This window comes from Ictalurus punctatus, chromosome 8, assembly GCF_001660625.3.
Source record: "Ictalurus punctatus breed USDA103 chromosome 8, Coco_2.0, whole genome shotgun sequence".
Lineage (NCBI taxonomy): Eukaryota > Metazoa > Chordata > Actinopteri > Siluriformes > Ictaluridae > Ictalurus > Ictalurus punctatus.
This window is the reverse complement of record NC_030423.2, coordinates 15,713,903-15,958,902: the sequence shown is the minus strand read 5'-3', so window position 1 is coordinate 15,958,902 and position 245,000 is coordinate 15,713,903. Positions and strand designations below refer to the sequence as shown.

The window sequence follows — 245,000 nt, the reverse complement described above, 5'->3', positions numbered from 1 at the left end:
TCAGTGGGAATTGTGAGCATTTTGTAACAGAGCTGAGATACGGGAAGAGAGAATCTCGTCAGGTATATGATCAACCTGTTAACATGAGTTTGAGGTCACATCCCTTTAGGAGAGTCTGACAAAACAAAGCGAGCTTTATATAAAAATATCAAACAAAGAAGCTTTTATGATTATTTGAACTTGATTATCTCTGTGGTATTTACAGGTGCGGAAAGCTGTGGAAGTAGGAGTAGCAGTTAGTGTTGGCACATTAATTGGTGTAGGAATTCTTGCTGCTGCATCAGCCTTTTTTGGCTCAAGCAACAAGGAGAAGAATAATAAACAGTGAAACTTGAGATGGGGAGCAGCTGTAAAGACAAACACCAGCAGGCCTTCGGGCTGGACCTAAATCTTCTTGCAGTAAACAGCCAACCACTAAAAGGATCTAAATCAGCAAACCAATTGGATTTTAACTAAGAACAAAAATATATATATATTTAGGACTTCTTAATGCATTGTACTGCCCCAACCCCCCAAAAGAGAAAAACATGAGTTGGTCTCACAAATTAGCTACAAGTGTTTAAGCAAAAACCAATTTAGTTTACTTTAGTTTCACTTAAAACAATTTGATTTTGATAAATAATGCTTTAAAACTATGGTTTAGGGTATATTATGGTATACAAAATGTTAAACTTTAATAATTTAGTTCAAGAATTTAAGGCGAGCTACAGGTCCAAGTAATTTCTAATAAATCCTACCATCATCAGACATCTAGAAGTCAGGTCTACAAGACGCTATTTCAAAAACCAAACTGACCCTTATTTCTGATGAGCTACTAATTTGTATCATGATCAAGTTTATATGTTGGTGCCAATTCACTATCGAATGTCCAACTGTGCTTTAACATGTCTGAATAAAGTTGGTTATGTTTCATTTATACCACTATTGAATTCTCGATTTTGAATGGCCACATGTTGATTAATTTTCTATAGCAGCAGTTCCGACAGTAGTGCTGGCTGTAATTCAAGTCACAGGTTTATATGAATGCGCTTTATATTAATTCATTTAAATGTTATTGTTTCTGTTCTAACAATTCATAGGGACTTGTATGGTGGACCACTGACAAATGACCGTCTTCCAAATAAAATGTGTTATTATTTAACAAATTCACTGTTTAATTGTTTATTTGGTGATGCTTTCTGTAAGATGTTTTCCACCCCAACATAGTTTTAACATTAAGAGGTGAAGTTGTTTACGTTTTTTGCCACAGATGGGTCCACAACATAAAATGTAAGTATATACAAATAAAACGTATGAGGTGTCATTTTATAATAAATAAAAATTGTAATCGCTGGCAAACTGATTATATATAAGAGGAATAAAACACTTCAGGACATGTCATTATAGGACAATAATCGACTTCAGGGTGGTAACAGCATCACCTCACATGATCATTGATTATTTTCCTATAACAGCATACCTGTATGTAAACAAATGTTCTCTTTAAGACTGCCATTGCTATCCTTAGCCTAGTGGTTCCATTCAAAGATTATATAACCGCTACTGTATTTAAGGTGTTTAAAATAAATCCTGTCATTCATGTCCAGCTCAGCTGACAGACGAGACATTTGTTGATGCTTAGTGAATGTCTGGCAGTAAAACACTCTGCATTGGAGCAAGAGTCAAAGTGGGAGAAATTCAAGCTCCCTTAGGATTTTATTAATATAATTTCTTAAGGTTGTAATGTGTGTATGTAATATAGGATTTGTCCTTCTGTGTGTGTGTGTTGCACCTGATCATAAAACTAACATTCAGACTGAAATCATTTCATAAAATAAAACACAAAAAAAAAAAACCCAAACAAAAAAAAACCTCAATTGTTCAATATCTTAACACATCCCAGCCCAGACAGAAAGGAAATGAAAAAGGCACAATAAAAACAGTGAATACAATCCTCCTCCTCACATGGTCCGAAGTCCCATCGCAGCAGCTGTCATAGGTATTTTGTTTTGTAACATATATTATTGTCCATACATGCACTGGAATTATGTAAGTCCACCGGGAAGTGTGACAGGATTGAGTGCTACACACACAGAAGCAGCCTTTCAGTCTTGGTCAAAGATCATTACTGTTCATTAAGGGGCATGAGAATACAGTATGAAGTGTATATTCAACATACACACATACTACATCATCTAAGCTGAAGAACATGTATTTATAAAAAAAAATAAATAAAAAAAAAAAGAAAAAAAAAAAGCGTATAACTCCCAGTGCCATTTACCAACAAAGGTGCCCATGCACAAGTGATGTACCTATACTGGAGAAAAGGACCATTCCTCTATTCTAATATCAGGAGATAACGTAAAAGTCATTAGTTTAGGGTGTATGGTCCATTACTCAGACATATTTAGGTTACTGGGTGAACAGTATGATGTCATTCTTTCACCCCACCCCATCCAACAGCCAATGAAGAGACAGCTCCGATAACTTTCATCCCACCAATTGGGAATTACGGAATGTTGCCTTAAGGACAAGCAGCAACCAAATTTCCCTCAGTCTCTGTTCGGCTGCTGGTCCACCATGATTCTCAGACCTGGCGAGTCTCTGTTCCTGGACATTTCTCTCTCAGTCCAGTTTGCGTGCACCCAGTTTAAGGGGACCTTTAGCTGCCTTTCTCTCTGCTCGTTTGGCCTCCAACTCTTTCCTTCTTTCCTCACGCTTCTTCTTGGCTAACTCCGCCTTACTGAGACCTAAAATAGAATAAAGACAACACTTATCTTCAAAAACTAATGACACAATAATACCATGAAGTATTACATCTTTACACTGCATTTTCATGTTCCTGTGATCTTCATGTGAAACAGGCTTTAATGTAAATATTGACAGTAACATTTCAGTAGGATTTAGGTTGTCCTGACCCTACATAAAGACAAGTAGGGGGTCAGAACAACAGGACAAAATACCTTCTCTTTCAGATCAGACATTATTCATATTATCAGATTATTATTTCTTATTTTGAGACCAACCTGCAGTAATGTATGTTTCTGTATGAACTTTGTCATAGAACAAATGATTTTCATTTCAACTGAATTAAAATTGAATCTCTAAAATAAGTATAAATGCATAAGACTAAAAAGAGAACTAAAATTACCCCCACCATTAAGTGACATTTGAATGTCAGACAGATTCTGGGTAGATTTGAGTCTAATAATATTTTATACTGATGTTCATGTACTGAGCAGAACTGTAAAAAAGGTAATATTAATAACATTTTGCTTTTTAAACCTTCCTTACACTTCAGGTTTTATTGCTTTTAGGGGAGGTCAAGCTCCATTTCATAGATGTAATATAGAAGTGCAGGCTTCCCTGCGACTTGAATATTGATACTTTAATATTGGTGTGGAAAGGGGAGATTCTTGAACAAAGCAACATGGAGCTAATTATGAAACAAACCCTGATCACCATCCAAGGACTCCCAGTTCTCTGTTCCCCACTCGCCTCCAGCATCTGCTCCCCAGCTATCATCAGTCTTCTAGAAAGAAACCACACAAGCACGCACACACACACACACACACACACACACACACACATACACACACATACACACACATACACACACATACACACACATACACACACACAACTTATCATTTCCCGTAAACGTATCTTGCTTTCATTTCTCCATACTTTCTTTCTGTCATAATCTCCTCACCATAGCAGTTGAGGTAGAACCGGCCCTCTGGGACATGCCAGAGAACAGGTCAGATGTGGTACCTTTTGCACCCGAACTGTCCCAGTTATATTCACTAGCCAGTCGTAAGCCTTCTTGTCCAGAGCTATTTTTAGGAAGAAAGGCTGAAGAACCAGATGAAGTGTTCCGTGGGGTTGGCGTAAAGCTCGCTGCTAGCTCTCCATCGTCTTCCCAGTCGTTGCCCCATCCCTCATCTGCCGGTGAACTCTGAACCTGACCGTCCGTATCCTTCTCGTTGGACCAGCTATCATCAGCATCCCAGCCAGAGCTGCTCCAATCAGAGCTCTGCTTTTTCATGGCAACAGAGGATGTCCGCCCCCCCTGAATAAAAAAATAATAATTAATTAATCCAAAACCAGTCATAATACAACACGACTCCAAATCACAACAAATCTAAATTTTTCATACATGATAGGATCTTAAAAGAAAGTAAATTAGAATTTGACATGAGATGTCCTCTGAGCCTCAGCCACACTTACTCAGCAACTGATGACATCATTCATCATTCAAAATGAATTAGTGAAAATAAATATGTAAGAAAATGAATATTAAAAGAATCAAAGCAATATGGGAAAATTGGCAGATTTCTTAATATTTTTCATTTTGGTTATATTTGTATTATCTTGTCATTTTGATTAGTACGTTTAGCACACACTGAATAACATACCACTAAACTCCAAAGTTTCTATGACTTCAAACATTACCCCATGGATAACTTTCTTAAATGTCTCCTATGATCATACAAAAATTCTGAATGTACGTACACTGCCCTTCTTCTGTGTTGAAGACATAGTGGACCAATCAGAGTTCCAGTCATCTGGATCTGTCTGTGCTTTCTCAGGGTCCTAACAGCACAGTGAAACAGTTCAAATACACTCACTATTATTACTACTACTACTACTACTACTACTACATTAGTAGGAAGATGTTTACACCTGCAATTTCAAACAATTAGTCAGTCAGCCAAATCATGTGGCAGCAATGCATGAAGTCATACAAATACAAGTCAAGTACTTCAGTTAGTGTTCACATCAAGCACCAGAATGACATGAAAAACATGATCTCAGTTTTTTGTGTGGCATGGTTGCTGGTGCCAGATGGACTGGTGGAATTCTGCAGGTAGAAACACCTTGTTGATGAGAGAGGACAGAAGAGATGACAGGAAATCTATGGTAACTCAAATAACCACTCTTTACAACCCTGGCAAACAGAAAGGCGTCTCAGCACACACTACACATCGAAGGCTGGAAAAATGTCACTGTGAACATCAATTGAGGCTCTTGACATGTATCTCCATAATTGTATGCATTGTGCTGCTGCTACATGATTGTTTGACGAGATAACTGCAGGAATGAGCAGATGTACAGATGTTTCTAATAACTCAAACACCTCCCAACTGTTAACCGTAACTAAAAACTATAATCCAAGTAATTTGTGTGAGAAAGGCCTCAAGTCACCTCAAGGCTTCCCCAATCCTCATCATCCCACCGATCTCCAACCGGCTCTTGTGTCTGTTCTGGAGGATGCGTGTCCTCTGTTAGATTAGTAACAGTGGTGGAGGATGAAACAGTGGCTTTTGTCTCCGAACCTGATAAAGCAGAACAAATAAGCAAAGGAAATGCAGAACCGAACTACAAAAATATTAACTAATTTAGGTCAGAGAGAAGAATCTTCAATTAATTAAATCTGAGAGCAGAGAGCGAAATAAAATATCTGAAATGAAATAACACAGTTCTGCTTAGTTTAAGTTTTCAGGCCCTACAGTGTGAGTATTTTACCTGCTGTATTTGTGGCACTGGTAGCAGCTGCAGGTTGAGCAGTTGGGGCATTTTCAGCCGTTGCCCCCTCTGTGCCTGCAGGAGCATTGCGGATGAGTTTGGACGTAAGAGAGGAGACTCCTGTTACCGCCCAGCCAGCCCACGTTGCTGCTGAACTACTTGCTTGTGCAGATGCGCTCACATCCTTCTCTGAGACGGGAAGAACAGAGACCAGCATGGTTACTGAAGAGATAAAGCTAAGTGATGGCTGTTACCTGCACATTTAAAAGTTGGAAAATAGGAGCTGATGGTTATATATGTCATACCTATTTCAGCTAGCTTAGATGGGTCTTCAGAAACAGTCTCCAGCTTATTTAGGAAACTCTTAATGGCTTTAAATGCCTACAGGATAATAATTCAAAAAAATGATATATATCAGAACCATTACACGATTGCAGTGTAAGAGAACATTGCAATAGGAGTGCTAGACTCCATGAGAGGTGGGGCACCTGGTCTCGGACGTTCTTGTCAGGGTCCACAGTGAGTGGGGAGAGGGTGGGTAGGACGCGCATGGCACACTCACTCACACTGTAATAGTGGTGTGTGGCAGCAAAGCCCAGTACTCCTGCCGCACGTGACGCAGGAAACGGGTCTTTAGTGGCACGGGAGAATGCCGAGGTTAACACCCGCTGACGCATCTGATTCAGATTGCAGTTAGAAAACACACCATCTGTAATATTTCTAATAGTGCTGGACGAACATTGTCACAACTCATGAACAAACTTGTGAATAACTACAAATTAGCTTACCTGGAAAGTTAATGTTAAAAACATCCTTTAAAAAAAAAAAAAAAGGCTCTAGGGCAAATATATTTTTGATTGTCCTGGACTCTATAATGAGCAACTGAAAATTGCAACACAGTAAGGCTGTATGTTACACATGCCCATAAAACGGTATGAAGAGGAAGGGAAAAATTATGTGATTGAGAAGGAGATAAGCCTACAGGAAGTAGTCTACAGCAGAGTTGCTGATAATGAGAATAAGAGCAGCATACATACACACACATCGATATAACCTAACTGTTCTGAAGATGAAAAAGACTTTCCAGGTCATGATCAAACCTGCACACAGTGCATGTGTTCAACGTTGGAAGGAGAGGCTTTTGGGTAAAGTCTTGAGGATGTGGATGAGTATAGCAAAAGTTAGAAAATAATTTACCCCAGCATTGAGATAGGGGGCAATCTTTCCCAGACAAACTGTGGTGTTGCAGCGGATGGGACCCTGATCATCTTTTGATTGCAGCCTTGCGAAGTGACGCAACAGCTCCTGGTTCAAGTTGGCCTCGCTCAGCTTGGGAGCCAACAGAAGCATAGACTACAGAGGGGAAAACAAACATGGCATTCACATCTGATCAAACACTTTATAAAGGTCCTGGAGCCTAAAAAAATGGAACATAATCTCTTCACAAGCAATAATTTCCCTGCAGTTGTTCCCTGATGTTACTTGACAATTAATTGAGAAGTTAAAGCACATGTTCTAGCAAGGAACATTAAACTGCACAATACTGAAGTTTTCTTGAAACTGAGTAACGCCCCCCAAAAAAACCCTTTCAAGTATAATTGGCTAAAAGTGGACAACCAAGTGAACCAATACCTTGACCGTCTGCTCTCTGATGGCTGGATTTGTGTCTGTGAATCCGTGAACTACGTGAGGAAAGATTTGGGAATTGACTGCTGCTTCATTTAAATACTGAATGAACTGCTCCATCTGTGTTAGAAAGAAAGAGACAAAATATTAACATTACCAAAAAATATTTAATGGGGTTGCTTACGTGCTTATGCATATATTGAGAGTGCAAATGTTTGCATGTGAAGCGCGACCTGCTGCAGAAGCCGTATCCTCATTGCACGATCAGTAGAGGAAAACATCTTCACAATGACAGGGATGATCTTCTGTTGGTATTCTTCTGCAGATAAATACTTACCCACCTGAGGCCAAACACATTACAGAGAACATTAACAATTGATCAAGATGAATTTTAAGGTCATGTTCTGCCTTCGGGTCATTCCATTGTACCATTCTTATAAACTACATGCCATATGACATATCCTTTATGGATAAGAATTTGTGGTAGACAGAAAAACTAATCAGGCTGACAGGAAAATGCAATAGAGAAACATAACACAGACAGTATTGTTTCATTTGTGACGAAGACATGCCACCTTGAAAGGTCAAACCTTCACTCTTACATCATATTATCTCTTCACTGATGAACAAAGGGATCGCTTTTTTAACTAATTAAACATTGACTATGCATCAGAGGCGAATGTAATATCCCACAGTATTGCAGTTCACTTTCGTCACACTGAAATGCAATGACTGCCCAATCACACCCCTAAGCTACACTTAGGTTGTAATCTGAGGAATACTTTCCTATGGGTTTACTAATTCCTGTTGTATCAAACCATGAATCATTCATCAAGCACTAATCAAACATCAAGCAAGCAATGATCAATCATGTTTTCATCCATCCAAAGTTATCCAGTCTCTCCAGAATTTCACAATTTTGTGATCGCAGAAATGAACGTAAAAGCAAACAAACTCCACTATATTTGGAGGAGCTTGCAATATTGCAAGATGTAATCACAACACGCATTCAACCTCTTCGACTCATGTATCAAACACGATTACAGCCAAAAGATCTCATTTAATAAACAAAACTCATTGTAAAAGACTGTGCAAAACAATTTTGCCAATTCAAGTAGTTTTCCAGCGTGCAAAAAAAAAAAAAAAAACCCAAAACAAAACAGAACAAAAACTCTTCAAATTTTGAAAAAAGCTGCTGCAATATCAAGCATTTTTGGCCACAAAAATCACAAATAACTGTCTGAGATTGCAGTATTGCAAAGGTCAATATCACAATACTGATTAATAAATGATATTTTGCAACTTTCCAACAAAATTTTGTCTGATTGAAAAAACAAAAGCAAAATGAGACCCGAATGAACAAAATTACCATAAACAATCAAACTACAACTACCTTAAAAAGTGGTGTTAAGACGACGGCACCAGCATTGCCAAACTCAAAAGCTGTGAGGAGCTGAGGCAGGACTTTATGCTTGCAGAAATCTTCAGGGAAAGAATCGAGATTGTCACTCAAGTCCTGGAAAAACTGTTGTTTCTCTGCTGGCTCCTTGATCTGAACACACAGACATATTCACACTTTAAATTAAAATAAGCACTTGAAAGGTAGCCCACAACAAAATTCACATTTTCAATGGTAATTCCCATCTTTAGTATGGTTAGTGAAAGAAACTAACTTAATAAATTCAATTCAATTCAAATTTTATTTGCATAGCGCTTTTTACAATAGACATTGTCTCAAAGCAGCTTTACAGAAATATCACCATGGTATACAGATATTAAAAGGTGCGAATTTATCCCAACTGAGCAAGCCACTGAGTGGCGACGGTGGCAAGGAAAAACTCCCTAAGATGTTTTAAGAGGAAGAAACCTTGAGAGGAACCCGACTCAGAAGGGAACCCATCCTCATCTGGGTAACAAGAGTTAGTGTGAAAAATTTCATTATGGATTTATATGAAGTCTGTATGGCCTTAGGAGCAGCCGTAGTCCCAGCAGTCTGGAATTAGAGAAGATTTGAGCTCCATCCAGAGGCAGAAAGGATCTGGATCTCTAGTATCTCCATAAATTCGTGTGGGGCTCGGCGAAAGGAGAGGGGGAGAAAAAAGATAATTATGACTGCAATAATTATGACTGCGAAGTAGAACAGAATCTAGTCAGGGTAGGCTTGAGTAAACAAATATGTTTTAAGCCTAGACTTAAACACTGAGACTGTGTCTGAGTCCCGAACACTAATAGGAAGACTGTTCCATAACTGTGGGGCTCTATAAGCGAAAGCTCTCCCCCCTGCTGTAGCCTTCACTATTCGAGGTACCGTCAGATAGCCTGCATCTTTTGATCTAAGTAGGCGTGGCGGATCATATAAAACCAAAAGGTCGCTTAGATATTGTGGCACGAGACCATTTAGTGCTTTATAGGTTAATAAAAGTATTTTATAGTTAATGCGAGATTTTACTGGGAGCCAATGCAGTATTGATAATATCGGTGTGATATGGTCGTATCTTCTGGTTCTAGTTAGGACTCTAGCAGCTGCATTCTGGACTAACTGGAGCTTATTTATATTCCTACTGGAAGATCCAGACAGTAAGGCATTACAGTAATCTAATCTAGAGGTGACAAATGCATGAACTAGTATTTCCGCATCATGTAGTGACGATATGTTTCTTATTTTAGAAATATTTCTGAGATGAAAGAAAGCTATCCTAGTAATATTATCTACATGAGCATCAAATGATAGGCTGGAGTCAATAATCACTCCAAGGTCTTTAACTGCTGTACATGATGAAACAGAAAGACCATCCAGAGTAACCATGTGATCAGAAAGATTACTTCTAGCTACACGTGACACGTAAATAAAAAACAAACATATGTAAGAAACAGCAGTATGTTAACATCAAAGATTAATGACTCAGCAAGAGTCATTAATCTTAAGTTAAGGCCAAAATCACCTTGGCTTTACCCTTAGTCAGCTCTCTAATGCTGTAAAGTAATTAGGAAGGATGCAACATGTACACAGTGGTATGGATTTACCTGGATCTGCTCCAGAAACAGGTTGCTCTCCACAAAACTGTTGCTCAGAAAGCCTCCAGGAGCACGACAGTTCTGCAGGAAACGAGCCGGGTTAGGACGAGCCTTCGGGTTTGCTCCTACCAGCTCACAATAATGTGGCACTAACTGCTTTGGGATCTATCAGACAGAAAATGTGCACATGTGAAAAAACAAAACAGGTATTCTTTTTTTGCATAAATTCTTCAAAATACACAATCGCAATGAAGGTAGAAAATTCGGTTTTTTTCTAATATCTTCAAAACATGTCATTGATAAATTTACTTTGGGTTTCTGCTAGATAAAATCTAGCACAGACAATGTCCCAGTCACTGTCTCAACACACATTATGGCACATCTTTACCACAGGAACTCAGAAATTCAGGTACATTTAAAAATATTTTTTGTTGACCAGGATCTCCCAGGTGGGGAAAATATCTCTGTGGGGACAATATGACTAAAGTATGTAAGGTGGTGTTCAGCATTAATGAAAAAGATCTCTCTCACTATCAGCATCAAATGAGGTTTAATTCATCACTAACTCATTTTAAATGATCTGTTTTGAATCAGGTTTGCTCTGGGGTCATTTGCAAGGTAAATTACCTTGCCAAGAGATCGCAGAGATGAGGCACGAGGAAGAGGTCCATTAAACACCTCCCAAATTAGACAACCCAGCCTCCACACATCTCCTGACCTGAGTAGAAAAAAAAAAACATATGTAAATATTTTTGAAAAATTATCTGTAATGTACTGTTTTCCTTTTCTTGTACTGTCCATAAAAGGCCTTCTTTTCTAGACATCTGTTTTCACGTTCATTCCCACTTCAGTTCATAAATAAACTAAAATCATGGACATGTGGTGTGAGAATGCTGCGAAAAAACGGTAGGCAAATATTGACACATGCGTAATTAAAGAGACATTAGCTTCATTAGACATTATTAAGAGCAGTTTACTGGAGACTCCATTTCCTGTGGCACAAGATGCAAAATGCATCTCTCATCAATCTGGACCAGTTCCATCCAGTTAAAGGACTGATGAGCAAAGCAGAACTGTAGCCTTGTTTGATGGACAGATAAGATCCGAATACTGTTCTGAAAGACTATGAAAACTCTGCTGGCTCAAAGAAGCAGGTCAGCTCATTTCTCCCGCTCCATATCCCACTCACCATTTCTCTCCTGTACTTTTGGGGCCTTCTGGTGGGTCATACTTCTCCAGGTCTGGGTTCAATACTTTGCCAGGGGGTAATGAGGAAGGTTCTCCTTGGTCTGAGATCACATGATCCAACCCTCCTAGCTTCCATTCGCCGGCTCGATCCACAAACACGGCCCAAATCCCAAGGTTATTGTGCAGGAGATGGCAGTCATTCACCAAAAAACTAAGTGCTTTCTGATTGGAGAAGAACGAGAAATCAGAGAAATAGGAAGCCCAAGTGGCTATCGGGAAATGTCAGACACGTTTGTTTCATTTACTCACCACAATCTGATGAAGACCCCAAGAAATCTCCAGCTCTCCTGACCCACCCTTCTCTGCCTGAGTTTTCAAATGTGCTGCAAGAGGAGTCACCGGCTCCGTGACCAAGTACAAACTTTTCTCCGTCTGCCATCAGACACAAGAGTCGAAGAACATCTTAAACATGAATATTTATTTTCACTGCCTATTTGTGTAATCTTATGCTTTAAGAGAGGATGAATTTACACTATAAACCACTGCGAGACATGCGGTTATTGGAAAATAATAAACAATGGAATGGTAACAGTAAAACTGTCTGCATCAGGCTGCATCACACCACCCATTCCTTCAAAAATATACATGGCAAAATTATTGACAAGGAATACACTTACATTAAACACAAACAATGCATCACGTTGTATTTTGAGGCTGGTAATCGTGCACACTTCAAAGTACCATGATATTTTATCTCAAAACCCTGGACAAGATTTAAAACTGCCAAAAGCATAGATCAAAGTACACACGGATAGGGACACAAGAACACATCTCAGCCTCGTGTTGTACGCTATACAAACAAGTATGAAATGGAGTACACAAAGGAGTGGTATGAGTGCATTGTTTGTCAGACATTACAGGTAGAAACTCATGGCTGTTCCTTTGTCCAACATTACAGGAAGTGTTTCAGAGCATTTATTCTCTTCAGGGGAAGGTTTCACTTAACACTCCTTGTCAGGCATCCAGTAATTTTGAAACTAGCACTTTTCAGACAAAAATTGCATTACTTTTATGTTTAAAAACAAAATGATATAACACCCGCATATTACAAGTTCATTTTTGCCAATAATTCTAGAGTTGACTACAAGCAACCAAATGCAAAAATGCTCCTCACTGCTTCTTCATACTTGTTACATCAAATACACAATTCAAACAGTAAGCATGATATTACAGGAAGAACAATGAACTGCACTGTCTGAGCTTTGCATTATGCTGGATGAGTCAGCACTGCTGTATGTACTCCCCGTCCACCTCCATGCGTCCTCACCTCCAGTCCATCTACATAAGCCAGGATGTTGGGATGCCGCAGTGTCTTCATGCGCTTGAACGCTGCTTTGGCCAGCTGTGTCTGCTCCTCTGTTCCCTGGGCCACTTCGTACAAAAACACAGACACTGGCTCCCCAGTCGTCTACAGAGGAAATGCAAAGAAAGTCAAAATTCAACTATATAGACAACTTCAGAGAGGACAGTATGACGGTCCTCTCTTCACATGCAATATATGCGTTTTGTCGGTCTACACGTCTTGGCAGAATAAAATACAGTGGACCAAATTGTGAAATACATTAAATCCAATCTGCTACCAATTCATTATTTTAGGTGCTCAGTATCGTATCAGATGGTGTATCCCTATCAGAGGACTGAATAACTAAGCAGTTACACAGATGATAAGCTTAATTAAAACATTTTTAATGGTGCAGCCACTGTGACCATGACCAAGACAAAGCAGCTACTGAAAATGAATGAATGAATGAGTAAAATGTAATGAATACAAACTACATCATGGTAATATGGCATAGTACTGATCAATCAATAACTGCAGAATTTCCTTTCCATAAACTCCCAAGGAAAACAGGCAAAAATAAACAGCTTACAGCTTATTTGATTTACTTTTACAGAGACATATAAATTAATTCAATTACGTATTCATTTAGCATTAAGGACAGCTAACGGTATGCATTTTTAAAGGCTAGCAAAGACTACCAGGATTCACAACTTCAGGCGTTAACAGTTTGTGATAGCGTAAAAAAGACAACAAGATCATATTTAAGATAAAGTCGGCTGCATATAAGCACTCCGATGCTTTCACTGCGGAGAAATAATATTATATTATACATACATACATACACATACACACACATATACATATATATATACATATATATATATATATATATATATATATATATATATATATATATATATATATATACATATATATATATATATACATATATATATATACATATATATACATATATATATATATATACATATATATATATATATATATATATACATATATATATATATACATATATATACACATATATATACACATATATATATATACATATATATATATATACATATATATATACATATATATACACATATATATATATATATATATATATATATATATATATATATATATATATATACACACACACACACACACACACACACACACATATATATACATATATACACACACACACAGCATCACTACTAATGCTAGCTAGCTAATCCAGCTAACAGCCAAGTTTGCTGCCTCAGTGGACCGACTGACGTGGCGAAGATGCTAGTTTATTAAGGGAGCTACGTGGCTGTTTACAAGATATTTTTTAAGACAGTTTCAAATCAAGTTTCGGTATCAAACGCTTTCATATAGGCAAAAAAATATATACATAAACGGCAAATATATACGCGATAAACAGACAAGAAGTATACGCTGTCAAGTCGTTCGACCCTTTGCTTTTGGCAATGTAGCGCGTGCTACTGTGAATGCTAACCGGTTAGCTCCATATCTCTAGCCCGAGGATGCAGATCGCGGCCTGTTATTATCAAAGGAAAAGTACAGCGGTTTTAATAATAGACTCTCAGTATATTACCTTGCGTTTCCCACGATGAAGAGTCCATATACCCGTTTTATCTTGACTGTCTGGTAAAATTTCATAGTTGAAGTCTTTAACTGGATCCCTCGCAAAGAAAGACCACATCCTTTAATCGTGTAACGTGCATTAAACACAGAGAAGAGCAGCGGTCTAAGACTGGGACGAGGAAATCATAATCACACCGCAAGAGGGAGCCACTCACCGCTAACACGGGGGAAATGTTGAAATAATACAAACAGGGAGAATTCAGGTTCTTGTTTAAAATTCATTTAGATTAAATTTTGTTTTTCAATTTCTACGGCGTCTAAGCTTTCTTGCCATAACAAACCAAAAATATCCGAACACATGTTACACTTCTGAAATCCTTAAACAGTCTATCTGCTTGTGAAGGAACATGTTTACAGTGGAGCTTGAAAGTTTGTGAACCCTTTAGAACTTTCTGTATATCTACATAATATGACCTAAAACATCATCATATTTTCATACAAGCCCTAAAAGGATCCGGAGTGAACCCACTTAAACAAAATACAGTAAAAATATTATACTCAGTCATTTACTTATTGAGGAAAATAACCCAATATTAAATATTGGTGAGTAGCTAAAGTATGTGAATCTATAGGATTGGCAGTTTAATTTGAAGATAAAATTAGAGTCAGGTGTTTTCAATCAGTGGGATGACAATTAGGTGTGAGTGAGCACCCTGTTTTATTTAAAGAACAGGGATTTATCAGAATCTGATCCATGTTTGTGGAAGTATATCATGGCATGAATAAAGGAGATTTCTGAGGACCTCAGAAAAAGAGTTGCTGATGCTTATAAGGCTCAAAAACGTTACAAAACCAGAGTTTGGAAAGAGTTTGGACTCCACCAATCTGCAGTCAGACAACCCTCCCCAGGTGTGGTTGAACAACAAAGGTCACTCAAAGAGCAAGACGTGTAATAGTCTGAGGTCACAAAGGAGCTGGGTAACTTCTGGGTAACTTCTAAGCAACTAAAGACCTCTCTCAGATTGGATTATGTTAATGTTCATGAGCCCACCATCAGATCACTGAACAAGAATGGTGTATGGCAGGGTTGCAAGGAGAAAGCCACTGCTCAGTCTGAAGTTTGCTAAAGATCATATGGACAAGCCAGAAGGCTAGTGGAAAATTGTTTTGTGGACGGATGAGGCCAAAATAGAATTTTTGGTTTAAACGAGGAAGGAAAACTGCATCCTATCTGTGAAACAGATGTGTAGTATCATGCTTTGTGCCTGTTTTGATGCGTCTGGGCCAAGACATCCATCCATCTTCTACTGCTTACTCCTTTTCAGGGTCATGGGGAACCTGGAGCCCATCCCAGGGAGCATCGGGCACCAGGCAGGGTACACCCTGAACAGGGTGCCAGTCCGTCACAGGGCACAATCACATACACTCTTGGGCCAAGACAACTTGCCATCATTGATGGAACAATGAATTCTGAATTATACTAGCAAATTCTAAAGGAAAATGTCAGGACGTCTGTCTGTTAACTGAATCTCAAAAGAAAGTGGGCCATGCAACAAGTCAATGACCTTAAACACACAAGTTGTTCTACCAAAGAATGGTTAAAGAAGAAGTTAACATTTGGAATGGCCAAATAAAAGTCTTGACCTTAATCCAATAGACATGTTGTGGAAGGTGAGGAAACGCGCCAACATCTGAGAGTTGAAGCTGTTCTGTACTGAGGAATGGGATGACTGATCCATTTCACTTCAGGGTTAGCAGTGGTTTTCACCTCACCCACTCTTCCATGAATGCCTTTTTTGCCTAGTGATCGTGGAGTCATGAAGCTTTATTGATGCAAGAGAGGCCTGTAGGTCCTTTGATGTTGTCCTTGGCTCTTTTTTTTTACTTGCTGGATGAGTAGTTGCTGTGCTCTTGGAGGAATTTTGGAAGGTCGGACATTTCTGGGAAGGTTCACTACTCTGCCAGATTTTTCCATTTGGGGATAATGGCGCTCACTGAGGTCCTTCGGAATCTCAGAGCTTTTTAAATAGCTTTGTAACCCTTCCCAGACTGATGCATTTCAATCACCTTCCTCATCATTTCTGGAATTTCTTTACATTTTTGCATAGTGTGTTACTGGGTAAGACCTTGATTTGATTGAACAGGGTGTGCAGTAATCATGCCTGGTTGCATCTAGTCAAGCTGAACCCTGTTATGAATGCAGTTTCAGAGATTTGGGGACTTAGTAACTACGGGGCAAATGCATCTTCACACAGGCCCAGTTGGTATTGGATAACTTTTTTTTTTTCTTCTTCTTTTTCTTCAACAAATGACATTTAAAAACTGTATTTTGTGTTTTCAGGTTGCCTTTGTTTTATCTTTGATTTTGTTTTCATTTCTGAAACAATTTTAGTATGAGATACACAAAAACAGAAGAAATCATAATTCATAACTCATGTTTTCTAAAACTTTATGAAAACATGTTCAATTCACAGTAAAAAACAATAACTAAAAGGTAATATAGACTTGAGATCTTTCAGTAGCTGCATCAAGATTTAAAAAATATGAAAACAGATTCATACAAATCTCTGTATAATATGTTTTACTTGTACTCTCTCTTCATCTCTGTCTCCTTGGTGCCATTCTACTTTGAAATAAATTAATCAAAGTTTTGTTGGGCTATAAGCATAGATAAATTTTTGTGTATTTAATTTCACTGGAAAGACCAATTAACCTGAACCATGCTGTAACCTGTTTGGTAATTTGAGACATCTTAATTTAGTTCATAAACATACGTATATGATTTAGATTATCACACATACTTTGTAACAATAGTACATCGTGTATACATTATATATGTAATATATTAGTCATGACAATTTTATAGCCTTATAAAAAACTAGCTAAGGATATCATTTTCCTTACTTAAAGCTTTTTAGGGTCATTTTCCTGTTTGACGCTGACTACACACTCCCTTAAATCATCTCACATTAAGTTATTTAGATCAAACAATTCCACTGGAAAGCATTATACAGTCATGTGAAAAAATAAGTCCACCCCCACGGAAATTATTAATTTTTTCTTTTACATATTTGGACAAGCAAACATTTGATCGTCTTTGAAACAGTGCCTATTAATAGTTTATATATCTGAACATAGCTTTTTCAATCATTTATCCAACAGAAATATCAATAGATGTGATGATCTTCTGTGGAAAAAGTAAATACACCCTTGGCCTCAGAAGCTAGTATTGCCCCTTTTAGCAGAAATAACTTGTAGCCATTTTACATAATTGTCATTGGTTTGCTGGAATTTTTGACAACGCCTCCATGCAATATTCCTTCAGCTGCAAGATATTTAAGGGTTTTCTTGCATGTACTGCCCATTTCAACCCCCCCCCCAAACATTTCAGTGTGATTCAAATCCAAGCTCCGACTAGGCCATTCCATAACCCTCCATTTCTTCTTTTTGAGCCATTCCTTGGTGGATTTGCTGGTGTGTTTAGGATCATTATCCTGTTGAAACGTCCATTTTCGGTTTAACTTATCAAATTATCTTCAAGTACTCTTTGAAATGATGCAGAATTCATAGTTGAATCAACGGCACGCCTCCCATGCAGGGCAAATTTGTGCAATCTCTTTGATTGTAGAAGCATGCACTTTGACAGCAGCAGACTTGCTAACAGATCCTGTGATGAAATTTTTGGGGTCTTGGAAGCTTCTTTTTGTATCAGACGGTCTGCTCTTGGGTTGAATTTGCAAGGACAGACAGTCCTGGACAAATTGGCAGTAATTTGAAATCTGCGCCACTTGTAAATTATTTTCCTTATATAGTGTAATGATGTATTTCAAATAATACATCTTCAAATAATTTGGAGATCTTTTATCATTCATTGCCAGACTTGTAAGAATTCACAACCTTTTTTCTGAAGGCCTTACTGAACTCTTTAGATCCTGGAATGACACCACACACCTCAATAACAAAGGGAACACCAGACACTAGATGTGAGGTTTAAATAACACCTGCACTCCCTAAGCAGGATCTAATCACTGTACACAATCTTGAACACCTGGTTCTAATTTTATGGATTTGAAGGTGTGATAATGTTGGGGTATACTTACTTTTTCCATGTGACTGATCTGTTTGTTTTTGTTAATTTAAAATTTGAAGCTGACTACAAAATAGGGATTCACAGATACCACTTTTTTCAGACCAAGTACTTACATTTGGGTACTTGTCGATACCAAGGACCAATATGAGTACTTTACAATTATACCAATACAGTTCTTACAATGTTTTTTTTTTTTCCATCAGGTGTTCTTCACTTTCTGACTAACAAATTAAGCATACAACAGTCTCAGTACCACCCAACATAATAGAATAACTGCAGTGATATGTCATAATATTGCTATCTGTGAGGACTAAGGCTTTTTTGGTAAAGTGAGAGGCAGGTTCTTTTTGATGAAAAGGAGCTTTTCTGCATTATCAGCTGTGAGCCTGTTTCTGTTTTCATCTACAATATGTGACACTGAGCTAAACAGCCTTCCACTTTCCACACTACTGCATGGTGCTGAGAGGTATCTGCGTGACATCTGGGCAAGAGTGGGAAACCGCACTTTGTTAACCCCCCAGTACTGCAGTGGTTTGTCTTCCTGAGAAGTTGTGGTGTCTCCAAGGTATGTCTCTAACTGAATGGTGCACTGCTCAGTGATGTTGATGCTTGCGCATCTGCCATCTCATGAAACACACTGTGTAGAGTGCTGCTGGCCTGGGCCTTGCATGGCTTTCTGGCAGGTGGTACCACCATATCCTCATGCTTGTTTGCCTCTCCTCCAGACATCTGCAGCTCCTGCATTACCACCTCTTTAGCTTCTGTAGCAGTGTTGATGTTTGAGAAAAAAAACGATCTTTATACCTAAATCAGAGAAAATTATATTTTAGCTGGTAACAGACAAACTTTGTCAGAATGAATGTCAGTATACTGCCTTTAAATCACTAAAGTAAATTGATTATGTAAAAGTTAAATAGTAAAAAGTTTTAGGTCAGTCATAATGGCAGTTTTGTTTTCATCATTCTCTTTCTCACATGCTCAGTAAACACGCACACTTTACCGCGGATCAAGTACAGTTGCAATGCAGTAGAGTGGGTTTTTTTCCATGTCAGTGAAGCGTCTCATGACGGCTGTAGCTAGGGTTCCCTTCATTGTTTTGATGCCATGGTCCTCGTCTGTTTCTTTGGTCAAAAGTCTCTGAAGCACGATCACAGCAGGAATCACATCTGATGCCAAAGCATCAGAGGAGCTCATTTTTTGGGTTAACTCCTCAAACGGAGCAAGAACAGTCTTTTCTAGAAGTGTCCTCTGGTGAGCTGTGAGATTGTTGGCAAGCTCATATTCGGACACAAATATTCCCAGAGCCCGCTTCTGCTCGATGAGCGAATGTACCATGTAGTATGTGCTATTCCAACGGGTCTGCATGTCATGCTGGAGTCTCCTTATAGGCATGTTGAGCTGCATCTGAATGTCTTCCAGCCGGGAGTAGGCCAAGGCGGAATGTTTAAAATAAACTATTTTACGTCCGACTGCCACCGCATCAGCAACACTTTTCTGAGCCAAAAGACCCTCGTTAACAGCCAGCTGGAGGGTGTGAATGGCACATGGAAAGCTAGGTAGCCCAGCATCACTCATAGCCTTGATCATGTTGTTGGCATTGTCCCACAACACAACATGAATATAACTTTTCGGAATGCCCCACCTCTGAAGCATGTCATCAAATGCACCTGCTATGGCTTGGCCAGTGTGCAAACCCCTAAACTGCATTGCTTGTAAAACGACTCTCTGGGGAGTAAAATCCTCATCAATCCACTGTGCTGTTAAACTTATGAGACATTGGGCTGACACCCCTAGTCCAAATACCAGTGGTGAAGCTGAAGGCTGAAATGTCCTGCAACAGGCTCCTGATGTGCTTTTTCACCAAGTCATCCAGCTTTGGTAATGCAGTATCTGTAATGTGGTGACCACTGGGAATCTCATACTTCTGCTCAAGTACACCAAGATGACGAAATCCCGTATTATCTACAACTGACAACAGTTGGTCATCAAGAGCAATGAACTGGGTAAGAGCTTCTGTTATTTTTACTGCCCGTGGGTTGTCTCTGGACCTTTTCTCTCGCTCTACAGCGTTTGCTGCAAAGTTGGTTGTTGCCGTTTCCCACTGCTAGCATTAGCATCTTTGTACTCGGCTTTATGTTTGTTCATTAGATGTTTAATCAAATTGCTTGTGTTAAATAAGCTATTTTTACCCCTCCTCTTCACAGTATAGCAGAGCATAGTTTGCAGTTTGCTCTACTTTTATCACTTATCTTAAAATATCTCCAAATTTCTGACATTGCTCTTCTGACTACCTGCTCAACTGACAAGAGGTTAGGCTATGTCACGTTGTCATAAAATGGTATCAGTGAGGTTGTATCAGGGTAGTTTTATGAGTAAAAGTACATGAGCACAGTATTGGGCCGACACCAATAACTGGTATCCCTACTACAAAATGTCAATGTGTCATTTGAGAGTGCATCACCTTTATGTTTCAAAGAGGATCAAATGTTTTCTTGCAAAAAAGAAAAAACCAACCATTTCCTTTGGTGTACTAATTGTTACACATGACTAACAATTTATAAGCTTAATTCTAGTTAACTTTCACTTATCAGGCCAGAAAATAAATTATAGCATGATAGTTATGTTCCAATTTTCTTCATGCCCAATAAACATGAATTCATCCTACTTTACACTGTTAGAAATGCAAAACTCTAGAAATACTAACATTTTCAAGATCAGATACAGAAGTGTGCATAACCTTCTGCAGGAAAACAGTTGATTTTATACCCAAAATCACACTGTCATTTCTAGAAAATAGATGATTTTTCCACTAGAAATTGACCTGATGTTTTCCATTATGTCCTTTACACCTCAACAGGATGTAATAAATTTAATAGTTTCATTCCTATGTGCATCATTAACTGAACAGTTGAGAGTGGAATATTTTCTAATTATCTAGATAGCCATATACAGTTAAGTGCAAAGGTTTGTTTCACAGATAATCTACAAAACATGTTACAACATGGCCCAAGTATGGTAATTTAGGTTAGCAGTTAACTTTGCTAATAAAGTCCCCATTTACAGACTGCGGATAATTTTATATGAATGTGCCTGTGGTTAATGACTATGTGCATAGTAGTATACATATGAAACTTGGGCAGGTAAGGAAAGAGTAAAGTGTAGTTGTGTAGCAGTCTATACACTACAATACAGTGTGGTTTTTCCAGGAGTCTTGTGGTCTAGTGGAAGAAACTGAATCTCTGGGACTGTTTGTACATGTCCCAATAATGCAGTACCATCTTTAAGGAGAGAATATCAAATTTTGATGAATAGAAATTTATCAACTATTTGGCACTGCCAGCTGTAAGATGGGACACTACTGTAGATCCACATGGTAGAATGGGACAAACCTGCATGCACAGGGAATTTGTCTCAGTACATCTTGCTTCAAGGATTGTCAAATCTTGTACTGGAACATCCCAAGTACAGTAACGCTTGGGTTGTACCAGTATGCAAAAATCTGAAAATATTTTATTCTGAAACAATTAGTCAAGGCACACCAATCTGAGGTGAATGTGGCTGCATTCTAGGACAATTAAAGTTTTCAAGAATGATATTTATTGGGTACACCTACATTTACTCTAGTCATTTTAAAGATCACCCAGTTTCCTTAATAATAGTTAGTCGGTCCAATTCTGATGTGAACAATGACCTGTATCTGCAGGATTTTATGCATTGCACTGTTGTCTGATTGGGCTACTGCATGAATTTTATAGGAGTGCCTGTACACCTGCTAAATGGCCAGATCCTTCCGATCCAACAGTTACCACAGACATCAGCACAAGACTACAGAACTAACATTTGTAAAAGCTCATCTTCAAAAGGCCATTACAAATGAGTCATGTTTTAAACCCAGCCCTATGAAACATTAAACACTTCTAAAAATCATGATTATGCCTTTATTGGTTGACTAGAATTGTAAAGCCAGATGACAGGACCACATCCTGATAAGCTTCTCCAAGTGGTAATGCTCAAGACAACACTTTCAATCCCAGGGTCAAGTTAAAAAAAAACAAACAAACAAACAAAAAAAAACCCCATTGTCATTTCAAAAGTTCACTTACCAGAATAAGACAATCTGATTAAAGAAGCATCAAAGGCTTAATTGGTGTGAATATTTACTGAAGACAACGTTGATTGAGATGCTTGTATTGAGAAGGACATTGATAGACAATGCTATACAGCCAAATAAAGTAACAGATTTTATAGAAGCATCATTAACTGGCCGTAACATTAAGCTCAAAGAAGCTACTTAAAATGCATGATGAAAGTCTAAGCTGTGATATTGACCTTCCCGACTTGTTTCTGCAAACTACAAGAGTGAGCTTAAGATCAGCAGTTTGAAAAGCAAAGACACCGCAGGGAATTGAACCCCGTCCCGGAAAAACCAGGAGTGCCACCACCGGAGTCTTTTGCTTTTTTTCCTTTTGAGGCTAAAAGCAAAACCTGAAGGAACAAGATAGTTCCTTCAGGAAAAGAAAAACCTCAACTGCTGTTCTATAACATTCAGGTCTTTCCTCACTGGCCTTTCTTTTTGCCTGAAACTACACAGAAGATGGAAGATTTCCCCCATAACCCCTTTACATTTACAGAAACGAAAAGCAAATAATTCACTTTAAAGAAAGCAAACTTGACTTCTGACCAACAAAGATTAATACAAGGCTGTTCATTTTGGGCAACCACCTTGTTCATTCCCATGTCAACATCTGAAATGACAAAAGAACACAGGTTTAAATGCACCCCCCCACACCCCAGCTAATACTATAATTGAATGGTGATTACCAAGATTCAATCCTCCCGGTCGATGTAGAGTTACACATGGCTGAGACAGTATGACGTGAAACTTGGTGCTTGATTGCTTTTCCTGTAACTAGACACAAGTTGCAGGTTGGCCCTTCCCAAACAATCCCCCAATGCCTTTTTAAGGAATCAATCTTTTAAAAGCTTAATCAAACTTATCAATTTCTCCAGTGGAGCCTTATCATGTTCCAGTCACCACAACACCGTGAGCTGCAATGAACAGAGGGGAAAAACAAAACAAAGAGGCAGAGATTATGCCCCCCCCCCAAAAAAACCCACCATGTAATTGTATGCACCCATTTAATAACCAATCCCAAATGTACAAGGCATTACAACTGCTGCAGACAGTTGGGAAAACTCCAGATTGTAGGGATGTTTCAATTCAAGACCACACTCATCCATCCACTCAACGTAACAGGACAGTTGTGAAATTAGTAGCGCCAAGATAGTGCATCTGCAAAAACAAGAGAAAAAGATAGTTGCCCCATCCCCCCCCCCACCCGCTACACTTTCAGATGATCCACCTTCAACATCAATTTAATTTTGAAGTTGTTTATGTAGTGCAAAGCTAGTGTGCATGCAATTACAATTTAAGGCTACACGTACCCGTTAAATGAGAACCATGTTTACTTAACTCCATTATCAGGTAGCAGCAGAGTGATGCTCAAATAGCAGCAAGACAAGCCTCAGGTTGATCAGAGAGTGACTGGATATCCCAGTGCTCCATCAAAGTTAGGGCTGTCCAAGGCGGCACACTCAAGACAAATTTTGCCCTCCCCCCATAGCAAAATTAACCTGAGAGAATGGAGGGGAAACAGAAGAGGAAGACGCGCACACACTAACACACAGCACGCAGAGAATGTTGATGGAGGCCTTCAGAGGTTTGGACTAAGCTCTCAAGCGGACAGGAGGTAGGATCGCCATTCAGTGAGGACACTCATTGACCACAGACAGCTCCCACAGACGGCTAGGCATTCAGATGCAGTTATGAATCAAGTCGACAGACGAGTGATCTGGAACAAAGAGGCTTCTACACATACACACATTTCCACCACACTGATTGCAATACAAAACCAAAAAAAAAAAAAAAAAAAAGTGCCAAGCATTTTAGGTCACCTTAAAGGCTTAAACAAAGAATATACTTAAGCATGTGAGTGTTATTCAAGTTAGCCATTTTAAGGAAGGTTTAAGTTAGCAGACACCTGGTTTCTACACGCTCCACATGACCCTGCATCTAGTTTGCGTTGGACAACTGGTAAGATTTCTGCAGAAGAAACAGAAGTAGAGAGCCCACTTCCCCAGCCCACACTTATAGATTCTCATACACTAGAGAAGTACATATGCTGATCAATTTAAACTGCACAGTTGCACAGCTCAACCCAGCCAGTGTAAATTTGGGAGTCTGCAGTGCAGTTGCACAACAGCTGAAAGTCATTTGCTCTACATTTGCAAAGCAATAAGTAGTAAATATAGATCAACACCAGCACAGTTGCACAGGTGTAATGGCTGAGTAACTTAATAAAATTTTGCCTCAGTAGTTATAGTCGTCCTGCCTGTTGGAAATCAAGGGAGCGGATGAATCCTGGACATGCTATTTCCTGGATAGATGGCATTCTTCAAGGGCTTTACGATTCTGAAAGACCAAAAGGCAAAAAAGACACCAAAGACCCCATGCCCATCCCTCAAAGCTTTCAAAATATTTTGAAATGATTGTAGAGCATAACCAGAATTGTGCCAGTTCCTTTGAAAGGAATCTAGGCCATATCCAACTAGCAATTCATGTAAGCATTGAGCAATTTTACATCAAGCAAAAATGCAGTAAACTGAATTTGGACATTTTTTGCCTTTTCACATGGGCTTCCCATAAAGCAGTAGGACTGGACATTTGCTATCTTCCTTTCCACCTTGAAAAGAGTTGCCATCAAGCCCTGGGATCATCCTGTGCTCTAAAGCGCCAAGCTCAACATTCACACCTGAAAAAGCACAAGAAATACCCAAGACAAGCCCCCCCCAAAAACACACCAAGAATAATACATACCAGTTTTTCCAATCACAACACTATGAATTTATTATCCAAGAAAGTGTAATTTACAGAATTCAAGCATTCACAAGAAACTGACAATTACCAAGTACAATGAATGTTAAGTGTATGAGCCACATTGAGACTTTGCAAGGGCAAAAGAGGCTGACGAATGCAAAAGCAAACCTTGATACACAATGTGTTAGAGTGTGATCTTCAGGAGATCTTGAGCATGAAAGCACTTGGACACGGCACACTAAAAAAAAAATAGGGGGAGAAGAGCCTACAACCAACCCCATCCATTTAAACAATCCAAACAATGACACTTAAGTCACTAATACAAGTGGAAAAAATTATTTTAATTTACAGAAATACCAATTACTTGCCGTCTGAACAGGTAAAAACCATGCGAAGCCTGTATTCAGCAGCTTTGCTCCTTACGAGGGGGGGATAGTTCACAGCTGAACCACTGGTTTTGAGGGGTTGGGTCACTAAATCTGCAAAAGTCACAATTAAGCAGTCCCCGGCCCCAGCACCCCACGACTCAATATCCATGAACGGAATGGGTACACATTCAACACAATCCTGATAACGTGCCACCTTACGATACAACTTGTATTTCTTTGACGCCTTTGGGTTCCTTCCTTCATCCCATGCCTTGCTTGGACTAGCTGCCTTGAAGGGTCACATCCAGACTGCAGGTTCCTTCCCATACAGTGTTATTCACAGTTCTCTAACTAAGCCACTCTGAAAAGCTGCAAAGGCTAGGAAGAGATTTCAGTTAACGACCCCCCCCCCCCCAATCAATCACATCCCAAATATGTAAATACAAGGAAATACATAATTGTCTTGTAGGATACAGAGTATAAAAACATACAAAAAGCCAATGTATGGTACCTTTCTAAATCCAACCAAAGTAGAGGATTCACTTGTCCTTACACCAGTACTTTCTTGCATACAAGCTTAGAACACTGGGTGCACTACAGCAAGGGAGGCCTTTGGTGCTATTGCTTTAAGAGATTGGGCCTGTGGAAGAAAAAACTGAAACGCAGTTGCCCCTCCCAATTTCCCTCAAAAGACCAAAGACGCAGTTCAAATGTTACAACTACAATAAATGCCTACAGACTGCATTTGCAAAGTCTATATCAGAGTTCTACAAGGGAATAGTTACTCCCTTTAAAATCAAACGCGCTCTCAAGGTTTTTTTTTTTTTTTAAAAAAAAAAACAAACACCATGCATAAACTTGGAGATCAAGTTTACCAGCAAACGATACACAATGGCATCAGCACCGAATAGACGAAGAACATGGGATGTGACTGGAGTAGCGGAAGGTAGTGTAGTAGATGGTGTAGTAGTGTAGCGACGTGGGGGAACGCCGAACAACCCTTCATGTAGCTTGGACCTTGGGTCAGACCTATTGGATTGCAAATAGGACAAAACAGACGCCTTTCTCCAGGAAGACTACATCGAAATGGACCACGGGTGCATCGTTGATTACAGGCACTCATCTCGGCAGAAACCAGACTCGAACAACAACAGGATGGCTCACACTGATGGTGAATTTCACACACTCAAACACCACGTCTGAAAAGAAAGAACAGAGCTTCGCGAGCAAGTGCATTCTACAAAAACCTAAAGGGAATATTTTTATTTTAATATTTGTACAGATACCTATACCCGTTATACAAACCAAACGCCCACTTCTAATAACATTAAAATGCAATGTAGATGGCCCATGCACATCCCTCTCCCTCCCTCTGCGCTGAATCTGCTGGCTTTGGCTTCGTCTGGTCTAGATCGGCTGTGCTCCCTCTTGCGGCCACCTGTGGCGCTGTCACTACTCTGTCTCCACCTCTTTTCCTCTCTGGACCACCGCCTTGCCCCTCTTGCCTCTTCTCCAACCTGGCCTGAGCTCTCCTGATCTTCACTTCTCCCTTTGAGCCAGAGATCTTCTTTCCGTGGTTACAGCTAATTGGCTAAGTCCTTAGCTTAAACTCAGTCCATTCTTCACACACACACAAAAAAAAAAAAAAAAAAAAAACTTGCAGCACCAATAGACAATTTGAGGGAAAAAAAACCCTCAGGATTTCAAACATAACTCGATTAGTGGTCGTTTTTTTTTTGGGACAAACTCAATAGAATGCCAGTTTAAAACTGTATGTAAAAATAAATAAAAAAAAATAAAAAAAAAATATATCTCAAGTTCACTTCAATTTGCAAGGCAAGTGTAATTAAACTCGCGTTAGCAAACTGCCTAAAATGCCCCTGGCTTTAACAAAGCTAATAACCATCATTAAGTAACGTCAACAGCCTATACGAATGGTTCGTAGAAAGAGTATAAAGAACATCGTTGTTAAGTTTCTCAACAAGCGAACAGCGTGTTAAAAATAGCTCGTCTGTAACGGCGGCCATTTTGTTGTTTAGCAGCGGCACCATTTTGTCTACGCCACAAACTCGCTGGCTGCGCAGTTTGGTCTCGTATTTTCTTTTCCCATCTAACCTTATGTTATCCCTACCATATCATAAAACTTTACATAAACAACGCTGTTTACTGACTTAATCTTCTTGCCCATGATTAAAAATACCGTTTTGTTTAAAAGTGTATAAAAAAAACCGGTTCAGTTGGTGTACTCACCAAATCAACAGTGAATATATATATAAAAAGCATAACATTGTAAAATAAAATGAAATAAACTACGTTTGAACCTCTTCAACTACTCGAGATTAACCAATAATTGTTAGAAAAACAATCGTTAACTTGGATATCGTTTCGCCGAAATAAAGCAACTTCATAAACTGTCCAACTACAAATGTGGAAAGTAAAAGGACAAAATCAAAACTATGACTGACGAACTCCACAAAACTACACAGTAAAATCTAACGCAAATACAAAGAAAAGTCAGACCAGCACCGTTCCGATCAGCATCAAAACCACAATCGCACCGTCCAAATGTGGCTCGAAACCTGGTTCGCCCTTGTTTATATACTATCGTTACTCGGTTTGCGACAAGGAAAACCCTTCCGCCCTATTGCAAAGAAATAGTTCCACTGCGACGCCCATTTGGTTATGTTGCTATATTGTCATGAAACTTAGAGTTTAAGTCTTTATAACAAGCATATGCAGTAGACAATCATAGTAACTGAAAACTGTGTCGTCTTTGTACGAAATTAAATAGCATATTTTTTTGAATGCTCGATATAAGCCAATTGAGCGTCTTGACACTGACGGCTTTGCATTCATGAGCACTAATAATCGAGAGGCTTAGAATGTTCAAATCTAAATGATCTAAGTTAGAGTTTGAGAAAGTGTTTTATAAGGAATCATTGGGGTTTTTTGCCGGAAAGTACATAAAAATCGATGACTAATATCACTGACTCGGTGACTTTCCAAACAACAATTACGTCACTTGCGCAGTGCGGATGAATATGTTCAGAGGTAAAGAGACCTCACTCAGTCCAGTTTAAACCAGTTTGTGTGACTGGGTCTACTTTGCATTTTTACCGCATTGCATCAGTGCGCCTGCGCAGGTCATTTAAACAATAACAAGACTTTTTTAATCTCTCGGAGTTCCAGACTGTTCTGCGAGAAATCTGCGTTGTTTAAGTAAAAGATTCCCCAATAACTCTCGTTACCTATATTGTTATTGGAACGTAAATCTTGAGTCATTGTATGAGTTAATCCTTAAACATTCAGGGTTACAGAACTAAAAATAAACACATGGTAATACACCAGTAGTAACGTGGACAAAATAATACATAATGCGTCATATATTCATTTTAGGTAATGGGTTACCGTAAATACACAACATATGCCTCATACCTGTATAAATACGTTTTGTCTTTTTTTGGTCACGTACGCCACGTATCCCCATTTCAGGGGAAATATTCACACAGTGGGTGTGGGTGTCACATGCGATTGATTCGATTCAGAGAATTTGGAATAGACTCCAATTTTCTTTCAAAGGGTTAAGAATCAATGGAGTCGATTCATAGAGTCAATTTCATGTAATAATATTTTCCAGATTCTGGGTACGACTGGGCATTTTTCACTATAATTAAGTTGTGCTCTTATATATTTAAACAACAATGCTTCATCTGTAGTTTCACTCGAAGAAACCAGTCGACACTGCATCGACCCCAGGGTAGAATCACAATTTTCAAAGCTTGAAATACAGAGAATCGACTCTTTTTAAGATAGACCCCAATCTTAAAGTTCGCAAGAGTACTGACTGTAATCAAGTCTTTCACATTTTACTACTCATAATAATGTTCCCACTGTGGCTCCGCAACAGTTTCTTCCCTGAGGCAGTCAGATTACTCAACACTCTACTGCCTCCCAGTGCTCGCCTGGGTTAGTCAAACACTTAACCCAGTATGACTCGGTACTACTGCACACCTCACTTTACAAAGCTGCATCAGTCACTTTTATATTATGAAACTCGTTTTTGCTGCTAATATTTTTGACTTGTGCTGCTACATTACACAATAGTTTACAGCCCATGTCCTGTGTATTTATTGTCCTGTTCTGTGTATTTAGTGTCTTGCACTCATCTCACTCTGTTGAGTATTGTTGTGTATTTGCACTTTATGTAGTCTTGTGTACTGTTCTGTTTTGCACCATGGTCCTGAAGAAACATTTGATTCCAATGTATACAAGCTATATAGATGAATAACAATAGAAACCTCTTGACTTGACTTGGTGACTTAGTGACGTTTGCCTCGCACCGCTGGGGTTCGGGTTCAAATCCTGCCTCTGCCCTGTGTGTGCAGAATCTGCATTTTCTTCCTGTGCTTCAGGGGTTTCCTTTGGGTAGTTCAGTTACTCCACCAGTCCAAAGTTGTAGGCTGTTTGGCATTTCCAAACTGTCCTGGGTGTGTGAGTGTGTGTGATTGTGCCCTGTGATAGGTTGGCACTCCATCCTGGGTGTCCCTGGTATAGGCTCAAGGCTGCACTACAACCCTGTATAGGAATGGTATTGTTATGTAAAAAGGATACATGGATAATGTGCCCATGTTGATAATTAATCATTATTAATAATTTATTAATCATTGTCTACTGTAGTTAACTACCAAGCTGTAGTAGTGGATTTGAGATTAGGTTTGATAGGTACAAATCATCAAAAAGTTTCAAAGCACATAACAGTGGAGTGTGCAGTTTGGGATGTGACCAACCTTTTGGTCGTGGTGGTCTAACTGAGGACATGAACAATTAAGTTACAGTTTAAATCTTTTTTTGCTCCCATGTACAGAAGAACAGGAGGCCATGGTAGTACTGTGTACCAGATATGTCCATGCACATTTAACATGACTTAGTTCCTTTACCCACAAGAGGGCACAAAAGCATTGTGTTGAATGAAAATGATCCTGGGAGATATTACTATGACAAGACTTTTCTTGCCACAGCACATTACCATATAATAGGGGGCACAGTATACTATCTATTTTATTATTAAGAGATCAGGTCTGACAGATGGGCACATGTTTTTTATAAACAGATCTAAATCCATACATCTTTATATTTTAATGTGTAATGGAGCAGATCAACAGAGGCCAAAAACTACAATATAGCATAGTTTGATCATCAACATTTGAATCACTGAGTGTGATAATCAATTCAGGAGGTTAATTACTGGCCATTTGCACCTTCTTTGCTAAGACATACAAAGGGACATGCCTAATGCCTTAATAGCACGCTCTAGTTTCAATATCTCTTCAATGGTCTTGTTTTTACATTTTAATTTAACTATGTAGAAAGCTATCTGTGGTTAAGGCATAACATTACACCAGGATCTCAGCAGTACCACCAAAGCATTTATTTTTTAAAGCTGGTGTGTCTCAAAGCAGTCATCAGAGCTTCAGATGGTCCACACTGGAATAGAGCAAAACTGTGAGCTGAATGGGGCCCAGATGACTGGTTAGAGAACCATTGATTTGAACAATGCACAATTGCTCATCTTCATAACAATGTATAATACTCTGCAAAAGTTTTAGGCACAGCAAAGAAATGCCGTAGAGCAAGGATGCCTTCAAAATAATGAAATAAAATGTTTCTACATAAAAAATACAGTAAAGAGCAGTAAACAGTAGTAAATTAAACAAAAGCAATATTTGGTGTGACAAAAACAAGCAAACAAAAAAAAACAATTTGTGCAGTTTTGTAAGGAAATTATCTGGTAAGTTTTATTGAGCATCTTGCAAAACCAGTCACAGTTTTGCTGGAGGCTTTGACTGTCACACTTGCTTTTTTTTTTCTCCAGCAAAACCCAGCAGCCTTCATTATGTTTTTAGTCTGAAAAGGGGTCTCTTACATAATATGCTGCTTTCTTTCTGACATCTTTCTATAACATTTAATTTTGTGCTAGAAAACTAATGTTTCGGAATCTAAAATGTTTTTTTGTACTGACTTTATAATGTAGAAGTCATAAAATAAAAAATCTCTAACAAAGTTTGTACAAAAAAAAATAGGGTGCCTAAAAATGCACAGCACTGAATATTGTTAGCACTACAGAAACAACTGTATCTTAATCAGAAAGAAGCCAATTCAGTCTACACAAAACATCTAGGGACAGAACATATCTACACAAACATTACACCGAATTTTCCCATTGTGCAGTAGGAAACTGCCTGAAGGTCCGAATCAGATAGAGCTGTATAAGTCATTTGGATTATTTTAAACCCCTGCTGAGAGACAGAGAGAGAGAGAGAGAGAGAGAGAGAGAGAGAGAGAGAGAGAGAGAGAGAGAGAGAGAGAAAGGGGGGGGGGTGTTTTGATCATCCAGTGTTTAACATATTTACACAAGCTTTAAATATCATACAGATATTTATTACACAGCACACAATATACAAATAAATCCTTCATTATTACACATGCTTATAAAACAGGTAATTCATTTGAGATTTAAAGTAAAAACTATCAAAGTTGCTCCAAAGCCTGATCAATTTTGTTCTCGTTGTTGCCTGTATACAGGGTCGATTGTGTAATGCATTATATAAGTCATTAAGTTCAGTGTAGCATAATGTCATCACAGTTTCATGGCAACTGGTTGGTAGATGGGTTATTTGACATATGAGATTCGACTTGGATAGGGACTGTTTAGGATGCATCAGAGGATACTAGTCTAAAACCATTTAGACTGTTATTATATTTATATTGGTGGCAACAGTGTAAAATATCACAGTGTCAAACTTACATTGTTTTATGATTGAATTGCTTTATGGTTGAATTAGCAGATCTTCTGCAATGAAGAGTCAAGTAAGAAAGTATTTCATACGTAAATCATCAAAAGATGAACGTAAAATCCAAAAACATCAACATCTTTTTCCTCATCAGGATGTACCACATCACCACCCCAACCAGCACAACTTCAGAAGATTATCTGGGTATGTACTTGATCTTTTCTTTTACTAAAACCAAACTCATGCGTGAAACCTGGAATGTTTAAATCTTATATATTTAATATAAATTGTTGCAGCCCCAAGTTCATTCTTCTTTGAAACGTAATTCCTGTCCCAATAATTTCCACAGGAACAGTAATGACTTCCATCAATATGATTCCCAAAATCACCCAGATCATCATCAAAACTTTGGAGGCACTGGACCCCACAAAGGACAACATAACACCCTTTCTATGGCCTTGACATCCAGCCTCTCCTTCTCTTCTTCCTCTTCTTCTGCATCATTGGTTTCGGAGTCCAGTTTAGACAGTGAGTGGCATTTCCTGCTAAACAAACCCCAGCATTCCGTGTCCTGTTCCAACCTTCCAGAAGCTAAGATTTTTCAAGACGAGGCATTGGGGAACATGGACTCAACATTTTCTGTCCACCATCAGCAACAGAAACAACATAACTTTGGTCATTCAGGACAGCAACAACAGGTCTCAGAGCTAGGACTGAGGAAATCACCACTATACAGATGCCAGAGCAAAAGTGTAGAGGGGCTTCTGCAGAGTGTAAGCCAAGAATGCAGACCTAGGGCACATGGTAAACTCCCCCCATTGGAGCTCAGTCAACTTTACAAGACCAACAGCCTGGGACAAAACCTTGCTGTCAAGAATAAGGCTACTGCAACAGTAAATATGGCAAGACCTAAGAGGGCTGTCTCATTTATTCAGCTGCCAAACAAGGGTATTTTGAAACATAAAGAGGAAGGGCAGAGGCATGGAAACTTCAGGAAAGCCAAGTCTATGGAAGCACTGTCCAATAAGAGACAAAGTACAGGTCCTCATAAGCAGAGTTCTGTGGGGGTGCTGAGGAATAACTTTGTAAAAGAAAAGCTTGAGTTTTCTGCCTTTCTGGATGAGATTACCAGGCAGGTTATCAGTCCTTCAAGACTCAGCTCTTACAGGAGTAATCTCAGCACTATACCAACATCTCACAAGTTGTCCCATGAAGACAGAAGACAGCATGCTAAAGCTTCCAACAAGGAAGCAGCACATGTCCAGAAATTATCCAAACAGCACAGTGTCCAGCCTGTTAAATCTGACAAAGAAAAAGAAAGGACAGATTCCAATAAACATAGTTATAAGTGTCAAACTGGGAGCTCTTCAGATGCGCCACACCAGTATCAGCACCAACGCAGTCATGAGAAGCAGCACTCCACTCCTGAAATGTATAGAGCCACACCACACAAACAGCACCATGGAAAATACAGCCAGCTCCTCAATGAAGGTACGACAACCAGTTCTGAGTCCATCCTGCAGGAGAAACACTATCAAGCTAAAGGCAAATTGGGTTATAATGGTGGTTATGGCATATGTAGAGAGCTTAATACTGAGCACAAAGTTGCATCTCTGCCTGCTGGACTGGGTATGGAATTCACAAAAAAATCTTCCACAGTGACTGGCTCTAACTTGGAGAATATCAACAAGCACAAATACATGGGTTACAGGAGACACTCCAAACAATCACAAAGGGTGAGTTTGAAAAAATGGTAGTATATATTATATTCTGCAGTATATTAATAAACATTACTTTGAATACTCTTTTTATGTAAGAAAGAGAAAATAAATAGTAGCATGTTAGCATCTTGAAGGGGTACTGTAGTCAAAAAAGTTTGAGAACCACTGATCTATTACATGTTTGTCTATCTCTAAGCCTTTTTGATGTGAGATATGTAAATACAGGTATATGTGTAGGTATTTGATTTTGTAATTGCACACATTCCTCTTATCGTCTAAAATAATCTTAACCCCTATTTCTAGTACCCTTCTATATCCCTGTTTCTCTGACGTTAACATTTATGGCAGCAGGGTGTATTTTTTAAAAGCTTGAGATATTTGAAGAACTTGTGAACACGGACCAATTAATTATTACCAAATTATATATAAAAAGAGGTTCCACAATCAAACTGTCCATATCTGTTCATTAGTCCGGATTTAGTGAGTCAGTATGAATCAATGAACTATCCAGAAGCACATGACTTTGAAAATCAATTTTCTGTTTTTTTTTTTTTTATCTTTCACCCCTCATGCTTCTGCCCTCCACGACCAGGATTCAGTGAGTGGCATTGACAGAGCCGAGTGAGTGCTTTTTTACCCCCATCTGCTTTAGTATTTTGCTCTATTGATTTTCCTTATTCCGATATGTGTTTTGCATAGCCTATTCTGTATTCTGCCTGACAGCTAGTTGCAAACTTAATTGATCTTCTTCTGCCATGCTTTCTGAGGCCAAAGTAGTTCGCTAGAAGTTTTGTAACACAGTCAAACATATGCAGGTTCACACAAATATGTTTACTGTTTTGTTATATCAAAGGTGCAAGGGTCCACTCACTGGTCACAGATTTGCAGTAACAAGGACTTAATGTAATCTACTAGAGACAATAATTTCAGAATAAGTCAGAATATAATCAAGTCTAATAATTTATTTAACCAGGTAGGGACACATCCAAATCCAACACTACTATTAATAATAAGAAGAAAGAATTACGTTCAGCATTACATTACCAATCAAATTCAAGACATAATAATACAACATAAGAAAGTAAAAACTTGTATACCTGGTAGAGAAAAACTACACACAGTAATCATGCAGGAGATCTGTCTACAGATTCCCCAAATCTTTGGTCAGCTCTCCATTAATAACCAGATGCTCTGTGGGTCCTCCAAATGGTGTTGTTTGTGATTATAATTTGATGTCTGTGGAAGGATGTACCTTATTTACATACAGGAGGTAATTTGAGTGAGGGACCCTAGGAGGGTATGCCTTTAACGGCATGCAATATTTTTATTCAAACTGCTGTTGAAGGAATGAGACTATATTTTCCAGACGCACCGAAACCTTTTGTATGATAGCAAACATGTATAGTCAACATCTTATTCACATTAAAACATGTTATGTAATGCATATAGACCTTGGGTGTGTTTAATGTGATCTTGACACAGAGAGAGAAGGTTGTGAGGAGAGAGGAGGAAGGAAGCAATATAGTGAGGATCTCCTAGTCTCCATTCAGCATGATGTGCTAATTCAGATGGAGATGCTAATTATGTGTGAGAGAGATCAAGTGTTCGTTTTCGTAGTAGTCCTTTGTCCTTAGAGAGTAGTTCTCTCTAGGTTCAGACATGTCGGTACCAGCCTTACAAAGGAAAGCAATTATCTCTAATAATAAATCCTTAGTAGCTTGGAATAAGAAAGAATCTGGTGTGTGGAATTTTGACCCTAACAAAACTCCCATGATGCCTTGCAGATTGCTGGAGCACTACAACAAGGACCTGCATGAGAATTTGTTGCAGATGGTGTCATGCATTGAAAGTATGGAGGCAGAGCTTCAGTGTACCAAGACAGAATTAAGCAGTGTTAGAGAGAAATGCAAAAGGTGAGTTTTGAGGGTCACAGGATTTCTATAAATTAACAACAGCTTGATTCTATGATGTGGATAACATTGCAATTTTCTATTTAATATTTAATATTTAATTTTAATTTATTTAATATTTAAAATTTTATATTTTCCACCAGTAATCCTAAAGATGATAACACTATTAAACATACACAGAGAAGAAATATTAAGGATGAAAAAAGTTTTCAAAACAGGTTTTCAAATAATAATAGCAACAATAACAACAACAATAATAATAATAATAATTATCATCATCATCATCATCATCATCATAATAGTATAATAATGCATATACATTTTTTTATAAAAATGAAAAATTTTAAATATAATTTGTTGAAATAGATTCATGCCATTACAGACAATTAACAAAATTAACTGCAAAAGTTTGCTTTCTTGATGATATCATGCTGTGAAAAAGTAACTATATTTCTATCTCTAATACATTATAGCTACAAAAAAAATAGAATTCCACAAAGTTAATATATTAAGTGAAAACCATACACCAAGACAGTAATCAAAAACATAAAGAAAAAACAACAACAAAAATAGTTTTGAATTACTAATTAGTAAAGAAGCAAGACAAAGTTTTGCTATGAACATCTCTGTCTCCACCCTGACATGACAATATCAGGGTTATAAGAAATAAATTAAGAAGAACACAGGCAAAGGAGGGGCTCAATATTATAAGATCATGTAAACCCTGTTCAGAGGATGTGAAAGAAGTTGGAAATACTTACTTTATAAACAATTATAACTACAAGGTGTGGAAATATAAACTGTTATTGAATATCTATATCACATTCAGGAAGGGACCCACAAACATTTACTCTGTTATTAACTTAAAATTTTTCATGATCAATCTCTTAATACACAATTTGCTCGTTTTTGTAAGTTTTATCATGAACATAATTTTACCATGTAATGTGGAAAATTGGATTAAATATCATTTGAACTTAAAAATAACATTGTATAATGCAGTATGCTACACTGAAAAAATTATATTGCAGCAAGTGAAAATATCTTGAATATGGGAAAATGCATCATATTTCTTCTTACTGTATTGTTATAAATCAAATATTATGTTTTATGCCTTCTTTTACATATTTCAAGCTGTTCTTATTCTCTTGGCAGATCATTTAGCTTCTTTGCTAAGATCATTTTTTCTATGTACAGTAAAGTACACACCTGGTTTAAAACTGATATAATTTGGTAAACTCTTGTTCCCTCATAGGCTTCAGGAGAGCTACACAAGCTGTCAGCAGGCAAACAGTGACCTGGAAGAAAAACTCCAGTCAATGGTGAGACACAAACACACAATTGTCTACAGAAAATAGAAACGTATTCTGTAATGTAGCCAGTGACACAATTATACTATTACTACTACTACAACTACTACTATTACTACTACTAATTATAACAATAACACAACTTTTAACATATATGCAACTATAAATGGATAACTCATCTAATTTGTTGGTTCTTTATAAATAAAAAATGTTTCGTGTTGGCAAATTGCTGTTGTATGTGAAGAACTTTGCCATGGGATGAAAATAATCAACCTCGAGTTGGTAACACTCCTTCGCTTTGTGTCGGGCCATGCATGCAAGGAATATTCATGGATGTAATGTATACTCATGTTTATTTGCAGACTGAATAACATTTCTTTTGTTGTTCTAGGAGGAAAGCATGAAGCAGAAGGATCACTTACACAGGATATCAGAGCTGACCAAACAACTGGATACAGCAAAAAGTACAATCATCTCATTGGAAAACATTAATGTGAGCACAAACATAGGACAAGAGAATGGATTTGTTTAGCTAGTGCATTGGTCACTATACAGATTATGATAAAACCCAAGTAATATCATTATTGTTCTTCATTATTGGTCACTGTTGATTTAAACATCTCATTCCTTCTCATTCACTTTCAGATTCCCTTCTTGATTAAAGAGCTTTTGGACAAGCATTTTGACTCTGAAGATGCTGTGAAGAACATCTTATTCTCCTCCTCATCACGTGGTCAATTGGACACAGACAAATCAGATAGAACCTTAGGACTCAGGGATAACCAATCATCTGTGAGGAAAAGGGAAGATGGGGTTTCTGATTGGTTATTCCCTGGGCAAGGAGATTCAGCTGACAGGCAGGAGCATATGGCAGCATTTTTGCCTTGGACAGAAAGTCAAGACCCCTGGGTTGGATTAGAGAAGACAGATGCAAGTGCCCTCCTGGAAATTCCAGGAGATTCCAACCTTCACTCTACTGCTATAGATATAAACTCTGCCATGTACAGGAAGATACCAGATTCAAAGGCCAAAGAGCATGTCCCCAGGGTCACAATGCATCATTTAGGTTTAGAGACAGAAATACACTCCATCAGCATGCTGGCCCGTAGGCCTGGTGAAGTTATATCTAATCAATACAGCCTAGAGGAGATAAAAGGATCAGGAGAACAGAGAAAAGAGGGGTGTGCAGGAATTGCACAGAAGGAGCCTTATGACATTACCTATCTTACAGCGCAGAAGATGCTGGATAATTTTATAAGCCAAATTCCTTCCCAATCAAAGGAGAGGCAGTCACAGAGAGATCGTGAGGACAGGGACTGGACCAGAGGGCCTAAAGAGGGGCTTTAGGCTGGTTTATATGATTGATTCATGTTGGGCAATTTATTGACACTGGTTTGGGTTAGGAATATAATTGGAGAAATGCAGACAGGGATTTTGTGTGCTTGTTTTTCCATCTCATTAAAGATAATGTTCTTCATCAGACAGGACCTTCAACTACTAATACATTAGTTATTTCTTCATAGTACAAATTTTACATCGGTTTTCTGGAAACTGAATTACTTTACAAATCAGGACTGAAAATGATTTTCAATTCAATTGAAGAAAACAAAAATTAAAATGTACTACTACTAGAGTTGATGGTAAACCCGATGGTGTCATGCTCTCCTTGTTCTGTGTTCTGTGAAAATATTTTATTTTTCTCCTTTCATTGTTTATTGCATGTCCAGTCACTTTCCCTCTTTTCAACTAAAAAGAGATATTGTATACTTACTTATTATTTATTTACTTACATGTGAAGCTGTGTAAAAGAAACTAAAAGAAAAGGATAATAGTATAATAGTATACATTTTATTATATTTATTATTATGTATATTTATGTTATATATTTATATTATTATAATTAGTATAATTATAATTAGTATTAAATAGTAAAACACTTTGCCAATACTTGTCAATACTATGGCAATACATTACTCTTAATTTTTTTCCCTGCTTTCCTTTTTAGGTATGGTTCCTAGCAGAAACTCTTTAGGAGGCTAATAATTCTTAATTATTGGAGGAATCCCTGGGGAGCACTTTTTATTTAAAGTTTAGGGTACTTTTGCCACTGACAGATATGTCATATTGGATCATTTTCCTCAATAAATAAATAACAAAACATAATGGTTTTGTGTCATTTGTTTAATTGGATTCTCTATATCTACATTTAGGACTTGTGTGAAAATCCGACGATGTTTTAGGTCATATTTATGCAGAAATATCAGTAATATAGAAAATTCTAAAGGGTTACAAACTTTCAAGCACCACTATACACACACACACACACACACACACACACACACACACACACATATATATATATATATATATATATATATATATATATATATATATATATATATATATATATATAATCTCACAAAAGTGAGTACACCCCTCAAATGTTTGTAAATATTTGATTATAACTTTTCATGTGACAACACTGAAGAAATGACACTTTGCTACAATGTAAAGTAGTGAGTGTACAGCTTGTGCAACAGTGTAAATTTGCTGTCCCCTCAAAATAACTCAACATACAGCCATTAATGTCTAAACCGCTGGCAACAAAAGTGAGTACACCCCTAAGTGAAAATGTCCAAATTGGGCCCAAAGTGTCAATATTTTGTGTGGCCACCATTATTTTCCACCACTGCCTTAACCCTCTTGGGCATGGAGTTCACCAGAGCTTCACAGGTTGCCACTGGAGTCCTCTTCCACTTCTCCATGACGACATCACGGAGCTGGTGGATGTTAGAGACCTTGTGCTCCTCCACCTTCCGTTTGAGGATGCCCCACAGATGCTCAATAGGGTTTAGGTCTGGAGACATGCTTGGCCTGTCCATCACCTTCACCCTCAGCTTCTTTAGCAAGGCAGTGGTCGTCTTGGAGGTGTGTTTGGGGTCGTTATCATGCTGGAATACATGCTGGGATCATGCTCTGCTTCAGTATGCCACAGTACATGTTGGCATTCATGGTTCCCTCAATGAACTGTAGCTCCCCAGTGCTGGCAGCACTCATACAGCCCCAGAGCATGACACTCCCACCACCATGCTTGACTGTAGGCAAGGCACACTTGTCTTTGTACTCCTCACCTGTTGCCGCCACACATGCTTGACACCATCTGAACCAAATGAGTTTATCTTGGTCTCATCAGAGCACAGGACATGGTTCCAGTAATCCATGTCCTTAGTCTGCTTGTCTTCAGCAAACTGTTTGAGGGCTTTCTTGTGCATCATCTTTAGAAGAGGCTTCCTTCTGGGACGACAGCCATGCAGACCAATTTGATGCAGTGTGCGGCGTATGGTCTGAGCACTGACAGGCTGACCCCCCACCCCTTCAACCTCTGCAGCAATGCTGGCAGCACTCATACGTCTATTTCCCAAAGACAACCTCTGGATATGACGCTGAGCATGAGCACTCAACTTCTTTGGTGGACCATGGCGAGGCCTGTTCTGAGTGGAACCTGTCCTGTTAAACCGCTGTATGGTCTTGGCCACCGTGCTGCAGCTCAGTGTCAGGGTCTTGGCAATCTTCTTATAGCCTAGGCCATCTTTATGTAGAGCAACAATTCTTTTTTTTCAGATCCTCAGAGAGTTCTTTGCCATGAGGTGTCATGTTGAACTTCCAGTGACCAGTATGAGGGAGTGTGAGAGCGATGACACCAAATTATCACACCTGCTCCCTATTCACAACTGAGACCTTGTAACACTAACAAGTCACATGACACCGGGGAGGGAAAATGGCTAATTGGGCCCAATTTGGACATTTTCACTTAGGGGTGTACTCACTTCTGTTGCCAGCGGTTTAGACATTAATGGCTGTGTGTTGAGTTATTTTGAGGAGACAGCAAATTTACACTGTTATACAAGCTGTACACTCACTACTTTACATTGTAGCAAAGTGTCATTTCTTCAGTGTTGTCACATGAAAAGTTATAATCAAATATTTACAAAAATTTGAGGGGTGTACTCACTTTTGTGAGATACTGTATATATATTGAAAGTCCTAAATGTAGATAATGAGAATCATATATATATATATATATATATATATATATATATATATATATATATATATATATATATATATATATAATTCTAAATTCTTATTGCATGGCTGAGACTTTAGTACGCATAGCTGTGGTTATTCATGTTATAGAATTCAGCTTCTCTTGTAATCTGCCTCTCTTATACACAGACAACTTTCTTCCTACTTTCTCCCTCATTGTTCCAATCTCTCCTTTCCTCTCCTTTCATCAATTCTACTTCTCTTCCTTTATTACCTCGCATAAGAATACCTCCTATCCAAAATGTACCTTGTTTATCTCTCCCTCCTTCTCTTTGTCTTTGCAGGTCAAGGGCAGGTTTGTTCAGAGGACAAGTGTCTGAATTGCTATTGGCTATTCTTATTGGTTAGTTTAATAGGATCAGCTCTGAACAGATGAGATTATGACACCCAAGGCATAATACTTTATATTATATTCCAGAGTCCTTGTCAAAATGGCTGCAGAACTATAGAAAGTGTGCTGTTTTCAGTCCCAAGTGAAGGACGCAAAACAATCTTTGAAGGTAATCATCAATCTTCTGCATCTTCTAAAAGAAATTAAATAGCTGAGTGAAGCTTCTGATTTTTTAATTTATTTATTTTTACAACGAAGCTTGGATTAATGGATTAATAAACGTTTACAAAAACAATTAGCAAAAAAAGGAATAATTGCTTTGAATTACCTATTAGATATAACTTTTTTTACTTACTTTAGATTTAAGGATTACCCTTGAATCAGCCACTGGGGCAGATATTTATTCTTCAAAGCCCTAAATTGTCTATCTTGGCTTCTCTCCCATCTTCCCTGGAGTAGCCTCGATATTTGTAATTTAATTACAATAAATTCAGAGGACAATTTTAACTAAGAGTTTGCATTTATTTGTCTCACTTCCTCCAACTCATCCCTATTTCCCTCCACTCCTTCTTCTTTCTAGAATGGCACTTCTCAAGATCAAGTTTCCCTTCCAGAAGAGGGTACGTTTGGCCCAGGGTGTGTGGCTACTGTCATGGGTCGCCATGGTCTCTGGAGCTACCACCTTTGCCTTGGGAGTCTTCCTCAAGACTGAGCTTTTCCGCAGGGCCGAGGTACTAAGCTTTTATTAAAATGTGCAGAATATTAATATGTCCATGTTAGCTGTGTTTTATTAATGTAGTTGAGATTTATTTCAAGATTTCTGTTATAGAATATTTTTTCTCACTGGTCAAATGCATCCTAGGGCAAGATATGTAAAATGACTTAATGTTTTAAAGGTTTATAATTTATTGTCTTCTGAAGGTGTACGTTTTACATTTTAAATGAGTCTTTCATGTTCTAGCAATATAAAAATTATTGACTTTTAGAAATAAAAAAGACCACATTTCCTGGAAATAGTGTTTAGATTCTCTAATGTAGCTTCGTAAGCTCTTTGCAGCAGTATAGGATAAAATTCTTGAGTCACAGGGCTCATAGCTAAGACTGTACAAGGATACATGGCAAGTTTATATCATCCACTTATTGCTTACTTATTGCAATTTTGACTTGTTGTGCATAAATTACTGAGGTTAAACAACAATCATCCCCATCTTTTTAGTCAGCGTTTTTATTAAACCAGAGGCAGGTTGTTCTTGTTTTTGTGTAGTACATTACAACAGGTTGGGCAATAAATTTCCAACCAAACTCAGTACAGCAATCAGTATGTCTAAACTTGAAGTGAGAATTGATAGAGATGTGGTGCCATTTCAGGCAATAGAGTAGTTCAATACAACCAATTATATTAAGGCTTAATTCAAATACTATTGTCTGATCTGATTGGTCAGAAGATGTACATTAATTTTATATAAAAGCAGCTCCTGCAGTAGTTCCAGCTTTAATTTAAAACAAAGTTTTGTATTAATGCACTCAATCTAATAGAGTACGACATGTATAGCGGATGCACCACATAATCTAAGCATAATAATAAACAGATTGTAAAAAATGTGTTATCGTTTAACAAAGAAAATGTATAGTCATGGATATGGTCAGGTTTTCTGTAGTGAAACAGATATTTGACAGTCATTTATGGAAGGACTTTCAGGTGTCTTTGTTTTGTAATGGTCAGTAAGTTTCCCCCATGGGAAAGTCTTCAGGACTTTCTATTTTCTTGGTAACATGACAAGTTTTATTTATTTTTTGTCTTATTAATGTTGAGAGAGAGAAAAAAGGCTGCCAAGAGAATAACAGGAACTAGCTTGTCTCACATGTTGTTGTGCAACATTAAGTGTAGCTATAAACTGTTAAAAAAATAATGATGAGTTGTCCAACACTGCCGGGGTTGGGGGTTCGAATTCCACCTCTGCCCTGTTTGCATGTTCTCCCTGTGCTTCGGGGGTTTCCTCTTGGTACTCTGGTTTCCTCCCCAGTCCAAAGACATGTGTTGGAGGCTAACTGGCATTTAAAAATTGTCTGTAGTGTATGAATGGGTGTGCATCCTGGGTGTCCCCCACCTTGTGCCCCATGTCTCCTGGGATAGGCTACAGGCTCCCCACAACCCTGTGTAGGATAAGCGGTATGGAAAATGGATGGTTGGGTGGATAAATTGTAATTGCTGGCAAATTACTGTGGGATGAGAGGAGTAAAATCATTGAAGAATAATGATTAAAGAATAATCAATTTCAGCATGGTAACAGTAACTCTGCTTTGAATCGTTGATTATTTTATAACAGCATGTCACCTCATGTTTGTTCCTTACATAGCATAGCAACCAGGTTTGTTGGGGAAGGGATTGATTATGTTGGCAGGATGAACTTGGGGATTGGACAAATTGCATACTCATAATTAATCATATTTATTATAAGGATCCCAAGCAGGATCTCGCTTATAATAGCATGGAACAAGAAATCAAAACCTCTGTCAACCTCACCAATGTAAAATACACCAATGCATTGGCGGCCATGATACTGACCTAGCCCTGTTCATTTTTCCTTGATTTTACCTTTCTTAGTAAAACCTAATATTACCAATATTTCTTGAATAGAATTAATGTATTCCAGAGTGTTCATAGTAGCGCTGTAAACTTTCTGTATAAAATTTTATCTTGTAGTCCAAAATTGTGATATCTTCTAATATTTAGCTTAAAAATGCATCTTGAGAGAGACAGTGATTAATGTCTGATTCATTAATTGTAATAATTTTATTTCACACCGTGCTTATGATTTTTAGGTGTCAAATCCACCATATTATTGGTAGGTTTAAAGATCTGCTAAATCTACATTATTTATTGCACCTTTTGTTCTCACCTAACATCCTAGGTGATGTATAACAGTGACATCCATATCGTGCCCAATCTGCTCATAGTGGTAGGGCTGACATCTGTGGGCATCAACATCTGCGCTGGTAAAGTGTGTCAGGACTCATTGGATGCTTCACGGTTTCCACGCTGGAAAAACATCCTCACTCCCTTCTTCAGCATCTCTCTCTTCTTTACATCTCTGTTGCTGGTTGGTATGATATTGAGCTACGCCCTGCAGCACAGCCTGGAGGAATCTCTCAAAGTGGGCTTGAAGAACGGCATTCGTTTCTATAAGGTGAAAGAATGCACTTGCACATGGATACAATGCACTTGCACTTTTTTTTTTTACTCATAGTGAGTACTTACGTACACCATCACTCTGTCATGGTATTGGTTAAATGGTAGTAATCATCATTGTATCATACTATGTTGACATAGGATAAGTCTTAAATGCTACTCCCCAGACTAATGCCAAGAATGTGTCCAGGTTATTGTCCAAGTGTGCATGTATTCTGACTAAAAACCATGTTATTCTGATTAAAAACCAAGTTTAAGGGGGTAATGGCCATTTCACTGTGGTGTGATGTAAGATGACAGCTAATAACGAGGATGCACTTGAACAGTAAGCCAAAGAGAGTAAGCTCAACCATTAAAAAAAATTACAAATAAACATCATAAAGGAACTTATATTAAGCACTCAATAGCAATCAAAGGATTTGATGATCTACATATTAGTTTCATGTACTGATTAAATTCTAGACGAACAATCTCCATTAACTGTATTTTTTTAGTTCAAAACTAGGCTATGTTTCATGTTCATTGTGCACAAGCTGTAAGTGTGCAGTTGTAATCCATCACACAGGACACAGACACACCAGGCCGGTGCTTCCAGAAGGAGACCATTGACCAACTGCAGATAGAGTTCCAGTGCTGTGGGAACACCAACTACAGGGACTGGTTTGAAGTGCAGTGGGTCAACAACCGCTACCTGGACTTCACCTCTAAGGAAGTGAAAGAGTGAGTAAAATGCAGAGAAAATACAGACTTCTTCATCCTTCCTCTTAGTACATTTTTAAGGAAGATGAGTTGAGGTGTGAAAATGAAATTAGCACCATGTGGTGTGAATTTGCTTTCTGTGTTTCTTACAAGTCCTACACTATTACTTTTAAATTAATGAATGGTTGGAAACTGCAGATCACATGTCTCAACATGGTTGATTTGCATTGATCATTACAAATCAATCACATGTGTATACAGAACCTTATGAGTGATCCAGGAAAATGACCTTGAACACCCAGTGACCCAAAAACAATCTGCTTTATTTTTGTAGTAATACAAATGAGTTGTTTTAAATTTCCACACTTTCAATTCAAATTAATCAACATATAGTAGAAAACTGAAAAAAAAAAGAAAAAAGATTATGCATATATGAGCAAACTCCTTATTTTGTTTCCTGTGGTGCTTTGTCCCTTGTCTAGCCGCGTAAAGAGTAATGTGGATGGCCGTTACCTGGTGGACGGAGTCCCTTTCAGCTGCTGTAACCCAGCTTCCCCCAGACCCTGCATCCAGTACCACATTTTAGACAACACAGCCCATCACAACTACGAGTACCAGAGTGAGGAGCTGAATCTGTATAACCGTGGCTGCCGTCAGGCTCTGGTTAACTACTACATGGGTCTTATGAACACGATTGGGCCTGGAGTACTTTCTGTATTTCTAGTTCAGGTACAGTGGATAAAGATTTTGTTTATAGGAATATACTATTATTTTTATAAACCTACTTACTATTCACCACAACTGTCGCATATATGTGTGTATCATGGATAAGAATTTCACCACTTCTCTGTAATGAGCCAAGTAAGGAAAATCTATTTATTTTAAACTTACTTATAATAGAGATCTAAGGGCAGTTGTCACCTCAAATACATGCATGGCATCCATACATAATCAGTTCACAGCTGAGGCACTTCTATGTCGATGTTCTGTTCTCGAGCTACAGTTAGAGTTATGTAACAAATAATTTTTTATATAAACCTGTGTTTTGTTTCCAGTTGTTTGATATTCATGATAGCAGAGTATTTTTTGTGAATATTTGTAACGAACATTCAAAAGGTTAAACAATAAAGACAATTTTTCACAGCTTTCTTTGCTCATATTTACCAAGGGTGCCAATATTAGGGGAGGGCACTGTATAAATTTATTTTTTTCATCTTGAAGTCAAGGGGATGCAAACTGTTGCATTGATTCTGTAATGATAGTTCTAGTAAAACAATGTAAATGTATCATTTAAAAAATCACATTACAACTCTTTTCAAAAAGTACATATACTCAGTGAGTTGCACTTTGTGCCTGTCCCCTCTAGATGACTGTGTTAATTGGCCTGCGCTACCTGCAGACCTCCATGGAAGCCGTAGAAGGCCAGGAGAATATGGAGATCGAGACGGAAGGTTACATCCTGGAGAAAGATGTAAAGGAGACAGCCAAAGAGCTGAAAAATAAGGTGATGAAGTTGTTTCAGCAGGCTCAGGTGGAGGCCGCTCCTCCAGCAGCCGATCTAGAGGCAGCAGCGTCAGCAGAGAAAGCAGACACGGCCTCTGACTAAATTAAATGACCTGTCGATTAATCAATGGAAAGAATTTATGACTTCTCTTTGATATTAATACATAATCCAGAGAAGGAGAAAAACCTAAACACAACCTTCTCCTACACTATATCTTTATCATCCATTTACCATTACAGTTTTGAAATTATATAATCAATTTAGACTATTAGCAACTTTAAACCCTGACAATATTCTTCTGATCTCCTTCTAATTTTACAATTACTGTAAAAATTCTTAAAGGAACTTAAAGGAAACTACATTGCATGCTGTTTGTAGACCATTGTTTCTGCTTTATGCATGGCTGTAAAGTTATCAGTATAGAGCAAATGCAAAGAATGCATGAGACAAATAAATATATGAGTTTGTATCTGCTTTGTGCTACTATTTGGTTGTTTTTTTCAGTATATGAAACAGAATGAAATTTGAATATGCTACTAGTTATAAATGCTCACAACAATGATTCCTCCTCAGAAGGTTTTGACATGGTTGACATTCTTCTGGTTCAGTGGTAGGTAGCAGTGGTAGCTCAGAGGTGGAGGCATTGGGTTACTGATCAAATGGCCATAAGTTAAAATCCCAGCCTCATCAAGCTGCCACTGCTGGCTTCTTCAGCAAGGACCCAACAGTAGCAAGTTGCTTTGGATATAAATGTTGGGCAAATGAGGTAAATGTTCAGTTTGTTTTGCACTAATTGACGCTGTCAATGTTACTTTATTATGTAATGGATTTTGAATCCTCTTAGTGATTGCCTCCTCTTTAGAGACCAAAAGAGAGAGAGGGAGGGAGAGGGAGAGAGAGAGGATTTTAGGCCATCCATCCATCCATCCACAGTACCCTCTGTACCGCTTATCCTACACAGGGTCACGGGGAGCCTGGAGCCTATCCCAGGGAACTCGTGGCACAAGGCAGGGGACACCCTGGATGGGGTGCCAACACATCGCAGGGCACAATCACACACACACACACACACACTCACACACCCATTCACATACTACAGATGATTTAGAAATGCCAAGCAGCCTACAACGCATGTCTTTGGACCGGAGGAAACCCCCGAAGCACGGGCAGAACATGGAAACCCTCCGCACACATTTATATATGCCAGTAGAATCTAATATAAAGGCTTGGCATGCCAGGCTGATATGTTGGCCTAGTCACATGTCCTGACTAATGAAAAAATATATTATGTATTTTATGATTACATTCTAAGTTGACGTTTTTGTTTTAAAGCACTAATGGGATTTAGTCATCTAAATATTATTGTAAATAACAACTGCACCATATAGCTACATTTCACTCTGAAACTCTGAGAGCAATATTTTGTGTCTCCACTACTTCTGTGTTGGCTTTAGTCTGTGCTTCATCTCTGCTTAAAGCAACTGATGCAGCAGCATTTTTGGTCCTTTAGTCTTCTTCAGCTCGCTCATCTCTTCATCTCTTCAGATCAGATCAAAGCTTCAACTTTCATATTAATGCCACCATCAATGTTATCATGCTATATCTCAGCTCAGTGTTGTATACATAGCTACTTTGCATTGTGGAACTTTGAGTCTCCACAGTGTACTTCTACAATGACTTTCTCATTAGTATGAACTCTACAGAACAGAAAAATGGTGATTGACAAAAGGAGCCTGTACTGTTAAGTTTTAAGGAGCCCCTAATCCTCCTAAACACCACTAATTTTACTCACAATGTCCCTGTGTGACGTCAGAGCAGCACACGCACAACTGCTAACTTCTCACAGGAATAACGAAAATCCAGCACCAACCAACTAGCACATGAGTGACAAAGCACACCACAAATATTTCAATATGAAAATCCATCCATCCATTTGCCGTGCCACTTATCCTACACAAGGTCACAAGAGAGCCTGGAACTTATCCCAGGGAACTCAGGGTACAAGGCAGGAGACACCCTAGATGGGGTTCCATCCCATTGCAGTGCACAATCGCACACACATTCCCACACTACGGACAATTTTGATATGCAAATCAGCCTACAACTCTTTGGACTGGGGGAGGAAACCAGGGTTCCCAGAGGAAGCCCCTGAGTCATGCTCTGTGCACACAGGATGGAGGTGAGGTTCGAACCACCAACCGAATCCCAAGGTGCGAGACAAGCGTGCTAACCACTAAGCCACCGTGCCCTTGCAATATGAACGCATTTTCCTTCACATTTTACAGAGCACTGTACCCTACTTTTCCACACGATGGCGCTGTCGAGTAAAGCTGGTCAACACTTCTCACTTTGAGAATACTACCTCCTGACTGTGCAGTGCCGAGGAGTGAAGTGTTAAGACATTCGCCGAATTTTCCACCTAGTGACATGAAAAGTACCTATGTGATTTTGAGGGTGTGCAACTTTCCTTTAAATGTTTGGCGTGGAACTTTCCTTTAAATGTTCACAATACATACATACACACACACACACACACACACACACACACACACACACACACACACACACACGGTGTTTTCTGTTGTTCTATAGAAACAGAGTGTTCAGGAGGGGAACCGCAGTGCTCGTGGTGTAATAGAGCACTTGCTGATTCCGGGGTGGTTACACAATGTGTCACTAACATGACAGAAAAGCAGAAGGGCAGTGGCAAGAGGGAAAAATGAACTAACGGTTTTACCACTAGGCAGAAAAGTATTCAGTATCATTTTGGTTAAAATCTTCGTGGATAGCCGTTTAAATTGAAATGATCTGTAAAGCACATGAAGGATTCTTGGAACAATCAGTCACCTGGTGAGATGAACAAGATGGACGTTAACTTCACGGAAACGTTAGAAGAGTTTATGGGAAGCGCACTTGTGACATGGGTAAGTTACGCTTTACTTTTTTTTTATATGCTTTTTTTTGTTTTAAAAATAAAAGTTTTAAAACTAATTTTAACGTATTTAAATGAAGCTTCCTTTAAATATATATATGTTTGTAACTAGATTTTATGTGCTCATGATTTGTTCCTCATGTTTTTGGGTGTTGTTGAGTCTTACCTTATTATCACTTACCTTTATATGCAAAGAACCTGCCCCCCCCCCCCCCCCCCTTTAGTTTATAAAGTAGTTATATTGTAGTATAATAGAAATCAGTTAAATAGGTGACTGTATGCCTTGATATGACTATATCTAAAGTAAACTAATCTAAAATCCATGAATATGCCTTAAAAATACATAAAAAGTTGGCTAATAATAAATGTGTTAAAAATTTATTTAATAAATTAAAATCAGTGGGGCCCCAGTGGAGAGAGCGGTCAGTTTCTGATACCGCAGGACCTGTCATGGTCCTGTCACATTAACACCCTGGTGTTAACCACCTTAGACACTTAAGGGTCTTTAAACTGCCCTTTAAGACGCTAATGAACTTTTACACCTGCATCATCGAGAGCATCATGACGGGAATCATCACAGCCGGGTTTGGAACAGCACCAAGAAGGATAGGTGGCTCGGGCTGGGTGGTGCGATCAGCTGAGCGTACCATCTGAACTGAGCCCCCTGACCTGCAGTCTATCTAAAGCAAGCGGTGCTGGACCAAGGCAAGGAAGATAGTGAAGGACCTCAGCCATCTGAACAACGGACTATTCTCTCTGTTGCGGTCAGGGAAGTACTTCCTCTCACTGAAAGCCAACACAGAGAGAATAACGAGGAGCTTCTTCCCAAAGGCCATTCGGGCCCTGAACCAGGACAACACATTGGACTAGAGCTTGGACTACCTCAACCTGATGTTGCACAGAGTATATTGCACAAACAACTGTATATAGCTGCACTTTATTCAAAATGTACTCATAGTGTTTCTGACATCAATCCCTATGTATCCATATTTGAAAATATTTTTTCATTCCTACCTGTATAGAAGTAAATTCTGGTTTTATGTAAATTCAATTTTTATGTCATGGACAGATGAAAAAATTTAACTGCATGTCATACTTTGTGTGGTTGTGTATGCGGCCATTAACATTTGAATTTGAGTTTAAATTTTAATTATAATCCTTTCCCTAAGGTGCATCTCTTTGGAGACATGGTTGGTGATGATGGCCAGGACTACATGGAAGTCAACTCCAACTCCCATAATGCACTAAGGGAGTACCTGCGCCTCACCAATGGAATCTACCTCAATGAAGTCATGAGAATCATGTAAGACCTACAGTCACACTAATGCTGATAAAAAGTAACACTGCATCAGTCATTAGCGCTAACCTGTATCAATTTGGATTTCCTAGTGATTCTAATCCAAAGGTAGAGCAAATCTATTACAACGTGGGCGATGACAAAATTCTCCGAGTTCAAAACTTCTCCATTCTCAACCGGCACCTCAGGTCTTACTATCAGGTACCTGATTTGATAAAGCTTTATCTGTGATAATGATTCACCTGCTTGTACAAAAGGACTTGAATTTGTAAACCTGGGATCATCATGACTGTGTTGAGTTATTTAGTATGAATACATGTTTGGTGTAATATATGTGAAAGTGATTTACCTCATGTTTTCATCAATGTATAACTTAACAATCTATATCCTCTACATGACTACAATTTCTGTGTAAACACACAGTTATCTCTCCCACTCACTCTATATCTCAATAACTTGTGTTAACACATACTGTGTTATGCATGTAATCACATGTCAATCGCAACCTTGTGACAACTTCCCGATCCAGCCATGAGAATGATTTCAATATGTTGTTCTTTTGTCAAAGGCATTCTTAAAAGCTATCTGAAAAAATATATAATATAAACGAATTATGAAAGATTTTGAGACATTTAGCTAAAAAGTGATTATTTTCCCTATGTATGGAGACTTTTGGGACACACTGTAGGCCAGAAATATGATTATAAAAGTCTCAGGAAGTCTCAGGAAGAATTTGTGGGTCCAGACCTACATTCCTCATGCTCATAGCTACATAGTTTTTCCTATTAGCTAGTTATGAATGAATAATTCATAGGATTTAATGGATAATATGATTTAAAAGGAATAATAAGGAGTTATAACAAAGTGCTCATTAAAAGTAAAACCAGAATATAATTATTTAAAGCAGTTTCAATAATTAAGTATTCCTGTTGTTACATGCGCATTTGTGTACACTAACGTGTTGAAGTAGATGAGAGGTCAGTTTTTTCTAAGATGCATTTACAGTGCTGTTTAACACGAAACAACTGTGATCATCTTGCTTTTTTTTTGCAAGTGGTTTCACTTCTTGTTTCAGGTTTCCTAACAGCAACAGCAACATATCTCACACTTATTTTGAAGGAAATAGTCATTTTTTCACTCATTCTTGCTCTCTTCTTTTTTGCTGCCTTCCCTTTCACTTTTACAAGATTGTTAAGCACATTTAATTTAAAGTCGGTTTGTTAATCCTGCAGAGGCAAAAGTTTTGAAACTGCATGGGAAGCAGAGGTTCCTTAAATGAAATGTTTAACCATGTGGCCGCATTAGTCATCAGTCACTGTGCAGTTTATCGTTATAACAAATGAAAAATGAGGAATATCTAAGGAGTATTTAAATGCATTGCGGCACTGTTCATTGACATTTGATGTGCTTTCAACAGCACTGTCTCCAACTTTTTTGTGAATGTTAGAAAGCCAGTTGATGCATGGCCCGGAAAGCACCACTGAAACCCAGCTTTGATAGAATTCTGTGATGTATTAAAGTGCACATTGTTTTTAATTGAGCAAAGATCAGACTCTACTGGACAGCATGATTTTAAACATTCTCAGTTTCGCCCATGCTGTTGCAGTTGTTATTTAAAAATAACATTAACACAGACGTTTTGTGATGATTAATTAGGAGCTAGCACACATTTTCTGAACGACAGGATTAGAAAATTAGTTCTATGAAAAGATAAATGCAACTATTTTTAAACTTGATTTTAGGGGTGGCCAGTCATTCTGCTTACTTAAAACAAGATACCTGATGTTAAAAAAAAGAATGTTTTAGGACAGGTTTGAGTAAAACATTGGGTGGACCAGGTGTAGTTGGGGGACGGTGGAGTTTCAGTTTTGGTGAGGCTGGGGTGAAATGGTTGTGGTGGGTGTGAAGGAGTGTTTCTGTCCTACTTAAATCTGTAGTTGGCACACCCGATTGTGTGGTGGAAAAAAAAAACGTTATTCAATATAATGTTTGGTTTCATCTTCATAAAAACAATATTAGGTATCTGCAGAAGAATACTTTTGCACAGATCAGGCTTGGCAGAACTGTCACCAAATTATCAAGATTCCCAAGCTTGGTGTATATACTTAGGCATTGTTATTCTCGATACGCACACCTAAATATGTATTTCTGACCAGAGGTAGTATTTTTTTTAAAATAAATTATTTGAAGGTATTAGCTAGCAAACAAAACTTTGAGTAATTAACATTAAAGAAAAAGTAGCAAAAGAGAAGCTTTACCATTCATTCATCTCCAGTAACCTGGTCAGGGTCATGGTGAAGCTACATGTTGTGCATAAGCAAAGTTGTCAGGATATTTCAGAAAACCTCTTTGAGTGCCATCACCAAAATGTATTTGGGTGGATGCTACCATACATGAGGGGCTTTCCAGAGTGTAAACTGTGGGTGGACCAAAGGCCAACACTAATTTAGTTCACAAACAGGGAGCTAAATTAGATTCTTTAATCTCTAAATCAAACACTTTGTTATAAATTCAGTGCTGTTCCAAGATGGTTATGCTAATGCTAATTTAGCTGGTCTCAGAGACGGGCAAAACATTGGTGACAAATCTGGTTTTACCAGATATTTTCTTTGTGCTGGTCTAAGCTGTTTTAATTTTAGACTTGATTACCGGAGCTGAAGTGCTTTTCTCATGCCACTGCTGATATGGCAGATTGTTTTCTATAAAACAGAATGAGGACAGAATTTACATTTAAGTAACTTGACAGAAATTACAGAATATATCTGGGTGCTAAATATATCTTTGCTATATCTGATAAGCATGCCTCCTCTGTCAGAAAGAAAGAGCCAGCACTGTAATATTATTATAGCATCTCAGCTATAGTGTGGCATTTTGACAAATTTGACAAATTTATACCCGTGTTTTATACCATGATTGATAAAAAAAGTGAAATAATGTGATGCACCAATTTTGCTTTCTCTCTGTGTCTTGTTCTTATCATTTCTTTAGGAAAATCTTCAGCAGTTGGTTTTGATGCCTCTTCCCAATGTAGCGGTTTTGGGCCGAGATCCTCTCACAGGTAAGCTAACACCTTTCAAGTATTGTAGTTATTGACCCTGGTTATTTATTTTTTTAGATTTCACTAAATGGTAGACACATGTCTGCTTTTTGATATTAAGTAAGTATAACAAATAATAGTATGGCATAGTAAGTAATAAGTAAGTAATTAGCAGCATAAGTATATATTTCAGTGAAAACACATTCATTAAATTAATTAATTAATTTATTTATTGTTTTAACTCATTCAAATTCTGTATATGGTCAACAGAGGGTGCTCTAGAGGAGCTAAGAAGGTTGTTGCTGCTGTTATTGGGATGTGCAGTTCAGGTAACATTCCTTTGTGCCTTAACATCCACATATACTGTATATAGATACTAAAAAGAGTTCACACTTAATTTGGTGTTTGTGTGTGTGTGTGTGTATCTTTGTTCTTATTGTGGTCAGTGTGAGACGAAGCAAACATTCATTCAGCAGATCCAGTCACTCAACATTGAGACACAGGCAGAACTCGCTCTCTGTATACAGGAGGTCAGTCTTCCATAACAACAGATTTTTATCTTACTAGAGCCCATATTTATTTTTGCAGGTTTGATAAACATATCATATGTCAGTGAAATGAGCAGTATTAACCTGTTTAAACCTGAATAATGTTCCAGTTATGGAAACGTATACAAACGTCACTAGGTGTGTGTGTAAGTGTAGGCCTCCACACATTTAAAGCTCATGTAAAATGTAAATCCTGGCCTGAGTGTTCACTGGAATTCATTTGAGGGTTTCATATTAAAAAACACCATAAAAACCTTTGTCCAGAGATTTAACATATTATAGAGATGGCAGTAGGAGCTATATTTGTTTCAAAACAGATAGCTTCAGCTAACATCTGCCAAAATCACCGACTTAACATACCTTACTGACTGTAGCTAGTGATGTTTTATATTAACTTTGATTTGCTGCAGGTGACTCAGGACCCGAGTGCAGTCCTGCCACTGCAGTATGGAGAGGTGTGTGCGCTGGACAGGCTAGAATTACAGACCCTGCTTGGTTCCCTGGCTCGGCAGATCCAGAGCCTCCTGGCTCAGAGAGACACACATCTAGAGGTGAGAGGAAAAAAAACACTACCTTTTTCCTAGACACAACTTAATCTTCAATGGGATGGACTGTCTGGCACAGACTAGACAAAAAGTGTACTGACTGACAATGTAATATAGGTTCTTGACACTGTCTAGGAAGTCACTCTTAAATAAGTCTAATAGTCTTTGCTTAGGCTGACATTAAAGCCTTCATACCTGTCAGAGACAGTAGAGATATGGTCATTTTTATGAAACTGTGATAAGTATTTACTAGGGATGGGATATTCCTCTAAATTTGTGTAATCTGTCACTGACACAATTTAATTATCCCACTCAGAGAGGATGGATTAGGAAGGCAATAGTCATAACCAATCAGCATTCAGAAGTTCACTAAAAAATGTCACTTTCATCTTTCTGCAGTGACTGTTTTTCGTTTTGGGTGAATTTTTAAAGATTGCTAATACAGTCTGATTAGTTTGTGCCTAAACTGGCATTTTTATGTTGTTTTAAAGAAATACAACTGTATTTCATGTGTGTGCAGCCAGCTGTCATATAACTTAGTGCCTGCTGACACTAAACACAACGCCACATGGTTTTGCAGAAAGGAGAAAGATATCTTTCCCATTATTAGAATAACAATAGGCATACTCAGTCTTGATTTCATTGACCATCATTGTCTCACTGTGTGATTTTCAGAGAATAGCAGAGCTGAGTGTGCAGTGTGAGCCAGTTACGTCCCCCACAGCGCCCCCTACGGGCCCTTGGCACAACGTTCCCGAGGGAATGTCCATCCAACTGGCAGATAGCAAAGCCAAGCTACGCAGAATTAAACAGGAACTGTGAGTGTATCACTGTGTATGGATGTGTGTAAATTTAGGTTATGGTCTTTGAGTGCAAGAAAATTAATTTTTTATGCTTAGTTAGTGTGTGAATGAGTTCAAGAGCTAATAAGAATGAGCTTAATGTACCAGGCAAAAAAAATCAATGTTGTGTAGTAACATCCTGGAATAATTCTCAGGGAGGATAAAGAAGATCAATTAATCGATTACAAGCGAGAAATACAAACTATGGAAGTGGAACTAAAGAAACTGCAGTGTGAGGTGAGCTTTCTGCAATAACAAAAACCTTATTTAAAAAAAAATTATGTACTGAGAGCTGTAAGTGATTATTTTCCTATTACAGCACATCCTGTTATTGTTTTTTAATTTGACTTATAGCACAGCAACTTCTCAAGGATTAAAATTTTTTATTCATTAAAATATGTAGAACTTCCATTCCATTTGTAGTTATGTTTAATGTTGTGGAACATCCACAAAACAAGTTCTTGTTAACACTTACTGTATAATAGCTACACCCAGTCATTAACTATCCATCCTGAAATTACAGCTTTACCACTGACCACTTAACCCATTGTAATGTTTTTCACTGTGTGTGGTGGCTCAGAACCGAGCACTGCAGGGAGAGGTTCGTGTTGGTCGGAATCTGCGAGATGAAGTGGATTGTCTGCGTGAGCGTGCAAGCAGAGCAGAGCAGCTACAGACGGAGCTGAAGACTTGCACACATCGTCTGCGCAGCATGGAGCTCTACCGCACTCAATTGAAGGTAAACACCCTGGCACCAACACGGTCGAACAGAGCTCATAAAGGTTGAGTATGCCCACTAGAAAAGGCAGGGCTTCAAAATAAACTTGATCTTGTCATCCAAGGGACTATTAACAAATTGGGTTTGATTGCATGTTTATAAAGAAATGTAATGAGCCACAATGACTTTTGGCACAGCTGTCCAACACAAAACTTGCTGTGCTTTTTATGAGTCATTTGGCCTGAGCCATCTGTGTCCCCTGTCCTATTTGCACCACACATGCCAAAAAATTTTCAGCACTTCCCAATCCGTACTGCTCAAGCATAAACACATTAACAGTGTGCTGAAGTCATTAATTTGGTTTCCTATTTTAATCTACATACTATGAAAAGTATTTATCAATTATATGTTTTCATTACCTTTATTTTTTTAAATTAGATTTCCTTCAAAAGCATAAATTAAAGCAAAAAAGTTATTTAGTTATTTCAGTTACTCAGTTTTTTCCTGAATTTACTGGTTTCAGCCATGAATTTCTGGTGTCTCATTAGTTTTAAGTAAGATTACCCACTTCATTTAATAGCTGTTTGATCATTCAGATTTTTTGCTGAGATTTATTACAGTCAGAATAGGAGAGACTTAAATAGATATCTGTAACCATCCATATCTGACAATACAAGTAACAGCACAGAGGTAAAAGTCTCAGTCTGTCAGTGGCTTTAGCTTAACATTATCTTGCTATTATGTTCATATTATCATCAGTTTACTAAGTAACCTATGTTATAAATTATGTTGGACCTTAGGATTTGGTGTGGCTTACAGTAGTCTTGTATCCATTTTAAATTTGTGAGGGTTAAGGTTGCTTTGGAACGGTTACAACTGCTCTCCAAGACTATTTCATTCCACCATGAAACATTAATTTCAAATTCTGATACCTTTCTCACTGACTGAAGTTATGGTGGTAGTTCAGGTGGATCTTTATCACATTCAATTTCTTATGGAGTAAATAGGCTCATGGATAATCAATGCTTAACCTAATTTTTTTTTTAGACCAAGAGAAAATATAGACCTATAGTCAAGTAGCTAGTGCGATTAAGTCTTTCCATTGTCCCCTACAGGAGCAGCAGCAGTACTGCGCTTCACTGCAGGAGAACAAGGCCCTGCTGGAGGAGCAACTGGATGACGCACGAGCCCGATGTTCTGTCCTACGGGAACTGGAAAAAGACAATCTTTTGCTCAGACAGAAACTCATGGACATGGAGGCGGTATGAGAGTGCTGCTGATTTCTTTAATCAGATGTTTATTGAATAGAATTGTTAAATATAGTAATGTATAAGTAGCACCCATAATGAATAGCTTCAGTAGGAAGAGGAAGCTGTGTGTGTGTGTGTTTGTATGGGTATGTGTATGTACACGTGTCTGTATGTGTGTATGTGTAGGAGAGGGATGTGGAGAGGCAGAGGGTCGACGAGCTGCTGGAGATGAATATGAGTCTGCAGATGGACAGGAAGCGCCCATCTCATTCTGATGATGTCACGCGGCGAGTGACTCATCCTCATGTACTCTACTCAGAGCTGGAATCTGATGAAGAGCTTGAGGATCCCAAAAGCCCTGAGGCTCATGGTGACTTTATAGCACAGGACACTCAACCACCCTGTCACTTTCTGATTTAGTGCAATGACTTCATGCCAAATATTATTTTTCATATTTATCAGATTTTTTTCATCTCTTTTTCTTCTTCCACAATTCTACTTAGAAGTGGACCTGAAGCCACTGAGTGTAGAGGTGAACGAGGCTTCGTCGCTAAGGCTTCTGGGGGCCGAGAATGAAAATGCAGAGCTGAGGAGACGATTGGAGCGCCTGCAAGCCGAGCAAGAGGTCAGGGGTCACATGACTGGCTTGGTCAAATGAATTGTCTGTAATGCAACAATAACATTTTATGATCTGCAAATCAATGTTTACATGAATATAATCTGAATTTGAGAAATTTGCAGTTTGCAAACTGAGAACTTATATACTGTGTTTATGTATCTCAGTTCTCAATTCTCATATATTATCTCAGATTTGTGTTCAAGTTCAAAGGCTCAATTTACGGATTTACAGTATTGACTATGGATTGATGATACATGAATGCAGTGCTGATTTGATTTTTTATGAATGATTCATTTTGACAAGAATTTAACTCCATAACAGCTTTTCTATTTAAAAGCCCAGCACCAGTTTGTCTATTTGACAGACATTTGAATTACAAATATTTAATTACAGTGCATGCTGTAATTGCAGGTTGTCAGGAATCTTTTGCCTCCAGATGACGATGTCACGATTAAACACTCCAGCCATGAATACCAAAGAACTCTTACATATAATTTGGAACATTTACAAAGTAACATTAAAAATATACATAATAGGATGCATGATCAGATTAAGCTTTAATTCAAGAACATCCTTTTTTTCAGGCAATGCACCAGTTATGATCTGTGATCAGTGTATCAAATACAAGATTCACACCCACTGACTGTGCTTAGAAAAGTCTGGCAGGGTTAATGCACACATGTGCAAGTCCTGTGTGATGGATAATGCACTAAGGCTCGTAAAAGATAATTGCCAATTTGTTCTGAGCTGGGAAATGCAATCATTTTTTCATGGAGAGTTATTAACAATAACTTTTTTTGTGTATATCAGATGAGTTTGCTGAACTACTAAAGGCAGTTGATGATCTTTTGATAGTTGATAGATAGCATCAGTAGCAAAATGCATAATTGGGTTTGATTCCAATCTGACCAGTAACCCTGGTTTCCTCACTTTGTTGGTGATAATGAGATACTGAACTTGTGTTGCTTAGGCTCTGCAGACAAACTCTCCTGAGTTGACAGAGGCTCTTCAGAGACAGACAGACAGACTCAAACAACTGGAAGAAGAGCACAAGAATACCCTCAGAGAGGTAAGACACTTCACATGCACACACTCAATAGAAACAATAAACAGACTGCCCACACTACAGAGTTTTCTGAGTCTGTTTGATCTGCTGCTTTTGGTCTTTGGGTCTCAGTTTTTTTTTTTTTTTAAATTTCCCCCAGTTTCAGAACCTGAAGAATGAAAATACCAGCCTAAAGAGAAGCCTTGAAGAGCTGGAGAAAACCAGATTCCAAGAAAAGCAGAAGGCGAGGTCAGCTGGAGAGGTGGAGGGAGAGATCCCAAGAGGGGAGTGTGAAGGAAAAGACATGGGAAAAGAGGAGGACGCAAACAAAAGGGAGAAGAGAAAGGAGGAGATGATGAGGGCACAGAGGGAGGATGGAGAAGGTGAGGAAGTCCTCCTCAAAGAGAGAAAAGAGGAGACTAAAAATGATACAGAGACAAAAGAAAGAGGAGAAGCAGAAGGAGAGAAATGGACAGGGACAGGTAAAACTGAAAGCATAACACCAAAGAAGGAAAACAAATCAGAGGATCAGATACCCATACAAAAAGGAAAACAACAAGAAGAAGTGAGAGAGATGGAAGTGGAGGTGGATAAGCTCCACAGGGAGAAACATGCTCTATCCACTCAGCTGCAGCAGGCAGTGGAGGAGGCAGATCAGCAGGCAAATCTGATCCAAGAGCTGCACTCCAAACTCGGAGAGCAGACTAAGAAGACCTGGGAGACAGAGCAGAAACTGGCTCTTTTGGAACTTGAGAGCCAGAGACTGAGGAAAGCAACAGAAAACCTCACAGAGGCCAGGAAGCAGATAGAGGTATTACAGAATTTACCATCGGTTATTGGACAAAACAATATGCGCACATCTAACTAAATGTGCAGGACAGGAAACCAATATCCAAAAAAGAAAAATAAGACTACACACTAATTCACACTTGAACACTGATACTGACATAGAGGCAACTTTTCAAACCAAGAATGGTAGGTCTAACACAATGGTGGTCACAGACCTAGTGAGTGATGTCATCCAGTGCAAGCAGATAGATCATCCTCGATACATCATCCTCGATAGGGGCATGTGATTAAAACCCAATCACAGAATTTCAATAAACATCTACATCAAATGAAATGCTTAATGAAAAAGCCCACCCTGAAACACATTAGCTGTTTATATTAAGGTATCTGTGGCGGACTCAAATATCCAGAATGCAGTGCAGCTATACAATACAGTTGCCCCTAGTTATGACAGAGACTCGGCTCGCCTAGTTAGAGATACATGATGATGAGCATAATGGTGTTTATGGCGGTATAAGGATGAAATTTGAATATTTGGAAGCTGATCGGTTTGTTTAGAGTGTAATATACAGATGAAAAGCTGAGAGCTGGATAGACTAAAGCAATAAAGCACTGTTCCTTTGCTCCATATATGTAGAGATGAAGCAAGGGCTGAATCCCACCAGCAAGTAGTTGAATGGCATTGTGGGTAATCTAGGAAACAGTCAAAATGAAAATAGACCAGCTTGTCGAACGACGTTTAAGCCAAAAGGTCAATTCCCATTCTTGGATGTCATTGAAGTTGACATATTAATCATGTTGATATTTTTCAGCAGTTACATACCTAGGTTTGTTTGCTAGATTTTGCAGTGTGAATCCATGCACCAGGAGGAGGAGCTGATGCGTCTACGCAGTCAGGCAGAGCTGCAGAAGATGGAAGCTGCAGTTATTCCTCAGCTAGAGGGAGAGAGAGCTGCACTGGAGAGGGAGAGAGAAACCCTCAAAGCTACCATAGATTCTCTTCGGGTTTCAGTGCGCAAGGTGAGGATGCACAACAATAAAACTTTAATGAGTGCCATTTAGAACTGTAAAAACCCATGCTTATTTTTTTTGTAGGTCAAAAAAAAAAAAATCAAAGGTAGATTAGCTATAATAATTAAAAGTTGCTTATGGAAGGCTAATTAAACATGCAGTGACAGTTTTCACACTGTGACAACGTTGCACTCTCAAAAGAATTTATACAGCAGGTTTTAATTATAATGTTTAGGGGGTCTTAAATTGTTATTATAATTTGAGTTTTGAGAATTTGAGTTCTTCACTTCTTCACATTTAAAGGGTGATCAGCTTGATTTGACCAATCAAACTCTGAAGGCGGAGCTTGAACGTTTAGGCCGGAGCTTGGACTCTGCCCGTCGACGAGAGGAGGAGCTAGAAGCTGAGCTTAGGGAGTCTGGCCTTGAGATCGAATCTCTGAGCAAGCGACGGGATGAGGCCATGCTGGAAGTCACACGATTGGAGCAGGATAAGGAGGTATGTCAGTCTGAGCTGGACAGTCAACGGCGTGAGCAGAGACAGAAGGAGCGTGAGATGGCCAGACTCCGGCAGCAGCTGGAGAGCACCGCCTCAGCCCTGGAACACGGCAACCAGAGGGCCTGCAGCCTGGAGATCCAGTACAGGTACAGACCCTGATTACTATAGCACTACTATTACTACTAACAATAATGATAACCTCTTTTATTTATAGAACTCCATTATTGAAATTCAGTAATGTTTCAGAACAGAGGTCCTCAAACACTAAGCAGGTCGAGACTCATTAACTGTCAAATAAATACAGTGAACTTCCACTTGAAATATGTATCGGCGCAGTGCTCTCACTTTCTGTCAGAGTAAATGAATATTTTCAGTTCATTATTATGAAATAAAATCTATCAATATATGTTTGACTTTACTAACATTAGACCAATATATAATTAATATAAGTTAACTATATTTATTAGGTCTGCCAATGAAAATTCACAGTGGCTTCCCTAAAAAATATACACCAATCAGCCATAACATTGAAACCACCTGCCTAATATTGTGTAGGGCCCCCTTGTGCCCCCAAAACAGCTCTGACCTGTCGAGACATGGACTCCACAAGACCTCTGAAGGTGTGCTGTGGTATCTGGCACCAATTAGCAGATTCTTTAAGTCCTGTCAGTTGCGAGGTGGAGCCTCCATGGATCCGACTTGTTTGTCCAGCACATCCCACAGATGCCTTGAACTCTTTGTCATGTTCCTCAAACCATTCCTGAGCATTTTTTGCAGTGTGGCAGGGCACATTATCCTGCTGAAAGAAGCCACTGCCATTATGGAATACTGTTGCCATGAAGGGGTGTATTTGGTCTGCAACCATGCTTAAGTAGTCGGTACATGTCAAAGTAACATCCAAATGAATCCCAGCACCCAAGGTTTCCCAGCAGAACATCGCCCAGAGCATCACACATCCTCTATCAGCTTGCCTTCTTCCCATAGTGCATCCTGGTGCAGTCTCTTCCCCAGGTAAGCAATGCACATGCGTTTAAGAAAAAATGTTTTATCAGACCAGGCCACCTTCTTCCATTGTTCCATGATCCAGTTATGATGCTCACATGCCCATTGTAGGCACTTTCAGCAGTGGACAGGTTCAAGCATGGGCATTCTGACTGATTTGTGGCTACGCAGCCCCATATGCCACAAGCTGTGATGCTCTGTGTGTTCTTTCTATCATAGCAAGCATTACGTTTTTCAGCAATTTGTTCTACAGAAGCTCTTCTGTGGGATCGGACCAGACGGGCTATTCTTTGCTTCCCATGTACATCAATGAGCTTTGGGTGCCCATGACCCTGTCACCAGTTCACTGTTTCACCTTTGAGAACTGACTGTTCAGTTGCTGCTTAATATATCCCACCCCTTGACATGTGCCATTGTAATGAGATAATTAATATTTTTCACTTCACCTCTCAGTGCTTTTAATGTTATGGTTGATTGGTATAGTTAACTGATATTAAATATGTACTTGCCTGTATAGAAGTACAGTGCCCTCCACTAATATTGGCACCCTTGGTAAATATGAGCAAAGAAGGCTGTGAAAAAATGTCTTTTTTGTTTAACCTTTTGTTTATTTTTATTTATTTTTTTTACAAAAATACTCTGTTTTCATGGATATCAAATAATTGCAAACACAACACAGGTTTATCAAAAAAACAATCTTTGTTAAATATAGGTGTTCAACAATTATTGACACCCTTTTAGTCAATACTTTGTGCTACTTCCCTTTGCCAAGATAACAACTCTGAGTCTTCTCCTATAATGCCTGATGAGGTTGGAGAATACATGGCAAGAGATCTGAGATCATTCCTCCATACAGAATCTCTCCAGATCATTCCAATTTCGAGGTCCACGCTGGTGGACTGTTCCCTTCAGTTCACCCCACAGGTTTTCTATGGGTTTTAAGTCAGGGGACTCGGATGGCCATGGCAGGACCTTGATTTTGTGGTCAGTAAACCATTTTTGTGTTGATTTTGATATATGATTTGGATAATTGTCCTGCTGAAGGATCCAACCACGGCCCATTTTAAGCTTTCTGGCAGAGGCAGTCGGGTTTTCATTTAATATCAGTTGATATTTGATAGAGTCCATGACGCCATGTATCCTAACAAAATATCCAGGTCCTCTGGCAGAAAAAACCCCCCCAAAACATTAAAAATCCACCACTATATTTAACTGTGGGCATGAGGTACCTTTTCATATTTCTACCTCTCTGTGTATCAAAACCACCTCTGGTGTTTATTACCAAAAAGCTCTATTTTGGTTTCATCTGACCATAGAACCTGATCTCTTTTGAAGTTCCAGTAGTGTCTGGCAAACTGAAGATGCTTGAGTATGTTGTTGGAAGAGAATAGAGGCTTTTTTCTTGAAACCCTTCCAAACAACTTGTGGTGATGTAGGTGACTTCGGATTGTAGTTCTGGAGATTTAATGATCCTAAGACGCAATTAACTTATGCAATTCTCCATCTGTGATCCTTGGAGATTTTCTGGCCACTCGAACCATCCTCTTCACAGTGCATTGAGACAATATGGACACACGTCCAATTCCAAGTTGCTTCATAACATTTCCAGTTGACTGGAACTTCTTAATTATTGCCCTGATACTGGAAATAGCCATTTTCAATGCTTGTGCTAGTTTCTTATAGCCACTTCCCATTTTGTGAAGCTTAACAACCTTTTGACACACAGCACATTGTTATGAAAAACTAAGGGACTTTGGCCTATGTGTTACCTCATATTTATACCCCTGTGAAACAGGAAGTCATGGAAGAACAATTTCCTGTTCCTAGTCACCCAGGTGTACATTTTTTTTTTGTAAATATCAATGGGAATATACTTAAAATATATATTTTCTCATATGAATTCATAGGGGTGCCAATAATTGTTGCACACCTAACAATTTTTTTTTGTTGTTGATAAGCCTGTATTGTGTTTGCAGTTGTCTGATGGGTGAAAGTAGAGTATGTTTGAAATTATGTTTGAGTTGTTTGAAAATTATTTTTGTGAATTTTTGTGAACAAGAGATCAAAAGGTTAAACAATAAAGACAATTTCATAGCTTTCTTTACTAATATTTACCAAGGGTGCCAATTTTAGTGGAGGGCACTGTATATAAAGAGAAAGAGAGAAAAAAATAAGTAAAGACCAAGACTAATAGGCATACAACAAAGTCTAAGACTTTACAAATAATTTTAATAATTGTAACGAGACATAACTAGATCAGCGCAGACAACTTCAAACAGCTTCAAAAAGCTGATTATCATCACTATTAATTAAGATGTAAACACTATAAATGTTTACATGCACACTTTCTTATGAATTGCCGTAGTCAATGTTGTTTAAGAAAGAAGAAAGTAACCTTTTCTACTGTAAAACCTTCTAGTGTCTATAGCTGTTTTCCTCAAGCAACTGATATTTGTGATTTGCAATACTGTATTACCATCAGCTAGATTCTTTATTTTAGGCTTATGTTTTTTTTGTGGCCCAAATGATCTCCATCCCTATAACAGAGTCTCTCAGCTTTGCCTCACAAGGCATAAGTTTAAGGCACAAGGGTTGAGCTGGTTACAGGGAATGGCTTGTTTTCAAGCAATTGCAGATTGCTTACAGCTACCAAAGGGCTCTAAAGCCATTGTTCCACTGCACAGTATGGCTTGACTCAGCTCGCTTTAATTTTCTGAGCTTGCTTTTTCACTGCAATTTAGTGCCAGCTCAACGTGGGTGCCATCTTCCACTCGCCTTCACGCAGGAATAATGTTAAATTATCGAAGCCCTGTACAAATACACCGTCAGACCATGTTCCAAATGCATTTCCTGTTCTCTGAACACGGACCCTATTAAGGATGTAAAATAACAGCGTTCTAGACCCTACAAAGTGCTGATATGACTAAAGTAGGTTCAGCCACAACAGGAGTGACTTCAATAAATGCCTGTTTGGAAATTGGTAACAAGCTAGATTTAAAAATCTAAGACAGAAACCTTTTTTGTAATTTTATCTGTAATGAGATAAATGATACATCATTTTCAATTAATAGAATATGACCATATGCGAAGTATGTATAAAATGACACATTTATTCAGGCACAATACAGAAACACTCGTTAAGGAGAAACCTTACTCCCACAGTGCATGGCTCACGTTGAGTATAGGCTCGGCTCGCTTGAAACCTTGACCGAGGTGGTACTAAAAAAATGACCAGGTACCAAGTACTATCCACAGTGGACAACCCCCCAAAAAGCGAGCAGAGTCGAGTCGTGTCAAGCCGTGCAGTGGAAAAGTGCCATAAAATTACACACTGCTGTAACAGCTCTGCTCATTATGTAGTTTTATACATAAGGCTTTAGGGCACCACTGTATTGCAATTAACACAGACTCCGTTTTGACTCACCCCATGTTTCTGTAGACGGGACCTTGCCCAGCTTAAAGAGACCTGCATCCAACTAGAGGAACTGCAGAAGGAGAACCAACAGCTGAGTGCACTAAATGCTGAGAACAGCACACAGATCACTTCTCTAACACAGGTCTGATCAATATATTTCTCATTTTCGCATACTTTGATCACTTTTGTGGTCAAGGTATGTGTTGCTATGGATTTCCAAATATAATAATTTATAAGATTTCTCTTATTTATTTCCCCTTTTAGGAGATAACTAGTGAGAGGGTACAGTCCCAGAAGCTGACCACTCAGATTGCAGAGTTAAACCAGTCAGTTGAAGAGTTGGAAGGCAAGCTTAAAATAGCCACCTCACAACTTGCGCAGCTGCAAGCTGAGCATGCCAGAGTATTGTCAGAAGTCACTGCCTCTCCCTGCAATTCAGGCACTGGGGTAACAGAAGATTCTAAATCAAACAGACAAAGTCCAGTGCAGAGAGGAAGTCCAGAGGAGGAACATGTCAGCTCTGAGGGTCAGATCACAGATAGCCAGATCTTAGAACATAATGCCACTATCTCTTGCTCTGAGGACACAAAAAGCCCTGAAGACAAAAAAACACAGAGTCTTAAAATCAACAGTGAGAGCCAACAGCCTGTCAGTGAAAAACTACTAAATTTGGAGAAGGAGGTTTGTATATGTTTGTGCCTATGATTGCTTTTACATGCATAGTAGTAATACACTCTTTGGTTATATAAACAGCAAAGTACAATATATTATTTCGTTAAAGACTTTTTCAGACATCATGTATTTTCGAAGAAATTGGATTACTAACTGACTCGTGTACATTTCCCATTATCAGATTACTGTCCCCATAAACCGGTTGTTTTTGGTTATCTCATTTTATATATATATATATATATATATATATATATATATATATATATATATATATATATATATATGAGAAGCCCACACTGAGTGCTGCAGTTTATTTAGCTAACTAATGATGTTTGTCATAACTGCTTATCTATAAAGTCCATCATAACAACATACTATCATATTGTGACTTCTCTGCTGATATGCCTTAATCCCTATTTCTGTTTTATATCCCAGAATGCAGTGTTGCAGAAGGAACGGGAGGTATTGCTGTCACAACTGGCACAGTCACAGGCAGCCTGCACTAAGCTGCGAGAACAGCTGGACGCGCTGCAACGTCACTCCATCAGCCTTCAGGAGAGCTGCTCTAAACTGCAGGACCTCAACACCAAACTACAGGTGCTTATATGTGTGTGTGTGTGTGATTTGCTAATTAACAAGACTCATTTGACACGTACAGATGCATTATGCTTGCAACACACATGTATTATTCATGTATACAGAAACATATTTCACACACAGCATAAAACTGATGTGTTTTGTTTTCCGCCCCATTTCCTGGTGCTTTAAAGATTTTTTTCAGGCGATGCCAAGCATACTCACTCTTGTCCCCATCACATCTCCATCATGTCCCTATCACCTGCCCAGTATGTTCTCATCAAATCCCCATCATGACGCCAACACGTCTCCAGCACATCCGCGTTAAGTTCCCATTATATCTCTATCATGTCCTCTTCACATCCCCATCACGTTCCCCATCACATCTTCTTAACATGAATCTAATAGGGATAGAAAAATTGGATGATAGGAAATGTCATCCCTTGCATCACACCTCACATTAAGCCCTGACTGGAAATTAGATTTAAAATCCCATCTATAAGAATGCTATTACTGTGCACTCTATAGTGACACCGCAAAGTATATATATGGTAATGCCACTCATTACACCAAAACAGGAAACCAGAATAAACCTGACAAATATGCTGTTTTCTTATACTGTTCCACCGTCCTCTGTTTTTTGTCACATTTTAAGTGAACTTTGTAGTATTTACATTACATCCACATCACATCCCTAATTAGCAGCCAATGGAATTTTTTTTGTAATATATAATACATTTACATTTATTCATTTAGCAGACGCTTTTATCCAAAGCAACTTACAAATGAGGAAATACAAGCAAAGTGATATATCAAGCGGAGAACAATACAAGTAGTGCTACCATACAAGATTTATAATTGAGTTCTAGAGGAGCAAAGTGTGCAGAGTAGAGGTGTAAGAGCCAGAGTAGGGTTTTTTAATTAATTAATCAATTTTTAAATAATGTGGGTTGGCATTTTAGGGGTTAGTTAACTGCTCACGGAAGAGATGGGTCTTTAGCTGTTTCTTGAAGATAATGACAGATTCTGTGGTTGAGGTTGGAAGTTCATTCTACTGAGGGACAGTTAGTGTGAAGGTTCTGGAAAGGGACCTTGAGCCACTCTGAATAGGCACTACTAAGCGTCAGTCATTAATCGATCACAGATCTTGTGAGGGAACGTAAACCTCAAGGAGAGTGTTAGGAGAGGTTGGGGGAGCTGATCTAGACAAGGTCTTGAACGTGAGCATCAAGGCCTTGAATTTGATATGGGCAGCTTCAGGAAGCCAGTGGAGGGAGATGAAGAAGGGTGTGACATGGGTTCTTTTGGGATAATAATTTCCTAAGAAAAGAAAAAAATCAGTACCACCAAATTTCCTGAGTGCTGCTGAGCTCTGGATAAGACTTGTGGAAGTGTGATAACATTTCTGTAATTCCAAAAATGTGATGAATGGATTATTATTATATGGAACAACTTTCCAATTTGTGATCCCATTCAAGATAACAATATTAGAAGTAATCTTCTTAGAAGGTTTTAGAATCAAGATCAAAATATTAGAAGGTAACAAATTTGGAACAAGGGTCACATTTTGGAAGATAACAATTTTGTTTCTGATATCACAGTTTTGGAAGATTACAAATATGGGATCAAGATCAAGTGAATTATTTACCAAAAACAGCACAACCCAAAGTGTTTTTCGTTCCTTTTATACCACAGCAATTTGCCAAAAACTAAAATTTTTCATTTATTAATGATTGTACTTTTTATCCAGTAGTTTCATTTAATTCAGAGGAACTGCAAGATAAGTTAGTGCCTTTATCACTTTATCACAGCTATAAACAGTTGTTCCTTCAACTGCCTCTTTTTTCTTCTCTCTCTCCTGAAGTTAAGACAGAAATTGTCCTAAGGATTCTTCTGTGATGGAAAACTGATCACACCTTGACTCCCATAAATGTTGCATAACAATCTCCTTAAGGAAACCTTCACCATATAAATAAAATGTTTTTTTTTCCATTCTGTTTTTTGTTTCTCCATTTTTAAAATACATTTATTATTAACTTACATTATGTGGAGCGTCTACCATGCAAATCTTGTTGAATAAGTTACAGCAGAAACGCTAAAGTATTAGAGCAGGCGCATAAATATAAACAGCCTGCACTACTGTCAGAGCTGCTGTTATAGCAGATTAATCAACAACCTTCTGATGAATCACATTTGAGAATTCAAAAGCATTGTGGGTATAAATTGTTTAAGTAATATTCTCTTTCTCTCTGTTCATCTTTCTCACTTAGGTGGAGCAGGCTTCTCTAAGCTCCCAGAATGCCTCGGTGTTGGCACGGTGCAGAGAGACCGAAGTGCGCTGCGCTACTCTAGAGGCTGAGTCTAAGATGTGGCTGAAGGAGAAAGAAGAGTCAGCAGTGCGTTGTGAATCGTTGCGACGGGACCATGAGAGGCTGACAGCTTTACAGCAGAGGCAGGAGGCAGAACTAGAAGAGCTTCTGGCCAAGCACAGTCAGCTAAAGAGCATCAGTCGAGGTGCAGAGGCTCAGTACAGAGATCTGGAGGCCAGGTAACGTTCATTACACTATGGGGAAATGCTCTGAGAACCTTACACAAACACCCCGTAAAAAGGTAAACTCAAGGTTGTAAAGGCATCTGATCAATGCTATGGATTTTAATCCTATTTTTGGAGAGCAGGTGGCTACTTCTGCCTTTTAAACAAACGTCAAATGTAATAATAATAATAATAAATCAAATGTTTCAAACACTATATGGCCAAATGTTTGTGGACACCTGGCCATCATACCCATATGTGCCTTTTGAACATCCCATTGCAGATTTTGCTGCAATAAAGAGCCTCCACTCTTCTGAGAAGGCTTTCCACTAGATTTTTGGAGCGTGGCTGTGGGGATTTGAGCTCATTCAGCCACAAGAGCATTAGTGAGGTCAGGCACTGATGTTGAGTGAGGAGGCCTGGTGCACAGTCAGAATACCAGTTCACCCCAAAGATGTTCAGTGGGGTTGAGGTCAGGGTTCTGTGCAGGCCAGTCGAGTTCTTCCACGCCAACCTTGGCAAACCATGTCTTCATGTCTTGAAATGAAAACCTGCACCCACAGGTCTAGACAGTTGTGTTCTTCCAAATTTGTGGCAACATTTTGGGGAAGCTCCAGATATGAGTGTGATGGTCAGGTGTCCACAAACTTTTGGCCATATAGTGTCTGTATAATAGTAATACATTAGGTGCGTTAAATAGAACTTGAAAATGTGTGCTTTAACATTGAAATGTGAGAGCATAACCAATAGTATAGTCAGAAATGTACATTTAGGTGTGCTTATGTAGATGCAAGGTATACTCCAACCAAAGGTATTTTTTTTCTTTTTCAAAACACCTTGAAATTGATGGTCTTTGCCCAGATATCACCTAGACTGTTCCATAAAATCTTTTTGTACTTTCTGATTGACAAAACACATTACACTTTGCATTGTTTTTATTTTCAAAATCTGTTTTTAATAAATGTAAAACCAGCAAGGTGCTACTGAACTGACAAATACAGCAAGCATTCTGACATTAATGTTATTGTGTGTGCTGTATCTGAGCTATATAACCTTGTTTGAATGTAGCACATTATGTGAATGTCATGTTCATTATACTGTATGTCTGTATTTGTTCAGAAACTGTCACACCAATTTGTGCAAAATGCATTTGCTTTTATAATGTAATATGCTTCTCAATTTTGTCTGCTTTCTTTGCACCATTTATCTCCAGACATAAAGAGCTGATGGAGAGCAAAGCTAAGCTGGAGGAGGCTGAGAAAGAGATACAAGCCGAGAGAGAGAGAATGGAGAGGGCCGCACAGGAGCAGGCCGACAGAGAGAAAGAGCTGGAAAGGCTCAAAATGGAGAACGAGAGGCAAGTGTGAAATTCTGTTGTTCTGTTGTCAGGAGGACATAAAGACAGGAAGTGATGCAGAAACCCACAGAGAAAATACCCTAAACCCATATGAGTAAGTCAGAGAGATGCACAGATCATTGAGTCATGTCCCAGTTTCTATATTTGTGGTTTGTTCTGCATAGCAACTTAAAACATTGATATGGCCTGTAGACAGCTGTGCAGGAGAAATATATTTCACACTGACTTATTTGAACTGCCATTTCCTGATTCACTGGCAATGCTTTGTTATAGTTCTAAACCATTATTTGACATTATCAATTCATTAATAAACCATAGGTAATGTTAAAAGCCGCTGGATATAAAGAATTTAGCCCTATCTGGTAGAAAAATGCCATTATGCACTGTGTTTAATAATCCCACTCCTTACTACTGCCAAATTAATTCTGACAAATTTCACATACAGCCACAGAAAATATGATGAATTCCTCCTGCTATGCTGGGGCCGTTGTCTGGGTGTTTTAATTTATACATTTGATGCAGTGAAATCTGATATTAGTGAGCTAATGGCTAACCCTACCTAGCTAGATAAAACACAAGGCCTTGCTGAAGGGGAAAGACTTCTCCTTGCTGTGAGCCATAACAGCACTACTCATACAGTCTTGTGGACTGAGTGTACAAGCTGTCCGCAGGGCTCCATGTGTCTTTGAGGCTGAAGCTTCTTTCTGTTAACTGTAACTCTGTGTTCAAATATTTTTATTTTCCACCCAAAGCAGCTCTAACTCAGCTTTACTTAAATGTATATTTTCCCCCCCATATGACTGAATTCTTTCAGTCCTGGATAACTCCAATGACATTCCTTTTACTGGCTCACTATTGCATCTCCTACATAAATTAGGGTGTGTTTAATGTAATGTATATGATGGTAAATTGGGGTAGCCGCATGCATATAACATTTACATAAGGGACTAGCTGTTTCATCATATGCGCTCAAATCGTTTTGATGCAGATGCAGATTCATTCCTATACCATTCCATGTGCTCAAAGTTTCACTCATTTCTACACAACGTTAATGAATAAATGAATAAGGACCATTATGTTTTACAGTATATTTTTCTCCCCAATTAAGGAATGTTTTTTCTTTTCATTGTTAACCAAAAAAATTTAAAAATCCTGCTCACTATAGCTTTTGCATAATAATTGACAACTGTATTAATAGATCTTTGAGTTTTGAGATTTTTAATGAATTGAGTTGAGATAAGCATATTATCAACATGGAAGTTGTAATTTAATTAATGCTAATTTTAAGTCCTATACAGAATAAACTTTGAATAATGGAGTTATTCATTATTAAGTGATATTTATACATTATTTAGTCAGGGGATAAGGATTTTGCCTGGTCAATATTTTTGTGATTTGAAATGACATTGTATGATTTGCCTAACTAAAAATACATCAAGACTGAGTGAAACCCTTTCAGATAGCAAGTGGACTGACAACTTGCCCTACTGCCTGACTGATTTTTAGCTGAATTACCTGCAGGTATGTGAACCAGCAGAAGGAGTGGGTCCAGGTGCAGTCGGAATTACTGGCTCAGATTTCAGTTCTGCGTAGTGAAATGAGCATGGCCCAGCTAGAGCGAACCAAACTGGAGGGAGAACTCAACATGCTCAAAGAACAGAACCAGCAACTGGACCTCAACAATGTCCGCCTCAACAGCCAGTATCAGGTCCAACAAAACAACACACATCAATGCTGCCAGATGATTACAAACAATGAGTGCTTAAAAAACCCCTGTATATTTAGCTGTTTTAACACCCTGGAGGAGTTCTTTTTAAAGTGTTAATGCTTTTTGTAATTAATAGCAGTGACAGTTGTGAAGAAGAGCAACATTAAGAATGCCACAATGTTGTGACACATGGATTATAGCACACATTATGTTAATAACACCAGAACAGTATGCACATTATGGTAATGATTATGTTTATGCTGGTTTTTGAAGGTGTGTTTGTGTGTATGTGTGTTTTGATTTTAGCTTCTTACTCAATTGAAAGGGAATATGGAGGAGGAGAACAGGCACCTGGTAGAGCAGAACCAGAGTCTAGCCAAAGAGAACCGGGCCCTTCTGGAGCGCAGCCTCGAGAGCCGAGACCAGCACCACAACCAGCAGAGAGAGTACCTGTGTGTATCATATAAACACACACTCACCCACTTCCTTCTGTATTACTGTCTTTAGGACTTGCCATTTTATTTTCAAATTATGCATTATAGTAGCTCATTTCTGCTGTACTTTGTTTGTTCTCTCATACAGATAGATATAGAAATGTAAGAAAACACAACATGCTCTCTCACCAAATCTCTTGCAAGCCTCTTGTAATTACTTCTCTAATGACTACATAACATCTCTCCCTCTTCCTCTCCCTTATCGTCTTACAGTGATAAACTGAATGAGCTACGCAGAGAGAAGCAGAAATTGGTGGAGAAGATAATGGATCAATATCGGGTTCTGGAGCCTGGAATGTCTGCACCCAAACAACCGAAGTCAGTCAGATTTGAAGGAAGATTTTCAGAAATTAAATGTTTACAATTTTCCTCCTGCCACAGATGCTGTCTATCAGCCAAGACATGTTTGATGTCTAAAACATGCTTAATTTTGCACTAGAGGTAGACAACACGTAATACAATCTATCTCAACCTAGTTTTTCCCCATAAACATCTCCCTTAGATTGCATGCAGTTATTCAATAACATTATGTAATTTTGTTGATGTGTTTTAGGACATGGTTTAACATTTAGATAGTTGTTTTTTAGTATATAATTCAAGCATGTATTTACAGAAAAGATTTTAAGGTCTTTGAAGTCTATTTCTTGCAAAACTATAGTAGAAAATTTCACCAAATTCAACTCAACTCAACTCAACTGCCTCTGCTCAGGGCATATATTGTAAACTTGTATTTCTCTCCAGCTTGTTTGTCACTTTGTTTCTTTGCTCTACATGCTGTCCACCTCATTACTGTTCTCCCTTAAGGCTACAAGTGTTTTTCATGCCCATACACCTATTTCTTGACACTACAGGAAGTCTAATTGGATTGCAGACCGTATGAAGAAGCTGATAAAGCCTAAAGGAGGCAGGGAAGGTCGAGCTCAGTTTATCACTGTAGGCAGCATGGACATCCAGCTTGAGCCAGGAGACTCTGCACTGCCCTCCTCCCTTACATCATCAGCTCTCAGTAAGATACAGAAGAGTTAATGCAGCTCAGACCTCACACAAAGCAGCAGCACACACACACAGCTATAGACTCTGTAAAACTCTGTCCTACAAAGCCCATTACAATACGAGGTCTGCACTCTAAAGTGGTCTTGCTATAATTCTTACTCTTGGATCTCTACCAGAGGCGTTCGCTTCAGCCCACCTTAGAGAGCAGTAACTCTTTATAGAGCTGTGGAAGTCTGTTCTGAAAGTCCTCGCAGGATAAGCAAATATCTCACAAGTGGCCACTAATAATTTATCAGCATGGCTGTTAGCAATATTTATAAACAGCGCTATAACAATATGATCTGTAATAAGTATGTCTGTACAGGTCAGGAGCGAGACCCCAGCAGTGCCCCGGCGTCTCCATCGACCCTGAGGAGAATTTCCTCTCAGGGAGACGCAGATGAGCCATCCAAAGTGGTCCTGAGGCCAGCACGCCGTAAACTGGGCTCCTCCAGACATGGCTGGAGTTTAGGCAGGGGTCGAGAAGGAGGCGTGTCCCAATCCTTCAGTCCGGGAGACCGTCGCTCACGACCTATTCAGCGCTTAAACACGCCATCCAGTGCCTTGTGGGAAAAAGAGCAGGACGGGAGTCCAACACCTAGTGAGGAGGGAAGAGGTGAGATGGAGAAAGGCTATTGTGGACAGAGAGAGAGGAGGAAGGAGCAAGGGGAAGGGAGGAGAGTTAGTTACCTTGGTAACGTAAAGTAAATTATTCAGTAAAAAAAAAAAACCTTAAAAAAGCTAATTCATTGATTTATTTTATAAATAAATATTTTATTATACAATAAACTAAAACAATACTATGGTTATACTCTGACAACACACCATAAAACTGATTATTAATAACTCTTTTTTTTTTTTTAAGTATAAATACTAGAAATGTTCCTGTATTGCGCTTTAAACAGTCTGTACATAATTTTGTGGAGTTTTTTTTTTGTGATTGATGCAACTTCAGTTTGTTTTTTTGATGCTTTTTTGCAGAAAACTACTTGAATTAGTGAAACTGCAATTGCACAAAATTGTTTTGTACGGTCTTTCACAATAATGGTTGTTGGTAAATGAGACGTTTTAGCTGTACTCACGTTCGACGCATGTGAATCAATGAGGGTTTTGACTGAAGGCATGTTGTGGTGATGTCACAAAGCTCCTCCGAATATGACTGTTTAATGGTTCAAATTCAAGTGGGTGATTTTCATCAAATTTTTCTCCCAATATAGTCATTAGCAGTCCCAACAATTGTGCAAACAGGCAGGAATCATCATTTGATTTATAAATCAATGAAAACAATAAATAAAAATAAATTAGTCAATTCCCCAAGTAAAAAGGAAAGGAACGAATGACAGGTGAAAACAAAATCATTCATATATAGAAGAGCAGAATATATTAAACTATATTACATTTGTTGAAGAACCTAGAAACCTCCTAAGTGATTATGAAATGTGTGTGTGTTTGTGTGTGTGTGTGTGTGTGTGTGTGTCTGTTTAAGGTGAGAGTGAAGAGAACATCACTCCTGAGCACTCGGATGTTAGTCGTGTCTCCTCCGGAGCTGAAGGTCAGTAGATTAGAATGAGCCGCACTTTGCTGGTCATTAATGATTTATCTCTCATGCCCAGCCTTCAGAAACTCAACCAAACAAGGAAAGTTCCAGTAAAGTAACCACTGCCCATTTCCCTCTATCTCTGTTTCAGATTTACATTCCAGTTTTGACAAAACCATGGACTAGGAACTGCAGCTAATTTCAAGCAACTACAGGACATATATGATAATTCTTTTTTAGTTTTTCAAATTTCAACATTCATATACTATTTTTTATGTATACTATTTTATAAGCTTGTAATAGACCAGGATGGATGTTTGTTGCTTTGCATCTGGATGGTTTTGCACTATTATTTAAGACAAATCTATTTTCAATACAGCTTGAATAAATTCATTTTTGTACATTACATTGAATTCACTGTTTTCTGACTCAGGTACTGAATCGTTTCAGAGCAGTAATAAAACATTATGACAGTTATATTCCCTTCCATCACCACTCGGTGGCAGCAATGATACTCTGGAGCTGCTGAACACGACGTCTCTGCCAGTAGAATAAATACGAGTGTGTCTCTCACACAAAGTGATGCTAACAAGATATTTATGAGGGCAGATTAATTCGGCCTGCATCACACCGCACCAGCTGACGCTGACAATTGGGAGGAGGAAAGGGTTGGTGGCGGGGGTGTTGGGTGTTGGTAAGGATCTTAAAACATTGTGGGTGCAAGCAAAGAGGTTTTTTGACAATCCCTTGGGTGAATCATAACTCAAAAACGACAAATGGAACGCTAATACAATTCATGAATTATGCAGTTGTCATGGCGACATTCATCAAAATGCATCAGTGCACCGAACATTTTGTTTATGAAATGATGATATACCATGTCTGACTCTTGACTGATAATCAGGCAGTGTCGTTTTGCTGGCCGCAGTTCCCACCGTGTCAGAAATATTCTGCTTAAAAGTTTTTACTGACTGATTTGTAGGTGTGTGTATAAATAAAATGTTAGGAAAGGGCACGGGACCTTATTGAAAAGAAAGTGCATTAGTGTTTCTGCTCCTTTGCCAGAAGCTAGAATAAAATATCAGCAAAGCAACACAAATCTTGCCAAATTTGGCCACACAATCAGCCAGACTGTCTGTATGGATTTGGCTTTTGCAGAAATGTGTATGTGTGTGTGTGTGTGTGTGAGAGAGAGAGAGAGAGAGAGAGAGACCGAGAGCGAGACTGGGAGTCTTTGGCTCTAGGGCTGAACCTGAGGGAACAGAGACATGGCCACTTACAGTGTGTGACAAGTCCTGACCTCTTGACCTCACACACATTCATTATGAATGTATGGTCTCTGGGGGCGTGCTCTTAAACATATTCTCCATGAATATCCATCTCAACCACTCTCATCTATTCTCCTTCTCTCCCTCAGGTTCACTCTCCCTCTCTTTCCTCCATCACCAGCTCTTGTCAGCCAGCCTCCCCTCCTCCTCCTCTCCCTCCTCCCCCTCCACCGTTTCGCCCCCTAGTGTATTAAAGGCTTTGACGCTCTCAGTAAAAAGCTGATTTATTTTGTGGATGTATCGATCGGTTGCTGCATTAAAGATTATAATTCATTACCACAGCCCTTTTAATACATTAAACGCTCAAAATAAAAATAAAATAAAACAAAATCGGGTTGGGTGAGGGGAGAGCACTCAAGTACTGTCTGCGCAAGAGCTCTCTCTCTCTCTCTCACTCTCTCTCTCTCTCTCTCTCACACACACACACACCTGTGCTTTTCAATTACTTTTTTTCACACGCACGCACACACTCACACACACACACACAAACAAACTTCAAGTGCATTAAGATACCAGCATAAACCCCCTGATATTTACATTCATGAGACAGAAATGTATTAGATTTGTACAAAAAAAAAAAAAAATGCTACAGCTCCCAGAAACACACACGTTTTCAAATTCAGGCATACATTAATGAGGATGGACACTTGTGATAAATGCACATGTCCTCAGGGCTCTTAGTAACTCAGGCACTTAAAGAAAAGCACAAGGAGACGGGGGCGGAAAACAAAACCCATCAGTTTTATGCTGTGTGTGAAATATGTTTCTGTATACATGAATAATACATGTGTGTTGCAAGCATAGTGCATCTGTACGTGTCAAATGAGTCTTGTTAATTAGCAAATCGCGCGCGCGCACGCGCACACACACACACACACACACACACGTCCGCAGCCTTCAGTCGCTCTCTGAAATATTCCATTTATTTTTGAACCCCACTATCACAGCTCTCAGCTCTTACACAGCGATAGCTCGTGTGGAAGTGGTTCAGATCTGCTTTGTGAAAATGTAAATGAGCTTCACCTCTCTTAATCCTACGTTTCAGCAGGAAAATTATTAATGGATTTATAATTACAGAGGAAAGTGAAACCCAAAGCAACACTATTCGTATGAAGACCATCTGTTGTGCTTGAGTGTGAACAGAGAGAAAAAAAGACTGCTGGCTGAATACAGCAAAAGCTATGTTTCTGTTCTGTATTCATACACTAACACAGCAGGACATGAACAAGAAAAGCAGGTAGAATAATGATGTACCAGTTGAACGTTATTATTTTTATTATTATTGTTATTGTTGGTATTATTATCCACTAAAAGCAGAAGATCATTCATTAGCTATATAAAATTCCCAAACCACCACCACATTCATTTCTTATCTTATGGAATTTTAGGTAATCGCAGAATGTTTTTCTTTTTCTATATTATGCAGTACTAAAGTGTTAAATTGAGTGGATGCCATTAGACATAAACAGAAAAAAGGAGAAATGCCCCTAAAAGTCCCTTTCCCTGGTAAGTTGGTGTTATATGAACCTCATTTGCATATTGTAACACGATTGGCTCTTATATTTTATGACACAATATTATTTGTCAGTCGTGCACTCAGTACTAAGGTTTCTTAAAAGAACTTCAGGCAAATAAAATGAAATGAACAATGATTGAAATCGAAAGCCCAGAAGGATTGAATAATAAAACATCATTTGCAAAGTTTTCTAGCATATCTCTTAATGTTGTTTTTTGTATTAAACATTTAATAATCGAAAACATTAAAAAAAAAAAAACAGGAAGTAGAGTGATTTTCACTAATTTATATACCGATATTTTATTATTATTATGATTATTATGATTATTATGATTATTATTATTATTATTATTATTATTATTATTATTATTATTATATATTTTTAAAAAACTTTCATGAAATTGAAAATAAGTTGAGTAATATCTGTTTGAAACGACTGTTGGCTGCCTTATTTCCCAACAGAAATCAAATGTCTATACAACATGTAAAATACAAAAGTTAAGAGGTACACACATCATACATGTTTTTTGCTCAAGGGGAAAAAGCTTTATATAGTAAGAAATTAATCATGCAATCATTTGCAAACACATTAATGCAATCAAATTGCATGAGTGTAATTTTCTAATCAGAATCAGCTTAAAGTTAATTCATTTGGATTTAGTTTCCGTTGAAACATATTTATTCATTAGGATGAAGTGTAAAGACATGTTGAAAGTGTTATTAGTGCTGTGAATGACATCATTCAGTATGCTTAGAAAATAGCAGTTGATTTGGATTGAGATGAACACGTGTTTGGGTGAAAGACAGAATAAGAAAATATTTTATACACAAGTCTACTCCTCCATGACACTGCACTACCATCAAGTAAATATGATTAATATTTTATTAGACGCAATTCAGTGTGAGAAACACAGCAGATAGGCAATGTGGTGCGCTGTTAGGAATACAATAGCACTTCACGAACACAAATGAATTCATCTCAAGCCTATCGGAGTGTACAGCTTAGACGTACAGTAGACATATATCCCATGCAATAAGAAGGTGCTAAAGGAAACGCAAGAAAAGCGAGCTCAGCTGTTAGGTGTAGCGTTCGTATTCGATTAAACTCAGCACTTGATTTCATGTGCTTGGAACTTTCACAATCTTGCATGAATTGAGTTGTGAAATTTTAAAATGAAAATGTTCATATCTTCATAACTGGCTATCTATGTTCTTACGTCAATCTTGCGCCCACCTTTTTGAACTCCTTGTCACCCTAAACTGACACACACACACACACACACACACACTTTTCTCTTGGTTTGACAGGCTTTCAGGTAGTAAATCAACACATTGATTGTGGGGGCAGCGGAGCGTCCTGGCTTCTGCTAAAGAGCCATTTTCATTTCACTAGCGTTTTACAACCCCCTCACACACAACCTTTCTGCCCTCTCCATCAGCATCTATAAACATCACCCCTCAACTTCACCTACAACACCAAGCACTGCTTGTCCACAAGTGCACACAGCTGCAATGAGCGTGACTCTCTCCAGCTAGCTCACAAGGTCCATTTTATTTTCCCACTTTTTTGATTGCATTGTAGGCCTCTGGTCAGTTTTATCTTGGAAAAAACCCCCACAACCTCTCACCCTGAAGGTGTCCAACACTGCAACGTTAAATGGCTTTCCTGCTCCACACACCTGATGTCAGCTAATTATCAAGGCTTTCTTCAATTGTGCAGTGTGGTGGCCCTCTAGCTAAACTGGTAGAGGATACAAGACACAAGCTATGTTCAAAATAGCATACTACTCATATTAAAGCACAAGTGAAAGAGCATGTAGTATGCAGTATGCAGGCAACATGAATATTTGCAGTGTGCTAAAGACACCTGCTTAATTTATTAATATGTAGCTAATAGCTCCCACTTTAGAGTTGTAACCACAAAAATATGTTGTATTTGCACCATAGTTTTTGTTCTGCAACATGTCTGAATAAAAATCTCAGATTCATGAATTTTAGCTTGTTTTCAATTCCACTTTTACATTGTTTGTATGAAAAACATAGTGGCTTTGTGCTAGGTAGCTAAATTCAAACCAATTTAATTCAGTTTTATTTGTCTAGTGCTTTTAACAATGGACATTGTCACAAAACAGCTTTACAGAAACATATAAATTCAGGATTTACATTTTAAATTTAGAAATTTATCCCCAAAGAGCTAACCAGAGGTGACAAGGAAAAACTCACTGAGATAAAAGACATAAGGAAGAAACTTTGAGAGGAACCAGAAGAGAACTCATCCTCATCTGGGCAACAAAGGATAGTGTGATTATAAATAATTCCCTTCTATAAATGTGTACTACATGTTCAAAAAGTGCAACTGTGTAAATAGGAAATACATTATAGTTTTAACATGAAGTCTATTTTGTTGAAGTGTTCCACTGTTCACTGATGGAGACTTGAGTGCAAAACTGTTTGTGGCAACCGTAATCCTAAATCATAGCATATAAACAACCTCTAGATGTGCAAAATACAAAGAGAAATAATGCTTAGTCCTGCCTAAGAAGGCAGGGTGGGAGAGGCGTAGTAAAAACACAGTAAGCAATACAAACCTTTACTGTACATTTGGCAAAGGGTTTGTCTAAAGTCCTTGGAAGAACCTGAGAAATACTTCCACACAGCCGCCATTTTCACTGTTGATCTGCTACTAAAACTGTTTGTGTGTCTGCATTTTTTAAATTAATGAATTAAAAATTTTGTTTATCTTTTTTTTTTAAATTATTATTATTTATTTATTTTTTTACCATTTTTGGCGGAACATTTTCTGTGGCGTACCTAGTAAATATTTATTTAACTGATAGCCACTTATATACTTGTCTAATGTTAGCGAAGTCAAACATACACTGATAGATTTTTATTTAATTGTAATGAACTCAAAACATTGTCCATTTATCTTGTGCAAACTTGAAAGAATTTGTGCATTGAAAGAATCAGTGCACCTTTCAATGGGAAATTTAAATCGAGACAGGAGCACTAGCACCAGATAATTATTAATGTGGGATGGGGGAAGAGGCTTCCATGGATTGCCAGTTAATACTGGAGAGTTCAAAATGTTCAATGTCGATTGCCTCATCTGCTCTTTTAATTGGGGGGGATAAAAGAAGACTTCTTTTGTATTGTCTTGTATTGTATTTTTAATTGACAACTTACAAAGTATAATGCCTAAGGGTTGGCAGGCCCGAGCCTCAGTCATTAGCTAGTGCTTATGAGGATTGTCCATCTTTTCCAGCTGCCTAGCAAGTGTTCTGAGTGTCATGTGTTCATGTTAGAAGCAGGAATTCACAAGTTACATTTGAACACTTCATATTACTACATTAGCTTTCAGGTCGTACCTAATCACTACTGATTTTCACCACTTTGGATTCAGGTTCACAGGTGGCGAGTTAATATTTATAGTTCTCAAAATAGCAAAACCCCCAAACATCCTGTTTAAAAATAATTACAGTTGCATGGAGTAAAATAGTCATTTACCAGCAACTCTGGTGGAAAATCTTGATATTTCTGGAAGTTTAGTCGTGGTTTTACAGCCTTTATGCCTTTACATTGTCCAAATAAAAGGCTACATGCTAGTTAAATCATTAGCTTTTATTATTAGCCAGGTTCCATGTTTGGTGTACATATTTCACAGTGTTCTTGTTACATACAGTATATGACTTGATTGTCCAATACATATTATACACATGGGGCAGCCATGGCTCAGGTGGTAGAGCGGGTTGTCCACTAATCGTAGGGTTGGATTCCCGGCCCACATGACTCCACGTGCCGAAGTGTCCTTGGGCAAGACCGGTGTCCGATGACAAGTTAGCATCTTGCATGGCAGCTCTGCTACCATTTGTGGGTGAGTGTGTGTGAATGAGTGAATGAGAACCAGTGTAAAGCGCTTTGTAGGACTGCTAAGGTTAAAATAGCCCTATATAAGTACAGACCATTTACCATTAACTTTATTGTGTATTTGGCACACATTCATTAGTTCTGTCTGAATGCACAATATCTGTGGTGTATTGCATCCCATGATGCAATGCTGCCACTTCACTGTCAAAATGATAGCTGGAAAATTGTGGTGAAAAATAAAAAAACAACAGGCCTGCAACAGTACAAGTAAAGTTTTTATTACATTCTAAATGTTCTAAATACAAGTAACTAAACATGCCTAATGTAGCTAACATACTGCCTCTCTGAATAACCTAATGCTAACTGACAACCGTTAGCAATGGCTAAAGAACTAAGTCTAAGAGATTTTCCTCGTTGTTGTTTTTATGTCAGTAACAACTTAATGCTTAATATTTGTCATCAAAAGTTCTTTAATTCTTATCTCTGGCTGATACAAATGTCAAACTAAAGTCTTTCTCCGCTTACTAATTGTGGGGCAAGTGCTTGCTCCGAATATTTTTGACAGGTCGTCACTTGTACAGTATAACAAATAATAATGCTCACATGCTGCATACTACAACATGGAATAACATGTACTATACAGTGTACAGTGCAATATGCAGGATGCAGTATACAAGTATACACTGGTGAGAGAGAAAAACACAGAGAGAGGACCAGAAAAAGACTCTGCATCATCCAATATATTATATTATGATATACTTTCATGGCCACACACAGTTGGAGGGGAAGCACAAACATGAAAGAAAAAGCAGAGGGAGAGAGAGAGTGAAAGAAAGAGAAACTAAAAAGAAGAAAGATGACATCATTGAGAAAGGAGAGCAGAAAAGTGGGTGGAGCCAAAGAGATTAGACAGAGAAGGTTGAAAAAAAAATATATATAAAAAAAGGGATGTCCTTTTATCTAGGCACCCTGTCCAGGGTGTACCCCGCCTTGTGCCCGATGCTTCCTGGGATAGGCTCCAGGTTCCCCGCGACCCTGTAGAAGGAGTAAGCAGTAGAAGATGGATGGATGGATGGATGGAAGTCCTGTTATCTATCTCCATGGTTGTGCTTTTGCCACGAACACTTTAGAGCATCTCAGCTCCAGTGAGGAGATACTCTGTCAGCAGCTCTCCATCCTGCATTTAGCACACTGGTAGTGCAAATTAAATAACACTTCAGTAAGCAGGACAGAAAGAGACTGAGCATGAGAGAGAAGAAGGAAAAAAAAAAGAGAGAGAAAGTGCTGATGGGACAGCAATGAAGTCTCGATTTAGGATAATTACTCTCTTGCGCTTTCTTTTTTCATTCCCTCCACTCTTTTCCCTCCTCAGTTCCATATTACACACGGCTCATCTGATGACAGTACCTGAGCTGCCCACTGCTTATTAAAAATGAGCACTGCTTCAGACGAGTTCATCAAACTCTCCTTTACACTATCTCTCTCTCTCAGGCGCTTATTCGCTGTCCTCCTCCTCAGGGGAAGAACAGAGTAGATATAGATGAAGAAGAATGTGACACTGCACGATCTCTGGGTGGAGAAAATGTTGTGGAAACAAAAAGCACTGCATTAAAAGAATGACTCTCTTGTGACTGCTAGTTTGGCTAATGTACACTTGATTTAAAATCAATATTTCAAAATGTTTGCTCTGTTTTGAAGCATTCTACTGCTCTATTGCCTCTCGCTACCACCGAGGCACAGGGTGTAATTAATGAAAGTTGCATTAAAAGGAGAATTGGCCATTCATTCAGTGGGAGGAATGGGTTTTAATGAGAATCCTTCATCATAGTGACCTACATAAACTACACAGCAAAGGAAGAAAGAGTGCATTTTCATTGTAGGTTAAGTGTTATGAGCACTGGCCCGCAAGAACGTCTGTGAATAGGTTGCAATATGCCTGATTTCTTTTATAAACTCATTTTCAGTGGAGTAACATACTTTTATATAAAATTCCATCATAGTAGCGTAAAATAGTGTGCGAATCATACCTTTTACCCAAACATTTTACTTTCTTTTGAACAGAGATAAGCAATCTCAGACTTATTACCTTTGCATGGAGAAAAAAATCTTGCAATTTTTTTTCAACTTCATTAAAAGTAAATCAGGAAATGTAATATACATTAGGAATGCCTAAATACAATTGATTTTAGAAGCTTAGTGGTTAGGATCTGATGCTGCATTCAAATATGGTTCAAGGCAATCCCATATAAATGGCCCACTCTTGCATTTACTGCTTCAGAAGTCAAAATTTCACACTGTGATGCAATGTTAAGGTTTCTCAATATGGTGGAAACCATGATAAATTATAAGTATAATTATAGTGTAATTTTAGATATATACAGGGTGTCCCAAAAGTTTCCATACATAGGGGACTGTGTATGCCAGCACCACGTTGGTTGTGCTTTCGTCAGTGGATGTTTTTAGATGGTCCGCAACACTTCCAGTTTTTAAAAAAAATTGTTAATAAGTTTGGTAGCAGTGTCATGTGTGATGTGTTTGCCATGTTTCCTGTTAAAGTCCATCGCAACCTTGCAACAGCTTCCCGATCCAGTCATGAGAATGATTTAATAAATAAATATACAAGTGAAAAATAAATAAATAAAAATGTGTGTGCGTATTATATATATATATATATATATATATATATATATATATATATATATATATATATATATACACACACACACACACACATATATATGTATATATGTGTGTGTGCGCACGTATCTATCTATCAATCTGTCTATATATATATATATATATATACACACACATACAAACATATATATGTGTGTGTGTGTGTGTGTGTATATATATATATAAAAAATATAATAATATAATAAACTAAATATGAAAGATTTTGGAAGACATTTTGCTAAAAAGTGTTAATTTCCCCTATGTATGGAGACTTTGGGACACACTGTAGTTTTTTCTTAGTAACTTACCAACATATCTGAGAGAAAATGTTGATATTCTTTTGTCTCATTTCTACCATCACTGTGCCTTTAAATTGTCCAAATAAAATACATCATGTTTATGCATTAACTAGTTAAACTGTGTCAATTTTTGGCTTCATATTTTCTAGTTGCTTAGTGACAAGTTCTCGCAACTGTAATTATTTGAACAGCAAACACAACTTCACAAGTTTCATTCAACATGCAGTTCCTCTTTATAGTATATCCATACTGTTTCTACAATATTTTATAAATGTGCATTCTTATCCATGTCTGAAAATGAGTGCCTTTAAATGATTACTTTTCCAGACCTGTGCAAGATTTGGAATCTTATCAGGACATGGCTGGCGTGACTGTAGGCTTATATTCCAAATAAGCAATAACATAAGTCATTCCAATTACACAATAATTTGGCATCTGGCTTCAAATAATTAGTCGGATCAGGTGCAACTCCTGCATGATTTCAACGAAAACCTGAAGGGATTGTGGATAAGACTGATTACCTCTGATCCACAACATTCTAGTAAAATCCTATTAATCAAAAATGAGATGTGTATCGACAGAAGCTTTTTGGATTCCTAACTGCAACAGTATTGACTTCAGAGAAATAATGAAACACTTGTTATTTTGTTTTCTTGATGTGTTGTGTGTATGTGTGTGTGTGTGTGTGTGTGTGAGATGGCAGTCCTCTTTAGTGCAACACCATAAAGCAGTCCTTTGATCAGCACAGCAGTTCTGTGAAAACTAGATTGAGTGATAAGAAATTATACGAGGCAAGCCATCAAAATAAAAATCACTAGATTCAAAAATAATCAGTAGGTGTTGCTGGCGGGGCAGACACTGAGGAAGCAGGAGCAGGCGATGAGTGCGGCATCCAACGCACTTACATCCACTCATAATTTACTTTTAGGAAAGGCATCTGTAAGTGAAGAGAAACGCACTTAGTTGAGACGCTTCACACAAGAAATCACAAAGATCATCACACACAGGTGTCACACTTACACTGACAGGTAGCAACACTAACACAGAACAGGGTCACACTCACACCAACTCTCAATGAAACCAAGTGACAGAATAGGTATAGGAAGAGATGGAGGTATCTTGTACATTTAATAAAGAAAGGAAGAAATGAAGAATGATATTGAAGTTAATAAAATATGCACTGCCACTGTCAGCTTCAAAAACTAGAAATTAGAACAGATTTAAAATCCAGACAAAACAGACAATAAAACCTGCCTCTTTTTAATTATCTTCTATTTGCAAGAATAAACATTATGAAAATGTTAATATATTCAGTGTTAGTTTGTTAGCACTGCAAACTATTAACATACGCTTATCTGTAAACATTACTAACTAAAGTACTGCCACTGATAAACTTCTATTTCAAACACTACATTTTTCCATTTTAATGTACCAGACAAACACTAAAACAAAGCACATGCACAGGTTAGTGCACACCATGCTGGTTACCTGTCCTCACACCGAGCTCTCTGATTGGTCAGCAGGCTGAAGGGGGTGGGGTCAGACATGAGCTTTCGGGCAGGAAAAAATAATGATTGACTAAAGTCTTTTCTCTCTTTAGGCTTGAACAATTTTGGCATGCTGGCTCTGAAGCACTGTTCTTTTCTACACCATGGACAGTGTGTTTGTTTAGAAAGGCAAAATAACATTACTGATGATTGAAAGTGACAGTCCAGTCCCATGGCGTGTACTATGCTTGATCAAACTAGATTAATGTTGACAACAATTGAAGAAAAAAAAAATGATGCTGAAAATAAAAAGCCAGGCCGCAGAATTTAATGCAATCTAATGGATGCAGGGCTCAGAGTGACTTTTGGCTGGTGTCATTGGAAAAAGCCCTTTAGCAGAGAGGGCAACTGGGACCACTGTATGTGTGTGTGTGTGTGTGTGTGTGTGTGTGTCCAAGAGAGAGAGGTAAATAGTCAGAATATGTGTGTGTATGTGTGCCAGAGTGAAAAGTATTTTTTTCTCCAAGATAGAGAGAGAGAAAATGCTTAAAAAGAGAAAAGAAAGATAGAAACAGACCTTTTGGAAAGTAGGCAGGAAGTCTGCCCTTGTACAGATCCTCATCAGACTTGAGGAAAACGCAGAAGATGACCCGGTCCATCTGATGAGACAGATAAACAAATCAGCACTCCAGTAAGGGTGAGAGCATGAGACGAGGAGAATGCTCAAGACATTTTTTGCAATAATAACACTCTTAGACTGCAGATGTCATCACCAGTATCAGCCAAATATTTACATCTCTAATGACCACCTAAATTTACTGCAGTAATAAAGTGTGTTCAAGCTTAGCTACAAGCTCCTCTACAAACTCATCTACAAACCCAGTCTACAAGCTCCTCTACAAACTTAGTCTACAAATTCAGTCTACAAGCTCATCTACAAACTCATCTCTAAGCTCATCTACAAATTCTTCTACAAGCTCATCTACAAACTCATCTATAAGCTCATCTACAAATTCTTCTACAAGCTCATCTACAAACTTAGTCTACAAGCTCAACTTCAAATTTGTCTTCAAGTTCAGCTACAAATTCTTCGACAAGTTTGCCTATAAGCTTATCTACAAGCTCAGGTACAAGTGTGTCTACAAAACTCATCTAGAAGCTCAAACTACAAACTCATCTACAAGCTCAGGTACCAACTCAACTACAAGCTCAACTACAAACTCATCTACAAGCTCAGGTACGAACTCAACTACAAGCTCAACTACAAACTCATCTACAAGCTCTTCTACAAACTCATTTACAGGTTCATCTACAAGCTCATCTACAAACTTGTCTACAAGCTCAACTTAAAACTCATCATCTTATCTACAAGCTCAACTACAAGTTTTTCTACAATCTTATCTACAATCTCAGTTACAAGTTTGTCTGCAAGCTCGTCTACAAGGTCATTTATAAGATCTACATGTTCATCTATTAGCTCATCTACATCTTCAAACTCAACTACAAGCTCGTCTACAAGATCAACTACAAAATTAACTACAAGCTTGCCTACAAGTTCATCTACAACCTCAACTACACACTCATCTACAAACTCATCATTTTATCTACAAGCTCAACTACAAGTTTTTCTACAATCTTATCTACAAGCTCATCTACAAGGTCATCTATAAGATCTTCTACATGTTGATCTGCTAGCTCATCTACATTTTCATCTACAAACTCATCTACAAGCTCAACTACAAACTCACCTAAATGTTCATCTACAAACTCAACTACAAGCTTGTCTATAAGTTCATTGACAAACTCATCTTCAAGCTCAACTACAGGCTCTTCTACAAACTCATCTACATACTCAACTACAAACTCATCATCTTATCTACAAGCTCAACTACAAGTTTTTCTACAATCTTATCTACAAGCTCAGTTACACGTTTGTCTATAAGCTCGTTTACAATGTCATCTATAAGATCTTCTACATGTTCAACTACAAACTCATCTACAAGCTCAACTACAAACTTGTCTACAAGCTCACCTACAAGCTCATCATCTTATCTACAAGCTCAGTTATATGTTTGTTCACAAGCTCGTCTACAAGGTCATCTATAAGATCTTCTAAATGTTGATCTACAAGCTCAACTACAAACTCTATAAACTTGTCTACAGGTTCAACTGGGTCTTATTTAATTCTGTCTCATCTCATGTGGTCAATGTGTTGTTTTATGTAGCACCATGGTCCTGGAGGAATGTTGTTGCATTTCACTGTTTATTGTACAAGTTGTATATGGTTGAAATGGCAATAAAAACACTTGACTTCACTTGAACTATAAACACCTCTATATGCTCATTTACCAGCTTAACTACAAATTTGCCTACAAACTCATCTACAAGCTCTTCTGATCCTGTGAGCCTCAAAACCACAGACAAACCTGCACACACATACATGCACACACACATACTCACAGACAAACACACACAGACACACACACACACCCCCCTGTCTATTAAACGTTATATAATCAGCATCTGGGTGTCATGTGAACTCTGTTCTCTCCAGCTACAGCACTCAAAGATGCAAAGCAGTGCTGCACAATTAAGCGTCATTTAATCATGATTATAATTTCTGCCTCTCATTTAATTACAGGGTGTATACAGATACTGTTAACTTTTATTTGAATGCACATTTCCCCCAAGATGTGTATGTCTCTTTGTAAGCAGCTATGACACTGTATTCTCTACTGAGTGTGTGACATGATGTCGAATGTAAAGAGATTAAATCACAACAAAAACAACAACAAAAACAACAGCAGCAGATTACAAATAGCCTAAAATCCTAAAATCTAAGACCATGCACTGAATTTAAAGCAATTTAATACTTAAGGGTTATAATCCACAAAGTGTGATACTAGTCAACTTAATTAAAGTGATCGGAAGGTTGGGGGTTCAAGCCCCAGCACTGCCAAGCTGCCACTGTTGGGCCCTTGAGCAAGGCCCTTAACCCTCTCTGCTCCAGGGGTGCTGTATCATGGCTGACCCAGCGCTCCTGACGTATAGTGTGCGAAGAAAATAATTTAGTGTAGAAAATAATATAGTTTTTACGTGATAATTAAAGACTCATTATTATACACTGTCGGCTTAAATCTGCACAGTAAATTGTGCATATGCACACTGTTAACAGACCTCAGACTTGCTCACTAGTGGGAGAGAGAGACAGTATTAAGACCCGTGCCACTGCCTGACAGTTTGTTGTCACCATAATACGTCATGTTGAAATTGCTGTTATTGTGCAATACTCTAAATTCATGTAAATGGCACTATTAAATATAGATAGAAAGGGACAACCCTTTAAAATCGACAAAATAAGCAAACCCCCCCCCCCCCCCCCCCCCCCCCCCCCCCCACATGCACACAAAGGACATCAGAGGAGACAGAATCTTGATCTAGAGGAGAAATCTTTTTATGTATAAAGTATAAATTCATTTCAATTCAATTATGAGCTGTAAGCTGTCATCTTATCCATTAAACCATAAGCACATTTTCGTTACAGGAGAGCACATTGAATTAACAAAAACCTTGGCATTACTAAATTAATTTAACAACTAGAAAATTGTGAATTAAAAGCTTGCTATAAACAGCTTACACACAGTTTACGATTCCATGACCTTGATCTAGTATCTCATGCCTTCATGAAGTCCAAACAACTTACTGTTGAAAAAAAATTTAAAATCCCAAAACAATAGCTGGATCAAGTGCTATTTTATAAGCTTTGCAATAATAAGGTCACCATTTTGTTAAATGAAACCAGATTTGCAGCAATATATTTTCAGTACAGACAATATAGACTCTATCAGATGTTTATTCAGTGCTTCCCATTTTGTAATTTAAATATCTTTGTAATAAATAATGTCTTGCCCTTAAGTTACATCACATTTGACAAAAATTCTGTCTTCAGTCCACGTTGTACATCACTGATTTTTTTTGGGGGGGGCTTAAAGGCAAGTGCTTGTGATTAAAGGCAGTGATCTAGATGCTACTGAAAAAAAACATCTTGGATGCTTCTACACAAGAAAAATCTTGGGTGGTGAACTAGATGCCGGTGATCTGGATAATCAGACTGAAGCACCCAGATAATCGCAGGTGCGAAACTCATCTCTAAATATGTCCAAATTTCTCCACGGAGAAAATTACTCATTTTGGACTTGAGTAATCTAATCTGAATACAGCCCATAGATACTAAGGAGTAGTCTGATTTATACACATTGACTTATAATGTACAGTGTAAGAAAAAAGCTTGCTTTGATCTGATGATTTAAAATGATAAAATGCAATAAGCCTTTTTTAGTTTTGGAAAAAAAAAAAAATTATGATCTGATTTGTCAGTTTGTGTGTGTAACCACTATTTCTCTGGTTCCTGTTTCTCTTCAGCATCTAACAGCCTTCTCCGCCTTTCTCTCCCCTGCCACCTCTTTTATCCTCTTTCCTTCACTTTTTCCTTTTCTTCAGCAAATATCTCTCTCCTCTGTCTCCCTCTCAGTTCCCTCCCTGCCCGTGCTCGCTAATTTGGTGTGTGTCGATGGTATAGTGTGGCTGGGGGGGAAGGGTTTGTTAATTAGGACTCTCTAATTAGCTCGTTTCTGTCACTGCACAGAACTGTGGAGGCAGAGGAACTGTCAGCGAGTCAGCACGCAGCTCGGGACCGGATGGACAGAATGACAGTGAGATAGAGAGTGAGAGAGAGAGAGAGCAGGGTAGAAAGGCACAGTTTACATGATGCTTCATTACGTGTTAAATCTACCCTGGGCTTTCTTTTTTCACCTACGCATACATGAATGACTCCTGTGTGTGTGTGTGTGTGTGTGTGTTTGTGTATGTGTGTTTGTGTGTGTGTGTGTGTGTGTGTGTGTGTGAGAGAGAGAGAGATAGATACAGTGCATAGTGCAGGTAGGAACCAAGAGAGTGAACTTGTCTGACTAGATTAGTGCAATGACGTATACTACATTTCTACTTATTTTTTTGTGTGAACCAAACAAATATTAAGCATACTTAAACATAGTATGCCCAGAATAGTACATAAGCATGTGATAAAGATGAGACAGAGCTTACGTCCCTCTGTGACCACCCTGACAACATGATGCACTATTCAGCATCACACAATAACAGCAACAGCTAAAAAAGAACACCAACAGGGAGTTTGTCCCACTCACACACACCTGCGCAGGGTTGTCCTCCAGGTATTCTCTTACTGTCTTCAGAGCCACGTCCACTGCCTGCTCAGGTGGGTATCCTTCATCACACACAAGACATGCAATGTATAAACGTTACTAGATACACACTGATGACATCACACATATATTCTGAATAAACTGAATGTCAGAGTGCTATTCCCCCTTTTCCACATACATGAGTTCACAATCTCCCAAACACTTTTCTGTTGACACGCTTATCTTTTGACAGATGAATAAAACATTCCTGTTTTTATTTGGTAATAATAAAAAAGTAAAGCATGTTGCAATATTCCCCAGTCTGTCCTCCTGTTCAAGATATTATGGCAACATCCACATTGATCTGGATAGGTCTGAAAACTGCCCTTTCTTTTTAAAATGATCTTCATCTACATCGGCATTTTCAAATGTTTTCAAAAAATTGCTCGTCCACGCAAAAACGCCGGAAAACCGCTTACTGCGCATGCGAAAAAACGTAAGAAGCTTTGGCCCGCATCATTTACGTTAGGTGTTTATTTAAAAATGCAATCTGAAGGTTGTACACAGTGACATTAATCTTTAACAAAGCAGGCACAACAAGTGCAGTACAACATCATCCACCGTACTGTTTGTTTTGAGTTGAATGGGTCACATGACTGTCACATGACAAAAAATACACTGTTTTTGAATATCTCCGTTTTCTCAGTCCACACTACAACATGAAAACGGTGTTTTCAAATTCAAGCAATTATGAGAGCGTTTTCGAAATGCTCAGTTTTCGCTGGACAAAAAAACGCCATCTCACTGTGGACACTGAGATGTGTGGACGCACTGAGATGTGTATTTTTCTCTACACAAAAACGTTCAAATTTATCCAGATTAATGTGCCTTTATTGAGCAGTAAAGTGAAACATTGAAACTGTTTTTACCCTAAACATTTATGTTTCTATAAACAGCATATCATGAAGTGTTCTAGCACAGCAATTTGCCAACAATTTGTTTTTGTTCATTAAAGAACATGACATACTTTTAATCTGTTAATGTCTACACTGTTAGAGAAAATTAATCAACACCTTCTGACCAGTCAGAATTCAACAGCGCTGCTGTGCAATGTTAATTATTATTAGCTACTTAACACCTAGAAGGCTAACTGTATACTCTATAATTCAAAAAGAAACGATCCTTTTCTACATAAGTAACAGAAAGCTATAATTAGCTAGCTCTCTAATCCAGTAATAAATATATTTCTATTGGTGTGATGATTTTTTTTGCAAAGGAGTGTGTTAAAATACTGACACTAGCTAATTTCTCTCATTCACTAGTAACCTAATATCCAACAGCTGAATTACTTGAATTACTGAATCTGTAAAAGTATATATTGAGCCTCATAACATGCTAGTGGATATCCTTCAGAGTACTCAGTGAGGTATCTGAGACTGGAACAAAAGTATCTTTTCATTTAGTATCATTTAGTATGATTTGTGTCAGCATCTGTCACAACACTAACTCCTACCTCCTGTTTTGATTGCAAACCAATTATGATAATTTAATATCTGAGAAAATTAAATAAACTCATATGTGCCAAATTTTTATTGCATCTTATTTATTTCATACACACACAAAAGGACGCAATTAAAATGCATGCTGATGTAGTAAATAAAAGGATATTGAAAAACAAAACAAACAAACAAACAAACAAACAAACAAAAAAACTAGAGTAAACGCTGGATCTTATTTTAATCAGGGCACACAGATTACAATCTCCCTGACATACTTGCCCACCCAATCTCTCTTAATCTCAACATCTAGGGCCCTTTGTTAATCTAAATAATCCCACATGGCGCTGCAACTGATATCCACTGAAAGCATTCCAGAAAGAAATGAGCTCTTGTCTTAAAAACAGCTGCAGATCTCTGATCATGATGAACAAATGCGGCCATCATTATAAGCACAGTTAATGAAAAACCACAGGCTTCACAGAATGTTATTATTAAAAAGGATTGCTTCACAAATGCATTACAGAAATCCTACCGGATACTATTCAAATGATTCGGAAATCCAAATAGAGCAAAGCTGCTAGTGGAAATTGATGAAATACTTTGTAAAATTAATATTGCATTAAAATATAAGCCTGAAACATTTTACAGTTTTACGAACTTGAGTCTCGTTGGAATTCTGCCACTCACCGTATACTCCAGTGGAGATGCAGGGAAAAGCCTAGAAAAGACACCAAATGGATGTGTGTGTGTGTGAGAGAGAGAGAGAGAGAGAGAGAGAGAGAGAGAGAGATAGAGAGAGAGAGAGAGAGAGAGAGAGAGAGAGAGAGAGAGAGAGAGACTTAAAACACATACACATCTAGAAACAACAACTAAATATGAGGTTTCACTGAGCTATCACTGCTGCTATTTGTACAGTTTTATGCACTTTATGATGAATGTATTCAGGCAACTAAGGATTAATCTGTGCAACATGTGCAGAAATGTGCAAACTTAATAAAACCAAAAATCATGTTATTAAAGAAGTAATGTTATTGTTAGAATTTAAATACGTATTTACTTCAGTGTGAAGACAGTCTCTAGAGAAACAATTTTACCGAACTGTTTGCTAAATCTTATGTTTATAGTTTAATAAAGAAGACACCAATTCAAATGTCACTAAATGTGTGTTATTTTGTAGTATATAATTTAACACAAATTGAGCAAATTATTAGCATACTGAATGAATGAATGTGCATACATAATGATTGCAAGTTCATCTTGTGTTTATACACTAATAATTATGGTTTATAACGTTTCTAAGAACATCTGTGTGTCATAATGACAAATAAATTGACATGTAACAAGAAACAAGCTTTTATGGGATATAAGACATGTGCCAAGTGGGCAGAGCTAAGACTTCTTCACAGTTGCTGACTTCCAGATAATGTGATTATGTGAGTAATGTGAGTGGAAAGAATGCTGAAATAAAGATATTCCTTCTGTGTTTGGTTTTTAAAATTTGTTAAAAATTTTTTTAAACCCGTTTAGGCTTAGATTACATGACGCATCCACCAAAAAAAAGTCATGAGAATGACCCTGTACTATAGATATATAATACTATATATAATACTGGTAATAACTATAGTGTATAAGAACAATAAATCCTTTATTTGAATAACAGCTGGAACTGCTATCAGAGCTTCTTTTATAGAAGATTAATCAATCCTGTGATATAAGGCAAAATATTATGTTGTACAGCAATGTATTTTTTAGCGATCATTTATTAACATCTGTAATCAAGTTATATACTTATATATCACATTTACAACTACAATTAAATAGTGGTACAATAGATGTAACCAATGGATATTAATGAATTAAGGCTTATTTATAGTGTCAATGTGAAATTTCATCCAATACCTCAGTACTGTTATAAATGGACAACCTTTAAGGTCCTCTACAAGTTAAACAGAGCAGCACCAGATCCGAGATGCATACTAACAATTATGTTGACGACGTATAATTCAAAGTGCCTAGCACCTGAGAGCTCAGTGTGATTTGTGACACGGCTGTCAGAGTTTTTTTTTAAAGCACATTCTGATAAAAGCAGCATTCAAAGATTGTTACAAACTACAGTCTATATTATTCTGCTAAAACTTTAAAGCCATAATGGTGAGGGGCATACTGAAGGCATGCACACGTTTATGTATGTTTGCTTGCAGATGTATGGCATGTTAATATGAATTTGTGTTAGTATGTATGTGTTAGTATATTGATGTGTGTCAATGTGGGCAGAGTTGTGTAATGAACAGCACTGGGAAAGAAATGAGAAAGTCCAGCCAATAAAATTTTGATCTAGCTGAATAAAGTCCATATAAAATCCATACTTCAGGCTGTCCTTGAGGACTTCTGCACCCAGAGGGAGTATCAGACCTTAAGCAAATGTCTTAGATGGTTTGTTATAGTCATGCATGTAATAATAAATGATGTGTGAAAGTATGTGAGTGTTTAAGGCAAAAAACATAAACGTGTGCACATTTTCCCCAATAAAGCAAAGTGTTTTTGCCCTTTCCACAATTTCAATTAATCTAATTATAATCTGTGATAGGCATACTACTCCAGCAGTTACAGAATTTCGCCCATTTACAGTCCCCTCCAAAAGTATTCGAACACCAAGGCCCGTTGTTTTGTTTTTGCTAAACACTGAAGACATTTGGGTTTAAGATCAAAAGATTAATATGAGACGATATGACGTCACTAACAACCTCAATCTATTGTTTGAAGAAGACTTTGAGAGCAAAAATATATATGCCATACCACAAGATGCAAACCACTTATTAGCAGTAAGAATCAGAAAGCCAGGTTGGAATTAGTAAAGAAATACAGAGATGAGCCACAAAACTAGCAAACCAAAGTGATGGAAAGTCAAAGTGTGGAGAAAGAAAGGATCTGCTCATAATCCAAAACATACATGCTCTACGGTCAAGCATGGTGGAGGTAGTGTCATGGCTTGGGTTTCAACGGCTGCTTCTGGAACAGGCTCATTAATCTTTATTACTGATTGAACTCATGATGGTAGCAGAATTCAGAAGTCTACAGAAACATTCTGTCTGCCAATTTACAGAGAAAAACAGCCAATCTAATAGGGAGGAACTTCAGCATGCAGCAAGACAATGAATCAAAACACACTGCCAACACAACAAAGGACTTCATCAGGGGGAAAAAAGTGGAAGGTTTTAGACTAGCCAAGTCAATCACCAGACCTTAACCCAAGTGAGCATGTATTTCACCTACTGAAAAGGAGACTGAAGAAAGAAACCCAATCCCCCAAAAACAACAACTGAAAGAAGCTGTGATAAAAGCCTGGAAAAGCAATACAAAAGGAGAATGCAACCATTTGGTGGGATCACTGGGTTTCATAGATTGATGCAGTTATTGCAAGTAAGCGATATGCAAGCAAATATTAAGGTATAATTTACTTTAAGACTATCTGTTCCAATACCAATTTTGCTCACCTAAAAACTGGGTGGTCTGCCACAAAAGGTGGCATGTTCTTAGTTGTTTGACACATTTAGATTTAAATCTAATGCAATTCTGATATGCTGGATCTTGTTTGTAGACATCCTGAATTTAATCAAAATCAGTTTTAGGCTAATGAGGTATATCTATATCTCTGGGTATATCTACGTTTTGCATATCTATGTGTTTTCTCTATGTAATCCCCTGATATGTTTGTCACTTTTAGGCTGTATGTATCTATAGCCAGTGGTAGAGCGAAATCAGCCCCAGCTTTTTTCTTCATACCATTCTGGGTATTTATTTCTCTTACGATCAGTGACAGTGCTGTTGTGTTTATTCAACAGCAAATAATCTGATATGAATACAAATAAAATAAACCATATATTGTTGTTTTTATTTTGGAAAGCCCTGCTATCGCATTCACAGCACGTTATCCAGTTTGCTTAAGTTTGATTTGCACACACTGCATTGCGCACACTGCATTGCGCACACATTGTAAATGCTGTGATGAGAAACTCCAGTTAAATACAGTCTAGATCTAACTATAAATGGCCATCTTCCTGAACATGAGCCATATTTGAGTGATCTTAGTCAGGCTGTCATAGCAGACATCCACACGTCTACATCTATATTGCAGACAGAATGTTGCGCATCTATAATCTAGAGTAATGTACTGCCCTGAAAGTGTTACATATGAGTGTTTTTCTCTCACCACTGTCCGCAGCTGGTTCTCAGTCGCAGTGCGCAGACAGTTATAATAACAGTCTCGGAGCGCTCGTCTCTCCGTCTCTCCCACAGAGCCGTGAGCTATTGGTCCCACGGTGTGAATAATGTCTGAGACAAAAAGAGAAGAACAGAAAGAGGGATATGAATTATTAAAACAAACCTTTATTTAACTACTCTCCCAAACTTCCATTTTTCATCCCGGCTCTAACCATAAACCGGCACTTCATCTGTAATTTCAAACACTAGCTCTCAACCCTTCATGTGACCCTTCACACAAGAGTCCCACTGTCCTTAAACACCCACTTCATTTCTCCTCTCTATCTATAACCACTCTACTGAAGTGGCAGGACTTCACAATAATCAGGTGTTACTCGTGTTTTTACAGCAACACTGAAACAAAGACACACAACATTCTGAAAAAGAAGAAATATAATGACCAAGACATCAAATTTTATTTCACACATCTGTCTACTGTCTGTCATCTTGCCACCCTCATGTGTTTGGTCTGTCTAGACTGTCCTCCCCTAAGCTTCTTATTTCATTGCTATTTTTGCTGCTTTTTCTGTTTTGCTTTTCTCATTCTGCCACGTTAGTGCTTTCTAAATCTTTCTTGTCTTGACATTGAATCACTGTGCCATCTTTCGCTCTTTAAACTAAATTACAAAAATTTCATATCAAAATAATTGAAGACATCTTCACGATATACTGTATACACTCACTTGCCACTTTAATAGAAACACCTGCTCATTCCTGCAATTATCCAATGAGCCAATGCATGCAGATACAGGTCAAGCGCTTCGGTTAATGTTCACATCACACATTGGAATGGGGAATCTCAGTGACATTGACCGTGGCGTGATTGGTGGTACCAGATGGGCAGATGTGAGTATTTCAGAAACTGTTGATCTCCTGGGATTTACATGCACAACAGTCTCTAGAGTTTTGTGGTGAGAAGAAAAGCATCTCAGAGTGCACCATCTGTCAAACCTTCAGGTAGATGCGTTAAATCACTAGAGGACCACATGAGGTTCCACTCCTGTCAGTCAGGAACAGGAATCTGAGGCTACAGTGGGTGCAGCTGAAGATCGAAAAGCATCATCTAGTCTTTTTCCAGTGAATTAAATTAAAGTATTTCACAAAGAAAATAAAGGAAGTTATACAAGGAGATATAAAAGCATTGACACCTTATAAGAGTGTGTCATAATGATATTGTATCATAATATCAATATCATATCATCACATTGTCTGGTCCTAGCCATCTCTCTCCATCTTCCCTGACACACAGGGACCACAGGGCCCTCTTCTCTCATCTCTCTCTCCTTGGACAGATGAACAAGGATATGTCCAGTGCAAAATGTATGGTCTTGTGCTGTGCTTACTTGTCTCCACTGGAATAGTGGAGACATAACATGTTTAAAGGGTCAGGGGCGGCTCAGTGGGGAAGGGAACCAAAAAGTACCGAGTCAAATCCCAGTCAAGCCACTGATTGTTGTTGACAAGGAGAACTGTGTTCCAATGTCCCTGGACCACTGACTGTTCCTGCTTTGGCCTTAAATAAAGCACTCAACCCCCCACTAGCCCAGTAGAGCTGTAACACGTGTATCTGCCTCACTTTCGCACCGTGCCTTCCTCTTCCTGTGTGGAAAGGAAAACATAATCCTAATGCACCTATAAAGGTGCTAAGGTGAAAAAATAGTAACATGAACTACAAAACAATAAAAGCAACAGTGAAAGATGGGAGGAAATTGTTTGTCAGGTGTGTGTGTGTGAGAGAGAGAGAGAGAGAGAGAGAGAGAAAGAGAGAGTGAGGGTGTGGAAACCCAGGTGCAGCTAAAGGTTAAAGCCTGCTAAAGGATCAAAGCCCAGGAGGTAAAGGTGCAGTTCTTTCACATGCTGCTTTGTTGTGCGTGTGTGCGCGCACACGTGTGTGTGTATGTCTGTCTGTCAAATACAGGAATAAAGACATTTCTTGAGTGGCAAGGCATTATGCCAAAGTTGTTAGAAAAACTATTGGAAAACCCACTATATTCATCACAGACATTACTTTACATTCATAACATCTTGCCATCCTTTGAATGAAATAAAAAGGAAAGACATCACATCATGGAAAAAACCCTGTCATCACGTTTACCTGAAAGAAATGTAAAGGGCTCTTCAGGGACATTCACTTGGAGATGTAGAAGATTCTTCAAAAGAGAATTTTTTCCACCTATTCATTTACGAATCATCATCACCATTATCAACACAACTCTATAATCACCATTAACATAATTTTCACTCCAACTTTAACCATAACCCTGCTCCTGAAGTCTCATCTACAGTCTACATTATTTTTGCCATGGTCTCTTAGATTTGTCCCGTTGCCTTAGAAACACACATATTAAAGTGCTAATTTCAAAATGCCCTTTTAAAAGTAGAAAACGTACTGGTAATTGGCAACATTAAGAAAACATGCAGATTGCTTGTTAATTGCCCATTTTGTCACTTCAAAATGAGACTATTTTTTCATGCTTTCTCAGTAATTAGTTGTACCCCCCCATGATTTTTAATGGCTCTAGACTAACATGCTCTGTGTGTGTGTGAATGTGTGTGTGAGAATGTGTGTGAGAGAGAAAATCAAACACCTGTGGTCGTTCCACATGCTGATTCTCTATTAGCATCTGTCTCTTTTCCTCATGCCTGAGGTGTGAGACATTAAGGTGGAAAAGGCAAAACATGAGCTTCATCACTGCTATTGTTCTGCTTCCATCCACTCTTCTCATGCTCCTCCTCAGCCCAGCTGCACCGTATTCTCTTAGACCTAAGAGTTTTTGAAAGCATACAAGTGCCTTCACTAGATTTCTAAAAGAAATCAATCAATCAATATCAAAGATGCAGCATTTATTGTGGTCTACAAGTTGATCACCAGGGTTATTTTAGTTAAAAAGTACAAAACTAAAAGTAAAAAAATAGTAATTATTCATTTAACTTCAGCAACTGCTTTATTTTGCTCAGTTCTTGTAGTGAATCCAGAGCACAGGGGCAATTTATAGTCACCAATTCATCTGTACTGCAAAAAAAGTCATCTTAGCAAGTGAAAATATCTTGAATATAGTCAAATTGATCTAGTATTTCTTATTATAAGATTACAATAAACCAAATCATTAAACATATTTTTAGACATTATTACTCATTTCAAGCTTGTAGTTTTCTTGTTCTATTGACAGATAGAACTATTTTGCTTCTTTTAAGAAATATATGCTTAAAATAAATAAATTATCATTATCTTGTTGCATAATCCAGTTGTGCTGGATTATGAGTTTCAATTTACAGACTGAGGACCGGACATTCTCCTTTAGGATTTTCTGGTAGAGAGCATAATTCATGTTTCCCTCAATTATTACAAGTTGTGCAATAATTGTCTTTTTCTGTGCCTTTCTGATAGTGGAGTCATGAACAGTGAACCTTTATTGATGCAAGAGAGGCCTGTAGGTCCTTTGATGTTGCCCTTGGCTCTTTTGTGACTTGCTGGATGAGTCGTTGCTGTGCTCTTGGAGGAATTGTGGAGGGTTGGCCACTTCTGAAAGGGTTCATCACTGTGCTGAATTTTTTCATTAGGAGACAATGGCTCTAACTGTGGTTCTTTGGAGTCCCAGAGCCTTGGAAATAGCTTCCCAGACTGATGTATTTCAATCACCTTCTTCCTCATCGTTTCTGGAATGTCTTTTGATTTTGGCATTGTGTGTTACTGGGTAAGACATTTTAACCAGCTTCATACTATTAAATAACTTCTATTTAAGTATAGATTTGATTGAACAGGATTTGCAGTAATCAGGCCTGGTTCTATCTAGTCCAGTTTTTTTGCTTCAATAATTAACATTATAATTTAAAGACTGTATTTTGTGTTTGCTCAGGTTGCCTTTGTTTTTATTTAGATTTAGTTTTAATTTCTGAAACAATTTAGTATGAAATATACACAAACACAGAAGACATCAGGATGGGGGCACATACTGTACTTGGTCACCAAGTAGAGGTTTAAAAAAAAAATAAAATTAAAAATAAAAAAATATATATAGTATGTTATAACAAATCGAACTGGACATTTAAAGGATGTAAAATGGAGGTCTTTATCAGCAATTCATAGGACTTCATCTAGATTTCATCCAGAAGTTTTGAAATATGTCTTTTGAGGGCAAAGGAAAGGTGAATTATGTGGTGATATAAAGCACGTTAAAATTGCACAATATTGTTAATGGTCAGTGTAAAGTCAGGCCAGGCTGGATTAGTAAAGTACATCCATTATTATTACTAATGTTGCTACTCAGTCAGTGCTCTCTGAGATATAATACATCTTCAAGCCCTGATGTGATCAATCACTGAGTTATGAGTGAAAAAAAAATGAGGTAGCATTGGCTAAACCCTACCACAAGCCTGTTAGCTGTCACCTGGATTGCTTTGTTATGCAAAGAAACTTCAGTTTATAACTTCTGTACACAAAAAAGTTCTAAGTTCAGGGGTCTTTAGCTCAGTCACGGTCTAATCTTAGCTAGCCTAACATACACACAAACACGTCCATGCGTGCACACACACACACGCGCACCTCTTTCCGCCCACTCTCTTAGCAAACCTTAGCCAGCCTTGGTTTTACAGTGCTCACTGAAGCACATCCATGAGCAGCTAAGCGCAGCCTCTGGCACAAAAGGAGGCCCACATCTGAAATACAAAGCCTCAGGAGAGAACAGGCAGAATGTGGGGCTTTACACCTCACCTCCCTCTATAGGCCACCCGTCCACCTGCCTCCACCCTTGCTCCGCCTCGCCCCCACCGTCGCTCCGCCTCGCCCCCACCGTACCGGACGAAGAGCAGGTGAATTGATTTCAAAAAAGGCAGTGGAGGAGAACAAGGGAGGGGAGAGAAGACAAGACAAGAGGCAGAGCTCTTTAACATCTGAAAGACTCAAAGGTGTTGACCTGAATGTTTTTTTTCTGTTCACTTTTGCTTTCTCTGCTTTTACATATTTTCTCTTTATCTTGCCAAGATGGGCTCAGATTGATGGCTTTAAAGCTATTTACTATGCACTGAAGCGTGGCAAAAAAGCACAACTATGTCACTTTTGGCTTCAACCTAAATAAAAAATATAGTATTTTTCAAGAAAAATCAGCATGTGACAGAGTATAGAATGTGTTTAAGGCATTCAGAAAGCTGAAGCCAGAGAGAATGAGATTAGGAAAAGGATTAGTATGAGTCCAAGAGAGGGAAGCAGTGTTCATCTGGCCTTTGAGGATTTTAATTACCGTTAATTGGCCACTGAGGGAAATGAGACCTAAGAGTGTGTGTTTTTGTGTGTATATATGGGAGTGTGTGTGTGTGTATTGTTGAAGCCACTCGGCCCTCCCATCTCTTCTCTGTAGTGATGGTTGCTGTTTGTACGCTGGTTAAATCCCTGGTCAGGTCCTGTATTGGTACACAGGTGGGCAGAGGGACCGAACACTTTCTGCCTCACATACACTGTTGACATCCTCTGGGTCAGTCACCCTACAGACCTCTCTCACACCTTTCCCTCTTTTCTCCCTCGTGGAGCTTAGACAGGTAGATAAACTCCCTCAAATGTACGTGTAACACGTTTCTGAAGTCTAAAAAGAACCATGTGATACATAACAAATCAGATCTGTTTTTGGGGAAAATGACGAGCAGACCCTATGCACTGTGGTTATGAGATTTTATAGACTAAAATAACATTAGTATCTGAAATATCTTTTTATCTATGTGAAGGAGCGACCGAGCAATAATGCGTTGCCAATCGTGTGGAAATTGAAGGGAAAGCTCACTAATGACATTGTGATGGTTTCTCATTTCCCTTTCTGATTTCGCAATAAGCAGTAATGTTCCTGTCTTAATGATTAGTCTTTTTGTTCCCACCTGTTCTGTCTCTACTATCGCCGTGTTCCTCACATTTTCTGCCATACTTTCAATCCCTTCCAGTGTTTTGCTCTTTGCCATTTTCCCCTGCAGCATTTATTCTGCCTCTATATCTCTCTCACACACACCTGGAATCACTGGATGCTACCTAATTGCATCTTTCTACCGCCCACCACTGAGCACTAAACACAAACAGATGCATACACTCACATACACTGGGGCATGTGCACACACACACACACCTCAAAAACACACACACACACACACACCTCAAACACACATCCTCAAACAAAAAAAAGCGGCAGACATATGGAGGGAGGTACACGCACACACAAACAAAACTACAAATAATGCGGTCAAAACAACAGCATAATGTACAGAGACACACAGCCCAACCTCACAATGAGAACAGAAAGAGAACAAACAACCAACACAGTACAGCACACAGTCCTGCACGCACGCACACACACACACACATACAGGTTTGAGCAACGCCTTAAAAACCCAGATAAGAAAAACTGCTATTTGCCAGCCAGATGCTGATCCCTGCTACTAAATCTTTTCCCTCATGCTTGAAGATTATGTAAACACATCCCACTGGCTAGACTACATGTGAATCATTGCGCAACTGACTGAAAAAAAAAAGATCGAAAATTCTAAAGATCGGTCAATTAATCAACCATAATATTATAAAAAAAATCTACCTGATTAGAACTGAGAGGGGGTGTCAAGATTTTACCACTATACCACAGCATTGTTGAATCTGACGTATCTGTGTATTCATTTTCTATAACAGCAGCTCTGACAGTTCCAGCTTAATCTAAAATTATTGGTACTTGTTCTAATGCATTATCTTTTCTATAGTTACGACTCATTCACAGCGACTTGTATTGTGGATAATCAAAAGAGTAATAATAAAGACTAATAATAAACACTTTAACCTGTATATTCATGCAATCAGCCAATTATGTGACAGCAGTGCAATGCAGAAAATCATGCTGATACAAGTCAAGAGCTTCGCTTGTTCAAAACAAACATCAGCATTGGAGAAAAATGTCATCTCAATGACCTCAACCATGGCATGTTGTTGGTGTCAAGTTAGTTTGAGTATTTAAGAAACTGCTGATCTCCTGGGATTATGACACACAGCAGTCTCTAGAGTTTACACAGGATGGTGCGAAAAAACAAAAAACACCCTGTGAGCTACAGTCCTATAATCAGAATGCCTTGTTGAGGAAAGAGGTCAGAGGAGATTGGACAGATTGATTGACAGAATGGATATGGCAGCTCAAATAACCACTTTCTACAACTGTGCTGAGCAAAAAAGCATCTCTGACAGTCTATACAGGATTTCATAGTTTTTTGTGCTTTTTGTGTTTTATGGAAAACTGCAAGCATAAGATTCTTCTTTTAAACTGCTACCAGTGAAGACACATATGTAATCATTCTATGATTAAAATGCAGGGCCGTCAGAGCAACAGGGGTGAGCTGCTGGCATTTGACCCAGCACTTTTCAAACTACTGGAGCGGTGACCCAGCACTTCAGGCAAAAACAGACAGGACTGACTCCGTTGAAAAACTGACCAAAACGTCCAGTTCAGCTGGGGGTGAGGCATTTCTCTTAAAGGGGATCTCCTTTGAGCAATAAAGTAATAAAATTAATTTAAAGAATATACATCAATATGCTTGATGTATGTTCTATTTGCAGTATTTGTTGCGGCACAAATAAATATCATTAATAGCTCAAATTTGATAAAATATCGTTAAAGGCATCAAATTTTGCCCCACTACTTTTGGAGTAGTGGTGCTGCCCCTGTTAAAAAGCACACCACAGACAACATTAAGTACACATTTTATTACTTTTCTAACCTTAAGAACCACTGGTCTCTCTAATATATAAAAAGAAATGACTGAAAATAACTGAAAAATAAAATTTAGCACCAAAAAAAATCAGTCATTTTCATTAACATAAAATGTAAAAACATAGTTTTAATTTTAAAATGCCAATTGTTTGTTTTATGTTAATAGGTATTCTTCTGAAGTTTCACAGAACACAAGTATTTATAAATTTTACAGCATAATAACAATGCATGCAGTTGCTTCAGTCAGGGTGATTTGCCTTCGCATTTGAGGCACAGCAACCATTTTTTCTACACTTTTGCGGAGGAATAGTGACTCACCAGACCTGATTTTCTTTTATGTTTTGTGAAAATGTTGCATGGTGTGCACAACAGTTTGCCTCCACTGTCATGTAAAACATCCGAATATTGTCTTTCACAGTGATGTTTGTTGGTAAATCCGACCTTTTAGCAGTACTCATGTTTGATGCACGTGAATCAAAGAGGGTGTTGGCTGAACGCATGTTGTGATGATGTCACACGACGCATCATGTCCCAAATCTGCAGAAAATCTATGGCAATTTTGAAAAATCGCAAGCTAGTCCGAATAGTGTGGAGTTTGCTTGATTTTGCGTTAACTTATGCGGTTGCAAAATCCTGAAGGGATTGCTCGGAAAACACAACCTGCTGTACCTTGAGGTGGATGCGCTACAACATCAGAAGAACGCATCAGGTTCCACTACTGTCAGCCAAGAACAGGAATCTGAGGATGCAGTGGGCACCGAGTTTTTTTTTTTTTTTTACTTACCTCACTTTTTGAAAGTTTAGTCTGTTAAAAATCTTATATAATATCTTCTGACAGAAACTGATATAAAAATATCACTTGCTTCACTTCACATCATTAGTTTATCATGATGTCGTCTATGTTTCACAACTCAGATAGTGATATGATCACATTATTGTAGCATTAATTCATATGTAGAAAACTACAAACATGAAATTGCGGCACATGAGAAAATAAAGTGAGGCTTTACACCACATGTAGCTGTCCTTATAATTTAATCAGCTTGCAGGATTGTGCTCTTTGGTTTACCTTTATTTATTTTTTAAAAATGGCCCCAAGCCTGACCACCGCACACATTCACGTCTAAGGGAAATTTTTTATCGTAGCCAGTTTACCTACTGGCATGTTTATGGGTGGTGAGAGGCAAGCAGAGAACCAGACCATAATCTGAGTTCAGGATCGAACCGGGGACAACATGTGGCAACATTGCAGAATCTTTTCAAAGAGTCCTGATCAATTCAAACTAGGCTGGAGAAAACAAACAGAAAATTTCTCAACCACAAAGACTGCAATTTTTATTTTATTTTTAGCAGAAGTTTTAGATTATAGTAATTTGACAGTAAGCTTAAAAAAAGTTGGAATTGTCTTTAATAGTGCTGTAACACTAATAGTATAATAACAGTGTTATAATACTAGTATTATTAGTAACTAGATAGGGAAAGTTTGTCATGACAAACTGTGATGTTGGCTTGACAAAGCCAGTCTGAATGTTTAAAACTGTTTCACAAGCTTGAAGATAGTTTGAAGTTGAAAGACAGATAAAGTGGCAGACAAACAGAAAGACAGACAGACAGACTGTTACTGATAGAAAGATAGATGACAAATAGAGTGATACAAGTACTGTAGAAAGTACTGTAAATGGAGTGAGAGGGAGACACAAATAGATAGATGGGGAGAGTGTTATTAGTAGAAAGAGAGAAGGAGAGACAATGATACAGATAGACTGATTTAAAGAAATATGCACAGATAGCAAGGGTGTGTGTGCTTCTGGTAGATTGATAGAGAGATAAATGGAGAGAGTGTGTGGCATTGATAAAGAGATAGATGAAGTGAGAGTATCTGTTACAGGTACACTGACAGAATGAGAGGGAGAGAAGAGGAGCTTTAGGACATGTACACACAGGTTTGTGAGAGTTTTGACAGTTGGAGTCTGAAATCTTGAAGAGTCAGGGCCAGTTTCTGAACATGCCGTCACTGTGAGTAAACAGGAGCTTTGGTGATTTTTCCGATCAATTAGAAAAACTACAGCTTGATTAGAATAGCATGAAGAGTTTGGTGAATGTAGCTTGAAAGGTTTAGGAATTATAATCATCCAAATTTTTCAATGGAAGTCGATGGGACTTTTGGCCAATTTGAAAACCAGAATTCTTATCAGTTAAAAAAGTCATTGTACATGAAGTCAGAACAGGCTGAAGGTCTGTGGCGAGTTTGGTGCATCTAGCTTGAAATCTCTAGGAGCAATAGCGTTTAGACCTTTTGGGTCTAAGAAGAACAATAATAAGCTTAAACAGCAGAATGTTTGTTTTGTCAAGCCAATACACTAATAGTGGCAGTGACGTTTTGAAGCCACAAATGTACCACATTTTGCAAACATCGATATAGCCGGACAGATGCCTCCCAACACCTGTTGTGTAAAGCCTGAATCATTGAGGTTAGTTACTGACCGAGCCTGACACTGTTTCTGTGCTTCACGTACAGGGTTTGAAAGGTTTCGGCCTGCTCCAGTCAAACAGCGTTACTCGATCCTGGCCTCCTCCGTCACTCATCTTCTGCTTTATGCAAGCAGTTCAAATAGTTATTACACGGGAAGAAAGTGTCTGACAAACTGCAGTACATAAAACACAAATCACACACTGAATAACATACTCCAACAATTACTGCTAAAATATTATTTACTATTCTACTCCCTGCGAGAAAGAGAGCGAGAGATCTACAGGCACACAAATTATATGAAAGTAATGAGTCTAACAAAACCCACACAAAGGACATTTTCGAGAGAGGGTGTGTATGTATTGATCTAGCTGTATGTATAGCAGAGTATGCACACTCTATCTCTCTCTCTACCAACATGCTGCTAGGTAAAGGAGGGATGGGGATAGGGTCATAAATTAGGCAGGGAAATTACTGCTAAGTGTGCGAATAAATTAAAGTGCACTTGCTTCTGTAAACACTGTCTGACTACATAATTACTGAACACACTGTAGGAGAAGGAGGGAGGAAGGGAATGGAGACATAGCAAGAGAGGGAGAGAGAGATCATGAAAGACCAGAAAGAGGAAAGAAAACTGCGCTTGGTTGGATAATGTGCATCTGATTTCCACAGGATGACTCACAAATTCACAGAGGCATTTACACCCATAAAACTCGTCTGCACTGGCATAAGGACATTTTCAATTAGACATGCAAGTACTTCTGTAAGTTGCTATGGGTAAAATTACCTGCCAAATGCTATAAATGTAAAACACGTAAATGTGGGATAAAATAAATGTGTACTGTTTTCACTTAATTCAAGCACAGCTTGAAGAAAGCTTCCCCTATGCAACCTTCCATTTATTTATTTCTTCATGATTTCCAGCAAATATTCTTTTACCAAACTGCAAAATTTGAGAACCAAACTCCTCACATTTTTGTAAATATTTGATTATATCTTTTCATGTGACAACACTGAAGAAATGACACTTTGGTGGACATTTTCACTTAGGGGTGTACTCACTTCTGTTGCCAGCGGTTTAGACATTAATGGCTGTGTGTTGAGTTATTTTGAGGGGACAGCAAATTTACACTGTTATTCAAGCTGTACACTCACTACTTTACACTGTAGCAAAGTGTCATTTCTTCAGTGTTGTCACATGAAAAGATATAATCAAATATTTACAAAAATGTGAGGGGTTTACTCACTTTTGTGAGATACTGTGTGTATATATATATATATATATATATATATATATATATATATATATATATATATATATTCATGATACATATATATCATACATAAATACATGATACATAAAAAAACCCCACATGCACATGGTATCCAGTGTCAACTAAACTTAGATAAACACCATCACATCTACAGTCGACTCCAGATTTGTTGGCACCCTTTAAAAAATGACATGATCAAAAATTTTCATACTACATACCTTTCCTCTAAAAAAAACAAAAAAAAACAAAAACCCAAACATGTTCATATGAGCTTCCTTTTTACACAACAGAATTATTCTCTCAAAAACATGCGTGCCAAAAATATCAGCACCTCAAAGACATTTTATCCTATATCCTGGCTGCCTCTGCCATAACGTTAATAACTGCTCGTAGGTGTATCACTGAGCAAGATGATGACAGCCAACTTATGCTGCCTTCCCGTGCTATCGGAATGATCGCAAATACGAGTTTATGATGTTGAACATGAATGACCCCTCAACTGGGACTCAGAGATCATTTTAATACCCAAGTTCCTGAGATGGGAGGAGTCCTAAACCTTTAGTATGGTGGAGAACAGTACAGTTTCTCTAGTGAAAGACAGGTTTTGTTCATTTTTCTAAAGCAACTAATTGTTAGCGCTTGCCGTTTTGGCCATATTAACTTATGTATATCAGCAACCACTCTATGAATGTTGTACATTTTCAAACCGTGAAAATAGCTTGTATTTGACCTAAATTCCATAATCAGCAGCAAGCTAGCTAACTGAGTAATATGTGTTATAGAAATATGTAGGAATGAACCTGGCGTGGTCCATGTTTCATGTTCTTTCTGCTAATGACACGATTTCCCATCGCGCTAGCGCTGGAGCATGTGGTGTGCTCTGAAACCCGAAGCGTGAGCTCAAAGCGTGAGCGCGTGCTTCCGGGTTTGTCAGTGACAGTGACTTTACTTATGACATGTGTGTTTTGTTGTGATTTCTGTCCTGTCTCTGTCCCTGTATCGTCATTGGTTGTTTCCCGTATGTGTCATTAGTCTCAGCTGTTTTGTGTTTCACCCCGATTATGTTTAGTATTTAAACCCCTCGTGCCTCTTTGTTCGTCGCAAAGTATTGCGTGAGTTTTACGTGTACCAAGCCTTTGTTCATAGTTTTGATCCTGTTCTCGTCCTCATTACTCGATTCCTGTTTAGCCTTGTTTATACCCGTTTGCCGATCGCCTGACCTATTGCCTGTTTTTGACCACACTATTGTCTCACGATTTGGATTTGTCTGCCTGTTTCTACTCTGATTAAGCTCTTATCTGCATTTACATCCGTCCTAACCCCCATTATGTGCTTAACGTAACAGACAGCAAAGCATGCGAACACGACATACTCGTAATTACCACTTCAGAAGTGGGAAGTAGGATAATTCCTATAGCAAATGAAGGCATAATTACATCCAAATCAAGACACAAATAGTTTTTGGAACAAATATTTGGCAATGATGACCTCTCTGGATTTGTACGCTGTTAAAACATTGTGGTCGGCGTTGAAGATTTACGTGCACAGACTGCCGAATACCGAAGGTGCTTGAAATATTCTTGAAGGAATGCACCAAGATCCATCTACAAGTGTCTCAATCAAATTTTTGACATTACTTAAAAAGGGTTAATACTGTTATTCTCTCTAATGTATGATATCAGTAATTATTAACTAGTAACACAGAAAAAAAATGACAGCTTCTAACACTAAAAAAAATTGCATGCGTTATTCATTTTTTGCTCATTTTCATAAAAGGTGCCAATAATTCTGGAGTTAACTGTACGTAAACAAAAGTGACTCACATCTGGCTGGCAGGCCATATGCTCCAGTTATCTTGGCCTCTCCAGTTTCACACCCTCCCAGAGTGGCACATTCCTTCCTAAGGAGAGGACCTGCCCCACGATGGATGGCTCCGTCCACTGCAGGGATGGGAAATATCAATGTTAATGAGAGTAAATGTCAAAATAACCACCATCAGAGAACCAGACAGAGGTTAATGCTAACGATACATGTGGCCTTGGATACAAACTCAATTCTGTGTGAGCTCAGACATCAAGAGCTACAGCACATCATGCTGCTGTTAATGTAAAGAATTTTACTTCCTGCGGCGTTCCAAGGAGCTGCTGTTCTCCGTCTGCGCATTTTGGGATGCTGTACAGAAACAGCTGCTTTCTCTCAGAATTGACAGCGGCATTTCATCTGAGCGCTCAAGGGCTTTTATCGCCCTGCTTAAAGAGCACTGCACTCCAAATCTATAAGAGTAACACTCTGATACAGAGAGAGAGATGAAGAGGGAAAATGTACAGGAATAGCAGAGAAGGCAAGAAATGGAGGTGAGGTGAGGCGTGGAGTGAGACGGAGAATCGCAACACGCAAACAGTTTTATCAGAAGTGAGCAAAACGAGAGCAAAGGAACAAAAGAGAAATAAAGATGATGCGAATGTGGTGATGAAAGATGGCCGAGGGGAATAGACTTCCTGTGTAACTGTAACACAAATATACACACATGATGATTAAATGCTGACTTCTTGTTAGCAGGTGTTAATTGGCTCTGTCTCTAGTCTACCAACTAGAGACCTGATAACATGTGGAAAAAATAAATCTTATGGCACATGCTCTTATGCCATGAATTTTCTTTCTCCCAAAGACAAAGCAGCATAAATGTGCATGCGCACACACACAACAATATATGCAGGTCTGTAAACACCAGTATCTCATTAACCGCTGCTCAATTTTATGCCTGATCTTGGATTGGTTTGGACTTACTGTAGAATCGCTGACTGGTGTCAGTGAATGAGTTCCTATCATTGGCTGATTAGCTGGTTACCATGGCAGCCATTAGCAGAAACGTTTGATTGGATCATGCACATCTGCCACAATTCCCTCGGAAACACACTTCCTCACCTTCTTTCTCGCTCTCAATATTCACCAAAATGGCACCAAGGTTTGCCACAAGGACTCCACTGCATGGAAAACATCAATAACTGCAAAAATGTTGGCCACCGATTTCTTTATTGATTAGTTATCTGGCTGCATGACTACAAATGTCACTCTCACTGAGACTGGGAACCATTTGAAAGATGGAGGAGGTGACACCTGTGGTTAGTCTTATAAAGCAGCGTGTAAAGTGGTTTACATTAAAATCCTCTAGGAAGTCAGTAAAACAGCTGAACTTGCATGGCAGTAGTGCAGGAGCACCTGAAGATGAAGCAGCTTAAAGAATGAATGGCAGTTATCTGTGCTGTACATTTGAGATAAGCTGCTTAAAACAGTGAGTGCCAATGCAGGAAATTCTGGCATCTCTTAATGTGTAATACTCAAACTAGTTGATTTGATGAGAAGCAGTGGGCATTGCAAATTTGAATTCTGATTTTCCAATGATAATCAAACAGCTATGCTTGAAAATACTTGTGGCGATAAGTAGAACAGAACATGCTCTATTGTTTGGTGATCTGGTCAGGATTTGGTTGAATAAGATATTTTTATATTCTTAAGATTCAAGGTAGAAAAACCCATGAACATCAAAGAATGTACAGGGTGTCCCAAAAGGATGTCTCCATATATAGTGGAAATTAATATATATATTTATATATATATATATATATATATATATATATATATATATATACACACACGCACATATGTGCGTGTATTTTTTTTTTAGATAGTCTTTAAAGCGTCATGAAACACTAAACTACACTTTCTGAAATTTTAACAGAGGTGTTCTTATCGCACATCATAAAAGACAATCTTAGCATTCGTTAATTTTAATTGTTAGGGAAAATTGGTTAATTTTGAGATTTTTTCCACTATTTTCGTCTTCCTGATTTAAAATCTCGTCATGTCACACGTCACAGGCAGTGACTTGGCAATGTACTATAGTACTTCGATGACGTGTCTGCGTCTCATAATTATTCATGAACCTGCGTGTTTTTATTGTATGACAAGATGCTGTCTCTTAATTATTCATGACAGCACGATGCTTTCCTACAGATGTACTAGATGAGAGAGGCGTTCAAATGGGTCGCAGGTGTTTATTTCAGTGGTGTAAGAGTTTTCTTGGGAGAGCTATGAGAATTGGAGAAAGGTGGACTTTTCCATCCCTTCAAATGAGGTATGTGTCTAATTTTTAACCTTAACAGTTTTACTTGCCTTTTGAGCAAATTAAACTGCTTAAAGCTCCGCGTGCAAAACTATGCAATGAAAGTCCACGTTGAAAGGAAGAGCCTTCCCTCTTTTATTCGTGAAATGCTCAAGCCTATTAACTAACTACCATTCTGATACTTCTCCTATCTGTGCTGCCTCCGGCTCGGGGAAAGCTATATAATAAAATATATTATAAAATTGTACATACAACATATATCATATATATAATAATAAAGCTCCTTGGGCCATCACATGCAAAACTATGCAACGAGAGTCCGTGTTGAAGGGAAGAGCCTTCACCTTTTTATTTGTGAAATGCTCGAGCCTATTAGCTAACTGCCATTCCAACACTTCTCCCATCCGCGCTGCTTCCGGATTTATTTTATGTTTTCCTCCATAGTCACGCCAGGGGCTAATTGTTCAAATAGATAGGGCAGAGGACCTGTACTTCTAGCTATTGTGTCTCCATTTAGCCCTGGGGATTCAGGAGGAGAGAAGTCCTCTACTTGCAAACTTTTTGTCACTATCCATCTTTATTGCGAGTGTTCAGAAGGCTCACCACCTCATCCTCCCCGTCTTTCCCTGCCATGCCCACTCCTCTTCCCTTCTTCCCACAGCCATCCACGCCCATTTAAGCTGCATTTTTCAAAAACATTGATAGGTAGACTTGAGCTGAAAGAGGGAGGGTTCATGACCCTTTAAGAATGCTTTTGACAAAGAACATACTGAAATCATTATTATGGCTGAATCAGGAAGCTGTTGCCAGTTTGCGATGGACTTTAACAGGAAACATGGCCAGCACATCACACACACACACAACACTGTCGCCAAACTTATTAACAAAGTAAAAAAAGACAAAGTGTTGTGGACCAACTGAGAAGTGGACGTCCACAAACATCCACTGACAAAGGCACAACTGACGTGGACTTGGAATACATAGTCCGCTATATAGAGGCTTTTGGAACACCTGAAGATTCTCAAAATTTTTGACTTGAAATTTTGATTTGATTTAGGCAAGATAATAAACTATTAAGTACTGAAGATATTTTTCTTCTCAAAAGGCAAAATGCTGATTAATCACTTAATTGAACAGTAATTGAAAAATACTTGCAAAAGGCCAAGGACATAATAATAAATTGATCCTCAAAGCAATTAAAGGAACAGATGGAGACAGACTCTGATGAGAACTTGAACTATTTCTGATATTCGAGAATCTTCGAGCATGGATAGTCAGTTACCTGCAAGGAAGAACAAAATGTCTGACTACATCATACATTTGATTTCCTTACTGCAGTTAATTATTAATGATGAATTTAATGTAGAAAAATAAATTCATGAATATATTGACTCTCCATAGAAAACTGTTATAAAACATCAAGAAAAAACTGCTACTGTGTACATTATACTCAAACATAGTACACTGGTGCATAACTTGTTTATTATTATTTAATAAATATTTCCTGTAGCCTAACATAAGGCCCTTAACATTTAACCCCTTAACAAAAACTGAGGGAGGGTATTGCTTTAAGCACATTTTCAAGCTGGGCCAGTGAACTGTTATCGACATTTGCTTCATCTGTGTTGTTCTGCTGATGGATCACACCATCGGGCAGGATCATTCAATCTTACGTGATTCATCACGGAGCTGGTTAAACTGCTGTCTGGTGCTGTGCAAATTGCACAACATGACTATCTCAGCACCAAAATATTGCTAGCTCTTTTTCAACAGTCTCTGTGAATGATGCAATGTTGCGAAAAGCATTTTATTATTTGAACATTTGCATCTCTGAGTAGATGCACTTAAAGACACACATAACAGTTTTCTTTCTCTTTTTTTGTCTATCCAAATAAATCAATAAACACAGAACAAGCACATTTCACAAACAGTGACATTTTACAGACTCCACAAGAACTTATTTACACAGTTAACACTGCACTGACTCCTAGACCTTAATCTCATAGCTTTATAATCATGTATAATCAAGAAGGTCAAAAGCATAGGGAGATCCTTTAATCCACACCCAAATGTGTACTACACCCGAGTGTCACTGTCCATTTCTCATCTTACCCTCCCTTTCTCTCTTTCTCTTCTTAATGCTGAGAGACTCTCCTGCTGCATAGTCAGTCCCTGGCTAATTATCACCCAGGTTCAGCAGGTCTTAACAAACCTCGCGAGTGGAGAACACAAAGAGATGGGGAGGGTGTGAGAGCACAAGAATAAGGAGAGGAGTCGCGTGAACTGGAGAGAGGAAAGTGTTGGGAAGAGAGTGCTGAAATGAAAGGAGAGGGGGAGAGAGGACAGGAGAGAAGAGGGTGCGTGTTTGGAAAGAGTGTTAAAGAAAATTGGAGAGAGAAGAGAATAGGAAAGTAGAGGGGAGGAAGATGTGTGTTTTGGAGAGAATGTGTGTGAAGAACACAAGGAAGGTGTACGCCGGCACGCAGGTGACAAAAAAGACGGAGTTAAAAATGAGAAAAGTGTTAAGAGCGCTGGCAAGAGAAGGAGCAGAAGGGCAGAGAGATGGAGGGGTAGTGGGGAAAGTGAAAGAGGGAGGAAGGAAGAATGAAAAAAGAGATGGGTGACATGGCAGGAAAGGACAGTGAGGTAATGGTCAGGACTAAATCAGGAGCTTTGTGTTTGCGAGACTGCATAAAACCCACATCAATACAACAAAGTGCAGCTCTGCATTTGTCTTTCAGTGTGTGTGTGTGTGTGTGTGGTAGTTCTGATGAGTAAAAATGTGAAGCTTAGATTTATCACTGGTATTGATTACCTCACAGCCAGGCACTTAACACCGGTACACAGACACAAGCACAAACATACACACACAAACACACACATTAAAGTCCTGAGTCAACACAGTAAGAAATTACTTTATTTGCACAGCACTCCACTTCCATCAGCTACAGAAGAAATCATCTTTCACACACACCACTCACAATGGTAAGTAACCTACAGTTCTGACCAACTACTAAAAAAAATAAAAAATAACCAGACTGTTTTCTCCTCCACAGGGACTCCAATCTGCTTCTGCTATTCTTATTATCAGTTTTCTCACTTCCATGTTTTCATCAATTTTCTTTTATTGAACATCAAACCCTGGAAAATTGCACATTTATAATTTGTAATTTATGTCTATATACTTTCTTATGTATGTTTTATAGTAGAGATGGTACTGATCCGATCCCCAGGATTGGTATCAGGCTGAGAGTGGAAAAAATAGTGGATCAGGATATCAGAGGGGGGGAAAAATAATGATTTTAAATCAAAAGAGACTGGAACTATATTTGTGAAATACATTTCTTTGAACAGTAAATGTTTACATAAAGAGACTTGATTGTGATTTTTTTTTTTTTTGTTGCTATAATTGATTATTATATTTATAATTTACTATATTTGCAAAGTAAGTGATTTTTGTGTGAAAGCTAAGAGCTTCCGTTAAAAAAAAAAAAAACATTTTGAAGCTTAGTAGTTTATAAAGAAAAAAAAACTAGAAAGGTATCAGCACCATAGTTTTAAGTATATTAAAGTCTTTTGTCATAAATTGGTTTGGAATATTCTACAATTAAGCATTTTGGGGTTTATTAAATAGAAACGTAAAAAAGTTAATACATTTAAGTAGGAAACATGTAAGTGAACCGAACATTTATGATGTAGTTTATTTGAAACCCCTCAAATCTAATTGGAAAAGGCCTAGATCGGAATCTTTCTAATTAGGCATTTGTAGCACATAACACACATTGTCTAATAATTAGTAGCATAGTCTGTGTCTTTTCTCTACAGGTTTAATGATTTATCCATCAAGTGCACTGGCCTTTAATAAAGCAATAAACCTTATTAGACTCCCATTAGGATTGGTTACCGGGTGCTTAAATACAAAGAGTTGGCTATTTGTAATATTTGGTTGATATAATATTTCCTTCTTTAATTAAGAGGAATGTGAGAAATGTGATGAATTTTGGAACTGTATTTGCTGTTAATGTCTTAGACTAGACAAAAAAAGTCTAGCACAAAAGAGCAGCACAGAGGAGGTAAAAGTACCAAAAAATCTTAAGTAATCTTAAGCATGACTACTCATCTAAACACCTGAATACTCCGGTAAAAGTACAGCTTCAGAATCTTCACTCACTTTAAAGTAGAATACTATAAACTCTTTTACTTAACTGACTTCACACAAGAAAAAAACCAAACAAACCTCAAATCGCACACTGATTTGAAACGCTAAATTAGTGCCCATTTCATGAAGGAACACTGGAAAACATTAACTAAGGCTAACTAACAACAGTTTTATTCCTAATCTCTCAAATGCCAGTTAGCATGATAACTCTTACAACACAACCTAGCTGATCCCTAATCACAAGCTGTAACAATATACAAAGTTTACATAGCAGCAGATAGATTAGAGTGATGGGTATGAGGTCTCATTCTCAAAAAAAAGCATTGATTTGTTAGGAATTTCGATCAACTCCTTGAAGTTGTCTGATGCTAAAAATTCACCTTCTGACTTTATAAATGTATGATTAAAGAGAAATGTAGTGTTGTAGGGTTTGAAAATGCATTGAGCAGAAGATTTTTCTCCTGAAATGCTAGTAAAAATCAAAAGTATTAAGTGAAATAAAAACTCAGTAAAGTACAGACACTTAAATCCTACTTAAATACAGTAACAAATTCTCCAAAAGGTCAACAAATATGCTATCATCATCAATTTTTGGATTTTTCTAACTCTTAATATTAATCTCAAATATTATAAGATGTTACAACAATGATGTAAAAATGAATGAAGTCATTTAGTTCTACTTCAGAAATGAACCGTAACGTCCAGTAGCAAGGCAATAACATAAAAAAAGAAAAAGTTGGATAAAGCGGTTAGTAATTCAGGCTCTGCTCAAGCTGTGCCATCTGATCCTATTGGGGTCTTTCTTGTAAAATAGGTGAATAGATTTTCACCTCTCTTATTATGATGCACCATCCACAAGCTGTTATGTTTTGTGCTTCCATGCATTGTCTTTTTAGCACTTGTGAGTCACATTTGTTTGTGTTATAAATTATATTTTAATGATGCTTAATAAATCCGAACCTTTCAGGGGAGATTTAACGTCCACCTTGAATCATAAATGGATCACTTGCATTTTTAAATTTCAATGGGGATTGTATGGACGCTTAAGGTAACAGCTGGGTGTTGAGAAGTGGATGGAGAGAATGCTTTTTGTTAGTGTTTGTGTGTGCATGTGTTTTATCTGTCCAGATGGTACGCATTGATTTTCTGATGCTGTGGGTGCAAGTCGGGTGAATTCTTACAGCCAGAAGCTGCCAGTACGAAAGTACAGGCGGCCATTAAAGGACCTGTTTAAATGCTGTTTAACACAATGTCCAGTACAGAACATATAAACACAGAAATAATATACAACAGTGGTTCTCTGGGACTTTTTAATTTAATTACACAGGTGGAAATCACAGGCCAGTGTTATCAATGTTATTATATTTATTGTTGAGTTTTGATAATTATTAGCCTATTTGACTGGACACACGAACTCAATGGATTTAATCTAAAGTTTACAAAAAAAAAAAGCCTTATAAATATGTGGATGGAATAAAATGCTCTATTTATACAATAAATAAACAATATACACGGTGTCCCAAAAGTCTCCATACATAGGGCAAATTAACACTTTTTAGCAAAATGTCTTCCAAAATTACTTACTTAGTTTATATTATGTGTACAGTGACCTCTAATAATATTGGCACCCTTGGTAAATATGAGCAAAGAAGACTGTGAAAAATTGTCTTTATTGTTTAACCTTTTGATATTTTGTAAAAAAAACAAACAAACAAACAAAAAAAACCCACAAAAATACTCTGCACTCATGGATATCAAACAATTGCAAACAAAACACAGGTTTATCCAAAAAAAAAATATGTGGTATGTTTTGGCAAATTCAGATGAGCCTTAATGTTCTTCTGAGTTAGCAGTGGTTTTCGCCTCGCCACTCCATGGATGCCTTTTTTTTTGCCTAGTGTATTTCTGATAGTGGAGTCATGAACAGTGACCTTTATTGATGCAAGTAGGTCCTTTGATGTTGTCCTTGGCTCTTTTGTGACTTCGTGGATTGCAGTAATCAGGCCTGGTTGCATCTAGTCCAGCTGAACTCCATTATGAATGCTGTTTCATAGATTTGGGGAACTACTGTGGCTAAAATACATTTTCACACAGGCCCTGTTGGTATTGTATACCTTTTTTGCTTCAATAAATAACATCATTTAAAAATTGTTTTTTGTGTTTATTTAGGTTGCCCTTGTTTTTATCTTAGATTTTGTTTTTATTTCTGAAACAATTTAGTATGAGACATACACAAAAACAGAAGACATCAGGATGGGGGCAAATACTTTTTCACAGCACTGTATGTAGACTTTTGGGACACCCTGTATTATTGTACACATTTAAATCATGTTCATAAAATAAATATTTACTGAGATAGCCCATGGAATTTATTTTACATTTCCAGGAGTCACTGAAACACAACAGCATATAAAAAAAAATACAACTTGACCGTAGATTAAAAAAAGACTGTATTTTACGGTGGGGAAAATAAGTATTGAATGCGTCAGCATTTTTTTCATTAAATATATTTTCAATGACGCTATTCACATGAATTTTTCACAAGACTTTGGTATTAACTCAAGAAATCCACAACTATAAAGTCCATAAATAAAGTTATGTGTAATAAAGTGAAGCCTTTTTTTGTAATGACAGCTTCAAGACGCTTCTTGTATGAAGAAATTAATCGGCTGCAGTATTCAGGTGTGAGTTTGGCCAATTCTTCTAAACATACTGTCTTTAAATCTCGTTCAATTGGATTCAAGTCAGGCGATTGACTGGGCCATTCTAACGCCTTGATTTTTTTTTCTCTGAAACCAATTGAGAGTTTCCTTAGCTGCATATTTTGGATAGTTGTCCTGCTGGAAAGTCCACCCACGTCTCATCTTCATCATCCTGGTGGATGGCAGCAGATTCTTCTAAAGAATCTCCCGGTAAAAGGCTCCATTCATCGTTCCTTCAATTATGTAAAGTCTGCCAGTACCATGCGATGAAAAACAGTCCCACACCATGATGCTTCCACCTCCACACTTCACTGTTAGTATAGTGTTTTTAGGATGATGTGCAGTGCCATTTCTTCTCCAAACATGGTGTGTAGTAGGACAGTCAAAAAGTAAAACTTTGCTCTCGTCTGACATAGACTTGTCCAAATGAGTTGTAGCAAACTTTAAACGAGCTTTGACGTGCCTTTTCTTTAGTAATGGAGTCTTGTGGGGTGAGCATGAGCAATGGAGTGCACTGCCTATTGTTTTCTCTGTGATGATGGCACCTGCTGCCTCCAAGTGTTTCTGGAGCTCTTTCTGAGTGGTCCTTGGCTCTTGAGCTACACTTCTGACCATTCTTCTGACTCCCTGGTCAGAAATCTTGCAAGAAGCTCCTGTGCGTGGCCGGTTGATGATGGAGTGATGTTGCATCCACTTGCGGATAATGGCCCCAATGGTGCTTACTGGAAGATTCAAGGGTTTTGAAATATGTCTGTATCCGATTCCATCAATATGTTTCGACAATAATAAGGATCTGAAGGTCTTGGGAGAGCTCTTTGCTTTTACCCATCATGAGATGTTTCTAGTGTGAAACCTTGGTAACGAGAAGAATTCTTTATATATTTCCGGATTTCTTGAGTTAATACTAATTTTAAAAAAGTCTTGTGAAAATTTCATGTGCATAGCCTCAGTGGACATTGGACATATTTACTGAAAAAAATGTTGACGCGTGCAATACTTATTTCCCCCACTGTATATGCATTCATACCCACTATGAGTATAATTAACTATAATACAAATAAAAAACCCAAAAGAGCATAATAAACTACATTTAAAAAACAATAAAATGCCCATATTTCCAATATATACCTAGTATTTTATATAAGTTTTCAGTACAGATAATTTGATGACACACAAACCTCTCATTGAATGACCAGATTTATAATTGGTGTAGTGTCTGAATAACAAAATATAAGATCGGTCAAAAGGTCTTGTTTGAAAGCTGTGGGCATGTTGTTTATATTGCAATTAATTTCTGCGAATAAATAGCACTGGTTTATAATAAATGTTTACTCTTAAACTGTGAAGCACTGAGTGGATTTACAATCCAGATTTTTTCCCCACCGTTAAGACATGAATCTCTGCATCAAGATGTAAAGGAAAGTCTCTATTTCAAATAATTCCTAAATTATTAAGCAGTATGTAAGACATGATTTTTCATGGCATGGGCATGGTCACAGACTGTTAAAGGCTAAGGTGAAAGTACCACACTGTGGTACACCATTGAAAAGAGCTATTTTTAGGAACATCACCACAACTTGAATTAGTCATCATTCTTTGCCTAAAGAGAGATGAGTCACAATTTTGAAATATCAATAATTTTCAAGCTGTCCATTTTAAAATCCTGTTTAGAAGGAAAAAAAAACACCCACGCATAAAATAAAATCAGTTACATGTGAGTTGAGACTGCTGCTACATTAAAGCCCAAAAACATGTCAGTGTGCAAGCTTCTACAAGCTTCCAGGCTTGGACAGTGAGTGCACTTCCTCCTGATAAATGGTTCTTTATTACCAGCCAGATATAATAAATGTCTTTGTCCACCTCCATTTCTGTAAACATGCTTTACTCTACTCTTTACAGCTCACCTGATCTTCAGCATATCATACTGAACATTTATACTGGAACAGGCAACGTGATGATTCTAAAACAACAAAATGTGCGTGTTCACAAGTGATTATCCTGTACCTCACATGGCTGTGGAGCTTCCACTGTTTCACATATGAATGCAAGGTATACATGAGGTTGTCTAATAACCAACATGAGGGTCATCAATACAGATGAAACACAAGCTAGACGCCAAATCCATTAAGCTTATATAGCCATAGTGAAATTGCTATTTTTGCCACGTCCACAATCTTGTAATGCTGTGGAATGAGTGACACTCAGCCTTGACCTCTTTACGTGCTGTAAAATGCCAGTCTTATGGTTGATGCGTGTAGCGGCCGTGAAAAAACGTTCTGAAATTCTGACCTTTTCATTTAGAGGAAATGCTGAAAACCTGTGCAGATTTTTCATGGTTTTAAAAATCTCAACCATGACCAGAAAGATGGCATTCTGACGTCTACCCTCAGATTTGGAAAAAAGAAAAGAAAAAATGCATTTAAATATTACAAACACTAAATTACAATGAATACTAATATTTCTAATATTAATTATGTATCTTTTGTAGCTTACAGTGGTGCTTGAAAGTAGAACTTTCTAGATATTTGCATAAATATGACAGAAAACATCAAGTCCTAAAAGATGATAAAGAGAACTGTTTTATTGGGGCTCTATCAAAGCCTGATCGTCACAACACATGTTTGTGGAAGTGTATCATGGCATGAACAAAGGAGATTTCTGAGGACCTCAGAAAAAGAGTTGTTGATGCTCGTCAAGCTGGAAAATGTTACAAAACCATCGCCAAAGAGTTTCGACTCCACCAATCCACAGTCAGACAGATTCTTTTGAAACTTTCAAGCACTACTGTATGCATCATTTACAGACTTTTCTCAGCCTTAATGACAGACATGATGTTTATGGCCATATACTAACTGTGCGTTTAAGTTCTGCTGGGAACTTTGTATTTACAGGTTGGGAAGTGTATGCATTTTTTTATGTTAATGTTATATTATTTATATTATTTGCAGGTTGGCTTAGCAACCATTTTCAATATAACATGATACATTTTAGGTTCATAGCACAGCCTATAGACTATGAAATATGTTTACTTATCTATCTAGCCAGCAATGATTTTATTATCTTGGTTAGTCAGCTTATCTGATTACAGGCTGCTGAATAAATCTCACTAAGCTGCAGGATAGGCTGCGCACACATGCCTTCATTACTGATGAGAGCGTAGACAAATTGAAAGGATATTTATGTTTTGGTAAGAGATGTCTTTACATATTATTAAAATAAAAGCTTGAATCTAGGCAATAAACAAAATAATTCATTTCAAAAATCAATTTTCTTGGAACCATGTGATTATATTTGAAACACACTTTTCTTTTAAATAAATGGAAATAAAATAATATACCAGAATTAAATGAAAAATAAGCTAACCAAATATATATATATATATATATATATATATATATATATATATATATATATATATATATATATATATATTGCTTTCAAAAACAGACAACATACAATTTGCAGACACGATTTCCGTCCTTTTTTTTTTTTTTTTTACTCTTTTTTTGTGTGTAAAATTTGCATGACATGACCTGGCTGCTGGCAGGAAGAGAGTAAACACAGCGTGGGCATATTTTAATTTTAACTGTCCTGTACAAAAACAGCATTTGTGTTTTCAGTGCCAAGGGAAAAACCAAGGGGAAAATAGATTTACTATTTTCAAAATGTTTAATAATTTAAATAATTAATGTGCAATTATACACTCACCGTCCACCTTAACAGGGATACCTGTACGCCTGCTTGTGCATTCAGTTATCCAATCATTGCAGCACAATGTATAAAACCATGCAGGTACACGTCAAGAGCTTCAGTTAATGTTCACATCAAACTTCAGAATGGGGAAAAAAATGTGATTTCAGTGATTTTAACCATGGCATGTATGTTGGTGCCAAATGGGCGGGTTTGATTATTTCAGAAACTGCTCATCTTCTGGGATTTTTACACACAACAGTCTCTAGAGTTTACACAGAATGGTGCGAAAAACAAAAACCACCGAGTGAGCAACAGTCATGCTATGTGTCAGATAGAATTTTTTCCCATTCTGATGTTTAATGTGAACATTAACCGAAGCTCTTGACCTGTGTCTCCATGATTTTATGCACTGTGCTGCTGCCATATGATTGGATGATTGGATAACTGCATGAATAAGCAGGTTTGCATATGTTTATAAAATACTAGTTGTTTTAAATAATTAAATATTTAAAAAATGTACAAATATAACACGCTAAAAATATTACAAACTAACAATAAACTATAACTAAAGCCCAAGTTTAAATGAAAAATGCAAAAATAACACTGATTCCCACATGGACACACACAGATAATTGCTGACTCATTCAATAGTGAAAAGGTGTACATATTTATAACCATTCTGGGTTTCCAACTTCGTCTTGAGTTGTGTTTATGAGAACGAGTGTTTGCGAGAGTGTGTAAGCAAATGCGCACGGTATATGCAACATGGAAACAGGTTGCATCATCGGTTGAAGAGATTTTGCTTTATCACATTCTGCCTCAAATCACTCTTTTGCTCCTCAAAAAGTGTGTATTCTTCCTATACAAATGTAACCCATTAGGAGCGGTGTCCTGGTGACCTGAAGGTGGCGCTACACAAACACACCTCTAAGAGAAGTGCAAAACCCCAGGCTCACAGCTAGCACACACACACACATTTCTGTTTCTCACTTACACTCCAGCTCTCATTCCTCTTTCTCACTTTTGTTTCCTCCTGCTGTTTCACCATCTTATCATAATTCACCCTCATCCTGATTTACCCAAACACTTTCTTTTCTTGTGTGTTTGAATATTTTCCCTTTCACTCATTCATCCTTTGAAAATAACAGGAAAAAAGAGACTCACCCCCTCCTCCACCCAGCAGGGTCTTGTTGGCTGAAATGACAAACAGAAAACAGAAGAGTGTTCAGGGAAGAACTTATCAGAATGACAAATACTGGGCTTTTGGGCCCAACGCCTGTAACCAATATGATTACTGTTCAGATTAAGGAGAGAAAAATGTATGAGACGTTCTAGCCCATAAGGATTAAGGTAAGGCTGGGCAAACTGACCTGAATGTTAAATAGTACATTCAGAATTCTGTGTCATCACTCTTTAGTTGGGTTGAAGTGCTTCAGCCTGTTGCTGAAATGCTCACGTTAGACTTGGCCTTTAAGACTGCACTAATTCCACAGCTATGCAAAGCAGCAGTATTAATTCAGTTTGTAAAACAGAGAAGATTGGCAGTCAAACTTGAATCCAGCCTAATCCATAAGGTTTGGGTTGGGCAATGTGGGTGAAAAATAATCTTTTATGTGTGCGACAAAACAAAGCACCTTGATAGAATAACTCACAGGTATAGGTTATTTACACATACTATAGAGTAAACAATACAGAATAATATTTGTTTAATCTGAGATTGGAAATCTTGCATAATGCTATACATTTGGAGTAAAAACAAATACACATTTTTTCCAACCTAATCTTTATCTACTATCTACACTATATGGCCAAAAATTTGTGGACACCTGACCATCACACCCATATGTGGTTCTTCGTCAAACTGTTGCCACAAAGGCTGAAGCACACAGTTGTATGGGATATCTTTGTATGCTGTATCATTACAATTTCTCTTCACTGGAACTAAGAGGCCCAAACCTGTTCCAGCATGACAATGCATCTGTGCACAAAGTGAGGCCCATGAGGACAGGGTTTGCCAAGATTGGACTGGAAGAACTCGAGTGTCCTGCACAGAGCCCTGACCTCAACCCCACTGAACATATTTTGGGATAAATTATAATGCTGACTGCATGAAAGATCTTTTCACCCATCAGAGGGTGACCCCACTAATGCTATTCTAGCTGAATGGGCACAAATCTCAACAGTCACGCTCCAAAATCTAGTGAAAATCCTTCCCAGAAGAGTGGAAGTTGTCACAACAGCAAACGGTAGAGAAAAACTATAACGGGATGTTCAACAAGCACATATGGGTGTGATTGGTCAGGTGTCCACATACTTTTGGAAATATAGTGTATATGTGCTTACCACAGACAAGAATTTTAACACATTTCCTTGTACAAAGGGGGAGAAATTTGGACATTTAGTATACTTTAATGTATACTCATACTGGCCAGTCCCATGTGCAAGGGATATTAAATGGTTGCCTTGCTTGTTTACATGCAGGCCATGAATATTTGAGGATCTATGAATATTTTGGGGCTCTTAAGCACATTCTCTTGTTGACTGATGTTAAATTAGCAATGTAGTGCTCATGTCCCTAAAATCTCATCATAATGTTTGGTGAAGCAGTGTTGGCATTTTCTGTGTAAATGTCACCATGGGTGTAGAAAAAGCTCAGACCAGGCTCATATTCCTCAGGGTGTACAGCTGGTAAAAGTAGAGCTTAGCAATATAGAGCAGCACCTACGGGCCAGGATACAGTACACTGCCTGGATTAAACTGCACTCTTTTGTATTTAGAATGGATGAACCGGGTCAATACAACACATACTAGCAAATCGAATACTGGATTTACTTTTATTCCTTTGGCAGCAAAGGCCTGAGGGTTTGTGGGTTAAGGACATTGTTCATGGGTTCAACAGTGACTATGGAAGTCGTGAGATTTTAATTAATACGCTTCTGGTTACTGAACTTGTACAACTAATAGACTGCATCCTCATGCACTGCCATATGTTGGCTGTATATAATTCTGCAAAGGCTTTCATTTTCATCTTATGAAAATAAATGAGGTTTGGATTGGATGCAGGATGCATGGTGGTGCAGTGAGTAATGTTGCTGCTTCACTGCTCCAGGGGCCCTAGCTTGATCCTAATCTCTACTCTATGTGTGGAGTTTCACATGTTCTCCTTGTGGGTTTCTTCCCACTACCCAAAAACATGCAACAGGTAAACTGGCTACGCTAAGTGTGAATGGTGCCTTTCATCAGACTGGCATCCCATCCTGGGTGTACTCTCACCTCACACCCAGTGTTCCCAGGACAGGCTCCAGATCAGGAGTGTCCAATCTTATCCGCAAAGGGCCGGTGTGGGTGCAGGTTTTCATTCCAATCAAGCAGGAGACACATCGGATTCCACCTGTTTAATCAGTTGAGCTTGGCTTTCAATAGACTCAGGTGTGGCTTCTGCTTGGTTGGAATGAAAACCTGCACCCGCACCGGCCCTTTTCGGATAAGATTCTCCACCCCTGCTCCAGATCCACCACATCACTGACCAGGATAAAGTGCTTACGAAAGATGAAGATGGATTGAATGTATGTTGCTAAACAAGATACAGGAAATCCTGAGAGCATTGGACACAAACTGAGAACATAAGTTGGATGGGGATGCCAGTCCATCACAGGGAAAATTTAGAATAGCCAATCTGCCTACCTGGATGTTTTTAGGAGATGGGATGAAACCAGAGAACCCTCAGGAAACCCATGTCAATATTATTTCAACTGACCAAGAATTCTTAGATACATCCCTGATTGCAGTAATCAGCTAATATAAAGTAGGTTCTCTCACTCATATAACAACAAATGACTAACAGTTATTTTGGGAGTCTTTGTGCAAAAACAATAAGCACCATTACATTCATTCATCTTGAGTTAATCACACCACCATCCACCATAATCATAATGCTCATTTTAGGGATAATTGTGGGGCCACTAGTTCACTTGAATCAGACATTATAAATGCTTGGTGGACAGCGAGAGTTCTTAACAGCGTACTCAGGATCATGCACTCTGGCTGAAGAACTGCACCTTAGCTCTAAACATAATATGGACAGCATGGTTTATACCAACATTAGGGGTTTCTTAATCAGAGCAAAGCGACAAAGACCATAATCAGGTTAAAATGACCAAAACAGGCTCTTGACCACTAGTGTAATATCAGTAAACAGGTATTACTAGACCCCTGCTGAGATTGATGGCGGTTTGTTTGTGAGGCACTGCCTGAAGCTAGAGGAGGGCTGTGTGCAAGTAATGTTTTATGACCAGACTGCACGGCTCCATCACAAATGAGCAATTTGATAGTTGATTAAATGTCTCTCATTTGAATTTCATTACATCCGTGCACACAGTGAATAAACCAAACAGTCAGCAATGCCTTTATACAGAGCGTTGTTAAACCCAGGCCATGTAAGTAAAATCAAAATGCTTTATATAGCATTGTACACCTGAATGAAGATACGGCTGCAAATAAACACAAACACAAAAAACGAGATAAACATCACCAAATTCAGAGACACTCAACAGACACACACACACACACACACACACACACACACAACACTGTGGATGGAGAGGTAACCATAGCAACTTCAAAGCCCAAAGGTTTTAAACTGAAACCTTATTTACTTATTTAATTACACATAAAGGGGAAATGGGAAGAAAGACAGAGAACCAGGGAAAAAAAGAGTGTTTAAAACAAGAAGGAATTAATAAAATATAGGAGAGAAGGAAGGAAGGAGGGAGAGAAAGAGAACAGAGACAGAGAGACATGAGAGAAAGAAGAAAAAAGAAAATCAGAGAGAGAAAGGATATAATTTGCCAGCGGTGGTGCCTCTCTGCACTGTCTGTCAAAAAAAAGACTACTAGTGAAAAGGGATCAGACATGCATGAGGAAGGACAGGCAGGAAAACAGTGAGGGAGAAGATGAGTGCAGGCGGTTAGTCCCTGATACCCCAGGGAGAGAGATTTGCCATCTGCCAGAACCCTGTATGTGCAGCTGTACCCAGGAGAAGGGTGGCAGAGCAACCATAGAGCTCTCGCTCTCTCATACATGCGTGCACACACACACACACACACAGCCCCATAGGATAAAACGACATGATCAGATTGAACACAAAGATGTGTTCAATACGCACAGGTTTTACTCACATCCATTACAAACCCCCTTAGACAGAGAGTACATTAACTTCAATACCAAGGTTAGCAGTGAAGAAAAGCCCCCAACGTGGACTCTTACTTCCCAGTGGAAAAAAAGATCAAATAAAGGCAAATAAAGTGTATAAAAATAAGACGGAGTGTATCTGGATTACAATTACAAAAACAAAGACAGGAGAGGGAACATAAAGTACAAACAGAGAGACAGACAGCAGGAAAAATAGATGAGAGAGACAGAGAACGAGAGAGAGAGAGAGAGACTGAGTGCACAGATAGGAAAGCAACGCAAAACATTTTAGAAACAGCAAAAGCACTCAGTATGGATGCTACATAATTTCAGGTGGAACACACAGGTTTGTCTTTCTGTCCTTATAAGGACCTGCCATTGAAATAACTACAGTATTAATGCAGCTAATCAATGCTATGCCACGCCTAAACCTAACCTTTTTGTAAAACAGTGATTCATATAGGGACATTTGGTCTCACACACACACACACACACACACACACGAACAGCTGATGGACAGCAAGCATGGTTTTAAAGAAGGGAGAAACGAAAAGAGCAAAAGGCAGGAAGCGCTCACATCAAAAGAGACTGAGTGACACAGGTAGAGAAGAGCAGAGTGAACGAGAACGCCAGCCACAAGAAGATGACATGATATAGCATGGTTTGAAGATGTGATGGAAAGAGAGCAGGAACAGAGAGAATGGAGAATGTGAGCGTGCCGTGGTGAAGGTGAGTTAGTGTGGAATGAGCTGCTGCTGTGACGGATCTTAAAGAGCATTCAGGGCTTTTATCAGAGAACACTGAGGTTTCAGTTTACTCAGGGCGCTGTGCTATAGGCCTTATATTGTACTATGGACAGTTAATTACATTACTTGCAGAATCCTAGAATGTGATTTTCAGGCTTTTGCAAAACGAATCAATTTACATCGACTCCACCCTGTATTCTGTACTTTTAAGTCAAAATTTCCCAAACTGCCATATTCACTTGCAAATGGAAGCTTTTATTTTAGCATTATTAATTTTTTGCTCATTTGAATCATTTGAACACACAGTCCTCTGTATACACAGTTAAGAAAACAGCTTGCTCATTTTTGAAGGATTTGATCGATTTTGCTTGTGTTTTTATATACGCAAACCTTTAGTTAATCAGGGATTAATAGTTGTGTACACACATAGAGTGCAGGCATGGCTTGAACAAAGATCTCCTGATCCCAAAATCCGAATCTAAGAACTAATATGAGCTGTATTTTCAGTTGCTTCTTCACTCATTTGGGAAATAACAACAACAAAGAAAATATTCAAAAAGACTGGGAATCCAAAAATGCAGATTGAGGATTTTTGGCTTATCATTACATAAGCATTTATGTTCTTGCCAAAACTTTTTCAGCCTTCTTTTCATCTACTGGGTCCACCTGAACATCAAAGAGCTTCTCCATGAGTTATTCTGGCTTTTTCCACCTAGTACTGTGTTCTACCTCAGTCTCTCATTGGCTCAAAATAATGCTTGTGGTGCACTGTTCTTGCTACTTCTTGTACCTGTGCACACACCATAAGAGTCATTGTGGTTTATGTAAAACACGCTGTAAAAAGAGTCAGAGCGGCTGTGCCTTCTCACACACTTGGTAAATCGTGTCTCTAAACTGCTCATGCTTAACGAGCAGATGTGACGAGCATGCTCAAAGAGTTACATTGATGTAATGGGCATGCTGTCTGGTTTGAAGGGGTTCTTGTAGATTCAAAACAATTGTTGTTGATAAGTCTTCACTCTAGGTTTACCCTCTCTACATCATCTTCCTCTCACATTTCTGCATCGAGCGTCCACATTGTTTTTTTCTGCAAAACATCTTTGCTCAATACTTTTTTCCTGTCATTCCACTTTATTACACATAACTTTATCTATGGACTTTAATGTTGTGAATTCTTTAAATTTGCGGATTTCTTGAGTTAATACTGATGTCTGGTGAAAATTTCATGAGAATAGCCTCATAGGAAATATATTTACTGAAACAAATGTTGACGCTTTCAATACTTATTTCCCCCACTGTATTAAACAAAATTATGTGTATATTAGTTTAAATCTTTTATATGCTAATGGAAAATTACTATACATTATTGTAAATTTTGGGTATGCATATGATAATGGAAATCACATCGATGTAAATATAAATCGTATGAATACACATGTATGTTTGTGTTAATGGAAACTGTGTATGTTAATGGAAATTGTGTATTTTACTGGAAATTGTGTGCATGTTAATAGAATTGCGTTTTTGTTAATGAAAATCATGTATGTTACCATTAATCATGTATACCAATTTAAGTTATTTTTATGGAAAAGCAAAAAATGGTAAGAATGCTGCAAATTACTAGGGGAGTGTGTGTGTGCATGGAGTGGAAGCGTGTGTGTTTCTAAAATAGCATTTCACAGGGGTGAGTGGGTGAAGCACAGTGAGCGAATGACATACAGTGTGCTAGGGGATAGTAACAGATGTCCTTAGTGTCTGACACTCCAGAACCCTGCCAACACTTTGGCTTACCCACACATACAGGCCTAATAGTCACTTCCTCCCACTTAGTATATATGCATTCACTAATACTTGACTCTCTTCTTGGATAGTCTCACACAGCTTAATCATTCATCTGAGCAATAGCAACATCTGGATTGGCTAAACCACGGGCCTGGCAGATGAAGGACCGGTCTAATATAAGATGGGCTACATTAAATAGATGCCCTACCGCAAACTTGTTTCCCCATATCCATTTTGCTTTTGATTATTGCTGAGGCAAATATATTGCTGATAGATAACTTGTGTCATATATCAAGGGTCAAATACAGTATCTGCTGTTACAGGCCAGGTGTGATTAGTTTGACACATGATTTGAGATACTACTGCATGCCATGCTAGGTGGAAACAACCAGAGCCCCTTACATGCATTTTAACATCTGTATTATATCCATAGTTTCTTTGTAGTTTCAAATATTACACGGACTGAATTCCTCCAAATACCAAACACATCCTCTGCCGAAGCTTTAAATCAACATGCACTACATTTAAATCAAGATGAGCTAGATATAACGGCAAGGGAGTAATAGACCTCTGAGGCGTATGAGTTGGTGGCAACTGTGGTGGCCAGTCTTATGCCTCCCTTAGCCTGCAAAAAAGGCCTGGCACCTTCTGAGGCACAGATCCATTGTCTGACTGTTTTTTTGTGCAAATTGCACCCACGTACACAGTGTCTGCTAACGAATGTATATTTTGAGTCAAAGGAGAAATATGCACGGGTTCAAAAAGGTATACAAACTCAAAGGTGGAGCATTCAATTAAGAAAGAGCAGAGAGGACAAGTGCCAAAGATCTAAAATCTATGCACAGTGAAAATGAGTGGTAAAGCTAAATGCAAACAGAATAAACATCCATGTTGTGGTTATATTATAGGCTGCTCTCTGAACTGCTTCTCCTTACAGTCCCAGAAAAAAAGGTACTAAACTGTACCATTCCTTGTTGCTGGAGTGATACAATCAACCACACCTTATACTGTTAGTATCTATCTTACCTAGAAAGGTGCATATAGGCTAGTGTACCTTTACAATTTTACACTAAAATATTATTATGCATGTAAAATCTTTTTTAGGTACAATATACTCATGTTTCCAGGTGAAAGACACACATTAAAAGTACTAAAGATAAGGGTATCTTTAGTATACCCTCACTGACAAGAAATAGTAGTTTAGTTTTTAGTTTTAGTTTAGTTAGTGTTTTCGAGAGTCTAGGCACTCAGTTTCAATGCATAGCCATTCTGTCATGTGGGCTGCATGGACACTCTTTCACGTGGAATGCATGAGAACTTTCAGGTAGAATGTGTAGATACACTTTCACATGGAGTGCGTGGACACTTTCAATTATAAAGCGTGGACACTTTCACTTGGAATGTGTGGATACACTTTCACATGGAGTGCATGGATACACTTTCACTTACAATGCAGGAACACTTTCTCTTGGAATGCATGGACATTTTCACTTGGAATGCATAGACACTTTGACTTGGAATGCATAGACACTTTGACTTGGAATGCATGAACACTCACTTGGAATGCATGGACACTTTCAATTTGAATGCATGTACACTTTCACTTGGAATGTGTGGACACTTTCACTTGGAATGCTTGGACACTCACGTGGAATGAGTGGACATTATTTCACTTGGAATGCATCTACACTATTTCACATGGAGCGCATGGACACCTTCACATGGAATGTGTGAAAATGGTGGCTGACACATGTTGCCTTTGTGTGCAGGATGAAGTGGCCCTGTCCTCTGCATATGGGTCAAGGAGATGACTACATTTACCGTGTCCCTGCAAAATAAACTAATAACAAACCCCAATTTATGTTATAAGGGTCTCCCTTGTGCAACATGACAACCGTAGACCACTGTTTAACTTCTTCCTATTCTTTATTTTAATAACAAATCATATCGCTAAGACGCTGTCTCTAATGTTACAAATGTATTTTTTTTCTATTGGCCCACAAAACGGTTCGAGTCCGTTGAGGGGCTAGAGGGGTGGAGCGCGCGCGCGCGCGCGGAGCCGAGCGCGCCGTTTGTGTGACAGAGAGAGCAGAGCGCGAGAGGCTGTGCGCGCAGCACTCACAACCGACCGGCGCGTGCCACAAGCGTTTTAACGGCTTTTAACGGAAAGCGAGGTCGTTATTCATTAACTCCTGAGAGAACGAAGCCACAAGGAGAGAAATGCGGATGACTGAGACACAGGTAGGTAGCGTTTAGAGGGTTTTTTTTTTTTTTGTCGTCTAACGTTACCAGTTTTAACCGGCTTGTTTTCTTACTCTCAGAAACGTCTGACGAGAGGAAGCGGGATCATTTTATTACACTGTAGACGACTAAACGGGTTTGACTTGAATGAAAAAACGTTTTTTTTTTTAAAAATTCAGGCAGTGAAAATAAGGTAGTCTGATAAAATGTAAATATCGGGTATTTAAGTGTATTAAATAGTCGAGGCTAAGTAACTTACTATTATTAACTTACTAAGAGCCAAACATTCTTCTCAGACATTTTAGAGGTAACTAAGTGGACGTGTTGCCCAAATAAAAGCGTTTCGTATACGAAACATGTCGAGTTGTTTTGGTGTGTTTTGGCGTGTTACGGCGTCGGAGTCTTCCCAACCTGTTACAGAGCTATACACGCTCTGTACTTTTTCTTGTCGCTGTGGTGGTGCCTTTACTGTGTAACTTATACCTCTGAAGGTGCATATGGTGTACTGTACCTCTAATCAGATATAAAAACGTACATTAGTGGTCAACAAGATGTGTCTTAAAAATGTAAAGGCATAAAGATATACACTAAAGGTACAATAGATGTACCCATTAATGGTACCACCCTAGTGACAAAGAAAAGTACGGTTTAGTACCTTTTATTTCTGAGAGTGCACAGTGTAGTAACAACACAAACACACCTTAGGGAGCGCCTTGGTTAATAGACACTATCAATAAATGATTATTAAAATTAAAACCCTAAAATGGACGCTATAATGTATATTTAATTCCGTAGTAATGTTTAGCGTAGTGTCCTTCAGCATCTGTAGTATAAAGGAGTCATGGGTTTTGTTCAAAGCTCAAGTATCTACAGGTACTTAAAAAAGGTCGTAAAAATGAAGCCTTTTCATTTATTGATCACCTTTACAGAGATAAATACAAGCATTTGAAGGATAGACAGTGCACCAAGAACCTTACAGAGGTGTTGGGGTGAAGATGATCTGCAGATGCACATACACTGTGTGAGAGCACGTACAGATGGAAATGATCACAATGAGTGGTAGCAGGTGATGACTGCAAATACGCGAGTGTGTGTGCATGCTTGCTTTGGTTAAAAGACATGTTCAGGAAATATCCTGACTGTCAAAATGTTTTAAATTCGTAATTCACTATAATAAGATGTCTAGTGTATATTTTCTGATTTATGGTTATTGTCCCTCTGCATCTCTTGTATAAAGGAGCATACCGCTACCTGAAGACTAAACGTGCTACTGTCCCCAGGTCATTTTCCTCCTTTTTAGCAGCTAATGATCACTTTTGCGGAGATAAATATGAACATTTGAGAGGCTGACAGTGCACTTGAAAACTTACAGAGGTCCACGTTGAGCCGAGGATGATTTACAGACACATCAGATCACATACAGATGGAAATGTTCCCAATGTGTGGTGGCAGGTGACGATTGCAAAAGTGCGAGTGTGTGTGTGCGTGCATGGTGATAACGCCGCTATCTTTCATCGCTTTCCATCGTCTCTCCTCTTTCTTCCTGCCCTGTTGGTGACAGCCAGAAAACAGTGGGGTTTTTGTAGACTCGCCAGCATGAGCTTCCAGCCATGCCAGCACAGTCGGAAGAGTGTGTAACACAGTCTACTCCGCATGAAACCACTCCGTATTGGACCACGGAGAAAAACATCACACACATACGATCACATGCACACGAGCCTTCACGGACATTCACACATGTTTCTGCACTTGAGTGTCAGCTTTATTTATGTGCGTGATCTCACTGTTGTAATAAAGTGCGACTTTTGAAATACTGATTTGTCAAAGTATCAGGAATCCTTTAAACTGCTATTGTACACTACTAAGCCTTTCTACTGTGCAAATGTGATTTCTCGATTACTTGAAGCCCAATTACAGCAAATCTGCTCAACTCTATTTAAGGCAATAGTTTGAGAGAGACAGAAACTGGAGGAAATCCATACCATGCCTTTTTCTTAACACAAACATACTATGAGGTACTTCCGTTGACGTGTATATATAAACATATCTAAATCATTTTATTCTAAACCTGACCTCAACACTAGCAGACCAACAAGAAATCTTTTGCTGCTTTTTGTTTTTTGAAAAGCAGCATTTTTTAAAGAAGCACTTGAGGACCAGCCACAAGATCCCATAATTTAAAATGTAAGCCCCTCCGCTCCATTCTGAAGTCTCTGTGCACACTCTATACACACCGAAATTGGAGTACAAAAGAGACCCACTGACATTGAATGGCCTCAGTCAAGGATTTTACAGTCTTGGCCTTCATAATCTGTTCTGCGGTCAGCAGCTGCAGCTGTGTTTAATTCACACGTCGATTCTGACTGAACCGATTCTGATGTGTGCGTCACGGGTCAGTCTGCGCTCAGCAGCATGATAAAAATACTGCAGCCACAATACTGTGCGGATTACAGTGGAAATCTCTCTCTCTCACACACACAGAGAAAGAGCTGGCTTGCCTTGAAGCTGACACTTAAACAAAAGCATTTAAGGCTTGCAAAAACACACAGCTGCAGCACAAATTAAATTGCCATTATGTAGTTGGACTTTAGAGATTTTATTGAGACTCTCTGATTACACAGTGGGTTAAAACTAGAGCACATCTAGAAATCTGGACCAAAGGAGAACCTGGTCAAAATATTAATGGTTTATAATGGTTTCAAACAATTAATTAGATACAGCACTGATCCGATGCTCAGGATCAGTATTGGGCCAATACCAGCAAAAAATGGCGGACGGGATATTAAAGGGGTAAAAAAGAATGAATTAGATCCAATCCTGTAACAAATACAGCCAGAAATACCAGATAATTGCTTGTAGCGCAACAAAATGAAGCAGGTTAAAGTAATTCAAGTGTTAACAGTATCCATGTGGCCTAACGTTAGCAACAAACAGTGAGATAGTCAGCAAAGCATATGTGTGGGAGTTGCTCTCATATCAGCGGTATGGAAATACTTCACACTAAATGACCCTTTTTTGTCCTGAAAAAGATTTGATATTTTAGAGCTGTAAATTTTTTTTGTTAGGATTGATTTTAGCATATCTATACTGTATAATATTTATTTATATTTGTGTGACGTTTATGAATAGAAATAGCTGCATTTTAGCGATCTATTTTTCCTGTATATTTTTAATTAAGTTGCTTCCCTTAAAATTTCATTTTAAATCTCTGTAGTTAAAAAAAAACAATAAACGGCTGAGTATCGATATCGGCTGATACTCAAGGTTTCAGTATCGGTATCGAACTAAAAAAAAGTGGTATCATCCCATCTCTAAAATGAACCTTTATCTCCTAATGAATACTGCAGGAAGAGTGTGTGGAAATGTGTTAAAACAGAGCGGTGTCTATTACAACTGTATAAGAGCGCACACACATCTTATACAGTTCCACGCACGCGTGTGCACACACACTCTCTCTCACACACACACACACACACACACACACACACACACACACAAAGACCTCTCTAGAGAAGACTCTACTCCAGCACAACAATGAGCAGTTCTGTCTCATCTTCTGCCAGGCCGAGGTTGTCATAGACACCATGAGATGTACATCAGCCTCGTTCATTAATCAACGTGGCCATTTTATTCATTGTCACAGAGTGATTTATTTCAGTCAAATCAAATGCTCTTCTGTCGTGCACAGATTTTGGACTGTGAATGCCATTTGTGGTGGACAGTGAACAGAAAGGCAGTGTTGTTCATGAGCACGGAGAGTACTAAAGAGCAGCCGTACGACACTGAACTGCAGCTCAAAGACTTTCCTGCATTATTGCTGTTATGGAATATCCCAGACCCTATCCTATGAACTGCTTCAATGTGTTTAAATGGCTGTGGAAAAGTGAAAGCTCAAAAAAATCCTTAAGACTTCAGCACATGCAAAAGTGGTTCCTGCATGCAAATCAGCTCCTGGTCAGGGCCTTGGACATTTGTTTTTTTCACACAAAGTAGTCTTATGGCGTGACTTTGTTTTGAAAGGGTGGACAAGTTTAACTTCAACAGTATTTAGTAAATCATGTTCAGGTTTTAAGAAATGTTCCTTCAAATATAAATACTGTAGAATTAAGAATTATGGATGGACATTTTATATTGTTACAAATAACAATATAACAAAAAAAAAAAAAAGATCTAGACCTGAAGAAACTCGTCTCTGAAACTCTAAAAGGAAAATTCCAACTAATTTAACTAGAGCCCAAATACAGGGCCTCAACTTTTTCATAGTTTTACTAAACTCAAACTCTAATATGTTGTTTGTTAATATTATAAAATATACAGTATATTATTTATACATCTTCAGTAAGCTCTTTATTCTGGTTAGGGTGCAGTGTATCTGGAGAGTATCCTGGTAACACCGAGTGCAAGGCGGGAGAATTCACTCTGGATGGGACAACAGAACATAAACATGTCCACATCTTCATGTGTGAGGCAAGTTTGAGACCAGTTAATGACCAGTCCCACTGCAGAAAAATATCTCCACTCGGACACAATTATCTGGTATAGCTATAAGTATTTCCAGATGTAGCTCTGTTTAGAAATCACTATTTTACTTGATGTACAGATGCAATATCAGCTGCTTGTGTGCCGACATTCTCTGTGGATCTACACCACATGCTTATTCAAAACAAATACCTACGTAATCGTACAATCGTAGAAGCACAAATTTAACGTGTCTTGTTAAATACTCGATTAAGTAAATGAACACTAGAGGAGTTCCGGTATCAAGATGCTTAAATAATACTCATAATCCCTAATAAGCAGTATTTTACATGAAAAACACAGCCAAGGATATGTCTGAGATAATAATATTGTTTGTATTAAGTAGGGATGTGTGATATATCATAAATGTCGCATCACGATAGCTGATGTTTTTTTAATACATGATTTGTATCGCGATGTTTCATTTTGCTGATGTTGAACACACAAATTTGCGATGTAAACAATGTGTAAAGTGCATGGTTTTTTACAAATTAAAATTAATAGTACTAAAATACGTTCAAAAAGAAACAAGAGCAAAAGTTTTAATAATATTCCAAGAAAAACAATTTATCTAGCACAATAGCAATATTATCACCCTTCTTTCACGTTGAGTATTGAGATTCACTGTATAATTAATTATTGACAGATGAATGTGTCTACCACTAATAAATATGTTAATAGTAGTTTTACAAAAGCCACGGTTAGGGTTTGTTAAGGCCTGTTAAACAAGCAGTGTAATATTTTGTGGTTTTTGGTTATCCGGAAGTTATGTAAGGAATAAAATGCAACAAGGCATACTGTTATAGGAAAATAATCAATGCTGGGTTGGTGTGATGCGGCCCGACACAAAGTGATATCAATTGTTTCTATTAGCAGGATGCCCCGTAGTGCTTTATTCCTTTTCTACCTCAACAATTTGGCAACAATTAAGATTTTGCATTTATTAATAAAAGACGTCATGTTTTTTAACCGTTGTATGGCAGATGCGCCACATAATCTAATAATAAATGGATTTTTTAAAAAAGTGTTTGTTATTGATAAGGTGAAGTTTTTTATTAGGACATGTCAGTGACTACATTTACATGGACAGCAGTAATCTAATTATTAACCTTACTCTAAGTAAGATAATAATGTGATTAAGGTGTTTACATGAGTTGCTTTTAGAATATTCCTTTCATGTACCCGTTTTACATGTTATAGAACATAATTAGATTAACGGCACACATCATTACCTCCAGAATTTCACGTATCAACATACAATTCGTATTTGCTATGGCACCGTGTACAGTTTTGGGCGTTTTTATTAAATTTTTTTACAAACGCTTTAAGTGCAGTTAATTATTTGTTATGCTGTACATCCAAATAGACGACTGCTTGAAGCCGTGGGCTGCGTCCCAAACCGCATATTTAACTACTATATAGTGGCCGAGATACATGTATTTTTCCCCACTACAGGCCTATAGCAAGTAAGTATGCGGTTTGGGACGCAGCCGTACTCTCTTGTTCGCGGTAAAATATTGAGCACTGCCGTGTGTGTACGTGTCCTGTCGCAAAATGCGGTGAAAACTCCCACACAACGTTAATAATGTGATTAAGATATTTACATGTCTGTAATACACGTCCATAATGCGACTAAAACAGGAGTACTCCACATGTCTTAATTCGATTAGTGCTTACTTCGAGTATGACCTTAATCAAATTAAGGTAATTAAAAATTGCTGTTTACATGGTAGCTTCTTAATCACAGTATTGTCTTAATCAGGTTAATAGTGGATTATTGTTGTCCATGTAAACGCACTGAATGTAACCTTTATGGAAGTTTCGGAGTCAGAACTTTGTAACAGTCACAGTGTTTTGGAAATTTCCCAGCACAGGAGAGTTTTAAGGACAGAGAAGTTTACGCTTTCTAGTTTCTCTGTAAAATGACGAACTGCATTTAAAAAGACAAAAACGTATTAACTTGAAGCGAGAATCCTGATGAGATGCTGAAGAGGGAAGAGCTGTTTATATGTGTTAACAGGAACGAACATGTCTTGCGGATCTTCCACAACATTAAATGCAGCTATAAACCATTAAAATGTCGGGCAGTGGTGGCTCAGTGGTTACAGGCGCTGGGTTACTGATCAGGAAGTCAGGAGTTTAAGCCCCAGTACTGCCAAGCTACCACTGTTGGGCTCTTGGGCAAGGCCCTTAACCCTCAACTGCTCAGCTGTATAAATTAGATATTTGTAAGTCACTCTGGATAAGGGTGCCTTTCAAATGCCATAAATGTAAATGTAAAAAGTGTGAGTTCATTATTACATTTTGTAAAATCGTAATCTTTGGCAAATTGCTGTGGTATAAGCGGAGTAACACTTCGAAGTGTCTTTACACAACTTTGTGTGAATCTCAGTATGTGCATACACGCTCGCACAAGAAATTTTTCATTTGTGCTCAGTGAACTCAAACTGATACTAACTGTAATGTAGGCTGGAACACACAAATTTACATGTACCATCTCTCTCTCTCTCACAGACCGCTTGGTGACTAGTAGTTTGGCTCTAATTAAGCTATAAAAAAGTGCAAAGGCCTCCCAGAGGAAGGCTAATCATGTTCAGCTTAGTAGAGGCTGTTTGTTGAACATGGGCAGTTCCACATGATGATCTTTAAGCAGGGCACATTTACCAACTGAATTTAGGCAACTATGTTCACTGACCTAAATGCAAAAGGCAGCTTTATATAAACAGAGACATGTTGTGCTGTGTGTAAAATGGTGATCTCTAACCTTCTCCTGGAGATCTAGCTTCCTGCAGAATTTAGCTCCAGCTCTAATCCAGCTGAGTTGATCCGGCTAATCCACTCGACTGATTATCTGGAGCTGGTGTGTTGGATTAGGGACTAAAGTGAATTCTGTAGAACGGTAGATAACCAAGAAGGGATTGATGATCATCACTGGTAAGTGATGACCTATAGGGTTTCTCATTGTAAATAAGGAACAGAAAAGAATTTCAACATCTTCGCTGTAGGGACACTGTAGGCATATCTCTCTACATTGCTTAGAGTCCATGTGTTGTGCTCGTGTGTTTATCTGAGCACTTGTGTCTGCCGTTCACGAGCACTGCTGCAAAGAGAAAAAAGGTGTGTGTGCTCGCTGTACTAAAAGACAGAGCGTGGAAAGCTGTGAAGAATCCAGTGCTTAAATTGCCTGTTTATTTCCAGACACTGCATCATTTACACAGCTACAGAGAGAGCAAGTGAAGCAGAGAAAGAAAAAGGGGGAAAGTGAGTCTGAGAGCTTGGAAGGGATGAAACGTAAAAACAAACAAAACAAGGTGGAGCTATTTCTCAGCAGAGAAATAGAGTTGATTAAAATGATTAGGATCCTTGGTTTTTTGATAACCTTGGGTTTTGCTAGCAATTGTCAGTGTTCAAGCATAACGCCAATCAAAAACATTTTGAAATGGCATGCAGAAGAGACAGTAAAAATAAAAGCAGGAGATGAGTTCAAACATAATCCACCTAAAGTGACATGAATGGAGAAAAGAGGAAGAGGGGTGAAAAGACTAGAATAGGGTTGACAGGATGTGATTCCTGTTTATAGCATTTGCCAGGTCATTAGAGAGCAGGAGAGAGCGAGTGAGAGACATGGAGAGAAAGAGAGCGAGAGAGGAAGTGAAAAGAGGAAAGAAGGGAAATTGCAGGAGAGGTAAAGCATAAATTATTTGAAAAAAAAAAAAACATTGCATCAAATTTAATAGGCTGCATTTATACAGTGCTGTGTAAGGTGCGCAAATCTCAGATGTGTGTGCGTGAAAGAGGCAGAGACTGACAGAAAAGGAAGAAAGACTGAACCGAAAGCGAGTGAGAGGAAAAGGGAGTGAGCGTTTGAGGAAAAGAGATTTTGAACTGGAGATAGTCTGACAGTGTGACAATTATTCTAGGCTGAGTGTAACTGTGAGGAGATTGGATTCAGAGCCATTTGAATTGCTATATACAAGGCATCTCTCTCTCTCTCTCTCTCTCTCTCTCTCTTTTTCACACACACACACACACACCTGTGTACAGATAGGACAAGTGCTTACTTCTTTTGATTTATGTCCAACAAAACTGCTCCTGCATTTTTAAACATAGATACCTGCCTACATTAATCATATTACAGTGTAAAAGAACAGACACACATTTTACATCAGAACTTATAACAGGCTGTCTAAATGAAATTATTAGACTATTAGTTATACCAGTCATCTTCAAGTAAAAAAAAAAGGTTGTATATTAAAACAGGAACATGATTTGTGGCTTTGATATTTCATAATTAGCAATCGATTGCTCTACTGTTGAGTCTAGCTAAAGTCTGTAAACAGCTGAAGTTATATTTTTATTGATTTGTGCATTCAGTTATGAAATCCCTGTTTGTGTGTGAACTACGTATTTGGTTGTATACTATATGGGGAATAATTATTTATATTTATTCATATTATATAAATTGTGTGTATATTTAGCATTTCAAAGGTCTGTTAATTAATGTAACAAATGAGGAGTACAATTTTCATTCAAGGCATTAATGAATACAGGCGTATAATGCAGAAAATGAAAGAAAAACCTGTTGGCTTAATAATAAAATGATAATCATGATTTTGTGATCAAGCTGAAATAGTAGTGATTATCTTTTTAGCAGCTCTATCATGTACATCGCTATATTTGAGCAGCACCTTATTTTTGTCCAAATGTTGTGAGGCAGTGCTCATATTTATCTACCGTTTCTATTACTAAAGCAGACCTCAGGGTTCAGCTGGAGGTGAAATAAAAATAATATGCACCAGATGAAGCATACAAGGTGTGTGTGTGTGTGTGTGTGTGTGTGTGTGTGTGTGTGTGTGTGTGTGTGTGTGTGTGTGCGCGTGCGTGCAGTTGTCTCTATATTTCACTAACACACACTTCATATAGTTCTCTCCTGGAATTCTGGAATATAAATTTGAAAGTAAAGTAAGTCTCCAGCAGGAATCTTTCTGACTGCAGGTACTACAGACAAATCTACTCCCAAAATGCCACACAGTGAAGTATGCATTAAACCTCCTAGCAGGATGTTTTTCAGAGCTAAATTACAACCAGTGAGAGCCCACACATAGAGATAAATACAACAGGTCTGTTATGAAAAGACTGGAGATCAAAATCAAGCACAGTATGAAAAAAGAACAGTCTGGTCCCACCTGCTTCAACAAATCAAACATAACTTTGTTTGAGTTTAGCCAAACTGCTAAAAGCAACACGAAAAATGTCAAGCCGGCAGCAACTAGAACAGGCAACAGAGAAATCAATCCTAAGAATCAACCTTGTTATGAAAGAGAATGTAAATGTCTTGTCCATCACGTTTAGAGCCAATAATGTGATCATCCTTAAAGGCACCGCAGGCTTCAGTTTTTGTTTCATTTCACATACTACTATATCAAGCAAGGCTCAAATTCAAGGGAGCCAATTTAATAAATAAATAAATAAAACAAGGAAGGAAAAAGAATCAGTGTGTGTAGTACTTGTGTGTATACAGGATGGTGGAGAGAGAGAGAGAGAGAGAGAGAGAGAGAGAGAGAGAATATTCAAAAGAGGAGTTTGAAGAAGACTACTGTTTAGAAAATGGCATGATGGAAAATCCCCTAAATATGGTATCTCTGCTCTCTCTATCCTGTTTACCCTTTACCCTCAACTCTCCTGTTCTCTCCTTCCCTGTCCTCCTCCACTGCCCTTCTCTCTCTCTCTCTCCCTCTCCCTGTCTGTGGTTGTTCATGCTAAAAAGGCTGCTGTGTGCGGCTCCGCGTTGAGAGGCTGGTCACATCCTTCTGTGTCTGTACATCTCCCACAGATTTTCCCTCCCATTGCCGAGTTATTCTTGATTACCTTTAGTTAATTATCATCAGATCATATACACACACACACACACACACACACACACACACACACAAATTACTATTCAGAGCCACAGGCAGTTTAAGATCTGTGCTGTCACCAGGCCGGAAGGGGGAAAAAAAAGCTTGGTTTCAAGACGCCTCTCATCAAGGTATTTTGTGAAGAATACCTGGCCAAACACTTTGGTGTAGTAATTACATTCTTTCGCCTTCTTCTGAATGGTACATAATTAGACCGAACCCTGAGGACAGGTTTGATATAGAAACTCCGAAGCCTCATTAGTTCATGGTTCTGATTTAGAGGATTTCATCAGGGTGTTTCAGATTTGAGAAATGTGACAGTGATATTAGTGGCAAAAAAAATATCTTAAACAGTCCAGAGGCCACCACGCTACCATCACTGTGTCCATCTCTGAAGCAGGACTGGGAGACAGATAGATGCGCCCACCCACACACACACAAAGTCTGGCCCACTACCCCCAATACATACGCACTATATCTACAGTACCAGAGCCTGAGGGATACACTGTAAATAATGTTGTGTTTTATTACTATTCTCATGTGCTACTAATCAGATATGAACACACACTACTCTGTCTGTTTACACTGTTCACATAGGTCTGTATGACAACACCATTTATCAAGTCCTGCCCTGAATTAATAATGAACTAGATCTACTGCAGAATAATTATTTAATGATGTACTTTAGTAATATTTTATGACAAAGCAGTGTGAGGGATCATTAAGATTTCATGTTCCTTCATGAACTTAAGACAAAGAGTGTGCAAGCGTGTGTGTGTGTGTATGTGGTGAATTCAAGCTCTGTGTTGGGATTACACCCTGCTTGGCCTAATGGTAATTTTTGCCTACAAATTTCATTGCAAAAGATTCATCAATCTTCCTTCTTCCCTTTCCTTCTCCATCTGGCGCTCCCTCACTTTCACTCTCTCACTCCCTCAGTCACTAAATGAGAAACTGAAAGGCAGAGATGGGGAGGGTTACGTGCACAGGTTGGTTAAATGGTTTCCACACACACACCTTTTCCATTTACAATTTTCTAGAGAATAGTTTTCACTACTGAGAGTGAACAAAGCTTTATTATATGGCCCTGTCCCAAATGGTGCTGTAAGCCCTGAGGTTCTCTTCCAAGTCCACACTTTGGTGATGTCATTGAAGTGTGGACAAGTGTACAAGTAATCAAGCACACAAGGGAAAATCTGGGACAGTCCCCAAGACCTCATTACAATTTGGTGGTGTTCACCATGGCTCACCATTCGGTGATACCAATAGAGAGTACACAGTGATTATTTAAATGCTAATATACAAAACATTAAAAAATGGTTATGTCCAGTTCATTTTTAAACTTCATTTTCCATTTGGGGATGAACAAAGTTCATAAGCCCTTCAACAAAGAGGCAAATTGCATAAGACCACAATGACAAACTTTAACGATATACCATAGCAAAATAAGCTGCATGCTGCATCTCCAAATAAAACGATGTATAGGCTATAAACACTCAGTTTAATGAGTTATTTTACCTGATTTGTTTCACATAAGCTGTTTCACTAATCCTTGTTATACCAAATTATATTACACTAATCCACCAAAGTATATTAATGATGAAATTCACTTTAGGACTAACTTTATTTGTATATCTTTCTTCACATTGTTGGCTTGAATATTGCTGTGTGCACCAAGCCTTGCTCTCAAAAAATCCAGCTACAGTAATTGCAAAGGGTTTTGGGTAATAGATTGGTGCTGAGACTGCGGTTAAGTCCGGTTCAATACACAATTCTCCAAAAGGTGCAATAAATGCACACAGTGGGCACACCTGAGCATGCTTTTGAAGTCTAAAATGAGAAACGGGACACCTTACAACAAGCGCAAACAAGGACTGTGAGGCCATGCACCAGGGCCCAAGTATATAAAATATTGCCTGCTGCCATTAACAGCAGTAAGCATGGAGTAATACAAGCTGAATGCAGTGACACTCTCATGTAGGTACATACAATCAGGCTCAGAGTCAGAGCAGCAGCAGCAGCTGTGACCAACTTCCATCAAATCTGATCATCACATTCTAGCAACACTATCACTATCTCTTAATAAAAGGGATGTAGAGGGGGCAAGCTTTAACGAAAGAGAGAATAAGCACAAAAAGATGTGAGAAAGGCAGAAGAGAGACTAGAAGTGTAGGGCAGAGTATAATGAGTAGAAAAAAGGAATGCAAAACAGTAAGCTCTGAGCTCAGGACAGCAGGAAATGCATCTCAGATTTAGAAGTTTATCAATTTTTGATATCCATTTATATCTATCTATGAATCTATCAATATCAATCTATCGTTCTGCTCCTCCTCTGTGCACCAACAACCAGCATGTGTTCACTAAAAATCCCCAAATCCATAATTGATTTTAATTAACCCACACATTCCTTATTACTACAGTGAATCATTCTATTTGAATTAACTCTGAGATGGAAATGTACCGTCTCCCCACGCAGGTCAGTACAGCTCTCCAGTGATGCATTTCCACCTGGCTCGCTCTGTATTGCCCACAATGTGTCCTGTATGTCAGGAATATTGTTTTTGAACACTGCATCTCTGATTGATGTGTATAAGATCCATTAGATTGGGAGTCAATGGGCCCTGGGAGAGACTTTAAAAAATACAAACTCTTCCACAACAAAGCCACATGTTAGGATTGGGAAATACATCATAGTGTTGCAATGAAAGATAATAGTCACCAGTGTAAAACTCAGGGTCCCGTAATGGCCATTGTGGTAAACATGAACACAAAACAATCAAATATCTACAAACTACAACTTTAGACTCATGCCATGAAATTACTGAGGCATCTGTAAATGTTATGAAGGAAAGCAAGTCTTTTGTTTTGCTGTTGCATAATGAGGCAAACTGTGTGGCGATAATAACTGCATAATGCCATCCAGTTCTTCAGCCCTGTCAGCAAAGTGACCCAGTTAGTATCAATTTTGTGTTTGGGCTGTAGCTTAGAGCCATCTGTAAAAGAGATTTTCCACTTAATTCTGTATGCTGAATTCCTTTCACTCCCAAGTTTTCAAAGCTGCCATTTTGTCAAGACTTTTTTCCGAGGATGTGGGGATTTGAAAACACTGCAGTTAGAATATAAATGCATTCATTCACCGTTGTGACTTCTGTGTTCCCAACAGGTGATGGCGTCTCAAAAGTGATGCAAGCAGCAGTTCCATCCATCACCATGTGATATACAATCAGAATTATGACAACGCCTCTGGATGAACTGAGACTTCAACTCAAAACGTCAGCTACAAGTTCTTTTGATTTTGGGTGTGGTGACAAACAGTGACTGCTTTGACTTTTTAAGACTGGAATTTTTTTTTCTGGATGGAGTTACCCTTGTCTCTGTGCCTATATTTGACAAGAATCCTACCAGTAATGGCTGTGAGGGCCATCATTCACTGAAGTAACTGGAAATCCAACAAGACTGAAGGTTATTGAACAGTCTGATCCATCCGCAGTGGTACACACACAGACACTCACTCACGCGCTACATCTAAGGAAAAAACAGTAAAAAAAGTACCACCAAATTCACTCAAGAAGGTAAGATATATTTTTCATGTGACTATAACAGTTTTGTATGTGACTATTACAATTTTAGTCTTTTAGATAGAATGTTACATAAAACAAGATGAAATTGCTGGAACAGTCATTTAAGACCTGAAACAGTAGAGGACAAAGACCTATGAACAATTCAAGACAACGTAACCGCTAATATTTTATATATTAAAACAAAAACAAATAAGTAGAAAAGAGAACATTAAAAAATACTACAGACATCTGTAGAGATAGGGGGGGGAAAGGGCCAGTTAAGAAAATGACCAGTGATTAAACCATTTAAATGTAGGGAAAAAGGAAATGAGCTGGAAATAAAGGTGGATAAGCAAGAGTGTAACTGTGCTATTGTGTTTGCATTTGTGAACTGTATTCATTAAGAATATGGAGTACAATATCTGTCTACAAAGCCGTGATTGCAATGTTAAATAACACGCACACATACACGGCATACGTGTGTCTTTCTCTCTCTCTCTCTACATATATATATATATATATATATATATATATATATATATATATATATATATATACATACACACACACACACACATATTCCAAAAGATGGTAACTAATTCATCCTCTGTTCATCCTCCTGCTCAAACACAAAGACATGAGCCAGGAGAGAAGACAGTTGATTTTACTCTAAAAATATCCACATGTATACACACTAAGCAAACAATTAAATATGACATTTAAATTGCTCCCCATTTTCTGCAAAAGTACCTCTTTTTATGACCAGTGACAGTCATAAATGGTGAATGTTCTTTATGTACTGCTTCATTTTTAAGTGGCAATGATGTCTCTGGAGCTGATTTGAAGAAAATTAATTTTCTAAATATAAAAGAAAATCGATTTGTTTGGTAAATCAGTTTCTTTAAAAGACCTCCCTTACACCTGTTACGAATTGCCGTCAATAAGCATAGCAAACAATATGCAAAATTATTTCTCACTACTAATCTTACTCTTCACCTATCTGTGAAAACCAACTCAATCAGTTTTGCATGTGAGCTAGCTCTGTTCAAGGGCTTGTTTTGCATGCAGTTGCTGCCTGAGGCAACAATGTGTGCAGCCGAGGGGCAGCTAACCAACTCCCATCTGGCCTGGCCAACAACACAAACAAGCCCGACTGCTCCCCCACGAGAGAGCAGGCAGCAAAAAAGAATGAGGCCCCAGCAGAAAACTCACACACCTTTGCGCTCAAAACATGTAAGAATACAAACAGGTGTTGTGTCACTTTTGTGGCAGCAAACTTCCAGCAAAACCTGTGATAAGGCTTTGACACAGGCTGAATTTGGATCAAGGCTATTGTTGATCTCAAACTTAGTTCCACTCATTAAATGATAAACTGTTTATAAATTAATTGACAAATTAATGAATCAATAAATTAAGAAATGATCAATTATGCACACATTTGGACATTAACTAGCTAAAGAAAACCAGAAATAAATTAGTTTTAAAAAATGAACTTAACAAAAGCTGATGAATAAAAATTATGATATAACTTATTTATTTACTTTTATTTATTTTTATTTAATGGTTTTCTATTGTTCTTATGTATTTGATTACAAAGTGGTTGCTAATCACATTTTTGTTTGTTTTTTTACGTTTTCAGTTACATGATTTTCAGTTATTTATCAATTGTACAAGGACAGAGGACCTGTACTGCTGTCAATCATTTCACTACAGAAGTGTTTACAAAGGCTGTCATTGGTGAAGGCTAGTTGAATTTACAGCTTTTCATTATCAATCAATTCTGACTTAGTTCAGACAAGCAGAATGTTGGCTTTAAAGACTAAAATTTAAAACAGTAAAAAATAAGTAAGGCTAAAGCTGTACAGTCACTTCATGACTGAAACAGATTTCAAAAAATGGTGAGGATCTCACATGTGAACTTACAGAATTCAATTTACAGAATTAGTTTATGTCTTAAGGGTCCACATAGTAGAGGATCAGACATAAATAGGTCTTTTAAGCAACGTATAGACAACAAAAATCAACAAAATCCCAAATTGCAATCTGGTAATCACGTAATGGAAAATGACATATTGGTCATCAAACTTATATACGGTTAAATCTGACTGTAAACTGAGCATACACAAATTCCACCAGCAGTTTCCTTATTTATGAGTTTCATTTTTGGCTTATCTGTGCAATAAAACGCATACATGGTCGGAATGCATGTAATATCAATATCATCATTAAGTATACTGAGTGTAACAATAAAACCTTAAAAATAACAATTACCAAATAATGATAATCACAAAACAGACACAGGAACTGTGCACTAAAATATAGCTAATGGGATTTAGTGTCAACATGTAAGTTGTAATCGTGAATAAGAATGATCAGTCCTGGAGCTTTATCGCATTTTGTTACAATTGTTTCTTTGTCAACGGCTATTGCCAATGTCAGTCATCCAAGATCGACTTATTTACCACTTTTACACCACCTGATCAGCTGTTGAAATTAGCTTCCGATTTGGTCAATTTGTCAGAAAAATCCTGTTGTGTACAACCAGTTTAACCTAAGATCAGCCAACTGGTGATACGCCTACACACCTCCCTTTTTCTTCTGCATATTATCTGTGAAATGATTATCTGTGAAAAGCATTTGACAAGTAAATAAAGAATTAATTTATGTCTTGGTTATTAAATGATGAAAAAAATCATTTATTTTCTCACTGTATTTTTTTTTTTTTTTTACCATTTACATATTGCTTTACTGATTATCCATCACATATTACATTTCTCAAGGCATTCATTAACTCATGGTTTGTCAAAAAAAATGTTAGCAACAGATCCACTGATTAATGAGCCACCAGTAATCAAGAGGTTATAGAGGTGCAAACTGTTGTACAATATTTTTTCTGTTTATTTAATTTTATTGTCGTCAAGTGCCTTCCTTAAATGACCAGATATCAGTCATGGTGAAAGTGCAATTGAATCTCCACTTTCCTGAAACAGTTTTCGCATGTTTGTTATAGGCAGGCAGGAATGTTGTCACTGGTGTCTTAAATACAAAAAATAGTTTCTGTGACTGTCACTTTTCCTGGCCACATTTTCATCTTAATTTCCATCTTAACTGCAAGTGCTATTCCCTCCCCATTTCCCTTTATCTTTCTTAGGGAGACCAGGATGTGTCTTTGAATAATTCAACTTATTTTGGAAACAATTACTGCTGAGAAACAGTTTCTAAAGACTGGCATAATTTGTATCAAACATCTGTGGTTTCCCCCTAAATCCCAAATGCAAATTAAGCTGCAAATTAAAGTTGCCATGGAATGCAGTTTGGATTTTTCAAATGTCAGACTAAATTTAAACTGATTTTTTCTTTATACAGTTGCAATCAAAATTATTCAACCCTCATTGCAAATCAGGTTTATTGTCAAAATGTACAGACTTTCAGCTGTTTGCGATGAACAAATCAAACAAATGCAATTGAAATAGATCAACACAACAAATGCTTCAAGTGGTTTCCCCAAATTTAACTGAAAATGCAACTTATTATGATTTCTCCAGTTTCAAAATTATTCAACCCCTTCATGGCAAGCTACTTTAGTACTTAGTGGAGCACCTTCCTGCTGTTATGACCTGCTGCATACGAGATGCATAGCTTCTGGCAGCGTTCCTGAGGAATCTTAGCCCATTACTCATGAGCAACGGCCTCCAGTTCAGTAATATTCTTGGGTTTGTATGCTGCAACCGCCTTCTTCAAATCCCACCAGACATTTTCTATGGGGTTCAAGTCAGGTGACTGTGATGGCCCTGTAGAATCTTTCAGTACGATTTCTGCAACCAAGCCTTGGTGGAATTTGAGGTATGCTTGGGATCCTTGTCCTGTTGGAATGTCCAGTGACGCCCAAGCTTCAGCTTCCTCACAGATGGCATGATGGTTTCTCCTAGGATTTCCTGATACTTCAATGAATCCATCTTGCCTTCCACACGCTGCAGGTTTCCAGTGCCAGAGGATGCAAAGCAGCCCCAGAGCATCACCGAGCCACCACCATTCTGGTTTTGTTTCATCGCTCCATAAAACAGAATCCCAAAACTTCTGGGGCTTATTTATATGATTTTGAGCCGACCTTTCTTGTGCTTTTGAGTCATTAGTGGTGTACGTCTTGGAGTTTTGGCATGGAAACCTTCTGCGTTTAGTACGCGCCTTACTGTGCTCACTGAAACCTCAGTGCCTGTTGCCACCAAGTCTTGCTGCAGGGCTTTTGCAATCACTCGAGGGTTTTTCACAACCTGCCTTCTCAGAAATCTGGTTGCAGCCTTTGATTACTTTCTTTTTCTGCCTTGTCCAGGTATTTCATACATTTTTTCCCCTAGCCAGTTCAGGTATTTCATGTGTTCCAGCTCAAGCACACCTTGTGCAACTAATGAAGCCCTTGATTAGTTGCATCAGGTGTGATTTGATACAACACCTGTTTTGCATATTTGTGCTGTTGTGAGGGATTTTATTCAGGGGGTTGAATAATTATGAGACGAGAAATCATTATAAGTTGCATTTTCAGTCGAATTTGGGGAAACCACTTGAAGTATTCATTGTGTTGAACTATTTCAATTGCTTTTGTTTGATTTGTTCATTGCAAATAGCTGACAATAAATCTGATTTACAATGGGGGTTGAATAATTTTGATTGCAACTGTATGTATTCATAAAACAAAAAGGTAATGAAAATGTGCAAGAGTTATTAAAGTAGTGTACAATTCAGTGATACAAGGTGGGTCTACAGTAGTGTAACTGAAGCTGTCACTAACATCTGTAGAGTTTGTTCACCTTTCTCTTTATTTTTTCACAGGTCCAAAAAGTGGCAGCAGGAAAAAAAAGTTCCACTCCAATTCCCACCACTAGCAGAGTTGAGCAGTTTGCAGGATATTGAAAGACCATGGCAACTGAAAGTGTGATTGAGCTCAGGGACTGGCTGTTCCTGCTTCTCCTTTGCCTGACTTTATTGGTGGAAGTGCTGGAATTTGCAGCAGCAACAGCTGCCATCACCGAGGCAGCACTTGGGGAGGCAGAGCTTCAGGGTGATGTTCCATGTCCATCAGCATGTAGATGTGATGATGGCTTTATTTACTGCAATGACCGTGGACTGAGCATCATACCACCTTTACCGTTAACAGCAGCTGTGCTCTATTTACAAAATAATCGTATTGATAATGCTGGCCTACCAACCTCCTTAGAACGGCGAATGACTGTTCAAGTAGTTTATCTCTATGACAATGAACTTGATGACTTTCCAACACATCTGCCTCCATCACTACGTGAACTCCACCTTCAGGACAACAACATACGAACTTTGCCTCGTGCAGCTCTCGCACGTTTACCCTTGCTGGAGAAGCTCCACATGGATGATAATTCAATTTCTACCGTAAGCATTGAAGACAAAGCCTTTGCAAATAATCCCAGACTACGACTTCTTTTCTTGTCACGCAACCACCTTTCAAGTATACCATCAGGGTTGCCATCATCACTAGAGGAGCTCAGATTAGATGACAATCGAATTTCTACAATTCCAACACATGCATTCAGGGGACTTACCTCACTAAGACGTCTTTTTCTCGACGGGAACTTGTTGGCAAATCAACGTATAGCCGATGACACATTTTCACGACTGTCTAATTTAACAGAGCTCTCTCTGGTACGCAACTCTCTTCAGTCACCACCTTTAAACCTACCTAGCATGCACCTTCTTCGACTATACCTACAGGAAAATGCTATGACTCACATGCCAAGAGGTTCACTGGATGGTATGCACAGGCTGCAGAAGCTTGATTTGTCAGGCAACAACCTTACAACCCTTCCTAGGGGTTTGTTCAGGGACTTGGACAGCATCTCACAGCTACTTCTGCGTGGTAATCCCTGGTATTGTGGCTGCAACCTACGCTGGCTCCACGATTGGTTGCATGTCCGAGGTTCGTCAGTAACAGTAAGGGGTCTAACATGCCATGGACCAGAAAAAGTCAGGGGCAAATCACTTAGGGACCTCACAAGTCAAATGGAGCAATGTGAGGCAGCTGTAGATGGACCTGGAGGAGTTGGAGGAGTTGCAGGAGCAGGGGGAGCTGATGGACCTAAAAGAGATAAAGGGGATTCTCCAACTGAAACCCCAACCACAACAACCCTCACACTTCCCCAGGGTTCTCTCTTCACACTCAAGTCCAGGCGACCCATACACAGATACCCTGACTTGAGACAGGACAATTCTGCAGAGGGGGAAAGTGAGGATGTTGGCAAAACTTTGTTGATCAGTGTAAAGCCTTTAACTCCAGAGACAGCCCATATTACGTGGCAGGCTGCTCAACCAGCCTCAGCATTCAGGCTATCCTGGTTAAGACTAAGCAGTAACCCAGCCATGGGATCTATTACAGAGACACTCGTCCCTGGAGACCGCCGAGAGTATTTACTCACCCAGTTACAACCACGGTCAAGTTATATTATCTGTGTGGTGCCTCTTGTTGTCAGTAAAGGAAGAAGGACACCATTTACAGGAACAGGGGGGTTGAATTTGAACACTGACTCAGAGCATGAACACCCTGCTTGTGCCAGAACAGAGACAGCAGATCTTCAGATTCAGCCTAGTGCTGACCAAGGTCAGGGTGATCAAGGTACAGATGAATTAACTGTCTTACCCCTTGCAGGGATTATAGGAGGGGTGACTGCATGTGTTTCCCTGTTCTTAATTTTTGGGATTTTCTGCTGGTATGGACATCGGGCAGGATATCTTACAGCTGATGATCATACTGTCTATGCGCGTGATGTTGCGTCCCGTAGTGCTGTCAAGCATTATGATGACTATGTAGAATCTGGTACCATTAAGGACACGTCGATCTTAGAGATCGGAACACCTGGTTTCCAGATGACACCACTGGCGGCCCAACAGCCCCTACAGCCAAAGGCAAAAGTTGAGGACATGACATACATTCATACAATTTTCCCCTCAAATAATACAACCCTTTACAGGAGCACCCTAAACCACACAGCAAATCCAAGCTATGGAACCAACCGTGGATACAGAGAAGGTGGAATACCAGATATAGATTATGCTTATACGTGATAGTCTATTTAATGTCCCCTATCTTTTCTGGCCACTATCTTTAAGACAAAGTAGCTGAGTAGGGCTTTGTTCATTGTCTTAGGTTCCAAAGTAGGGGTGTGCCAACTCTGAAGTAGTCTATATGTCATCTATATCCATAATAATCTCATAACTTTAAAATGTGTGTTTTAAACATATCAAATTAAACAGTTAATTAACAGTTACATAAACAGTTTGTAGAAACAGTCCATGAAATCCAAATTGTCTGCAAATCCAGTGAAACCACTGAAAACCAAATTGTGTCCCAAACCATTCAAGGTAGATGCAAAACCAGTGCATCGTCCGAGAGGCTTTTAATATTTTCATTGATTTATTAGGGTTATGCTACTTGTCCCATCCTAACCACATAATTTATATGAAACATGATTACCAAAAGGCCTCATTTTCATATACATAGTCATAAAACAGGTTTTCAAATGGCACACCCCTAGTCCAATGTACCCTTTGTGCCTCCTTTGGTCTGTTTCCAGTCTATCTGTAAACCGTTACAATTTGGGACGATGATTCCCTTGGGGGAAAAAATAATCCAGAACAACATATAAGTGCCAGAGATACCAGCCTTGGTATTGATTTTATTTAACGTTGAAGGTTTTGGGAACTTTTATATTTTTTTCATACCTGTTTATTTCCTTGAGCTAAGTCATGTTAAAGGACCATAACAGTAGCATTAAGATAATGTTATCCTGAGGAACCAGGTGTGTATAGTTATAACGTTACTACCTGTACTGTGTATGAGCAAAGGAAAATGGGTGCCTTTCATTTGTTGTCAACATCTGCTATGACAAAAACAACAAAAACAATGTTTTTTGTTTGTAATTCAGATTATAGGTTCTTACTATTCCCATTACCTCTGTCTCTCTTTTGATTTTCTCTGGTATTGTATTTTTTTTCCATGTTGTGAAATGACTTTGTTCCTGGCTCAGAACGCTGACAGGGGTGATAACGGTTTGACAGTTTATTGGTTTATTTCTTTTTATTGAGAAAATCTGAAGGGTAGGGGGTGCCAGGAAAACAGCAAAACAAGAGGTTATGGTTATGTTATTAAAAATGCAGTTATTTTCTAAACGGACATCCAATATTCAAAACCAGACCTAAAAAGAAGCTAGTTGAGATGTTCAAAAGGGGGAAGAAGCCTATTCAAAGACAATCATGCAAGTTAAGACATCTCTCTCAAACTGACAGGCTGACACAGATAAAGCAGTCAATTTGCTACTAACTTAATCCAAGCTAATGGGAAGGGGATATCGATACAGATCCACTGTCTGAAGAATAACATGAGCACTTAATCCAATAAAGGCCATGAAAAGTGGTCAGTGGACATTTCCATGACTCTAACTATGTTACCATGAAGAACTGCTAGAAATATCCATTCATGCCCTTAAGGTACTGACAACAGAAATCAGGGACAAATATAAAAATAACAGCTACAACACTGTGGACCTCTTCAACTTTTGTATAAGTAATGGGGTGTGGTATAGAACACAGTCTTTCTTTTTGAATGGCTCAGGAGACTCTTTTACCCAAATTATTAGTAGAAACTGGGAGCACTGCTTGTAAAGCTGGAGTGTTAGAAATGTCAGCAGAATAGTATATAGTCCCTTTAATTTTCCTGCCTTATATGATGCGTTTTGAAATATCTGAACAAATAGCAAATCTGTCACTTTTTCTCTGCAGTAAATAATAAACAGCTTGTTTTTTCCCATCAGTATAAATATATATATGTGTATATATATATATATATATGTATATATATATGTATATATGTATATATATATATATATATATATATATATATATATATATATATATATATATACACACACACACATAAAAATTAAAAGAGTTGTGCTGAACAGCATTTCAGTGTTTAGTTTGGGTTTTACAAGAATACATAAAAAGGACAACATATTGGGATTTTTTTTCATTATTATTTGTCAAATATAAAATCACATCATACACAAATCATGGGTAGGTCCTCAATGGATCCTGGAATTTCCACGGAAAATTTTTTCAAAAATAAAGACCATTTATGGCACAAGTGTCATTGAGGCAAGATAATAATATGGAGAGAAAGCAAACTGTGTTTAAGAGCAGACATTTCTTCAATCTGAAGAGTGTGGTAATGCCTGTGTAAGCAACACATGGATCAATATAATGAGAGAGGACAGTAAGTGTCCATCTAAAACAGAGAAAAGGTTTCCATAGGCAGCTATTCACAACACCAATTCACACAGATTTATTTATCAATATAATTCTGGAAATTTAATCAAAGTCATTCTAGGCAATTTATGATCACCAGCAACTAAACTTTGATTAATCCTATGACTCTTTTAAGCACCTACTTAAAGGGAGCAGACACTTACATGGATCTAATGCATCTTTGGAACCCAAAACGATCTGACACAACAGTGTGTGTGTGTGCTCATGTGTGTGTGAGTGAGAGAAAGCAAGAGAAAACAAAGTTTATCTGGGCACTAACAGGGAAGTTGATCTAGTTTGAACTCAACTGAAAGGGCAAATTTTGAAATACAGAATTAACACTTAAAACTAGACTGAAAGAGTTCATACAAACTGAGTAAGACCCAACATGAAACGTTCAAACAATTTTCACATTAGCATAACAGAGCTATGCAACAAGCTTCCTGGCCCTGATGAACAACATGTCTCCTCTTCCTGCATTTACCACATTGTGGCAATTACGCTAATTAGACTAAGAGAAGGCCAGCATTCAAGCTTCCTTCATTTGAGCTAAAGTGGCGATTGATTGGAAGAGAATGAAAGGGGTGGGAGGCTTTTAACGAGGCCTGCAATAATTGCTATGCATGCCTTTCTGGAAGCTCAGTGAGTTAGTTTTAAAACCACCATACCATTCATTAATGGTTCAGCATCTGAGAGTTGGTTCGTCAGTCCCATACATCAAACAGAATTTCAATTAACACAGTCAACATTCTTCAGAAATTCCAGATGTTGCACAACAGTCACATAAAAGACCGTATCGGCTCATTAACTCATTAACTACATCCTTACAATTTCTAGTGCTAGGCTACTAGGTAGGGATTTAGTAGTAAATGGTTAATAAATGCATATACTCACTGGAAAAACAGCATCACACTCAAGTAAAAAAATTGTAAGCGTCTCAGATTGCAATGAATTTATTAGGCGTGCGACAACTGTTTCCCTCTCTCAAGCCTGCCTTCCAATTAGCAACAATGTGACATACGCTGAGAGATGTGAGATTTCACTGCGTGAACTCATTTTAAATTCGCTTACGCTAGTGAGAGAGGGCTCTGAACTAGGAGCAAGGAATGCTAAGCCTCATTTGCAACAGATAACAGATTTAATGGCTTACACACTTTGACAAATAAGGTTTAGAGATGTCTACACTTTTTCCCCCCTCATATGCCCAAAATATTCTGCATACTAAAGCTGTGTAAATTTACTCGCTGTGGGTTAGAGGAACAGGTGACCTCATACGCTGTATGAACTAAACTATCAGGCCATAAGCGTGAAAAAGCAGCATGTGGTGCTGTTCAATCCTCGACCACTCTATTTATCCTCCCTTTATTTAAACCACTGAGCTATTTCTCTGTCTTACACTGGAGAGGGATCTGTAGGTCATATCCCAGGGCTTTTTAGATAATACCACTGTCAGTCAGGGGAGGACATAAAATAATAATTTTATAAAAATCTCTAACCACATTAACATGGTTCTCTTATCTAAAATGCCAGTGAAATGAAAACATTAAAAAAACGACAAGTCTGGTGCTCGCTTCTGTTCCAATCTACAGTATATTGGATAGCGTCGCTTTTATCTGGCATCATTCCTCTGCCTTCCTGGGAATCTGGTTTGCAATATCTGTTATCTGTGTCCCTGAAAATACATCCTCCTCTTCCATCAGAGTAATCCAAACAGAAAGACGCAAAGGGAAAATTTAAATCAACATGCCAAATTCAATCTCTTTTCCTGAGCCAGGAAGGCCTGACGATGAGACGTGTCCTTAAAGCCCTTGTCTAAGGAAACAGGCACTGTCAGAGTTGTTTAGCAGAAGTTATGGGGTCAGTGACGAAACAGACGGTTAAGGAGAAATTCAGACTAAAGTCTCTAGTGTAGTACTCATGACTTTTCTGCATGGAAGTGTTGTTATAGCTTGAAACCCTGTCTCAAGGCTTTATCATAAGCTTGTCTACCGTGATTATGGCGTTAAAGTTTTAAACGTACAAACAATAGTAAGAAATCGAACATAAATAAACACAGGAAATTTTATTTGGTCATATGATTTACTATGACTTACAGACATCACTGTATGTAACTCCCTTTTCTCTCTAGCTCACAGCTTAACAATCCACTCCTCATGAAACGACGCATCTTAATAAACCAACCTGCAACAATATATCCTCCCTAATTTACTAGATGGATAGATGGATCAATGGATAGATGGATGGATGGATTTAGTAGTGTAAAAAGGATGTTTACCCCTCCCTGGTCCCCGCCTCTCAGGAGGACAGTTCCTAAGTGCTAGTGGATTTTATGTTGGGTGTATTTTATGGGGGGAAGCAGGAGCCAAGGTTGTAAAATGTTGTGAGAAGGAGGAGAGAGGGGACAGGGGGTGGAGGCGATCTTATTGGAAATCCAATCTTTATTGAGAACAACACACAAACAGTCCACCCCTCTCCCACCCAGCCTTACATCTCACACTGCTCTGCTTCTCTCTCCATCTTGTGATCGATCAGCTCTCAGTGAAGTTTCAGGAACGAAAGATATGTGTGTGTGTGTGTGTTTGAAGCCACACGCTTGAACACATTGCCTCACTTTTTATTCTGCTCAATTCAAGAATGTTCTGAAATGTATATAAGTAAAGAAATAAAACACTTGGGTTGCATGCTGTTAGACGAAAATAACCAACGGCGGCATGGTGTGATGTTGTTACCACCCCATCTTGATCACTTTCTTGTAACAGCATGTTCTGAAGTGTTTTATTCCTTTTATACTACAGCAGTCTGCAAATTAAAAGTTTTCATTTGTTTCAATGAGCAACACACACTTTATTACCATTTGTATTATAATATACAATGTGGAACATCCATGAGACAAGTTAGATCATGTTATTACTTACGTTTTAAACAGCCGTTCCCTCAACAACCTCTTTTTATCCCTCTTTTGAAGTTAATAAGACACAAAATGCAGCTTGTCATGTTAGTGATAAACTGCAAAGTAAGAAGTCCCCTGTGTACTGAAGACTTTTGTGGCAGAAATCTTACTCACTGTCATAAAGTGCTTTAACATTAAAATGCTTTATAAAGACTGCTTTGACATATCAGCGACGAGGGTTTTGTTTTTATTACATTTATTTAATCCATTTATTGTTGGGCTTAGATTGTATAGATCGTCTTCTGTACAAGTCCCTGTGTATGAGCTGTTATGATAGAAATGATAACGTATTAGAACGAGAGCATTAATATAATCTTTTGTGTGGCACTACTGTAAGAGCTGCTGTCATAGAAAATTAATGAACGCTTTCAGATCAATTCAACTTCAGAATTCAACAGTGCTGTGGTATAAACGTATATACATGGTGGCATGTAGCCCAATAATTCAATTAATAGGAGTTAACAAGGTACAGGTACCTTAGATACAGGTACCTGCACAGTCATTATTCATTTAGTTTACCACAATGTTTCAAAAAGGCATTAAGTCTCAAATTTCCTGCAAAAAGCTGTCTAAAGCCTTTATCGTTTAAGAAGATTGAACCTTTTAGAAGACAGCCTTTTCTTTTCTCATCTAGTTCCTGGTTGTGTTCAGTGATACATTAGCAGGACTACTCGCTTAGTTTAATCAATAACTCTATGTGAAGGAGCGAAGGAACACAGTGGGCAAGATGAATATTTCATATTTGTCTTTAAAAGGGTATCATATGAACAAGTAGGGCTAATTTACCTAATTCAGGTTTTAAAATCAAATTTCCATCTAGAGGATTTCAAAATTAGTTAAATTAGGTGTATATTACATGTCATCCTCAGCTGTCAGATTTGTTTATCTGAGGTTATCTGGGGTTACTGATGGAGAAATTATGAATTCTTTTGAAAAATTATGAAAAATGATTATATAATTATCAGGTCTAAATTTATTTTACTTAAATCAACAAACGTTCTAATCAACAATAAGAAATCAAATGCTTTTTAAAAAGCTATTTTAAGACACTGATCTCTTTAACAATGACGTACTTTTATCATCTTTTTAAATTACCAGTGTAAAAATGTAGGTTTTAAGTAAGCACACTGATGTAAGCACAACACACACTGATACTTCAGTTCATATAGTATTCACAAATCAGTTATCATTTCTGTCAAAACCATGTATCCATGAATTGTCTTTTCTTTGTAAAATGACATTTTTAAACTGAGTTTGAAGGTTTTTTAAAAAAAACTTTACTTATAGAGAGTTAATCTAATTTTTAGTGCTGCCCTAAGGTTAATATGAGACCCCCCCCCCCCCCCCCCCCCCACACACACACACACCACAGATTTGACTTGCTCTATAAACACAGCTGACATAAAAACATCTGGACACAAAGGCAACACATGACAGTAGGCTGAATTTCTTGCTCAAGCTACCAAGCTATCTCAGTTAATGAGATACTGGAAAGTAATTAGTTTATTCCATTTGACAGCATGTCCACTGCATGACCACTGGCCAGTTTTAGCCGTGTTGCTGTGGAGTTTGTTGTGGAGTGTGAGCGTTGTATTGAATCATAGGTGTTCATGAAACCATGCAAATCCTAGGTGTTGCTGAAGAGTAAGGTGTAAATTAATGAAACACACTGATTACTTTTAAGCATAATTTAATAATTGCAAGCACATTATCACTAAAACCGCCTCATAGCAATTAACATTTCCGTCATAATTGTGCACTCATGAGTGTCCTCAGGGGGGTTACGAACTGCAGACATACTCAACAGTGTTTCTGTGCTTTTAAAACTACACCTGATTTTGGTGTGACAGCAATGTTTATTATTGCAGAGAGCTGTGGGAGTGTGTTTGTGTTATGGACTTATTTTCCTGTCAAAAGTAAAAGCACATAAAAGGACTACAATTTTATGAATCACAAATCCATAACTTTAGTCTATTTTACAACTACTTACCTGAATGTGTGAAAAATATCAAAACTAATTAGAGTGTACTTGCTTCAAAAACCAGGTGTATTTTTTTGCATCCAAAAGCAGAAAATTATTAATATGTATAAAAACTACACAAGATCAATCCACTCTTACTTCTGTTGTCTCATTAAAAGAGCTTACAGGGGACAAGTACATCATCAAGGAGAAATAAAATTCTAAATAGCAAAATTTTCATGAACAATTACAGGCCGCATTACAATTCTAACAGTAAATGTTTTAAATAAAAGCAAGTTGCAATGAGAGTTTAAACATATTTTTAAGAATATCACTATTTACTTATTTATAGGTAGTGTATATTAGCATTAAATACAAATAGCTGCCGCTGCTGAAACATACCATTACACTAATAGTCCACAGTTAGTCAGGAGGTTAGATGATTGATTGTAGCCTGTACAGATGCATTAAAAGAGGGTGGACAGATTTAATAGGAGGGAGGAGTTTGGAGAGTGATTACTTTGTATTTTAATACGCTGAAGACTCAACATCTACAGTCATAGAAAACAAATTTGCATGGCAATCATTTTCTGTGGTCAGCACGGTGGCACAGCGGGTAGCGTTGCGTCACAGCACCAGGCTCCCCGGTTTCGATCCTGGGCTCGGTTACTGTCTGTGTGGCCTTTCATGTGTTCTACCTGCATCTCTGTTTGTTTTCTCTGGGTTCATCACACTTCCTAAAAACATGCTGGTACATGGATTGGCTACTCTAAATTGCACCTAGGTGTCAATGAGTATGTGAATGTTTGGTGCCCTGCGATGGACTGACATTCCATCCAAGGTGTATTCTCACCTTGCACCTAGCGCTCCTCTGATAGGATCCATTGTGACCCTGATCAGGATGAGGCAGTTACTGATGATAAATGAATGTGCTTTTATTGTGACCTTTTAGATTTCTGTCAAAAAATTACTTGATATGAGAAACGTAATTCTGGATGACAGTTATATGTTTCATTTAATATGTTTCATCCCCACGTAAACACTTCTATTAGGCAACTGAGAAGTAAGAGTGGAATTCTGTAATGTTTTTGCACATAAATAATTTTCTTTTTTCAGTTAGCGATCTACAAAACTGACTCATAAAACTACAATTTTCATGTGTGACTACTGGCCAAGAAATGCAATTGTTCATGCAAAAACGTGGACAAAGGAGCAGAATAAAAGAGCAGTTTGTGGCTGTGCTCGACATTCTGTATGGTAAACAGGAGTCCAACATCTGTAATATCCAATAACACACCCATCCAGTGTTTAAACTGTGTGTATATGTGAATACGCTAGTGCACTGGATTGGTCGGTGCACACTTAGCAATCTTGAGAAGTCCATTCCACCAACCAAATTAATTACCTCTAGACAGTCTGTTAATCCTCACACTTTTACACCGAGGCCCAGCGGCCAGTCGATCAATGCTGCTGAGAGGGATGAATCAGTGTCCTGTCACACTAACTCCTATCCCTATCCCTACTCTCCTACCTCCTCTCAATAACTTTTTCCCTCTCTTCTTTTCTCTCATGCTCCTTTCATTTCTTTCCATAAATCTTTTTTTATCAAACTTCTCTCTAAACCTCCAATAGTATATTAAGCCCTAACAGGGTTCTCTGGATCTGTTGGAATAATGTGTTGTCTTCTCAAAGCACGACTGCTCGAACATTAACACATCATTGTGCTATAGCCATTTTGGAAGAGATGATGGACAAAATAATAAACCCTGTGCAATTTTACAGTGCTGTGATACCACATTAATGTCAGCACTGCCAAATAACCATGAAATGCTGACACTGATCCTGGCGGCACAACATCTGTGAGACTGATGTGACCATTCTCTATAAAGTGATGTAATCAACAGCAAATTCCCTCTAGAATTGCAGCATATGGAATTATTTCTCTTCAGGGATTTGCCAGACTGAGTGTTTACCAGCCAAACCCCAAATGTCCCTGCTAGCAAAAGAACCAACATGGAGATAAGCTTTACTTCCATCTAGTGGTGATAAAATCTTACCATTGAGTCTAAGGCCATTGAATGCTGCCTGTTTTTTTCAGCACAACTGTGGTGACTTTGTGGACATGTTAAAAAACAAAAAAACAACAACAAAATAAACCCATAACATTTTATGTTGCGCAATCTGACTACAATAAAGGTTATATTTAAATTAAACTTGAGAGTCATGACCTGCAAAGATTTAAATTTCGTATCACTGGTGTAGATGTACCACAGGCAAATTCTCGCACTCGGACACTCAGTCTATGGAGGAAAAGCATTTGCATTTTCAGACAGAATCTTAGAAAGACAGAAATAAAGTCTGTGACCTCAGTGTTACAAGGTTCTATCTCCTATTCATCGTTTACAATACTGAGGCTACAAGCATTACCAGCATTTGGATAAAATTATTTGTGTTATTCGCTGAATGTTTTTAGTGTTATATCAAAATGTGCATTCTTTAAAAGCCTGACTAAGGTGGGCCGAAATTTGTAACTGATTTTTCACATTCTGCAGGATTGCAAAAGTGAAATGTGGTACACTGTGCCAGCCAGAATTCAACTAGCTTGCTTACAAATTAGTGCCGTGCATTACCACATGGTAATTCAATTCATACCGTTAACATTGTATTATTTTTGTTGAAAAGGTGACAAACCTATACAGATACACTACAAAGAAAGCAACATCTTAACAAGTGAAAATTTCTTGAATATAATCAAATTGATCTAATATTTCCTTTTACAAGGTTACAACAAACCAAATATAATATTACTAAAACTTAGTCTTAGACATTTTAACTAATTTCAAGCTTGAAATAATCTTGTTGTATTGGCAGATAATTTTGCTAATTTTTCAAGTATTTATTTCTAGAAAGCAGCAAAAGTATAGAACAAGAAAATGTAAACTGTCTAGAAATAGGTTTAACAATCTTATATTTGGTTAATTGTAATCTTATAATAGAAAACACAAGATAATACTAATACTCGATAAATCTGACTACACTGAAGATACCATGACATTATATTTGGTCACGCTGAGCTTATATTTCCAGTAGTAATTACATTTTTAACACATGTTACATAGTGCTGGTACACAGTGTAAAAATAATTGGACCATGGCAAAGTTACTGGATCTGGAACATAATGAAATTAAACTGCAGAATGTTTTGATTTTGATATATTGTTATCTATATTAACTGGAATGAATTATACCAACCATAAAATAAAAAGGGTCTCTCTTGGTAAACTGGATATTTTGTCAGAACAGATGAGAATAGACTAAACTTCAGTAAGAGTGTTCATGTGAGGGGCTTGTTTGATTATGTTTCGAATTTCACTTCATCATAAGATATACAGTATAATATATTCATCTAATGTTGCTAAATTATGTTTCGGTTTCACTATATGATTTCTTTATAGTTCTCCCAATGCAGTAAATACCATCAAACTAAAACTGAACTGATTAAAAAAGCAAAAATATGGAAAAAGCAAAAATAATTAGGATTATAATTCTCTGATACATTTTAAGGGATGACCACTGGTGACCTTATTATGCTAATGGAGCTTATTGATTTCTTTCATTCAGTAAAGCCTTGTTAACACAAAACAGTACTTTTATTGATTTCAGGCTAGACATTTAGCTTTTAACAACCAACTAATGATGGTCAATTAACTGTCAAAATAATTAGCCAAAAGTTGAAACATGAATACACAATTTCTGCCATTTGTTAGTTGATTATTTTCCAACAACAGCACGTCCAGTGGCATTTTATCCCTCTTATACCATAGCAGTTTGCCAAAGATTACAACTTTTAATCTATTTAGATTTAGTATTGTGGAAAAGGTAAGCCAGTAATTTAGGTTAGTTCCTGCTATATCTTTTTATCAGCTATAAACAGTTGTCATAAACCTCGTCACTGGAGACTCTTTCCGTAAATGTTAAATAAACCGCTCCTTGGAGAAACCTACACCGTATTAATTATATGTTGTTGATTTTTTTGTTAAATGTACTGTGTGATCATAATATACATTACTGGATTTATACAATTAATTTTCTGTTCAACTGTCATTAACAAAAAGCCTCTGAACTGAGACTACAGCCATAGCAGGTCTAAGCATATAGTATGAGACACACAATGACTTGATGTCAGTGCATAATTCTCACCTGCATTGGCAACTGCATCTATCTCCAGTTTGGTGATGTCACCTCGGAACAGAGAGATCTTCTGACTCAGATCATCGTTGGCCTTGTAAAGAGGCTTAGCAGACACAGTACCTAGTCACCAAAAACGAAAAAAAATGTTCAGTGTGATAAAATGGAAATATTCAGAAAAGGCTGCGCAAACAGCAATGCATCCTAACACACAGAACGTCGGTGCCATGTTCAAAACTGTCAATTTCAGGCTACAAAATAATGGGCTTTCAAAATATTACACTGCACATGAATTAATGCCATACTGTCTGGATGTTCCAGTAGGAATATAAATAAGCTCCAGTTAGTCCAGAATGCAGCTGCTAGAGTCCTAACTAGAACTAGAAGATACGACCATATCACACCGATATTATCAATACTGCATTGGCTCCCAGTAAAATCTCGCATTAATTATAAAATACTTTTATTAACCTATAAAGCACTAAATGGTCTCGCGCCACAATATCTAAGCGACCTTTTGGTTTTATATGATCCGCCACACCTACTTAGGTCAAAAGATGCAGGCTATTTGACGGTACCTTGAATAGTGAAGGCTACAGCAGGGGGGAGAGCTTTCGCTTATAGAGCCCCACAGTTATGGAACAGTCTTCCTATTAGTGTTCGGGACTCAGACACAGTCTCAGTGTTTAAGTCTAAGCTTAAAACGTATTTGTTTACTCAAGCCTACCCTGACTAGATTCTGTTCTACTACTTCGCAGTCATAATTATCTTTTTTCTCCCTCTCTCCTTTCGCCGAGCCCTACACGAATTTATGGAGATACTAGAGATCCAGATCCTTTCTGCCTCTGGATGGAGCTCAAATCTTCTTTAATTCCAGACTGCTGGGACTACGGCTGCTCCTAAGGCCATACAGACTTCATATAAATCCATAATGAACTTTTTCACACTAACTGTTGTTACCCAGATGAGGATGGGTTCCCTTCTGAGTCGGGTTCCTCTCAAGGTTTCTTCCTCTTAAAACATCTTAGGGAGTTTTTCCTTGCCACCGTCGCCACTCAGTGGCTTGCTCAGTTGGGATAAATTCGCACCTTTAATATCTGTATACCATGTTGATATTTCTGTAAAGCTGCTTTGAGACAATGTCTATTGTAAAAAGCGCTATACAAATAAAATTGAATTGAATTACTATTGTTATAGACATGTGGCGGGAGACTTTTACAGAATCAGAGCAACATCTATCTTTCCCTCAGTATACACACAACAGTATCAGGCACATTCACAGATAGACCCCAGGGAGCCCCTGATCACCTGTTTCCAGACTGTACAGCTGCTTTCCTTCATAATACTTGTATTCTATACAAGTGTGTGGCTCAAGAAGCAAACTGGAGTATGCTACAACTGTGAGTGTTGCCTTCCCCAGCTGTGGCCAAGACGCACTTCAGCAAGGCACAACTGGTTTGCCTCAACCTAGGAATATAGTTATTGGGCTAGACCAATTTGGTTTAATTTATCATAGATTATTGCACATTATCTATAGTTAAAGTCTTAACGTTAAATGTTTATTGTTTGGGGCATGGCAAGTAAGAAGCAAATAAGAACACTGATGTTATAATGTAGCACAATTTAAGGCAAGTACAACAGAAGACTATGCCTCATCTAGGTGGATAAGCTTTTTAACCGTGTGTGTGATTATATGTACAGTGCCCTCCACAAATATTGGCACCCTTGGTAAATATGAGCAGAGGCTGTGAAAAATTGTCTTTATTGTTTAACCTTTTGATATTTTGTTAAAAAAATTTTTTTAAATACTCATGGGAAAGCAAACAAAACACAGGGTTATCCAAAAAAAAATCTTTGCTAAACATAGGTGTGCAACAGTTATTGACACCCTTTTAGTCAATACTTTCCTTCTCCTATTTATCAAGGGTGCCAATATTAGTAGAGGGCACTGTATACAAATATTTTATGTTATATATATATATATATATATATATATATATATATATATATATATATATATATATATATATATATATATATATGTGTGTGTGTGTGTGTGTACACACACATATATATATTAGTCATAGAATATAGTCAAAAATAAGTACGCCACATAGAATATGTTGGCTTTTTTGACATTTTGGACAAGCAAACACTTGCACTTTAGCAGAAATAACTTATTGTAGGCATTTTACATAATTGTCCACCAGGCTTGCTGGAATTTTTGAACACTCTTCCATGCAATGTTCTTTCAGTTGCAAGATGTTTGAGGGTTTTCTTGCATGTACTGCCCGTTTCAAATCCCCCCACAACATTTCAATCACATGAGATCCAGGCCTTGAATAGGCCATTCCATAACCGTCCATTTCTTCTTTTTGAGCCATTCCTTGGTGGATTTGCTAGGGTGCTTAGGATCATTAACCTCTTGAAAGGTCCACTTTCGGTTCAACTTCAACTTTCGGACAGATGGCCTCACATTATCTTCAAGCACTCTTTGAAATGATGCACAATTCATAGTTGAATGCAAGCTGTCCAGTCCCTGAGGCAGTTAAGTAACCCTAAACCATAAAATTTCCACCACTGTGCTTCAGTTGGTATGAGGTACTTCTCCTGAAAAGCTGTCTTTGGTATGCGCCAAACATGTCTGCTGTTACTGTAGCCACACAACTCTATCTTTGATTATTCTGTCCAGAGAACATAATTCCAAAAGGCCTGATCTTTGCCTATATGCTCATTGGCAAACTGTAGTCTTGTAAAGGCTTTTTCCTGGCATGCCTCCCATGCAGGTCAAATTTGTGCAATCTCTTTTGGCCAGTCCTGGATAAATTGGCAGTCGTTTGAAATCTGCCCCACTTGTAGATTATTTTCCTTAAAGTGGAATGATGTATTTCAAATAATTTGGAGATCTTTTAAAATCCCTTGCCGGCTCATAGGCATACACAACCTTTTTTCTCTTTAGATCTTGGCATGATGACACCACACACCTCAATAACAAAGGGAAAACCAGACACTAGATATGAGAGGGGTATAAATAAGACATGATCCACCTGCACTCCCTAAGCAGGTTCTAATCACTGGTACTTACTTTTCCATGTGACTGATCTGAAGCAATGCTTTAGAAATTACAGAACTGCTTTTTCAAGGCTTTCTACAAGGGCCAGGTTATGAACAGAGTGTGTGATTATAAATAAAGTGTGTGTGAGTGGGGTAGAGATCCTCTAAATAGTATTCTCATGAGCTAGTGCCTTGCAAAAGTATTCATCCCCCTAAGCATTTTTCCTATTTTGTTGCATTACAACCTGTAATTTAAGTGAATTTTTATTTGGATTTCATGTAATGGACATACACAAAATAGTCCTGTAACATACTGAAGAAGGTTCTCTGGTGAGATAAGGCTAAAATTTACCTTTCTGGCCATCAAGGAAAACATTATGTCTGGTGCAAACCCAACACCTCATCACCCCGAGAACAACATCCCCACAGTGAAGCATGGTGGTGGCAGCATCATGCTGTGGGGATGTTTTTCATCGGCAGGGACTGGGAAACTGGTCAGAATTGACGGAATGTTGGATGGTGCTAAATACAGGGAAATTCTTGAGGGAAACCTACTTTTAGTCTTTCAGAGATTTGAGACTGGGACGGAGGTTCACCTTCCAGCAGGACAATGACCCTAAGCATACTGTTAAAGCAACACTTGAGTGGTTGAAGGGGAAACATTTTAAATGTCTTGGAATGGCCTAGTCAAAGCCCAGACTTCAATCCAATTGAGAATCTGACTTAAAGCTTGCTGTACACCAGCAGATCCTATCCAACTTGAAGGATCTGGAGTAGTTTTGCCTTGAAGAATGAGCAAAAATCCCAGTGGCTAGATGTGCCAAGCTTATAGAGACGTACCCCAAGAGACTTGCAACTGTAATTGCTATAAAAGGTGGCTCTACAAAGCATTGGCTTTGGGGGGGAGTGGTCTGTTTTCTGGATTGTTTTGTCTTATTTCTTGTTTGTTTCACAATAAAAAATATTTAGCATCTCCAAAGTGGTAGGCATGTTGTGTAAATCAAATGATACAAACGCCCCAAAAATCCACTTCAATTCCCGGCTGTAAATCAACAAAATAGTAAAATTGGCAAGAGGGGTGAATACTTTCACAAGGCAGTGAATGTAAGTATATAGTTACCTGAGTGCTTCCAGACAGGAACCTGGTCCAGGGAGATGTAGTCCGTCCTGTACATCTCTCTCCTCTCCTTCAGGCTCATGGACAGAAGTTCCTCTAATAAAGCACACAGTATAATGATATGAGACAGTAAGTCACAAACACAAACCACAACACACACATTGTACATAAATTAAGGCTGCTGGGTCACATTATGCAAATTATAAGGTCAGAACTAGATGTAGCCACATCTGACTAGTGTTTTTTCCTGAATCAATGCTAATAAGCCTTCAATAATAAGTAAAATGGTTCATTGGTCCATTTAATCCGACATTCATTTAATCCATTTTAAAACCATTTAAGGCTTAATTGATATTTTAATCACATGGTCACATAGACAGATGGAATACTGGCTCATTGTAAACACAAATTTGGCTGTTAAGATACAGATGGTTTAAAGGTAACCAAATGAAGGATAAATCATGGTGAGATATCTATGCTTTTGATTTCTTTGCTTCATTCCTTCTGTTTAATTATTTAGATACAAGTTACTGTATATGCTACAAAAAAAATCCAGCTTGGGTTGACCAACTTCACCAGTTGGTAGACTAGGTACCATGTTCCTTATTACTAACTAAATTGATGAATATATGTTTGATATTTTGGTGCAGCACAGTAGTGGAGTGAGAAGCATTGCTGCCTCACAGTTCCAGGACCCCAGTTCAATCCTGATCTCGGTTTACTGTTTATGTAGAATTTTGCATTTTTTGCTGTGCCTGTGTGGGTTTCCTCTGGGTTTTTCAGTTTCCTCCCAAAACAGATAGCTCTTAGGTGTGAACAAGTGTTCGAATGTGTGTGTATGGTGCCCTGTGATGGACTGGTGTCCCATTCAGGGTCTATTCTAGCCTCATTCCCAGTGTTCCCGTGATCCACCGCAACCCTGATTGGGGCAAAAAGATTCATGGAGATGCATGAATGAATAACTTGTCAATGACATAGCATTAATTAAGTGATCATTCAGAAACTGTTTACTTTCTACCAGTGCTTACTAGCAGGCGCAGACGGTCATCCAGATTAAGTTTGACCAGTTTGGACTCTGTTGTGGAAATTGATAGCTGGTCAGCCCAAGCTGGATTGTACAGTTGGATCTAATTGATCTGCTAATTTTTTTTTCACCGGTTACACTTATACACTTACAAAATACAGAATTACACTGTATTTTGAAAAAGTAATACAGCGTGTGCCCTAAGACTATCAAAGCAATGTAGTTTATGAGTTGTAAAAGCACTATAAATAAGTTTGTCACACCCAAATGTGACCCTTCACTCAAGTTTAATTCAAAATCAGTAAATGGGTTTGTCTGAGCTCTCCTCACTTGACCTAACCACAGCAGAGGAACTCACTTTTCACATCTTTCCAGTCACTTTTGTCCGAGTCTAAGTTGAGAGGTGAGCGCGCGGCCATGGCACAAACTGCGCTCGAGCTCAGCACGACAGCGGACACACCGACAGTTCCGAACAGCACCACGACCGACCCCTTCCGACTCAACACGCCTCTGGACACACTAAAACCTTTTCCCTCGCGGAACCACCTCGAGGTTGCAGACGAGGTGGAAAACTTCTCCGATCGCGCGGCTATATTTATACCTAGGCGCGCGCTCGGCGGGGAATTCAGAGCGGTGTGAAACAGACTGAAGTTCACACCGCGCGAGAGCTTCTGCTTTTCCAAAACCCGAGACAACACGGACACTGAAACACGAGCTACGAGTTTGGATATCTGAAACGCCATAACCTAAATTAGTAATACTGCTCACAGTGTTTATGTACTCTGAGTCTGCTTTAAACAGCGTTATTTGTTTGTTTATACACCTAAAGTTTGCATTTGTGGACGGAAAAAAACGAAAGTATAACGTCCTTTACGTTTGCACGGCGTCTAGCACTTGGAATGTACCATTCAACAGGGGTGCAATGTTTGTATACTTCACATTGGACTTTACCCGCGATTTCGAGGTGTCTTATTATCCCACACTGCCGTCTAGTGGCCATTACATTCGGTTCCATCCTTTTTGAGTGATATACGAATTCTATTCAGGGCAGGGGTTCTCAACATATTTGCAGCCAAGTTTTACATAAAAAAACCCCCCGACTCTCATTGATTTATGATCCAACTATTCAGTTATTATGCGGTTATAACGTCAAAGAGCACTGATCTAAAGTTCAGTACTAATCCAAGGCTAAGTAAGTTAAGCATTTCTAAAACTTTTTTTTTTTAACCTGCAATTTGAACTAAACCACTAAGTGTAATGTTAATGTAAGGTACAAAATATCAAACATCTAAATTAAACTTAATTTAAGAGTAAAGGGATGTACCATTAAATAGGGGTCAATTAATTTGGACTTTACCAGAGATTTCGAGGTGTCTTATTTTCCTACACCGCCGTCTAGTGGTCAATGCATTCGGCTACAGTGTTTTTGAGTGGGATATTACAATAATATCTGGTCTGTTCAGGGCAGGGGTCCTCAACATTACTGCAGCCAGATTTTAGGAATATAATCAACAGCAGAGCAGTGTGGTACAGCCCAACAGAAAACAGACGGTCTTTACCACCCTTCAGGTGATTATTTTCCCATAACCGTATGTCCCCAAGTGTATTATTCCTCTTATTACACAGCAGTTTACCAGATTATAGCATGAGTGAGCTAATACTCATACAATTATTTATTAAATAAAGACGTGCCATACTTTTTATCCGTTTGTATCACCACATCTTTTTATATTCCTTAGTTGTCTTATATACAGTACACCGACCCCAACAAAGAATTACACAATATGAACACCTGTAAATTAGAACTATGAGTAAGATTTCAAGGGCCTTGTAAGAATTGATAAGCACATGGCCTACATTAATTCTGAGAATTTTCATTTGTAATATGGGGACCACAGTGGCTTAGTGGTAAGGACGTTTGCCTCACACCTCCAGGGTTTGGGGTTTGAGTCCTTTGTGCATGTTCTCCCTATGCTTTGGAGGTTTCCTCCAGGTACTCTGGTTTCCTCCCCAGTCCAAAAACATGCGTTGTAGGCTGACTGGCATCTCTAAATTGTCCATAGTGTGTGAATGTGAATGTGTGTGTGTGTGTGTGTGTGCGTGTGTGTGTGTGTGTTTGTGCCCTGCGATGGTTTGGCACTCCATCCAGGGTCCCCGCCGCGGATGCCGAGTCCCCTGGGATAGGCTCCAGGCTCCCCCTGATCCTGTGTAGGATAAGCAGTACCGAAAATGGATGAATGGATCATCTGTAATATTGCACACAAATAACCATATACTGTAATAGTTTCTGACAATTCAGTGAAGTTCAGGTTTTTCATTTATATATTCATTTCAGTATATCTCCTTTCTTTGTGAAATTCTAAATTGGACAGGTTACAAATAGGCCATATTAAACTGGGTTAAATGGCTGAACTGCCATTTTAGCTAGGTCTTCATTCAAGTTTTGGCATCTTCACACTCATTATCCTACACTGCCCTCTAGATGTAAACATGTGCAACATGCACCCATTTAACTTAGGCAAGCACAGAGAGGGCAGTTATTGAAGTAACCTTGTGACATTAGTGACATTGACAGTTTATAACCCACTAAACAAATACAGTACTGTAAAGCAATCTTGATATGCAGAAGGTAGTGTTGGATCTTTTATAAAATGTACTGAAAACAGACTTTTTCCAAAGAGTCTACAGATTCAATAACTGTCCTCTCTATGCTTGCCTAAGTTAAATGGGTGCACAATACATTGCAATTAGTCACTTTTGAGCTGGGTGAAAAAGGCAGCACTGTCATGAGTCACTGTAGCAAGATTAAACTAATTGAATTAACTCACTGAAATATGGAGAAGTTCATCTTGTTATCTGCTGTAATAGACTAGATGCACAGTTATTTTAAGTGTTCTCAGCTCTTCATATAATGTAAGAACACACCCAGGGAGACTGTGGTCACACGCTGTTTCGATATGCATAAACTGACAGAACAGAAACACCCATTTTCACACTGCTGCGGGAGCTCACAGCAAAAACCCAACACCTTCAGTGTGAAGGCAAGCAGAAAAATATAAGTGACTTCTGAAGGTAAGACATTGCACTCACCAAAAGACAGAAAAGGTAACTATCTTTTATCACTGATTTTACTGATGATGGTGTACTTAATAGTGAGTTTCATAGTAATTTGATATCGATATGAGGAATTAAACAGTGACAATCTACTCAACACAAATTAGTTTGAAAGGAGAACGCCTTAAAAATGACACAAAAAAGTCATTAGAACCTTAAAAAGTACATGTGAGAAAAAATATATCAGTGTACCTGTGAAAATGTACATCCCCTTAATCATTTATGATCCTGGTATTAATGACAACAACAACAACAACAACAACAATGTATGAATGGATATTTACAGTAAATAGTGTATAAGTAAGTATATAAATAAGTATAGCTTTTAAAAAAAAAAAGCTATTTGCAAATTATATTTTGACAATACAATATTACTCATGCGTGTAAATGCAAATATAGAATATTTATGGAATATCATCCTTAGTTAAAAGTGTTGAGAGGGTGGAAAAATGTATAAAAACTATAAATCATCCTCTTGAAAAAAAAATTCTCATTTCTCATTCGTTATCAAACCTATGATATAAATTGATTAACTATATACACAAACATTGTTCTACTATTAAAATATTGGCAGAAGAATACTTTATTTCAAACAGTACATTTCTGCAATCATATTTGTCATCTTAATATGTGTACAATAAATGTAAAATGTAAGGAAATGAATATGATGACTAATTTATACGCACCCATGTTTACACATTTACTCCTACCCAGCCATGACTGAATGTTGCTCAGTTACATGTTGTATAAAAATATACACCTAGATTAAAGTCAATTGTATGTTGAGTTGTCCTTCTGGGGATCCTTAAAGGTTCCTGGTGGAACCCTACGGCAGAGGATTTTCCTTACAGAACAGGTTTCAAGAGGAATGTCAGAACTGTAAAGAAACATTTATCTTCATATTGATATGGCTGTCATTCTTATAAAGATAATAAGTAAAATAAATTAGATGAGTAAGTACACATATGGTTTGGTCATAATATCTGGGTCTGGGACATGTTTTTGAAGAACATATTTTGATCATATACGTATATTTTTCATGTTGTAGGACTCCCTAAGCCCCCACCCTTCCTCATTCGTTTGTGGTATTGGGGTTGTGTGTTTACACATGCCTGTGTATGGTTAAAATGGCTGTTTATGTTAAACTGAAAGAGGAAACATGGTTTAGTGTGATTGCATTAAAAATGGGAAGTATTGGTTACTGCAGGGCAAGATGTAGAAATGCAGTGTCATACAGATGGGGGATCACACAGTGTGTGCATTTGTCCACATGTGTGTGAGTGCTAGAAGACTCATGCTTAACATGTGATAGACAAGCCGAGTCATTCTTTTTAACAGCATGCTTACAAATAGGAATAACATTGAAACAAGTGTTAGTTCATTCAGCTCAGCAGAGAAAATGACAAAAACAAGCACAATAAACAACTGCTGTAACTGATATAGTCAGGGTCATTTTGTTGCATTTTTTAGGTGCAGTTTGTGATGTTTAAAGTTATTTCTATGCTTGTTTAATTTCAACATTTCAGACTTTTGACAATCTTCTCAACCAGAAATAAGCTGCTCCCCCAGTGGTAAGCATCACAAGCCTGCCAATTATTTTTTTAAATGGAAATTAAAATCTCTCTCTCTCTCTCTCTCTCTCTCTCTCTCTCTCTCTCTCTCTCTCTCTCTCTCTCTCTCTCTCTCTCTCTCTCTCTTTTAATGTACCTGGCAGGCAGTAGAGGACCCTAAAATAACAAACTGCTCCCTTAAATGTGTTCAATTTATAACAGCATCTGTAGCAAACAATATTTTATGAATATGTCCATTAATTGAGATTCTTGCTTCTATTGATTCTGTTCTACCTCTGTTTCATTTGTTCTCTCCAGCTCCTTCAGGATGGCGGCATGGGACCTGTCAGTCAGTGTGGAGGAACTAGGCCCTGAAGCTCCACCCATTAAAATCAGCGTAACCTCTGACCTTCACATAGGCGGGGTCATTCTGAAAATTGTAGAAAAAACACGTAAGTTATATATCCAATATCATACATCTTGCATGGCTGGGAGAGTACAACAAAAAACTGTCTTGTACAAACATAGCAATCTTCATAGCAAAGATTATAAGACACACATGCAAAGCCAAACCAAGGTATTAGACGTCTAACATATATTTTGACCATTACAGGATCCTTAAGATGCTCAGTTATACATGCAGTGAGTTTATTCTGATTAATGTGATGAGCTAAAACCCCTGCATTATTGATTGTATGTTTTGACTTCTTGTATTAGAGATGCAGCAGGATTGGTCAGACCATGCAATTTGGTGGGAGCAGAAGCAGCAGTGGGTCTTGCGGACATCCTGGACACTCGATAAATGTGGGATCCATGCGGATGCTCGACTGCACTTCACCCCCCAACACAAGCCTCTTCGGCTGGGCCTGCCTAACGGAATCACCTTGCGGCTCCGTGTCTGCTTCTCCAGCTCCATGTTCCGTACTGTGCAGGGAATCTGCAGGATTTTGAGTAAGACATTTAACACGGTGCTGAAGTTCAGTATTATAACAAAGCATATTACAGATATCAGTGGCACAATACAGCAGGTGTTTTTATTTCTGATATACAGTATATCTAACAGTATCTCACAGCAGATCTGTGAAATTTATAGTGTGTCTTGATCAAAGCATTATGTACCATAATTCAGTGATGCAATGACAAATCATGATCTTGCTTGCTATGGGCATGCTTCCTGTTATGTACCTTATCCTGTGGCTCATACACAGGAATCCTAGTCATTCAGATGCTGTCTAGCTACAGTAACATGAAGTTTATGTGGGTTAAGCAGCTAGTGGCCTGTTTCCAACTGAGTATTCACGGAATCTGGTTTTTGTGTTGAGGAAAAACAGTGTAGGTGTGCCTTATTCTTATTCTTTTTCTTTTGTGTTATTTTTTTATTTGGTGGAACCACCATGATGAGCAATTTATTATCTAGTATATTGGGTATCATTACTGACTCCCAGTTCTAGCATCTGCAGTTTGATCCTGAGCTTGGGTTACCATCTGTGTTGAATTTTACATGTCCATGCGTATTTCCTCTGGGTTCTTCATTTTACCTCCCAAAAACATGCCACTGGTAAAACTAAATTAGCCCTAGGTGTGAATGAGTGTGTGAATGGTGCCATGTGATGGTGTCCCATCCAAGGTATATTCCCACTTCACACCCAGTGATTCTGGAATCAGCTTGTGATCCAATGCAACCGTGACGAGTATAACGTGGTTACTCAAGATGAATGAATGAGTGAATGAATGAAAGGTTTAGGTGACTTTACTCTGTTTCCATCCATTTCTTTCTTTTCTGCTTTCTCTCAGACATCCGCCATCCAGAGGAACTGTCTCTGCTAAGGCCAGTGGAGGAGAAAAAGAAAAAGAAAGACAAAGATTCTGTGGAGGAGGAGTATGACCTAACAGACGTCCCACTGACATCAGGTATTTCACACAGTTGTGTATCTTAAATCATTATATTAAATAATCTATTCCCAAAATACATTAATTGTGCATTTTATCTAAACACAGTTGAAAAGATTTGAGACTTTTGCATCATTTACAACCAAACTATACCTTCAGGATCAGTTCCAACTCTGTATAATGGCATGCCGGCTCATTTTGCTGACTCCCCTAAAACTGAGGCTGTCTATAAGATTCTGTCTGTGTGCCAGCCGTCTCCTGCTCCGGAGACCATCGCTAAACTCTACCGACCAGCCAGCAAGGTGGACAAAACACACATCCAAAGCAGGTATGAGCAAACACTACTGAATAGCTCTTAATATTGCAAATGCAAAACATTTATAATGCATCTCTTTTCATCCAGATGGTTGGATTCATCACGATCACTCATGGAGCAGGGAATACAGGAGAATGAGAAGCTGTGGTTACGCTTCAAATACTACACCTTTCATGACATGGAACCCAAGGTGTGTGTGTTTCTGAGTGCCTCTGTTTGAGAAAATCACTTTAAGTATTAACTATGCAGTTTACATACATGATACATTATAATATGCATGCTGTAAATGCTGGCTCGAAACCTTATTTCTGCCAGTACGATGAGGTGCGTCTGACGCAGCTGTATGAGCAGGCACGCTGGGCAATCCTTCTGGAGGATAACGACTGTACTGAGGAAGAGATGATGCTGTTTGGAGCCCTGCAGGTTGGTTTAATGCTTCACAGGTTCCTGAAGCCACACAGCCTGATTTACACACAGTGCCTTACAGCTACACACAGGAAACACAGGTCAGACTTCACTATTAAAAAAAACAAAGGCCTTTAAACCACAATAAGCAGGCAACACCCACTAGTGTAACAGCAGTGCAGTTTAATGGGTTTCTGTGAGGGAAAATAAGAGAAGTGCTGACTAGTTTTATCCTGCTCATGTCTCTGGTCATTTTGTGCACAATTTATGAGCATCAGTCACTAAAATAACACAAAAGATCTTGTTTGATTCTTGATTATGTTTTCCTTATGTATGATCTTTGCTCAGGGCGCACGGTGGCTTAGTGGTTAGCATGTTTGCCTCACACCTCCGGGGTTCGATTCCTGCCGGAGCCATGTGTGTGTGGAGTTTGCATGTTCTCCCCTGCGGGGGTTTCTTCCGGGTACTCCGGTTTCTCCCCCAGTCCCCCAAAGACATGCATGGTAGGCTGATTGGCGTGTCTAAAGTGTCCGTAGTGTATGAATGGGTGTGTGAATGTGTATGTGTGCGCCCTGCGATGGACTGGCACCCTGTCCAGGGTGTACCCTGCCTTGTGCCCGATGCTCCCTGGGATAGGCTCCAGGTTCCCCCACGACCCTGAAGAAGGAGTAAGCGGTAGAAGATGGATGGATCTTTGCTCATCCCTAAACATCTTTTGACTGTCACAATACACATTTGGGAATGAAAAAAAAGCCCTTTCTCTAGCATTAATTTTTGTAAATAAACAACTTGCACATGACAGAAAGGTCTTCTTTGACGATCTGACACTAACATTTAGCTTTACTCCCACATCATCACTAAAATAGCATTTCCAGAAGTAACCTCTGTGCAACATCAATACTTGCTGGTAATTCCTCTCTCAGTTCCTCTTTCTCTATTCTGTATTGAGTAATTATTTCCACCCTCCCACCTTTATAACAGTCCTCCCTGCCACACAGTCCTAAAGTCACAGGCTTAACCAGTTATGGCTGGGTACAATATTAGATGGGATAGCTACAATCTCATATACTGTACATCAATTGCTTGATAATGAAACAATAAAGAAATCATCCACTGCTTCACTTCTTCAACAATTCTATGTATTTTTATTACAACCATTGGTGGTGCTGTGTTTGGTTCAACAAAAATTAAGAAGACTACTCCACAGGATTTTGTTAACAGTTCATTACTTAAGCTGATGTGGATGCCAAATTTTTTTTTACCTTTTTTGAGTATAACTGCAACCCACACATACTGCATATAAAAATAACCTAGCTCTATTCCTCTCGCAGTACCATATAGGGAAGCTGTCAATGTCACAGGATGGTAATGCCAACCAAGGCATGGATGACCTGGACTCTGCCCTGAAATCTCTTGAGGTCAAGATTGTGGGAGATAACAGCAACACAAACCAGCTGGTAGGCAGATGATTGGCTGTTTATACACTACCTGATGTATCTGATCCTATGTTACTCATTACACTCTATCATACAAGTGCAATTTTAAGAAACTGTGGAAATGTATATAGAGAGTTATTTGACTACATTTTAAACAAAATCTGTTTAGGAAAACATGACCCCTCCAGAACTGAATGACTATTTGAAAATATTTCGGTAAGACCAATTATTTGCTTTTTAGAGCTAAAAAGAGTTCAGAAGCATTTGTTGTAAGTAATTGAATTGTTTTGATATTTAGGCCCAGGAGACTAACTCTGAGGGACTACAAACAATACTGGTTCAAATTTCAGGACACTTCTATCTTCTATTACAAGAGTAAAGAAGATAGCTTCGGAGAGCCCATCCAGCAATTGCACCTGAAAGGTAGAAACACACACACACACACACACACACACACACACACACACAGGCAACAAAGGTAAATTTTTACATTGTACAATTGTACAATGTTTGAGGTCCCCAAACAGGGATTTCTTTGGTTGAAAATGCCATATTTCCATTTGAATGCCAAATTGACATACTTTAAAGACAAACACAGATATGGGGCTCCCAAATGGTGCAACAGAAAACCTTCAGTCTATCCATAGGGATATTGTGAGTTCAAATCCCAGAGATGCCACAGGATGCCTCATGGCAAAACATCTTTACAAAATGTTTCTGGTGATTTTTATCATGATTTGAATTAGTATCTTGTTGCAGAAAACAATAAGAAATTGTATATCTCCATTCAAAAGCCATAGGATGTGTAAACTTTTGCCCTTAACGGAAAGGATGTCATCATTATTTATTTAAGCACACAAGGTGTTTGTACTTCAGTCAATCACTGTCATCAAACAATCATTTCTTTGTATTTGAAAATGAATGTGTCTTCTAAAGCCTTAGGGTTATGTCTCTGCAGGCTGTGAAGTGGCTCCTGATGTGAACATAGCAGGACAGAAGTTCTGTATCAAACTCCTCATCCCAGTGCCAGAGGGCATGACGGAGGTATATCTGCGATGTGAGAATGTAAGTGATCATACTGACTACAACGGGATGCTCTAGGAATCATCTTTATACAGCACCTCAGAAAACAGACATCATGCAGTGACAGCTTATAGAGTCATGTTTTATTTGACAGGCTCTAAGCAAAAATTTTTTTTACAAGAAACATGTGTCTAATCGGTAAAGCCCTTCTTGTTTCACCAGAAGTGTTCAATCAATTTCTGGGTTCTGTGCAAATGTAGCTGCTGCCAACCCCCTACTCATCTCTTAAAATGTTCACAAATACTTACATCAAGATCATAAAGAAAAAAATGGCCCTGGGTCATTCTACTGTTCCATACTGTTCTTACAGTGTCCTCTGTCCCTGCAGGAGAAGCAGTACTCTGAGTGGATGGCGGCCTGTAAGCTGGGGTCTAAAGGCCTGACCTTGCTGGACCCTTCTTATCAGAGTGAAGTGAAAAACATCCAGTCCTTCTTGGCCATGCAGCACTCCAGTTCATCTGGTTCAACTGTACAGGCTGACGAAGTCATTAACACACAGAGCCTTGTCTCACCTCGCTACAACAAAAAATACAAGGCCAAACAGGTACAGGGCAAAATATCTAGAATTAATTAATTATTAGTTTAAAAAAAATAGGTGCTTGTCTATGGACAACACATTGCAATGGACATGGCATTTCATGGTTGTATACTGAGTTTCTATAAGGCTTATGTCTGTATGTTTAACAGACAACACTGTTAATAAAACAGCACACAAATAAAATTAAATCATTGTTAATTATATTATTTGGATATCTCTTATACAATTTTATTTAAGAATAATGTCGGACAGCACCTCCCAGTAGCATGACTAGGTGGACGGGCTACTCTGAATGACCCCTATGTGTGAATCAGTATGTGTCTGTATGAGTGTGTGTGATGGTGTCCTGTCGGATGGTGTCCTGTATTCCTAATGCATTAGTCCTATTTAAAATACAGGTCAAAATGCATTTTAAATAGGACTAATATAATTTCAGCCCACTGAAATGTCATTCATAGCAATGTAAAAAATATCAAATGTAAGAAAAAAAAACAAACCCAACAACGATCATATAAAGCACACTTTCAGCTATACCACTCACAAAATGTAGAAAACTCAAATTGTAAAAATGGTCAATTATTTTATTTTTAATTAGTAATATTTTTCTCTCATAACTCATACTTCTGTTTATCTGTATAAAGTTCATATTAGGATGTGAATTTGAAACAAAATACAAAACAGAATTCAAGCATGTTTTATATTTTCTCATTTTCATTCTTTTTATGTCAATAAAAGTATCATTTATAAAAAAAAATTATGTAAAATAATACTGTTATTCTGAATGACAGTACAAACTCTCTTTGACAAATACGCTAACACAATGATTCCCTGCCCTCTGCTTGTATTTACAGTTAACCCCACGGATCCTGGAGGCTTATCAGAACGTGGCTCAGCTCTCCCTTACAGCAGCTATTTTGAAGTTCCTCCAGATCTGGCAGTCCCTGCCTGACTTTGGTATTTCCTATTTCATGGTCAGGTAAGAAGACATTCAGTATTACTGCTTCAAAGACCGTATATATATATATATATATATATATATATATATATATATATATATATATATATATATATATATATATATAGCCGAGAGTCTGGTTTATGGCAGTACGAGCCAGAAATGCTTTAACGGGAGCTACCAGGCTTATGAATGATAACTGTTGACTGAATATCAATTTACATTGGAATGTAAATGAGAGCTACAGCTAATTCCGATTTTTATTTTCAGATTTAAGGGTAGTCGTAAAGACGAGGTCCTGGGCATTGCAAACAATCGCCTGATCCGTATCGACCTGGGAGTTGGAGACGTAGTGAAGACCTGGCGTTACAACCACATGAGGCAGTGGAACGTCAACTGGGACATACGACAGGTTGGTCAAGAGCAATTTTCTGTTTATCCGTCCATTTTTATCATTTACTCAATTACACTTTCATAATGATTTGTTTGGATCTGCATCTTAACATTTTCAACCATGTTGCAATTGTATTGACTTTCTTTTTGGGATGTTTCTCTCAACCAGGTGGCCATTGAGTTTGATGGCAACATCAACATAGCCTTCAGCTGTGTGACTGCAGACTGTAAGATAGTGCACGAGTACATTGGGGGCTACATCTTCATGTCAACACGTGCAAGAGAGAAGAGTGACACACTGAATGAGGACCTTTTCCATAAACTCACTGGGGGCCATGAAGCTCTTTAATCGGCACTGATGCCCTGACAGCAGGACCGAAGATCATTTTGTAGTTCATTTCTGTACATCAGGCCAAAAAAACATTACTTTGTTTCACATGCTTTCATTAAAAAAAAATGAAAAATTCAGATGACATTAGATTTATCTGGCTACCATGAAAAGCTGCTACAGCTTGATGATGAGGTGAAAAACCTTCCTGAAGAGCTGCAGTAGTTATTCCAGATGTGTGAATGTGGCTTAATAAGGATATTTACTGATTTCGGTTTCACAGCCAGACTTATAATCACATAGCATTCTGTTTGAATGGACTTGCAGAAATATTCATTCATTTGTCCTTATACGTATTCCACTGACTGACAGATTTACAGATGTGTGGTGTATAAAGACCCTATAGTCCCTATTGAAGCATAGTTAAATGTAACTACAGAATAGGTTTATTTAAATAAAGTAAAGTATATGAACATAAATTGTATAAATAATTTAAGAAATCATCTGAACTATACATTCTCAACACTCTACCATGTCCCCTGAAAGTCATCATGTTTTATTCAGTTGACAGTTGAGGAAACCACAGGCTATCATACCCAGCACAAGAAGTGTGACATTGACCAGCTGTTTATCACATTTATTTATTTTTTCACAAAAGAACTTTCTTATCTTTGTCTAACATCATGCAGGCTTCAGTTCACCAGACCACAAGAAGTTCCTGTCTCTTTTCAGATAGTCTCTGTGACATGCATCTCAGTTAGACCAAGCTTCCATCATGTTACATTTATGTACTATGTCTCAAAGGGTAAAATACAGGCTCTATAAGAAACTTAAGATACACGGGTTTCCCAGTCCATTACGTTTCAATCGATCAATACATCTTTTTCCATTGTCTATTCCAGATCCAGATCGCATGCTGTAATTAAAAAGACATACATTAAAGTTAGAGGACTGTTTTTCCCACTTCTGGAAAAGGTGGGAAAAAAAATAACACAATCAGTTTTCAGTAATCACAGACATGAGGATGATTCAGTTCATTCAACTTCCCCAAATCTAAACTTAAAACCCAGAGGTCCTGACCATAATAACATATTTACTGAAGAATGAATGGAGAACAAAACATTTACGAGTATGAGTAAGTGTGGTAAACATACCAACATGCTCCCACGTAAATTTCTATAGTGAGTGACATCTCAAACTGGCTTCTTCAGTTTACATTATTATCTAACTGCTGAGCGGCTAATCCTTCCACCCCGATGGTTCCACTACGAAGTGGAACCTCGACACGAAAAGAAGATTATTATCTAACAACTAGAGCTTGAATGTTTTTGGGAGGTGAGAGGAAACTGGAGACCTGGAGAAAAACTCCATGGACACAGAGAACCCAAGCTTAAGATCAAACCAGGGACCCTGGAGCTGTGAGGCGGCATTGCAACACCATGCCACCCAAATGAATTAACAGTACTTTGGAATTTTATACACTTATATGAGGTGGTATTGTTTTAGCTCATGCCTACCAGGATGCTAAATTAGGAAAACATGGGTGTTTTCAAACCCTCAAATGTAGAAGGGGTTGAGCTGTTTGAGAAACTCACATGAAGGTTTCAGTCTTTGTGCACGCAAGAAATATTGAGGACCCAACACTCCGTCAGCGTCACCTGGCGTCAACAGCACTTTATTTTCTGACCAGTAAAATTCAATTCCATCTAAGAAAAAGGAAAAACTAATGTTAATCGTAAGAGGAAAACTAAGAGGATGAAAATGCCTCTGCTTTTCTGCCTACCTGCTAGAGCTTTGTGGACATTGATGTACACAGCAAGATCACAATTATGTCTCATCCCTGATGAAAGAAAAGATGAATAATTTTTTTTCATAAAACATGAATTATCTTGCTCTATATGTGTACAGATTATTACATGTGTAGTCTGTTATTTAGCTGCAGAACCTCTCCACAGAAAGCTTCAAGTATACATCACAGTCACCATTTCATATTGCCTACACAGAACCTCATTCTTCTTTTCCACATCTTTTAGAGTGGTTCCCCACCCTGATCCTGCAGTTCCCCTGCTCTAGACATACTGTTATATCCTCTCTAACACCCAAATCGGCACGAAGAGCTTGTTAATTAGCTAATTAGATGGAAGGAACACAATGCAAACCAGGGGTTCTCCGGGATCAGGATTGAGAACTATTACTAGAGAACATGTCTCATTTTCTGATTTATTCATGTGAAAAAAATTTAAGAGCAAAGGAATATTTCTTAGAAAAAAAGGTGTAAGTTACCCAATTTGTACCTCTTACCCAAAACGTACTCAATCAGCCAAGATGTGTGCTACCCAAAATTTGTTTTGTTAGGTGCTGGAGTTACAAATCTAATGTAGCTAATACCTTCCCAACACATCATACTGTGAACTAGACCACATAAACAGATCTGTGTGATTTTATTGGAGAATATTAGATGTGATTTGAGGCAGATATTTACAGAAAAGTCTTTGGGTGAGACAGACATAACTCCAATGGAACCCTAAAGAAACAAACCTTGGACACCAAACATATCTTGTCTGATTTGCATATGAGATAAATGCAAAAACAATCAATTCTCTCTGGGACTCGCACCACTGATAACTTGGCCTTCTCCAGGCAGCCCAGGTGCCAAGTGGATGTGTGTTCTGTCCATCCTGCACAGGCCCTGGCTACGGATTGACGGCCAATGCTTCATGTAGGACCCATGAACGGCCTCCTGTGGACAGTCTGGAGCATCCAGAACCACTGCCGTCAATTCTAGGTCCTGGACCTGAACACACACAACTGACTCAAACCATGGCAGGATCAGAATACAAAATAAGTATACAAAACAAGTGGAAAACCCTTTATGGAATATTAAGTAAAGTCAAGCCAAGCAATTACAATGTGCTAGCTGATCAAGTGGTTTATGCAAAGTAAGTGTTATTATATAGTGATAAGCTTTATTATGGCTGCACTTACCCCGTATCTATTAAAGGAGAGCTGTTGACCCCACTGACCTGTACAGTATGTCCTTGATTGGCTCGGATCTGTAGGCGTCCATTCTCAGGATGGACTTGCAATTTAAGGCGCTGCTTGTCATCCATGGCCACCACTCTCTCTACATCCTCTGGTGAAAATGAGCTGAACTGTCCATGACTCAGGAGTTCATCCACAAATATAAAGCCGTCTGGATTCAAGAACAAGGATGAAATCGATACAATCAGCCAGACTTTTTGCAGTCTGGGACCCCTTTAACTGTAAATATATAAATTCCACATAAACTCCCTCAGTAGTTTTATTTTACTATGCTCATTATTTAAATGTGTCAATAGTTTGGCTATTTATTAGCACCATAGAGCATTTTCCCTGAACTTTCCACCGAGGAATTTTGGTCAATTCAGTGACTAGTCAAACAGGCCAATAGCCATTAGGACCAATAATAAACATATATTATATACTTGCAGGTTACCAATTTGAACAAAGTACTGTAACATTTATTTATTTATTTTTAAATCACAGACTCCTGGGATTCCTGGACACCAGTATGAGAACCACTACAATTAGCTGTAGAATTTTAAAGGATATCAAAGAATAAGGGGAGACAGACAGACACACTCACTCACACACTCACTCACTCACTCACTCACTCTCTCTCTCTCACTCTCTCTCTCTCTCACACACACACACACACACACACACACACACACACCTGAGCCCATATTAAGCCCCAGCTTAGCAGCACCATGTCTCAGGGCATAAGTCAGGGATCTGGACAGACGCATGTCTCTGCTCTAGAAGAGAAACATTAAGAAGACTGAGTCAGTACAGAAACCAAATAAGGAAGTAGATTAAGCAAGTAGGCTACACGACGTAACCATAAATAGTAAACACTGAGTGTTAGTATTTATATCTATAGGTGTTAACACACCTCATCTTGGTTTCTTCTCCACCCTCCTCCTCTTCCTCTGCTTCCTTTACCGCGATGCTGCCCGTCCATTTAAACGTCACTAAAACTCTACAGACATAAACACCCAAGTGAGTCGACACAGACTTGTTTCTACACGGAACCTAAACAGGACGTACATCGTCCGCCTGGCCAGTAGATGGCAGGAGTGAGTTCATGGAGCGTTTGGAAAAATACGGATTGCAGGAAAAATCTAGTGATGGGAATTTTAGCTTGCTTGCTTGATTTATTTATTTATTTGAATTATTTTTATGTAAATAAAATATAACAGACAAAGACATAGTCTAATGACATTCAGAGCTACAATAATACAAAAATCAAAATAAAAAACAAACAAACAAAAAACAAGCACATGTAGCCTGGGGGAGGAGGGCTACATTTATGTATATTATATTTAGCAAACATATCAATTGAAATTAATTTAAATTAATAATATGTTTTTTTTTTGTTTGAGCGGGCATTAGTAAGACCAAATAAAACATTTATAATCAAAAATAAAAAAGTGGGATCAATATTATCAATTATAAATCTAGCCAAATCTTTCCAAAGTTTCCTTACGTGATTGCAATGCCAAAATAAATGAAATAATGTCTCAGCAGATGCACATCCCCCCTGCCCCAATCTCCAGAACCGATCCTTATGAGCGACTCATTGCCAGTTTCTTTTTCTTTCCAAAACCAAAGTCAAAGTTTTTGGTTTTCCCTTTTAAACCGTTTAAACTGTTCATTGAAATCTCTTGATTATCTATTACTATCACTATTAATGCTTAATGTTTAGTAGCCAACTTTTTATAAATGTTAAAAGAACAAGGTGCTACATTCAATTTACACATTTTGATAAGTGTTGTTGTTATTATTATTATTTTGTTGTTGTTTTTATTAGAATTATTATAATTACTATTATTATTATTATTATTATTATTATTATTATTATTACAGAGAATATGTTTTTTGGCCTTTATTTGCCTTTTGGCTTTGTTTCACAGACGTATAACTAAGACCAGAGAGGGTGGATTACAACGATTTGTTATTTATTTATTTATTTAACCCAAGACAACAGTCAACAGTGCAATATGCAGTATGTACACGATGGACAGTGACTTAATACATGTTGATGTATTTGTATGTTGGTCAGTGGCGCCATCTAGCGTACCAAAATGGAAACAAACTGCAGAAATGAATTAACTGTGCAACGCAACAACAACAAAAACATTTAACAATATCATTAAACATGCAGAACATACCTATATAGAGGAGAAATAAGTTTGGTGTTACCTACACGAGAGCTTTACTCGAATGAAAGATTACCGCACTGTGGGCGGAGACCAAAGCAATCGATCCCAGAGTGCAGGATTCAGACCATCCTAATAGATGACTGATCAGCATTATACTTATTTGAATTATCAATGTATTAACACATGAATATGGAAAAACAGTGAAAAATAAACACTCTTTTAACTCTCTTTTTTAAACATTTGACTATTTAACTTAACCCCTTTTTTAACAATTACTGATCATGAATTTGAATCTGCTATACCTTGTTACAGCATAGAGCATATCACATTTCAATTTGTCACATGAACACAAGTTCAAAATATATTCACGTTTTATTCTATGACATTAAATATACCAGTAATACCCCTGTATGATTTTTAAAGCTTTTACGTGTATTGAAAAAGGCGGTTGCTAAAAAGTTGCTAACTGGGACTACAGACGTTGTCGGGGACATTAAACGTCATCACGCTGAACAGGAAAAAAAAAATAACGTTGTAGATAAACTGGTTCAGGTATGCTGTGCACAATTCCTAAAAAAATATTCATCCACAGAGTAAATGTGTATCATGGAAAATGTTTTAAAATCAAGTTTGGCAAAGTTTGGTGATGGTGACATTGAAGTCAAGTCATGGTGTACACAGTAAAATCCCTAGTGTTGAATTAACACCCAGATTTATGGGTGTTTATATGAGTCCAATGGACTCATATAAACACTGTGGGTGTTAATTTTAACACTGGTGATTTTGTTCGTTTATCTTTTTATTTCTGGCTATTGTATTTAGGCTTCAAACTTCGTAAAAGTTGTGTTCATTTGTGAAAATTATTTTGATGGACAAAACGTGTTAGCATTGTAAACTTTTTTTTTGATCTTATAGCTTTTTTTTTTTCTTTCGAAAATCCAATAGTTTATAGGAAAATCCTATTGGGTTTTTGTCGAGGGAACCGGTGTGATGCTGACTTCCGGGTTCCAGTACAAAATTACGTCATCCCTGCGCCACTCTATTAGCAGCATTGCCCCAATCACGCCATTAAGCGAGGTAAAGCATTACAATGTCAAAGAGGCTTCAGGCGCCATGTTTGTTTGGGGCAGTTCAGTAATCCGCTGAAGCTGCGCCAGACGATCGGTCTTTAACAGGAACAACAAACACTGTCTGCGGACTTTAATTAAAACAAACCCTGATCTAACCTCGGTCCCTTTCTGCACTTTGGGCTGGACATGATGGATCTGGGCCTTAGCCGCTGCCTCGTCCTGGCTGTGTGTGTGTGCGCGGTTGTGAGAGGAGATGATGATGGACGCATTGAGACTGCAGGAGCTCCAGTGCATTTGTCCGACTCGGACCCGGGACTTCTTAAAGCACTCAAATTCGCTGAAGATCGCTACAACCAGCTGTCTAACGGAATGCACATCCGCAGAGTCAGTAAGATCATATCTGCTACCAGACAGGTGACGCACTGCATTTTCTTCATATTCTATTTATGCACTCATGTTTATTGTTCACATGTATATTTCTTTACACAGATGGCATTAGGCTGCAGTTCGTTTTCTGCGTTTAAGGGACAGCAGCTAGTTTGTGGCTTTGTCAACAAGGCAATGATTTTGCGTGTTAAACAAAAACATACAGTGATTAAGCCGCACAGCCACAACATGTTCGTGTGCCTCCACCCTGCGCTCATTTTGCGCAACATGCTGTGGCAGAGCCAGTGGCCCAGCCCAAACTTTGTGTTGTAAGATTGTGGCTTCAGCCTGTAGTTCTGTAAGGCGATTGTGTAAGTTATTATCGCTTACACTGCGTCTTTCCTGGTATTGCACACTTGTGGTGAAATAAAACATGTTATTACACAGTTATAAGCACAACCGGGGCTTCTATAGCACATGTTTAAACATAAGTAGTATACCCGTGTATAATTATTATTTCTCTCTCTCTCTCTCTCTCTCTCTCTCTCTCTCTCTCTCTCTCTCTCTCTCTCTCTCCTGTGTGTTTTGAACAGCTTGTGAAGGGAGTGAGATACAGCATCACTGTAGAGACTGGAAGAACTCAGTGTAAGAAGTCTGCAGAGCTGCATGTTCCTGAGGAGTGTGAATTTTTCCAAGAGTCACACAAACAGAAGGTGAACAAACCTGACTATAGGATGGAGTGGATGAATAATAATAATAATAATAATAATAATAATAATAAATAATAATAATAATAATAATAATAATAATAATAATAATAATAGTCATGCATACTGTTCAGTATATATTCCCACCTCATCCCCAGTGTTTCCAGAATATACTCCACATTTATTGACACCCTAACCAGGATAAAGCTGTTGCTGAATAATAATAATAATAATAATAATAATAATAATAATAATAATAATAATAATGAAAGCTGCAAGCAGCATTTTTGTGGGCCAAGCACCCTGACTCAGTGAGCTGCACAGTTGCTGCCTAAGGAATCACAGGAAAGCAGAGCCATAACATTATGCAAGGTGATTGAAGAGTGGCTTGTAGAACTCATGATGTGTATGTTTTGTAGTGGAATTCTCTGACTGTAGGAGAAAAGGTCTAGATGAACAAATGAGCAGTAGGGTGGCATTGCTGCTGCACCTGTGGTGGTGTATGTTGCTAATCTGACCTGTGGTCATGATTGTTACTTCTCTGACCTGAAACTTTCTTTCTTCTTGCAATTTAAAAACATCTAAGGTATTTATGTTTTTTCTTATCAGTCTGGGCATTTTTCCGAACTTTGTATAAGTATCTGTACCAAACTTATATCTATCATATATTGTGTTTTTGTTATTTATTTTATTTTTTTTATTGAAAATTGCTCTATAAAAATGCTATTTGATATTAAACCCTGTCAGTCATGTGTTGTCTGTATAATAGCACACTGAAAGGCTAGAATGGCAGTAGACAATTGTTTAGACCCGTCTCACGATGAAAATATGGAGGAGGAGGAGGAGCAAAAATGGCACTTAGATGGAAGTATTTTTGGCACATTATTGTAACTTTTGGCCAGTAAGTGGAAATTTGTTGCATAGCCTCAGGGCATGGTCCTGAAGTTCCCTACCAAGATTTACACACCTTCACTTCTTGGCCCCCCTAATAATAGCTATATACAAAAATTATTTTCAGTTATTACAATTATTCAGCTTATTTCGGAGTAAATTCTTATATAGGGAGCATGTGCCAATAAAAAAACAAATACAAAATGATCACAATTAAAATGTGGTTAATTTTGCAACCCACTGCAATAGAATAGAAGTTACAGTAAACTCCCAATGTGCTTAACAAATAAATGAATACAAAAATTCCAAATCAATACAATATAACAATACAAATCTACATATCAAACAAGTAAATCTTTCCTGAGAGGATATGGGTATATGTAAGAACTTTACATACATATCATCTTATAATAGAACTGAATCTTAGTTTTCGTCTAATGTTGTAAATGATCAGCTATTAGAAACAGTTTTGCTTATGTTCAGTATTTAAGGGTAGATATGTCTCCTCTGGTCTCCTTTTTCTGTTGTGTTCCCCAGGTCCTTATGCAAAAGGTAAAACCTGTAATCCATTCCTACAAACAAACATTACTTCAGTTGCTCATATTGAACACACTGACAACTGGAACTTTTTGCTCATCCTGTTTTTCTTCATATCTGACTCAGATCATGTGGTTAAGGATCCTGTGATGAATAATATTTCCATATTTACTGTTCTTGTCAGGCTAATTATGAAACTAATGAATCTTCTTTGTTTTCTTAATTATTTTAAATTTCTAATTAAAAGTGGGTTGCTCTCACTATCTGTGACCCCCCCCCCTCTCTCTCTCTCTCTCTCTCTCTTTCTCTCTTTCTCTATCTCTCTTTTCTCTCTCTCTCTGTCTCTTTCTCTTTCTCTCTTTAAGACGGAGGTGTGTTTGTTTGAAGTGTGGAACATTCCCTGGGAGAACAAGTCCACTCTACTCAAACAGAAATGTCAGCCTGCAGGTCTGTGCTCTCTCAACTCACACACACACACACACACACACAGTATTAAATGGTAAAAGAACAGTAAAATCGCACCACTCTGTACTGACAGCTACAGATTCCCTGTCGGCATTTCAGCACAGAAGATTTTCACATCTTTTACATCTTTTCAAGTCACATTTTCTATTAAAATGTCTTACAAACAAGCCTTCATGGCATGGCAGTGCAGTGGGGAGTGTTGCTGTATAGAGCTCCAGGGTTCCTGATTTGGTCCTAAGCTAAGGTTACTGTGTGGAGTTTCACATTTAGTGTTCTTCCCCCTGTGTCCATGTGAGGTTCCTCCTGGTTCTCTGGTTTCTTCCTATCTCCTAAAACCATGGCAGTAGGTAGATTGGTTATGCTAAATTGGCCCTAGGTGCGAATGTGTGTGCGCATGGTGCCCTTCAGTGGACTGGCGTTCCATCCGGTGTGTATTCCTGTCTTGTGCCTAGTGTTCTTGGGATAGGTTCTGGATTCACTGTGGCCCTGTCCAGGATAAATCACCTCCTGAAGCAGAATGTATGTTTACTAGTCAGATTTATGGATCAAATTTCACAAGTTTTGTTGTTCTTTTGGTGTGTGGCTTTTGGTGACAGTGGAAATGTATGATTAAACATGGTTGAAAATAATCGCTTACACTCAGATCCAGTACTGAATGCCTTATGTTAAACATAATCCACAGAGAAATCTCTGTTTGGTAGTCAGATAAGTAGCCAAGTGTTGCCTGCTCTGTGCTCGTCATATGTACACCTCTGTCATTACTTTAACAACCAATCCAACCAAACCCTAAAATCAGATTTGCCCTGCTGTGTGTCCACCTGTGAACAATAATGTTGCCTACTATATTAGATTATACCACATTGAAATGAAGGCTTTCAAGAGATTCAGAATAAATAGTATGAGCTGAACCAGAAATATTCTCCTAGTTATGAATAATATAATTATAAATAAATAGTTGATGGCACCATTTTACTGACCTCCGCTTCATTTTTCAGTTCCAAAGGAGACTAAAAAGGTTGTGAGTGTCCCTCTGTCTCGTGACAAGCCCACCCAGGTAAAGTGAAGAAAATACACATGTTTTTGTGTGATAATAAGCAATTACAATTTACAGATAATCTATATAACACGAAATGTTACCTTCAGGAAACTGTAGACCTTCTGATGCAGTTCAAAGACTTCATGGTCAAGTACAACCGCACGTATACCTCTCAGGAAGGTAATTGTCCACGTTGTATCCACAGTATTTACTCATCATACAAAAAAACTCACTATTTGACGAGCATTACTCCTCTTGAAAATCGCACACAATATTCTGTCCTTATAAATGTGATGCTTTAAATATTGATACAAATATATCATTCCAAAAGAAGGCTGAGCTCTAAGGAAATGTTTAAATGTAACCCTTGACTCCTGCAGAGGCTGAGAAGCGTCTGCGTATTTTCCAGCAGAATCTGAAAACAGCGCAGACCCTGCAGGCTCTGGACCAGGGAACAGTGGAGTATGGTGTTACCAAATTCAGCGACCTTACAGGTGTGTGTTGATCCATGAGTTATCATATTCTCATGACACTGGTATCCATTGCTAGTAAATATTTTAAAGACCTGGCATTTCTTACTTATTATCGTTCAGTCAGAATTAGGAGATCAGAAGTCCAGGGGGTGGAGCTGGATCTGATCCAACTCCTCCTATAAGCATTGTCCTAACCTTTAACCCTAATCCACAAGACATTGTACGATTCTGTGTGTGTGTATGTATGTATGTGTGTGTGTGTGTGTGTGTGTCTGTGTGTGTGTGTGCTTGTCCTGCACACTATTACAGGCTGATACATGCTGTTGCCAAAACACTGCTCTCCTTCTGCTCTGTTAAAAATGATGGTGAGGGAGTAGAATTGAAAATGACCATTCTCTCTTTCTCCCTCTCTCTTTCTCTCTGTCTCTGATGTAGAGAATGAGTTCAGGATGATTTACCTGAACCCCATGTTGAATCAGTGGAGCCTACAGAAACAGATGAAGCCAGCAGCTCCAGCAAGTAAGGCCGCTCCGGACAGCTGGGACTGGCGAGAACACGGAGCTGTCAATAATGTCAAGAACCAGGTCAGAGATAATGAACCAACTAATGGGAAGAATTTGTGCTCAGCTAACCAGTCAGGATATATGCTTGAATTATGGATCATAATGACTAAAGAATCATTTTTCATCTGTTTATAGAAACCGAATAGTCTTTTTGGCCATGTATGAACTATTCTGAATCTGAAACCAATCAGCGCTGGTGGATCCTGCAGAGAAAATGCGCCTGAAAACTATAATTCATTAACCCCTTCTCGCAGTACACTGTCGTTCCTTTCTGCCAGATTTTCAATCAGTATAAACAAATGGATTATTTTATTGCAAGTCTGTCATAACATTAGTCAGGACACTGTTGGGTGTCTGTGTGTAGAGTATCGTGACTCTGTGTTTAGCTGATGGCGAGCAGGGCAATGTGAAAGGGGAAGGGTGTGAGCCCCCTGCACAATAACACTGGTACAGAGATAAAACAGACAGCACAACTGAAGCTTATTTGAGAGTAAAACACTAGATAAAACTGCCAAAATAAAATTAAAACATTAAAACTTGTAGGCTAGTTAAAAGAAGAAATACTTATGAAACTGCAAATTCTTAAAGCTCTGAGTATCTACTGTCATACGAACCATTTAGCACTACTGTGAAGTCTGACAACACAAATAAACTCGATGCAGAACACAGACACCTCCAAAACAGGCGGAATGACATTTTTATGACATTTTTTGGCATCTGGTAGAGGATGCTCGTTGATCATCCATTAGTTTCATGGAGATAACAGTTGTTTGTGATGTTTGATGAATGTTGTGTCTGGTTCAGGGCTTATGTGGTTCATGCTGGGCTTTCTCTGTCACTGGGAACATTGAAGGCCAGTGGTTCAAGAAAACTGGACAACTGCTGTCCCTCTCAGAGCAAGGTGAGAATTTATTCATAAAGGAAATTGTAATGAATAAATAATATTTTTAATTACATAATGAGTAAAACACTATAGGGCATGCTGTTAAAATAATAAGAAATGTCAGAGTATTGTGACGTGCCCTGATGCAAAATCGAATTACTGTTCCCACAGCCATGAAGTGTGTTATCTTATACCGCAGCAGTTTGCCAGTGACTGCGATTTTTAATTTATTTATGAAGGACTGGACATATTTTATATCAGTTTACTGTTACAGTTCATGTTCACTTATGTTATATTGGCTATAAACACTCATTCACTAATCATCCATATTTTTCTCTCTTTCTTGAAGTTAATAATACAAATGCGCAACTCGTCATATTACTGAAAAAACGGAAGGCCCCATTCCTGAACGCTTTCCCATGGTGGAAAGCTTACTGATGGTTACAATCCACTGACACCTGAGACTAAATAAACGTCTCCATGCAAAAAAAATCTTCATCCAGTCAATAATCTCTTTTTCTTTGTTAACTAACATATTTTAGCCTCAGACTATGTGGAACTGTGTATATCCCTGTGTATGAGTTGTTACTATAGAAATTCTAACATATTTGAACGAGCGCATTAACATAAACTTGTCTTTTGAATAAAATCCAGCAGTGTTAGCAGAGCTACTTTTATATTAGACAATTAATCAACACCTTTTGACCATCAGATCCAAGAATTCAACAGCACTGTGGGATAAAATTCAATGAAACACACCTTTTCACTGTATAGAAAGACACAGGTTTACGTGTGTGTGTGTGTGTGTGTGTGTGTGTGTGTGTGTGTGTGTGTGTGTGTGTGTGTGTGTGTGTGTGTGTGTGTGTGTGTGTGTGTGTGTGTGTGTGTGTGTGCGTGCGTGCGTGCGTGTGTGTGTGTGTTTCAGAGTTGGTGGACTGTGATAAGCTGGATCAAGCATGTGGCGGCGGACTTCCATCCAACGCATATGAAGCTATTGAAAACCTTGGTAAGAAATTGTAAATAAAGCAAAAATCAAAGAATAATTTAGAACAGTGTACCAGTAATGCATAACGCATATTTGAATACTACTTATACACTGTGTAATTCCATTCATGATGTTAAAATCATTATCAGACAACTATCTAATATATGTCGATCCCTTTGCAGGGGGTCTTGAGACAGAGATAGACTACAGCTACACAGGACACAAGCAGGGTTGTGAGTTCTCCTCTGGGAAAGTGGTGGCCTACATCAACAGCTCTGTAGAACTGCCCAAGGACGAAAACGGTGAGGAAAGGCAGACGGGTACTATAACACACTGTGTATCCAAATATTCACTGACAAACAGGTATACCTTATATTTATACACTATAATAAAATATTTTTGCTGATGGTAATTGTTTTATTTAGGATAGTACATTTACAAAATCTGACAAATCTGATTTTGTCAATGATTCGATCAGCATTCACATGATAACTGTATGACTCCGGTTCAATAATTGATTTATTTTTCAATTATTTGAAAAATAATTGCACTGTAATTTTTCATGGGTTTATAATTGTATAGGTTTCTAGAGATTTTGAAATTAAATGTAAAATTCTTCTTTTATTATTATTATTATTATTATTATTATTATTATTACAGATGGGTCTGAGTATCGTAGAGTTTCTTTACTCTTACAAATTTCATTTATTTATTTATTTTTAATTGCAGACATGACAAAATGTTGCCTTCTTTGGGACTAACATGTCTAATGCTGTCTATCTCTTATCAGATCATGCACACATGCATGTATTAAGAAAAATGAAATGATCAGATTTACAGTACACAAATGGTTTTAATCTAGTATAAGATAGCATGGTGTCTTGTTTAATCGACCACTTGAATCAGAATAATGATTGTATAATTAGTGTACATATAAATAGGGTGGGCGATATAGCAATATAATATTAATATCGTGATGAATGATTTCGTGATACACTTTTCTGAGATAACGTTGGCATGGTGATGAATTTTTTAATAATTACAAATTAAACGGTACTGAATGGATGCCGCTGTTTTGACTTTTTTTTTTTTTTTTTTAAAACAACTTAATCTTCTTTGTCTTTGTAGGCATTAAAGAAAATTATCATCAAACTCAGTTGAACAGTTTTTTGTTTATTGTGTTAGTGTTTAGCGGACAGTTTGGTAGCTAAATTATAAATCTTGATATGCATTGTGTATCATACAAAAAGTATCGTGATATGATATTTGTCATATAGCCCAGCCCTACAAATAAACATAATAACAAAGCAAAATCTAATATGTGTGTGTGTGTGTGTGTGTGTGTGTGGGTGTGTGTGTTCAGATATTGCTGCTTGGCTGGCTGAGAATGGCCCTGTCTCTGCTGCCCTCAATGCTTTTGCGATGCAGGTAATACACTCTTTGTAAATTCCTATATGACATTCCAGAAGCACAAGCACCAGTAGTAATAAGACAGCTGTAAGGATCTTTATGACTTGACTCATGGCTGTCAGGTGATTGCAATTTTTTCATTTTTGTAGCTACAGAATGCACTTGTGAAACGTCCGGCTTTAATGTTCATTTAACTTAGCTAGGTCATCATGCAGACTGCACCTCAGAACTCCTACTACATATCGTCTGCATGGGGCGCATACTGCTGTTTAAAAGGATGGAAATGGGAATCAAACCAAACAATATACAGTACATGGCTGATGTGAGAGTTGATTTTACACTAATGAAAGGACTGCTTTGTATAAAAGTGTTATTTAAATTAATTCCATTTTATCTGGTCAACTGCATCTCCTGTAACACTTAAAAAATTAGTAGTGTCACAAAATTAATATTTAGCATGTTGGATTCTTGTTAGATGTACAGAATTTAATGAATGAGTTTGTAAATATCAGGGTTGCCAGATTTGCACAAAAGTTGATAATGTGGAAGAAGGAAAACACTTAGATTGCCTGAATAATTCTTTGACAACTGACACAAATGTCATAAATTGTCATGTATAAAAGGTCAAAAATATTTCTAAAAAATTATTAATTAAAAAAAAAAAGGATTTTTGAGAATAATGAAAAAACAAAACAAAACAACAAGCTATGACAGTTTAAAGTATCCTAATTCTGTAGGGAAAAACTACAACAGTATACTTGGAGGAGCATGTATGGCACTAATTTACACCAGGGCCCTATATCAATAGCGCATAAGCAGATGTGTGTTATATGTGTGTATGAACTTTTCAATGCAAAATATGGGATTTCTCCAAATGAAAGTTTGCTTAGATTTGTGTATGTATGTATGCTTTGGCTCAAGACTGTGATTCTGGACTGCTAATAATTAGAATTATCTCTCCAATCCATTACTGATTTCCAATTAAGTGCAATTACTGTTTAATACAAACACTGACTTGTGTTTAACGGACTCGTCATATGTGACCCTTCTCGCTTCATTAGAGGATGTCTCATGCCAAGCATGTTTTAGCAAACAGACTGATCTCTGAGCTGTAAGCCCTGAGGTTTTTCACAACCGCTCCTAAAACCACTGCTAATGCATATCTTTCGTCAGTTCTTTCGTCAGTTCTGAGTCACAGTTCTGAGTCACACCTATGCTGATGAGGGAAACAAGGTGCAGCAATGCAATACCTGTGTAATTGTTTTCAACATAGTGTTTTTGACTACAGGCACATATCAAGATAAAATGCGTATTCTACAAACCTCATTGAATAAAGATGTACACACATTTTTGGGTGCCATCATAATTTCCAAATGATCTTACACCAATCAAAGAAGGACTGTAAAAAAGGACTTCCACGCAATCTCAGATATCCCTGATGTCAATCATTCAGGTCACAATTAAAGTGAAATTAAGTCAGTTATATAAATCCCAAAGGTACACATTCAGTGAACGAGCAGCTGACTTGTGATATGTTGCTTTTTTTTTAATGTTCAACGTAAAATTTATTACAGTAAAAATGACAGACAAATAGACAAATATTAAACAGCACAGCTTAATTACCAATGTTACTATTCAAAATCTAACACTTTGCTTCAGAAAAAAGTTAGTTTGTTTAACAAAATGTCAGAGTTCTTTTCTGATACCATTTGAAGCAATGCCAAAGTACCATATATGGTTAATTGTGGTTTACATGTAGTTTTGATGTACACATACTGCAAATATGCTGAACTGGTATTTATTAATCTTCATTGCATACGCTTGTGCGTATTGCCTTCTTACATACATTTGATCAATCCCAGTTTATTTGTGCATCTGAGAATTCTAAACCTTTCTATACAATGTTGCCAAAAAACGAGACACTTGATAGGAAACTTTTCATCCTTTTGTCAGGATACACTTTTGCATTTTACCGCTGGACAAAAGTACAAAATCCTGAAATGACAAAATAGAATTGGCTGTTCCAGGGATTTGATTTAATTGACTCCAGAACTTGAAATTGTGTTTGATTTATTTATTTATTTATAAAAACCAGCATTACAGTGCAGTGACAGTATAAAGCACAGTATTTTTGTAATGTATAATAAAACAGTATATGTAGTTTTCAGTAATACTCTTTTGACTCAGTCTGTTCATGTGTGTGTAGTTCTACAGAAAGGGAGTGTCTCACCCTCTGAAGATTCTATGCAACCCCTGGATGATCGATCACGCTGTGCTACTTGTCGGATATGGAGACCGTGAGTGATATTTTCCCTATATTTGCACAAATCAATAAACCTTTAGCGCATAGTCATAACCATGTGGTTTGAAACACTGTAAAATTGACCACATTGAACTGCTAATGTATGATGATGCCTCGCAATTTTGATTTAAATGTTTTTAAAACCAAGGAACATCACCTGGTTCCCTCATATGGTTTACATTTTTTTGCTCTCAGTTCATCCTATACAAAGCAACACTGTACACCTGGTTCTAGTGTGTTAGGAGCTGATCAAGAGCAAAAACGTTGAGTGGCAGGCTCGGGGCTAATTTGTGAAACACTGCGGATAAGTTTTACAAAGCCTTGTAAAATATTGCTTAATGTGAGGAAGTGAACCGTTATTTCACTTTGTGATTTTTGTTAGACTTTTTTTAACCCCTTTTCCAACGAAATGTTTGACCTCAGAAAATGTGTTCCTACTGGAAAAATGATCAGGTGAGAATATTAGAGTTTATGTTAATTTCTTATCAAACAGCTTAAGTTTAAGAAGCTCACTTAAACTATCGATCAGTCGCATGTCAGTTAAGATTACCATCAAAAGCAACTTGGGATTTTGTGACTCATGTTACAGAATGAGAGCTATGGGTGTGGCTCTTCTAATTCCCTGACAGGGTTTTTTTTCCTCTTCTTTTTGAACGCCTTCAGGCAGAAAGCAAGAGATGCACTATGCTGCCTCTGCTGTCTGTGAGGTGAACTGCAATTGCAATGAAAACCATGATTTTTCATACTTGGTTTATATTGTATATAAGTTTACATACACCTATGTATGTATACCTGTGTTAATTTAGTAAAAATAAGAGGGATCATAAAAATTGCATTTTGTTTTTTTTGCCCTGAATAAGCTATTTCACATATCAGATGTTTACATATAGTACACAAGACACAATAATAACTGAATTTACATAAATAAACCAATTCAAAAGTTTCCATACCCTTGGTTTTTAATACTGTATGTTGTTACCTGGATGTTTTGTGATAGTTGTTCATGAGTCCCTTGTTTGTCCTGAGCAGTTAAACTGCCCACTGTTCTTCAGGAAAAATCCTCCAGGTCCTGCACATTCTTTGATTTTCCAGCATCGTCTGCATATTTGACTCCTTTCCAACAGTGACTATATGATGTTGAGATCCATCTTTTCATACTGAAGACAATTGAGGGATTCGTACACAACTATTTAAAAAGCTACAAATATTCACTGATGCTCAAGGATACATTAAGAGCCAGGGGTGTGTAAACTTTTAAACAGAATGATTGGTGTAAATTGTTATTATTTCGTCTTCTAGGAAACATATCTAATATATCTTCTTATCATAAATATCTTATGTATCTTCTGAAGGGCAGTACTAAATGAAATTTAAAAAAGATCTTTAAGCAAAATAATAACTATTTATTATTTGCCAAAAATTATGAGCACAACTGTATATTTTTTCAGATAGCCTTTAAGAATGCGTTTGACAATAGAAGAACATATTTAAATCATTCTCATGGCTGGATCGGGAAGCTGTTGCAAGGTTGCAATGGGCATGTAATTACACCACGATTTCATCATTAGTGGGAAAGATGACTGTGCGTTTACAAAGAAATCATGTGATGTTTTGTAAATAAAGTTACATTTTGCTTAAAAGTGATCATATCCCCTATGTATTGAGACTTTTGGGACACCATATAGAAAGATAAATATAAAAGAATCTTGTCTTAAAATCAGCCTCAGCTTCAGGACCTGTTTCACATGGTTCTCTTTTTTTCTCATTCTACAAATCTTTTGTTTTAATCATTGGTCATTTTGTAATTTTTGTTAAGCATAAATTGTCTCTGCTTTTTTGTGCACAGGTAACGGCGTACCATTCTGGGCCATTAAGAACAGTTGGGGAGAAGACTACGGAGAGCATGTAAGGGACACATCAATGCTAGACCTGTGTTCACTTGAAAATATCTAGCCCTATATACCAAAGTTGAATGACAGAGTGTTTGCTTAATCAGTTTTTAAACAACGTTAAGCTTATTTAGCTGAATATTATTATTTGAGATCCGGTTCTTAATACAGCTGTAATATTTGGTAAAGGAGTACTGTATTTACACACTATTGGTCCAACGTTCATATGCCTTATTATAGTTTATAACATTTATTATTTTAAAGAGGGAGAAAACAGAAGCTGGTGAGGGAACTGCTATAAGTGCCAACTGGAAGTAACGTGTCTCATGGTTGTTCCACTACATTAAACGTAAATAGTAGTTGTTAAATAGCATGATTCGTTGTTCATTAATAAATTCTAAATTATTATTGTTGTAAAATTGCTGCGGTATAGGTGGAATAAAACATTTCAGGACATGCTCTCATAGGAAAATAATCACTTTGTTGTGATAACGGATGCATGACACCACCCTGTTGTTGATTATTTTACTATAACAGCATGCCCCAGCATGTTTTATTCCTTACTTAATCATTATTATTGCCACAGACTAAACAAATTATACGGAATAGGAATTAAATATAGACACCCAAATCTTTATGGAACTTATTAACTGGTCTGAATGAGTGCTTTATTAAAGGCACACATTTGGAGGGTAAACCCTTTAAGCCAATTGATAAAGGACTCATAGACAGTGCTATATTACCTGTAAAATATAAATATGTGACATGCTATAGGGGGGGCTTGGTGGTTACCCATTTGCCTCGCATCTCCAGGGTTGTGGGTTCGAATACCGCCTCCACCCTGTGTGTGCGTAGTTTGCATGTTCTCCCTGGTTTCCTCCAAGTACTCTGTTTTTCTTCCCCAGTCCAAGACATTAATTGCAGGTATTAATTACAGATTGGCATTTCCAAATTGCCCATAGTGTGTGTGTGTGTGTGATTGTGCCCTGCGAGGGGTTGGCACACCATCCAGAGTGTCTCCCGCCTTGTGCCACAAGTTCCCTGGCATAGGCTTCAGGCTCCCTGCGACACTGTGTAGGATAATTGGTATGGAAAACGGATGGATGGCTAGACATGCTATAGGTGTCTAACTTGAGTGATCATGATTTTGGCCTTTTCTTCAATTAGATGTAGATTGTTCAAATAGAATAAAGTAATTTGTAGCATTTCTCAATTCACTAAACATTTAATAATACATATTTCTTAATTGATTTGTACATGCTTCCTGGTTAGATTTTCACATTTCCGAGTAATTAAAACAAGGTCATTTAAACAAAAATGCTCAAATATAGGATATTCAAAACCTTTGTGTACTCCTTTTACCAATTTTTATATATGTGATAGGTTTATGTGACGTATATAAATTTTTTTGTGTCTTTTCAGGGTTACTACTACCTGTACAGAGGATCCAATCTGTGTGGAATTAACAAGATGTGTTCCTCTGCGGTGGTTGACTAGGAGCCTATGCGAGCACATACACGTGTTAACAAGGATATAGTTCATTTGTAGTGAAGACACATACCACACATACAAAACCATCCATAAATACACAAGAAATATTTACAGTGTTCTAACCTATTCAAGCTGTGACGTGTGAAGTGTTCAAGTATTCACTCTTATTTAGTACTATAACTATTGCGTGTTGAAAACACCACAGTACCTCATGAAGTGTCAGTACCTCATATAACTTCCATTTCCGTTACAAACATAACGTGCAACATCTCTGAGCCTGTGACATGAAGCTTCAGATCATTAGGTTAGACCTTTACACTAGTGTTTTATCATGTTTGCATTATAATTTAAGTACTTACTTTTAAACTAATATTTGAGTAATAGTTTTAAATGTGTTGCTGTGACATCAATATTAATTCATATTTGCTTATTGATTTCATTGAGTTCTAATTGTATGCATTTGACTACTGGATTTTGGAAGCTGCTTACCACATAATGATGAATACTTTTTGCAATATTTAAGTTATTAAATAATATTGATTAGAAGTGGTAGTTTAAGATTAATTTTTCATTGTAATTTTGATTTACAATTAGATAACTATGCTCCCAAGAAACAGAAATGATTTCTCTCAGTTTGAAGTGCTCATAACACAGTATGTGAAATATATTCTAAATATGTACTGTATAAGTTTATTATTCATGATGACACAGAAAGTGCGGCATAATACTAATTTGTTAATTGTCCAAGCTTTCATTTGAGATCTTTTTTGAGAATTTCTTCTTGCATGGTTTTAGAGGTCCCTCCCCTTTGGTAATCTTCTTGGTCAATCCGCTGAATAAAGTCATAAAACCTGTATTTGAATTTGTTCTTTGTTTTTACTGCCATAATGAATCTCTGCAGTATTCTTTTCAACTGAATGTACAGTGCTGTGCAAAAGTCTTAGGTACCCTATTTATTTTTTAATACAAACTTTGTTATAGATTTTTATTTTATGACTTCTACATTATCGAGTCAGCACAAAAACATTTTAGATTTCCAAACATTCGTTTTCCAGCACAAAATTAAATGTTACAGAAGAATGTTTGTATGTCAGTAAAGAAAGCAGCATATTACGTAAGAGGCACTTTTCAGACAAAAACACATAATGATGGCTGCTGGATTTTGCTGCAAAAATAAGAAGCAAGTGTGACAGTCAAAATGTCCAGAAGAACTATGCCTGGTTCTGCAAGATGCTCAATAAAACTTACAGCTTTCTGTAATTTCCTTATAAAACTGCACAAACTGTAGGCTACATTTGTGGAGACTTTACTGGAGTTTGTTGTGGATGATCCCATAATGAATTGCAACATTTTATGCCCAAGACATACCCAGTCTTGCTTCGGTGGATAATCTCACCTGGATACGGTAAATTTGCACCTAAGAAACAAAGATCATTCTGTAAACATAAAGACTTTACTGTGCATATCCCATGACGCTTATTCACACTATACTCATAGAAAACGTCCTTTCAACACACTTAGTACAGTTTGTGTCTACTCTTCTACACCTGTATACTATCTAGTGTCACATATAACAAGATGAGCTCCTTATGTTCCTCTGGGTTTTTTCCTCAGGTTACTGAAGATGAATGAATCTCTAGTCTGTACAGGATTTCCAGTTTTTCTTGTGATTGTTGCGGCCAAATACGCTTGATTCTGCTGCAGCTTTTTTCAAAATATGCGATGCAGTTTTTTTTTTTGTTTGTTTGTTTTTTGTTGTTGTTTTTGCAGAAAACTACTTGAATTGGCGAAATCGCCATTGCACAAAATTGTTTTGCGACCTTTTATGAGACCTTTGTGACCTTTTAGCTGTACTCATGTTTGACCCAGGTGAATTGGGTGTTGGCTGAACGTGCTTTGTGATGACGTCAAATGACATGTTTTGGCCCAAATCTGCAGAAAATCTGCGGTAATTTTGAGAAATTGCACACTCCTCAGAATATTGCGAAACCCTAGAGGGACTGATATATTTGAATGAATGAATGAATTAATTAATTAATTCATAATCAGGTGGCGCCAAACACATATCTAGAAACCTGTACACACAACTGCTATAACCACTGTTAATGTTTTATGACTGTTTTATGTTTAGCCGACAGTATGACTACATTACCCACAATGCCGCACGCATTAAAGCGGAAGCAACAGGAAGTGAGTTCCACATGTACCTGACGCGTTCATCAGTCTTGCAGCGTGTACGACTTTATTTCGATGTACCAAACAGCAACATCCAGAATACGTTCAAGTTTTTATGAAGAGTTTCTAGGTATGATTTTCTAGCTTTTACAAATCACGATTTTACGACGTTAATGAGTGTGAAATATTGCTATTTTAGGCTGGGAGTAGTTAGCCGGCTAACAGAACAGCTAGGCTTTCTAGCAAACTCGTTTACTGTCCTTTGCACGTCAGATTAATCTGCAGTGATGTAATAACTGTCACGTGTTGTTTTATATCAGGTAAACCTACTGTATAAAGGTGCACAATTACCGGTTGTTGCTATGTGCAGTTTCTTACCATTTCTGACCCCCTGTCTATCATAAAGGAACCACAATATTTGGATGAAGGTACATTCACAGTACTTCAGTGGCGATGGTAGAAGTGTATCAGGTGCAGTAACATTACTGGCAGATTTAAACACTGTATACATTTACCTCCTTTGGCTGAGGGTTTTATCTAAAGCTGAGCAGTTAGGGGCTTTTCCAAATAGTGGCAGCTTGGGGTCTGAACTCATCAGTATCCTGTCTTAACCACTGTGTTTACCTTTGAGGTCGAGTCCACATACAGCAATTTGGTAGGACTTACAGTTTTCTCTTCTCTTCATAATTTCTTTTTATTATTATTATTTTTTTTTATCTCAGTAAAATTTACTTGTGTGTTAAATTAGCGAAATGTATCATGTACCGCTGATATGATGGAATGAGTCAGTGGGGCATGCCACTTGATAATCTGTCGTAAAAATACTGTGCCTCTTAATAAGAACTTTGCTTATTTAGTCCTCAAAACGAACTCTTTCCTTTAGCAAATATTTTTACCGTTATTATCTCTCTCTCTCATATATATCTGTCTGTGTATATATCTTAGTTTTGAAGCTGTGATCTAAGAAACACCAATCTCTCTGCTGTTGCAGAGGCGAAGTTCCTGGAACTTCTCATAAGAAATCGCTCCATGTAATACTTCTCTCAATGTAATAAACCCATTTCTTATATCATTGACTCCATTCCACAGAGATAGCAATACACAATGACTTCATAAAATTCTAATTCTAAATTCTTGATGATTCCTACCAGTCAGTGGTTAGGCTGCATCAGTCTTTCATTCTGCACAATAAAGGGCAAAGCACCTGCATGTCAACACGGGCCTCAGGGTGAAATATTTCTACGGGCGTCCTCCGGTTTGCTGAAAAGACTCGTGCAGCCCAGCCAGGGACTGTAAAAAAAAAAAAGAAAAAGGTTTTTTACAGAAAGATGGCTATTACAGGATAGAATAAAGAGAGCGCTCTGAAGCCCTGTATTAAACCACTATATATATGAAAAGCAGAGCATGACATCATTCTGTGTACTGATAAGAAGCAGTTTGAGGCAGTTCAAACAGGCTTTGTTTTAGGATCTTGGACAGACAAACCTTGAACAGAAGAACATGTTTGTGTCTCTGTAAGCAGATAAATGTTCTGTACTGATCTCAGTGACATGACATGGCCTTCTTAGGCATTAACCTCAAATGAACAAGAACAAACTTATTACAAAGTAAAAATGAGTAATTTCCCTCACACGGTAAAACATTTGCCATTCGCCATTTGCCATGTTAGTTGCTTATCTCGATTTTTGTAAGCAAAGAATTTTACATATGTAAATTGCTATAAACTTTAGTTGAAGCTATTTAAGCAATTTGCTCCAGCCGCTTAATCAGTGTCTGCCTGGATATCTTTGGTTGGTGGACTGTTCCTCAACCCAGTGACATTGAGATGTCCACCACATGCACTTCTACTAGTGCTGCACCTACTGTCATGTCACTACAAAACCATGGGATGAAAATGGCCTATTACACACAACATTTGGTCAGGTGGTTCTATGGTGGGCTTTTTTCATTGATAGATAGAATAGAGGCTGACAATGTTGTATACTAACAAAGTGCACCTTTATGTGATAAAATGCCCACTGATTGTAGGTAGTCAAAATAAAGTGGCCACTGTGTGTGTGCATTAGGGGCATCATTGGAGCTGGGTTATTCAGTCTGGTTCGTATATTTGCTAGAAATTGCTAGATTTTTATGTAATCAATACTGTTCTTACAGATACAGAGGATTTCAGAGATCATCAACGATGTCCAAAGCAACCAAGCGCAAGCATGTTGTCAAGGAAGTTCTAGGGGACTACATCACACCTAATGAGAAACAGCAGATTATGAGGGTGAGTTATGTGCAATTCAACTATAACTATATAGTGTTAACACTAGTAATCATATGTTAGCTCTGTTCCAGACCCACTGCTTATTTCCTTATGTATGTATATGTATGTGTGTGTGTCATATATAATATAATATAAAATGATTAAACCTTGAGTGGAACCACACTCAAAAGGGAACCCATCAACATTTGGGTGACAACAAATAGTGCAATTATAGATAAACGCCTTCTATAACTTCAATTCAGTTCTGTTTTGTTTGTATAGCACTTTCAACAGTGGACATTGTCCCAAAGCAGCTTTACAGAAAAATTCAGGATATAGATTTTAAATGTATAAATTTATCCCTAATGAGCAAGCCAGAGGCAACGGTGGCAAGGAAAAACTCCCTTAGTTATATATGAGGAAGAAACCTTGACCAGACTCAAAAGGGAACCAATCCTCATCTGGGTAACAACGGATAGTGCTAATACTACGTGGTCAAATAGTGCAATTGTGTAACCAGAAAAATTCATTACAATTTTTTTTTTTTTTTTTTTTTTTAACATGAGTTCTGTTTTGTTGAACTGCTCCACTGTTCACTGTGAATTGAGTGCAAAAGGGTTTGTGGCAATTGTAGTCCTGACCATCATAGCATAACTGTTCATATGAATTGAGGTCCAAAGCAATCTTCATGGCTTTTAAATGACACCATCCTCAGTAATCTCAGTGATCTTTAGGCGGCACCATGTGGGGCCATACTCGGCAGCAGCGAGTGATTTCCAATTGATGAGAACTCCAACCACAAATAGGGCATGAGGATGGATCAGACAGGAGAGCAGAAGGGTCAGGATCACTGGCATCTCAGGAGTAGCTTGACAGAAAGTGAGGGAGAGAATATTAGGTATGCTTATTGCCCCATAATGGTTAAGGACAATGTACTTTGTGTGAGTGCAAGCAGGGACTCCAACAAGACTAGCTATAACAGCATAACTAAAAGGGAGAGCCAGAAGGTAACGCAGACATGAGGGCATCATGGGATATAAGGCGGCTAGCCACTCCACCATCAACAAACCTGGGTGAATGTGTGAATGTTTGAATGTGGTCCTAGTACAAGTACTTCTGTCTTGTCAGAATTAAGTAAGAGGAAGTTAATAAGCATCCAGTGTCTAAAGTCCTTTACACATTCCTCAACTTTATTAAGCTGCTGTCTGTACTCTGGCTTCACTGAAACATACAACTGTGTATCATCAGCATAACAGTGGAAGATAATTCCATGTTTATGAATAATTTGACCCAGAGGTAGTGTGTATATATAAAGAAAAAAGCAGTGGGTCTAAAACAGAACCTTGCGGAACACCAAAGTTTACCTCAGTATGCATGGAGAAGTTTCCATTTACATCTACAAACTGATCGCGATCAGTCAAATAAGACCTGAGCCAGGAGAGGACCGTTCCTTTAATGTCAACAACATTTTCTAGAAAATAGCACAAGCTTTGAAAATGCCCATTTCCACTATCAGGGCAATAATTAAGAAGTTCCAGTTGACTGGAAATTTTGTGAATCAACCTGGAGTTGGACGTGTGTCTATATTGTCTCAACACACCGTTAAGAGGATGGTTAGAGTGGCCAGAAAATCTCCAAGGATATCTTTGAATTGCAGAAGTTAGTTGCGTCTTGGAATCAGAAAATCTCCAAAACTACAATCTGAAGTCACCTACATCCCCACAAGTTGTTTGGAAAGTTTCAAGAAAAAAAACCCTCTACTCTCATCCGAAAACAAACTCAAGCGTCTTCAGTTTGCCAGACACTACTGAACTTCAAACGAGAACAGGTTCTAATGGTCAGATGAAACCAAAATAGAGCGTTTTGGTAATAAACACCAGAGGTGGTTTTGGTACACACAGAGAGGTAGCCATATGGATAAGTACCTCATGCCCACGCTTACATATGGTGGTGGCTCTTTAATGTGCTCTTTTAGGAAATTACCTTTTGAGCAATCAGATTAGAAAATTCAGCAGCACCATGGTATAAATGAGATAATGCTGCAATTGTATTGTTGTCAGCTCTATTATAGCTGGATGCTTGAATTTTATACTACATTACTTGTCTGCTAAATGAATAAATGTAAATGCAGAATGGCATATAATATCAGGAAAGCTATAAAGCGGTGAGTTATCCTGAACTAGTGAATGCTTCGGTATCTTCCAGATTATGGGAAGCAATGGCAATAACCTTCATGAGGCTGTGACTGAGAGTGGTGAGAGATTTCTGCTCAGCATGCCCACAAAGTTCCGCAAGAACATTTGGATCAAAAGAGGTTTGCTTAAATATGGCTTTTTAATGCATTCTATTATACTTGTTTTCTTGATTCGGAATACACACGGTCTTTATTTCACCATACTTTTGTCAGGTGATTTTGTCATTGTAGATCCTATTGAGGAAGGTGACAAGGTGAAAGGAGAGATCAGCTTCATTCTGTACAGGGACCATATTCACTATTTGAGGAAACTTGGCATCTGGTGAGAAAACATTTATATATACGTTTATTGTTTTGAGGGATTAACATCATTCTCCATGAAGATTATATATACAGTATTTGCCATTAAATGTTTCAGCAGTCTACTAAATAGGGAATTTTCACACAGGCCTAAAGGATTTGAGGCGGGTGGAGTAAGAAAGCAGATGCAGGAAGAAGCGCAGAAAAAGGAAACTAAAAGCAAAGAGCAAGATGAGGGAGAGTGCGACAGCAGTGACTCTGAGGATGAACGGGACCTTTTCGTAAACACAAACCGAGCCACTGTGCAGTACAGTGAGAGTGATGAAGACTCAGATGAAGAAGAGGAGGACAAAGATGAGGAAGGAGCAGAGAACATTTAGCGAATTCTGCACATCTCATCCTGTGATGACCTTTACAAAAGTTGTGAATTTAGTTCCTTCACTTATTTTTGAAGTCATTAGTATCTATACACCTACAATAATTAATTCATTAATCAATCATGTTAAACATCAGACTTTAGATGCAGATTAAAAAAGATTGTCAGTGGTGGATCAATTGACTTTGAAACGACAACATATAAAGGATTCTCTATGCATATCGGATTATATATTTCAAGATGATCTGGTTTGTTGACAAAAAGATTTTTTTGTATTATAATTGGTGTACATATGGCAATAAACTTTGTTTATTTTGTAAACCTGTGTTGGCCTATTACATGAAAATATTTGTTTCAGGGAATATTTTCTGGCTTTGAAAGCAAGTTCCCAGAAGAGTTAAATAATTCATGTTTATTCTTATTATGAAAAGCTCTAAAAAACAATGACATGCTTAGCTTACATACATTGTGACCATGGGTATAATTCTGATTATTAGAACTCTGTCCATTGTATGTTTTTCCAAGTATGTAAAATACATTGTCAAATGCAGACATTTATAAATATACACACAAAAGAGGTGGCTATGACCAAATTAAAATAGTGTTATTGACAACTGAAGGTTCCCCTTCTTAACATGCGCACATCCAATCCTTAGTCTCTCTCTTTACATACTGTAGCCCTGTCTTTTGAGGTCACTGACTAAGCCATCAATTACAGATGAAGGAGTTATCGCTATACTTAATGAATACTTCAAATGTTTGAGTGTACACTACACCTGTGTATACATAGATATTTTAAGAAACTATATTAAGGTTTGCTGTTTCAGAGTTCTTGGTGTTCAGGTTCACAATAGAGAATCATTAACACTTAGTTCTGGCAGTGAGCTGTGTTTGCAGTCTGTTTCACAGCACTCGTGAATGAAGTCTGGAGAGAAATGTTTCCTTTCAAAACCTGTTAAATAACAAACACAGGGTTTTGACAGCAGTCAGTGATCACTTCAAAAGCCAGTCAAGTCACTCCTGGTTTTCACGGACAAGAGCTGGTTCATTCTAAAAGTATCTCTTGCTGTGTTTCTTCCTTTCTAAGGGTTGTGTTCCTACATTTGGTGCTTGGTTTGAAGGTCTCTGTCCATAGTTGTAGCATTTCTCTGGGACTGCGTTTGTGGACCAGCAGGATGGTGTGGTGGGCACAGGGCTCCTTCGCTTCTTTAGCATTAAAGTCAAAAGTGAGGAAAGCTGGGTGGTCGATGGGGATGACTCCCAGTCTTTGAAGGCACATCCCCAGGTAAACATCATCAATAGGGAACAGATGAACTCTCCTGGACACCTGGAGAAGCCTGGGAACCAGAGCACCAGAGTAGACTACCCCTCCTCCACCTGGATATGTTGGGTACATGCCCTTATAGAAACTTTCAGGGATGAAATACTTATTGGTTTCCGTGCGCAGAGGGAATGCAGAGGTGATAATGTCCCCAACAACAAAATCCTTCATTTTCTTGGTGTGCCCATGTCCTTTTAAGTGAAGCTTTTCCTGCTTCTCCAAGTAATCTAGGAGAGCAGGCGTCCTCACAAAGACATCATCATCACCCTTGAACACAAAGCGGGCATTCTGGCAGGTCTTTGTGAACCAGTCCCAGAACAGTACGTCCTTCAGCGTCAGGTTAAAGAATGTGTCCATGAAGTCCCACATTATAATGTCATCATACATTTCACTCTCTTTTTTAATACTTTCACTCAGTTTTTCACCAATCTTGCCCAAGAGAAAAACCCTGTGCACCAATCCTCCTTTCCCCACCTGCCCCTTCTGCAGGCCCGAATACCCCCATGTCATCCTGATGGCTTGGCGGTTCCTAATGTTATGCACTTGTGACTTAATGGCCAGCAGCAACATTGGAGCCTTTTTTGTTTTGGCACACAATTCTGGCTGGTCAATGAGCAGTGGGTAGTCTCTACAATGCATAGAAATGACAAATCTTTGCATCTGAAGTGGCAGAGTGACATAATCTGACATTCTCCACATTGCTTCATAGCTTGGAAAACATCCGCTGTGGTTCAGTGATGTGATGTTAACTTTATAGGAGTTGTTTCCTGAGGGGTGAAGGATGGGGTTATGCTGGCGGTCCATGACTTGCTGGATCAGGTTCCAAAATGCAAATTTGCTCAGGTCCTCTCTCCAAAAGGGCTGAACTGGGTAGGGGGCCAGCATTCTGGAATTTGTGGACCCTGTGGCTACAAAGAATCTGTCTGATAGTTCTGACCTGATAATTTGCCCATTAAATGAGTAGGTGTGAGCCATGGCTAAACATAAAGCCAATGTTATGTAGACGAAAAGGCATCCAAGTAGTATGCATGGTGTACATATGCAGAGCAGGATCCGGCAGCGATATCTCCTCAGACAATTGGCCATTGCCTTTAACAAGATTAAAAAAAAAGAAGTAATTACAAACTTTTCCTTTTAAACGTAAAGGTTAATGCATTGTTTCCCAGTACTTCACAGTTTCGCCCACTCCCAGCCCCCAACACAGTGATACCGGTTATTGTGTTACTGATTGGGAGCTGGAAGACAACAAAATGTGGTTCACCTGGGGTACCCATATTTAGAAACACTGGGTTAAAGGTAGGACTATCATAAAGATAGTTATAGGCAAATTAAAGATTAAGTTATGTTTAAGAGAATCTGAAAATAGATTTAACTCTAGCACAATATTATGAGGAGACATCACAGCCAACACCATCAACATGGTTCTCAAATGACATGGTAATGGCATGGTTCTCAAAATGTGGACTGGGGACCCCCAGGGATCTATAAAGCATGGACAGGGGATCTGTGATTCTTTTTTAGTGTTGTAACAATAGTGGAAATACAATCCACCATTATCAAGGTTATTATATTTGCTTGTATTTTCTCATTTGTATGTCGCTTTGGATAAAAGCGTCTGCTAAATGAATAAATGTAAATGTAATTATACACTCAACTGTCACTATAATAGGAACACATGTAGACCTGCACATTCATGCAATTATCCAAATCAACTAATTATGTTGCAACAGCACAATGCATAGAATCATGGAAATACAGGTCAAGAGATTCCTCCGATTCCTGTTCTTAGCTGACAGGAGTGGAACCTGATGTGATCTGCTGTTGTAGCCCATCCTCTTCAAGGTTCGAAATGTTGTGCTTTCTGAGATGGCATTCTTTTCGGCTCTTCATGGTTGTAAAGAGTGGTTATTTGAGTTACCACAGCCTTCCTGCCCGCTCTCATCAACAAGGCATTTATTATGCCCACAGAACTGATGCTTAATGGATGTTTTTTCTTCTTCTCATCATTCTGTGTAAACTCTAGAGATTACTGTGTGTGGAAGTTACAGGTGATCAGCACAGGTTATCCCAATTCTGATGTTTGAACATAAACATTAACTGAAGCTCTTGTCCTGGATCAACGTGATTTTATGCATTGTGCTGCTGCCACATGATTGGCTGATTAGATATTGCATGAATGTGTAGGGCTGTGTGTATATACACCGATCAGCCATAATATTAAAACCACCTGCTTAATATTGTGCAGGGGCCCCTTATGCCACCAGGCACTGTTGGCGGTGGACATGGATTTGCATGAGCACTCTGACCAGTCTGCAGCTACGCAGCAAGCTGTGTTCTGACACCTTTCTATCATAGCCAGCATTAACATAGCAATCTGTGCTACAGTAGCTCTTGTGTGGGATCAGACCAGACGGGCTATCCTTCACTCCCCATGTACATCAATGAGCCTTGGGTGCCCATGATGACCCTATCACCAGTTCACTGGCTGTCCTTCCCTGCACCACTTTTGGTAGGTACTAACTACTGCATACCTGGAAGACCCCACAAGACCTGCTGTTTTGGAGATGCTCTGACCCAGTTGTCTAGCCATCACAATTCTGCCCTTGTCAAAGTCACTCAGATCTTTAAGCGTGCCCATTTTTCCTGCTTCCAACACATCAACTTTGAGAACTGAAAGTTCACTTGCTGCATAATATATCCCACCCCTTGACACATGCCACTGTAATGAGATAATCAAATGTTATTCACGTCACCTGTCAGTGGTTTTAATGTTATGTCTGATCGGTATATGTTTACTGGCTCGTGAGTGTATTGAGTTGCTATATTAGCCTGTTTGACTGATTACTTGAATTGAATAGGTTTAATCCAAACCTCAATAACTGAAAAACAAATAAACAAATAGGTCTTTAACTATGTCAAATTGAACCTAATTCTTCTGGTTGGTAGAAAGTGCAAGAATAAAATAACTATGGGTCCAATAAATAACCAGAATATTGCTCTATACAGTTGAAAAAAATATACATTATTGAAGGGGTCCATGAAATTTTATATTAGTCTATATATTATAGTTAAAGAGGTCCCTGTCTCCAAAATGTCTTGAGGAACACTTATGTAGGCTAATGGACCTGGTAATATGAACGCGCAAACATTACAGGCTCATAAAGCCTTGTAAACTTTTTCTTCTTTTTGTAATTCATTTCATTAGTAAAATAATACAGTAGCCCATCTAAACGCTGAAAAGTAGGTAAACATACACATACCGAGTTTTAAACTTCCTCACCACAAACAGTCCACTCGCGTTGTGTAGACTTCAGTTAAATTCCTTGGCAGTATCGTCACGGAATTAATTACTAATATAAAACGTGGTTACTGTCTTTCGAAGAGAATATCAGTTTTAAAAAAAATATGAACACAGATAAATAGTGAATTTTATACACGCTTTAAGATGGTAGGCTATAACAATCAGCTCGCGTTCTCCAGAGCGCGCGACGATACTGCGCGTACACACACACATCCATCTCTGAGAAAAGCGCGTGGCCGTAAATCCTAATCAACCAAAACCGGAAAAACACAAAATTTTAGCTGTAGCGCTGCCAAACGTTAGGTCTTTGATAATTGAAGACCAATAAAATATAAACACGCTATGTCGAGGGTTTGGACACTGACAGATTGTTAGCGATGTTTTTGTTTGTTTGTTATTATTTCTTTATTTATTTTAGGTCTAGCTAGATTGGATAATTGAGCATCCAGGCTATAAGAGTTTCCAAGAACAGAATCTCCCTACAGTTATAAACTAACAGTGATTACACATGGTTTGAGTGACTTCAGCAACTAATAGTTTACTATTCAAATTATTATTTTTTGTTTCTATTATGAACTGGTTAATTGTTTTGTAATTGTACACATGCTGCTCGCAATTCAGAAGAAAGAAAATCACCCATTAAAGTGGTGTTATTAAAGAAGTTAGTAGTAGTGGCCTCATTAAAGTAGTTTTAGGCCTACATAGCCTATTAATTTTAATATCGATCATTAATGAGAGTACAAAGCTTGAAATCTTGGGAATAATCTAATTGTGAGGATGTTAGAAAATATGACTTTCTAATCATAAAAGAAGATTCTACATTAGGCTACATACATATACTCCCCTGACCCTATGTGCTTTTGGTTGAAACTGTCATGAGTACAGTGGTGTTGAATTATATTGATCTTTTTTAAATCTAAGTGCTAAGTAAGAATGCATATGACATTTTTTTTTTATTTCAAAAGATCCCTTGTACAGAACATGCTTCATTCCCTTCTTTCCTGTTGTGTCTTTTCATGAAAAGAATAGAGCTACCGCTGCAATCAAAATTATTCAACCCTCATTGCAAATCAGGTTTATTGTCAAAATGTACAGACTTTCAGCTGTTTGCAATGAACAAATCAAACAAAAGCAATTGAAATAGTTCAACACAACGAATGCTTCAAGTGGTTTCCCCAAATTTAACTGAAAATGCAACTTATGATTTCTCCAGTTTCAAAATTATTCAAGCCCTTCATGGCAAGCTACTTTAATACTTAGTAGAGCACCTTCCTGCTGTTATGACCTGCTGCATACGAGATGCATAGCTTCTGGCAGCGTTCCTGAGGAATCTTAGCCCATTACTCATGAGCAATGGCCTCCAGTTCAGTAATATTTTTGAGTTTGCGTGCTGCAACTGCCTTCTTCAAATCCCACCAGAAATTTTCTATGGTGTTCAAGTCAGGTGACTGTGATGGCCCTGTAGAATCTTCCAGGACTTCTTCTGCAACCAAGCCTTGGTGGAGGTATGAGGTATGCTTGGGATCATTGTCCTGTCGGAAGGTCCAGTGATGCCCAAGCTTCAGCTTCCTCACAGACAGCATGACGCTTTCTTCTAGGATTTCCCGATACTTCAATGAATCCATCTTGCCTTCCACACACTGCAGGTTTCCAGTACCAGAGGATGCAAAGCAGCCCCAGAGCATCACCGAGCCACCACCAGAGTGTTCTTTCTTCATTCTTCTTCCTCCAGACGTAACTCTGACCCATTGTGCTGAAAAGTTTTGATTTTGTTTCATTGTTCTCAGAACAGAATCCCAACATTTTGGGAGCTTATTTATATGATTTTGAGCTGACCTTTCTTGTGCTTTTGGGTCAGTAGTGGTGTATGTCTTGGAGTTCTGGCATGGAAACCTTTAGTATGTGCCTTACTGTGCTCACTGAAACCTCAGTGCCTGTTGCCACCAAGTCTTGCTGCAGGGCTTTTTCAGTCACTCGAGGGTTTTCACAACCTGCCTTCTCAGAAATCTGGTTGCAGCTGTTGATAGCTTCCTTTTTCTGCCACGTCCAGGTATGTCATCTAGTTTCTGCTCTTCCCCAGTTCAGGTATTTCATGTGTTCCAGCTCAAGCACACCTGGTGCAACTAATGAAGCCCTTGATTGAGCCAAGACCTGTTTTGCAAATTGTACTGTTGTGAGGGATTCTATTCAGGGGGTTGAATAATTTTGAAACTGGAGAAATCATTATAAGTTGCATTTTCAGTTGAATTTGGGGAAACCACTTGAAGCATTCATTGTGTTGAACTATATCAATTGCTTTTGTTTGATTTGTTCATTGCAAACAACTGAAAGTCTGTCAATTTTGACAATAAACCTGATTTGAATCATTTTGATTGCAACTATATTTGAATAATGAACATAAATTTTGGGTTACAAAAATGCCATGTCTTATGTGTCAACAATCATGTGTGTCGGTTTGTGTCTCTAAAGCAATGTGTCTTTTGGCAGCAATTAAGAAAAGTGGAGTACCTACCTTTCTTCTAATGCTCACAGAAAAATATTCTGAGAGACTTCACTGGAAAAGGAGTAATGTCTTGTAGGATAATTAGCAGAGCTGAATTAATCTAAATGTGTGGACATTTCAATTAATAAAAAAACGAATACACTTACATTTTAAAATGGTAGGAATAAAGATTTATTTTTTTTCCATATGAACAAGTGGTTTGATTTTTGTACAAGTACTATTTTCTGAGAAAACTTGCAAAAATTTCTAGCATATTCCAAGTCAAGAATGGGCATGAAAAAAAGGGGATTTATTGCTGGATGTCAAAATGAAAATACACTTTCACCGCGTGAAGACAACTCAGTTGCTGCGTTTACCATGCACCCATCTACCAAAACCACTAGGACATGCAGAAAAAGGCAGACAGAGGAAGAACAGAACAAGAGAAGAGAGAGAGAAAGGAATGAAGGTAATCCATGAGTCAGGAGAAGCTTTGGATGAGTGTGTGGGATTGTGTTTGGATGTGATGACACAGTGTATGTTTATGTGGATACAGGTGTGTAAATAGGTGTGTTTGGGTGTGGATAGGGAATTTGGGGTGTGTACGTTTGCTGGACTGAGTGTTTTCAAGCTTTTGGGCGGGACACTAAAAAATAGGTATTTCACAACTTATTCACTTAAAGTAGCACGCCCAAACCTGCACTGCCAACAGCAAGTTCCCAGCTTGCATACAGACAAACACAACCAAAGAGAGAGGGGGCAGCAGAAAAAAGTACTTTAAAATGTTAGGACGTTCTACAGGTTTCACAAATGAGCAAAATAGCCAATGGTATTATTCTCAGAGTTTCAGATCAGATCTGAGAATGAGAGTGAGAAGTGCTAATGGATCATGTGGTTTTTGGATGGGAAGTCCTGAGACACATAGCGGCCTTAAGCTGCTGGCATAGGAACAGGGGCGTGTGAGCTAACGGGATATGTCGGTCCATGTAGGCTAGAATCAGGCTGGATTGGTTCACCTGCAGGCGGCACCACTGCCAAACACTACATTTGGAAGGAAGGGTACAGTGCAATGAGCTCATCTCGCCACCGGGTAGTGGCAAAGTCAGTGTGTCTTTCTCAGTTCTTTTAAAGCCAACATAATGGAAACAGAGTGTCAGAGCTCCCCTATGACAAAACCCATCAGAGAGATCACAGTTAGATACAAACACACACCCAAACCTTTAGACTAGTGCCTGTTACACTCCAACACACAACACGCAGGAGCAAACAGACAAAACCAAACAGATACAGGCTGACTCAGCCTAGCATTCACATGCACACACAGAGAGCACAATACTCAAACACACACACAAATACATACACAGTCCCCCTCTCTTACATACAGTAGAGTAAATTCATTCATTGGATGTACACACACTGCCATTTTGAAAACCCTGAACACCGGGCAGGTACCATGACAATGCCCTATGAACACCTGCCAGACCTGCAAACAACAAATGATAATAACCAGAGGGGGGAGGGAGGGGGGGGAGAGAGAAAGCATTAGAATGTCTACACAAACACACCATTTCCTGTCTCAAACAGGAAACAGCATGTCCATGGTGATTGTATATATGCCTTGGGAAAATGACCAGTATGTGAACCCCTACTCATGTAAACAAACATCTTACATAAAAGTGATTCCCATATTGCATGATGTCAGAATTAGATCACAGTTCAAATGGGGAGATCCTGAACAAACAAACCAAAAAGAAAACAAGAAAAAAAAACATGTCTATATAAAACCCAGGAGTCCATTTTAAGAAAGGCTACAAAAAACTCAACGGAACCTCCCTCATCGGCATACAGCAAAAGGCACCACAATATTATTCTATTTCTAAGTTGTGAAAAAATTGGCACGTGATTCTTCTTCGTAATGCTGTAAACCAAAGAACAGAAATTACATATAAATAGTTTCCCCCCTATAAAAAAGTCTTTGCTGCTAGCTAGTAGACAATTTTTGCTGAAATGAAAATAAATATTTCCTTTGTTTAGAATATCTGTCTGTTATATAAAATAAAAAATATTTCTTATAGGTGCAGGTCTATAGCATATATCATTTTTTCTCTCTCTCTCTCTCCTAGATATGTTGTTTCACTGTCCTCGTCACTGCTCTTTGTTTAAAGGGGTGCATTGTCTGGTTTGGACCGTGACTGTGACAGTTTGTTTGTGTGTGTGTTTGAGCGTGACGTGCTGCGCGTTGTACTGCTGTATGTCCGCATGTCGTTGGGCCGGTAGATAGTGGCCGGCTCGTTGTTCATGCTCATGTTCTGCATGCTGAGGAAAGGCGTGCTCTCGCCATGCCCCAGCTCCCCCATCTCCTCCTCCTCCTCATCCTCCTCCCACTCGCTGTCCGACAGGCAACTCTGGGAGCTGTAGTCCCTTGGCCCCTTGGCACGCTGGGAAACGTGTCCATTCAGGTGTGACCTCCTGTGCCAACGGCGCCCGCTGCCACTCTTTTTGGGCCGCTCACGAGACGACATGTACTCCTGTGTTGTCTCGTAGTCCTCATCATCCGCGAGGCGGTATGGGCTGGACGGGAGAGAGCCAGTCCCCTCACTGTGGTATGGGTTACGTGCAGGGCGTGGCCGGCGTAGGAGTGGCTGATCATCTCCGGGCGAGTAGGAACCTACAGCCGGCGGTAGGGACAGTGCATGGCTGGCATTGGGTGTCGTGATCTGGAAGGTAGGCACCTGCTGGGGCAGTGAGGAGGAGTGGAAGTCCACTGGAGACATACGGGCCGGTGTGGTGAGCGCTGACACATACCTGGGAAGGAAGAGGAGAGGAAAGGAGAGGAGAGGAAAGTAAATCAAAGCCAAGAGAAAGCAAGTAAAAGGGAAGGAAAGCAAAGGAAAAGAACGGAGAGCAGAGGAAAGGAGAGGAATGGGAAGGAAAAGGAGAGGAAAGGAAATGGAAGGGAAGTGAAGGGAAGATAAAGGAAGGACATACTTATTTTTAGATGGCCACATCTCTCTATAGATGTACTCATATACCAGTGATGTTGTACTTGAGACTTGGACTTAAGACTTAAATCTGACTTTAGGAGTTAAGCCTTATATATATACACTACTTCGCAGTCATAATTATCTTTTTTCTCCCTCTCTCCTTTCGCCGAGCCCCACACGAATTTATGGAGATACTAGAGATCCAGATCCTTTCTGCCTCTGGATGGAGCTCAAATCTTCTTTAATTCCAGACTGCTGGGACTACGGCTGCTCCTAACGCCATACAGACTTCATATAAATCCATAATGAACTTTTTCACACTAACTGTTGAGGATGAGGATGGGTTCCCTTCTGAGTCGGGTTCCTCTCAAGGTTTCTTCCTCTTAAAACATCTTAGGGAGTTTTTCCTTGCCACCGTCGCCACTCAGTGGCTTGCTCAGTTGGGATAAATTCGCACCTTTAATATCTGTATACCATGTTGATATTTCTGTAAAGCTGCTTTGAGACAATGTCTATTGTAAAAAGCGCTATACAAATAAAATTGAATTGAATTGAATTGAATTGAATATATGACTTGAGACTTATGGGATCCCGGCTTTGAAGGTGATTTGGATTTGAACTATATTTTGTATGCTCTACTGTGTGAATAGGCTACATAAATAATTGTTGATCTGGACTTGGAATTGAACTGAAAATTGACTTTAGACTTGACTTACAGTACAGTGCAAAAGTCTTAGGCACTTGCAAAGAAGTGCTGTAGAGCAAAGATGCTTTCAAAAATAATTAAATTATGTGCTTCTCCATTACAAAAAATACTATAAAGAGCAGTAAACAGTAATAAATGAAACCGAGGCAATATTTGGTGTGACGACCCATTGCTTAAAAAAGTAGTCTCAGGTAGAATTAGTGTAGTTTTATAAGGAAATGAGCTATAAGTTTTACTGAGCATCTTGTAGAACCAGCCTGGGTTCTTCTGAAGACTTTAACTTTAAAGCACTTGCTTCTTATTTTTGCAGCAAAATCCAGCAGCCATCATTAGGTTTTTTGTCTGAAAAGTGTCTCTTAACGTAATATGCCGCTTTATCTATTGACATACAAATATTTTTCTGTAAAATTTAGTTTTGTGCTGGAAAACTAATGTTTGGGAATCTAAAATGTTTTTGTACTGACTTGATAATGTAGAAGTCATAAAATAAAAATCTATAACAAAGTTTTTACTAAAAAATATAGGATGCCTAAGACTTTTGCACAGTACTGTACCAGAAAGGGCGAGAGGGCTTAAACTCAACTTAGACTTAATATTGTGTAACTGGACTACCATACTTCACACACACACACAAATTCACATACACAATTTTTTCCCCATATCATTGTGGACTATCATGCTTCAGGGGCATTTTTTTACTTGGTTACTTCTCAGTTTGTGTCATTTTTAAATGACTCTCAGATGTTCAAATAATAAATAAAAAAATCCAAGCAGGAAAAGCAACATTTTAAAGTCTGTAAAGTAGTACCATTCATGTCATCATAACTTCATGACCCCATTCCTATGTTCTACATATTCTACATGTTCACACCTCCCCTCTCCATCACCTGTCGCTGTGAGGTGAGTCCCGCAGAGAGTCGTATGAGTCTCCGTACTGCAGGGGGCTCCGTGCAGGCTCAGAATAGCCACGATGCGCTGCATGCCGAGCCATACATGCTGGACTGCTGCATTTACTGGTGCCTACTGAGGAAGAGAGTGCCCCCGAGTGGCAGTCCGAGTTCATGCTGTCTGACCTCTCCATACTCCATGTCCTCTCCTCATGCCTGTGGGATTCAGGATATTTTAGCATCGGCGGTTTAGAGATATGTGTGTGAGTTTGTGAAAGAGAAGATAAAAGGGAAGTCACAGTACATTTACATTTACATTTATTCATTTAGCAGACACTTTTATCCAAAGCAACTTACAAATGAGGAAATACAAGCAAAGCGATATGTCAAGTGGCGAACAATACAAGTAGTGCTACCATACAAGATCTTTTAATTGAGTTCTGTAAAAGCAAAGTGTGCAGAGTAGAGGTGTAAGAGCCAGAGCAACCGTTTTTTTTTGTTGTTTGTTTTTTTTTAGGATAATATGGGGGTTGGCATTTCAGGGGTTAGTTAGGGGTTCATAGAAGAGGTGGGGCTTTAGCTGTTTTTTGAATATGGAGACAGATTCTGTGGTCCAGATTGAGGTTGGAAGTTCATTCCACCACTGAGGGACAGATAGTTTGAATGTTCTTGAAAGGGACCTTGAGCCACGCTGAGTAGGCACTATTAAGCGTCGGTCATTCGGAATCGATGGCAGATTGTGTGAGGGAATGTAAGCCTTCAGGAGAGAGTTGAGGTAGGGGGGTGCTGTTCCAGACAAGGTCTTTTACGGGAGCATCAAGGCCTTGAATTTGATACGGGCAGCTACAGCAAGCCAGTGGAGGGAGATGAAGAGGGGTGTCACATGAGTCCTTTTGGCCTGGTTGAAGACATGATGTGCTCAATGTTTGACAGTAACACCTCAAAGTAATTGTTTAGCTTTAAGAGAAATTGTAATGGGTCTGAATATCCTGTTTTTAAACAGTTTAGCTAATCTCTAAATCTGTTGCAATGCCATACATTTCATTCAAATGGCCAAATGTATGCTTGATAAATACTCCAGTATTTCTTTTTTACTTAATCTCCAAATCTCTAAATCTGTATAATTTTTCATTTCAGGTATAGGACTACCTTTTCAGAGAGAGAGAAATTTGTGGCTATATATTATATAGTTGTGTGACTCTGATTGTGCATGGATATCTCAAAACGATAGGGAAGGCATATTTAATCAGAATAATTTTTTTTGGAAAGTCGGTTACATGAAAGTGATATAAATATTTTGGTAAGACTATATCTTATGTCTGCATCATTCTAAATTCAGACCCTCAGACCATGGACCCAAGTTTGAGTCCTGGCCTGGACAGACACACTAAGCCTCACTCCTTCCCCACACATCCCTACCCTCAGGGGGCACAGTAGCTTAGTAGTTAGTATGTTTGCCTTGTATCTCCGGGGATGGGGATTCAAATCCCACCTCCGTTCCTGTGTGCACAAAGCTTACAAACCAGTGCAAAGACATGCATTGTCTGTTTGGCATTTCCAAATTGTCTTTAGTGTGTGACTGTGTGTGATTGTGCCCTGAGATGGATTGGCACCCTGTCCAGGGTGTTCCCTGGCTTATGCCCCCAAGATCCCAGGGATAGGCTCCAGGCTAGCCCACAACCCTTTGTGTAGGATAAGTGGTATAGAAAATAGATGGATAGTCATGTATTTTATACATTTATGGACAAAATGTAACAAAATGTCATTTCTGTTGTTTTCTCAATACAAGGAAACATGTTGAAATTATTGACTGTGGTAAGATGTAACAAATGCGTTCAATTGAGAAACACTGTAGTGCTGATTTCTCTTAATGACATAATTAAACACCTGATAATGATGCAGTTATCTCTGCTACCCATCTTCACATATATTCATGAAAAAAGAATTCTTGTTTGAGAAAACAAGTTTTAAACAATTGCTTTAGTGTTCATAATTGATGGAAAATCGTCTTAGTAGTGGACTTCTTGTAGATAGAGAAAGATGGCGAGGAGACAGAAGGTGAAGTGGTAATGTGGGTGGATATATGTATGAGGTGTGTATGAGGTACCTGCAGAATGGATAAATAGGGACATTGATAGCTACAGTTTAATAGGCAGGGTCTATACCGGTGACTGGAAGCGTGGGTGGCAGTAGAGGAGTGGTGGGACCGTGAGGACATCCGGCTGCCCGAAAAGTTGCCTGACGTCTCTGTTCCGTGTCGTATAACTCGCTCGGTGGCTTGGGCATTCTTAGAGTTATACTGCAACACAGATGTAAAATGAGATATAGGATTTTTAATGTAAGAGTTTTACGCTCTATAGCTTTATAAAGAATGCATGCACTGGATAGATATATAAAAAAGTCACATATAGAAACATAACGTGGAGTCAAATCCTTATTTTATCTCAAACAGAAGGATGAAACAAACTCAGGTGGTAGTGATAAAAGAAATGAAGGACTGGGTCGGTAGTGGTAAGACTGGTAGTGTGAGAAGAGAGAGGTAAATTGATTAGTGTGAGAAATTACAATCGTTATAATCTTTTGAAATGTCCTTGGCCAAACTGTACACATTTATTCAGACTCTTAAAAGGCATAATTCATGTTTTAGTGTAAACGTTCATCAATTCTACCTTTGCCTGTACACATCTACTAATTTTTATTTTTATTTTTTTTGTTTATGTTATGTGAAAACTCCATGTTGGTTTATGAGCACCCACTTTTCAAGGTCAACCAAATCCTAATGTATAAAACAAAAACCCAGTCATACATCATCTCCTGCTTGAATATTCCATTTCACTTGCAGGTTTGTGACTTTATATTTGTGACTGTCTCTTATGAGGAGGGTGACACATTTATTGAATACAGCATTTGCAAACGCCTCAATTGCGTTTTGAGTTCTAACATGTTCTAACATGTAGACCACCTAGTATCAACATGGCACCTCAAGTAAAGTGGTTTTAGGAAAATGTGACTATAGAGAACTTTTGCAGGTCCCCTGAGGTTTGTATGTATGTGTGTTAACATACATGAGATTTAGTGGAACAATTTGCATCCAATTGAAAGATTTGAAGTAATGATTCACACTCACATCGACCATAGGGATCTCCTCTGGGCTGGGACCAGGCCCTGGGTGGTTGGGTCCGTTGGCCAGCATACGATTGGGGTGTTCTACACACATGTTCTGGTGCAGATGGCTTTGCATCTTCTTCCTCTGTTTCCTGCAGAGATATTATTCCTGCTTTTTCACACATGAACCAATTTTTTTTTCTTTCACAACAATGTTCTGGACTGTTTCTTCATTCATAAACCAGTATCACAAAAAAAAAAAAAAAAAATCTAAAGAGGGCTACATTGTCAGAGCAGACAAGTACAAGAATCTGTGATTTTCCATATTCTTTCCATTTATGTTCATTAATATTTACAGAATACAACTGTTGCAGAGGCTTCAGTAAAGTTTCATACTTTAAGTTGCTCATAGAGACTCTTACAGTTGAGGTTATCAAAATGAGGTCCATCACAAAAAAAACAAAACACAACATGTTATTATTCTTTTTTAATGATGTTACAGTGGTAGACAACACTATCTACAATCTAACTACTGCTAAAGCTGTTAAAGTATCATTTAAAACGCAATAATTTACTAACACATAAAGCATGTCAACTGAAATCTAACTCTGATTTATCTAAAATCAGGAAAAGTGCTGTTAATATGTTTGTATCTACCTTTTAGCACACTGTAAATGCTTTTAGTTCTGTGGGTGAAAAGATCAGGAATAAAAAGCTCTAATAGCTCCAATAAATGCGATAATGCACCTTATATTCAAAATAGCATAACAGGATCATATTCATAAAATTGCTGCAGCCACAAGGTCTGTGGAATGTTTTCACAATTTAAATGTAGTTGGCTCCAAATAGTTTACTATCACAGATCATGTTTTGCAGATATAGTCCACCTCCGTGTGCCATATTTAATAATACTGCTTTGACACAAAGACAAAGCTTGGGCGATATCCAGAAAATCAAGTACAAAAGTTACACTGAGTTCAGTTTTCCAGCATTAGAAGCACCACTTGGTTTGACTTACTTGGTTTTGCAGTATGCAACGACACAAACGATGCCAACCACCAGCAGGGCCACGCAAATGCCTGTTATTGTCAGTACCCGCTTCTGGTACAGTTCTTCTGCCTCTGAATAAGTGAGAAAAACAAACAAACACACAGATATTCACACACACACACACACACACACACACACACACACACACACACACACACACACACACTGAATCAGTGGCAGACATGCCATAGAATGCTTTAGTTTAATCCGATTACCCTAAACTGATTATTCTGTATAAGATCTCTTCAATATAAATAATAATTGAACAATTTGTACTTTGGGAAAATACAAGAACCGATAGATCAAGCACTATGCCTTGTGTCTTAACGATCAAACAGTACAGCAAATAGACCACTGATCTATGACAAACAGCTCTATGAACTCATTGGGACCTCAGGGTAACCACACTATATGAAAATACAGTTTTAAAACTCTATGGCAGGTTCTTGCATTTTCAGAGCCGATTATGCTAAAACAGTCTAAAAGTTCTAGGATCCTTGCATAATGGCACTAAATCTGCCAAACTTAGAAAGCAATAACATTGCAATTTCTCTGGGAAGTGTTCATAAACAGAGGACTTTGCCTTTCCTGCACTCCCAATAATACACTGGCCTACAGCCATCATTAGTGATAGATAACTGGAATATAAATCCGTGTAAGCTTTAAAAAAAAATTTTTTTTTTGCACAGTACATGCCTGTAAAGTGGGGTTAAAACACACAAACAGCATTTTTTAAATGATTCACAGGGAGAGGGTTGTTCATAAAACTGTGCTGTGGTGTATCAAACTGAATAATGCAGTTAAATCTAGTTTCAGTCTTAATATATTCTTTATGGTCAGACAGTTATGTCGTCTATATGACTGTGAAGTGCATTTTCTAGCATCTGACATTCCTAAGCAAATATTGGCTTTATGAAGACCCTCTACAAAGGTGCAATGAAGACATTTTTTTGGTCTGGCGTTAAACCTGAGGCCCCAGAGGGCAGGCGATGACCACAATGACAAAGGAGGACACACAGAACATGGAGAGGGAGAACAAGAGAGAGGACAAGAGCTCTGAGAAGAAGGAAGTGACCAACAGCAGGGAAGTGAGGGGGAAGGGGGGTGGGGTGTGTGAGCGTGAAAAAAGGAGAAGAGATGATGTGGGGGAACGCTGTGCCCAGGTCAAATGTTGAAACTTCTGATATCGCATTGCATGATTGTTACAGGAAGCGAATAACACGGAGTAATAAAACTTTTGCTATTCAGGAAGCTTGTTAATATCTAAATATCTGTCATACTCATGTGTTTTTTATTTAGTGGTTAGTCTACTTCATGTTATTAATGGCCAATAGTAAAAATGTTCTACTTTTGGCCACATTAATTTGTCAGATTTTTGTGGATAATTCCAAGTCTTGTAGCAGACAGTGGTAAGAGTAGAGATGATGTTTTCACTGATATGATGTGTACTTTAAAGTTAACAATAGTTAACTTAAGCTGTTACTATAAATTGTATAAACTGACATATTACAGTACATTAAAGGGATAGTTCACCCCAAAATGAAAAATCTGTCATCAATTACTCACCTTCATGTTGTTCCAAACCCATAAGACTTTCGTTCATCTTTGAAACACAAATGAAGATATTTTTAATGAAACCTGGGAGATTTCTGTCCCTCCGTTTACAGTCCAGTAACCAAAACTTTCAAGCTCCAAAAAGTTAATAAAGGCATCGTAAAAGTAATCCATGTGACTCCAGTGGTTTAATCCCAATTTTATGAAGTGATACAAATGCTCTGTGTGCACAAAAATCTGAAATGAATTCTTTATTTACAAAATATATTCACTTCCGCATAGATCTCTGACTTGTGTTCATGAGAGAACCATGGTGCATGTGTGTTGTGTTGACATGAGAGCGGACAAAAAAAATGCAGGTCCTCCTCTATGTCGAAATCTCATATAATGACTCTTTTGTTCCAAGTCCCATTGTATCGTGAGAATGGACGTCCGCTCTGAATGGACGTTCTTGCAATACAATGAGACCTGAAAGTGCCGCAATGTTTACAGCAGAGGAAGAGGGATGCTGTACACAAACTGAGACACATAGAACAACCTTTGTAACAAAGATGTCTGCAGATTTCGACATCTTTAGATGTCGCTCTCACGTCAGCACAACACGGATGTGTCATGGTTCTCTCATGAACGCGCGTCGAAAATCTATGTGGAATTGAAGACAAACTGTGAATAAAAACTTAATTTTAGTTTTTTGCACACACATCATTCATATTGCTTCATAAATTTGTGATTAAACCACTGGAGTGATATGGATTACTTTATGACGCCTTTATGAACATTTTGGAGCTTGAAAGTTTTGGTTACTGGACTGTAAAAATGTCTTCATGCGTGTTCCTACGATGAACGAAAGTCTTATGAATTTGGAACGATATGAGGGTGAGTAATTGATGACAGAATTTTCATTTTTGGGTTAACTATCTCTTTAAATGTATTTGCATAGTACAATTTACTGTGCTTAAAACGATGGTGTCTTCATCAGTACTTCAAAGCATCATTGCAGGTATTTTGATATGGCACAGAGAAAAGAGACTGATGTGACCTTAGATACGCCTTAAAACTAAGAGTCAAACAAATAATAGTTCCATACCCATAATTTCAATTCCAAGATGCTCTGCCAATGCAGAAAGTTGACAATGTAAAGAAAGAAAAAAAAGAAAAAACAGGTTTCAGATAAAGATGTCCACTTGTTCAGATCGATGGGTCAAAAATGCTAAATTATTATGTTTCTGTTTGCTTCAAGACACTGACGTGAAGGGGTGTAAGTTCCAGTAACAGACAAACAATGCAGACATACTGTGGCCAACTCCATTTTCCCCATTAAAAAACAAATTATTAGAGTATTTATGTGCACAGATGCATGCAGACACACAGACAGGCACAAAAATTACTGCTATATTTACTAAATTCCTGGGGTTTTAGTAAATGTATAAGAAAATGTAAATGAAATCAAATATTTAAAAAAAAAAAGAAAAAAACTGCTACTGTCTAACATAAAAAGACACAGCTGAGTACAGATGAATGAAGATATGGAGAATATGGCTTCTATTAATTTGTAAGTAAACCAAAATTTGGGTATGTTTATTTACAGCATTTACTTACTATACACAAAATGCCACTCAACTTGATTAGCACTCTTATTTCCAATGTGGAGGTTTCATTTAGCACGACAGCATGCAAGATCCTTTTGATTAGCTACAGTATGGACGGGTTTTAGTGAGTGTTATAAATCAGATATGCTGGTTGTTAAAGTTTAGAGGTCATGCATCATGCCTTTGGCCTCATAACACACAACACATTACACCATTCACATTTCACATGTTAATAAGATTAGCGCTTTCATAAATATTCTCAAAACCCAGTGATTCGTTTTATTCTGTATCACTTAAACAACGAAAAATACTTGTGCTATAACATCCAACTCCAGACAAACTCCTTCTGAACAAAATGTCTTCTTCTGAACATGACGCGAAAAGGGAAAATGCTGCCATTCTGCTATAAAGTACACTACAAATGTGTTATTTAGGCCTCTCTTCTACTGTGCTACAGTTTAAGGATCTTTCACAATAAATTTTAATAAATGAAAAAAAAAAGTAAACCTCTCACTTGGCTTCAGTTCTCATCTCATCTCATCTCATCTCATCTGCATTTTAGATGTACCTGATGAGTCAAATCAACAAAACAACAGAATGGAGACACAGTAAGGAGTGAAAAGACACGGAGAAACACAAAGACATCGTGCATTCACCTCATACGCAGCATGCAGCTTGTAAGCAGACAGTCAGACAGACAGGCACACAGACAGACAGACAGACAGACAGACAGACAGACAGACAGACAGGAAGAAGAAATGGACATACTGTAGAAACTGGCCATAACGGAGGTTTGACAGCGATCACCAGTATAGTCATTTGGACACCTGATGGAGGGAAAACAAACCCACAAAAGGGAGAAGGAGGGAACAAGAGGAGGGGAAGAGGAGAGGAGGCAGGAGAGAGGACCAGACACATAACGGGCAGAGGGGGGGAGGAGAGGAGAAAAGGAATAGAGAAAGGGAGAGAGAGTGAGAAAGGGAGCAGAGAAACACCAAATTAGAACAACAAGAGCAAAGCCCGCAGGCAAAGTAGTTCTGCTTGATGATGTGAAGATCACTGTGGGATTTAAAGAAAGACCTGTGGAGGGAGTCTGGGAGTGGGAAGACTCATTTTAGTCCATGTCAATAAACACAATTGCAGAAGGGCAGGTGTCACAGTAGTGGCTCAAATTGTCCTTGTTTGACCATTCAGAAATCTTACAAGCTTCTAGACTGTTCCATGCTGCAGTTTCAGTCTGGCCCAGCTTTTGTGCAAGTTTATCACAGCTTTACTTTTTTTCTTCTTCTTAATATACCCCAGAACACGTAATTTAATCTATCAAAATAAACCAGGACCCATGAATATTTATATACACGCCATGTCCACTTTCCATCTAAGCCCAACCCCTTTCTCTCACTTGCCTGTTTATGCTGTGCTGAGGCTACATTTGGGAAATACAACCACTTGTCTGAACCTCGGGTTGTCTCAGAGTCCAAAGACACTGGTTCACCAAGCTATCAGTTTGTTTTAAGGTATCAGAACACTGAATTAAGTTGGAGAGGCCATGAAAAGTTTCTTTTTTAAATTGAATTTATTCATACTCTTAATTGATGTATTTTGACTTCTTTAATGAATTGTATCAACAATTTTTGTTCATCACTAGTTTAGGCTAGTTAACTGCTAGTAAGCTAGTTTTAAATTGTAAAAATATTTCAGAATATCTGAATATTTATTTGCATCACCATATTCACACCGTTAAATTAACAGTAGCCCAACCTGTCAAAATATACCATAACTACTGCAACTGTGTTTATTATTATTATTATGAACTAATTTGACTAGCTGTCTAAGAATGCTGGCCTTATGGCTAACGTTTCAGTTTAGTTACCAGATTAGTATTCTTCAGTAATCAGCATTTAAAAGGTTTAAGATCACAAGCACATATACACTCTCCAAATCAGTTTTTAAACAAAAACAACCTAGAAACTCTCAATTTTAAATGGAAAAAAGCTAATTTAGTGCCCAAACTATATAATTCAAATCAGGCATCCAAGATGTGCTAACCATTTGAAAAATATTATATTTTTTTTAGTTTGGGGTACTTTTTAAACCATTTAATATCCTCTTATTAAAAAACCCAACAATGGATAATCCAACAGATTTTAAAGAATTTTGCTCAATGCATTTTGGCAATACTGATGGTGTGAACTGCAGAGGTATCAGAAATTATGTTTTTTTTCTTCAAGAATGGTGAAATCCGCAGAAAGGGTCACACTGATGTAACATGGTTCTCCAATATATTAGGCTTCCTCATAAACTTCCAATTATGCAGTCTGCATTTAAGCCAGAAACCAGTACAACTTTAATATGATAAAGATGTCAGAATATGTTTTATAGGAGAATAAATTCTCTAAAAGCTGTGCAATGATGCCAAATAATATCCTCTTATTGGAAGCTTCTATAATTTATGTACTGTGAGTTTCTAAAAGCACAGAATTCCCTCTATTCTTTCATTCTTCAGCATTTACTGCAGAGGTCAATGGGACTGCTGCATTTAATTTGGCTCTGGGGTTGCTGACGCACATACGCACACGGATGATAGTGCTTGTGGTTGGTTATTCACATGCACGCATTTTCAAAGGTAAAAATTTCGGGTGACCCTCTCAGAATTACTACTGCATTGCACACAAAGAATAAAGGTCATCTAGGGAATAGACATCTATGAAAGCCTATGCGAACCATTCTCCAAGCCATGAAGCTTATATATCAAATCAGAATATTGCTCTTCTTAAATACATTAATTAAACCTAAGAGCCCTGACCAGTCTAAATGCCTATGCAGTGAATAAGGTATATTGATTTTACAGTAGAGTTAATGCGGGGCTTTCCCACAGAGACCCTGCACTTAATCACAGACCACAATAAGAGAGGATGCATCATAAATCTGGGCCGTCTGCTCCGACATGGTCACTAAAGGCAGATCGCTGTATCACCTTCAGCTCCCTTCCTGGCAGGGGTGACTGGAAGAAATAGGGGGTAACAGAGAACAGTGCAGATCATTCGTCTGTTTTCTTCCCTTCTTTTCTCTCGTCCAGATGGGGTAGCTGATTTCAGAGTGTCTTCTATTCTATCTCCCTCTCGAGGCCTGAAATGCAGCACTGGGCTCTATTGAACTCAGCAGTGTGTGTCTGAAGTGTCTTAAGCGCCTCTCTGAGAACACAGATATTGTCAATGTTCCTAGCAGATCCTGAACACCATGAAACGGTAGAGGAAAATGTGTCTATTTTAAGCATCATGAAACTTCATGGTATTTTTTGTGAACTCCCAGAGTACCCAGACATGAATGAGAGGGTCATAAAATAATAACGTAACATAAAATAGAATAATAAAGTATCCTGAAAACGGTTACTTGTATTCCTTGAGGCTGTGAAAATATGAAGGCAATTTACTTGAAATAATGACATGTTACTCATGGAATCAAATCATCACTGGTTTCATGTCCAAACAGAATGAGGAAATGTCATCACACATAACACTCGAGTCAACTGATCTGTTTAACAGTGAATCACCAAACAAAGAGAGAGAGGAGGAGGAGAAAAAACACAACGATACAACAGCTGAAGAGGTATTGCGTGCCTTTGACTCATACAAGATAAGAGAGTTATATTAGAAAGAAAGCAATAATCAAAGGATACCTGATCGTTATGCGAGATGTAAAATGAAATCAAATCTTTTGATTAATGACACTACCTGTCAAAATCTAGAGACACTCATTCATTTTCTATACCGCTGATTCTACACCAGGTCGTGGGGGAGCCTTGAGCCTATCCCAGGGAACTGGACAGGGTGTCAACCCATCGCAGGGCACAATCACACACACATTCAAACACTACAGATAATTTGGAGGTGCCAATCAGCCTACAATGCATGTCTTTGAACTGGGGGAGGAAACCAGAGTAATTGGAGAAAACCCCGGAAGCATGAAGAGACCACTGAAACTCTGTACAAAGAGAAGATGCAGCATTTGAACTCCAAGCCCCAGAGGTATCAGCCAAACATGCTAACCACTAAGCCATGCCTAGGGACACCCAACCTTTGCAATAACTTATATGAAATATTATATAACTAGGTTTATTATAAATATGTATGTCAGCAACTAAAAATAATTAAAGAAGCAGCCTGTAATCTTTAGAGCCTCTGTCATTTTCAGGGTAAATCACCATCCTTTTCCTACAGTTGTCTCTGTTGAAACTTTGGGAGTGTTCAAATGGCTTTCAACACTGGAAGGTGTACACACAACTAGTCAAGTTGTTATATAATCATAAGAACACATATATTGCAAGACAACTGGGAAAAATATGGACTGAACTTAACGACTTAGAATATTATACTGCTTAGAATTTAGCTAGGTAGCATGTAACAAGTCTTATATTAACAGAATGAAAATAGTAACGAGATAATACTGTTGGGGATCTCAACATTTTAGAGTCTTTGGTACAATACTCTTGGTATCAAACACTAACCAAACTTTCATAGTCTCTGCCATTTTAAGAAACATCAACCTTGTGTAACAACTTCTGAACTCAGCGTTTTCCAAATTTTTCAACTTCCAAAGCATTAAATACCATATAATTGAGCCATATTTAAGGAATCATCTTGCAAGCACAGTTAACTGTACTGTTTGGAAACAGAATATGTACACCACAAAGGTGTGTAGATCATTTCAGTACCCAAACAATGTAAACTGAAGCCTGAAAATCAAGGTATGTTCAGACGTACAGCGACTCACAGCAACAAAGAGACCAGAGAACATTCATTTTCAATGAGAACTGTGACTTCCGGCAACATGAGCATGTGCAGCGACTACCAATGGGAGTAAAGACAGTAAAGCGCACATTATTCGTGATCTGCCATGCTGCCTGAGTCCGAATTGTTTCATGGACCCTTACTGTCCAGCACTTGCGCTTTCGCTTCAGATAGATGGCTGCAATGGCAAAAAGCACACACTGCTTCTCTTTCATCTCCTAGGATATGATGCATATATACACTGGTGAATTTCATATACAAACACTCTCCCTCCAGAATGTTTAATGTTAGTGGCAAGAAAACTGGTTTATTCTCAAAAGTGGATTGCTAGTGCACCACCCACTGATAAATGTTACTATGGCACCAGTAGTAGAAACGCCTACTTCATAGTACTGCGCCTGGCAACTTGCAGCAATAAAATTGCTGTATGTGTGAACGTACCTTAACACACTCTTAACACTATCCATTGCCTGGCAATTTTGCAACTCACGTTTTTTGTAAAGCATCCTTGAAATCATCAAACACCTCCTTTCCTTCATAAGACCAGTCAGTGTTTGTTTCTAGGCCTTCTTCTGAAATGCTCTGCTGTGCCTCCTGCAGGATTTCTCAGAGGTTTGTGAAGCTACCTAGACACCATTCTCAAACTGTTTAATCTAACTCATCCCAGAGCAGATTGATTGGGTTAAGGTCAGGCCATTGGCCATTCTATTACACACAGCGCTAACTCCTTTCCCAAAAAAAGATGGTCTCTTGAACAGCCTTGTGTTTGGCATGACTAAACATCAAACATCACTAAAATATAATTTGAGAAAGGCAAGGTGTCCACAAACTTTTTGACAGGCAGTGTAAGTAAAAACTACTAATATTAACAACAAACGAACAATTATAGTATCTATAAAAACAAATGACGACAATAATAGGAGGCTGAATGAGTAGAACCTGGCGCTTTAGGGTGGGTGTGACTTACTTGCAGGACAGCTGGTTTATACCGTGTATGAAATAACAGTCACCACCATTGACACAGTATGCCTTTTCCGTCTCATTGCACTTTCTGGCATGGCTGGAGCCCGGAGACAGCGTGGTAGTTACTGTGAAGAAACACACATGTATAATTATCAGCATGTGTGGCAATCAGTTGTGAAACAGAATGGTACTGCTCTCACTGAGTAACGAAGATGGAGTGAGTCACCACAAGCCCAAAAGCAAAAAAACGACAAAGATACCCTTGCCAGAGGCATGTCGAACAATTCATAACTCAGCTACTTTGATGAAAAAATGGTGTTAAGATTTTTGTAATTATTCTGTATATCTTTCATATGACACATGGCAGCATATTTCATAATGCAATTATACAAAAATCACGATCAAACATTTTTTCCTACAATATGGCTTCAGGAGACAAATACACACACACACACACACACACACACACACACACACACACACACACACACACACTACAGTATATCATGTCCATGCCGCAGGCTGAGCTACACACACTGCCAAGTCATTCCAGAACCGCCTGGCCATCAGGTCAGTGATGCCACAGCATATCAGCACACTGATATTCTGAGTAGTTTGGACCTGAGGAGATCACGTGTGGTTCAGGTATTGCCAGTGCTTGGGAAAAACCACAAATCACAATTAAATGGCATTAATTTCATGCAATTCTATCTTAATGGATTAACACTGGCATATTGCTAATTTAGTGGGCATGAGCCAATTTTTTTAACCTCGTTTCACCCAGTTGTTTTTTTGTGGTCAGAAATGTATTTGCCTGCAATAATATGAGTGGACCAGTGCAAATGAAGGTGCACCATTCAAAATCTGAGATTTTCAAATTGAATTTAGGCCAAAATTTGAGCATTTCCCTCTATAGGGAAGCCCATCTTAACAACAACAAGATACAAGGACAACATGGTATTTTACTGAATTCAGGCAAATTCACGGATGATAGAGGACGTCCTGACCAGCTGTCTCACCGTGTGGTACGGGAACTGCACAGCCTCCAACTGCAAGACCCTACATCGAATTTTGAGGACAGCTGAAAAGAAAAGATCACTGGGGTCTCTCTACACACCATCGACACCTCTTTCAACAACCGCTACATCCGCAAAGCCACCAGTATTGTGGACGACCCCTCTCACCCCTCTCATGGACTATTCACCCTCCTGCCATCTGGCAGAAGGTACAGGAACAGAACATCCGTGCTACCACCAGCAGACTCTGCAACAGTTTCTTCCCTGAAGCAGTCAGATTACTCAACACCCTGCTGCCTACCAACGCTCACCTGGGCTAGTCAAACACCTAACCCAGTAAGACTCAGTACTACTGCACACTGCACTTTACACAGCTGCATCAGTCACTTTATACTATGGAACTCGTTTTCGCTGCCAGTATTGCTGCGATACTGCTACATTACACAATATCTTACAGTTTACGGTCCATGTTCTGTGTATTTATTGTCCTGTGTATGTACTGTCCTGTTATATAATAACTTGTATAATATTATACAAGTTATATAGAGGAAGGACAATAAATACCCACTTACCTTGAACACTGACTAGACATGACAAAGTCCTGTCCCACCCCAGTTCAGTATAAACAGCTACTTTACACACCCATCTATCCATCCATTTTCCATACCACTTATCCTGCACAGGGTTACAGGGAAAGCTGGAGACTATCCCAGGGAACTTGGGGCACAGGGCGCGGGATACCCTAGATGTTAACAATGCTCCGAATGATCATCTGCTAATTGGTATCAGCTGATAATCACATTCTATGACTCTATAGGTAGTCTCTAAATTTGGCCGATCTCACGAACCAATCGCAATTTGATGACGTAAAGCATGTGAGGACGTAAAACACATGATGATGTTAAACTATAGGACTGCAGTCATGCCATCATGAGTGTGGAATTATTATGAGGTCTCAAGAAACAATGAAAAATTCGCCATTTGCTTTATATTTTTAAAGGCCTATTAAAATGTTCATTGTAAAATGAATATTTGTTGTGCTTATTTATTTGATTCTGAATTAAAACAAAAATCTACAACATTACTGTAAATAATATAAGGTAGCATCTGTGGTATTATTACTTTATCTGCAAAAAAAGGTTAACAGTGACGGTCAACAGAAAGCTTACATATCACTTATAAAAAGCTTGAACGATCGGGATTGGGATCGGCCGATCATGATGACAAGAAATCAGTAATCGTTACCGGCTGCAAAAAATGGATCATCCTTACCGGATGTGGTGACAACCAATCTCACATGATTGCACACACCATGGAAAATTTGGAAATGCATGTATTTGGGCTGGTGGAGGGAACTAGGGTACCCAGAGGCACAGGGAGAGCTCCACGCAATCAGGGTGGAGATTCAAACCCCTAACCCAGGAGGAGCGAGGCAAACGTGCTAACCACTAAGCCACCGTGCCAAACACTGTGCCACCCCCTGAATCCCCCCAGAATACTAAAATAAATACAATAGACTAATATTTTATATTCAAAAAATAACAGATGTGGCTACTAAATGTGAATTAGTTCATGTCCGATTAAGAATGTAAAATCATATAGGCTAGTTTGTAGAATCTAACAAAACTAATTATATGCCAAACTTGTCAGATTTATTGCAATTGTAGTGACAAAGAATTATCCACTATACACTATGTACACACTATCATGTGAAGGTTGAACACTCACAAAATTGCACTAGAAGACAAAAAGCATTAAATTAAATGTATATCAGCCATTATTTTTACCACTAACATATTGGTGTGAACTCTACATGTAATATCGTATTTAATTAATGAAAGTTTGCTTAAAATAAAAAACAAACAAAAAAAAAAACAAGTAGAACTCAATGCCTTCGGTGCCAACTAGTCTACTTCTTATTACTAATTTGTATGCCTCAAATACCCTCATAATATACTTCAAACTGAAGGAAGCAATTGAATTGAAACTATTTCAGACATTTGACCTTGCTGTGACTTTGACCCTGTTTGGATCAATTCCAAAATCTAATCAGTTCATCTGTTGGTTACAGTGATTATTCGATATAAATCATACAAACACTCAACCAATTTATATGTTGCTAACAAGAATCTCAGAATACAGATGGCCACATGGACAACCTGAAAACATGTCTCCACCACCTAGTGGCAGGGATAACAAAAGGAGCTGCAACACACCTAACAACAACACTTGATAAAATTTTTTAATACCAACCAACTTCTTTTAACCATCATCCCACTCTTTGTGAAGCTACCCCATGCACCAAGAGTCACCAAAATACCAAGAATCCTTCTGTCACAGCTATATGCACTAACTAATGCTGCAATATTATGCCTCATTGTTGTGCCATAAACACAAAACAGGCCCTAAATCTCTATTTAGACATGAAGCCAAAGCAGAGGATTATAGACAGAAATGTCCTACTTTAGTGGGACATTGAGATGCACTAATTTTGGAGCATTAAGGAACATCCCCTACAGAGGAGAGCTAATTATCTGAGCAAGGTGCTGTAAGAAGAAATGTTTATGGGTCAATAATATACCAGCAGTCCAAGAACACAAGTAAGGCTTTAAGTACAAGGAAGAGGAGATGAACTTGATATACTTTGTACTATCTCATACAATATATACATATGTTACCTCAACCCGTTTGACTTGGCAAAGTATTCACATCTGAAACCTTTGCTTATGAACAAGATTTTCCAATTCAATCCATCAACAGACCTCCTAGAACATGAATAGCTTATCAAGTAAGGCTGGCTGATCTGAGCTGAGCTGATTGATGTAATATCGATATCATAATAAATGATCACAGAATACACTGTTCCCAGTACTGCCAAATTGCCACTGTTGGGCTCCTGAGTGAGGCTCCAGGGGCACCATATCATGGCTGACCCTACGCTCTGACCCCAACCTCATAACATGCTGGGATAAGCCAAGAAAAAAGAATTTCACTGTGCTGTAATGTATATGTCACCAATAAAGACTCATTATCATTATATAGTGATACACATCATGTCCTCAGCTATCATGATATGATATTTTATGTCATATCACCTAGCCCTATAATCAAGCAGCTTTACAGTACAAAAACTAATCAGTCCATTTATCCAAGTCACAGTCATGCTTAAAAGTTTTTAGGATGGCAAAGTTTGCTAGCAATTTCTAAAATTTTGTTTACCTCAATATGAATAAGAGGCAGGAACTGCTGGTAGAAATGGGCTAGCAGTTGTTCACACGGTTAGCATAACAGCAGTGTTTTGTGCAGGCTAAAGCATGACATTTATATATATTTTTCATCACATCACAAATCACATTCACTGGACTGTTTTCAAAATTATTGTCATGCATGTATTACTCAAGCTTAACCACTCACAAATATATTTCTATGATCTAATTTGCATACTTTTAATTTAGCATGTAAAACTCAATTAGCTAGTATTAAATATATTCAATCACAAATAAAAGTGTTTATAATGGTTATAGAGACAAATTGCACATTGATGTCTTGTTGTAGCTCTACTCACACATTGATAGGCTTTCAGTTGCATAACCAGCTATAAGAAGAGCACATCTTTGGAATGATCCTGTTTAAGATCAAGTAAGAATTAGAGCAGTGGGTGAAAGAAGAAGACAAGTGGTCACTTGACGCTGAGGGAGAAGAGTATAAATGCATGGTACGATTTAGAAACACCTCAAGCTATTGTCTCAGGTGAGATAAGAGCTTCTATAAAAGACCATGTTTTAAGTCGGTCTGTGAGAAATGTTGTGTAAAGTTTAGAGAAATCTTAACTGTTCAAGTGTCACATTTATAGTAAGAATTCTCCAGTGAAGTAGCAAGTGGATCAGCTGAATATTCCCATGGCAGGAGAGGAGATAAGGCTTGACTATTTTACCAAAGGAAGTAAACTTGGAAGCTTACAGAAGCACTTTACTACAATACAACTATATAGTAAGCAGACATTTCTACAGTATTACAACATTGGAATTGTTGTTTATAGTACATCCATCTATCCATTTTCCATACCACTTATCCAACACAGGGTCGTGGGTTAGCCTGGAGCCTATCCCAGGGAACTGAAGGCACAGGGTGGGGACCCCCTTGACGGTGTGCCAAACCATCGCAGGGAACAATCGTGTACACTTTCACACTTCTACGGACAATTTGGAAAAGCCAATCAACAGACAACTCATGTCTTTGAACTAGGTTCTATACAATAGAGACATCTCTCACTAATTCCAACAAACACTGAAATAGAAACCAAAGATTATAAAATATACCAATAAAAACCAGAATGTGACAAAGAAAAAAAAAATACACACTGCCAGCTGTTGGTGTTTTGTAGGACAAATTGTATGCTATGATACTTTGTTTAGTTGTAGTGTTTTATTTTAAGACATAGTATCTATATGGTATATTTATTTCGAGACATTGTTAGCATAGTTTTGTTGTTTTTTTTGGAACTAGAATGAATGGTGCTGCCAAGCTGTATGTGAATTATGAAGAGTTTGAAAAAAAGAATTTAAAAATGGTATTTTAATTTAAAGTAATTTTTTATTTTACATTTTTAATGTAAACAGTAGATTGAAGAATACCTTTAAATGTAGTATTAAATAGTGAATTTAAATGTGATATTAAGTAATACATTTAAACAATACTAAACCTTTCTTTTTACCCAATTTTTGTCCCAATTTGGTCAATTCCCAGCCAGAAACCAGTTCTTCCCTGTCAATAACATCTACCATGTTCCTGTTCCTCTGAGACACAAGAAGCCAGCCACTGCATGTTTTTTGAACTCCAGTGCCACAGTACATCTGAGCATACTCTGAACGCTCTCTACCCCCTTCCGCATACATGAGCTCCCCGACGCCACTGATTGACTAATGTCAATTGCTCCCACCCAGAAAGCATGAGCAATTTTGCTACCTTAGACTTCTAGCCAGGGATTGGCTGTGGCATCATTGGGATTTGAATTCACGAGCACTTAAAGATAGGCCAAACACTTTTTTGTTGCACCATGCAGGACCCGAGAATAAACTTAAGCATAGCATTCAGGTATAAACATAACCATGTTATTGATGAATGAATAAGTGTGATATTAAGGAATACATTTTAAAATCATTACAAGGAATAAGTGTAAATATGTTATTGAGGACTGCTTGTTAAAAACCTGTAATGCACCTGACTGTATCTCCTGATGCAGATGTGCACAGTGTGCAACCTCCTCCCACACAGGTGATAGAGGCCACTCTGTGTGCACTGTCTGTGTGAGTGCATGTTTCATAATGATCTTATTTGTGTGTGTGTGTGTGTGTGTGTGTGTGTGTGTGTGTGTGTGTGTGTATGTGAGAGAGAGAGAGAGAGAGAGAGAGAGAGAGAGAGAGAATGTGCATGCGTTTGGAAATGGATGGTGAATAATTGAAGCAAACCAGCAGCAGGTGTGATTGGCAGGTGTGTCTCAGCAGAGCAGGGCCGTAAGTAACTCTCAGTGCTGGACTAGCATTATGGGAGCGACAGAACAACCTCGTCCTAATTAGCTAACGAATACATCAACACACACTGACACACAGCAGCAGAGGGAGAAAGAGAACGATGGAGAGAGAGAGACCTACACACAATAACATCTATCTGCTAAAGGTCAAACCCTGTTCAAGTAGAGAATATGAAAAAAGGGAGAAGGATAGCAGTGTACAGACTCAGACTAACATCTGTGTTCAGAGAAGAGAAGCCTGTAATGGAACTTGTCCATGTCTGTGACATAACTTCATGTTAATCTGTCTCTGCAAGCAAAAACAGAAAGAACAATGTGGCTTCTGTATTTCCACTGCTTTCATTATTTGAATGAAAATGACCCAGAATGGATTCACCATCGCAGCCTGTCTCTGGTTATGCTCTCCATTTGTACAGCCCACTCGCTTTCTATATATTAGTTGTGGGATGGATGGGGACAGGTAGGACAGCCATGACTCACATCCAGAGAGAGCAAAGGAGCATGTGTCATGGTGAGGGTCCATGTTGGAGCTCAACAGCATTCAGTACAGCAGTCTTTCACAGCCATGTCCACTCTGACAAAAGGACACAAGGGCACAGAGTGCTCAGGATACACAAGGGAGGGAGAAGGAGAGAGGAAGAATGGGAGCGTGGAGAGATATAGCACAGGTACAGGGAGAGAGAAGACAGGGAATCACAAAAGGATAAAGAAAAAAAAAACCTTTTAAACTTAAAGGAAAGAATATTCAAGATATGGCAAGAGAGGCAGAATAATACTTTACAGAAAAGCAAACTTTACCTACTAGTGTTTATTTGTTGGGGCTGTCAAATATATTAAAAATGACATATTCAAATGTTAACGAATGTCTTAATTTGATAATGACAGAATCATTAGCAGTAGTGCAATACTTTGTGTTCATATTGCATAAAACACAAAATGTGATAATTGTGTTTCTATTCATTTACCCACAGAAATGTTTCCTGTATCTGGTATTTATGTATAGTTTACATTTTTATATAATATACTTCCCGGTATTTGCATAAAAATCTGTTATCTTCAGCTTGTCTTAGGCCAAATCCTATATTGCTTCCTATTCAAATGCTCACTACATAGTTAATAACATAATGGTGCTATAGAAACTACCTGGTGCACTATATGCCTGTTGGAAATAATCAAGTACTGTTTGTTTTTATATTCAATTAGAAAATCGATATATGACTGAAATGTGATATATGAAATTAAAATTTGACATAAATTATAAGCCTTTGTCTACTCAACTGATTCAAGGGAAATACCAAAACATTTAGGAAATGTGTTTAATGGATTTTCATATGATGACTACAAGTACAACATGGGATTTTAAACATGATATTTGTTGTCTTTACATATGTAAATATAAAAATTTATATCCATTCATTTTCTACCTCACACAGGGTCGCAGATAAGCAGTATAGGGGGACTCGGGGCACAAGGAGGGGGACACCCTGGACAGGGTACCAACCCAATGCAGAGCACAATCATACACATGTTTACACACTACAGTCAATCTGGAAATGCCAATCAGCCTACAATGCATGTCTTTAGACTGGGGGAGGATATCAGAGTACCCAGAGGAAATCACTGAAGCACAGGGAGAACATGCAAACTCCACATACACAGGATTCAAACCCTCAACCCTGGAGGTGCGAGGCAAA

General features: G+C 38.2%; 13 protein-coding genes and 1 long non-coding RNA gene across 23 annotated transcripts in view; 8 read left to right on the top strand and 6 right to left on the bottom strand.

Moving 5' to 3' along the window:
- LOC108269055 (phospholipase A and acyltransferase 3) overlaps positions 1 to 916 on the top strand; it is a 4,384-nt gene extending 3,468 nt beyond the window's left edge. For both annotated transcript variants that reach the window (XM_017474575.3, XM_047157217.2), the window contains exons 4-5: positions 1 to 62; positions 206 to 916. The exon at positions 1 to 62 is cut by the window's left edge and continues 207 nt beyond it. In XM_017474575.3, the coding sequence (XP_017330064.1) occupies positions 1 to 62; positions 206 to 328 (185 nt within the window). In that variant the 3' untranslated portion in view covers positions 329 to 916. The remainder of the gene's footprint in view (positions 63 to 205) is intronic.
- A 745-nt stretch (positions 917 to 1,661) lies between these two features.
- On the bottom strand, positions 1,662 to 14,468 carry scyl1 (SCY1-like, kinase-like 1). 3 transcript variants are annotated; one of them, XM_017474567.3, is made up of 18 exons: positions 14,289 to 14,468; positions 12,665 to 12,805; positions 11,647 to 11,769; positions 11,339 to 11,559; positions 10,777 to 10,867; positions 10,159 to 10,314; positions 8,528 to 8,686; positions 7,368 to 7,475; positions 7,141 to 7,254; positions 6,706 to 6,861; positions 5,997 to 6,185; positions 5,814 to 5,889; positions 5,509 to 5,697; positions 5,188 to 5,318; positions 4,495 to 4,575; positions 3,692 to 4,051; positions 3,433 to 3,511; positions 1,662 to 2,729 (listed from the first exon to the last, which is right to left on the bottom strand). In XM_017474567.3, the coding sequence occupies exons 1-18, from the start codon at positions 14,394 to 14,396 to the stop codon at positions 2,605 to 2,607; spliced, it is 2,607 nt and encodes an 868-aa protein (XP_017330056.1). In that variant the 5' UTR covers positions 14,397 to 14,468; the 3' UTR covers positions 1,662 to 2,604. The 3 variants fall into 3 exon arrangements, with proteins under 3 accessions (XP_017330056.1, XP_017330057.1, XP_017330058.1); XM_017474568.3 differs by having other exon boundaries at positions 3,433 to 3,508; XM_017474569.3 differs by lacking the exon at positions 4,495 to 4,575.
- Positions 14,469 to 25,248: 10,780 nt separating this feature from the next.
- Positions 25,249 to 30,169, bottom strand: LOC128633505 (uncharacterized). Its single transcript, XR_008396924.1, has 2 exons — positions 29,049 to 30,169; positions 25,249 to 27,233 (listed from the first exon to the last, which is right to left on the bottom strand). It is a non-coding gene; the product is annotated as an uncharacterized LOC128633505 (long non-coding RNA).
- Positions 30,170 to 32,758: 2,589 nt separating this feature from the next.
- Positions 32,759 to 39,479, top strand: si:ch211-276i12.4 (uncharacterized). The gene is made up of 6 exons (XM_047157216.2): positions 32,759 to 34,140; positions 34,718 to 34,746; positions 35,910 to 36,038; positions 37,291 to 37,357; positions 37,737 to 37,838; positions 37,991 to 39,479. Exons 1-6 carry the CDS (start codon positions 32,857 to 32,859, stop codon positions 38,690 to 38,692), a joined length of 2,313 nt encoding a protein of 770 aa, XP_047013172.2. The 5' UTR covers positions 32,759 to 32,856; the 3' UTR covers positions 38,693 to 39,479.
- Positions 39,480 to 41,599: 2,120 nt separating this feature from the next.
- On the top strand, positions 41,600 to 47,650 carry rom1b (retinal outer segment membrane protein 1b). 2 transcript variants are annotated; one of them, XM_017473577.2, is made up of 7 exons: positions 41,768 to 41,795; positions 41,871 to 41,952; positions 42,364 to 42,514; positions 44,696 to 44,971; positions 45,539 to 45,693; positions 46,155 to 46,401; positions 47,039 to 47,650. In XM_017473577.2, the coding sequence occupies exons 3-7, from the start codon at positions 42,365 to 42,367 to the stop codon at positions 47,276 to 47,278; spliced, it is 1,068 nt and encodes a 355-aa protein (XP_017329066.1). In that variant the 5' UTR covers positions 41,768 to 41,795; positions 41,871 to 41,952; position 42,364; the 3' UTR covers positions 47,279 to 47,650. The 2 variants fall into 2 exon arrangements, with proteins under 2 accessions (XP_017329067.1, XP_017329066.1); XM_017473578.3 differs by having other exon boundaries at positions 41,600 to 41,952.
- A 2,101-nt stretch (positions 47,651 to 49,751) lies between these two features.
- ccdc88b (coiled-coil domain containing 88B) lies at positions 49,752 to 77,039 on the top strand. 2 transcript variants are annotated; one of them, XM_047157215.2, is made up of 29 exons: positions 49,752 to 50,100; positions 51,278 to 51,411; positions 51,498 to 51,606; positions 54,394 to 54,463; positions 54,713 to 54,771; positions 54,889 to 54,972; positions 55,401 to 55,541; positions 56,211 to 56,353; positions 56,533 to 56,614; positions 56,958 to 57,116; positions 58,211 to 58,357; positions 58,532 to 58,715; positions 58,852 to 58,970; positions 59,935 to 60,033; positions 60,170 to 60,820; positions 61,639 to 61,818; positions 62,113 to 62,453; positions 66,749 to 66,866; positions 66,989 to 67,405; positions 67,832 to 67,993; positions 70,243 to 70,520; positions 71,719 to 71,862; positions 73,384 to 73,570; positions 73,877 to 74,022; positions 74,278 to 74,382; positions 74,916 to 75,070; positions 75,422 to 75,712; positions 76,583 to 76,648; positions 76,785 to 77,039. In XM_047157215.2, the coding sequence occupies exons 1-29, from the start codon at positions 49,996 to 49,998 to the stop codon at positions 76,817 to 76,819; spliced, it is 4,911 nt and encodes a 1,636-aa protein (XP_047013171.1). In that variant the 5' UTR covers positions 49,752 to 49,995; the 3' UTR covers positions 76,820 to 77,039. The 2 variants fall into 2 exon arrangements, with proteins under 2 accessions (XP_047013171.1, XP_017330370.1); XM_017474881.3 differs by having other exon boundaries at positions 49,753 to 50,100; positions 58,849 to 58,970.
- Positions 77,040 to 85,129: 8,090 nt separating this feature from the next.
- Positions 85,130 to 173,376, bottom strand: macrod1 (mono-ADP ribosylhydrolase 1). 3 transcript variants are annotated; one of them, XM_047157214.2, is made up of 11 exons: positions 172,817 to 173,374; positions 171,438 to 171,530; positions 167,276 to 167,386; positions 126,073 to 126,102; positions 112,055 to 112,171; positions 98,714 to 98,835; positions 95,191 to 95,221; positions 93,014 to 93,087; positions 88,384 to 88,465; positions 87,808 to 87,843; positions 85,130 to 87,256 (listed from the first exon to the last, which is right to left on the bottom strand). In XM_047157214.2, exons 1-10 carry the CDS (start codon positions 173,199 to 173,201, stop codon positions 87,836 to 87,838), a joined length of 1,053 nt encoding a protein of 350 aa, XP_047013170.1. In that variant the 5' UTR covers positions 173,202 to 173,374; the 3' UTR covers positions 85,130 to 87,256; positions 87,808 to 87,835. The 3 variants fall into 3 exon arrangements, with proteins under 3 accessions (XP_047013170.1, XP_017330287.1, XP_053538087.1); XM_017474798.3 differs by lacking the exon at positions 87,808 to 87,843; XM_053682112.1 differs by lacking the exons at positions 87,808 to 87,843; positions 112,055 to 112,171 and having other exon boundaries at positions 172,817 to 173,376.
- Positions 134,470 to 157,667, top strand: flrt1b (fibronectin leucine rich transmembrane protein 1b). The gene is made up of 3 exons (XM_017474797.3): positions 134,470 to 134,867; positions 148,446 to 148,854; positions 153,670 to 157,667. The coding sequence occupies exon 3, from the start codon at positions 153,757 to 153,759 to the stop codon at positions 155,926 to 155,928; it is 2,172 nt and encodes a 723-aa protein (XP_017330286.1). The 5' UTR covers positions 134,470 to 134,867; positions 148,446 to 148,854; positions 153,670 to 153,756; the 3' UTR covers positions 155,929 to 157,667.
- A 2,010-nt stretch (positions 173,377 to 175,386) lies between the features above and the next one.
- Positions 175,387 to 184,606, top strand: fermt3b (FERM domain containing kindlin 3b). 2 transcript variants are annotated; one of them, XM_017474081.3, is made up of 16 exons: positions 175,387 to 175,530; positions 177,099 to 177,143; positions 177,441 to 177,574; positions 177,840 to 178,073; positions 178,917 to 179,033; positions 179,172 to 179,340; positions 179,416 to 179,518; positions 179,644 to 179,751; positions 181,065 to 181,190; positions 181,339 to 181,385; positions 181,468 to 181,592; positions 182,128 to 182,234; positions 182,581 to 182,796; positions 183,642 to 183,766; positions 184,016 to 184,157; positions 184,308 to 184,606. In XM_017474081.3, the coding sequence occupies exons 3-16, from the start codon at positions 177,451 to 177,453 to the stop codon at positions 184,485 to 184,487; spliced, it is 1,923 nt and encodes a 640-aa protein (XP_017329570.1). In that variant the 5' UTR covers positions 175,387 to 175,530; positions 177,099 to 177,143; positions 177,441 to 177,450; the 3' UTR covers positions 184,488 to 184,606. The 2 variants fall into 2 exon arrangements, with proteins under 2 accessions (XP_017329570.1, XP_017329572.1); XM_017474083.3 differs by lacking the exon at positions 177,099 to 177,143 and having other exon boundaries at positions 175,458 to 175,530.
- Positions 184,607 to 185,088: 482 nt separating this feature from the next.
- trpt1 (tRNA phosphotransferase 1) lies at positions 185,089 to 188,571 on the bottom strand. Its single transcript, XM_017474084.3, has 7 exons — positions 188,401 to 188,571; positions 188,182 to 188,263; positions 187,490 to 187,659; positions 187,083 to 187,260; positions 186,250 to 186,306; positions 186,062 to 186,172; positions 185,089 to 185,382 (listed from the first exon to the last, which is right to left on the bottom strand). The coding sequence occupies exons 1-7, from the start codon at positions 188,467 to 188,469 to the stop codon at positions 185,360 to 185,362; spliced, it is 690 nt and encodes a 229-aa protein (XP_017329573.1). The 5' UTR covers positions 188,470 to 188,571; the 3' UTR covers positions 185,089 to 185,359.
- Positions 188,572 to 190,724: 2,153 nt separating this feature from the next.
- ctsf (cathepsin F) lies at positions 190,725 to 205,594 on the top strand. Its single transcript, XM_017474080.3, has 14 exons — positions 190,725 to 191,154; positions 191,700 to 191,819; positions 193,607 to 193,688; positions 194,702 to 194,760; positions 194,850 to 194,922; positions 195,123 to 195,236; positions 195,651 to 195,799; positions 196,583 to 196,679; positions 197,587 to 197,667; positions 197,829 to 197,948; positions 199,010 to 199,074; positions 201,263 to 201,353; positions 203,205 to 203,263; positions 204,670 to 205,594. Exons 1-14 carry the CDS (start codon positions 190,927 to 190,929, stop codon positions 204,742 to 204,744), a joined length of 1,413 nt encoding a protein of 470 aa, XP_017329569.1. The 5' UTR covers positions 190,725 to 190,926; the 3' UTR covers positions 204,745 to 205,594.
- Positions 205,595 to 206,897: 1,303 nt separating this feature from the next.
- Positions 206,898 to 212,352, top strand: eif1ad (eukaryotic translation initiation factor 1A domain containing). 2 transcript variants are annotated; one of them, XM_017474079.3, is made up of 5 exons: positions 206,898 to 207,043; positions 209,068 to 209,182; positions 211,367 to 211,475; positions 211,587 to 211,677; positions 211,804 to 212,352. In XM_017474079.3, exons 2-5 carry the CDS (start codon positions 209,096 to 209,098, stop codon positions 212,033 to 212,035), a joined length of 519 nt encoding a protein of 172 aa, XP_017329568.1. In that variant the 5' UTR covers positions 206,898 to 207,043; positions 209,068 to 209,095; the 3' UTR covers positions 212,036 to 212,352. The 2 variants fall into 2 exon arrangements, with proteins under 2 accessions (XP_017329568.1, XP_017329566.1); XM_017474077.3 differs by having other exon boundaries at positions 206,899 to 207,043; positions 211,569 to 211,677.
- si:dkey-160o24.3 (N-acetyllactosaminide beta-1,3-N-acetylglucosaminyltransferase 2) lies at positions 211,953 to 216,857 on the bottom strand. Its single transcript, XM_017474076.3, has 2 exons — positions 216,613 to 216,857; positions 211,953 to 214,441 (listed from the first exon to the last, which is right to left on the bottom strand). The coding sequence occupies exon 2, from the start codon at positions 214,436 to 214,438 to the stop codon at positions 213,077 to 213,079; it is 1,362 nt and encodes a 453-aa protein (XP_017329565.1). The 5' UTR covers positions 214,439 to 214,441; positions 216,613 to 216,857; the 3' UTR covers positions 211,953 to 213,076.
- A 2,457-nt stretch (positions 216,858 to 219,314) lies between these two features.
- Positions 219,315 to 245,000, bottom strand: part of nrg2b (neuregulin 2b) — a 79,546-nt gene continuing 53,860 nt past the window's right edge. Inside the window, exons 4-11 of the mRNA XM_017474072.3 lie at positions 236,765 to 236,885; positions 231,779 to 231,837; positions 230,509 to 230,532; positions 227,836 to 227,938; positions 226,840 to 226,969; positions 225,878 to 226,011; positions 223,713 to 223,928; positions 219,315 to 221,940 (exon numbers count right to left, since the gene is read on the bottom strand). Coding sequence (XP_017329561.1) covers positions 221,295 to 221,940; positions 223,713 to 223,928; positions 225,878 to 226,011; positions 226,840 to 226,969; positions 227,836 to 227,938; positions 230,509 to 230,532; positions 231,779 to 231,837; positions 236,765 to 236,885 — 1,433 coding nt within the window. The 3' untranslated portion in view covers positions 219,315 to 221,294. The remainder of the gene's footprint in view (positions 221,941 to 223,712; positions 223,929 to 225,877; positions 226,012 to 226,839; positions 226,970 to 227,835; positions 227,939 to 230,508; positions 230,533 to 231,778; positions 231,838 to 236,764; positions 236,886 to 245,000) is intronic.

Bases quoted from the DNA above. Each gene is read 5' to 3' on its own strand.
- scyl1 (XM_017474567.3), bottom strand. From the start codon at position 14,396: ATGTGGTCTTTCTTTGCGAGGGATCCAGTTAAAGACTTCAACTATGAA. The intron at 5,319-5,508 runs GTAAAATACTCA...CTGCTTTATCAG, and splicing joins CAGTGCCACAAATACAGCAG to GTTCGGAGACAAAAGCCACT. The intron at 3,512-3,691 runs GTGAGGAGATTA...GTTTCTTTCTAG, and splicing joins GTTCTACCTCAACTGCTATG to AAGACTGATGATAGCTGGGG.
- si:ch211-276i12.4 (XM_047157216.2), top strand. From the start codon at position 32,857: ATGGCCTTGACATCCAGCCTCTCCTTCTCTTCTTCCTCTTCTTCTGCA. The intron at 36,039-37,290 runs GTGAGTTTTGAG...GTTCCCTCATAG, and splicing joins GTTAGAGAGAAATGCAAAAG to GCTTCAGGAGAGCTACACAA. The intron at 37,839-37,990 runs GTGAGCACAAAC...ATTCACTTTCAG, and splicing joins TCTCATTGGAAAACATTAAT to ATTCCCTTCTTGATTAAAGA.
- rom1b (XM_017473578.3), top strand. From the start codon at position 42,365: ATGGCACTTCTCAAGATCAAGTTTCCCTTCCAGAAGAGGGTACGTTTG. The intron at 42,515-44,695 runs GTACTAAGCTTT...CTAACATCCTAG, and splicing joins AGCTTTTCCGCAGGGCCGAG to GTGATGTATAACAGTGACAT. The intron at 44,972-45,538 runs GTGAAAGAATGC...TCCATCACACAG, and splicing joins ACGGCATTCGTTTCTATAAG to GACACAGACACACCAGGCCG.
- ccdc88b (XM_017474881.3), top strand. From the start codon at position 49,996: ATGAAGGATTCTTGGAACAATCAGTCACCTGGTGAGATGAACAAGATG. The intron at 51,412-51,497 runs GTAAGACCTACA...TGGATTTCCTAG, and splicing joins AATGAAGTCATGAGAATCAT to TGATTCTAATCCAAAGGTAG. The intron at 62,454-66,748 runs GTACAGACCCTG...ATGTTTCTGTAG, and splicing joins AGCCTGGAGATCCAGTACAG to ACGGGACCTTGCCCAGCTTA.
- flrt1b (XM_017474797.3), top strand. From the start codon at position 153,757: ATGGCAACTGAAAGTGTGATTGAGCTCAGGGACTGGCTGTTCCTGCTT.
- macrod1 (XM_017474798.3), bottom strand. From the start codon at position 173,201: ATGGCGTTTCAGATATCCAAACTCGTAGCTCGTGTTTCAGTGTCCGTG. The intron at 171,531-172,816 runs GTGAGTTCCTCT...GTGCTTTATTAG, and splicing joins TGACTGGAAAGATGTGAAAA to AGGAACTTCTGTCCATGAGC. The intron at 87,257-88,383 runs GTCTGTTTCTAT...CTTCACTTACAG, and splicing joins TCCTGCCTACTTTCCAAAAG to ATGCCTTTCCTAAAAGTAAA.
- fermt3b (XM_017474081.3), top strand. From the start codon at position 177,451: ATGGCGGCATGGGACCTGTCAGTCAGTGTGGAGGAACTAGGCCCTGAA. The intron at 179,519-179,643 runs GTGTGTGTGTTT...TATTTCTGCCAG, and splicing joins TTCATGACATGGAACCCAAG to TACGATGAGGTGCGTCTGAC. The intron at 182,235-182,580 runs GTAAGTGATCAT...CTGTCCCTGCAG, and splicing joins TATATCTGCGATGTGAGAAT to GAGAAGCAGTACTCTGAGTG.
- trpt1 (XM_017474084.3), bottom strand. From the start codon at position 188,469: ATGGACGGGCAGCATCGCGGTAAAGGAAGCAGAGGAAGAGGAGGAGGG. The intron at 187,261-187,489 runs GTCAGTGGGGTC...GTGTGTGTTCAG, and splicing joins ATCAAGGACATACTGTACAG to GTCCAGGACCTAGAATTGAC. The intron at 186,173-186,249 runs GTAGGCAGAAAA...CCTTTTTCTTAG, and splicing joins TGTCCACAAAGCTCTAGCAG to ATGGAATTGAATTTTACTGG.
- ctsf (XM_017474080.3), top strand. From the start codon at position 190,927: ATGATGGATCTGGGCCTTAGCCGCTGCCTCGTCCTGGCTGTGTGTGTG. The intron at 191,155-191,699 runs GTGACGCACTGC...TGTTTTGAACAG, and splicing joins TCATATCTGCTACCAGACAG to CTTGTGAAGGGAGTGAGATA. The intron at 194,923-195,122 runs GTAATTGTCCAC...TGACTCCTGCAG, and splicing joins CACGTATACCTCTCAGGAAG to AGGCTGAGAAGCGTCTGCGT.
- eif1ad (XM_017474077.3), top strand. From the start codon at position 209,096: ATGTCCAAAGCAACCAAGCGCAAGCATGTTGTCAAGGAAGTTCTAGGG. The intron at 209,183-211,366 runs GTGAGTTATGTG...GGTATCTTCCAG, and splicing joins AGAAACAGCAGATTATGAGG to ATTATGGGAAGCAATGGCAA. The intron at 211,476-211,568 runs GTTTGCTTAAAT...TACTTTTGTCAG, and splicing joins GAACATTTGGATCAAAAGAG to GTGATTTTGTCATTGTAGAT.
- si:dkey-160o24.3 (XM_017474076.3), bottom strand. From the start codon at position 214,438: ATGGCCAATTGTCTGAGGAGATATCGCTGCCGGATCCTGCTCTGCATA.